The sequence below is a fragment of the Squalius cephalus genome (genome assembly GCF_949319135.1).
Source record: "Squalius cephalus genome assembly, chromosome: 15".
NCBI lineage: Eukaryota > Metazoa > Chordata > Actinopteri > Cypriniformes > Leuciscidae > Squalius > Squalius cephalus.
In genome coordinates this window covers 11,569,209-11,823,101 of record NC_137136.1, presented here as the reverse complement: position 1 = coordinate 11,823,101, position 253,893 = coordinate 11,569,209, and the positions used below count along the sequence as shown (strand labels likewise).

The following is a 253,893-nucleotide window of genomic DNA, read 5'->3' as shown; positions in this document are numbered from 1 at the left end:
AAACAGTGAGCTGTCTGAGACTGTCCATATTTACAGTATGAGAAAGTCACTCTTTCCACCCCCATGCTTCTCAAGGCCAGATGAAAGCTGCGGGTTGTTCTGCCCAGGCCCAGATGTTCTCAGGTGGAGAGATTGGCTCGAGAGATGCTCCGTTGGTTGTCGTCTCGCCCCACACGTGGCTCTCATGTGAAGTCTCCAGGAGGAATTAGCCTCGGATGTTATCGCAAGCTAGAGACTGAGCCAAGTGTGGCGGCCTGTGGTGTGCTGAGGGGGATGCAAGGCTGTCTGTGGGGCTATGATCTCAGACATCCTCTGTTCCCAGCACGGGGAGCGGAGATCATGGGCAAGGTCACAGAGCATCCCACTGTCTGTGCAACAGTGTCCCATTGTCTCAAGTTTCTTTCGCTGTCTTCAAGCGAAAGACTTTTTAAAACTTCTGGAGGGGAATGTTTTTACCCTCCCTGAGAAACTAAATAAACACGACCTCGGGAACGCACTCAGAAACTCGCCTTCTATAAATAACAGCGCTGTAGTCCCACATTAAATTGTTTCAAAGCACACATAATTCAACAACATCCACCCTTTTCACAGTAAAACCATTTTATGGGAACACTGGAACTTACTTGAGCACTTCCGTGCAAAGCTTTGAGTCAAAATAAATGTAATTTAGAGGGAATCAGAAATAGAAAATCATTCATTGGTTTACTCATGGGCACATTTTCTTTTATTTGTATCGTGTTTGTTTGATTTTAGTTTAATGCTTTGTTTTGAGAATATGATGGTTTCTACTGCAATTTTTTTCCTGTTGTACCTTAGCAGACTATTTCTTTTTAAGTTACTTACAGTACACAGTATAATTTCTTTATATTCTATACATACATGTATTTACTTTACATTTTGTCTTATAAACATTTGTATACCTTATAAATTGTACTCATTGTCTAAATTATGTGTATTCTATGTTTTTTATTGAACATCAGATATTTAAAATTAAAATTGTTTGTGTGGTTTTAAGTTGTTGTTTATATTGACTAGTACCTTACAGGGACGTCACTAGGATTGGAAGACAGGGGGGGGGGGGGGGGGGGGCTTACGTTTATAGAAAATCTTAGTGAATTTGAGTAAAAAACAACTATGTATATGTTTAGCTGTATTTGTCTCTTCAACCCCGTTACCATCTTCAACCCTGTTAGTCTCACTCTCAACCCCGTCACACCGTCACACTACCTAACCCTAATTTAATGTTTGTTGAACTTAGTCAGAAATGTTCAGAGCAATCATAAGAATACTGATTTTAGTTCAAATTCTGAAGTTAAGCCACATCTTTGATCAAAAATGATAGGGTTGCTGTCACAAAAAGTGCCAATTTCAGGCTTTAGTATAGCATAAGTGTAAATTATGGTGCATGGTACAATTTCTGGTAAGCTACGCTTTTTTATTATTTCAATTCAATTCAATTATTGTAATTTGATTTAATATTGACTTATTTGGATAAATATTAGGTACTCAAGATAGGTGTTAATTTTTCTTACAGAAACATACAGAGAGCCCTATCAGCTATTTAAGGTTAAAAATAACTCAAATTAAATAACAACAACAACTTTATTTAATGATATAAGTAAAAAATATAATAAATATGTAATATAGTATAAAACACATATTTAGCAAAATACTTTCTATAGCCCTTTTTTTCTTGCCAACTACATGCTATAGCCTATATGTTCATTAAATGGCATTCCTGAGGTAAATGGGACATAATTGTTCTCCAGCTATGTTATTGACCTCTTCACGCTGATAAAAAAAAACACTGATTGATCGATATTATGTATGAGGAATATACATTTCGGTAAGTTGTAGTCTACTACTGTATCTTTCAACAGTGTTCGTGTTTTTTTACTATTAGCTGATGATCGGTTCACGTGCGCTAGGGATCTGTCGCGTCACATCTACAAGCGCCAAAACGGTATTTATTGTTTGAATTTCGTAATAAAATTGACAGAATCTGAGAGTTGAGATTCTTTTATATCATAAAGTAACCTGCTCTGTCTAGTCTGTTGGTCTCCGTCACTCCGTGTCCTCTTTGCTTCGCGATTTTTCTGTGCGTGAGTAAATGTAGGCCTATGTGTGGCGTGAGAGCGTGTGAAAAGTGTCAATTGCCCAGTAGCAGCACGACTCTTTGTACTGTCCAACTTCCGACTTTTCGGCTATTTTTTGTAGATGGATATATATCAATTGTTGCTGTATGTCTTATATTGACCAGAGTTGTTTGTTTACAGCAGTGCCGTGAACTGTCTGCACAGTATAGTAGGCCTATCCATAGTAGGCCTATGTTCACAGCTTATGTTAGAGATTCGGGGTGTTTTCGGAACAATCTGTATAGCCGGGTGACCGTGAGGACATTCGCAGGAAAGTAATTATTGCGCAACATCACTCATCAGAGGCAAGCGGGGTGTGATTTGGATTTGGCTTCAGAAGAACTCTGTGGAGATCCCATTTCCTTGATTCTTAGAAGCTGCTGCACTGGGCTGCTGGGAAGTAGTGTTCTTAGTCCTTGATCAAGGTTAAAAAAATATACAGGCACCCTAATGGCATCAATCTCTTTCCTGAAGTTCCACTGGTTGTTTCTGTGAAAGTTTCCTTTGTGATTTATCAACTGTCTCTGACTTTATGGTAATGATTTAGCTGCTATCAAACACTTGACATTTTTTAGGCGTACTTATTCTTCGGTTTTAGTCTGTGTATCCATAGATCAATCAAATAATCAGAATTCCTGCTGTTGCTTAAGATGATCATTACTGATTTAATTTAGAGAACACAAACGGCCATGTATTTCCATAATGGTTCTGATAAGTTTCCTTCCTAAGATAGACTCATTCGGCTCTGTGTGTTTTGATGTTTATTCACTAACATACAGTAGGTGTTTTTGGATGATTTTGTTGTTGGGTTATTATCCTTACTTTGTTTTGTTTGGAAAGTCACTTTGCTTTTATTTTATATTTTATTTGGCTGATATTTTGTTTGGCTAAAAGATGAGCCAAATTCCCAGGGTCATTATTGAGGAATACTTCCATCTTGAGGTATGCGACTTCTTGTTTTGGCTTCTTAAATAAACAGCTCACACAAAAATGAAAATTATGTCGCAGTTTACTCACTCTTATCTTCAGATATTTTGAAGAATGTTGTTGTCCAAATAATGTTGGACCCCATTGACTTTCACTAGACAGAAATATCTTCTTTTGTGTTCCGCAGAAGAAAGAAAGTCATACAGGTTTGGCACAACATGGGTGAGTAAATTATGGTAGAATTTTCATTTTTGAGTGAACTATTCTTTTAAACCAAAAAAGAACTTCAGATTTCGTCAAATTGACTTGCATATAAGTGACCTCAAAGCTTAAAGCTACAAGCTATTTGTAGCTCAGTGCTAAAAATATGTTATATTTGATTCAGTGGTGTCTTTAATTAACTTCATTGTGACATATAAAGCTTAGTCTATCACTTTTAAAGTCATTTTAAGTGCGTGTGGTATGCTAGTGTGTGTTGTCCGTGTGGTTTTGGCTGAAATAAAATGATATCTCTCTGTGACCGGTTGTAGGGTGCTCAGCGTTTCCTCCTCAGTCACTGCTGTGTCAGCCTGCATCATCCACACTAGCTTTACTGTGACATCATGTCCACCCACAATTCCCTCGTTGGCTTGAACTTCCTATGTCTATTCTCAGATCCTGTGTAAAACACACAAAAGCTCTATGTGTAGAAGAAACTAGAGAAAACCAGGGAGAATTGGTGACTGACATGTGTAGGTGGGTGGGGTAGATATTTTAGGATAACTTTGAGGTAAATAGTTCCTCCCTTTGAAACCGTATCTTGCACACTGATGCTTCCTGTCACATAAAAGCTTGAAATGCATAATTGAAATATACAGTGATTCAAAAATAGGGTTTCTTCATTTTATGCTTTTGCCAAAACGCACAGTGTGAATATGGCACTTGTTATCATGAACGATAAGAGCCAGAATTATTTTCTCCAAAAATAATTTCCTGTGAAACCAAAAGTGATGTGGCCCCTTCTCTAGCACAAGGTCAATCACAAGGGTGGTCAGCTCAAGACCTTCCCTGACTGTGATGAGAAAAACAGGTTTCCTTTATTAAAAAAAAAAAGTCTCAGCTTTCAATGGGGGGCTACTGCTGGAACAAAAGCTCTGTTGTTTACAGGTACTCTCTGGTGGTCTACTCTTTCACAAAAATACATACCAGTTAAAGTCAATTATAAATAATTAAATAAATTAAGTAAAACATGATCGGTTGTGTGATAACAGCATCCCACCATGTTTCAATACCTCTGAGATTTTCAAGCATAATGTTGACACTCTAGAGATGGGTTGCATTACCTTCATCTGAAGTCTAACTTCAGGGTATTGCCATGATTTATGTGCAGATATTAAATCTCTCACTAAGCTTAGACAGCTGAGGAGTTGCAGCAGTCCTATTAAGAACGTACTGTTAGTATTTATTACCGCAAACGAAAAGTCCGTCATCTTTTTATTATTTTAGGCTATTTTTGATCAATAAAATTATTTTATTTTACTATTTTATTTTTTAAATATTTTTAAAAAATGATAATATAGGCTTAATTTTATATATTTATAATGTTTCTAATATTCAATATTTATTTTATTTTTTATTTTTGTATGGTAATACATATTTTGTATTGTTTTTATTTGTTATGAAAGCTCCTGAATATTTAAAGAAAAGTAGATGATGGTGATGATGATGATGATTATTATTATTAATATTGTATTTATTATATGGTTTCAATAAGTTTATTTTATTTGTTTGTTTGTTTTTAGCTAGAGTAATTGGATTTTTGCCTTTTGTCCTTACAAATTTGTCCATTTATTCCTAGCAGTTGTGCAGTCTGATTAAAATGAACATATTCTTTTTTTTTCTTTTTTTCTATACCATTTACTTATGAAACTCTTTTGATAACATTTTATATTTTATAAATGCTTTTCTTTTATATTGTTGTATTTCTCTTTTATTTTATTTTATTATTTTTGTGAAGCACTTTGAGATTTAACTTTTAAAGGCGCTATAAAGTTTATTATTATTATTATTATTATTATAAGTGTAATGAATTCAGGAGAATATATCCTCACTTAAAATATGATCTTATCGTGTTGTTTATCCTGTTTAAAAGTGATATCAGTTGGAGGAGGTGCACTAAACTATTCAGACCAGATGAAAAGATGTTCACATCCCATCCTTTAAATTATGTATTTGACTCGGCCATATCTTAATTACAGCATTACTTCAAACTTCACAGATTTTCCTCCTGCTGCTGACTTAAATGTATGCGTTGTTGAAGAGTTCAGTTTGTCTGTTGGAATATTTTCTCTGGCTGATGCTGGGATTTTTCCATGCCTCAGGCGGGATGTAGCAGAGCGAATGAGAGAAGCAGAAACGGCTAGATTTGTTGTCACTGTGAACCTTAGACAGCTCTTCTCTTCTGCTATCTGAAAAATGGCTTCACAACACACACATGTGACACATACATTTACACAGTAGTATTTTCCCTTCAGTAATAGTTCTACCAGAAAGACTCGGGAGGCAAAATAGCGCAACAAAGCATTATTAACAGCCCAGCAAGCATTTATAAGTGACTTAACAATTGAGTCTTCCTGGCAGAACTTACGCTAACAATTTCATTAGTGGCCAAATTCCAAAAAAGCATTGAGTGAAAACACTCAGTGGACACACATTACAGGTGCAAAATGAAAGTGGTGCATTTGAATGTGATCTTCACGTGCACACTCACATTTTGGATTGAGGCATTACGAACGGATGGATAGACAGAAAATGGGCTTGCTTGAAAAGCGTACAACTATTTTATGCAGTATGCAGTATATATAGGCCTACTGTTCATCTATTTAAAAAAATATATCATATGCTGATCAATTAATTGCATCAATCAATATGTGTAAATTGAACATATGTATGCAGACCAAAATGTGCAGTATACAACAGAACTTCCATTCGTCCATTCTTATAGGAACAAATGAATTGGAACAAAATATCAGTTTCAATTTTTAATCTCATTAATTGATTTGAACTATAAAGATTTTAGTCAAGCCACCTTTATTTATATAGCGCTTCATACAATACAATACAATACAGATTGTTTCAAAGCAGCGTTAAAGTGATAAACAGGAAAATAATGATTCAATAATGCAAACAGAATTCAATGCAGCTCTTAAAAGACAGTATAAACAGTCATTATTCAGTTACAATCAGTTCAGTGTTGATTCAGTTTTGTTCAATAATTGTGTAAAGTTTATCAATTATAGAATGAGTTTAATCCAGCTATTAAGCAGATTATTATTATTAATATATTTTACTATATGTAGTACACTGCTGTTTAAAAATGTTTATTGTTGCATGATTTGCATTTCAAATGTACTGTTTCACATTCAATTTTGGCAGTGTAAAGTGTATACTGTGCAGCTTGTACTTTCCAAACAAAGCCAATTAGAGAGAGAGTAGGTTTCAGTCTTTGCAGCTGTATGATTGTTGTAGAGAACGGATAAGCTCTCAGAAGATAATGAGACAGCTTGCTGTTATCCAAGAGACTCAAAAGTGATGATGCAACACTGCACCCTGGATTCCTCCGCCTGAGAGCTCAAAGTGGGATTTGATCGGATCAGTTATGTCTTCCTCTCCTCTACCTGTTTCTTTCTAATCACCCACTGTTATATCCTTACTTCCGCCTGTTTTCTTGTTGACTCCGTACTCTGCTCCTGAAGTTATTGCTTTACATCACGCATTTAGGTCAAACACTTCCTTTTTCTGTTCCTAACCGGTGAATGAGTCATGAGTCTTCCTTGTTTTTCTTCTTACTTCTCTATAAGCAAGAAATTTGTCACATATTAAAAGCATCAAACAATCTCATTTTGAACTTGCACAAGAAAACCCTGAAAAATCACATATTAGTTATATAAATTCAATGTCTATACAACTGTCGATTTAATTAATGACCATCTAAAAGACTTTAATTTATGTTTCTACTGCAAGACAGTTCCCGCCATTGTAATCAGATCACAAAACCGTGTTTAGCTGCTCCTCTAGAGTCAAGCTTACAGACACACGGCTGCCTTTAATAAAATCCGCTTTATATATTAGCCCACGGATTCTAACTTTAGATCTGGAAGGTTTATTGAGAGGATGTTTGTCTTCCCACTATGAACTAATTCACCAGATACAGCTACTACAATGGCCAACTTATGAGTCATTAATAAAATCATGTGTGTAACATTGCTTAAAAAAGAACACTAAACCTCAACTGTCTAATGAATAATTCTGTTTTTATTTAAAGGGATAGTTCACCCAAAAATGAAAATTCTCTCATTTACTCACCCTCATGTTATTCCAAACCTGAAAGACTTTGGTTCATCTTCGAAACAATTTTTTTAAATTCAAATTACAAAAAATACCATTTTTAATAAAATCTGAGCAATTTCTGTCCCTTCATTGACAGCTACGCAACTACCATTTTGACACTTCAAAAAGTTCATAAAGAGATCGTAAAACTAATCCATATGAATTGAGTGGTTTAGCCCACATTTTCTGAAGAGACTCAAGATTAATTATGTTCATCTCACTTTATAAGATGAACATAATTAATTTAGGCTTTTATTAACATATAAACATTCATCAACTTACACATCAGTTATGGTAAACGGAAGGTTTGCTCTCATGCGTCAAGCAGGTTCGCTTGAGCTTCTGTTTATGTTTGCATGTGAATAAAAGCCTAAAGCAAAAAAAAAAAGAAAATTGTATGGGTTTGGAATTTTCATTTTTGGGTGAAATAACCCAAAAAAAAAAAAATCTTTCTTACTGTCATAACATCAAGCTGAAAAACTGAATAAGCTATTAACAACATATTATTTTCCTTCTTTTTCCTCATATAGGGAGCAATGACTGGACTAAAGACTTTTCAGCTTCTGTGCTTAGTGGCCTCTTCCTCCGCTTGGGATGATTTGGAAAACACCCTCAGCAAATTGACCATGGAGAGGTGAGTCACAGGACCTCGTCTTTTACAAACCCTGACCTTCTGGGCTGCTAAAGGCAATGTGCTAAAGTCCCAATGGACTGTGTCTCCTCTGGTCTACGAATGTGTTTAGAAAGTTGCCCTGCCAACAACCTCTCGCATGACATCAGCTGCCTTGGGCCACTCTCTAGTGAAATCACCCCTTACCCCTGTTTAACGGCTCTTTCCTTCTGACCTGAGATCAACCTTAAAGCCATTGTGGAGATTTTCCATCAGAGTTTTTGGAGAGGAGTCCCCTGCTTCCTCTAGAGTCTAGACTGCAAGAACCATGTGGTATCTATAAATCATGAGCAAAAGTGAAAGAACAGTTGAAATGAGTTTGGATGGATCCATTCATCATTTATATTTTACAACACTTTTTACTTTTCATCAAATGTTAGACAGTCAAATAGTCAGAGTTCATTTCAGTGACAGGCTTAGAAGGGTTAAGAATCATTGGTGATGAGAGGTACCATGCTGTCGATAGTTCACCCAAAAATAAAAATTGTGTCATCGTTAACACACCCTCAAGTTGTTCCAACCCTGAATGAGTTTCTTTCTTCAGTAGAGCACAAAATATTATTTTAAAGAATGTTGGTAATTAAACATTTGACGGCAGCTGTTGACTTCCATAGTAGGAAAAAAATACTATGGAAGTCAATGGGCACCATCAACTGTCTGGTTACCAACATTCTTTAAAATTCTAAATGATGACAAAATTTTCTTTTTTGAGTGAACTATTACTCTAAGCTCATTTCATTTAAACATTTTGGGGATTTTGTGAGTTTTCATGTCCTACTCTTTTTTTTGTACTTCTTAAAGCAACACTAAAGAACTTTTCCTCTTCAGTCACCCTACAGGTTTGAAGTGGAACTGTCCATTACCGCTGTCGTAAATAATTTAGCCTACCGCAGCTAACTGTCGCACGCTCACTGTTTATCCAGCACCGGCTTTGGAATGAACGATGTCCACAGACAAGGTAGAGTATGTTGCATGATTTTATGAAAGTATGATGTATTGCGACATCAGAAACTAAGAAAAACAAAATAATGACTATTGTAACGCTTGCCGTAAAAGCAAGTCAAATTTGTAGTTTCTTATGTCTCTTTCGAACTACAGAAACGCTACCCTATCTGGCAAACTTATATAGTGCTGTTATAGCAGATATAGGGCCGCAAAGCGACTGCAGAAGTGCTTTTCACCCTGTTGCGACTTGATGAACCACTGAAACGATTTTGGAAACATTATTTTAAAGGGGTGGTTCAGGATTTTCGACATCGGACCTCATTTTCAAGTGAGCCTGGTTGTTATTCATCAGTGGAGACAGTTTTCAAAAAAATTCATCCAGTCCTTACTTTTGGATAGTTCGCCTATGCTAGGCTAGCGCGAGTCAACGGTGCACGTTAGCCTGCCATTAAAAACAGTTTTACCCACTCCACAGTACACCAAAAGCAAATAAATTATAACGCCAGACTATCGATGTAAATGTCTGTTGAGAGAATAATGTTAGAAATCAAACTACCCTTTCATCACATTGCATTAGTTATAATTTGTTCCCTGTATTTATAAGCAGTCTACAACAGCGGCGGAGTTATATTTGGTTACCTAGGAAACCGAGAGAGCCGGTGCACATAACAATCACGCAAGTGTATTACCTGCCGCAGATAATTGAGATACAAGAGTACTTTGATTTCTAAAATATTCTCTCAATAGACATTTACATCGATAGTCTGGCGTTATAATTTATTTGCTTTTGGTGTACTGTGGAGTGGGTAAAACTGTTTTTAATGGCAGGCTAACGTGCTCCGTTGACTCGCGCTAGCCTAGCATAGGCGAACTATCCAAAAGTAAGGACTGGATGAATTTTTTTTGAAAACTGTCTCCACTGATGAATAACAACCAGGCTCACTTGAAAATGAGGTCTGATGTCGAAAATCCTGAACCACCCCTTTAAGGTAAAAAAAGTTCTTTAGTGTTGCTTTAAGGAGGCAACAACTCTTGTAAGTCTTTGCCAAGCACCATGGAACCTCCCTAACTCTCTTATCCAAGCATCCAGGTATGAAGTGATGTCATAAAGGAAGATAGAAAAATGACGTACAATTTTTTTTTATAACTGAGTTTTTAGAGGTAAAATTAGCTGTAAATATTTGAATTACTAACCGTGTTTTAGTATGAAAAGAAATGTTAAACTCCAAATTCAAGACTGTAATATTTTGAAACCCAGAAATTCAAACTGTAAAAAACACACACACACACACACACACACACACACACACACACACACACACACACACACACACACACACACACACACAAAACTACTAGGCAAAAGTTCAAGCTTCATTGTTCCATGGGGGAAAGTAGAGGTTTTCAGAAAATAGAACTGATCTTGATGAGGCACCCTTCAAGTGAAATGAACCTCAGGAGAGGAAGTTTCCCCTAAAGAAACTGCTTTTAAAGTGCCCTATACTCTTTTAAAGGTCCCTAATTTTGTTTTGGAGATCTCCTAAAATAGGTTTACATGCATCAAAGGTCAAAAAACACTTTCATTTTCTCATAATATACTTTGCACATCACCTCATTTGTCAAAGAATCTGAAAAATGTTAGTTGAAAGATTCAGTCTCTAAACCCCTGACAGACAGCCCAGTCTGTTGTGATTGGTCCACCGGTGCCTGTCTGAAATGAAACTCCTATACCTGAATTTCAGCTCCGGAGGCTTCCTTAGTGCTTGATACACAGTAATACGAATAATGTCGTTGGTTTTTCCGTATCAATTCCAGTGCAAGTCATCATCTTTTTGAAGTACATGTAAAGTGGATTTGCAGCACTGAAAATAGTGTCTTCTCAGCCAATGAAGACCATAGGCTGGCATTATGCAAATTTACATTGTTACGCGCAGGTATGTAACAGGAAGTGAGACTGGAATTCCTGACGACTCGTTTCGACAGTTCAGAATCGATTCTCGATTCGATTGCATCGATTGCATTTTGATCTTTGAAACTTTGCAGGCTTTTACATTCATAAACAGATTTATTACACTTTGCAAGAAAGGTCATATTTGAAAAAGCATAATAGGGCACTTTAAAAATACACATTTATAAAATATGCCACAAAAATAATTTACTTTAAATGTCACATGTCTTGAAGTAAATTGTCTAGCTCCTGAGGAAGCTATACACTACTGTTCAAAAGTTTGGTTAGGCTGCATTTATTTGATGAAAGACAGTAATATTATGAATATTATTACAACTTAAAATGTTCTGTTTTAATATATTTTTAAATTTAGTTTATTTCTGTAATGGCAAAGCTGAATTTTCAGCAGCCATTACTCCAGTCTTCAGTGTAATCCTTCCTTATTCATAATATTCTGATTTTGTGCTCAAGAAACATTTATTATTTTTATGATGAAAGTTGAAACAGTTGTGTTGCCTAACATTTTTAGTCGAAAATGTGATGCATTTGTGTTTTCAGGATTCTTTGATGAATAGAAAGGTGAAAAGAACAGCATTTATTTGAAATATAAATATTTTGCAACAATGTAAAAGTCTTAACTGACACATTTGACCAATGTAACTTTTGATGTCTTTGCTAAATAAAAATAAAAATTTCTGTCACAGAAAATAAAATTGCATTTAACATTTGCATTTAACCAAAAATGCGGTGTAGGGGAGGATGTGTTTCATAGTACCAGATGAGTGTGTTCATAGGGTTATAAAGACTTGAGAGGAGCTAATGAGATTATAACAATGAGCTAAGTATGTCTGTGGATGATAACTGTGTTTTCACAGACACGTCTAGTCTTGAGGTGTTGCTATGATACAAGTGCACTTTTTGAATGGTTGGCTTCAGTGGTTAAAACCAACACATATTTTAAAGACACTTTGGTTCTCCTGGTTAATGCAATACTTATCCTGTGCAGATAACTTCAACACTTGCATTAGGGGTCCGCATTTATCCTCCATTCCCAAAATATGCTGGCACAGCCCAGAGAAAGTCAAAAAGCTTTTAAATTTGCTCTCGCAGCAGCAAAGAGCTAATGCAACTAATGAACAGCTGAGCCAGCAGACTTGTGTGAATGACAGAGAGACGTCTACAGACCACAGTATTGGTTGTTTATCAACAAAGTCTAATAAACTCTACTGGTCTCTCTGAGCTAGACCTGATACGAATATCCAAAATTGGATTTGCAGTTTTACAAAAACAAACTAGAACTATTGCATCAATATGTTGACATGCATATGTTAGTAATAATTATCATCTGTGTTGCCCTACAAAGGCAAAATGTAGTACACATTTTGAATGAATTACATTGCAACCAAAATTGAGTGTGTGATCTGCCTTATATATGACCCACAGAATTTAGCTCCATTATGCTTGAATTTAAAGAAAACTGTGAAAACAACTGTATCAATCAATATAAAATAAAACACCTCATATGTGACCCTGGACCACAAAACCAGTCACATGGGTCAATTTGTTAAAATTGAGATGTATACATAATCTGAAAGCTGAATAAATAAGCTTTCCATTGAATTATGGTTTGTTAGGATAGGGCAATATTTGCCTGAGATACAACTATTTGAACATCTGGAATCTGAGGGTGCAAAAAATTCGAAACATTTAGAAAATCTCCTTTAAAGCTGTCCATTTATGTTTGCGATTGTGCTGCATTCGTATATATTTACGGTAGGAAATTTACAAAATATCTTCATGAAAACTTGATCTTTACTTAATATCCTAATGATTTTTCGCATAAAATAAAAATCGATAATTTTGACCCATACAATGTATTGTTGGCTATTGCCACAAATATACCTGTGCGATTTGTGACTGGTTTTGTGATCCAAGGTCACATATGCTCACCAAAATGATCAAAAAATACATTAAAAACAGTAGGTATTATAATTTAAAACTGTTTCTGTTGTAATTTATTCCTGTGATGGCAAAAGCTGAATTTTCAGCATGATTACTCCAGTCTTAAGTGTCACATGATCCTTCAGAAATCATTCTAATATGTTGATTTGTTTCTCAAGAAACATTTCTAATTATTATCAATGTTGTGATACATTTTTTGTTCAGGATTCTTTGCAGTATATGTATTTAAAATATAAATCTTTTGTAACATTATAAATGTCTTAGTGTCACTTTTGATCAATTTAATGCATACTTGCTGAGGAAAATTGTAATTCTTTAAAAAAAAAAATGACCACAAACTTTTGAACTGTAATTAAGGTGTTTATCAAAAATAAAATAAATGTATCTTGAAAATGCAACATTCAATACACGTTATGTGTGAGACTAGACAAGTTTTTTTTTTTCAATGCCAGTTTAAAAGATTTCACCTCATTGCAACTCTCAAGCTGATTAATACTCTTTAAGCTGATTAAGAAATAAGTGAAACTGGGTTTGTAGGTGGCAAAAACTGTCCTGAATTTGGCAGCAAGAAATATGCTATGTAAGGGGATGTGGATGTTCTCACAAAAGGATTAATGGCAGATAGGAAGGGAAATGAGAGTAAGAGGGGATTTACACACTAACACACTTCTGCCTTTAACTATCTTGTTATGGAGCTCAGCCTCTGTGGTATCACAAAGGCACTTATTGTCAATTGCAGGAATCTGAGTGTAATGCTAAGTTCCTTTTTTGAAGCAATTGATGTCTGTGACCACTTAGCATGAATGAGTTATGTTTAGTTAAAAGGCTTTTAATTGCATAGACACATGTCGTAGCGAACCAGTGTCTGGAAATTTGGGTCATTGTTTAACACGGTTTGCAGCATTGGAGCTACATCAGACTATGTTGAATGAAACACTGTTAATATCTGTCTTTTCTCAGAGTTATAATGACAAACACACCTTTGTGGTTTCGCCCAGGCATACTGGAAAGCACTAGTTCTGCTCCTGGCGTGTGAGCACCTCAAATCCTCAGCAAATATCAGTTCCTTCAAAAATGTTGCCACATAGATATGCTAGGAACTATCCAACTTAACCAACAAAAAAAAAGTTCTATTGCTGAGATTTTATAAATACACCCTTAACCAAAGGCTGGTGTGCATGCCGTGGCAATCCAGCCTAGCATCTTTGAGTTTTATTACAGGGGCTCTCTGCGCCTAAAAAAACTGAAGCACGGTGAAATCATTCATTTTCTGGTCTGATGTCATCTCAGACTCTCCATAATTGCCGGAGTCCGGCGTCTTGTGTCTATAATTGGTAGAGACACCGCAAACTCCCTGAGAAGACACTGTAGGTGGGTACTGGTTGATTCATTATTTTGTCATCAAAGGTCATCAAAAGGAAAACCATTTTTCAAGTCTCTTCTTTTTTTTCTCGTTCTTTTTTCTCTGTGGTTTGAAAACCGGGCCTTCCAGGCAAATTCTACTTGTCTGTCTGTTGCAGTTGAGAATTGGTTGCAGTTGCTGACTGATGTGGGGTGCTTGAAAAGGGTAATGATAGATCTGTTTCCCAGAAATCTGCTAATTCAGCACATTTTAAACGTATGTTGATAATTTTATATCATTTATGCAACCATCGAAGCCATAGAGGTTATTTAGGATGAAGACATTGGAGAAAGCACACACTTGCAAGGTAGGTGCCACAACATATTTGCTGTGTTATTTTAGGACAGATGTCATCTGAGGTCATCCCATAAGTGATCGACATTGAGCTTTATTTTAGCCTCTCAAACATAACAATAAGTCATCCAGGCCCCACATCACAATTTTCCTATGGAAAGAGTGTGATGAAAAGTGTAGGATGGTTTATGAAAATCCATTATCACCCTCCCACAAGCTGCAAAATAAAGCCAAATAGTACATTCCAGGTTGTTTAAAGCTTAAGTGTCTGTGAATATTCTCTATATTACCACAGGAAATACAATGTTAATTTGTCAAAAGGAGATGTTGACTGACAGTCTTCCAATTTTTATTTAAAAGATGCCATGAAAGTCAATGGTTACCAACACTGTCCATAACATTCTGCCAATCTCCAATTATGTTTCAAAGAAGAAAGTCATGGGATAACATGAGGTTGAGTAAATTATAGTAATTTGTGAGTAAACTATTTCTTTAATCATTTATATTTGCAGTTAGTTGCACTGCTCTTCCACAGCAGATGCAACCGTTCAGAGGACATTAATATATGACACAGTGTTGCCATCTGCTGCTTAACTGTAAAACCTGTCGAGTTTTTATTGCGTACTGCGTAGTCTATTGAATCAAATGCCTCAGAACTTGCCTCTTGTTTACCACACACGGTCTGATGCTTTTGAGGTATGCTTGCAAATGTCCAGACATACGTGAGTGAAATCTGAGTTACTCAATGAACATTTAAATAACAGACTACAAGTTAGTATGGAAAAAATGCCATGGAAGTCAATATCTTATTTTGTGTTCAGCAGAAGAAAGACATTTATACAGGTTTGAAACAACTTGAGGGTAAGTAAATGACAGAATTTTCGTTTTTGGGTGAACTATCCCTTTAATCGAAAATAAATAAATAAAAAAACAGACATGAAATACAATAGACCCAAGTTACAAAGTTCATGGTGTGTCCCTCCTAACAATCAAAGAGAACTTTTAGCGCTCCCTGGTAACATCTATATTTAGGAAATGTCATAAATCCAAATGAAATTGATTGACAACTCCGACTGTCCCGAAGGCCCCGCCCCCCGACTCAACTGACCGTGCAGGAGCAACTTATGCGTGGGAACAAAACTTCGTACATTTCGCTGAATTAATAAGATTTATATGACATAACGTATTAAACACATCTCATTTTCACTTACAGCGTATTAATGCGCACACAATGTCACGAGAGGAGGACCTGTTGCGGATTGCTAAAAAACTAGACAAGATGGTGTCTAGAAATAACATGGTGAGATCCTAATTTTGACGCAACGCTTCACGCTGTTTGTTTGTGCGATCTCTGCGCATGCTGCTTACGAATAACTAGTTTAAACTTTTTTGCATGTGTGTTTGCGCCGTTTTAATTCTGCTTAATTAAGATACAGACGTGCACAAGCGTTGTTTAATTTGGTTGCTAGTGAGAGAGACATAATGTGTGTGTGTAATAGGACTACAGAGACGCATATGCGAGTGACAACAGGTGTTGGCTGAGGATTGAGCAGATTTACTTTAGATTTATTCAGGGCAGCAACAAGAACGAAGACAAAAGTGCGCCATTATAGACAGTTTAGTTGACGCTGTATGCAGGTTTTTGTTAATACTTAACAGTATGTATTGGATTCCTCGTAGTAAATGGCACAAGGTCGAGGAGGGGGTGTGTGTTTTGGCCGACTTGAATAGTTTTACGCGCATGAGCACAGAATTTAAAGGGATATTCACCCAAAAATGAAAATGAAACTTCTGCCATAACTTACCCACCCTCATGTTGTTTCAAACCAGTATGATTTTTTTTTTAAATATAGTGTTGCAGACCAAATGTCTGAGAACAGTAAAAGTAACAGTGATGTGTTACCATACAAAATACATAAATACGTAATACGTAAAATACATAAAAAATCATAACAGTTACTTAAGTAATTAAATAATTGTTAATCTCCCTTTCTGTGTAGGACGGAGCTCTAGATCTTCTGAGAGAATTGAAAAATTTCAACATGACACTGAAGCTTCTTCAGGTATGTCTGCTGGATCAATTAAATTGACATACATTACCGATCCCTGTAGGAAAATATAGCTGCAAATCAAAGGTATCACAAAGAGCCATATACACACACAATGCAATCAATATGGAGAATGCAAATAAAATATCAATGTTTGAGTAATATGGAGGGATTTATAATTAATGTTAATTTTTAAAATTATGTGTCGTGAGAGACTTATGAGACTTATGAATGATAAAACAGATGATACATCAGATAGATCAGTGCATACATGCTGCTGTTCTTTTTAATGTAATCATTGGTTGTCTTACATCTCTTGCTATTGTTTGTCTAACATGTAATATTTACTTTGTTCCAGGATACAAGAATTGGCATGTCTGTGAACGGAATAAGGAAACATTGCACAGATGAGGATGTTGTCAACTTGGCAAAGATTCTTATCAAAAACTGGAAGAAGCTTTTAGGTAAGGGTAATATTTTAATGAAAAAAATATTAAAATCAGATACAGATCAAATTGACTCCAAATCCCATTTAAAAAAGGTTCATAATACATTCATGTTATTCATATATGCAGTATAATATAGTCTGGCTTAATATTTTAAGTCATACGCCTTTTGTCTTTGTCAGAATCAGCTCAAAATCAAAAGTCTGAGAGGACAAATGAGATGAAGAATGGCAATCATCCAAGCAAGGCATCAGGGTCACCCAACAGGACTCCTCCTGAGAGAGAGTCCAGGTATGTTTGCTAATAACAGGGTAAAACATGGAAGTATTCCAGACTTTTTTGTACAGTGTAATTGAAAGCTTTAGGAACCTCTTCCTAAAAGCATACACGAGAGTGGCCTATTTTGTTACTAACATTGATTTACGCAGAGGTTGAAGCTAGCAAAGTGGTTTGCGTTATGAAGTATAACCTGTTTATCTCGTCAGTCCACGTAGATCGACAACGGAAATTAAACCAGACTTAGACTCCAACAAGAAACTCGATGAAAAACACAGAAGAGAGAAACGAGATGCAGAGCTCAGGAACAGAAAACAAGAAAGTGACCCGAAAAAAGAGAAACAATCTATTAACAATAAAAAGGAGCTAGAGAGGTGAGAAGCCCTACTGCTGTATAAAGCCTCTCTGCTCATTCCAAACTGTACCATTAGATTTTTACGTGTATTCTGTTTAGGAAAGATGCACTGAACAGTGATCATCTTCCCTCCGGAAAGACGCATTCATCTCAGCCCCCCAAGTGTCCTCCTCCATCTGGGGAAGTGAAGAGGGAGAGGTTAGGGCTTGTGCATGCGGTTGAAGCATGTGACTGTGATTAGGAGGAACCACTTGTACGACATAAAAACAAAACAGAACATGAAGCCATATTATTACGGTGAAAGTATCAGCGTTTCAAACTCATTTCTTATTATCTAGGAAAGTTTAAAATGTCACAAACTAACAAGGTCATGGCAATTGCATGAATGGCATTTTCTTCTGGACGTTAACATTGTAGTTTTTCTGGTGATAATGTTAAGCAAAAAATCTGAATTTAAGAATTGACTTCCAATTAATGTCCAAAAGGATGTTGAATTCAGTTTGAATTGGACAGAAAGTGGAATTTACTGAATTTATTTACATAGTCACACAATAAAAACAAAAATGGTTAATTTCATTATACATTTTTTGGACGAATTATGCCTGTTTCCCCTCCAGATTTCTAAAATATATATATATTTTTTACATTAATCAGATAAACTTAAAGTTAAATACTCAAACATCAAAACAATAAAATGGAAAAAAATTAAATAATTCTCAACAGCACAACAAAATGTCAAACATGTTATAGTTTAAAAACTACTCTCCATAATCATTTATATAATCCTTAAATTAAAATTGTAATTACAATTCTAAAACCTGTTTTCTACCTCAATTACAATTCAGGAATATCCTTAAAATATTCTCAAATCTGAGTGGTGTACAATCCTGTTGACATAATTTTGTTTTACTTTTCCCACTTGTATGCTGGGCAAGCAGAGTTGCAATGTAAGATGAATTTTTACTTTTGTTTAGGAAAGATGCTCCCGTTGATTTTTTCCCTCCTGCTTCAATCATTTCTCACCCTCTAAGACGCTCATCAGTAGATGTAAAGAAAGAGAGGTCAGAGCTTTATGCTTGTGTTTGGACATGTGTTAGTTAAGAATACGTCATTGTAGTGTGAAAAGTTTTATTTTCTGATGCAGTCTATAAGGCTATCTACAGTGATAGCTGATACAGCAAAAACAAAAATACACTACATTTCAAAAGTTTGGGTTCAGTAAATTTTTTTTTTTTTAATGAATACTTGAATTCAGCATGGAAATATAAATTTGATCAAAAGTGACAGTAAAGACATCTATAATATTACAAAAGATTTGTTTCAAATACATATTGTTCTTTTGAACTTTCTATTCATCAAGGAATCCTCAATAAAAAGTGCCCACAAAAATATTAAAGGGATAGTTCACTTTGAAATTAAATTTTGGTATGTTTTAGCTTACCTCAAGGGCATCCAAGATGTAGGTGTCTTTTTTTCCGCAGTAGTTTCAATTTTGATATTTTTAGGTCAAACCATTCTTGTCTGTCATATAATGCAGGTCTGTGGTCACTGTCTCAAAGAGTATGCACAGAGTCCAAATTAAAACAATTCCCCATCGTCCAAATTAAACAATTCCCCATCGTAAGTACACATTGATGGCCTAAGACACGAAACGAGCGGTTTGTGTGAGAAAACGAACAGTATTTATATCGTTTTTACCTCTTATACACAGCCACGTCCAAGTGATCTGAGGGCGCGCGCGCATCCTGGTGTGTGACGTGTACGCAGACTGGTGCATAGATATATACACTAGATGTCGCCTTAAAGACATTTATTCCAATGAACTGCCGTAGACAAGGCGACATCTGGTGTATATATCTATGCACCAGTCTGCGTACACGTCACACACCAGGATGCACGCGCGCCCTCAGATCACTTGGACGTGGCTGTGTATAAGAGGTAAAAACGATATAAATACTGTTCGTTTTCTCACACAAACCGCTCGTTTCGTGTCTTAGGCCATCAATGTGTACTTACGATGGGGAATTGTTTAATTTGGACGATGGGGAATTGTTTTAATTTGGACTCTGTGCATGCTCTTTGAGACAGTGACCACAGACCTGCATTATAGGACTGACAGACAAGAACGGTTTGACCTAAAAATATCAAAATTGAAACTACTGCGGAAAAAAAGACACCTACATCTTGGATCCCCTTGAGGTAAGCTAAAACATACCAAAATTTAATTTCAAAGTGACCTATCCCTTTAAGCTGCACCACTGTTTTCAACATTGATAGTAATGAGAAATGTTTCTTGAGCAGCAAATCATTATATTAGAATGATTTCTGAAGGATCATGTGCCACTGAAGACTGTAGTAATGATGCTGAAAATTCAGCTTTGCCATCACAGGAATAAATCCCATTTTTTAAATATACAAAAACATTAAAAAATCTTAATGACCCCAAATTTTTGAATGGTAGTGTACGTGGAGTTTAAATGCTGAATTTGGTTGTTTACGTTTCTTGCACAGAAAAGACACTCTGGGTTCCTCACAGTCTCTTCCTCTTCAGTCTCATTCTACTAAACGTCCCTTCTCAGATGGAAAGAAAGAACGGTTAGACATAGTGTTAGAAGTGCATGCAGTGAAAATATCTGCTTTCATGTTGAATCAACACTGCAATGAGGCTGGCTTTTTTTTTGTTGCAGGAGAGACACACATGAATTTCTTTTTCCTCTTCATAATCACTCTCATCCTCCACTTCCTCCTCCTCCTATTCCTATCCCTAAGCGCTCATCAGAGGTGAAGAAAGAAAGGTCAGGGATTGCTCTCAGGAGAATGTGTTCATAATTTGTATTATTTATAAAAAATGTAGTAAATATAGGGAGTCACCACTAAATATCTATTTTCACAGGAGAGATCCTTCTGAAACTTTACCTCCTCCTGCTCCTATCCTTTCTCTACCTCCTCTTCCTCCTCCTCCCAAACATCCATCACTAGAGGAGCCCAGAGAAAGGTCTGAACACCTTTCAGTTTAAGTTCATGGCCCTCTTTTTTGATAAAGAGGTTTTTTTTAGAAGACAAGAGCACAATATTATATAATATTATTGCTTTAGTTTGGTTTTTGTTTGTTTTATTTAGTAAAATAGTGGGAGTGGCTCTCAATGATCCAGTATTCAATTCAAAAATTGTAAATTATAATTTCTAGTTCACTAGATGACCTATTATCGCCACAAGTTAAAGTTTTTCCCCTTGTTCTCATTTTAATGCCACATTGGAATTGTATATTTGTTACCTAGGGCAAAGAAAGCAATTGATCCGAATGCCCCTCTTCCTCCTTTACCTTTCAATCTACATCCTCCTCAGAAACGAGAGATGAAGAAAGAAAGGTTAGGGCTTGGCGTGTTGTCTTTTTGAGTAAACAAAGTACTTTCAGTCGCTTGCAACATTTTTTTTTTAGCGTGACAGTGTTCTAACAAAGCGCAGTGTTGTTTGTCTCATAAATAATCAGTGACTTTCTTTGCTTAGAAAAGAAACAGCGGATCCCAGTGCTCCTCTCCCTCCTGTTCCTCTCCATCTTCAACCTACACCTACAAAACGTCCCGCGTTAGACACAAATAAAGACAAAGAGAAAGAAAGGTTAGGGACAGAGGAAATGAAAGCATGTTGACATGAATAGCTGTGTGCCTGTGTTTTTACTTAATTACTTCTCCATCTGAAGAATAACTACAACTGTTTTACTATAGAAAAGACACATCAGACCCGAAGCGACGGATGTCAGAACACAATGAGAAAGATAGGTCTGAAACATGATGAATACTAACCCTTGAACAACACCATTGTTGAGTGAAATTATACTTATAAGTTGCACAATGTGTCACTAAACCATTGGTGTTATTCATTTAAAGGGGTGGTTCTCCCAAAAATAATAATTTTGGCATCATTTACCCTCATGTTGTTTCAAACCTGTATGACTTACTTTCTTCTGTGGAACACAAAAGGAAAATCTTGGACACTGCTTTCATACTGCATAAAAGTCATCCAAATGACTTGTGTGCTACATACTCAAAGAAAGCCATACAGGTTTGGAATGACTACAATGACAGAATAATGACAGAATTTACATTTCTGAGTGAAGTATCTGCTTCATTCAATTTGGATGAAGTCTTTTCTTGGCTTGTGGTGATAATTTTCGCCATCCCAAAGTGCTGAGATGATTTTCTTTTTCTCAGAAAAGACACAAGAGAGAGTAAACCACTTAAAAGACCGTCAATGAAGCTCAAGATTGAGAGGTTTGAATTGATGTTTTGCAACTGAATGTAGGCAGAGGGCAGCAGAAGTGCATGCATTGTTGTTATTTTGTCTTGGGAGTTTGAGGATGGTTGCAATTTGCAAGACTTGTGGATTCATGTTCATTAAAACAATATAATTTGACACCAAAATTCCCTACTCTGCTTTTATTCCTAGAAAGGACTCCACAGATTCCAAAAAGCTCCCTCCTAGAAAGCCGAGCATGGAAGGACGGAGAGACAGGTCTGCTCATGCATTACTAAAAAAACCCCATAGAAAACCAAATAAAAAGCCAAATAAAATGGTTACTGACAATCAGGCATTTGTGTTTTGCTCTTTTACTGCAGTAAGGACTCTACCGACTCCAAGTCAAGCCATCACCTTTTGAAACGACAATCAAGTGAAACTAAATTGGAGAGGTAACATGTTATAGTAATGCAGTTGGTCTTGCAGTGAAATATTAAAGTATCCAAAATAGGGATGTGTTCCAATTTCATTAACGTTTAAAAGGAAATTTTATAACCAACTGGTGGACTAGTCTAACAAACCCCCAGAAGATAGTAAAAAAAAAAAAGTCTATATGAATATCAATTTGAAATAACCTATATAATCTATATGAGTCAAATCCCATACTGGATGCTCCTGAAAAAAAAGGTCATATATATGCAATGTGCTTGCCTTGCATTTGGATCATTGTACACTAAACATAAGTGTTTAACGTTAGCCAATATTGACATATTTATTAAAATCTTCTGAATCAACAGGCAGTGGAGGACCAATAAATACAAACTTAATCACCTATTATAAACAGAATTCCTCAAATAGATGTTAGTTAACATAAGTCACAAGGTATTGTTGTTCGTCGTTGGCCCTCATAACCTGTAGTAAAACAAGACTGTAAGCAAGCTTAATTGTTAAATGAAATAGAATAAAAAACGGAACAGTTTTGTGTAGGCTGAGTCAAAATACTCCATCACCTTGCTCATCTTCCAAGTGGACGTTTAAAAAAAGTGAATGAATGAAAGCTCTGAGATAAAATATGATTTTGTTATCCGCTTAGTATGTACACTTTTCAAAAAAATGTGTTTTCAAAATGTAACACTAATGTGAGTAATTTGAATGTAGCCTTTGTAGAAATAAATAAAGCTAACCATAAACATGCACAACATTTTTTTATGTAAACGACTAGTATTTCCAATGTCGACTAGCAGCAATATCGTTTAGTTGACTAGTCTCGCACATCCCTAATTCAAACCTACTGATCCTTTACAAAGATAAATGCATGACTTTCATGTTCAACACAGAATGCGTACTATAAACTCTCATGTGTTATTTCTCCAGGAGAGATTCTACTAACTCAAGGTCTGGCAACTCACCTCAGGCCAAGAAATCTAGTGAAAGGCAAGAACTATACTTCACTGTTTTTTATTATTTACTCATTTAGATGTGACCAGCATGCCATATGGTGTTATTGTGGCAATTTGTTCTCACTCTCAACCTTTTGGATAGGCTCAGATATACTTAGAATTCTGCCTGCTTCATATTCCAGTTATAATACAACACAAAATCCCAAAGTCATTCAAATCATGACTAACAAATGATGAAAATAATGCTCACAGACAGCAGTGATCAATGGTTCTGTTGGGATGTTGGAACATTCTATCTTTAAATAATTGTCATGTGGTCATTAGAGAACTAAAAACGCCTGCTTTTTGTTTTTCCCATACAGCAAGAGTAAACCAGAGACCCCAAAGACGCCCACAACACCCACAAGCCCCCTCTCTCCACTTAGCTCCAGTGTGGGTCCTTTATCTCCTCGTCTGCTAACCGGGGATTCCATCAGGGACAAATGCATTGAAATGCTGACCGCCGCACTACGTACAGATGGTACGCAAAACAAACACTTGACACCCACACAGAGTCTGACATATATCACAGACATACTGACATTATTATTATTAGTTTTGATACTCATTATTGTGGAGATGATGCTCACAATATGCTTTTCTTTCCTATTAGATGACTACAAAGACTACGGGGCAAACTGTGAAGGCATGGCAGCGGAAATCGAGGATTATATCCTTAGTGGACATTATTGGTTGACAATTGCTTTGAAAATGAGTGTAGAATCCTCTTGAAACCATTGCTTAAAATTCAAAAGTAGATATCCTTAACTGTCCTCCTCTGCCTACATATCTATCAGGAGATAAGAGCCACAGACATGAAATACAAGAACAGAGTCCGCAGCCGCATAAGTAACCTGAAGGATCCCAAAAATCCCAATCTGCGTAAAAATGTCTTAGCTGGAGCCATCGAGTTGAGCCGCATGGCCACCATGACTGCTGAGGTAGATTGCACATTTTGGACCTCTTAAATCATTTCAATTTATAAATAATAAATAACAAAATAATAAACATAAGTTAATATATACGTCTCACCAATGCTGCATTTTATTTGAAAATGCATTCAAAAATGTCTTTTTGAATATATTTTAAAATGTAATTTATTCCTGTGATGACAAAGCTGAATTTTCAGCAACTCAACTCTTCAGTGTCACATGATCCTTCAGAAATTACTTCTGATTTGGTGCTCAAGATTTCTTTTTTATCATCAATGTTGAAAGCAGTTGTGCTGCTTTATATTTTTGTGGAAACCGTCATGTTTTTTCAGGGCGAATTGAAGGTTCAAAAGAACAGCATTTATCGCGATTTGATCAATTTAATGCATTCTTACTGATTAAATGTGTTAATTCCTTGTAAAAACAATCCTACTGACCCTTTTGAATGGTAGTGTAAGTACATTTTTCTTACCCCATTTGCCCAAAATGTTCTGATAGTTATGTTTCAAACAAGAATTACATTATTAGATATTAGATGTTAGATTGTTTTAACTGGAATATTTGTTTGCAGTTCAATAGTTTGTTTACAGTGCAATGTTGTAAAACTTAGCCTTTGAAATTAACTGTAGTCAAACAAATGTCTTCTAGCCAGAAAGATGATACAGTATATCAGAAGCCAATCTGCTGTCTATAAATGAACACTATGTTCTTGCTGCTGTAGGAAATGGCTAGTGATGAACTGAAACAGTTGAGGAACGTGTTGACCCAGGAGGCCATCCGAGAACATCAGATGGCAAAGACTGGAGGAACCACAACTGACCTGCTGCAGTGTGGCAAGTGCAGGAAGAAAAACTGTACCTACAACCAGGTACATCGATGAAACCGCATTTTCTAATATTACTGGATTTTTAGCTGTAGATATTTATAGTGCATATGAACCTAGTATACAAAGTTCTTTCATTTGTTGTGAAAATAAATATATACTGAGTAATGTTTTGAACCTTCACAGGTGCAAACTCGGAGTGCTGATGAACCAATGACCACCTTTGTGCTGTGCAATGAATGTGGTAATCGCTGGAAGGTCAGAAAAATATGTTTTTTCTTATGTATTTTATATTTTTTTATAAACCAATCATCTTACGTCCAGTAGGACAATGTAAGTAACAAGTGTCTTTCAATTTTTTTTTTCTAGTTCTGCTAACTTGAAGCCAGGAGTCCAACAACATTGACCATGCAGCAGTGGCGAGGCCAGAAATTTAAAAGTGAGGGTGGACCAATCCCTACTCTCAAATTACATCCATTTTAAAAATAGTTTGACAATTAAGTTTAGTTAAATGTGATTTATTGTCAGCCAATTGTTTCATGAAAAGAACAAAATCATAACATCAAATATCCAGTGAACAGAATTAGAACAGTAAATGAAGATAAATAATCATAGACAGAGTGTGTTTAAGGCTGGGCAAGGCTTACCCTTCCCCTGGCCGAGGGAATTTTCTCACTCAAACCACTGACTTCTGCTGCTTCTGATTGCTTTTAGAGGGAAAAGCTGCCCATAACTGCTGTTCTACGATCAGTTTTCTCAGTAATAATAGCATATTGGTGATTTGGCAAACGATCCAGTGCGTATCTGTGTTTGTGCTCTGAAGAGTGTCGAAGGTTTCTATTTACAATGTTTTTTTACATCGTTGAGTAATGCAGCCAATCACAGACATATCTGTTGATTTCTTGAACGCAATGGCCAATCAGAGGTGTTTAAGTTAGATTCCACTAACCCTGGCCCTTATGTAGCCTCGCCACTGCCATGTAGGATTCCTCATCCTTTTTTTAATTTGGAAGAGAAAGTAATATAATGGTTTATTCTACCAGCAAATGGTCCTGAATTTATAATATGTAAATTAATTATTTAACTTTTACAGAAGTACACATAGCAAAGAGTGTGTTCTGTATATTCATAATTAAAGTGAACATTAAAGGTTGTATCAGTGATTTCAGGCCCAAAAAAAAAATCATCTCATTCATCTAATCTTTCCTAACGATCCACTAGCTGCCCGCCCCATAAACATGCCGTCAAAAAAACGCGTCTCTGTAGGCACCCTAGGCTCTGAGATCTGCACACAAAAACAATTGGTTTCACCAACCACTCAAAACGAAAACAAATAGTGTTCCAACCAATCACTGACAGGGGGTGTGTGTTGTGAGGCTTTGTGCTCGTGCACGGCTGCATGCGAAGTCGGAGCTGAAGAAGAAGCTGGCTCAAAACCTCACAACACCCACCCCCTGTCGGTGATTGGTTGGAACACTATTTGTTTTGGTTTTGAGTGGTTGGTGAAACCAATTGTTTTTGTGTGCAGATCTCAGAGCCTAGGCTGCCTACAGAGACGCGGTTTTTGACGGCATGCTTATGGGGCGGGCAGCTAGCAGATCGTTAGGAAAGATTAGATGAATGTGATAAAAAAATGTTTGGGCCTGAAATCACTGATACAACCTTTAATAACTTGAGAGATGTAAATCTGATCAAATTCTACACTTTTATACTGTTTTATGAAATGCCAGTGTTATTTTTATTTTTATTTTTTACTTGATTAATTGGTTTATTACACAGAATCCTATTGGGGTCAGACTTGTGTGTTAACAAATTTAAATTCAATTTAAATTTAATTAATGAAGAGAATCCTAATCTATCTATACAGTACAACACAAAAATGCTTTTTAAATGGATCTAAACATTTTGTTTTAAATTATGGTGATGCATAAAATATTGTAGAGAAAAATCGCAAAAACTAAAGCAATAATTGTAATATTGATTTGAATAAATTATGTTGATTTGATATTTTTTGTAGTATTTTTTGCAGGCTTAAAAAGACCTAATACCATTCAGGCACAGCCATGGTTGTCCAAAGCTCATCAAATATGCTTGGTTTCTTTTCTTCAAGGCTTGTCAACCTGCCAGCCCTGTGAAAGCAGGAAATACCACACATGTAGACAACACCCATACTTTCACTCCTGAACACAAACAAAAACTAAATAAGATCCCTAACTGCAATGCTGAGTGATTTACCATTACAGCCAAAAGCGTTTAGTAAAGCACCACAGCCAGCTCCACATCATGCTGTCAAATTCCCAAAAATACATACAGGACACACCAGATCAAGTCATTCCTGGATGTACCCTCTGGTGCCCTTCGCATGGCAGTCAAAAATATATATGTGACCCTGGATCACAAAACCAGTCACAAGTCGCACTGGTATATTTCTGGCAATAGCCAACAATACATTACATGGGTCAAAATTATCGATTTTTCTTTTATTTTAAAAATTATTAGGATATTTATTAAAGATCATGTTCCATGAAGATATCTTGTAAGTTTCCTACCTTAAATATATAAAACTTTTATTTTTGTGAGTGAATGCAGCACAATCGCGAACATAAATGGACAACTTTAAAGGCGATTTTCTCAATGTTTAGATTTTCTTGCACCCTCAGATTCCAGATTTCCAAATAGTTGCATATCTGCCAAATATTGTCCTATCCTAACAAATCATACATCAATGGAAAGTTTATTTATTCAGCTTTCAGATGGTGTATACATCTCAATTTCAAAAAATTGACCCATGTGACTGGTTTTGTGGTCCAGGGTCACATATTTTTTATTTCAATTAAATGAATGTACTATATTTTGTATTTTTGGTACTAAATTATATTAATTCAGTAGTTATAATCCATTTATTCCATTTTTTGAGCATAGACCTGAAAATGAAAATGACATTTCCAACTTAAACTGTCATAAATCTTGAATGCTTTGGAGCACAGACTCTTTTTATGGTCTCTTTTTAAAGACGACACTTGTCCGATTATTAAGTGAAAAAAGTGAACCCCAAAAAAGTTACGTTTATTGTTTTGAAAAATGCACAAAAAATACTATTTTAAATTTTTATATGATATATATATTTTCCAAAATATGTTTTACTCTAAAATTGCAAGAAATTCATAGCCATAAATCTAAACAAGTTGTGTTCCAAATTTGAGCTCGATATCTCAAAAGAAATTAGCTTTCAGTAAGATTTTGTTTGGGCACAGTACCAACATTTTTCACTAGATGAATGTTGTTTCCCATTTATTTCCAATACGGTTCGTACCATTCCGATGAAGTAAAAAAATCACACAAAATGTAAAAACGTTTTGGTAAAAAATGACCAAAGAGCACCAGATGGTTAAATTATCCAATTTGGCTATACCATATAGTTAACATATGTAAATTAAATATAAGTAAACAATGCAATCCACAGTCTCAGTTTTTCACATTATTCCTAAAACATGCTATATTTGTAAAACTAAAAATAAATGTTTATTATTTTATAATAGAAATAAATTATTGCTGTACCCTATGACTTTGATAAATGAGGACCCCTAGAGTTTGAATGAGAGCCATTTTTCCTCATCTATACTTGTGGGAAATTTGTTTCACTGGCATGTCAAAGTCTGCCCTGTGTGTCATTATTTATGGGCATTTCCTTCTGACGCACTTCTAGCCGAGCTAATGATGCCCCTGTCACTATATTTTGGGTTTAATAAGTACCCTGGTCTCTGCTATCCTCAGTGCACTACGTTTGAAATGAGATGAGTAACTCTGTGTGAAATTGTCCCTTTTAGCCCTGAATCTTCACTCAAGTTTCATTACTCAGTTTACCAGGGTGGCCCCTCATTAGAAGCAAATTGAATTAAATGCTGTTAATGGATGTTCCGCTTCTGACAGTATTTCCTTTGGTAAAAAGGAAATGCCACTGAGAGGATGGCATGAAGCATTGGATAACTATGCCAGCGCTGTGCAGTGTTCAGTTTCTCTAGAAGGTACGAGTTATTTCTCTCAGGCTTGAGCAGATAATTGGATACCCTGCAGGTAAGAGAGCCCCTCTTGTTATTTTGATGCTTAGATTTTTAGATAGCCATGGGTATTGCTGTAAGCATCAGGAGGTTAAAATGCAAATGAACACAATAACACATCACGGTAAGATAAAAAAAAGAAGCCAAATTGACATTTCTTAGTCAGGATCACCACACGACAATTACTTGTTTTCCCCATAACGTACGTGTTTTTAGAGTTATGTTTATTATGTTCATATTACACAGCTCTGGAATACTTGACTCTGATTGGTCAGCGTAGTCCAGCTTTTCTATATTTCCTCATTTTCGCCATCGTCCATGACAAAGCTGTATATCAGTCCGCTTAAATGAAACCGGCGCTACTTTCATGTCTCGTGTCTTCACACCGCTAACTTGTGCTATCTTTTTTCAAACAAACGAAACTATCATCATCTTAGGGGCCGTTTACACAACAACGTTTTCAACTAAAAATAGAAAACTTAGTATGCGTTTTGGCTGTAAATTTACACGACAATGGCATTTTGGGGGCCTGAAAACACAAACTTTTGAAAAGGTAAAAAGTGCAAGTTTTCGAAAAGTTACCGTCTCCATGTAAACAACAAAATACACAAATGTGTGAAAATGGTGAAGAATCATGCATAGTAGAGTTATGTGTTCAGTCTGTGTAGTTTTTTTAATTTTATTTTTTACAAAGTGACATCACCAACTGCCCTGGCAGAATACAGCTAGCGTCTTTGTCGTTTTCGTAGATCTGTGTGAATGGGGATTGTTTTGACAAAGTTGCCGTCTGTATGCAAAAAATTCCAAGAAAAAACGTTTCCACTTTTAGTAGGCTACATAATTCGTCTTAAACATACCCTTAGTTAACGATTGCTCCAGCCAGCACGTGATAGGTTAGGCTATGTCCTCTGGATCTGGAAAAAATGTGACAAGAGTATTTCAATAAACAAACTATAAAAAAAAAATATGTCCACAAAATCTGTATATAGCACACATACAACCAATAAGCTGTAGAACTCTAGCCCCCTTGCTGAGGATGAAGTGAGTCAGCTGTTCCCATGACAACTACATTTTACTGAGAGAGTCCATTAGGACTTCTTGGATCATTTTTTTGCAGAGGTATCAAAGGACTGAGACTCATTCTATCAAACGTCTAATGTGTTCCATTAGACTTCAGCCATCATGACTTTAGGAGGTTGATGATTGCTCTTAGTGCCCACTCATCTTTATAAAATATTGAAACCTATTTTTCCCCAGACGCGTCTAAAATCGAAGATAAATACATTTGTGTTACTCAAAATCATTTAAGGAATTTAATTTTTTTTTTAATATATAAATAATTGTAATAAATTGTCAGAGTTTGACAGTGAAGGCATATACTCGAGTCTGGCAGGAGAGAGGCGACGCTGTGAAATTCAAAACAAACCAGAGTGCTTTTTAAGGATCCAAATAATTGAACTAAGTTGCTCTCGAAAGAACTTTAAAAAACACAATTTAGCCAGTTACCCTAGACGCACATCTCACATCTCTGTTGAATGAGTTGCCAGGCAGACTCTATGGGCTTCTTTTCAACTGTCATTGCATTAACTGTATTACAGCAGCATCAACATTTACAAAGGCAAAATTTAGTAACCTGTAGAAGACGGTTGCGAAGATGATTCACGATTGTATTGCAAACAAGTGCAAAAGATGCAAACAAAGAAAAGCACTATGGTGATGATTCTAGGATGTTGGCCATGAGTTGACTCCCCCCTCCCCCAAATTCTCCCTGAATAGAGAAATATGTCAGAGCCAAGAATGCTTTCTGAAATGTATATTGCTAGAACCGAGATATATTACAATAGAACAATATACAGTTGCTGTTACACTCAAAGACAGTGAACCATTCAGTTTTGTTTTTTTTTATAACAATTTTAGGAACTGTTTAGAAATTTGCAGTTGTAGTGCTAAAGTGACACAGAGTTCCACTTATTTAGGTTGTTTGCATTGTATGCACTACAGAGGTTCCTATCATGGGATCATAACACTTTATTTTGATGGTCCACTTTAGACATTCTACTGATTATAAGTAACTTTGCAACTATGTCAGCTTATTCTACTACAGTATACCCCTAACTAACAGTCTACTAATACTCTAAGAGTTAGTTGACATGAAGTTGCAAATTAATGGGAGTTAGTTGACATGTAATTGCAAAGTTATACTTATTGGCATGCCTAAACTGGACCATTGAAATAAAGTGATAATTGATTTAATGGATTTTGTTTTAATAATTTTTTTTTATATATTAATATTTTTATATTAATATAATATATTTTTCATATTTTTAAATTAAATTTGTTTGAATTAAACAGCTAGTAAATATACTTTATTACTAGAAACAAATTTAGTTATTACAAATTTAAAATTACATATAGTAAATGGTCAATATGCATTCATCAGAAATGCAATGGCTCACAACGGATGTTACAATGAAATGCAAGCACAGTTAGAGAGGAGCTTGGAGCTATTAAGAACTATTCTCATGGCAGTGTGTGGTTGGAAGACAGATATTATACAGTGGTGGTCAAAATTGATGGCACCCCTGGTAAATATGATAAAAAAATGGCTGTAAAAAATAAATCTGCATCGTTTATCCTTTTGATCTTTCATTCAAAAAATTCACAAAAATCTAACCTTTCATTGAAGTAAAATAATTGAAAGTGGGGGGTAAATCACATTATAAAATAAATGTTTTTCTCCAAAACACGCTGGCCATAATTGTTGGCACCCTGTTATTAAATACTTTTTGCAACCTCCTTTTGCCAAGATAACTGCTCTGAGTTTTCTTCTATAATGCCTGATGAGTTTGGAGAACACCTGACAAGAGATCAGAGACCATTCCTCTATACAGAACCTCTCCAGATCCTTCAGATTCACAAGTTCATGTTGGTGCTTCTTCTCTTCAGTTCAGCCCACTCATTTTCTATAGTGTTCAGTTTAGGGGACTGGGACGGTCATGGCAGAAGCTTCATTTTGTGCTCAGTTACCCATTTTTGTGTTGATTTTGATGTTTGTTTTGGACCGTTGTCCTGATGGAAGATCCAACCACGGCCCATTATAAGATTTCTAGCAGAGGCCGTCAGGTTTTGATTTTATATCTGTTGATATTTGATAGAATCCATAATACCATGTATCTGAACAAGATGTCCAGGACCTCCAGCAAATAAATAGGCCCACAACATATAAGATTCAGCAGTTTATTTAACCGTAGGCATGGGGTACTTTTTATCCCTGTTTGCACCAAACACATCTGGTGTGTTTGCTGCCAAAAAGCCATTTTTTTTGTTTCATCTGACCACAGAATCCGGTCCCTTTTGAAGATCCAGTCGTGTCTGACAACTGAATATGCTGGAGTTTGTTTTTGGAGGAGCGAGGAGGATTTTTCTTGAAACCCTCCCAAACAACATGTGGTGATGTAGGGGTTGTTTGATAAATTTTTTTTAGGCTTTCTGACCCCCAAGACTCAACTAATCTCTGCAATTCTCCATCTGTGATCCTTGGAGAGTCTTTGGCCACTCAAACTTTCCTCCTCACCATCCATTAATACAATTTAGACACACGTCCTCTTCCTGGCAGATTCGTAACATCTTTAGTTGATTGGAACTTCTTAATTATTGCCCTGATGGTCAAAATGGGGATTTTCAATTCTTTAGATATTTTCTTACAGCCACTTTCTATTTTGTGAAGCTCAATAATCTTTTGCTGCACATCAGAACTATATTCTGTGGTTTTACTCATTGTGATGGATGATTAAGGGAATTTGGCTTTTGTGTTTCCTCATATTTAAACTCCTGTGAAACAAGAAGTCATGGCTGGACAATTTCATGTTCCTAGTCACCCTGGTGTGCTTAAAAATGTAAATATTAATGGGAATATACTTCAGAGATATTTTTCTCATAAAAAATTCTAGGGGTGCCAACGTGTTTGGCCAGCGTGTTTTGGAGAAAAACATTTATTTCATAATGTGATTTACCCCCCAATTTCAATTCTTTTACTTAAATGAAAGGTTCGATTTTTGCGAATTTTTTGAAGGAAAGATCAAAAGGATAAACAATGCAGATTTATTTTTTTACAGCCATTTTTTTATCATATTTACCAGGGGTGCCATAAATTTTGACCATGACTGTATATTCCATAAGTATTGTGTATATATTACTGATCTAAATCCTTTGAAAGACAAGGCAGAGTTAGTGTATTTCTACAGCAGAAGCTCATCATAGTCTGGATGGTCAGATCTGGATGAAAATGAGAGGTGATAGACAAATTTCTCAGTCTCAACGTGTTGATGGCTGTCAGAAGATCTGTTCCAATATGTGGGCAGAAGGCTCCGCTGGCTACTCTCATCAATCTAATCTACCAGTCACCCGTGATCTAATCCACCAGCCCCTCAAAAAAAAAAAAAAAGACCCATCAAACTTTTACACACTGTTTGACTTGCTTACAGTATATTATTTTCCAAGGAAAATCATTTTGAAAGAAACAATAACAAAACAAAAACTTGTAATGGACAGAGTGGGGAGGGAAAAATGGGGAGTACATGTTACGTATTATTTTGACATGCATTGCAGCCTTGTAAACTATAATAGTGAATAGAATGCTAACAACAGACAATATGCCTTTTAGCCAAGGCTGTTGTTCTTGGAGGAAAAAACAATGAAGAAAGGAACTGTTAGACAGGTGTAATTCTTTTTTGGTAAAAAAAAAAACAACTTTTTTATTTAAATTAACATCCCCAGTAAACATGTTTCACTCTAGACTCCCACTGGCTTGAATTCATCAGTTCTGTTGATGACAAGAGGCAGAAACACTGATTAGATGCTAATGGAATTCGTGGCTGTTCTGTCCTTCACATTAATGATAATTAAGCAAACCAGCCATCTTATCATGCACTGATTCTTGGGCGAACCGAGGCTTCGTAACAATCCAATACGTAATATTTGAGCATTACATGATCCATTTAACCACACTTGAAAGAAAATATACCTACATTTAACAGCAGATATTACTACATGGGTAAATTAAATCCATTATGTATGTATTACTCAGTGCTTGATATCCTGTATCCACCCCAAATGTAAATAGCTTTAATGAGGCCTGCATTTTAAAGAAAGAATAAATAATCAGATTATTATTATCAAGTGCTGATCCAAAGACACTTGAAATGACATTCAAAGCAATAGCTGCAATTACAAATTGGTTGAGAACCTGCATTAAACAGATTTGCATACATGCATTATTTTAATTCATGTGTCAACATTGGCTATGATTGTGTTAATTATATTTTGTTCTGTATTTATTATTTGATCTAGTGTTTACTTATATTTATTAAAACTTAAAGTAAGAGACAGTGTTATATTGGAAATAAAACTTTTACATTTTCTTGGTGACACACTGTGATCTTTTTTTCTTGGCAAGTCTTAAATTTTTGTGGCTAGATATTAAAATCACATCGTTAGTCAGAAGATCAAGAAGCATTTCTCATTCTCTCGTCGACAATTTTAGATCGAATTTTTAAAAAATATAATAAGGCTCAGGATTTTATTTTGCCAATATTCCGTCATATTTTTCTCTAAATGGCATATGGTCAGTTCAGTCACAACTAAATAGCCGGTTTGGCTAAAGATCAGATGGTTTAATGTGTGCATCTGGCTCTTGGACCTGTCAGGCTAAAGCAGACTTCAATCTGTTAGTGGCCAAGCTTAGCATCTGGTCTCGGACAAACCAGACATAAATCACACATATAGGTAGAACTGGGAACAAATAAAAAATGATGGCTGTGTACTGAGAACTTCCAGAAATATTTTGTCTGGGAAGAACTGGAGTAGTCTATGCAAGTTAATGATCCAATCTCTCTCATCAAGTCATATTTATCAAGCCATCTGTAACAACAGATGCTCTCTCAGTTTAAATGTCTACTGGCCAGCTAAAATGGTGACCTATGAAGCAAAACAGATGTAAGCTTGTGGTTGCTCTGAAATTCACTGTCGAACGTCCATTATACAGATTCATTCATTTATACTAATGTCATGCAAGTCAAATGTAATTTCACTCTCATTAGGACATGCTCATGGCACTAAGAAACTAGATAATTCACTCAAAAGAAATCTTCTAGCACATTTAGTCTTTTTAAATCATGGAAGATTTCTGTACTGTGTGAAAGCGTTGCATAACATTTCATTATAAAAACAGCACTCTTTTTTTTTTTTTTTATCTCTGTTTGTTTGATCTGTTCTTTTAACAGGCTCCAGAGAAATCATCCTGTTTCCTGAGTGATACAAAGCGTATACAAGGTAACTTTTAACATCGCTAATCATAAATTTTGGATAAAAAGCACAATGTTGTAACAGTAGAGAGCCAGAGCCATGCAGGGAGGATATTGTCAAGTGCTTGAAATTGATTCTCTGTTATATAATTTCATTTCCGCATAACCGCTGCGATTAGAAGCCACGAATGGTGAAGAATCGTTTTTGATTTAACTGATCGTGTAATCATTTTGAACAGGATTCCATTATCAAAATGTGTGCTAATTGCAAATTTACCCTGAGGGTCAAACTTAATAATTATGCCTCCTAGCACATGTAAATGTAAGTCACTTATTATGAGGAATAAGACATGTATTATGCATTGATGTAGAATGAGTTGAATTAACATAAAAGTACATGCACTGTAGAATTCTGGCAAGTTGAATGAACTCAATAATGTCTTAAGAGGTAGCAAAACAACATGCTGTAACAGCTTGACTTAAATACAAAGCCTCCAGATGGTGCCCTGTTATTCACGAAACGAAGCCAAGAGCAGTGCTCGACAAAATCACAATCTTGACAAATGTGTCACCTCAAAGCAGCAAGGCCAAGAACTTAAGCCCCCCAAATTTTAGCCTTTATGTGGCACAGATTTCCACAAAATTGTATTTCTCTCTTTAACTGAACAACATGCTTATAGAAGAAAAAGATAGGTGCTTTATATAAAACTAAATTTAGTTTTAATAAATTGTAATCAAAATAATTAATTACAATTTATTAAAACTAAATTTAGTTTATAAATTAAAATAAATTATAAACTAATAAATTGTAATCAAATTAATTACAATTTATTAAAACTAAATTTAGTTTATAAAAATAAATTGATTAAAAGTTATGAATTGAACACGTGTAAATATACTTTATCACTAGAAACATTTAAATAATGTTAAATATGAAAGCATTATGCATTCATTGAAGACATGTATCCTTATAGAATCTGTTTGACATAAAGGGTTCCTTAAAATAGAGTCAAGAACCCTATGAGTAAGAACCCAAATTTAACCTTTTTTCTAACAAATATATATATATATATATATAACAAATAATAGTAAATAGCACAGCTATAGTGCATGTTTACAGTATGTCGAGTGTCACTTTTGTGTGTGGGGGCAGATTTTCAGTGTGTTCCACTATGCACATGGTTTGTAGTTCGGGAGAAAGTGCGAGCGCATGTACAGCAGCGCGCGCAGTTGGAAGTCGATTGCGCGCTCCCGAGCAGAGGAGAAGAGAAAAGGAGAGCTGCGTAAAGTGACCAGTGGAGTTGATGTCCTTATATCTGCTGTTCTATATCTTTCTATACCTTTTAGATTAACGATAGACGTTTAAGATCTTCCCGTTTTTGAGTCACATTAGAAGACGTTTGGCATTATACAAGGGAAGCGCATAATGGAGCCTCCAACAGTAACGGTTAATGATGTTCTCGAACAGAATCCTTTAATTCTCCACAACTCGAGCTTTATGGAGGAACCAGCGGGACTTCTGTCCAACTGGAGCAAGGGCAGCGAGCCGAAGGCGGTGAGAGGCAGCAGTGAGGTCGCTATCGCTGTGTGCATCACCGCGCTGTACTCAGTCATATGCGTGGTGGGACTGTTTGGAAATATCCTGGTTATGTACGGTGTGGTCAGGTAAGAGAACTAGTTTATTCAATGAATATCCTTTGTCGCCTAGGCCTACTTCCAAAAGTCTATGCAGCTGGGATAATCATTCATTATTTAATTTACCACTTGCCATTAATAGCTACTGAGAAATGACCATCTTAGCCCAAACTTTGCTGGTTTTCTGTACAATAAGTGCACAAGGTCTACAGAGAAAGATAAATAGCGTCACCTATTTGAACCCGGGAAATATATAGCATGCAGCCTACAGAGAATGTGTTGGACATGGGAGTTTGACTGCAATTTGATCAAGTGGGAGAAGATGAAAGAGAAAGCTGAGGAGTAAGATTTTTGTGATGTGCTCATCTGAGGGTGGAGAGTTCCCTTTTATTGAGGTTTTGACCACAAAGCCAGGGTGGGTTTCTTATAAAATCTATTTCGCACAAAAGGCTTCATTAAGCTAAAATATATTAAGTGTATAGCTATTAAAATGTTCTGCAATAAAATGAAAACTACATTTCTTATCAGAGTTATGATGTCATGTTTGTAAATCCTGGTTTTATCACTGTAAAATAAAAAGATACTCCAGGCAACATTTCAGATCACCACCTGGCAAGCCCAATGGCCAATGTAGAACCTCAAAGCAGCACCCTTTCTAAAAGTTCAAGAAACTTTTTAAAAATTAAACCCATAAGTTCCTGTAAGAACTCTAAACATTGTAAACATTTTTTAACACACTACTTCTATTGCTCACAGGCTTGTTTTCATGTCTCTTGTCAAAAAATTAAATATACTTCTACCCTGATTAGGGTCTTTTGAGGCACATTTAAAATGCCTATAGGTTCTGCAAAATTTTCTTTATCTGAAGAACCCCAAATTTCTTAACCCCAAGTTTACAGTGTATAAAACCATTTCAAACCGCTATAAAGAACTAATCAGAGTTCTTTTAAATGAATACATAAAGCATTCTATTTATAATACCTTTCAGGCATTCCAGATATGAAATAAGCATTAGAACGCTGTAAGGAAATGAACATAATAGGAACTCCAAAAAATAAGATTTTTTTTTTTATAACCTAGGAAATTCAGCTTAAGGTGTTGTGTTTGTTAGATTGCATTGATACTTTTAAACTAAACTATTAAAGTGAACATGCATTTTACAGCTCGATTTAGAAAAGAAAATGGAAGGGAACCAAAAAGATTTTGAATATAAATAGAGCCCTTGGCAAGCGAGTGGTTCAGATCTTTCTATCTATTCACAGCACTTATATTCAAGAGAGCAAAGCCATTGCCTAGGAGGGAAAGTCTGAATGGACTAATCATATTCGGAATCTCTGGATTGCCTACCTTTGAGGAGACATACAAAGAAATATAGCAGAAGAGAGTATTATAGTGTATCAGACACTACAGCCTGGAAGGATGAAGCTGTACAATAGGAAGTCTGGTGTGAAAAGAACTCATTAATAATTCCCCCTAAAGTTTCAATTGCAGATGGAGAACTTGATATGAATGCATTTTAGATTGCATCTACATCAAAGTTTCCCCCTCATTTTAATCCATTATTTCTCACACTGCACCAAAAAGCCATTTTTAAATGGTATTTTTGTCTGGTTTCCCAGTAAAAATATCTAAGTGTCCTTAAAAGACAAGACAGCAGAAACAAATGTATTAAGGTTTTTGATTAAAACAACAGCAGCAGCAAAAAACTATTTGCTTCTCTAGCCTCTCTATAATATACACACACACACACACACACACACACACACACACACACACACACACACACACACCATTCAGAGGTCAATATAATGGCGCTACCTCTAAACAACAAGGCCTGTTGCAGAAATGTGTTCCATGATGAGCATGAAAAACGTGATTGATGGCAATGCTACAAATTTAGCATAGCAAACCAGTATTTCCTTATGAATTAGCGACCAGTGTGAAATAGGAGATGCAAACATGAGTCATGGATATACAACAAAACATGTTATGCACTCAGTACAAAAGACTTAATGGAACTTATAATAATGGATTTATTCATCTCTCTACACGTGTAGCCATGTACAAAGAGAGGAATAAACTGTAGTGTCACTAATGGATGTGCTGTATTCTCTCTTCAGCGCTGTGAGACTTCAAATGTTAAGTCCTCAAAAGAGATCACTGTGTGGGCTCCAGACAAATCTCAAAGAGAGGATAATCAATGGATTACAATTTTTGCCTTTGGCATTGATCTTTTCTTAAGTAACTATTTGCATCATTTTATAGGCAACCCTATCATACATCAGCCCATTATTAATTTAACAAATACAGAGAAAATTATAAACTGATTATTGTATGATATTGAGACACCTTAATTTAATGAAAGCATGTTGTTAGCCCCTGCTGGTAGATGTTGTAACTACACCTTTTCACTATTTCTCCATATACATAGCTGTTTAGCCATTATAATAATAATAATTATATATATATATATATATATATGAAGAGTTCAGATGCAAAAGCCTCTAAGTGCCATCTGAAACTTTCTTTAAGTTCAGTAATTTCACTTAAATGACAACTAATTGCCATTTAAGTGAAATTACTGAACTTAAATAGACGAGCTTGATAAAAATGATCATTCTAGAAGAAAATTTCAGATGGCACTTAGAGGCGTTTGCATCTGAACTCTTCATAGGCTATATATATGATTTATAATAAGTTATTTTAATGTTAACATTTTAATTATTGGAATAAACGTTGAATACGGTTTAGAAGGGTGTTAAATGATGATCAACCATGAATGGAAATATGTGCTCATGCTAATCATCTCATATTTATAATGAAAAGGGCAAAAGTGAGAAGAGCCTCAAATCATGTACAATCAGCGCATCCAATTCATCATTCGTCTGCATCTGAATTCTTGAATGTTCATATCGTCATTGCAAACGCAGGTGCAGCTGATCGACATTCAAAAACTATGAAGTGCTTGTGTAGCTGATTCTCTCAGGCTGACTTTTTCTCTTTTTTCTTCAACAGGTACACAAAGATGAAGACAGCTACCAACATTTACATCTTTAATCTGGCTTTGGCCGATGCATTAGCCACCAGTACTCTGCCCTTCCAGAGTGCCAAATACCTCATGGGCACCTGGCCATTCGGTGAGCTGTTGTGCAAAGTGGTCATGGCTATTGACTACTACAACATGTTTACCAGTATTTTCACATTGACGATGATGAGTGTGGACCGTTACATTGCCGTGTGCCATCCAGTGAGAGCACTGGACTTCCGCACGCCTGTCAAAGCAAAGATCATCAACATCTGCATATGGATTCTCTCCTCTGCTATCGGCATCCCAGTCATGGTTATGGCCATTACAGTGACAGATAAAGGTGAGGACAAAGTGAGTGGGGGAAAATACAGAAGTATTTGATTTTATAGCACAATAAGCTAGATGTTAATTTTGAGTAACTTATATTTTAGATCCAAAATTGCTAGTTACCGTACTTTGTCTATTTTTGCTCTGCTAACAAAATCGTTTTTAATGAACAAAACCATGCTGAATTAGTTAACGCTCTCCGAGCAATACACAGTTTCGCTGTGGATGAATCATTCTTTTTATACAAATCAGTTGAATGAATGATTCAACGCTTGCTCAAAGACAATTGCTTGTTTCGGGTTCTGAAGAAATCAGTGTTATTAAATAATCGGTTGATTGAATTCAATGACTCACTTAACTGATGCACCGAAATTGCAAACTGTTAGGTTCTATATTTGGTTTGAAACATACTTTGCGGTCGTTAAAACAGTATTACTATAGAATGAATATGGGTAGAAGTATGAACAAACTATTCTTCATGTCAAAATCATGTGACCTGCCTGCGTCGCATTGCTTCACTGCTGTAAGAAATTGTAGTCTGCCTCAACCCAGATTCCACTCCTAAATATATTTTAGAATGAGCTCATCCCCAAAATGGCTTAATTATCATAGAGATTAAGGTAGTCAAGTTATATCGTTTCTTGACCATTTGGGTTGATCACATCCTGAGCAAATGGTAGTCAATTGTAGAATGGGACTGGGTGTGGGACACAGAGAACCTTCTCAGACAATGGGGTGTCTCATGGGGTGTCTTTAAGATTTGGATGTTCTGGGTTCATTCTGACGCTGGTGAACCCAAGGTGCTTTGTGTACCTTGCCACTGCTAAGCTGTAATAAACTTCATTTTTGAGATCTTCGACGTCCACATAATTTTTTCTTACACTGCCATTCACAGTTCCTCTGATAGTAAAGCATCTATCAGATATGCACTTTATAATCTTTTTGCCTATTCCTTATACAGTAGGGAAGTAGGCATATTCTGACACAGGGAGTCACTTGTCGTCACCTGGCGTAATAATACAGCTTGCATATACTAAATAAAAAATGAAATTACTTAAGAATTAACAAATCTTCTTATCTTTTTCTTTGCAGATATATTCCCCTCAGGCAAAACGGTCTGCATGTTGAAATTCCCAGGCTCAAATCCGCAGTATTGGGATACTGTGACCAAGATCTGTGTTTTCATTTTTGCCTTTGTGGTTCCCGTCTTGGTCATCACCATCTGTTACGGCCTGATGATCTTTCGCCTTAAGAGTGTGCGCTTGTTGTCCGGCTCCAAAGAGAAGGACAGGAACCTCCGGCGTATCACCCGCATGGTATTGGTGGTGGTGGCAGCCTTCATCATCTGCTGGACCCCTATCCATATCTTCATCATCGTCAGGACCGTGGTGGAGGTCAACAACAAGAATCTGGTCGTTGTCACCTGCTGGCACCTGTGTATTGCTCTTGGCTACATGAACAGCAGCCTCAACCCGGTCTTGTACGCATTCCTGGATGAAAACTTCAAGAGGTGCTTCAGAGAATTATGCGTGCCCTTTCGTTCCCGCATGAAGCACAACAGCTTTTCCAGAGCTCGTAGCGCCACGAGAGAGCCCATCTCAGTGTGCGGCAAGTCTGATTCAGTGAAGCAGCCTGCATGACTAGACCTGGACCAGATGCCTCCTGGTACGCAACCAAGGACACAGAAAGACCTGCAGTCTGAGGTCACCCAGATCTCCACCACTGAGTTTTAAACTCCTCTGAGGTTCAAAAAAGTTGGCGACAAGTTTATATACAGAAAGGCAAAATGCTGGTTCGTTTGTGGGAAAATAATCTGCTAAATGTTTTCCAAAGTGAGGAAATGAGATCATTTGGACCATCAAGGTTCTAATCATGCAGTGGAAAAAACATAAAAAATGTGGCCTTGGAATGGTCAATAGGAAATCTGCAATTATTAGTGGTGTATAAGCCATCAAAGTGGATTCCCGTAATTGGATTTTTAAATAAAAGTGAATGTGTTTCCCTGGGATTTGTGGGATCTTGTTATTGAAATACATTATTACTGAGGACAAACGATGTACTGAATACACAAATTCAGTTTCTCATACAACAACATTTAAAGAGACAAAAATGCTCACTTTTCACAGAACAATGAAAATGTACAGAAGTCTTTTTCCACTCCATAATAAAAGGATTTCATTAAATCTGAGGATAAAGATATATGGAGAAAGAGAGGTGTCGGATACAGAGAATGGACCAAAATTTCATCCTAAGGTTTGCAGGAAAGTTTTGCATGGATGACAGAATACTTTCCTTAGGATCGCTGTTAAAATACACTGTTACATAAACTCTTGACACATTGTTCATTTCATGGTGCTTGATAATGTGTAATTTTGTGCTACTAGTAAAGGTGTTTCATAACCTTTGACTACGAAGTGTACAGTGTTTAGACATATTCTGAGAATCACAGAGGGTCTCTTAGATAATTTCTTCTTAGTTATTTGTTATGAAGTATTTATTGCAACAATCCTTGCATTTCATTGCTATTAGTGCAGAATGGCTGTTTTTGACCTTTTTCAAATCCACATCTAACGATTGATTTTGTGATATTAGCGTCTTATTCTAAATGTCAGCTTTGCTGTAAAAGGACAGTTTAGTTTCTTGAGCTGTTATAAACAAACTTTTTCCTGTCAGGAATGTGTTTATGTATTAGCAGTGAGTATTACTTTTCTGTAGAACCTGTATGTACTTTTGCAAGACTGTTGCATAATTCCTCATGAATACATTTTTTTTATGGATGCATGGAAATTAGACGTCACCAATTATCTGAACTGTCAGTGTGAAAGCTTAAGTAGCCTATTAACATTTTTCTGTAGATTGCATGGGTGTTGGGAAAAATAACCTTTATCTCAACAATTTTCTCTTCCCATGTTGAGTGTGCCTTAGTATCTAAAATATACATTCATCATCTCATATATTGAATGATAAGCCTGTCACCCTTTACGCTGTTTTAAAGATTTAAATTTTGTTTGTTAAAAATATAACACAAAAGCCCCAAAACAGCTGTTTTTCCGCAGGTACTTGTAAAGGTTGGAGACTCAAGCACTTTTACATAATTACATTCACCAGACAACCTATAGACCCCATTTTGCAATATATTGGATAAGTGCTTTGAATAAAGTAGCTGGGGCCTTCGAGTGTGCGTACGCTAAAATCCACGCCAAAAAAAGGCATTTGATGTGGAAAAGTGCTTGGCACCATTTCAGGGTCTGAGCAGACGTACACACTTTCCCTCGTGGCAGAGAGTCTGAGAACTATAGATATTTGGACATTTAAAGATGACCTATTATGCAAAATTTACTTTTACACAGTGTTTTAACATAAATGTGAGTTGGCAGTGTGTGTAAACCAAATACGGTTCACTCCTATTACTTGTGAATGGGAGAAACTGCAACACGCAATATGGCAGAATACGTCCCGCCTTCTAAGTAAAAGAGCCAATCGCTGATTGGTAAAGTCATTACGTCACTGCAGCTCCCGTTAGAAGCTCCGGTTCCCATAGAAACTTGAGACTCGCGCTTAGGACTGCACATGCGCATTGGCTGGTCTAGCCTGAAAACTAAGCTTTTTCTAATGCTATTTGAGCATAAGAAACAACATTTATCGGACAGTTCATGTCAGATTTTTTTTGCTGTTTGAAATGTTATTTAGTTGTGAGTTCGGCAAGCAGTTTTTGAGATTTCAGGATTCCCCCATTCAAATAGATAGGACTTGGTCCTAGATGTCTGAAATAGCTGCCCGGAGGCTTTGCAAATATGGCCGCAGATGAACAGATTTTCCTTGACAGGGACATAAATCATAAATCCCCATAAATAATAAGCAGTGTCTCAGAACAAGCTGTTTGCAGATTCTGGGCAAAGTGATGTCACTTTGTACAGGCCCCGCCCATGACTGCTGACGGACTCTGCCGTATTAGCATAAACCCGCCCTGAGCGAGTAGTACACTGTCAGTACCAACTGTTGGTGATCCAGCTTATAGTCTCCGGAGCCATATGTGATATTAGCGTCTTATTCTAAATGTCAGCTTTGCTGTAAAAGGACAGTTTAAATAAAAACACAGTAGTACAGTAGTACGGTTACAGTAGTAATGAAAGGGAAGAGCACATACTTTATTACAGTTCATCTGAGTTGTTTTACGTATATAAAGTTTACCAGTTTATTGAGCACCCCTCAAAAAGCCAAAAGGTCTGTATATATTTGTTTACTGTTAGTTGTAACGAGTTGTTTTGTGTAATTCGCTGTGTATGTTGATGATAATGCAAGGGAGAGAGAGTTTATGGGTAAGACTTTAATGTGCACTTCTTGTACTGTGCTTTATTCAGCTCTTACGGTGATTTTCTGCTGGTGAAAACAGATGCTTCATCTTTTGTGTGATATACAATAAACTTCATAAAACTCATCAGTAAAGTTTTGGCCATCATTCGGACGGGGTCTGCTACAACATTCTAAAACTAAACTATACCTGTTCTGTCTTTATGCAGCATATATTCTCTGGCTCAGGAGGCATTATTGTCCGACTCTGGTTCGAGGCTGAACACCTCTGACAACTTCTGACATTTTCAGTGTGAGAGATTGTCCTGTTTTGTTGTTACATGAGCTCTTGAAGCTCCGCCCTCTTCTTGAAAGGGGGCCAGGAGCACCAGCTCATTTCCATTTAAAGGGACACACATAAAAACAGTGTGATTTTGCTCACGCAAAGAGTGCGATTTTGCTAAAAAAAATTGCCAAAAAGTGGCAATTTTAAAGGGATAGTTCACCCAAAAATGAAAATTAGCCCATGATTTACTCACCCTCAAGCCATCCTAGGTGTATATGACATTCGTCTTTCAGACAAATACAATCTGAGTTATATAAAAAAAAAAGTCCTGGCTTCCAAGCTTTATTATGGCAGTGAATGGACGTTTCTGTTTTGAAGTCCATCTATCCATCATAAAAGTGCTCCACACAGCCCAGGGAGGTTAATAAAGGCCTTCTGAAGTGAAGCGATGCGTTTGTCTAAGAAACATATCCATATTTCAAACTTTATAAAGTAAAATAATTAGCTTCCGGCCAAACAAACATACGGATTCCACTTACGCAACTTGTGACGTCAGAATTAGCGTAGTGCGTCATGGCATAGCGTAAATATCAGCAGTATGTTGCATTACTCGCATAAGTTGCGCTTTAGACTTAAGTGGAATCCGTATGTTCGTTTGGCCAGAAGCTAGTTATTTTACTTTATAAAGTTTTAAATATGGATATTTTTCATACACAAACGCATCGCTTCGCTTCAGAAGGTCTTTATTAACCCCCCGGAGCCGTGTGGATCACTTTTATGATGGATAGATGCACTTTTATGGACTTCAAAACAGAAACAACGATTCACTGCCATTATAAAGCTTGGAAGAGCCAGGACATTTTTTTTATACAACTCTTGATTGTATTCGTCTAAAAGAAGAATGTCATATACACCTAGGATAACTTGAGGGTGAGTAAATCATGGGCTAATTTTCATTTTTGGGTGAACTATCCCTTTAACATGCTATAAAAATGATCTGTTGGGTATTTTGAGCTGAAACTTCACATACAAACTCTGGGGACATCAGAGACTTATTTTACATCTTGTAAAACGGGGCATAATAGATCCCCTTTAACCAATTATTGCCACTCGCCATTCTCAAGTAAAGGATTTGGACTTTGACTGGTGATAGATTATATGTTAATGATTAATTAGGCTTTGCTGAATGGTATGTTTTACCATTAGTGAAATAATAATAATAATAATAATAAATTATTTGTCTATTTGTCAATGGAATTAAATAAATAGCCATATTTATGGAAATCAAGGAACTCAGTCATCTCAAACTCTCTACGATTTCTGCACTTTTCACAAACAGGGTATAAAACAGGACCTGAAACTGTGAAAGATGTTGATCTGCAGAAAATGTTGTTTGTCAGCCACAGGAGGTCAAACTAAACATTTCATTGTCAAGCTGATTCGTTTTTGAAGCATAATTGAAAATAGGGGTCCTGTCTGTTCACTGTGGCTTTCAATATATACAGTAACTCTGCTCTGTCTAAATTCCAACACAGTAAGAGCAGAATCAGTGCACCTGTTATTTTGGAAAACAGTACACAAACACTTAAAGCAATGGTGCTTGCAGTACTGTATACCTTGTGCCACAGTAGGGATAATGGACTCTGGAGTCTCAACCAGCCAGCAGACACAGATGAGTAAATGGTCTGAATAGTGAACACCATCATTATGGTCAGCAAATGTCATTTATGTGCTTCTCCGGTTCCTTGTGATTGTGGTTTGGAGTGTCTGTTACATAACGGCATAAACAGCGGATCAGAGAGCAACACTGTTTACACACTGAGCGGAGGGAAGCATCACGAGGCAGAGTAATGACAAGAGACACAGCATGCCATCTAAATTGATCAGGAGGATCACACTCTGCTCAATATTGCACTCAACCTCTTCAGTGTCCTTATGAGATTCATTTTTGACAAGCTGTGGGTTAATCATAGAGGCAGTGTTGTTTTTAAACAACTCACATTCTTGCACGTAATAGATTATATGCAACTGATGCTTAAAATGTCCATTGAAAGTGCTAAATCATAAACAATAACTGAAGGTAATATCAGCTTGTCACTCCCCAAAAAGTCAGTTTAAGAGCCTCCTCAATTTCACTATATTTATCATTGACTGTCAACTGTCACACACATGGTAAAACAAAATAAATACAAATAAATATTACAAACATTGTATAACGTCAGTCATGCTATAGGCTAAGTGGGTCCCTATGATTTATCTGAGGAGAATATGGTAAAAATCATACCCATATCCAGTAAGAACTTCCATTAAAGGCTGCTCTGTTCAGTTTCCATGGTGACGTGGTTGTTTATCCATCAAGATGAGATGCTATACAATAACAAATGGTCATGTTAAAAGCATGCTGATATTATTAACATAAATTGTGCATCGTATGTCTGAAAGAAATCAATTATAGGGTGCCAGTTTTCAGATGTGAAAACAGACAGATTCCTGGCTAATCAAAAACAAACCTCAAAAAGAGAACGTTGTGGGAACTAATCTTCTGGAAACCAAAAATTGTTAGATGGGACAAAAGTCACCTAATTTCAAACCAAGCATCTTTCTGTTGGTCAACACCATGCTTGAACAATCTTTCGCCCTGAAATATGAAATTCCAGATCTCATGAATTCCTGCTGAATATGACTTTTTTAAAGATTACACCTGCGAAATCACCGATCAATGATAAACCACACACGCCAATCAATTTCTTTCATGAGTGAAAAAAATTATTTGGTTATGGAGATTGTGAATGCTGCATGGTCATGTTATATGTACACGATTTTAATTAAAAGTCATAAACAGAAGTTTTTTCGTCCCTGTTGTGACGTATATTCGAGTTAAAATGCTTCAACAAGAAAAAAAAAAAAAAAATTTTATGGCTGGACTTGATTTTGTCCATGGAGAATTGATTGGATGGTTGAAGTTTGCTATTGGTGTGATGCTATTGGACAGGTTGCCCCGCCCTCACACCAGTAAACACATCATCAGAAGAGATGTTGCAAGAGGGAGTAGATTAAAGATTACGAATGCACTTTTTTGTTTTAAAAAAATAATGATGAGCACATATTATTAGTTTATAACAAATACTGCAATATTCCATAAAAATAAAGAATGGACAATTTTGATTTCATGGAGACTCCTTTAACAAGCTGTAGAAAATACTAATTATTTTAACAATTCACAGGCTGCCTGCTGTGAAACTTTTTTTTTATTTGCATGTTGGAAACGTTTGACTCATTTATACTTATGCGAATAAGGATTGCCCTTTCAAAAGCCTTTAATGTAGCTTTCTGGCATTAAAAACAACATTTAAAGCCAGTGGCCTGTCCACTTCTCAGTGCAGCAACCTCATGCTCTCTCACACCAGGCATCGAAAAACATTGATGACAGCATTAAATGATGGTGGTCAATTAAGTGCTTGCAGAAGAGGCTGTTAGCATTTCAAAGCTTTCCGAGAAAGTGGGCCTTGAAGGGCTTTTCAACTGAAATACCCCACAAAGTCTCTCAGCATGACTCACTGTGGGCTGTAACGTAAAGAACAGACCGAGAACACAATTCCATTTCCCCTTCATGGATGCTGAAGTGGTGCTTTGATCTGCAAATTTTATCAATAGCGACCAAACCATTTCCAGGCTCAAGTGCTTTCAACAGTTTAGTACATACTTATATAAGCATCAACTCTGATATTCCATAATCTAACAAAGTATACATTTCTGATGGTTATTGCGTAGGGTCACAGACAGTTTACCGTCAGGGATTTATTGTGTCGCACCACGCACGATGAAGAATGAAGAACATGAAGAATTTTGATAAATGTTTAGATGCATTTGTCTGAGGAACAGAAAAATAAGCATTTTCACAGTGAGCAGCGAGCACCAGTGGCTGTCAAGATTATGAATAAAAACCACACAACAATATACGCTTCCATAATCCAAGCCTTCTACATTCAAATGTGTGCAAGGAATATAGACTAAAAAAAAGTTATTAAACCGAAGACCTATCTCGATAGCACGCACTTAGAGCACATCTCTGCCACACAAAGAAACATGTTTCTATAAGCGTGTAAGGAGATAGATAGATCTATATATCTATATCTATATATATATATGCCAATTTTATATATTTATTTTTAAAGTGCAGTTCCACAAGGAAATGTATGCAGATGAATAACAAATAAAAGTTACTTATAGTCACTCCAATAAACCCACAGAAGATCATTTAAGGCATGAAACTAGACATTAAAAATGGACTTCTTGCTCTAATAAATCTGCACTAAACAAGTAGTTTGTTTTAAACAAGTAATCATAGGTTAGTTTCTGTAAAGATTCATTTTTATTAATTGTCCACAGGGCCAGCAATGCATGGATACAATAATGGTTTCATTTAGGAAATCAGGAAAACAGTTGAACACTGCAAAAGTACAGCAATACCAAATCTGTTCGTTTTTTTTTTGAGAGAGAGAGAGAGAGAGAGAGAGAGAGAGAGAGAGAAAGATTAGACCTGCTATTGTAACCGTTTATTGCTCAGACCGGAACATGGAATTTAAAAATCAGGGAAAAAAGAATTGGGAATTTTCTAAAACACTTAAGTCACTTTTTATCTCATACATGCACACAATCATTCACGACAGGCAGTCTCCAGGAGGCACACTAAAGATCTTGGTTAAAAAAAAGAATTAAGAAAATAAAGCAAAGAAGAAACAAAAGTCCATAAAAAAGGTCTCTGATCATCTACCGGACCACATCCAGTGAATGTTTGGGCTCCCCATAAAGCGGGATAAAAGGTTTAATCAGATGATACTCATCCTACCCTCTTCACAACCTACCACCTCCCTCATTTGCTGGCTTTAGCTCAGCACAGCACAGGAAGCATTACCAATCCCAGACTCCCCCAATCTTGATCAAGCTTTAGGTTACAGATACCACTGATACAGTAGATTGGCTCCGCTGTCTTTAGTCAAGGAGTTAAAGATCAGCTCTCCTGCTTGTCTTTGACCAGCAGGACCGTGTGCTGCCCTCCACTGGAAACTGATAGAACTACACGGTTCTCCAGCTGCTTGCCTGTCATTTCAACTGGGCTCCATTCATCGTCCTCTTCTCCTGTACCCAGCTGCAGGTTGGTGCCCATTCCCCAGGAAAACACAGAGCCTGGCCAACAGATACCGAAAACACAGCTTTAAAGCAAGATCAAAACAAGCCAACAGTACATTCTATGTTATTTGTTAATGTCCTAAAAACAAAACTGCTGTGAAGGGGTGCAATTAATGTAATCAGTGGTTGAGGATACATTTGTGAACAATACACACACTGCGTCATTTGCTGCTTTTGCCATTTAAAAATACAGGGACAAACAATGCTACAACCCATACGGTATCTAACTATAAATGCACTGATCAGTTTTGATTAGACAAGTAAAACCAATTAGTTCGCAATCAAATTTATAAATGCATTTAAATATCTGCCATAAAACCACACTACTGTTCTGTTCAAAAGTTTGGAGTATTAAAGTTTTTTGTTTGTTTGTTTGAAAAAATGAACACTTAAGCAAGGATGCATTTAAGGCCATGTCCACACTAATAAGTTTTGGTTTGAAAACCCATCTTTTTCTCTTCGTTTTGGCCTTCCGTCCACACTGAGACGGCGTTTTTATTAATGAAAAAGCTTTTTGAAAATGCCGTTTTCACGCTGTAGTGTGGACTGCGAAAATGGAGGCATTTAAAAACGATGACGTAAGTTTAGTCATGTGACACATTGTACCAATAGATATTCATGTTTATATCGGTATTGTGCCTATTATGTGCTATTCACTTTCACACTGTTGCTAAAATGTGTTATTTTGCACAGTCTTCATATCACAGTACTGCAAAGACGACAGAAAATTTACTCATTTGCCGTCCTGCGAGAGCAGTTGCGTTTTATACCAAACAAATGGTGACAGTGCGACCTGGACGCATCAGTGAATGGGGAGATATTTTGCTAAACAAAATTATCCTGTCAGAAAAATTGCGTGATGACTTTATTTTTCCGTCTGTATCATCTCAGTGAGCTTTTACGCATGCGCAAGTAAGGTGAATTTAGTGTTTCAGGCGTTTTTCAAAAGTTTTTTTTGAGCCGTCAGAAAACGCTAGTGTACAGAGTTTTTAAATGTATCCGGATTAATGTAGACTAAGTGACAAAGACATTTAATGTTACAAATATACTACTCGTTTGAACTTTCTATTCAAAGAATCCTGAAAAAAAGAAAATGCACCACAGTTTCCACAAAAAATATTAAGCAGCTGTTTTCAACATTAACAAGAAATGTTTCTTGACCACCAAGTCAGCATATAAGAATGGTTTCTGAAGGATCATGTGACACTGGAGTAATGGTGCTAAAAATTAGCTTAGCCTTAACAGGAATAAGTAACATTTTAAATATAAAAGTCATATTAAATTGCAATAATTTCATGCAATATTACTGGGTACTTTTGCAAGAGAATCTACCATCTCATTTTATCCCTCCAATCACCATGTCCTTAGTTTACTATATTTTTGATCAAATAATTGCAGTCTTGGTGAGCATAAGAGATGTGTATTTATACCAAATTTGCTTGTGGTCTGAAACCATTTACAATGCATATCAAGTTTTGTATAACAACTTGTAGAGGCAGAAAACATTTAGAATTAGTCAAAATGAACCTGAAGCCAGAAAGGTCTGTTTAGGATTATTTGAAGGGGTTGGAATGCATCTAAACCAGGACAGCATGTATTCTCACCTTGTTTGGTTACAGCGAAGCTCACAGAGGCACCACAGGCAATGACCTGAACGTCACTGATCCCAGTGACAGGTGTGGGCTCACTCTTCTCCCCAGCATCCTTCCCCAGGCCCAGACGGCCATACTCCGCCCGACCAAGACTGTACACTTGTCCTGTGGATGAAGTCAGCAATTGAACATCATCAGATGCACTGGTGGGACACATTCAGTGCCAGCGCAACAAATTTTCATACAAGTATTACAAATGAGGTTTATGGATGACTTGCCTTCTGAATTCAGGCACACTGTGTGATGCTGCCCGCCAGAGAAGCCCACCCAGGAGATGGTGGAGTTCTTGAAAGAACTGAGTTTCATAGGAACAAAGCAGGTGTCAGTGCTTTGGGTGCCTGTAAATAAAGAAATAAATTTAAAAAAAATAAAAAGACTGCAAAAGACAGACCATTTATTCTTCAGGACTGATTGAGCAAAGAATCTTACCAAGCTGGTGGTAATTGGACAGGCCAAATCCATAGACGTGGCCCTCTTTAGACACAGCAAAGGTGAAGTACGCTCCACAGAAGACATCCGTGAAGATGACCTTCCCCCGTGGCTTAATGATAACCATCTGCGGCTCCAGCAGTCTCACTGACACAGAAAGAAAAATTATATCAACACTGTAGAAGAGAGAACTTAAAGGTGGTAACTGGAAAAGGATAAGACCACTGAATTATTTATTCAAACATGTGGGGTCAACTTTTTTTGAAAAAAATTAACACTTTATCAAGGATGCATTAAATTGATCTTAATACCTTAATAGTGTTACAAAAGATTTATATTTCAAATGCTGTTCTTTTGAACTTTCTATTCATCAAAGAATCCAGAAAAAAGTATCACAGTCTCCACATAAATATTAAGCAGCACAACTTTAAACATTAAGATATTTCTAGAGCACCAAACAGTTATTGCCAATTGTAATATTTCACAACGATATTGTTTCTACTGTAAATTTTCTAATTAATGCAGTCTTGGGGAGGTAGGAAAAAAAAAAAAGTATAAAAACCATTCCCAAATTTTGGGGTCAGTAAGATTGCTTTAGAGCATATTTGAAAACCATCAACATATTCAGAAAATAAACCAAAATTAATAAAATTAAGGGCTGGAACTAACAATTATTCTTTTAATCTATTCCCGAAACTAATTTATGTATGAACTTTTATCTAATGATACCATCTATGACAAGATAAGGTTTGTGTAGGCCTAATTAGGAATGGGGTTTACTACGGCTGCGTTTAGTCACTTTTTGGGATTTATAGTAGCAATTGCTTAAGTGTGAATCCTGAAATATTTAGTTAATTCAGAAGATTTAAGTAGTTGCTTTGATTATGTTCATTCAGCTGTATGATCAAACAGCTGAAGTCACAACCTGAAATCTAACTAACCATAGTGGTTTCCATAAAACTGTTTACAACGATTGACTGCTCGTTATTAAATGAGCCCATTTGAGGGATGAGTTCATCAATTAGATATTTTAAATAATCAACAACAGCGTTAAGTGCTTTGTAACTAGTTGTAGAGTGTTTGAGCCGCGCGTCTTGCAGCCTCGCGCCCACTGCAGTGTATAAAACTGAGTGCTATATGAACGCAGCCGTATTAAGCACAAAACATGGGACTGACAACCGTCCTGAATAGAAGTTGTGCTGCTGTGGTAGGCCTATGGCATTTCAGTTTTACAGAATGTGCAGGGCACCATTTAATTCGGTCTCCGTTTAAACAATTCGCACTTTAGATTGGGCTCAATATTTTTGTAATAAAGGCAGAGAGTCTGAGCTGCCATCATTAGGGAGGGACGACCATAAACAGCGCAACGAATAGACTAATTTACGTAATCTGTTGTGTTGACATGTCATTCCAGCTCTAAAATTATTCATTCACATTCCAGTAGCAACAATCCGATCAGCATGGAGATACATACTCAACCCCTTCCTGCCTCCACGATTAGCGAAGTGCTCAGCCACACGGCCAAGCTGGCCTTGTTCTCCACATCCTGATGTGTACAGCTCTCCACTCACAGTCAGCATCACCAAATGGTCATTTCCTTTAGAATGAATTAAAAACTTCATAAGAAAGATTTCACAGGGACTGACTACTAAAGTCAATGCTTGAATTCCTATGACCGACCTGAGACTATTTTAACCACAGGCTTTTCTATAGGGACTTTGACGGGCAATGTGCATTTTTTCATGGGCTCCAGGAGTCCAATGACACCATTATTGTCCTGCAACAGAAAGGAGAGGTCAATCAAAACTGGTACAACATTTCCGCTTCGTAACAGTATACAAAAAAGGCTATACTCACTCTAAAAGAGCCCCAGACATAGACCGCTCCCTGGTCCGTGAGGGCAGCGGTGTGACTGTCTCCTGCAGAAACCTGCACAACTTTTTCCCCAAGGTCCACCTTAGCCGGCACCATCTCTGAGCCCTCCTCGGATGTGTCACGACCCAGAGCACCCTCATCGTTACAGCCAAATGTATAAATCTACACAGGAATCAGTCAAGGAGGACATCAGAAAAAAAACAAAATAACTTTGAACAGTCTTGTTGGGTTTTGAAGTCAGCGATTTATGATTTGTTTGCTCAGCTTACATTTCCAGTGTCGCTGAGGCAGACTGTGTGCATGCCTCCAGCCACAGCCTGCACGATACCCTCAGGAAGAGTCACCAGAGCTGGTTTCTTCCTCTCCAGCACATCCTCCCCCAGGCCAAGCTGCCCAACATCACCCTGTCCGAGAACAAGCACCAGGCCCTTCTCCTGGCCATGACTACTGTGAGAGACTACAAACATCCACAGAAAAGTTTTCAGGCCTGGATATTACAGAAAAACAACTTCTGCATTTTTGTTCTTATTTGATTCCATTTCCGATATGCGCTGTAAAGCGCTAGACCAATCACAACAGACTGGGCCATCTGACCAATCAGACAAGGAGGGGTTTAGATAGACCGAATCTTTTAATCGAACCACTTCAGACGCTCCGAGAAAAGAGGTAATGGTGCAATGCATATAAGAAAATTTGGTGTTTTTTGACCTTGGATGCATGTAACCCTATTTTAGGAGACCTCCACAACAAAATTAAGAATGTTTGAATGGCACAATAGGGGCACTTTCAATCTGACAAGAAAATAGAGACAGGACGGCTTACCTTTATGCTTTTTCACAACTGTTGAGTTCTCAGATGCTGCAATCGTTTGTCTCTTTACAGCTTTTTTTGCAGGCATGGTGACTCCAAATTATTGACAAAAATCTAAAACTATGAATAAAAGACATGTTAAACAAGTAACTTCATCAAGGCCAAACTAAACAGCATTTGAGGCCTACACGTATAACAGGCCAGGACTGTTATTAAGTCAAGAACGCTAGTTTCACTTTTTACTGTATGAAGTACTTCAGACTCCTAAGAAACAAAAACTTTCCAGGATCTGCACTGCTGTTCAGGGTCACATACTGGCTACACATTGTCTGCGTCTCAAAACCTAAAAGGCAGTATACTTAGATAGCATATTAAAGCACAATGTGCGCTAATTTGGTCTCATAGGTGCAAACATAGGTTTTTATTTTTATTTTTTATTGTGCATCATAACAGCTAAAAATATAGGCAACTTCCTTAGTTTTGAGACCGCCACTTTTTTCTGGCGCTGACTTCACAGACTATGACTGACAGCAGCAAATGTTTGATGGCGGTTTATCGGTCAAACATGGCATTGTAAAGGACAGATGATGGTCTTATTCTTTCAGCTTTTATACATAACTTAAATGCAGGAAATGAATTTAAACATGGCGGAATAAGACCAGAGTTCAAGTTTAAAGTCATTAAGGAACAACCCGCTAAAAGTTTAAACAGATGAAGCCTTATAACGCGACACTCTGGAGAGTCTAAGTTACACGGTTCAAGCCTTGTAACATTTCGTTTGACGACAAGTTATTTAATAACTTACATCGCACAAGTATCAAACTTCAAATGAGATTAAGAGCAATGAATGAATTTAACAGGCTCAATTGTGCTTGTTCGGTAACAGATATTTCACAAGCACATTGCATAAAATGCACCAATGAAAGAAAATGATATTATCTTACCGTCGGTAGGCAGCTGAGATGATGACCTACAATTATGAACTATAATTGCTCAGGTTCAATGCTTTTGCTGGCTCGAGGAGGTTTGTGAACACCAGTAACTCCTTGAGAGTGTAACGCACGCGTGTCTCACTCCTGCCCTGCTTCATGTATTTCACTGCAATCGCGCTAATAAACAAATGCGCAGGCGCCGCCTATTGGAAAGGCGGGGAGGTTCTTACTGTTAAATATTACACGATCTTTTACCAAGGGATATTTTAAAGGTGTTTTTACATTTTTAAATATTTTAAGCTTAATATCGCAACTGAGAATGGGAATATCTGCAGGTAGATACACCACAACAAAAACAAAAAACAGACAAACTAAACAAAATCAAATCCAAAAGAACATTTCTAATTATGTGGTGGGCTTTTTTTAAAATCAATGCAAAGGGTTTGTAAAGAGAATATTATCATTATTATTTTACCTTTATATTAGGATTCATTATATCATATTATGGTATTTACTAACACTTTGATTTTTTTTATATTTATATTTTCAGTTTTATTTTAGTAATTGTATGTTTTAATTAATTAAATATTTCTATTTAGCCTTAATTTATTTCTATTTCAGTTTTAATAATTTTACTTACAAAATTATTTTAGTTAGTTAATAGGGCAAAAGGTTGTCGTCTAATTGATTTTATTTGATATCAACTTAATTTCAATCAAAATGAAAACCATTTCTAATACTGTACTTTATGTGAACAATTACAACACTATGTAAAAATGACCATATACATTGTGACATAAATGCAGAACTTATAAATATTACCCGTTTCTGGCCCTTTCTTGGCACCAACAGTGCTTTTTGCAACAGATGTTGCAATTGCTAATTGTGGCACATTTTTATCTTCTTTGCAACGTATTAAGCACATAGTGTGTTTATTTTCGCAACTGCAATTTTGAAACTGATTTCTCATATTTGCAATGTAATATCTCATTTGGACATTACATCTCAAAACTGTGAAAAAAGGGGCCAGCAAAGACAGCAATCTGTCTTTGATTAACATCTTTATTTCTGAAATTCAGGACCCCAGAAGAACGGTGGCACAGATTATGTCTTTAAATTATAAAATGTGAATCTTTACCTATTAGACTAAATCATACAGTCAATATGTCATAAGAATGCATTTGCAAGTAAGAAAAAAAAGCAACACACATTATTGGTAAGCATTTTAATTTAGATTTAGTGTTTACATCTAAACAGCAAATTTACTGTCAGTTTCACATGTAATTAAAAAGCAAGAATATACAACGCTACATTACAATGGAACATTCTGCTCCCATTCTTGTAGTGCTGAATAATACACTAATCATTTTGTGCTTAAAAAAATAGTAACCTATATGAGTTTCAATATATTTAAAATATTTTTCAAAATAAAAGGAAGACAAGATATACACAAACAGTCAGGTTCATCTACAGAATAGATCTGTACAGCAGAACAATTCCTATAATCCTACTGGCCAAAAACGACACGAATGACAAAATAATCGCAAAAAATTAAGAAGAGTTCCTGCCGCGATAACCTCCCTGTCAACAGTACTTTACAAAGACTTCATTTTTAGAGCTATACCAGTGCGTGCCCAGACTAAATTCATTCTCCTTTTAAAAGGGTAATAAATAATAAGGAAATCCTTTTTATTTAGAAATAAAATATTTTGTAAACATAATTTGGGCACTTCTTAAAACTGAAATAGCCGGACTTCACTTTTACAGAAGGTGATATGATTAATACAAAATAAAAAGATGGTAAAAGATAATAGATCACAGTTTCGCTGTAGATCAATAGTGAGATATGGAACGCTTACATTCTATCTAAAAATTGACCCTGTCTTCCTCTATTCTTCTCTATGACTTCTCAAACTGTGAAGACCACAAAGTAGGGGGAATCTGTAACCCTGTCTTGAACAAAGAGGGCCAAAGCCAAAGTTATGAAAAAAAAAAAAAAAAAATCTTGAGCCTTATAGTATCTAAGTTAAAACGTTCCAAACTAAGAAAAATTACAGCAGCCTATACAAACATACACAAATACACAATTAATGTCCAGGCTCAGGCCTTATTCTTGCAGTTCTTCTGTCTGCCCTGCTATTTGTCATTAACTAACACTTACTGTAGTATTACTGTATTTATTATTGTCACATCATTATTATTACTATTATTTTTAACTTTGTTACACTTCCCTGAAAGGAAATAAAGTTTATCATATGAAGTAAAAGCAGAAAAAAAAGGCCATTTAGAGAGTAGAGAGAGGAATATCTGCCATTGGCACAAGTAACATCCTCTAATAAGTCCTTCGTCACCTCTCTGTCTTGGCACGTGGGTCCCCTAAAGTCCAGGAGAAATACTGCATCTGTCCCCCAGAGGTCACCCGTCCCACACATCAGTGGGTGGACGACTGAGAAACGGTCTGTTTTATTTTGATTCGATTAGTTTCTGAATGCTCCAGGTGACCCGGTGCATTTGAAGTAGTACATTCATAGTAAAAGCAGTCTGAGAGGTGCTCTGACACCCGGAGGCTCCTCACCAGAAAAAAACAGCCATTTCATCCCAATATCCACCGGCCTTTAAGTGCTTCATTTTCCAGTTAAAGACGCAGCTAAGGACGATGGAATCTAGAAACGACACAAATCCACATAAAAATGCAAATAAATGGTTAGATGCTTTGCAGTTCTCTGTATTTTTATGGTGCAAATAACAATACACTTACCTTGTGTAAATTCTGCTTTCCTCATGCACTTCCATCTCAGAGCTCTTAAACTCGTTGAGCTCTTTCCGAATAGCAGCCTAAACAAACAGGTTAAGAGTTGGTCAGTGTTGATGGTAATCAGATGTAATCAGATTACTTTTTTACAAGTAACTAATAAACGGACTACTTTTAAAGTTACTTTTTCAAATAAGTAACGCAAGTTCCTTTGTTTTCCCATTTATTTACTGACAGGAACTCCAGCCCTCATGTTGAGAAAAATCATGAGTAAGTGCAGAGGTGTTGTGTGCGCTGTGTAAACATGATGGTTATTGTAGTTCTAGATTAAATGTGAACATGCATTTACATTTCACTTGCACAAAAACAGATTCAGTATTCTTCAAAATGAATAAAACAGTGAAATGCAAACCTGCAATAATTAAATATGTTAAATGACACAAATACACTATGTATTTAATCTCACTTTATTACCCAATGTCTTTGCTGCTGACCTTTGATGATCCAATTTAAGGAAGAAATTACAATTTTAAGCTGAAATGACTTCAGTTAAACATCACATTTGTGTTTCCTTTTTTTTGTTTTTTATTGCTTGAGAGTGTTAAACTCTGGCTGCATACTTCCCTACGATAAAGTAGGAGAAAAACAGTATCTGGCAAAAGTAGTATGTCCGAATTCACAGTACTCATAAAAGAGCAGGCAAAAGTACCCAGATGACCTACCACTTCCGGCGAGATTCTGAAGTTTGCATATGATGGACACTTTACTATCCCATGAGGCCACAGGAGACGATTTTTGATTGGCGGTGAAGCAACACAACTAACACTGGTAGGTCACATGATAATGACAGAATGGCGAATGTAGTACATCCAGATTACATTAAAAATATACAAATTCATACTATATAGAATATACTTTTTAAGCAATTGTGAATTGCTTTTTCAAAATAAGTACCTACTCAAGAGAGCATGCAATTTCGGACGTAGCCTATCTTTTCCTGCATCCTAGTAATCTGCAAATCAGAACGGCAGCACAGCTAAAAGGCTATTGTACAGACGTGAATTTACATTTCCTTCAACCTGAGGCTTATTCATTTAACTTTGTGTAAAAGGGCCTTTACAGCTGCTTTTGTAATTAAAAAAACACACAAGTGAGCCCAGCCCAGATAAGAAAAAGTTACACAAAAATAACATGACACATTACTTTCCACAAAAAGTAACTAAGGGATTTACTTTTTAAGGGAGTAACGCAATACTGTTACGCATTATTTTTAAAAGTAACTTTCCCCAACACTGGAGTTGGTTGATTATGTGTAGAGGAGATATAGACCAATAAGTGAGAAATTCAAAAGAAAGCAGTGTCTTTTAAGACTATTTATAATCTTCAGTACTCAAGTCAAATGATATATAAAAAGCTCTAGATCTTTATATAGACACAAATGTGTGTGGGGTTGCATACCCAAGTTATGCAGATGTAAATGAGATGCTTTCGTTTTTGTACTGTAGTTGTACCTTGTCTGCGGGGGTGAGTTTGGTCCATGGCTTGTCAGCACGGCGGTCATAGTCCTGAGCGCATGTGACCTCCACATACTCGTGGAAACGTAATATTTTTCGAGCCTGGAGTTCGGCCACAGTCGGTCGTTCACTCAACTAAAAAAAGAAAAACAGACAAATGCATGTCACAAATGCAGTTGAATGTTTGATTGAAATTCCTTTAAGCAAGATCACTTTCAATGCTTGCTAAAATCAACCTTAATATTATATTCCAGGTAAATTTGAATGCAAGCGAACCGAATCGCACCTTTCTGGTGAGTCTGCGCTTGATCTCCCTGACCTCTGCTTGTCTGTCTGCTTGGTTTTTTGCTGGAAAGAAGAGACACCATCAACACCGATTAGGCTGAATCAAATCCAATTTCATAGGAAAATGATGTGAAGGACTGAAAACTGCGTTTAACAGACAACTATTAAAATACAAAATAAAAGTAGGCAGCAAAGTATTTTAAATCTATGAGAGAAACACAAGCAAAGACTTCACTCTATTTAGCAGAAAATATCTGAAATATCTTATGAACCAATAGAGACGGAGAGTGAAATATATGTGGGTCAGTGTCAAACCTTCAGTGAACACTGAGGGAATAAATGAACAGGAATAAATGAGTAACTAATGAAACGAGAAAAAAAGGACAGAGAACGGAAGTGAGTGAGTATAAAGAGGCAATTTACGCTGGAGAATGTTTCTCTGTTCCAACTCCTCAGCAGTGGGTCTCTGGCTCAATCGTCTACAGAAAAAAACAAAACAACAACAACAACCTCATATTATTCATATATTCTCTTTATTTTGCACAATATTAAGGCTGGGCGATATATCGCATGAGATTGTTATGCGCATCTCGTCAGTAAAGCGGTTCCTTGATTAGTAGTAAATCGCCATTTACTACTAATCAAGGAACCGGCTTTACTGACGAGATGCGCATAACAATCTCATGCGATATATCGCCCAGCCCTACACAATATTATAAACAATAATTGAATATATATGAGTATTTATTTTAATTATGTTTAAATATATATTACATTTAATTTAATAGGCACGATATTGTTCTGTTTATTATAAGCACAAGCTGCAGTTTTGTCATCTGTCACTTTAAATGCTTGAGCTCTTTAAAGCAGGATGGATTCTTATTGGCTGTCATTTCTGTCAATCATCAGCTGGAAAAAATGGTTGTGAAAGTGATTCCAACGATATTGTTAATATGTGTCGTTATTGTTATAGTTGTGGTGTGGGCTCTGCTATTCTTTTACGTTTAGAACGTTTTATAAAACGTTATCATTATAGTTATTGTTCTTGGTGTGAATAGGCCTTAACTTCTTGTTTCTTGTTGGTTCTTCTTACATGGAGTATCAGTCTATGACTGATTCACAGCTGTGTTGATATTCAGTACAACAGTATTTCAGTGTAATCTGTATTTATGTGGGTGTGTGGCTGAGAGGGCTATTACCGTGTGAGCGCAGAACCAATCTGTGTGCGGATGGCCTCCCACTGCTCCTTGCTCTGCCACGACAGACTGGTGTGCTCCACTTTGGCCTGCCTCTCAGGAGCCTGCCTGTCTGGGGCAGAGGGCCGACTGCTCAGCTTCAGCGCCAGCGTGTCCTTCCTTTTCACCCTGCTGGCCAGAGCACCTGCAGCAAGCAAACACACACACACATGCAGTCAGAAGTTCTGGCTCTCTTTTATAAGGACAGATGTCTGAATAAAAAAAACTGTGGAATTAATAGAGACAGCAGAAGGCTCATTCTAAAAACACAGACACAAGTATTGTGTAAAATGTACAACTGGTTGTACATTTATATAAACACACACACACACACACACACACACACACACACACACAGTAAAGACATTTATAATGTTACACATGATTTCCATTTCAAATAAATGCTGTTCTACTGAACTTTCTATTCACCAAAAAATCCTGAATAAACGAATCATGGTTTACACAAAAACATTAAGCAATACAACTGTTTTCCACATTGATAATAATAATAATAAATGTTTCTTGAGCAGAAAATCAGTATATTAGAATGTGACACTGAAGACTGAAGTAATGATGCTGAAAATTCAGCTTTGCCATCACAGGAATATATTAATTTTAAATTGTAATCATATTTTTTTATAATATTATTGTTTTTACTGTGTTTCTGATCAAACAAATGCATGCTTGGTGAGCATAAGAGACTTCTTTCAAAAACATCTGACTGGCCCCAAATTATTTTGTGAATTAACAAAGTGTGTGTGTATGTATATGTGTGTGTATATATATATATATATATATATACATACACACACACACACACACACACACACACACACATATATATATATATATACATACTTGGTGGGCTGTCATCATCCTCGTCTTCATCAGATTCATCATCCTTGTACAGCACGGGTCCGTCTGAATCGCTCTCATCTGGCTGCTGATCTTCCTCATCTTCCTCCTCCTCGCTGCTGTTATTTCCTTCTGGGATGACGCTGATGCTCAGGTCCCCCACCAGACATCTGCGGCTACGAGGCTCAAGATCTGGCTGGGACTGAGGGGATGGGAGGTGATCAGGTGGATGTTCCTCATCATCATCATCATCGTCCTCTTCCTCCTCCTCTTCATCAGAGTAGTCATCCTCATCCCTGAACAAATAAAAATCCATTTCATATTGGACCCATATGCATATTAATGTGCTGTATTTGCAACTTTTTACTGTCAGGAACATTCGAGAGAGGATACAAAATATTTTAGAGAAAAAGAGAATGCAAGATGGATTGAACCAGCCTTTCTTAAACGAGCACCGAGGCTCAATGGGTGAACACAGGGGTTAAAGTGGGCCGGAACGATCCGGAACTGCGTTTTGGCACCTCAGATAAATTAATAAATAAATAGATTCATTAATATTAGTGATAGCGCGATGGTAGGCTATTGATGTAGGCAAACCCGACGTTATGTCCTCAGTCACGGTTCTCCTGTCTAATTTGAGCCTAAGGGAACGTCTGCCAATTACACCAACTGCGGTAAACAGCCTATAATTTGTATCATTTAAAATTACTTTTAACATTTAAAAACAGACGTTTTCAAATTCCAAAGCTTGTAGAAGGAAAATAAGCTCCTATTGGCAATACTGACTTAGGCTAGCTTTCCTGGTAGCCTTGAGTAAATTACCTTGTCTAAGAAAATGATTCATAAAACATATAAATATCAATTGAGCCTATGTTTACTTTCTTCACTGACACAGATGATAATGAAAAGACTATCAGTCAAAGTTCAGCTTTAGGTGGGAGAGAAACAGGGCAGAATAAGGAGACTGAGAGAAAAATAAAGATGAAGAGCAGGTATTATAATCTAATGTCCACTGACATGGTTTTAAAGCTATTTCTTATCTTTTTGGATAAAAAAAAAATTGCACATGTAGGTGCGGGAAATCCAAATTTTGGAAATCCCCCGAACCCCCCTAACTATCTCACATTTCAATGCTCGTGTCTGTGGGTGGTGCTGTGGATAGTAATGTGGACTGGTGTGGTTACAGTGCCAGGGCTGAATTTTTGTCCAGTCAATTTTAATATAGTATCGTTATCATATCAGAGTAGATGTAGATGGACCATGGTAAAACCATTAAAATATCAAGTAAATAAGTATTGTGATAGTTGGTGCCACAGTGACACTTGTCCCAAAAAGTATTGCTATACCACGATACTCAATATGTTGTCCCACGGTGAGTCATTTTTCCCTGTTGCACCTACACAAAATTTGACGGCTCCCCCACTGCCAAACCCCAATTTAACCACTGGGTGAACGTGATTTCACCAAGCACAACATGTTCCTGAATCAACGTCTTTGTTGATCTTGGAACAACATTCCAATCAACCAATCAGATTTGAGGGACAAGTTTAAGTTTTATGTAAAGTTTAGGCTTACAATCAGGGTTAGGAGCTTCTACATCAGTGTTATTAACATATCATTTTCCTCTGATTTTAGGGATAACTTATGAGTAGGGTTAGGTTTAGGGGTAGTGATAGGGCTAGGACTACATTTTCAGAAAAGAATGTTGTTCCAGGATCAACAAAATATGCTCAAAATACGTCTTACTTGGCAAAATTATGTCTATGGAGGGTTTTTTTTTTTTTCATGTCAAGCATCAGCAAGAGCATGAAGAGGAAGGGCAGAAAATGACTAGTTAAATGTTTACACCGCTATTTTAAAAGTGTTGAAACTGAAGTAGTGACAGAACTTTTTGTGGCATACATTCAAGTGTAATAAATTATCGGTAAAAAAAAGTATGGGGGCGGTAACTTGGATCTATCAATAAATTTTTGATTGGAATTTGATTCATGAAAGCTGGATTTGAAAAAATGCAAGTTTGCAGTCAATTGTGGAAGGATGGGGTTTAAGTGCACTTGCCACTTAATGATTGGAGAAATCCAGCAACATCAGAGAGTAGTCTGTCATTGCCCTGGAAGATTGATTTATGAGACTTTGATTAAATGGCACAAGGTCCAAAAAATGTATAGATTTTTTTTTTTTTTTTATAATAATTATATATTATATAATTATTATATATATTATATATTATATATATATATACTGTACATACACATGTATATACATACACACATGGATGAATCATCCACAATAAGATCTATAATATGTATTTACAAAAAATGTGCATTGCATTTACAGAAACTGTGACCAAATTTGTATTATTTAATTTTTGATGGACAGCTCTAATCGAAACTAAAGAAAGTGCCCAGATTACACTCACAGTTTGAGAGGCTGGATGGTGACTGGTAGTGGGCGGCCACCCTGGTACTCCGGCGGTGTCTCAAACAGCAGTGAGTGGGCACGCTGGGAGCCATCTGGGTGTGGGAGGGTGGGTCCTGGGCTACTGAGCGCCCTCTGGATCATGATGTGTAAGGGAACGGGTGCTTGACGGGCAGGTGGTTCCTCGGGCGGGCTGGGAGGGTCAAAGTGGACAGGAAGTGGCTGGGGCAGGGGGTAGGGGTAGGAGTGTTGGTGGAGGAGGTGATGTGTGTGGGCCCGTGGAGGGGAGGGGGGGATGTGTGTGGGGAGAGGTGGGGATGGGGGAGGTGGGGGCAGCTGGTAGCCCCCAGGGATGTTGGCCCTTATGTCCTCGGACAGAATGGAGGGAAGGGAGGATATGGTCAGAGGAGAGTCTTCTGGATTGCGCTTGGTGACAGGCGTGGTTCTCTTCGGGGGCATGGGGGGTGAGGGTTTGACCGGTACTAGGTTGGTGCCTCCTTGTGCAAGTTCAGCTGTAGAATATCATGCATAAAGAAAAATTGTAAACATAAGTAACAGTTTTTCAAACATACTGCATTAAAGTTCAAACATCACTGTACTATTACTCAACAGAATTAAAGGAACAGTTCACCTAAAAATGAAAATTCTGTCACCCACCCTCATGCCATTCAAAACCCATTTGACTTTCTTCCATGGAAAACAAAAGGAGACTTTATTTTTATCCAGTTCACAAAACCAGTCCCTGACTGGCACAAAAAAACTCCCTGACTCAATGATTCAGCTCACAGGAACAGCGCTGAACTATGTTGAAACTATGTTGTCTTGGCAACTAACTAAAATAAATTTAGTTAAAGTACCACAATTAATTATAAATTAAAGCTAAATAGAAATATAACAAAAGCACATTACATAGTCTTTAAAACAAAGTACAATAAAAAAAAAAAAAAAAAAAAAAAGACCAATCAAAATTTTTTTAATAAATATTATAATAAATAGTAAATAAATAATACTAAAATAACAATTCACAGGAGAACATTAAACATAAATTTCCATCCGTTCCTCAAAAAGGTTATCGAATGACTTTAAAAGTATAATAAAATGTAGTCCACATTACTTCTAAAGTGCTTCCAGTACAGACCAAATGTATTCTTGTGTTCCACAGAAGAACTAAAATCATACAGGTTTGGAATGAGATGAGGGTGAGTAAATGATGACAGAAATATCCCTTTTGTTTAATACAAACTTTAAAGTTTTCACATTTCATATTAGTAGAATCAAATGACTTCCATCCCGACTCGCCAGTAACGTCACCGAAGACCAACTGATTCTTACAGAGCACATTCTAAGCAAGCAAGTTGAATGAAGATGAAAAGCCATGTGACTGCTAATCAATGCAATGCAAACCCATGTCACATGACTCGAATTGATGATTGCTCTACACGTAACTGCCAAAGATATAGTGCAAGTATAATGAAGTACAGCGGCCAAACATTATTAATGAGAAGGAAGCATAAAGTAAGCTAAACATGCAAACTGCATGTTAAAACATTCTTTGGATTAGCCTGGCTGCCTACGAATCAGATGCATGAATTTTAGCTCTAAAGCTAAGCAACCCGCAGGCTTTCAGCATGTCATGATGAGGTGGACTGGATTCATTCCTCGTTTCTAATCTCACAGCTGCTTGTGGAGCAACTGTTTCCTGGAGTAGCTTATAGAGAACATATGCTGGCACCTGGCATGATGGGGCATTTCCAGCAGCGGTGGCTAAGATTGCCTCAATTGTACAGGGGGTCTTCTAGCCATTTAAACACCTGTTAATAATGTGCCAACGTGCTGCACGCTTTTGACAGCTTTAATGCCCAGAACATGCAGTTTTGCACTTGAGAATAGGAGTGAGAGAGAAAGAGTAGCAGCAAGGGGGGGGGGGCATGTTAGTCGAAATTAGCCTGTGCACGCTCAATTGGTGCGCTAAAGGCATGCTATGCTGAGTATAAGAAAGATGAGGCTAGCGCACACAGCAGTAGATGAAGGACCCAGGTTTGGCGACAGGCCTGGCCTCGACGTTTACCTGTGCGCATGCCTCCTGCCCGCCGACAGAGGTAGACAGGCAGGGACAGGTAGACGTCATGGTCACCCTCACGCTTCCAACAGGACCAGTAGAGAGGGAAATCGCTGCCGTCACCCCCGTGCAGGGTGGAGGCTGGCGGGGGACAAAAACACAGTCCCCGGGCATCAAACACCACATACCTTTACAAAAGCAGGGACGACTTACTCCTTTAATTGACTGTGAACAGCACGAAGGTGAGGCTACACACACAGAAGGTTTTTAAAGTCAACGTGAAATCAAAATTGACCCCATTTATTTTCCAAATGCATGCTCTTGGTCTTATTGTGAATGATTAATCTGTGCCGATATATATATATATATTAGGGCTGTGAAAAGATTAATCGCGATTAATCACATCCAAAATAAAAGTTTGTGTTTACATAATATATGTGTGTGTATGTGTATAATTATTTTGTATATATAAATACATACACATGCATGTATATATTTAAGAAATATTTGCATCTATATACTGTATATATTTATATATAATTTATATTATATATTATAAATGTAAATATTTTATATATAAATAACACATTTTTCTTAAATATATACATGCATGTGTGTGTATTTATATATACAAAATAACTATACACAGTACACACACATATATTATGTAAACACAAACTTTTATTTTGGATGAATTAATCTTTTCACAGCCCTAGTATATATATATATATATATATATATAATTTAACATGCTCTTCCTCTGAAACAACTTTCCTTTTCTGGTGGCATCACGTCACAGTTATTGGATAATTAACCAATAGCCAAATAGACAGTTATTTTTTAGGCATTCAACAAACTTGCTAATTTCAAAATTGCATTAGTTACTATTTTTCCCCCCTTATTTTCATTTTTTCCTTGTTGAATATCCTGTTTCACTAAGAAATACATCACATTATGGAAGTAAAATGGGTTGCAAATGGCAATTCACATCGACTTTAAATGCATATGCGAGTTTAAGAACCAGCTAAAGCCATAGATATGAACACCTAGATGATCCAAAATCCTATCTTCAACATTTTGGGTTGAGCTAGCTAACATCTACCACTACAGTAAGAAAAATGCCAGAGCACTGTGGAACCAGTCAAAGTAAAAGAAAACCAACACATTTCAAAATGTTATTGTTAATCCTATCACAAATGGTCAGCAAGACCTTTGTACAATAACTATTCTTTTAATGTAACAGAGCTTCTGTCTGCCATCTGCGGTTCAACATCAAGATCTGGCCCGTTTCCAGTGTACTGTGACCCAGCACACTTATAAGAAGTAAAACATCAACACATATGTGAAATGTACAGCTCTGCCTTTCAGAGGCACTGACTGACATGCTCATTGACTGGCTTCCAAATGGACAGCAGGAGGCAGTGTGGAGATTGAATGTTTGAGACACGATGTTCAGACACTACAAACTGTGAAAAGCTTGACGCATCGGCTTCCTTTTGAACTATTTTTGTTGGAGGAGGACAAAAATATTCTAAATCTGTTGTTCAAAATATACTGCTTAAATATATCATTCCTAATATAAACCAAAATATACTGATTACATTCAACATCTCAATTTCCCTAAATAGGTTCCAATATTTCATAGTTCATGTCAAGGGCTAATAAAATCATATTCAATATCAGATATTGATATCAGCGGTTCTCATATGATTTAACAAAGAAACGCATTCAAAGACCAAATTCTCCCAAATAAGAAAAAGTTCCTATTAAATTGGAACAAACATGCCTATTGTTTTCCTGCAATAATCAGGGCAGGGACAAATGACAAATCCAAGATTACAACATAAATGAAAACATTGTCTTTAGTAATAACTGAGTATCTCGCAATCAAAGACTATTATCAAGTTGATCAGCTTAAGGGGCAGAACCCCAAAAGTAGAAATTGGCTCTGCAAGCAGAGAATAGTGGAAATGTAATAAATACATGGTTGAGTTCTTATGACGAATGACATGGCACATAAGTAAGTGGATTTCATTTAATTAACACAACAACTCATGCATGTCACACATGCTTATAAAATATATTAAAGTAAAAATAGAAGTCTTAAAAGTTTTAAATGCTCCAACACAAACATATAAGCGTCAGAGCTTTCTGTGTAGGAGATGCTGTAGTGTGATGCCTGTGAGAATTCAGTAGAATTGCTTTGAATATTAGTAGGGATATTTTAAAATCTGTCAAATTATACAGATACAGTTACACACACAGACAGCAATGACTAACACTGCAATCTTTAAGTATGAAAGGATTTCTTTGCCAGTCTCTACATATGTGGTTCAGGGTTGTCACTGTATCTAACAGCTGTGAAATCTATTTGGAAGTATTTTACTGAAATTCCCATTTTAATTTTAATAAGCCGTTTCAACTTCCCTCACAGAGCATTTTATTAATTTCCTCATTTATGGCAATTACACGTTTGCCTAAAACACTGACACAGCACTCTTGGCCATGTAAAATAACCAAACAAATGTTTTCAAAGCTGATTAGTTTGTTCCTGTTTAGAAGCACTAAAATATTATACAAAAATAAACACTATTATGAATAAATAAATAGAAAACATAAATGTGAGTATTATTTAACATATGTATTTAAAATGTTTAAAAATGAGTCATCTGTGGTGGTTTGCAGCACAGTAAATGTGCCAACCATAAAAACATTTTATACAGTTATTCTTGTAACTGGTAATTTAATTCATAAATGTCAAGTAATTCATTACTGTGATTGTTAAAAAGATTGGTAGGGATTATTAACATTAAAGTCTCTTAACTTTTGTAGAGACATGCCCCTATTATCCATACCCAAATCTTCACCCATAGAGAAGATTATGAGGGCTTTATCAAAGAGCTTTCCGGAGGAAGCAAATGTATTGCGACTAGTAATTTCCCAGACTTTAATAGGGGTCATGTTATATCTCGCATGACGTGTTTGTGACCACTCACCCAACATGGCGGGGTTGTTGCTACGGTTGATTGGCTTGGGTGGAGGGAGGGGGGGCTGTTTGGTGGGCTGAGTTGGGACAGCACCCATAGAGGATGGTCCTGAGGAGGTGGTGAGGTGAGCGCCACCGGAAACCTGTGTGTTGGCACCAGCCGAGGAGACGTTTCGTAGAGGTTTTCCAGCTGTGCTGACAGCTGAGGAGGAGGAGGAGTTGGAGGAGGCAGAGGAAGACGAGAAACCAGCAGAGGGGTTGTGGACAGGGGTGCGGGGCAAGCTGTCAACACCAGGTTCTGGGGCGGAGGTCATAAGCCACTTGGGGGGCATGACAGATTGCTTGGGGGGCAGAGGCTCTCGCAATGTGTCCCTCAGAAGCTCTGAGTTAGGAACGTATTGACTGCTGTCAGACTCTGTAAGGGAAAACATAATATTCAGTTACTTGAAAAACTAATTCAGATATTTAGTTTGTGCTTCATAATGATAATACAATCTGATCTGAAGGTTTACTAAGTTTAATTCACAGTAGAACTGCTTTAGTGAATCGATTCAAAAGACATCATTTAAGACACTACAGAAAAAATACATTCATATCAAAATGCACATTGAATACCATCAGAAAACTAAAAAACATTTCTATAATTATTTGTATAAGTTACATTGCTCTATTCAGTCACCATTGAAATGTTGCTCTACATTAAATCTAAAATAAAAAAAATGTCTCATCAGTCGTAGTGGAGAGACAGACCTGTCTACAAGGGAATGGTTTTGGGACTAAATGTGACCCACGTTGGCAAAATGAGTCGCAATGAGTACATTTTCACAAATGAGTGTTATTTTCCCTATTCTGTATTAAAAAGATAATGTTTTCGTGATTACTCTCCAAGACAGATATTTTGAAATACTGCAATTCTGAGTATATCTGGATCGTCTTTGTGCGCACTCTTCGGATCTGTCAGCTTGAGAAAGATAGTTTTGTTTACATCAGCATGAATTTGAAAATCACATTTCATTGGTTCAGACTCATGGCATCAAGAATTTGCTATGAATATTCACAAATATTCTACACTTAAAAACGATACCAAACTTCAGCCAGTCGTCAAGAAGCGAGCAGAGAAAAATGGCACTCAGGAAAGGTACTCCTCTCAGAAAACGTTCAAATAAAGATCCTTTTAGATGTTTTATTTATAGCTATTTGGAGCATTTGGATCACTGGATGATGGCTTAATGAACTTATTTTTGTGAAAACCTAGAATTCAACCAAAACTTAAATTGTTTTACTTGTTTTGCCTGTAGCTCGAAATTAGCCTTTGCACATTCCGACTCATTTTGCCAGCACGGGTCACACATGATAATGTTCGCTTTGATGAGGATTGAGGTGACTGTGGCTTATTAATTAGGAAAGAACAGGAGAATTCAGCTTAGCTGCACTCAGTTCCTAAATAAGAACCTTAGCTGGAGCAGAACCCATGGGAACACAGACACTCTCACTCCAGTTGGCCCAACAGAAGGTGATGCAGTGATGGCGGAAGTGTGGAGAACAAAGGAGAGGAAGGTAGAAAGGGAACTAGAGAAACGTGAAGAGAATTGATTCTACCAACCTTGTCTTCCCCTTCCCTCTTCGACAGACGAGTGACGAGGAAGCGTCGGCTTCCAGTCAGATTCGGGGCGAGTCCTGCGCCCATCCTCGGATGGGGCTTTCATTAGCCCAGGCCTCTTGTCCATTTCAGCGTGAGGTCTTCCTCCACGTCGGATATCATCTCCCTGCCAGGCCAAATTAGATTTCCAGTCCTCCGTCCCAACAGACCAACCACTTCTCCTGCCTTCGTCCTGATTGGAGGCCCGGGGACCCAATGCTCCGCGATGATCGCCATCGGAGGGGGCGCGACCTCTGCGGTCATCATGCTGCGGCAGCCAGACAGGGTTGACTCTGAATTCAGATTCAGAGGGCGAGTGAACCTGCTCTAGCCCCAGACCTCCACCAACTCCTACAGGCAAAGTGTGACCATTCTTCACATAGTGTGTCTTGTGGCCATGGGCCTCAACTGATTCTGTTAACAAAGAAATATAATAAAAGAATTAAAACATAACTATATGGAAAGTAACTGGATTCATATCATATTATAAAAGGCAGGTCAACAGTTTTACTATTGCCATCAACGTTAGGCGAGATTATCTATAGTCAGCGCAACGCAATTTTGCCACACCTTCTTCATGACAAAAACAGATTTTTATTTTGTCTTGTGTTACAGATGTTATTAGCAGTGTTGCATGCAACCTAGAAAACATGAGGAACGCTATGACTTATTCTGGACTAAGATGGAATGAAGATAATGCAAATTTGTCAGGATAGATGGTTCCAATTTGTTCAAAATATTTGACAGCTTATTTTAAAACCTCATGGAGCCTGTAATTTGTATTAATACATTTATAGTCAATAAGTTATTTGTTAAAAACTTAATTTAGTTAATTGATGAAACCATCTTTTCTGTAAAGCTCTTAAAAACACTGTTAAAGTAGCTCATGACTTGCGCTATATTATATAACGTTTTTTGAAGCCACACAATGTTTGTGTCAGAAAAAGATAGGAAAAAGCCCTTAATTACTCATACTTTTCTCTTCTGTTGTGTCTCACTCACTGATGCCATGAGACACACTGGTTTGTGTGTCTCGTGACCAACTGCAATGTGCAAAAAGTGAGTATATGCATATTCAAATCACGTGAATAACACAATACATTTGTCTGTGTTGTATGACTAAACACTTAGAATATAGTACAAAAGACGTATGGACTTCTGTTATGGTGCTTTTATGGTACTTTTTGGAGTTTAACAGACCCAGGTCACCATTCACTTCCTAACATCTATGTTCCATGGAGGAAAGAAAGTCATCCAGGTTTTGATTTCATTACTTTAATTAAAATGTGTGTCATTAATATTCTTATTCTGTAGTTTCCACAAGAAAAAAGGCACTTGAGTTGAGGTCATGCTTTGTGAATCATACCTTATTGCTCAATTAACAATACAAAATATACACACACAAAAAACAAACAAAAAAAACAGGAGGTGCACAGACAGAAACGGCACACGTTTCACCTTTTAGTACAGTATTCATTGAACAAATATTTGTTTCCCTGGGAGAAGTAGCCTTGAAAAATGCAAAAGGATTTGCATTTTTATAGAAAAAAAGACCAGGTTTGCATCAGGTTAGAGACTAATGTGGCACGCGTCTGAAATGCGACACAAGCGTGTAGCTACGACTGGCTCTGAAGTACAGGTTGCGTCTCCTCACACATCTCTCAAAGGTTACACGAGCAGCTTTCAAATAAATAGGCCTCCAAAAGCAGCCGGTTCACAGCGCATGACTTTCAAAGCTTTTTGCTCCTGGGCACAATTTGCTCCACTTTCTTGTCTTAAGAAAAACTGCATGTCACTTTCTTCCCAAAATATGAAGAGTAAAAAAAAAAAGTAGCAAATTGAAATTTACACCCTTCATCTGCCTTGAAAACTGCCGAATTTGTCTCAGCTCCCCTGGCTGCTGCCACATTATGTGGGGCTGAGATTACATACAACCTCACTGAGCTGTCTGTCTTTCTCTGATGTGAAGAGAGAGACAGTGCACTGAAATTAAAGTATAGCACATGTATCAAAATAGCTTTGAGCCACAGAACTGTGATTCAGCACTAATGGATACGCACAAAATATTATGGACAAAATTGTTTTGGTCCAAACGACGTGACATCTGATTATGATGCATATGTATGATGGATACTGGGTTTGGGGGAAAAACAACAACAAAATCTACACATTTAAAAAATGTGTACTGTAACCTAACCTTAACCATAACAGTAATTTTTCTGCTTATTTAAAACAAAATGCACACACGCAAGCCAAACACACACACTTTTCTCTCCTACCATTGTCAGAAAGCTCCTTCAGCACTCCTTGCTCGATCAGTTCCTGTCTTGGCCGCCTCATCGACATCTTTCTTTCCAAAACTGTGGGGGGGGGACAAAAACACTATATAATATAAAAGCTAAACTCACAACTACACACAGTTGCATATAACTCCATGGTTTTGAACCACAGATGAGTGCATCTCCAGCAAATTTGAATTACTGGACATTTATTGTATGTTAAACATTTTTAGAACAGTGTTGGGTCAACATTTTATGTCCTCAAGCGAAACCAGTTACGAAATCACTGGGCAAAATGATTTTGAAATCATCTAGTTATTGTTCAAAACATCTGAGAAAACAACATTCATATCAGCAAAGGAAAGAAAACATTCACAACAGTAGGGTGTTATTTAAGAGAAAAAAATAGTCAAGGAAAGGAAACGTATTTTCCAACACAAACATGAAGAGAAAAGAACAAAGGACCTTCTGAAGTTTCCTTAAACTTCTCGCTGCTTTTCTTCTTCCTCCACTTCCAGGGTTTGAAGATCTTACCCAGGGTAGAGAACTTGCCTTTGCGCTTGGGAGGAGGGGTGCCGTCCCCTGCCGTGCCCCCTTCGCTCCCCATGGTGCTGTGCTGGTGGTCACCTTCATCATCTGGAGAAGAGACAAAAAAATAATGCCTTGGTCTGAGCCGTCAAACACAGGGTACTGTATATCAATGGCTACAAGAGGCGTTGGGTCAGATGGTTTATGTAACTCAAACTTTGTGTTGTGCTGGGTGTTTACGTAAGCATATTATATATAGCGAGCCACATCAGGGTGAATTATAATATTGTGCCATCATACGAAACATGACTGTCCCATATATGCAGCTGTGTCCTGTGCAGTAGATCCAGAGACGCTCTCATGCAAGAAATACTTGACACCACAACCCTTCTCCAACCTCAATATCAAAACATACTAAACTGCTGAGCCTCCAAAGACTCACTATTGTTTTAGACCCCAAAGCAGAGTGTTTTCTGGCGGCTCTCGTGAGAAGAAGAGCTGATCCCCATCGTGAAATCAGAATCACATCTCAGCATGGTAAGCTGGCCAGAGGCCACTGCTTCCCCATGTTACACACTCACATTCCTCTCAGGTCCAGCACTGCAAAGAGACTCACAATCTCACATCTTTGGCCCAATCAAATGGGCGCTGAACGTGGTTTTGAACTTTCTGGTTGATGGGGATGGGCCTCACTGTACTCTCTTTTGTGTACAGATGAAGCTGTGCATACCATAAGTACAGCAAGATACAAGGCCAGGTCCATTTAAAAGGCCAATATTTTTCCATTTAGAGATTATCAGCCTATAACAGTGCCTACTTAGCTGTGACAGTTATTAAACATATTATCTGTTTGAAATATTAGTGACTTTTAGTATACTTTACAAAAGAGGTTTGGGGTCAGTAAGATTTTTTGTAAGAATAGGGATGTATTAAATTGATCTAAAGTTACAGTAAAGACTTTTACATTGTTACAAAACTTTCTATTCTTTAAAGAATCCTGAAAAATTGTTTCATGGTTTCAATGAAAATATTAACCAAATCAGAATTTTAGACACTGAAGACTGAAGTAATGACTGCTGAAAATTACTCCAAATTACTCAAAAAAAAAAAAAAAAAAAAAAAAATTATAGTGCCATCACAGGAATAAATTAAATTTTCAAATATATTAAAACTATTTTAAATTGTAATAATAATAATAATAATAATAATTCACAATATTACTGTTTTTTTTACTGTTTTTATCAAATAAATGCAGCCTTGGTAAGAGGGAGAGAGAATATTATTTTTAGAGTAAATTATTTACTACAGAAAGTTTCATGAACTTTTAAAAATTATAATAATTTTACAAAAATATTAATATTTTCAATTGACTTTTACAGGCATGACAAATTAGGCTGTTTTTATTTCAGTATCCAGTCAAATTCATGCATTAAAAATTGTTTGTTGTAAAAGACACTAGAGCTGTCAATCAGAAAAAAACTAATTAATCGCACATTTTTCAGTAAATAATCGCTATTAATCACACCTAATGTTAAAGTTTTTTATATATTTTTAGACTGAAATACTTTCACATTGAATCTCCAAAATAATGTAGAAACAACATAAAGACAGTATTATTTAAATATTTGTTTAATGGCATCTTTTTACTAAGCACATATATGAAGGCCAGTACCACTGTACTGCTACTGATGTCTTTATTAAACTGATTTTGTTCTCAATTTTAGCCATTAATTAGTCATTCAACCTTACAGTACGGTATAACTGAAAGGTATCAACTTTAACATTTAATAGGCTTTAAAAATATAATAACTTTTAATTTAAGTGAACTTAAAACAATCTTCATATAAACCCATTGTAATAAATGTCACATTTAGATGTTCCTTTAATTTATCAGGGCTCAAAAAAAAAAAGTTCTACTGGCCCAGTTCAGATTTTTGTAATTGCCCAGTTTAGCATAAATTGTAATTGCGAATTGAAACACGTACATTTCGCAAAAACTCCCATATCGCAAAAGTTTTTACGCTCGCATGAAGTGGGTTTTCAGGCAATTACATTTTTAAAGCGTTAAACTGAAAAAATATGTATCGCAAGGTTAACGTGTTAATTTCAACAGCACTAGTAGGCACTAATTTTTCTCTAAAAACATAGAAAAATAAATAACTGCTGAAAAAAAAAAAACTTACAGAAAAAATAATTAAAAGTAGTAACTGGATCCATTCCTAATCTTCAGAATATTGAACTTAGTACCTTCATTTGTAATGAGCTGTGGTTTTTAGTACAGCCCAGTTCATTCTTGTGCTTGTTGACTTTCAAATATTTGCTAGATCATTACATGTAAACTATCTAATACTCGTCACTGGTCTTAAATGTAGCAGGTGTTAAGCAAAGCCTGTAAAAACATATGCGGTTAGATAAGTACAAATATATGCAACCCACAAATCAACAGGGAGGAAAACACATTAGAGCAAAGAAGCTAGAACAGACAACATTAGGACTCACAAGGTTTGGAAAACATGTCCAAATTGCTCCTTAATTATTAAAACACTAATAAGTCCCCCATTAATACATTTAAGTGTGTAAATGTATCAATCTACCTGGACTCCAGCTGCCATGGCAACTTGTTTGAAAGCAGCAAGCCATACAAGCGTCCACTTCCTTTCCTGTTTGGTTGAAAATGTTGAAGTAGGAGTACAAATGAAAAAGTTACAGTCCTAGAGCACAATGTGACTGAACACGACCATATATCGGACAGTTCAGATGGAAGACACTGTCTGAGGAACAGGCAGTCTCACAACTCAAAATGTGTACATGAGGAGTGTAAAAGTCAGAATATGGACTCCTAATGTCTAACAAACAGGGAACACCATCCAGAAAAAAAGCTAAGAAACACCAGCACTCGACTACATATCCATGATCATATCCTAAAAGCACAGCCGGACAGAAGCCCCAGCCTTTGGAAAGACAATCAGCGAATGACGCACAACCACTGAGTTTGGTGAGAAAACAGAGCAATGTGTTACGCAGATATCATCCAGCTGCATTAAACTTGAGCATGAGCAGCTTGAGTCAAGAAATTAGCCCTTAATGGATCAGACATCACTAATAGCGGCAAGATAAGTGAACCAGTTGGAAACAGATCCGGAAGACAGGGTTTCCAAATGATACAAGATACAAAACACAAAAGACATGAGTGAGGTGTTGTTTAAAGAATGATCCGTGGAAAGGCTGTGCATTAATGTCAGGGAGTGATTCAGATTGCCTTGGAAAACAGAGGGGGCGAGGCCTGGGAAACAGAGGGAGGAAACGGCACTCCACCCTGATCCTGAAACGGGGGGGGAGTAAGAGGTGAAAAGAACCAAAAACGACCCCCTACCACGGTCCACCACAGTGTGAAACAGGAAAACAGAAAACGGCAGAGAAAACAAACATGACATGCATTTACTGATGTGCACTTTATTATATCAGACAGACTGCTGAAACAATCATTTATGAATAGAGTACAACTGTTTTTCTTGCATCTGTAAATTTGTATTTACACTGCCATTGGTAAAAGTTGGTAAGACTTTTTTAATGAAGTCTCTTATGCTCACCAAGGCAGCATTTATTTGATCAAAGATACAGGAAAAAAGTAATATTGTGAAATATTATTACAATTGAAATCATTTTTTCAGCATCATTACTCCAGTCTGCTGTGTCACATGACCCTTCAGAAATCATTCTAACATGCTGATTTGATAATAATAAGAATTATTTTTTGAGCACCAGTTGAAAACCGTTGGGCTGCTTAATATTTTTATCCTTTTTTAAGGATTCTCTGATGAAAAAAGTACAAAAGAACAGGATTTATTTGAAATACACTTTTTGTAATGTAAACATTATACTGTCACTGGATCAATTTAGTGCATCGTTATTGAACAAAAGTTAATTTCTTTTAAAAAAAATCTTAAATGACCCCAAAAACTTAAATGGTAGCGCATTTTTTCTATAATTTATATAATTTATACACACATGTTATATAAACACAAACTTTTGTGATTATTAATCACAGTTAATCGATTTGACAACACTAATTGTGATGTATATCATGAGGTAACTGCCGATACCCAGCCCTAAAACACAACAAATAAGCTAAAACTAGAAAAACTCAAGTTTCCCCCCATATAAAGACTCTAGTACTTTCAAAAGATGTTTAACTGTTCCTCAAATGATGTGGCACTGACTGCTTTTTCCACCATAATGAGCTCGGCTTTCCCTCTATTGGCCAAGTGATTTGAAGGAGCTACATTACCTAACCAGACTGAAACAATCAAGCACTTAAGCAGAACAGCAAGAACTCAAAGCCATTTTATACAGCCCAGCCACATCACATACAGCAAAACAGAACCCAACTGTCTTCCAAAGAGTGTCTCACACTTTTTTTTTAACCTTCGCTCACAAAAGTTGTACTTTTAACAAGTCCCGGCCTTGCATTCTGTTGCCCACCATGAAGCTGTTTTTTAGCACATCTTATGTAACCGGCCTCAAACAAACATATCCCATAGAGGCAGGTGCACCAGATGCAGGTTTTGAGACCGATTAGTTGACATGTAATTCAGGTAACCCACTGACTAGTCGACCAGTGTGCATGTACATGCAACTCCAGAGCCAGAGTATTGAGGTGTATATGCTAAGCAAATGAGAGGAGGAGTGTGTAGGCAGTTGTGTTGTCGGAAATAAGGCCGGCATTCAGCCTGGAGCAGCTTGTTTCATTATGTAACAGTCTGTCTCCGCAGGGAGAAACCATGAAGAGTCAATCACTGCCCTGCCGCTACACACCACCCCCTTATGCATGGCTGTATATGCTCAAATAACTACAGGCTCTCATTCCAGACAGCCTTGCTTGTCAGATGTCTTCAATGTATAGTTCTCAAAGCTGTGCTTCAAATAATCCAAAAACGCATATTAGAAAAGACAAAAAAAATATTACTGGTTAGTGGGATGCAGTCAGATGCATTTCTTTGGGGGGTTTTACATAAGATGTATTCTTGTGTTCAGAAACAAAGCAAACAAACACAAGTTCAAAAACATAGGTGTGAAACAAAGGAACAGAATGCAGGGGTCTCAAGACGTGTTTTAAAAAGTTAAACTCAAAATACCACATAAGACGTAATGCTATGGCCAAAGACGATTGACTGAATATATATGGCTGTAGTTGTGGGCATGAATAGAAAATATCATACCTTTTCGAGAGGGGTTTTACTCTGAAACCGTCTAACAACATGCCAAATGAAACTAAAAGTAGAATACAATGTATTATATAATATATACATTTAAAATAAAATAATGTAATGTTATATTGTTAAAAATGTATATACATTTAAAATAAAAAATCTAAATTACAATTTTAAATTATTAATATAAAAAATATGCACTTATATTATTATTTATAATTATATAAATGTAAAAATACTTTTCAAATAATATAAATATTGTACAAGCCCTAGATAACACACCCAGATAAAATAGTCAGTTGTTGGACAACATTTTGACCCATCTCTATTTATCTGAGGTTAAGCTCCAATTGGACACATTGTTGTAGGGGTAACATGTTTCAGTTGCTTACAGCGAATTGACATTTTGCTGCAAGGAAAATACCACTGGAAACAAATACAGTGTCAGCAGAGGCAACAGTGAGCGGGTTCCGCCGAAAGAACAGACGCCTGTATTGTGACATGGAACCTATCCGTGCTGTTTGGCTGAGGAACATTAAAGACTTGATTGCTTCCTCTGTGCAGTAACCGAATGTCAGCTGTGCTTTGTCTCTTTGTTTGTCATCACTATCGGTGGAGACTCACACCCTACACTGGGGAAACAGTACAAAGATTATCGTGATTCAGACTTCAGGCTTTTCTCCACAAATAAACAATGTGAGATTATTGCAAACTTTGCCTAAAGTCAGCATTAAAGTAAGGGTATAGTGATTTGTTCCAGAATGTTTTTTTGTTATGGTGGTTGAAAGTCTCCTCACATCCTGTTAGCAAACACTAATTTAAAGTGATAGTTCACCCAAAAATGAAAATTCTGTCATCATTTACTCAACATCAAGTTGTTCCAAACCTGTATGAATTTCTTTGTTCTGTTGAACACAAAAGAAGATATTTTGAAGAATATGGTTAACCAAACAGTTGATGGAAAAAAAATACTATGGAAGTCAATTGGTTTCATCAACTTTAAAAACCATAAAATGTTCGTCCAATCATTGCATTCGGACCTCAGTGCACCCTGCTCGTGCAGACATCACGAGTCATCAGCGTGTTTCATGCTATTAGATAGCCGTCAGTCACCGAGCACCGTCCGCAACCGAAACAGCAGCCACCTTTACAGTTCCCCCTGAACCAAAACAACGAGCTTATGCTGCGTTCACACCATAACTAACTGTAATGTGGAAGAGATGGAAACCTGTGACGTTATACTCGGAGTTATACACTATCACCGCCAAAATGAATTTGCAGCAGTCAGATGGTACAGGTCAGTGCTCTTTAAGTTGTTTAATGTTTATTATATTGTAATGTTATGTGCTTTGAGACATGAGGTAGTTTAACGCCATCCCTCATCTCGAGACGCTTTGTAAACTCCGCTGTACACGTTCGTGTCTTTTGAACGAGGCGTGGCTTTCGAGAGGGGAGGGTGGGATCTTATGCTTTCAAAGCTAGCCGCTCCAAAAATTGCCTACCCTACCTATAAACGGAAGTTGTGAACGTCTTCCCTATTGTGACGTAGGCCTATATTCAAGTGAAATGGCTTCTCGGACAAGAAAAACAAATGTAAGGCGGGACTTGATTTTGTCCGTCAGGAATTAATTGGATCGTTGTGCTTTGCTATCGCTGTGATCTCATGTGAGTGACAGGTTGTCCAGCTGTCAAACTTAAAAACACATCATCAGAAAATAAAAGAGATGTCGCTGCAAGAGGGAGAAGTTATTTTGATTAATGATTACGAGGGCACATTCATTTTTCAAAAATAATGATGTGCATGGATACATTTCTATAATAAATACTGCAAAATTCTATAAAAAATAAGAATTGTCAATTTTGATTTCATGGTGACTTTAATGCTGGATGGTATATTTACCATGAGATTTTTTTTAATTGTGGTAATCAAATAGGGTATTATTAATAATTTAAATATGAAAGGGTAATACTAACTATTTTGAATTTTTAACGTGGGTTACGTCAAACCGGTAACTGTTTCTTCCCTACTGCTGAGTTATAACCAGTTCCTGTTGTGATGAAGTCAAGCCGAGGTAATGCTTGCAGAGCGTAATGCTTCTAAAACCTAGTGAGCTGCCTTAGTGCTTACTGCCAACCTTGGCAGCTGCTTTCTAACACAGTCGTTGAATGTGCATTTCTTCTGGTGTCAGTCGCTTCCAATTATTTTAGCTGTACAAATACGTTATGCTGTTTGAAATTAGTCATGTTTTTGGGTTTAGGTTTATGCTATCATATTATTTGAAATGATTATTCTAATCACAATAATAATAGTTTTACAGTTTACTACACTTTGTTATTCCTTTAGTTATTTACCTATACCGGCTAATGAATTCAAAGGCTTGCACATTCACAGGAAATAGTGGATAAGTAGCACAAACAAAAATTGGGTAAAATAATGAAATAAAATATAATAATATTATATAATAATATTTTTAATTAAATACTCTAAAATATACTAATACTAAAAAAAATAAAAAATTAATCAATACATTTCATTGTTTTGAATGACAATAAGCATTTATAAATCAACATTTCTCGTTGCTTGTTTCAACTCCAAGATGGGAGTTTTTTTTTTTTAATCCACTTGTCGTAGTGTATTCTGCGACTGCATTCTTCATAAAGGACTGCCTACATGTGATGCCGCCTTCTATTTTGGCTACAAGTTATCTTAGAAGACAACATGATTAATTTGGCTACTTGGAAGTACCTTGTTGTCTGAAGCTGCCTACAATGTCCTAAAATGCAGATTTTTGAAGCGTTTTCTTGACTCACCCAAGTGTGCGCAGGAGTTTTGAGGTGCAGTCTCTAGAGGGAACGTCTGTCCCATGCTCCAGCCCCCTATAAGGGCCTCTGTTTGCAGCTCCTGCCCAGGTGCAACCCAGTGAACAGCAGCAGCAATTCAGGATACCCAAAGTCTTCTGCCTTTCCTTTTTTAGTTTCAAAGGACTTGTTTCCTGTCACCGAGTGTCACTCTCATGTTTCTTTCCACTTTCCAACTCACAATATTTCCAAGCTCCTCTCTTTTCTTTGAGTGGATCTCATGCCAACTACCTTTCTTTTCTTCCAGTGTCCTTCAGCCCTCCTTCTGCAACTCTCTCCACCCCCTCTCCCTCTCTCACTCCACTATCTCTCCCTCCACTTCATTAAAGGAGCTAGCAAAGCAGATCAGCGTAGACGCCAACGGATGCCTATCATTCCTTAAAGCAGAGGTCAAAGGGCAAAGTGAGTGTGTGTGCGCTTGCGTATGAGTTCTAATGAACAGCAAAGAAAAAAAAAAAAAAAGAGCAAGGCATTAAAGGGAAGTTCTGCCAATGGAGGGAGAGATCAGCTGGGCAAACATTTGACTTTGTGGTTATGGAGAATACAAAAGAAAGGGGAACTGACATCTGAATGATCATCAAAAATACTGATTACTTAAAAATTAACACATCACGTTAGTCTATTTTAAATGAAATGTGAAATTTCACTGACATTACAAAGAAAACCTTGGATAACCTTCATTGGCCACGTACGCACTGGAAAGTATCAGTTGTGTGTGTGTGTGTGCTGAACATGACTCTCTTCCGAAATTGCGATGATTGACACCATAGCAATGTTATGGCATCTAGTATGTTAGTATGAAAACACATAAAATATGTGAATGAATTGAAATGTATGACATAGGCTATGTTTAATTATGAAATATTATGAAAATTCTGTCATCATTTACTCACCCTCATGTTGTTCCAAACCCGTTAAGAGTTTCGTTCATCTTCGAACACAAATAAAATCTAAACGATTTCTGTCCCTCAATTGACAGCTTTAAAACGTTTATAAAGAGGTCGTAAAGCTAATCCAAATGAATTGAGTGGAAGATACACAATCCCTTTACATGATGAACAGATTGAATTTAGACTTTTATTCAAATATAAAACATTGATCAGTGAAGATAAACAGAAGCTAACCCATAGCGCGAGAACAAACCTCATTTGCTTTTGTGGAAGCTCAGAATGAACCTCCGTTTACCATAACTGATGTGTGAGTTGATGAATGTTTATATGTGAATAAAAGTGTATATTCATTTATATGAATAAGGAATATCTTCATTTGTTTTCCGAAGATGAACGAAAGTCTCGAGGGTGAGTGAATGATGACAGAACTTTCATTTTTGGGTGAACAAACCCTTTAGAATATATTTTAAAATATATTTAATTTATAATATATATATAGCAATTTATTTCTGTGATGGCAAAGCTGGAATTCTTCAGTGTCACATGATCACATGACTGATTTTTAGGATTTTTTATGAATAGAAAGCTTTTGTAACAACATAACGTCTTTACTGAATTAAAATTCTATCTTACTGACCCCAAACCTTTTGAATGCTAGTGTAAATTTTAGACTTAGAATATTGTGGACAAGTTACATAAACTACTTTTATAATACTTTTGTGTCCTTTGTGAAGCTTGAAAGCTCCACTCCATTCATTGCAATTGCATGGAAAAGAGCGAGCAGCACAGTCTTCAGCATTTCTACTTTTGTGTTCCACAGAGGAAAGAAAGTCAGACAGGTCTGGAATGGGGAGTAAACAACTAAAATTTATTTTTGGGTGAATTGTCCCTTTAAGATTGATACTGAAGTCTTTCCCCTAAACAAACCCTCTCTTTAACTCGAACATTAAATCTATTAGTATACACTCAGTGATCAGCGGATCTGGACTCCTGCCCTCTGCACGGAGCAGAGGGTAATACACTTCAGCAAATCTTCATCCACAGGAATTCCAAGAATGCAATTTTATCCAGCAGAGTACATTAGCAGAGAACGGGAATGTGGATGTGTGTAGCTGTGTAACTTGACTACAGCAGATCGCACTCCTAATCCCATTTTCTACAGCCAGACATTACTTCTCATTCCACAGTGTATAACAAAGCGATTCTGTCCCAAACCCCTAAATTGAATTGATGTGTATATAAAAGCTTCTTTTAGATGAGAAACCTCAGATATGGACCACATCCTCTCTGTGATCAAGAATACTCCAGATCTTTGGTCACCATGCATGACCATGTGTGATGATCATGCAGCCTGAGGACATGTTCTTGTGTTCAAACACAGCCAGATGAAATCGCAAAAGAATATAATGATTCACTAGATTTGACCTATAATTTCCTTTCAAATCTTAGGAGGGTGTTCATTTCAAGAGATCAGGTGTACATTATTGGACCTTCATTAGTTCACAAATGAATACCAGCAATAAAATGCTGCATATGTATATTCAGGTGACTTCATCCACAATTGAAGGAAAGTAATAATTTAAGTTTGTTTAATAATTAATAAGGAATAATCTCGAGGATGAAAATTTTAAAACAACCTTCACTTTAACTGTCGACCAAATTAAAAACAGCAACACGCCAGCTAGTAGGGTTGTCAAACGTACCTGTAAAATCAGTACCAGTCTTTACAAAAAAAAAAAAAAGGGCTTGACTGTACCAGCATTTGTGTAGCACCGGTAGTACAGAGGTATATTTGTTACCCGCTGATAGACGCTGCTTTCAAACGCTCTCGTTGGTGTTTGTTTGAGCGCTCTCTGTTTTTCAAGTGTTGACCATTGTAGCCAATCACAATCAGTTGAGCGCGTGAAGGCAATGGCCTTTCAGAGGTGTAGCAAGTTAGTCAGAATCCATTAACACCGCTGAAAAAGGTTTTGTTTTGTTCAACGCAAGCCACACACTTGCGAAAATCCAGTGAGCTTGCGCTTTAGAGATTGACAACCTTAGTGATTATAAGGGAGGTCTCTTATCTTGCTTTTTGTTTATTGCCCATCCACATTCACCTGAATACAAGTTTAGTTTTTCATGCTGCTTAGCAAAGTTTCTGAACTGACAACTATTTAAATGCACTATTGAATTGGAAACTGCGATGACTTGATGAATGGACGAGAAAAAAAAAAATGGGACAACAGTTTTTTCTCTGGGACTGAAATTGATACTAAGAACCACACAATTTTACTGGTTTTGGTACAGACTACTGACATTTTGGTAATGTGACAACCCTACCAGCTAGTTTATTGTTTATAGTTCAGCATGGTTACTGAAAGGGATAGTTCACACGAAAATGAAAATTGTACATTTTGTCGCTGACTCATCCTCATGTTGTTTCAAAACTGTTTGACTGACTTTCTTTGTATAACACAATGTGACTAATGTTGTTTGGAGCCCAACTGGAAACGGAAATCCACAAAGAAATGCAAGCTGTTTATGAATGATATGAGGGTGAGAAAATTATAACTAAATTTTAATTTGTAGGTGAACTTCTCCATTTTAAATATCTTGTTACAGTTTACTGTTGAAAAAACCCTCCAACTACCTTTCAAAAGTTTGGGCTTAGTATGTTTTTTTTATTTTATCAAAAGTGTTGTCCAGCATAATACAATGATTTCTGAAGGATCATGTGACACTGAAGACCGGAGTAATGATGCTGAAAATTCACCTCTGCCATCACAACAATAAAATACATTTTGAAATATAGAGATATAGAAAACAGTTCATTCAAACAGTTCAAATAAAATGCAGTCTTGGTGAGTATGAGAGAAATATGTGTATAAAAGAAGTGCAACTTAAAGTGATGTGATTAGTTGACAGACCCAATGCATTGACTAGCAGCAAAATCGACTAGTTGATTTTAACTCCAGTTTATAGATGAGAGCATGATGTAAAATAGGGCATTAACACATCTTTCAAAATATTTGAACAAAAAAATGTAACGTTGAGGCTTAAACGAAGTAACCAAGAACCAAGAACAAACAATCCTTTCTGCTTGTGGTGCAGGAGCTATGAAATCTCCAAACCACACGCTGAACTGGAGGCAACAGATACAGAAAAAGCAAGAGGGAAAAACTGCAATGATACAACAAAAGGAACAAACTATAAAGCAAGTTTTATAGAAGAGGCAAGCAAAAATAGCTTTGTGCAACATGGTTCCGACATGTTACATAAAATTTGTACATCCAAGTTGGATAGATCACAATCACAAAAGAACTCTGACCTATTCATCTCGCGACTCATCTGTTATCTTTGCAACTGTTCCAAGATCAGCCCCACAATAAGAAGAACACACAAGCATCTACACTGGAAAAAAAATAAAAATGACTCAGAGGATTGAACTGAAGCCCTGCTTCTCTCTGTCCCAGTTAAAGCACCTACACTGGGCACGTTTCCAAAGAGAGAGAACGAGAGAACAGAGAGAGATGAGAATCAGCTTGCTGGTTCTGCCTAGACCCAGAACCTGGCATGACCTGGAAAACAAGCTCTACGAATCTGTTCAAGGTAGGAACTGCCTTCATGACCTTCCTTAGGGGGCGACACAGGGCTCTTTACCAGCGTTTTGTTTTGCAAGAATCCCATTTTAATCAAAAACAGTTGTTCTTCATTAAACTGCTCTCAGACAAATAACAAATGTTTGACTACAATGGCTGCATCCTAGAGTATAAATTGTGTAAACTGTGGTTTTGACAATAAACCACGCACCAAAACGAGTTAAATCAAGATCACAAATTGGTTTCTGGACCTTAATCAACGGCATCTACAAATGGAACAGTTTCTTTTCAATTATTCAGCATCATTAGTATCAAGAAAGAAATACTCACCTCGATTTTCCATTACAGAATCTGAGACAAAACGATAAATGGATCCTGTAATTAAAGCAAAACAAACAGATAATTACACAAACAGGTCCATCTTTTACAGAGCCACTCATTACTAATTATAGATAGTATGACATTAAAAAGATTTAATAAAGCAATAAGCCACAAGAGGCTGTGCATTACAGTCAATTTACCACTGGTAAGGGGTGTTCTTAAGCATAATGCAATTAAAACTCCTTTACCCTTGGCAAAATCAGAATTCACTGTAGCAAATATATTTCAGACTGTTGCAAATATATTTCAGGTTTAGTGACAAAAGATTTATAAAACAAAACAAAAAAACACCACAATATAAAAAAACTATACTAGAAATAAATAAAATGGGTCCATTAAAGGACATCTTTCTTGAAATCACCAAGTGGGAGCTTCAAAACAGAATTTATTCAGACGTACAGTGATGAAGGTCATTGGTGGTCGTCCGTGGTGCCTCTGTTTGTCTATATCAAGGGCTCAGACCAGCAGACAGGGTGCATTCGCTCATCTCCAGGGGTTTCCTGTAATATAGATATATAATATGTATAACTCACTTGATCGGAGGTCAGCTGAGACCAAACATCTCTTCAAATCCTCACTCGCTGTGATCACAGGTTCATCAGAGCGATCGGTAAAGTGTGCTATCCTCAAGTACTCTCATCGTTCTTGAAAGCTTCAGTCCAAGACTGCTTCATATGCTACGAATGATGCTTGTTATTTTACTTCAAGTGTAGTCTTTGCCAATCTTGGAAAAAAAAAAAAAAAGGAGATTCGGTGGTTCCTACTTCCTACACTGATTAGTCGCAAGACTCACAGCATTAAGGTAAGGCAAGAACTTTCATCCAACATTTTTAAAAAGCAGGTGTCACACCTCCAGGCTGCACAATTTTTGGGACAAAACAAATGGTTCGTTTAAAACAGCACAGACGAGCTTGAGAAAAGACCAGAAGGAATGACCGCAAATGGAAGACAGGCAATTATCTGAAAGGCGCTGATGGAAAGGATAGATAACAGGCAAATAAAATGAGCGAATGTCTAACAGATGGATACACAAAACAGACAGGGCAAATCAGACCGTAATGGACTGTCAGTAGAAGGGGAGGATGGATGAATGGAGGAGAGAGAGCTAGAGATAGAAATGCTAATGAATATCTCCAGGGGCATTGATCGATTAAACTGAATGCAGACGGACAGCAGTCTCACAGCACTTCGACTTCTGCTTCGTCATTTCTTCTTCTGCACGACATTTACCTGAGCCCGGCTAATGTTGTTTGTGTGATATGTCTTATTTAAAAACTAAAAAAAGCTGACACAAAATACAGTCAGCGCCAATCGTATACCAGCTAAAATGAAACGGGTAAGGGAACCATTCAGTGTATTTTTTATGCATAGAGAGGGAAGGGTTGTCGTGAAGGGTCAACTGCATTTATACTGTATGATCGAAACTATAGTAAAAACAGTAATATTCTGAAATATTATAACAATTTAAAACAACTGTTTTCTATTTGAACTTATTTTTTAAAATGAAATTTATTCTTTGTGATGGCAAAGCTGAATTTTCAGCATCATTACTCCAGTCTTCAGTGTCACATGATCCTTCAGAAATCATTCTAATATGCTGATTTGCTGCTCAAGAAACATTTATTATGTTGAAAACAATAGCGCTGCTTAATATTTTTGTGGAAACCGTGATGATTCTTTGAAGAATCTTGAAGCAATTTATTTCACCCATGCTGAATAAAAGTATTAATTTCTTTAAAAAAATTGAAAAAAGAATTGATGACTCCGATATTGATGCATTTGCTCTGAAAAGGGCTTGAAAATGAAAACCTAAATCCATTATTATCATAATTCGTGATAGTAAACCGCAATATTTTGTACACACAAGTAAATTCATTCAATCAACCATGTTGCAGTTAAAGTAATAAAGTTATTGGAGCTTACTGAGGCTCAACTATGCTGGTACGTCCCTTATAAAATATGACAGTCAGCTGAAGTTTTACAGAATTTGAATACGTACATTAAGCAGGCAGGAAGAATGCAGTAAACATGAGACAGGCATTTCTACAGTTAAGCAGCCTGCTTCAGCAATGATCATTATACCCTGCAGCCTCACATTTTTGAGGTTTCAGACACCAAAATAATCCTAAAACCATTTGGTTTGCGACTTCCTTGAGGGCTGTATGATTAAATCTAAAGCACACATTAGACTCAGCAAGTAAAAATAAAAAGAACATGCAAAAGAGAAGTCTTAAAGTGCCTGCTTTTGTTTTGGTTTTTTAAGTTTTATAAAGAAGTTGGAGTTTCATATGTACAATTGTGGTTAATTTTGATATAAAAAGCAAAAGGCTGTTCTTTTAGGATGAGGAAAAGAAAATATATTCCATTTGTCTCTTAGATAAAAGTGTATTGCTTTTATTGTTGTGAATGTGGACATGCACACTATAAAAAGCTTGTCTGCAGGGAGCCCACGCTGCCTCTTATGCAAATCTCATTGAGAATAACATGGTATACTGCTGCGACGATGCAGTGACCAGGCAGCTGGAATACTAATACTGTGCAACATGCTCTTCAATTCATTCCTGTGAAAAAAATCAAGCAGCCTTTCACAATATCAAAATTGATCTTCATAAATCTAAAGCTGGGTTCACACTCTACAATTATGGTCACGATTTGGTCGTCGAGACAAATTTTGAGAATCCTAAGAGATTCATCTGATTCTAGGCCAAAGTCTGAAGTCTTTGATGCCAGTTTGACATGTTCGCTGATAGCCGATAAATGATGACCATTGCGATCAAATTTTACCTCAGATGAAATTATGGCAGTGTCAGAAGTTAAGGCACAGTCATGCAGTGTGGCTTCTCCTACGACAACTGTCAAATCAAAAACCAACAGGAGCACAGACAACAAACCACCACTTGCTCCACACACATCAACTTCAAGAAAAGCAATGATCAAAATTAACGCTAGTAATTGTTTTTGTTTGCTAGCCTGCATGTAAATGCAGCTTACAGTCACCGAATGCGTCACTGACTGATGTAAAACTCTGGATTAGGCTTCCTTCGTGTGTCTGTTTTTAACGCGTCTTGACTGCCGTATAGTCTGACATTGCAACGCATTCTCATCCTAGGGCGCCATATACTGACACTTTTGACATTTCGTCTACATCGAACGCACATGGCACCCTTTAGCGTCAATATGACACGCACAGAGCTTTGTTCGGTTATGGGTAGGTTTAGGTCTGGGGTAGGGTTAGGGTTAGACCGCTAGGAGGCGCCTTCTGGCCCATATCTATCTGCGTCTCATATTGATGCTAAAGGGTGTCATGATGTGCGTTCGATGTAGACAAAATGTCAAAAGCGTCAGTATATGACGCCTTGGGATGAGAACGGGCTGGACATTAATGACAACTGAGATCCCACAGTGTGACATGGCTTACAGCAGGAATTATGTTCGTACGGTCTGACAAGCAACAGTCGTAAAGGACTACTGTAACTCGTACAGTCAGTGTGCACCCGGCTTAAAGGTAGGGTATCCAATTTTTGCAGAGGCTAGCAATAGCGAGCTAGCTTTGAAAGCATAAGATCCCACCCTCCCTTTAGAGCGCTCTCGAAAGCCAAACCTCCTTCAAAACACATGAACGTGTACAGCAGCCATGAGAAAAGCGTCGCGAGAGACTGTGATAAACTAGAACATAACTTTACAATAATAATGAACAAACAACTTAAAAAGCATTGACTTGTATAACCTGACTTTTTTTTCATTTTGGCGTTGATAGTGTTGCCATTGAAACGCATAAATTGTGAAACACTGTCAGTAAAATGTGACCAAATTCCGTTTTTTTGCTCATATGTGACACAGATCCGATGTGTTCTATGACAGTGTAAACAGGAAAAAACGCATGCATTCGGATATATCGAGATCGGTTTCAGGCCTCGTTCATATGTGGAAATAAATCGGATATGTACCAATGCGACTGTCATGTAAACAGGCAGATCGGATTTTCTGAGGCATTAGGCAACGTCTCCGCGGTTTAATGACAAGAGAAACCCCGACGCGCATCTGCAAAGGGACGGATGACCCGACGAAACGTTGTGTCGTCGTAGTAGGAGAGGAATGTGGACAAATGGGGGCGTTTCAGACAGCGCTCGAACACCGAATTGATTCCTCTTTCGCGTTACCTTGCCCTTGAATGGACACAACACAGTCATGTCAAAATACCCGTCTTAATAATACCCGTCTCGACAAGTATTCTCTCGGTTATGTCATAAGTGAACAGTTGAGAAAGAAACCCATGTTTGTCAGTTTTTTCGGTCCGTGCAGTCGGCCTTAAAGTGACAGCACACACCTAATATTCCTATTGTTGTCTGTGTCATTACCAAGCGGCAACCTCCCCGTCTCTCTCTTGAAACCAACACGGAAGTGAATTAAACGGCAATTCATCAACTGGCCGCTTGAGGCTGGCTGCAAAAATGAGTCAAATCTGCATCTCCCCCATGTTGAAATGCCCAACTTTACAGCAGAAAAAAAACATGTTTACAGCCTGGAGCAAAAAGTGGCTTTGGTCTATACAGCTAATTTTGCCCTTCATGACAACTGTGAGGGGGGTGATTTTTTTAAACTCATCCGTTTAAATTATATTAAGCCTTAAATTTCTGCATAGTTAAGGGTGTGTCCACTTTTGAGTGACAGGTGGATTCCCGCTGCTGTGGTCATTAGTCATCATTAGCCGTTTGTCTGCTTTCTGTTAGCCGTCGCTTTACCTCAGCTCATTGTCTGACTCAAAGCCCGTCTACGGAAAGCCTGTTCACTCCAACGCCCTATTAAGTCCTATTGGTTGTAGTTCCAATCAGAGTTCCACTGGGGGCGCTCGCCATGAGTGCAAAATGAATGGGAGTCAATGGGGCTAGACGGCTAAATTTGTCTCCCTCACCCGATGGCCGTTGAGAAATCTCAGATTTGATTGTAGGTTTTGCAAGTTCAACATGGGTTATAGATCGAAAGTTGAATGAACGAGTACTTATTTCTTTTCGATTTCTTACAGGTTGAGTTGTTGTTGCCCATAACACGCTAGCATTCTGCTAATGACGTCAGCATTCTGACGTCATTGACATTTTGAAAGACTTTTTAAAGCAAATAAGTGACTCTAAAAAATCTAACACCAAGCAATGTGTAATTTCTTTGCATCCCCTTTCGAAAACAACATTCAAATTACAAGACAAAAAATTATATCCTAAGAAAAGTGGATTTTGAGCGGTATAGCTCTTTAGACCTCCATTCATTCTGCACTCGTCATGTGAGCGCCCTCATATGGAACAAGAGTGGAACTGCAACCGGAAGTTTGTTGAGTGGCACTTCTCCCCTCATTAGACTTTCTCTGGTCTGACTGTAAAAATAAATTAATTCGGGAGTGACGCGCTGCCAAGATGGCGACGGTCAGCTACGCCCACTTTAGGCTTCAAAAACGGTCTTCAGAAACCTACGGGTGACGTCAAGGACACTACGTCCATATTTTTTTACGGTCTATGGTCAATATATAAAACAACAAAATACAGCTTTAACAAAGATGAAACTATATTTAATTTCTACAGTGAACAAATAGTGTTATTTTACATTTAGGCTTAATTATTCATTTCTGTACCTGAATACTATAGACTTTGTAACTTTGTTATTTAGTATGTATTTTTTATTTGTTCTTATTTAATTACTGACTGTTCAATTGTTTTAAATAATGTGTGAACTTTATCAGTTAGGCTGAAAAGCAAAGTAACCCATATATTGCTGATCCGAAAAATGATCTGATCTGTGGCTCAAAAACCATAAATGATCCGAACCGTGAATTTTGTGATCCATTCCACCACTATTTGTGATTGCTATCAGGATGTGAAGAGACTTTCAAACAGAATAACAAAAAAAAAATGTGCTGCCTTTAAAGGTAGGAATTGTCTAAAAAACTTCTTTTCCAAATTTGTTTAAACTTTATTTATATATCAATACATAATTAAAATGTAAGTACTCTGAAAAAGAAAGTATAAAAATCGAGTGTCTGTAGACCTCTCACGACTGTTTTAAAGACAGCTCATTATTTCCATTCACTCCGCCCCCTCCCTTCTGGGCTCCTTCCAAAGCCACGCCCCCAAAACACATGAACGCGCGACTCCGACCGCTGAGCTGGACGCATTATTTACCTGAGAGGAGTGGAGAGGAAGGAGCACCGTGCATGTAGTGACATCATGTCAGAATCACATGTAATAAAAAAATCTAACTTTATCATTATGAATATAAACAAATAAGATGTATTTTAGTACTCACTATCAAGCTAGCATATCGATATTGGTAAAGTTTAAAATATATATTTTTTGATTCGCTAACGAGCTAGTTATATCTATAAGGCAAAGCTAAAAACAGGTTGCATTGATACACGTTTTTCCATTACCATCAGTTACACTGTGATGAAGATGAATTTCGTGTAAGATTCATAACATATATGGTGGTGTTCTGCATGTAAGAGTTTCCATGATGAAAGCATTGTTGACTGATGAGGACTAACGTTACACTCCGGTGACAAGTACCGCATCGTCAGCTCGAGGACAGGTCCGGGGTCGAGGGCGAAGCAGAGGAGGTCGTGCAAACGGCCGCGCAACTAGGGTCCGAGGAAGTAGAGGCCGAGGACGGGGTGGTCGAAGTGCAGGGCAAGGAGCACTTCTTGGACAAGAGGACCTGCGTCGAGTTTTGCATCTCCTATTCCTAGGTTCCGTGCCTCTTGAATTCCTCAAATCAAACGGCCGGTTGCGCGCAAGTGGGCAGATCCTTTAGCTAAAGGGTGGTTGCCATGGTTGCGAGAGAGAGTGACAGTCGCCTAAGCCAATCCTTTGTTTCGTCCCGAATGGAAATAATGAGCTGTGTTTAATGCAGATTAAACGGTCTAGAGTCACTCGATTTTTATACTCTTTTTTTCAGAGTACTTACATTTTAATTATGTATTGATATATATAGAAAGTTTAAACAAATTTGGAAAAAAGTTGCATACCTATGCTTTCATTTATGATTTTGAAGCATGTCACCTTACATTCTTGTTTAGGGCCAAGTGGTTAGCATGTTGTGACTGCGGTATCAAAACTACAGGGTAATATCGACCAAAGCTATGCATTCATCAAATAATTAATCCTCCCATGTAATTGTAGTCTAGCCATTGCCACAAACTAGCTATGGTCTTTACCAAGCCTAGGTATCTACATTAACTGTGTCTAGTCAACAGTTTGAATTCTCAAAACCACAACAACAAGACATTCTCCTCAAGCCATGTTATACAACTTTTATACCATACACTTATATAATCTATATATATATATATATATATATATATATATATATATATACACTTTTGTGTAAATAAATGAATAATAACACTAAAATGTTTTTACTACATTTAGGCATTATTACAACATATTACATTATAGATTTCAGAAAACAGTTTAATTAAAAGATTACCTTTAAGTGAGTGTTAGATAACGGTAAAGTTTATCCAAGTGTAAAATAGGGAAATGAACATTCACAATTAAATATTCATTATCAACTGATATACAAACATTAACTGACAATGTAAAAAAACAACAAACAAAAAAAACACAGGAATAAAAATTACCTTTCAAAATAACTGATAAATGGATGCCACTCACTGAATTAAACATTCAATTTTAATGAGGCATGTAGCATAATACTCTCATTGCATATTGTCTGCTATTTCACGCACTACTCGCATTCAATTTGAAAAAATGCTGCTGCTGCTGTGGCTTCACGCTGATGGGGAATGGCTTAGAATATGTGCTGGAAGGGCAAAAGAGCCAAGAGAATGAATTGGAGACACTTCAGTGCCTTAACGGGGAGCAGATGTGTGTGTGTGTCTCAGATAAATCCGTTCTCACACCCCTGGACCAGATACTGTAAACTGGAACAATGTGCAGGGTACTTCCTTAAAAGGTGTATGCATGCTAAATTCATGTGTGTAGTGTTTGCGAGATGAATGTGAATATGACCTGAATGTATAAAAGCCACTATAATAATACGGAATAGTGAGTGTGCATGTTGTCATATTCCCAGATGCAAAGAGAGTGTCACCTCACAAACCTGACACTTGGTGATACCTAACACATGCTAATCCCTCACACACATACATACACACACACACACACACACACACCCTCGCAGCTTCCCTCGGGACATGAAGTGTGAAAAAATGATGTAACTGGCCTATTTCTTCTTTGGGTGTTTAACTCCTCAGCCTGTGTCGTGCACCATTTAGGATGTGTGCTCAGGGAACTAAAATCCTTCATACTGTAAATGAAACATTGGCAAAATAAGTGTGGTACCAAACTGTTTGGGTGCTGCCCCATAAATGATATAAAAGCAAAATAAAATTAGATTTAGATGGAAATACTTTGGAAGAATGACTTCGCAAGGTCATTTCACTTAGTTTTGCACGTCACTAACGGTGAGTGTTTTTTTACCATCAAATTCAATCGCCGAACAGGAAAAATCTGGAGGAGAAATATAACAGATGTTCACACTATTATTGAAGTAGGCTACTTGTCTCTGATATCTCGCACTCCTTCAGAACCCCTATGTGTGAACACCAAGGCCATTCCATGCTCTGAACAAAAATACTACTAAGCCAGAAACAAAACATCCAAACAAACTCTTCATTTGGTTTTCAAGTAGGGCAGTGCAAAACTACATATTTAAAATCGACTAGTCAGTGGTTTGCCTGGTTGACTAGACCTGGGGGCTTTCAAACTGGGGCCTGGTCAGAAGGAAAATAAAATAAAATAAAATAAAATAAAATAAAATAAAATTCTAAAACTGATCATATTTCCCGAGATTATTCACAAATTATATTATTCTATTGACAGATGAGATGAAAAAATAAATGATAGTGTAAACTTAAAGTGCTTATTATATTATTTTAAAGGTGCCTAATTTTGTTTTGGAGGTCTCCTACTACAACAGGTTTACAAGCATCAAAGGTCAAAAAACACTTTCATTTTCTCATAATACCCATTGCACATCACCACATTTTTCAAAGATTCTCAAAGTAGCAGCATTTTTATTTAACGCCATGTCAGCCTCTGTGGCTATCTTCATGGCAAAAACTGAATTACAAAAAGAGACGTTAACATACCTGAACCTTAGCTCCAGAGGCTTCCTAAAGCTCAGAGATTGTACACATTGTAAAGACAGTAACGGTGGCGTCGATTTTGCAATATCAATTCAAGCACGAGTCCGACGATGAAACATTGGAAGAACTAGTTATTCAACCCAAACCTCCATCACAAGGACGACTTGAGCAGGACACTACTTAGTTTGTCTTACATTATGAGATGTTGCAACTGTAATTCCTCACCATCAGCATTAAAAAGAGTATGTCCATCAACAAACCGATGTGTAAATTTCTAATTTATTGTGGTGCATTAGCGGGAACTGTATCATTAACTGTATCAATAACAGTTCACAAATGTGAATGAGTGATGTAACATTAAAGTTTGTGAAACAAATCTTGCTCCAACCTTTATAATTACTCAAAGTAGTAAAAACAACATACAATCTGCATTTATGGACATAATTTTAGGTAACAGCGTGCCCACAGCTGATTAGCAGAACTATTTCAGTAAGACAGTAACATGATTTAGCCGGAGACCTAAACAATATAAAACACAAAGCTATGCATTTTGAACACTCGGTAGAAAATGTATACATCAATAGTCTAAATTCTAACAGGTTGTGATTCTGAGGAGCAAGTTGGTCCAAATAAAGGGGTATCCCATCTTTAATGGATAAGCGTTTAGTAAATTCCACTTAAACCTCACAGAGATTTGAGAAGCAATAGTCAAAAGGTTATACTGCTGTTGTATCACTGTGGAAATTTAACCACTGACTCTTCAAATCCTCATCCTTTGGAAGTGTTTACACAGAGAATTTGCTTTTGCAGACCAGAAAACAGCGCCTTCTCAACATGCACACAAACACGAACCACCTACGGTGTTTGAGGCGAGGGCGGGTCAAAGTAGACATTGTTAATGTCGCGTGCAGCCATTGAAGAGCAAATCTGTTACATATATAAAATACGGAAGTAAGACTGGAATTACTAATGACTCGTTTGGCAGTTTAGAATCAATTCATTTTTTGAGAGAGAGAGACCTACAACTTGTAGGCCTACAACTTGACTTTATTTATCATGCACTTTGATCTTTCTTTATATATGAAAATAAATACAGGGCTGCCTTTATATTTTAGAAAGGGACATCCCTTGCAAAGGGAACAACATACATACTTGGTGACCCAAAAAAGTCTGAAAACCCATTAACTACTAGACTAACACAGACAATCTGTCCTTTATACATAAGAAAATACATAAAAGACAAACAGCGAGATGAAATCCAACAGACTGGAACAATGCACAAGACAAGACGCTTTAAAGAAATAATTTCTTAACACTCATGGATGATCCAAAAATAACATGAGATGTAATGCAGAATGCAATGACCAAAGACTTCTGTCTAAATCTGGATGGTTGCAGTTTTTTTTAGAGCACAGCCACTTAAAAAATACATCCAAAAGTACACCTACATTAGTAAATAATCCAACATTTAGATACATTAAACTTCACTGATCGACTAGTCAGTTGTTGGACCAATCCAAAAAGGATGTCTGATGTCACTTAATGACTGACACAATTAAACAATGATGGAAATTGTATCAGAGCAGATGGCACGTTCAAACACATCCCCAAAGCTCGCTGTTAAGAGTGACACTACGACACCACCCTCTCATGTACAAAACTAGGCCTACAACTTGACTGCCTAAGAATAGCTTAACACACATAAAAAAGTGGGTTTAGTGTCCTACATCAAGCTGCCTGTAGTACCACATGGTTGATTCTCCAAACTGACAGAAAAGAAGAAAGGATGACAGAAAGTAGAGTCCTCTTCTATAAACAGAACTTTCAAATCTAAGGACGAGTTCTTTAACTGGATGCGCCGATTCAATTACGTAGCACGGAAATGGGAGCAGCTGGTACGCTTGTGTGATCTTTAAATAGCATCCCACCTCTGCGTGTCAAGGCTGGCTCGTGTGTTTAGTTTTGGGCTGAGACAGCTGCCGATGGATGAGAGAAAAAATTGTTACATGAACTGGAGGTCAATGGAGAGCTTCGATTTCACAAATTTTTGCCAACTGCGTGGGGAAGACAGTATCTACGGTGAACTTACAATTCACCAATGTAACCCAAACGCAATCTTACTGTAATTTCAGAAATCGCTCTAGAAGTTGGCCTACCTCTCTGGCCGAGACCTCAACCAGAACGCAAGAGCTCCGTTGATGGAACTATGAAGCGAGACCTGTATTTCCTATCTCCAGACCGCATTTCACACCCCTGGCTTCCTTCAGAATGACTGGGCAGTACTGTACGTTCCCATTCCGAACCGTCTGTACGTCATAGCCACGCCTGTCCCAGAAAAGCTCCGCTCACCCCAGGGACCAGTGGCCCACATTCCAAGGAGCCCAAAACACCAGTCCGAACCAAATTCTGCCCTCCTCTCATTCCTTCTTGTACATAGCCTAAGAAACTAACAACACACACACAACCTTGACCAAGTCATGTTCCAAGGAAAGGATGTCAATCCTTGTTTCCTAAAGAGAAACTTTTTTATAGAGTTGTAGAAAAGGCACTCTCCATTTCCCGCCAGTAAATTAAGATCTTGTGACTGAATCCTGATAGCCGGCAAACTGCATTTAGTGAGGAGATCTCATGGATACAAAGCAACTCAATCAGAAATGGATGATGTGTAAATGGTAGAGCTGAGTGAAACACATTCTCATGGCAATTCACAACCATTTCAAGTTTTGTTGAATTGGTGGCTAATTCGTATGAATTCATTCAATCACATTAGTACGTTTTTTGTTTAATCTTACGCCCCGCGGTTAGGGACCATTGTGTGTAGAGACCAATCACACACTGTTTTACAGCTGGAGTGCGCTTGGATTGGTTTGTAAGTAGTTCTTATGTTCAGTAAAATCACTTGTTTGTAGGGTTTTTTGGACCCTTGGTTAATTATGTTTCGAAATAAATGGCAAGCCTACCTAATCCATTGCAATGGCTTGAAGACATTAATACATTAATAATACGTAACAAAGGCAAGCTCGCTTCATTTTTCCTTGTTTGTCTGCTGCACGTGTTTTGCACAAGACGCACACACCTCATGATGACCTTGCTTAATCGACCATCGTTAAGTTTTATCAAATACGTTATTATCGACAATTAATCGATAGTTGATTAATCATCAGCAGTCCTAGTACAGATCACATTGTACAAATACATACAAAATCGACATTTTCTAATGAGATCAGGTTGGAACCACAATCAAGCCTGTTTCACACCCCATGCAAAAGCAGTACATATTTCAGTACCCATATTAAACAAAGGGGTCAAGGTTTGGCTGGTTAACATGGTTTGGCCCTTACTGGTAGGTAGGTGTCGTAACTACAGGCTGCAGAGAGATTTCTGCCAGACATAGCATGCTTAAAACAGGAAAAAAATATGGTAAAATGCACTACAATGCGATTTATCGAAAAGATCTTTTACAATATAGGCTTTTATGAAGCAACAAACTACAGAAGTAAACTTTTCACCCAGCCACTCACTATTCGTTACATCTGACTGACAGTTAAAAGCTATCCCCTTACATACTGGTGATGATAAATCTCAATGGCCAACCCCAGATAACCAATGTATAATGTACGGGTCATTATTTAAAAAAAAATTTGTTTAAATGCAGCAACCCAGAAATCACTTTATTTTCTGTAAAGCCACAGTGTGAGAGTACAGCACGAACCTGCTGTTCCAGTTACGCATAGGCTACTGCTTGTGCATGCAGTGTGAAACAGACTGTAACAGAACTTACAAAAAATATTTTTAATTCATCATAGACAATACACATTCTCATAAGCCATCAATATGCAAAAAGCAAATGAAAAGACATAATTTGCAATTTAAAGGAAATTTAGAACAGTCAATTTTTTTCTATAACACCTTTTCTTTTCTATGCTCATGGCAAGAGCCAGGTTTCAGTTATTTAAAAATAAAACCTTAAGACTTGGATTAACCTGGTTAAAAACCTTTTCAAAAGTATCAACAGTATTCCAGTCCAGTAAAATATGATTAGATGAAATATGATATGATTCACACTTTGCTGAATTTTCTCCTGATAGTAAAAATGATGTATGTGACCAGTCTATCAACATCCCTCCCAAATAAAAACAATTAATGTCTTCAACATCTACACATCTCTCTGTAGAAACCATTTAGATGTACAATCAATAATATCTATTAGCCTACACCAAAGAGTTTAAACAAATCAATCTCAAATTGAAACTATTTAAATAACTACTAATGATAAAATATAACTATAGCCTAATATTGTCATCTAGAACCACGATTTTCAACCAGGGGATCCATGTAAAAACTAAATTTTCATTACAATGACTCAAAGTAAAGATTTGTAAAGCGTACATTTGTACTACTGACGTTAGTTATAATCAAAGTTGTTATAAAGAAAATAACAGTTTAATCTGTGGCTCCTGGGTTTTCTAAATGTCTCCGTGTCAATAAAAAACATCCCCGATCTACAGGATTCCACTAAACACGTTCTTGTCATCACTTGTGTCCTCCTTGAGATAGAATACCAATGCGAGTCAAATAAGATGGTCTGCATTAACCACACTGAGTAACAGGAATATTTCTTAATAATATTAGCTTAACAATAATTGTCCTTCACCCTACCTTGCAACCGGCAATCCATCTCAATCTTTCACTCATGCACACACCAGAGAAATTAGAGCTTCACTCGAGCAATGAATGAGTGAGTGATGCTCTGATGGAGCTCCGAGCTAATCAAGTCCTCAAAACGACTCGTGCACAAAGAACAAATCGGATGAGATCTTCCTGCAATGTTACGCAAGCTGACGAGATCGGTCTCTCACTCTGCATGTGATAAGGATCGGACAGACACCGGCTCTCGTAAACGGTTTCGTTAGATTTGGAGTAACAATGGACAAAAAACAGGCGGTAATTGCGAAATGCTCACTGCGAGTTGACGCGCGTGCTCATCGCACGTATTTCAAATGGACATGGAAATGAGCGGTGGTACATTCAGAAAGCATTGGGAATGTTCTGTCAAATTAAAATGCTGTATGTTTCCCTTCAGAAACCCCAGTCAACAAATACGCATTTGAAAAACAGCTCTCGTGCGTTGCTGAAAAGTCAGCTGATCATCGTATATCTTTTCAGTACCTAATCCCAGACTAAAGGGCATTTGCACCGTTCGTATTGATTATTACATGCATTTAATGCATGGAATTTGGAAAAGAAGAAGAAGAAGAAGAAAAAACAGAACGCAAGCGTGCAAAGATGATGGGGGAGCATCACGATGAGCGCAGCGCCGTTACAACTTTGATTACAAATATTAACGCATTGTTTTTTTTTTTGTTTTTTTTTTTTCTCATAATAAAAAAAAACACATGTTTGGCTGTATTTGTGGAGGGAAAGCCTATGACGAAAATAAATTGTTGTATGAGCACGAGTGCCTTTGTGCATAACACTTAAAAACATAGCAGAAAGCTGAGTTTTGCATTGAAAAGCTTTCTTTCCAATGCGATTAACCTGCGCGTGCATCATCTGGTTAATAGGTAACATCTCTTACCTTGCCCTATTACGTCTAAGGCACTGGCCCTCCTCTTCCCCCGTCTAGTTTCACTTCATGTACAAGACAACACGGATACTTTTTCCTTACTCTCTTTTTCCAACCCCCATTGAAACTTTTGCCAAAGATACCGGAAATCGAAGGACAAGAAGTATGGTAATTGTAGTTTAAAGATTGAAGAACCTCGGTCCGCTTCCATTGTCTGCCTCAACATAATTGACTACATTACCCATGAGTCGCTTCAGGGGAAAGCGAACCAATGCAACTCATTCCACTATTATAGTTGAAATGTTGAATGCATGTGAATATTTGGTGTATTTATGCGTTTATTATTTGTATTGTTGTGGTGTTGTAGTGAATTATTAATTTGGAAAAAAACTACGATATCTTATCGTTTACATTTCGGTGTGAAACCGAGTGCGAATCATTTTAAAGCAAAGGTAAGCAAGGACAAGAAATTATTTTACTGAAGTTGACTTGTTCGCCCTGCACGTAATGTTTATTATGTATTCTAATATAAATTAGCCTAGGCTACTGAGCCAGCAACCATTTTAAATATTTGTCATTAATTTACTTAGAGATGATCTTAAATGTAATATGAGACACGATATATTGGGGTAAAGGGAGTATAATTTATAACAATGAAATATAGTACCTATAAAAGTTCTTAGTCTGTGGCTGTTAGAAGATATCCCCAAAACACATTCATATGCACTTCAGACTAACTTGTCATGCATCCTAAAACAAAACATCTAAGTTGTTTGTAATGTTACACATATAGTTATTTTTTAGCAATACTTACAACATTGTTTACAGTCAGAAGCAATTGGAACATCCATTTTGCCTGTGTATTTAATTTGTAATAAATCTGAAGTATATACAAAACAAAGCCTTTTCAGTCTCCCCTTCTGTTTGGTGTAGAATGTTTGGTGGAATTTTCTACCGCAGTGGGGTAAATCACTCATTTGAGAGAACAGGCTATGTGAAATTGGTATAGTATAGTGTGCATAAAAGTGCAAATATATTGAAATCAAATCTGGCATTTGTATTACATCTAAGAAGACATGTTATAGAAGAAAAGCAGCAAGAGGCCTGACATTTAACACAGGTTCACATTTAACTACACCAAAATGAAAAATGCAGGTTTTTCATGTAAGTGTTGTCATTTAAAAGTAATTCCTGTAGGGAATATATAGTAACAGAGTACTGCCATCCAGTGGATCCTCTGGAGAAGTGCTAATAAAATTGTTGCTGATAGTGTCGTGGGCCGCTCACTGACATCTAGCACTTTTGAACTTTGGGGGACCCGAGTTCGAATCTTGGCCTTTTCCTGATCCTGTCTCCCAATTTCTTTACTGTCCTATTATGATAAAAGGCAAAAAATAAATCTTTAAACTGTTCTTAAACTCCATTCACACAGGGAATAAATCCCCCTCTTTCAAGGCTGACTTTTTATAATAAATAAATTAAAAGATAACACATAAGAATAATTTGTAAAACAGAGTGTTGAAATAAACTTGGAGAAAAACCCTGTGAAATATCACGTTTCAGGGAGCTTTCCTGATTAATTTATTACAAATTATTTATTTTTTTAATCGTCAAAAGGAAAAAACTTTTTTTTTTGCCTTGTGTCACTGGTGGTTCCAGGCAGGAATGAAAAAAGCGGCAGGATCTATGTGCAGAAGTCTTTACATGGCTGTATCAACATTTCTCATCATGGGGGTGGGGGAATGAATTCTGACAGCTGGATTGTTCAGCGTCATTCCCCCCAATGTTTCTTAAACAAGGTGGTTCTAATATTTATCAAACTGATACTGGTTGAGCTCAATCCACGTTGAGGATAGAATCAGCATCTTTTAAGCCACTACATCAACATCTCTCATCATATGGGTGGGGGAACGGATTCTGACAGCTGGATTGTTTACTGTCATATTCTGTTCCCCCCATGTTTCTAAACTCCAAGATGTTCTAATATTTATCAAACTGATGCTGTTTAAGCTCCATCCACACATGATAGAATCAGCATCTTTTAAGCCACTACATCAACATTTCTTATCATGTGGGTGGGGTAACGGATTCTGACAGCTGGATTGTTTGCGATATGATTTTGTTCCCCCCATGTTTCTTTATCAAGGAGGTTCTAATATTTATCAAACTAATGTTGGTTAATTGGCACTGTTAGCATCATGGGCAGCACGCTGACATGTACTGTTGTGCTTCTGGCGAACTGAATTCAAATCCCAGATTTTTCCTGATTCCATTCCCCTCTTTCTCACTAATTTGAGAGAACAGCTAGGCTATGTGAAATTGGTATAGTATAGTGTGCATAAAAGTGCAAATATATTGAAATCAAATCTGGCATTTGTATTACATCTAAGAAGACGTGTTATTGAAGAAAACCAGCCAGTGGCCTGAAAATCATCATTTTTATCTGCATGTGTTTAAAATAGGTCGTCATAATCATCATAATCATGGTCCTAAATTATGCAATGTCACATCAGTGACTTTTCAACCAAGTGTAGTGAGTCAGTTGAAATTTAATTGTGAGATAACCTCGGTAGTTAAAATGGTCAGATGGCTCAAAGGGTGGCTGTACTCGTGGGACATGAAACCCCATGACTCCATCAGTAGTTCATGCAATGAACTGAAAGCAATGTAAGCAAGAATGTATAAAATGTACTGTATGTCCAAATTATTATTTTATTTTTTTCGGGAGCATGCATTTACTTTTGTAAATAGTTTAAATGATATAAAAAATGTTTGATCATAACAGAAGTTTGAAGAAGCAACTGTAAAGTTTCCATAAGAAACCTAGATTCCTAAGCAAGTGTAGTTGTGACAACAATTTAGTTGAAACCCACTTAAAATACAAAGGAGCAATACTGTTGTGATTAGTAGAATGCCGAAAGTGGTGGTTCACATTTAACTACACCAAAATGAAAAATGCAGGTTTTTCATGTAAGTGTTGTCATTTAAAAGTAATTCCTGTAGGGAATATAGTAACAGAGTACTGCCCACATATGGTACCGTTGGGCTTCAGTTGACCTGAGTTCACTATCCCACTTTTCTTTATGTCTACATACGGTTCTGCATATGTCATAACCCAGCTCAAAGGTAATGACAAAAAAGTGGGATGCAAGAATTTAATCAAAAGCATTTTTTGTGCTTGACATAGCACGCGTTACCACACAAGCCGTAAAAACTTCAGGAAAATCCCGCCTGCCTTGATCTAACTAAATTTTGTCCTCCACCGCCACCGACATGGGATATCACACCAAACCCGATCACCTGCTAGTTTGTTACCAAGAATAACGGTAACTCCTTCAATCGGCAACTCCGGACGCACAGCCTATTCTATTATCTGTGTAGCCTAGATGGAGCTTAACCAGCAACAGTTTAAAGATTTATTTTTTTGTGTGTTTTTGCCTTTTATGATAATAGGACAGTAAACAAATTGGGAGACAGGATCAGGAAAAAGCCAAGATTCGAACTCGGGTTACCCAAAGTTCAAAAGTGTTAGATGTCAGTGAGCTGCCCATGAGGCTATCAGCAACAACTAGCAAGCATCAGGTTTGTAATATGATGAAATAAATAAGTAAGGAATAATTGACGACAGGCCGTTGAATTATTAGAAAAATAATGCACACCAGAGGTGGTAATGCGGTCACGACGCGAAGCGGAGACCGTTACACAACCGTTACACCTCGGGTGTGCATTATTTTTTTAATAATTCAACGGCCTGAAGTAAATTATTCCGCTTATACTACAGTTACCACACCTCGAAACAGTGTTCAGATTATGTATTTCAAGACGTTTGTAAAGTTTTTGTCATTAAAACGCTCTTGTATGTAGGACTAATTTCTTACGCATCTAATCCCATGCCTCCGTTGCTAATTCCAAAAAGTCATTTTAGAGTCAGTAACGGAGCGAGGTTTGAGCCACTGATAGCAGACTAATGCTGGGGACACACGACTAGCTGACACATTCTCTGACTGTTTTCATCGCAGCATATTTTAAACACAGACTTTGAACACAGACTGAACGCGCTGAACACGCGTTTGGGCATGATCAGTCATCAAATTACATTCATAACCGGCCTTGAAGTGTGTCCTCGGCTCGGCTTTATGCAGTTATTAGAGAGAGATGTTGCAATAATGAGACAGAAAAGCATGTGCGTCAATATTATTATTTATTTATTAATTCAATTCGTTTTAATTAATTCGTTCATTCTTTTTTTTTTTCTATTATTGACAGATGACAGTAGACTAGCCAAATAAATGAAAAAAAAAAGCCTTTTAACAAGTAAGGCCTATCAATAATTATTTATTTGTTATATTATCTGCAATAAAAATCCGTGCTGCAGGACTATCCATTTATTTAGCCTATATTCAGATTAATTTTCTATTGATTATAGGTATATACTTTATTTATTAAAATTAAACTGCATGTTTCCATTGATTGTGAAGCTAGACATTGAAAATTGCAGATCAAGCGCATGGGGCTAAATGTTTTTTCTTGTTATGAATTGTATCCTATTTACAGTTAACTACGCGAAGTGATATGGAACTGTAATGCGGTCAAGACCTGCCTGGAACTACTTTAGCTGTGCGTTTCCCTGAAAATAATGCACATGCACACCTTAGAACGTTTGTCAACCAATCAGATCCAAGCATTCAACGGCCCTGTAGTATAAACCCATATGAAGAGAGATTTTGATGTAGTGCCTTAAAAATAGGGTGATTTATTCCCTGTGTGGATGAAGTTCCACCAGCATCAGTTTGATAAATATTAGAACCTCATTGAGTAAGAAACATGGGGGGAGCAGAATCTGACGGCAAATAATCCAGCTGTCAGAATCCGTTCCCCCATCCGCATGATGAGAGATGTTGATGTAGTGGCTTAAAATATACTGATTCCATTCTGTGTGTAGATGGAGCTTAACCAGCAAGATTTATTTTTTGCCTTTCATCATAGTATACATAGACAGTATGTAGACAGTAAGCTAAGTGGAAGACAGGATCAGGAAAAGTCCAAAAGCCAACAGTGCTAGAAACGTCGACAGTGCTAGATGTCAGTGAACTGCTCACAAGGCGATCAGGCTTAACCAACACCCAACGGGCAACAATCCTGCTGTCGGAATGAAGACCTGGATTATACACAGGGAAACACTGGGGCTACACAGGATAATTAACCAGACATATGTGAAACACATGAGGACAAATCAAAAACCATGGCAACAGATAAACTAAGTCAGAAAACTGAACTGGAAACAATGCAAATCAAACAAGAACACAACTCAAAACTAAAACCTCTACAGAGGTGACACATTAATTGAGGAAGATCATTATGATTTTAGCATTTGAATAGATTTGAATTTGTCACATGCCATCAACTGCTTCTCTAGATCCACGTCAGTAATGAAGTGAGGAAAATGTTACATAAAATTGACATATTTTGCATAACTTCATTTGGTAATCTAGACACTTATATATTCAATCTTTTTTGCGAAGTCATGCATGATAATTTTGTAATTCAGAGTTACCCAACATAACAAATCAAAGTTCATCTTCTAACAGCTGACAACGCCTTGTATGACTGAGGCAATAACAATAGTTTTAAACGATAATGATTAGCAAAACAAGGTGTTCTGCATATTGAAAAATATGAAATGTGAACTATGACAGATACTCCATTACAGTTTTTCTCGATTGCTTAAACACTATAACCAGGCTTTTGAACTAAAATTTCAAAAACATAACGCCATTTATCAAAAAGCACACCCATTTCACTAAACTAAAAACACTATTCCCTGTTTTGACACATGAGTCAGATTTGTTGAACTATCACTGCAAAACTCTACACACAAATCCCTTCATATCTCATTGCTTAGACCATGTTGTCATTTAGAAAGCACTAGCATTCAAAATTGTTCACTCAAGTCAGCACAGCTTCAGCTCAGTTAGCACACAATTACCCAGGTGGAAACACTAAGAGTCAAAATTTTACACACATCAATCAGAACCTTCAATAGATATATAAAAGGGCCCAAATCAGTTTATTGCGTTTTGGAACAATGGATCCAGAAAGACATGAAGGAAGAGGGATAAGAATGAGGAGGAGGAAGGGCAAGGACAAGAAGACAAGCAGTCTCAGATGAAATTCAAGCCACTCTAGTTGCCCATGTCTTTATCAATGGTATGACTATGAGGGAGGCTGGGCTACGAGTAAGGCCAAATTTGAGTCGCTTTACCGTCGCCTCGAGAACCTTCAGGGAGGTGTGGTGGCAAACAAAATTCTATCACTGAATAAGACACAAACATTTCCAATAGTCTTTGATGAGGTTTATTTTCTTGCAAGAAAAGGCCAGCAGTTGTACAGTCACACAGTGTGGCTGCAGAATGTGACAGTGACGGAAGGGCATCCTTTCTCCTTTCGACTCCCAGAATGTTATCTTTCTAGGCAAATGATGGTATTTCAAACATATGTGGAACATTCTTAGACGTGTCCATATTGTATCCTTGAGTGGAGGCCCTCCTGTTACGTCCCAACACTCTTTACCAGTCCAATACAATTCGAATTCCATATTAGAATATGGTTTGTGTGTTTTCTTTTACTGTCATATGTTGGTCACACACATCTTACTGTAAGTAAATATTTAAAAAAAATTAGAGGAGAGAGTAAAAAAAAAAAAAAGAGTAAAACAGGAAAAAAAAATGTTTTTGTGTGTGTGTTTTCTGTGTATGAATAAAAATGTGCCAATGTATCCACTGGTTGTGTCTTTTGTGTTCATCATGTGAAAAGGTTTTGGAAATGTTGTTTTGAATTTATTGCACCAGTGTCTTAGACTATGTTGTAGTGTGTGTGATTTTGAGGGCTTGTGTGTCCTGTCTGAGGGCAAAGTTTGGTTTTCAGCAAGAGTGAATGGTTTTGAATGTAGAGCTTCATTTTGACCTGAAAATAGGATGTTTGGGGAATTGGGTGAGACGTTATGGATTTGTGTTTATAGTTTTGAGAATACGAGGCATAGTTTCAAGAAATGTGTTTAAGCAATCGAGAAAAACTGTAATGTAGAGCTTCTTTTAAAAGCTTGACATATTCTAAGACAAATTTACTGTTTTCCACCTGTGGAGGCTGAAGTGATATTTCAGAAAGTCAAAGACATCCAACTAACATAGAATACAAACTTAACACAAAAATCCAAGGAGAAAATTGTAGAAGAGAGCACGACATCTATCTATCACTGAACCACCAAAGCTGGAAGGGCCGGGGTTGGTGCACATCCTCAGCCATTCCTGTCGAGAGGTTGAAAAACTCAACCCATCAAACATGTTCCATGGAACTTCGAAATGATGGTCCTCTGTTTGTTTAACAATTCAGACTAGAACAATGGCCGATAATGTTAACATTATTTTGTCCAGTAATAATCAACCATGAAAATGACCACATGCTGTTTTCCACTTGCTGGTGCCTCTCGTGCTACACAGCCTTTAGAAGCTGCATTGCTGTTTGCTAATTGCTTATATGGGTATTGTAAAGTCATCCAGGCTACTGGTTCTGCTCTGATAAAGGTGTACGCACTTTGCTCAGATCTATGAAAACAGGGGTCAGTGGAGACAAAAATATTTTTGATAATGTATAGCTTTTATAATCATACATTAATGTTACACAAAATGCTATCACGCGATCATGCTTCTCCACAGAACTGTTTTACAAAGGGTGCTGAACATACCGTGTTGCGAAAAAGTCAACAGGTAGTTCAACAAATGCAAAAAATAAATAAAATAAAATATTACAGTTTTTTTCAATTGCTTACACACTAAAATTAAAACTTTCCCACACTAAGCAAAACCTTACACTCAAGGAGCAAAACACCGGCCTAGATTTGCACAACTGTACGCACATTGTCAGCTTCACACTTTTTGCAAAACATTACGCACAGTGATTTGCAAAACACTAAACACACTTGTATGCATTTGACACAGAAATTTATCATGATGTAATTTCCTTGCAATTTCAAAAACAAAGGCTTTCAAATGAACACACCCATGAACCAACTGGTTAAACACAGCCACCAGGTGTGCACACACACTGGTGCTTAATTGTAGACACACCAATCAGGTTTAAGCACTATAAAAAGGCAACAGGTAAGTTCACCTGTCTTCAACAAAAATGGACGGTGTCAGAGGAAGAGGGAGAGTGCGGATGAGAGGGGGAATCCGGAGTGAACAAGGTGGAGGAAGAGGCCAAGGTAGAGGAAGAGGGAGAGGGAGAGGAAGACCTGGAGGAGGGGTAGGAGGGGTAGGAGATGCACAAATAAGAAGACAACCAAATCTGTGTAACGAAATTCATGCTACAATTGTGGACCATGTAATAAACTACGGACTAACACTGAGGGAGGCTGAACTGAGAGTACAGCCTAAGCAGGTACACGGTGGCATCAATAGGACATTTCGTCGAGAGCACAGTTGAGAAACGTATCTTCTGTCAACAGAAAATCCATAGCTTACTACATATCAACAGCCTCATCAACAACATATATCAACAGTTTTGGTATCTATTCCTGTATCATTTTACAGTAAGCTACATGTATTTTGTTTGGCCAACATAGGATTGAATGTCGAGAACACCAAGGAGGGAGGGGCCCCATATTCACACAGGAGCAAGAGAGAGAGAGATCATAAACCTCGTTTTGGCCAATAATGCAATAATGTCTGGCCCACCAAACTTACAGAAATTGAAGCCCATATTGTCAATGATCACCCAATTTTCAATAATGTCCAACAGGTCTCTCTGTCAACAATAGCCCGTATCCTTAAAAAACATCAAGTTCTGATGAAACAACTGTATAAAGTGCCATTTGAAAGAAATTCAAAGTCCTGCGGCGTGAATATGTGGTGGAACGTTTTGTTCAATGACAAAGGTTGTGTACTGCACACATAACCTTTTTACTGTACATGTAATTTTACTGTATAGCAGACCTACAGTATATTGATCTACACAATGTGATCTTTTGCTGTATTTCAGAGAGTTTTGCAAATGGATGCGGAGGAAGTTCCGCATGAGTTTATATACAAGGATTAGGCTGGATTTAATCTGATAAGAAGAAACATCATTGGCCACAGGGCTAATGTAAATGTACCAGGGCAACGTGAGGGTAACATTACCCTTTGTACTGCCATTACACAGAATGGGGTCCTCCACCGCCATGCCAACTTGGGTCTTTACAACACTGACCTCATTCTTACATTTTTAGATAGATTACACAATATTATCACAGCAGCAAACCAAAGGGACCACATGCAACGCATTGTCGTCTGGGACAATGTAGCTTTCCATCGTTCTGCTCTGGCCCAAAACTGGTTTCATAAACACCTACAATTTACAGTTCAATACCTTCCACCATACTCCCCCTTCCTAAACCCCATCGAGGAGTTCTTCTCAGCATGGCGGTGGAAGGTTTATGATCTCCGGCCCTATGTCCAGATGCCCCTCATTCAATCTATGGAGGAAGCATGTGAACAAACTGAAGCAGCATCCATACAAGGGTGGATTCGTCACTCCAAAAGATTTTTCCCACGTTGCCTTGCAAATGAAAATATAGCCTGTGATGTTGACGAAGCCCTGTGGCCAGATCCAGCTAGGCGGAGAGATGTTTAGTTTTTTTTTTTATTATTCGGTACTGAACTGGATATGTAATTTATGTTACAGTATTACTGTAAGCTTACAGTACAATGGTACGTTCAGTAATGAAAACTATGAAAACTGGAAAATGTTTTGTTATGAATGTTTTGTTGAAATGTTCAGAATTGACTGACTTGAGTACATGAAAAGAAATAGGCCTACATATTTTCATTAGTCTTTACAATTGGTGTCATGTGGTGTTGGTGAATTTATTTTTACACTTTCTCTGTGTAAATGCTAAAAGTGTTTTAGGTTGAGCACAGTAGTGTTTAACTGATCCATACAGAATCAGACCATATGATGGTTGTGTTTTTGTTATGACAACAAAATAAGGTTTTTATAAGACATTGTATAGTTTTGACAAAAGTGTTCCATTTTGCAAATGATTTGAGGTGTTGTGCTACTTTGGTGTAGTGTAGTGCTAACTGTGTGAAGAGGTTTGTGCTTCCAAGAAGGTTGACCACCCACATGATGCAGAGTAATTACATCAATACTTCCATCCAGAATGGCGATATCCAATGTTTTTCAGGCTGTCTGGAACACCGATGATCAGCAAGTTGATTCCAGCACGGCCTTCCGCCCAGGCTTGTTTAGCTATGAGTTCCCCATAACATTTGTAAAAGGCATCGAGAGGAAAACCAACAAGCACCTGTGGAGATGGTTGGGGATTTCCTCTTCATCCGTTCAGGACAGCTGCAGCTCCCTCTCTCATCTGTCTTGGACGGTTATACGTCCGGGTAAAGCAACCAGGCATCAAAACAAGATCAGGCAGTAAATGGGCAGTCAACGGAGCCATTGAACAGGCAGAAAGCTCTGGGGTCGACACATTTCCAACAGTTTGGGAACGCAAGCACAACGATCAAGCGAGGCATGGTCCGGTCAGAAATCCGAGCTCAAGAGGAACAGAGGCATTTGTCAAAGCAGTGGAACAAGCATCCCAAGGAGCATGAACAAAATGGGATCTGCCCAAGCATAAGATGGGCACATGGGCAGAGTTGTGGAGACTGGAGCCCTACCCCATCTCCTTCCTCCTGAGCTCCATGTATGACACCCTTCCTTCACCGTCTCATCTGCACACATGGCGGTTGAGGGGCGACCCGTACTGCAAGCTCTATGGTCAAAAGGCGACACTGGCACACATATTGTCAGGGTGCAAAACATCTTTAACCCAGGGTCACTATATGTAGCGCCAAGACAAGGTGTTCCTGTCCCCAGGTGGCACAGATGAGAGGAAAACTATCACCTTCATCAAGGAGGGAGCCAGGCCCTTCACAGCCAGGGCATCAGCAAAATCCAAACTGCTGCAAGCCACGAGCTCTTGGGAAATGAGAGTCGACGTCGGAAGGAGCCTGCAGTTCCCGGAAGTGGTCCACACAGCTCTTCGCCCAGACATTGTCCTACGGTCAGCAAAAGACTGTAAAATCCCCCTAAATAAAAACATCTGCTTCTGGCTGAAAGCTACGGTTACCTAAAGGGGTAACCGATGAAAGCACCCAACATCTGCTTTTGCAGATGTATTCCACAATGATTAATCAATTAAGTGATGACTTCGTTGAAATCATCTGGTCCTTGGCAGGCCTTAAAATGACATAAATACAACCTCAGATGAATCACAACACATGACATATTACACCGTGTCATTATTTATTTAACAAAAACTAGGCCAAAATGGAAAAGCCATAAAACCAAAAAAGCTTCCATAGGAATTAAGAGGGTAAGTAGCAGTTAGGCACTGCGTGCACTCATGCACTCATCAGCACTCATCAGCAAGCGTGACCAATTCTATAAAAGCAGAAGTTCTGGCAGTTTGCTTGTCTGGAGCATTCAGGTGTGTTAACAAAATGCCAATGATCATAGAGAAGGAATTGTTGCTGCTATCAATCTTAGTAGGGTTATACGGTCATTTCCAAACAACTTGAATTATTCACAAGTGGAAAACATTCAAGAGTTGGTTGAGTAGGACATTTTGCATTCGCTTGCAAAACTTTTGTGTTCTTTGCGAGTGAATGCAAAGTTTATTGGGGGAACAAAACCATTTGCGAGAGAACACAAAAGCATTTTTTTCCTCCTATATCATATTTCTTTTCTCCACCATATCCCTTTAGGGCAGGGTTCACCAATCTCGGTCCTGGAGGGCCGCTGTCCTGCAGAGTTTAGCTCCAACCAGCTCCAACACACCTGTTTGAAAGTTTCTAGTATGCCTAGTGAGACCTTGATTAGCTGGTTCAGGTGTGTTTAATTGGGGTTGGAGCTAAACTCTGCAGGACACCGGCCCTCCAGGACCGAGATTGGTGAACCCTGCTTTAGGGGCTTCATAGCTTCCACAGCTGATGTGTGCAGGTTTTTTTTTTTTTATTTCCTCTAAAAGATTTTTCTTTTTTTCAGTAAAGTGTTTTTGATTGCAGTCTTTTTCCTGCTGTCATTGTTTTCCTTGGATTTGCTTCTTAGTTCCACACAATTTTATGCTTTTCTTGGTTTATTCCATGTTTTATAGGCAACCTTGGTCATGCTAATACAGATTAGCACAGTTGGTTTAAAATTAATCCTGTTTATTTTAGTGCAGGACTCCATAGTCCAGGTGTTAGTAATCTGTAATTAATCTGTGTTTCAGAAAGCCATTTTTTAAAATACGATTAATTATTGTAGATTAAGGCCTACTCCTGGTTTAATTTAAACCCTGTCAAGGAAACCGCCTCGTAGTGCATCAGATTGCTGATGTGAACAGTGTCATGGACCGCATGTGGATACTTGCTGAAGAGCCTCCTCCATTCTGTTCTATTAATAGCTCAGTAATAATGCAGTGAGAGTGTAGCAAGCATAATGTGCTGGAATGTCTGTGTTTAGTGGACAAGTTCTACCACACAGCATATACTTTTTTCCCGCAGATGTCCATTCAATCTGTGAATAATGTGCTCTCTAGGTCAGTTTCAGGCTTAAAAACATTATTTGACCCAAAAATTCCTCACAATGAAATGCCTCAAATCAATCCCAGATGTTGTATCCCCCTTGCACCTGCTGCTCCTCGTACTCACTACCCCAGGGTTCATGCTCCTAAAACGACAAAACATGCACACTGGTCATATTTTCATACATTTTCATACATGGGGAGGGGAATTCTTTGTGTTCTCACAGTTTTTATTTAGAGTTCTGCCATATACTCTGTTTCTTACGCATCCCTCACTGCAATGAATGACTGACGGAGGTGAAGTTATATTGTTTGTGCTGTTAAGAGAAAATTAGCTATGACCATTACGAAACACAAGGTATATAATATATACAATGTGTCTTGAACACCCTATCTAAATACAGTCAAATTATTGATGACCTATTATTATACACTAGAGAGCGCTGGTTTATAATGTGAGTAATTTATTGAAGACATTACCAATCTGAACTGCCTCATATATCATGAGACATCCGAACCATGTTTCAGTTTCAGTTTTCAACTATTTCCCTTGGGGCAGAATCCTTGTGTCTTAAGTGATCAAATATATTAACATTAGCACCGGTACAATAATTCAAATTATTGCTTATAGTTGATTTAAAAATTACTTAACTAATTTCAGAGAGGTGGAACATTAAAAGCAAATTCACATTGGTTGCATGTATGCTTAAAGTCTTTATTAAGGAAAACATAACACAAAAATTAAACCATGAAATAAAAAGCATGAATGAAAGCATACAGTGAGCTGGACAGCCCCTGGTCACTAAATGTTTCAATTGTGTGGTAGGGAGCATAACATTTCTCTTTTTGTTTTCAACAGAAGAAAGAAAATCATACGGGTTCAAAACAACACAAGGGTGAGTAAAGGATGACAGAATCGTAATTGTATCCCTTTTTGATAGCTACTGATAAATTAGCCTGCTGGTATGTTTGCATAGAGGTGCAGTAGTGATTTATTGATAGTCGGTTAATTTCATTTACTTCAAACCCTCAAGCATTGCAGGGCTAATAAAAAAGAGAGATATTTCATCAGACACCAGACAGTACAAACTGATGGAAAGGTACTTACCCGAAAGAGAACTCTGTAATTAGGAATAACTGTTTGTTTGGGTTATAAAGGAAATAGCAACTTCCTGTTGTGGAGACTCACACGTGAGCGAGAAAAGTGAAAGGGGGTGATTGAGGCCGGTGCCACAGTATAAAGTATAAACACTGGCTTTGACAAATGTCCCAAATGCTTTGGAATGATAACTTGGCTCCTGCTTCCCAAGAGGGACTGTCAAACGGGGATCTGACTAATGATATATCTTAGGCAAAACTGTACCATAGGGACAAGTGACAGGTGTCAGCAGAGTCTAAAATTAACCTTTTTCCTCATCTGCTAAAATTACTGCCAAAATGAGAAAACTTACTGCCATGAAAATGTTGCATCACTTTAATATATGAGTTCAGTATGGCTGTAAAAAAATAAAAAATAGCTAAACCTCTAACAATAAAGTTTCCCCTGAACAGTTCTTTGTGACTGAAATGAGTGACTGAATGGTCATTTCAGTTCTTCTATTATCTGAATGCTTGTGACAATTTACTTTATGGCAATCTATGCTTTTTAATTCAGTATTTTGAAAGGTCTTCAACAAGAATGATGTAAAGATGTAGAGTATTTTTGGTTAGAAATATATGAGAGGCTATTCACAGTTTCCACAAATATTAAGCGGCACAATTGTTTACTACATTGAAAAAAATAAGAATAATATTTCACAATTTGTTTTACTGTATTTGTGATTAAATAAATTGAGCATAAGAAGCTGCTTTCAAAAACATAAAAAAATCTTACCGACCCCAAACATTTAAAACTTTTGTAGTGTACATTTATGTATTATTAGGGGTTCAAGCATGTAGTGCTGAAATCCTATTGTTATTGTTCATTTTCCCATGATGCACCATTCTCCATCTAAAACTGATTGGGCAGACTGAACCGTAAGTCGTAGAGACTTGAAACTTTGAGGGCTGGTAGTACTCACACCGCCTACAACGTCACCAAAGGCGACGGGGGCGCTACACCGGCCAAAAGAACGAAATGGCTCATAGCTCCTAAACCGTTAAGCATAGGCTCAAGTGTCTTACATCGTTGGAATCCTTGGCTCAATGCGGACAAAACGCCTGAAGGGATTTGCTCGCCCTTTTTTGAGTAACTTGAGTTTTTTTTTTTTTTTTTTTTTTTTACTACTTTTGCGAACTACTCCTAAGTTTGGCCTGATCGGAACCAAACCACTGCAGAAATATTTTCTGGAGAGTACCTATCAATAATCATCATCATCAAAAAAAAAAAAAAAAAAAAAAAAAAAATTCAATTCACGGTTGCTAAGGGGAACCAAAATGTTCGATTTGACCAGGGCCACTTTCACTAAAACGGCTATAACTTGTGAACGGAAAGAGATATTTTCGCTAAACTCGGGGCACATGTTTATGAGCTCAATCTAAGGTCACATGAAAAAAAAATGCGACGATTGGTCACTTGGTGGTCACTTGGTATAAAAGGGGGAAAAAATCATGAAAATGGCAATAACCGCACCCAACCGTTAGTCCAATGAAACTTGGCATGCAGTGTCTTTGTCCAGAGTGCCATGATGGTCTAGGTAGGAGAACATTGGAACATTACAGAACATTACAGTCCGTTGTTTTGCAGTGGTTTTCGAAACAGTAAATAAAAAACATCCCTTTTATGCATGCCTGGTGTTAAAATTAGTACTAGTACTACTATACAATAGTTGAGAGTACAGGACATTAGGAACTCTAGACAGAAATATTTCTTATAAAACAAAGCAGAGAGACAATCCTTCACCAGTGCATTCTTTTTATATTAGCCCTTCTATTACAGTTTAAAGTGAGTCGTGTCGCTCTGTTCTGGACTAATTGTAATTTTTCAATTAGTTAATTTTTTTTGTCTTTAAACTACTTGATGGACTCGACCACACCACTGGTCAATAATCTAAGCAAGAACCATTGTTTGCACAATTTTAGAAATACAGTGTTGTGGTAAAAAGTTTATTTTTATTATTTTTGTGGTAAAAGTCTATTCAGAATGACTTATGAGCAGTAACCTTTTTATTTTGGGTATGTCATGTATGCATTACTTGCCAAAATTGGGGCTGACTGGTAAGTTGTTAATAACTGACAAACCTCTTCCCATACCTGTTACCATATTTTCTATCTGTTTTGACCACTTCAGCCCACTGTCTAATATAACTCTAAGAAGTCTTATTTCCTCTACCTGTTCAATAGGCACACTCTTTACAGACAAATTTAACTCTTGATGCAATCAACTTTTGATGCAATTTGATGCAAACACAATGCTTTTGGTTTTTATCAAGTTTAGAACCAACTTATTATTCCGTTCCTACTTTATGACCAATTGTATTTCCTCATCCAAAGCACAACTGCTTAATTGATGTCGCAGGTAATGTTTTATCATCTGCATACATGACTGTCCATGCACACTTTAGGAAGATCATTGGTCTTAACTGAAATGTTACAAATTTACTTCTCATACTGTACACTGATTTAAAAGTTAACTGTCTAATGGGACAATGTGTATTTTACTGTATAATGGAAGTTATTCAGATGTGAAAGAGTTGCAATGTGGTGTGCCTCAAGGAAGTTGGAATATTTGATAAAATGTTTTATTTCTATAGTACCTTCCTTTCACAAACCCAAGTATGCTACAGACATGCCAGGAAATTACTGGATAACTGAAACAGGGACAAACAACACCATAAACAAAGATACTTGAAACAAAAGAATATAAAGGAAATTTAAAACAACTAAAAAATGAGGGACAAATTGATTACAATACCAAGTCAGTATGCATAAACTTTTCAATAACACTGAGTAAAAAGATGGGATGAAATTCAATTAAAGTTGACAATTTTGACTTTATTTGTTAATTTCTTAACTTCAGGAACATCTATGTCATGTAGTTCATACATTTCCCATGAATCAAACTGGTTCATTCAGCTGCTGCATATTGTACAATCTGGCACAAGATCGGCATTCTAGGTAACTGGGCATTGATCCCAGTAACAGTCATTAGATAAAAATCACATAGGTCTATAGCCTATAAGCAATTACTGATATCACGCTACTACGTAAACACATCACCCGATTATCTGGTTATATCATGATGTTATTTCAATACAGTCTCTTAATCAGAGAGTTTTTGGATACAGAAAACTTTGACATCTGATGGTTAACCCCAGATTAACCAGGTCAGAAGCAGGAGCTTCTATGAGATGCAGGGAATTAAAACAGCCAATTAAGAACACAACATTTTACATTACACAACATTACATTTTCTTCCTATTGTTCGTGCCTGCAGCTGTGACCAAGGAGAGAAAACGTGCCAGTTTTTATGCTTTCCATGATCAACCGCCGTCTACTTCATTTTGCTTCCTCTTATTTACCTCTGAGGTGCCTTTCCTGACATTCTCCTCACTCTTAATGCAGTGGCAATTGGGATGGAATGTGTAAAGGCATCCTGTTTTTCGAGTGGGAGAGACATTGAAGCTGAGCTCAAGGGAGAGATGGACGCTACAGCGGCTGCCATTGTTTCAAATGTCACTATTGTTGGAGGCATAAACCTTGTGAACTTGTAATTTATTATTTGTGTGTTCAAAAGAAATGGCATCTCTGTTAAAATAAAATGAAATAGACAATTTTGTAATAATTTACTCATAGCTGCATATTAAGCATCACAAAAGTATCATAATAGTGGTTCATATTTTGTGCTGTACTGTGTTTTGACCGCACATTTACTCTGTGATAACTTTTCCATTCAGTGCACGGTTTACTGTTGCAACCATATCATGAGTAATTCAAGAACTAGATCAGTCCGATTCATGAACGAATCATTCAGACTTTTAGCTTTCATTCAGCTTTTGTGAAACGAATCAACAAAGATTTGACACAAATGAATTGTTTGCTCATGAATGTGCCAAGGAGAGATGGGTAGTCAAGTCAAGATTTACAGTGAATAACTTTCAAAAACCTTTGTTTGTCACATAATCATGTGACTTCAGAAAACTCGGAGTAGTGTATGAGTCATACAAACTATTTTATACTTGTATAAAAAAATTACTTATATTTAAACAAGAGTCCAGTAGAAAAAAAACAAAAAAACATGAGGGTGAGTAAATAATGACATCAGCTTTTTTATTTTTGGGTGAAATGTTCCTTTAAGGCAGCTTTGCTCTTAAAACATATCAGGTTCTTTTACTTGTGTTGCTAATATTTGACGTTTAAAAGCAGTTTTAAAAGGCTTCTCATACCAGCACAGTGATGTAATGTTGAAATATACGTTTTTCTTGGTATTGTGCTCGGTTAAAATGCAGGGTATCTCACCATCAGTCATTGCGGCCCATTTATGGCTGCATTTATCACACATACTAAACACATTTAAATGTGCAGACATGGTGAGAGACCTTGAGGCAATAAATGTTGTACATTTGAATGTCTAGATTGGTATGAAATACCTACAGCAGACCTGCAGACATAACAATGAAGTGTGCAAATGTATTTATTTTTTATTTTTCAACTTAAATTAACCATAATCTTAGACTAAAAATAAGAATACCATTTGAGAATAAATACTCAGGATAAGGATAAGGTCTTAGATTTTGGAAACTAGCCTTATGTGCACTGTTGGCCTATATAATCTATCATGACAGGAAGATGGAAACCAGGACTGTTCTCGCATTGCTATTGTCTACACTGTTTCTTTCCCATGCGCCTGTAAGCTTCCTGCCTAATTCACCTGTTCCATAAGAGTATATCTTTCACATCACAACAACATGCCAATGTGTTCAAACTAATTAATTTTCAACCATGTACACACCCATTGAGTTTTCATGCCAAGATCTTTTGTAAACCAAGGAATAGGCAGTGATCCAGGGCAATTATACGAACCTACGTATGCAAGAGATAAAGCCAAGGATGTTTTAACATGAAGTGTAATTGTGGGCTATTTCTTTATTTTCACAAATTATCTGACAATGTCCAACTCCTGCTTATGAAACAGAGAAAACAAGACTGCAGGGTTACAGAGTTCAGTAGGACACAGAATTAGGGACAGAACAAAATATAATAATAACAGGTATTTTAAAAGTAGCATTTTTTGCTAACAACAAATCTGATAGGTCATATCAGAAAACAATTCAGAGTATATTTGAAATAGAATAAATACATCACTTATGGAATATATAAATTTCATCATAATATAAAACATTATAACAAAACAATATTGCTGATATACATAGAGGAATATATCTCTATTCTTAGCAAATTGAGTAACTTATAATGATAAATTATAGAAATGATTAAATTAATAGCACAGAATTAATTATAAAGTTCATACATCTTGTGTACATTGTTAGCTCTCTGAAATGTTCCAGTGCTATTCAATAAATAGGAAAGTACTCCAGGAAAGGTTTTTTTTTTTTTTTTTTGGCAAGTTTAAATCTATTGTCTATCTTGTGTTCATAAAAACAGATTGAACAACATTACTTGAACAACATAACTGTTAAAGGTGTGTAAACAAGTGCACAGTCCATACAAAGTGGTCAACCTTTATATGCGGTATTCCCAGAAAAATCTCATAATTATGTCGACTTTAAAAAAGCTCCATGCAGGAAACACAAGTATTACTGTTGACCAGTATATGTTGTAATTTGCATGTTGGTTCCCAGCATGGAATGTCAGCTTGCTCTTTTTAAAATGCTCTTTTTTTTTTTTTTTTTTACCAAGAATTCTGTGAGCAATCAGCTTAACCAAAAAGACTATGCTGGTCAACCATCTTCACCAGCTAAGATTTGCATGGCTGTGCAACCAGCATTAACAACAAGCATTATACAGCCTGGCCAAGAAAAACGAAAATTACTTATCACACCCTCATATATTTTTGTTGATAACATTCCAACTTAAATGCTTAAATGAAAGCATTTGCTGTATCCCAAGATGCCACCCATTTTGGCATGACACTTAATTTGAATCTATTGGTTGTCCAACGCTATCTCACTACCAATTCGTACGAATTCGTACGAGTGATAAAAAAGTGGCTAATTTGTACGAATTCGTACGACCTCACTTGTACGAATTTGTATGATTTGTCTAAACCCACGTGATGGGTAGGTTTAGGGGCGGGGTCAGGGGTAGGTCATTCGTATGAATTCATAGGAATTGGGCAATTCGTAAAATATGTACGATTTAGCAAAAATCGTACGAATTCGTACGAGTGAGGTCGTACGAGTGAGGTCGTATGAATTCGTACGAATTAGCCACCTTGTAGAATTCGTACGAATTGCAGTGAGATCAGGCTGGGTTGTCTCAGGTAAATATGTAATTAACTCATAGATAGGTTATCTATTGTCTATCCTAAAATATTATATATATTTAATATATATTATATATATTTATATATATGGTCAGCTCCAATGATACAGGTAAATAGTAGAAGTACTGCAGTTTCTCACATTCTGTTCCCTTCCAACAAAATTTGAATTAGCACTTCGTCTGTCTCTTTTATCTCTGACTGTTCAAACTTGGTGTTTTGGACTGGCAATGATCCTGTCAGATAGCTTTAGCATAGCCACTTAGCTAACGTCCTGTTTGCATTACAGGACTTCCAATAACACCTAACCCTCTTTTGTGCAGTCCCAGTGTTCAGGTCTGACTTGCCCTCAACTCACAAAGATCTCCTTCACATCTCACAAGCCTTCATCTCTCCTATTCTGTCTTAAACATGCTTCAAAGGCTCTGTTTCCACAGTACTGTCCATGAGGAACGGCGCTTCCAGATCGCAGCGTATATATGTTCTGCTGCCCCAGGTTGCACAAGGGTCATCTTTTGTTCATGTGCTCGCACTCCTATCTCTCCTCCAGGAAAGGACCTCATCTGTAGCCAGGTTTGGATGTCTTTTCCATGGCCCTCGCTCTAGCCCTAACCAGATTCCTGAAAAGTCAGATGAATTTGCTGTAAGTAATGGTGCTAATGACGACACAATCACAGCTCTTTCAAAGAGTAAGGTGTGTAAACATGAATTACATGATTTGTGCACTGTGGCCTTACCTAAGGAAGGTTATGACGTCTGACCGAGCCCCAAGGGAGGAAGACTTCCCTAAAACCAGAACTCCTGGACTAGCATTTTCAGAGTCATTTGGGCCGGTCAGGTGTTCTGATTTGGGTGTTTCCTGTTTTTCATGCACAGGTTCAGATGGGTGCACCAGCATGATGGCAGGGTTTTCAGAGCTTAGAGAAATGTACACAAAATTTGTCAAAATACATTCTTTGCTATAAAGGCTTCAAAATAAATACTGGATTGTTTTAGATGACTGCTATAATGGCTAATAAATCCATTTAAAAAGTGTTGAGGAAGCTACTTCAAACCGTAGCTACAAGCTAATCACAATTTACAAGCTCTTTACTATCTTTCTGGGCCTTGAAAGTGGTAATTGTGTAGGCTGTCAATGGAGGGACAGAAAGCTCTCAGATTTCATTAAAGTATCTTCATTTGTGTTCCAAAGATTAACAAAAGTCTTACGGGTTTGGAACGTCATGAGGGTGAGTAACTAATGACAGAATTTATATATTTGGTTGTATTTTAAGAAGTAAGCTACGTATGAACATTTACAACATTTCCTCAGTTCGCTCGGCAACAAAGTTATTTGTGCAATACAATATGACAATAACAGCACATGATGTAAAATTTTGTCTCGCTCCACCATTACTTGTTGGGGAAAAGTAGCTTTTTTTATGTATAAAAAAAATGCTATTTTGAAAACTTGTTGAAATTGCTAATGAAAATCTAACAGCATTTCTATTTTTAGTAGACCAGTTCACACCGAATACGATAACTGTAACAAGAACTATAACTATAAAGTTGTAATGGTCATTCTAATTCTATGAGAATTATTTCCCAACACTGTCCTACGCTGGTTGGTTGTTCTTACAGTAGGTTTTTTTGTGGCAAGATCAATCTATCTTCTATCTGGTTGTCATATCAACAGATTACAACAACACAACAGCATAGTTTATGAATACATGACAGTGATTAAAAGCTGATAATGCATGAGACTGCTTTATTGACTATGCAGCCTGTCATGATGACAAACTTTTTTCTTGCGAGTTCAAATAGCGGTCATAGCCTGAAACCCTTTACTAAAATTCTGATTCATTAGATGAAACTCTCTATCTTAGTAACTCCAATTCAAAAACACTTCACTAGTCATATCATCTGGATTCTCCAACTGTGTTTGTCTGGTATCACCTCACACCCTAATGACAACTCCACACCCTAAAAGAGCACACCCTTACAGTAAAAATAGCCTTCCAAAGAAGAATACTAATGCATGTGGACATTAATTGACTGCACGTTATGCGGACATGAGATGGGGTTTACCTGTAGTGGCAGAAGCTGTTGCATGTCCGATCTGCAGGGTTGCCGCAGAAGCAGCGGCCTGTAGACCTACGGCGGCGAGCCAACGGACTGCCCAATCCATACACTGTGGTCTTACTGTGGAGGAGACACCCAGAGAGCATCCAGTCATTGATTAACTCATTAGAAAGGAATAAACCACAATGGGACTTTGTACTGTTTTAAGCATGAAAACTGCAAACAGTGTCAAAAGTATTCTAGATAAAAAGCAATAAAATGCTCAATAACTCAAAAGTGAATCTTTCTGAACTATATAAAAGCATTCTCAAGTCACAAAGGTGCACTGGCCTACTGGAACAGATATGTATTCATATGTCCAGGATGTTTCTTTTCACACATCGAAGCCTCTAAAGTGTCTTTGCACTGGTTGAACTTCCTTTGTGGTTTACTTACATATGGTTTACGTAGGTTAACCCGTGCATAGGTGAGCACTCACCTTGGCGTGTTCACCCAGATGATGTCCAGATGGCAGAAATAATGGCATTCGGAGTCCAGCTGGTTGTTGCAGGAGCAGCGTTTGCTCCTGACCCTATGGGTTTCAGACGGGTCGCTCTGGTCAGTCTGGGGCACTAGAGGCAACCCCCAGCCTATAGAAAAGGAATATATTGCAGTCCATTAAACTTGCCATAATCATTCTGGGCCAAAAAGCTCCAGCAGAGACTATATTTGGTTGAGTCTCAGAGAAATGATGAGCCTCACCACATGTTATTATAAATCTTTTTATGATTTTGGTTTATATATGCACTGGTCTCCGTTATCTTATGTAATAACGAACATGGTCTCAGACATTTGATCTTAATGAGTATAGGGCATTTTAAAGTTCAAAGCTATTCACACACATCTGTGCTGAGTTGTCATTTTGGCTTTAATTGTCAATGCTGAGATGACTGAATAGTACAAAATGAATATGAGCCCCTGACTGTGTTCGCATATTGTTATGTTTAAAATAATAATCAGATCTGAATTCACTATCACTGTCATTTTATTAGGCGTTTACAAATTAGAGTTTAAATGTTTATTCCAAACTGTCTACAAATAAATGTACAAACCTAAAGATTTTTTTCTGAGAATGAAAATGAAGGTAGCCTACTTAGAAAATACTTACAATTTCAAACCTACAGGTTTATAATCAAGTAAATCAATTTAGAATAGAACAAATACTTATTTAAATGTATATTTAAAAAATCACTAATTTATACATGCCATATCTATTCTACTCTATCTACTCTTTTGTGTTATCACTTCATTAAATACATATATATATACATATGTAATCCCCCAAAATATATAATACAAACACAAAAATGTTTTACCTTCTTGAAGAGTTGTGCACAAGCTAAAAATGAAGATCAGAGTAATTCTTGACTCCATGTTGCACATAGGTTTCAATACGAAGAATACAATACAAAGCAATTCCAATAGATCTCACTCTGCTGCAGGTGCTTGTCTAATGCTTGTCTAATGCTTGTCTAATGAACCGTACTCTCCCGTGGGCCTACTTATAGTGTATGATATGCACCACCCCCTTTGCACCCTGCACACACAAGAATCTCTGCTGCCTCCTCGGACGGCGGGATCACTGGATTGTTTGGGATGAACAGACCCGAGGTCCAAGACAATAATGATCGAGAGTAAAAAAAAAAAAAAAAAAAATCATCTTTCTTGCCTCGAATTAAACAATGTGGATCTAATACGACTAATTGGACTTAGGGGTGAAGGAAAAGAGGAGTCACAGAGTATATCAGCAGATTTGCTGCTTTGCATGCATGCACTTCGCAGGGAAAGACAGTGTCCCATGGAAAGAAGGAACGTTCTGGTGGGTAGCTCCTGTCTGTGAGGTCCAGGTGTGGGTAGACGGTGGAAAGTAGCTTCCTGTGCCCTCTGGTCACTATTTGTTTCTGATTACACAAATTAGTCACAGATATGAAAACATAATTCAAAATTCATTTGATTATTTTGTGTTGGCGCAGAGCATTGACCAATACATTTCCTTCAGATATTAAATAGCTGCTATGGCACATTTGATAAAAAAATAAATAAAAAAAGAGAGATACATTTATGAATCAGCCTATATTCAAATTAAAAACAATTTAGTGCCGCTGCACTGTCAAAGAAATCTGCCTTACGGGAACTGAAGGTGAGCAATATTCATCAGTAGATGAGCTGTTGGGTTTCCGTGATGGTTTGCCGTGACCCGTGCAAAGATAAGACATGGGGCACAGAGCCTCGCAGGTATCGGACTGAGTTTGCAAATGCAGCCCCCTAGCGTGGGATGTGCTCACATTGTCCATTGACAGCACTTTTTCCCGCACATGTGTATGGAGAGTCACCAGTCATTGTGGCTGATGCAAATGCATCATAACATCATCTCACCACATACTTTGATTAGCATGTTTTATCATTTGTATCATAAAACAGAGATGCGAGTTTGCGAAAGCACCTCTCTCATCGCTGCATAGAAAAGTCCCTTGTGCTGATAGTAACATCAATATGGAAATCTTATTGAATTAATCAGTGCTGGACGTACAGATTGCATATTATCCCACTCTCAGATGGAAAGATTTTATGAACTGCGAATAACTGCTCTCATATATTTTATTTATGAGCAAGAAATAAGCTTTAGCAGACATATGCTGAAAGTTTTCTTCTCAGCGCTGCCAAATCATTTCTTCTGCAGATGGATTAAAGAATGTGCGACACTGTGGAGGAAGTCACTGCAGAGTGATAGAACACATTCCTCTGCATTCCACAGACAGAGGAAATGTGCTCATCCCTCCAAAATCCTATCATGTTCTTTCCGGTCTCTTCCTTCATCTTATGTTCATCAGAGCTGCTCAGAGGAGTGGAGCGGAGTGAACTGTGATTAAAGACACTTGTTACATTTTTAGCTTCTTTACCATCCTTGAAGAACTAAGCAAGAGTGCTTATACGCAGAATATGAACATTTTAGTGCACAGCTCTTTGGAATACTTGGCCAGTCACGGTGCAGTCAAATATTATTTATTAACTCAAATTATTAAATTATGACATCTTAAGTGATTTCTTAGATTAGGTGTGCTATAGTTTAATGTCTCTCAGAGCATTTTTCAGTCTTTTTCTTCTCATGTAATCAATTTAATCTCAAATCAGTATTTCATGTAATGAGCTTGATACATAGGCATTAAGTAAGGGAAAATGACTACACCATCCTTAACTTATTTACATATTTGATGAATATGCCATTCAAAAGTTTGTGGTCGGTAAGATTTTTTTTTATGTTTTTGAAAGAAGTCTCTTAATTATTAAAGCAAGGCTGCATTTATTTTATCAAAAATACAATAAAAACAGAAATATTATGAGATATTATTGTAATTAATTTCTATTATAATATATTATAAAATGTAATTTATTCTTTTGATGGCAAAGCAGAATTTTCAGCATCATTACTCTAGTCTTCAGTGTCACACGATCATTCAGAAATCATTGTATGACGATTTGGTGCTCATGCAACATGATTATTATCAATGTTTAAAAGAGGTGTGCTGAATATTTTTGTGGCTTCTTTGATTAATTGAAAAGAGCAGCATTAATTGGATATAAAAAGTCTTTACTGTCACCTTTAAATCGGTTTAATGCATCCTTGCTGAATAAAATTGAAATAAAATAATCTTACTGACCCCAAACTTTTGAATGGTAGTGGATATACACATATACAGAATCTACTGCGTGTGTAATATTTAACCTGTAAACAGTGTCAGTGACAGTAACACTTGCACAGCTGAAAGGTTTTGGCACTGCTATTATCAAAGTAAACAGGTTAAAACATACTTACAACATGTAAGGATATATAATGATTAATGATTAAAAATATTTATGAAACCAGTGAAAATGTTCAGTGACTAATAAAAAGTGATATCTAACGTACAATCATATTTTATGTCAAAGCTATTGATACTGCTTCACATTTATTGATTCAAAAATCCATTTGCACTTGAACTTCCTGTTCAGTGCATTCATGCTATCAAATAATCAGTTTTATTGAAAAAGTAGAAGCAGATTAACCTGAAAACAGCAGGTACTCCCTCATAAACACACACAAGCACACCAGACTGGCAGTGTGGAGGGAGGTGTAGTATTAGCACTTAAATGCTGTTAGAGTGTCTTTGTCTCCTCCTCTCATAAACACTTTTGTTTGTCTTTAATTACAGTCTTTCTCAACCCTTCGACCTGTCCATGCACATTTAGCTCTGTTCTACACTTTCCATCCTCAAACTCCCTCCGTAAGAGATTGTCATCATAATATATATATATATATATATATATATATATATATACACTCACCTAAAGGATTATTAGGAACACCTGTTCAATTTCTCATTAATGCAATTATCTAATCAACCAATCACATGGCAGTTGCTTCAATGCATTTAGGGGTGTGGTCCTGGTCAAGACAATCTCCTGAACTCCAAACTGAATGTCAGAATGGGAAAGAACGGTGATTTAAGCAATTTTGAGCGTGGCATGGTTGTTGGTGCCAGACGGGCCGGTCTGAGTATTTCACAATCTGCTCAGTTACTGGGATTTTCACGCATAACCATTTCTAGGGTTTACAAAGAATGGTGTGAAAAGGGAAAAACATCCAGTATGCGGCAGTCCTGTGGGCGAAAATGCCTTGTTGATGCTAGAGGTCAGAGGAGAATGGGCCGACTGATTCAAGCTGATAGAAGAGCAACTTTGACTGAAATAACCACTCGTTACAACCGAGGTATGCAGCAAAGCATTTGTGAAGCCACAACACGCACAACCTTGAGGCGGATGGGCTACAAAAGCAGAAGACCCCACCGGGTACCACTCATCTCCACTACAAATAGGAAAAAGAGGCTACAATTTGCACGAGCTCACCAAAATTGGACAGTTGAAGACTGGAAAAATGTTGCCTGGTCTGATGAGTCTCGATTTCTGTTGAGACATTCAGATGGTAGAGTCAGAATTTGGCAATGCCAAAGTAGAATTAAGGCAGTTCTGAAGGCGAAAGGGGGTCAAACACAGTATTAGTATGGTGTTCCTAATAATCCTTTAGGTGAGTGTATATATATATATATATATATATATATATATATATATATATATATATATATATATATATATATATATTACAGTATTTTGATAAGTATAGAAAAAATTAATAAATTCACAAACAAAGCAGTTTTTCTATATATAAAGTAACTTTCTGTTAACAAATTGACTGGTTTTTACTTATTTTATGAAAAACTAAAATTATGCAAAACTTGTGTAAGAACCACACCTGCATAGCTTTATGCCTATATCATCCAGTGTTGCATAAAGATAATCCTGAGTGTCAGACAGGCTGTCGCTAATACAGAGACTAAAAGAAAGTAAAGTGTTGTGCCATGTATCACTCAGTGGGACAGGTTAATGTTTAGTCCAGATTGTATTCAAGAGAAAGTGATAGCGATAAGGTCAATAAAGATACTGGGATGGCACTTACTGCACCGGGGTTGAACCAGATTCAAATTTTATTAATTTGACCCATTTAACCTGTAGATTTCCATAGATTTATGATTGTACTAATTACATTTTTGGCATGACGTGAGCATGACAATTACACAAAGGCATCCTGGCGGGATTATTTCACTGAGCTCAAGATCATTGTTTCCAATGCATTTCTCAATTGAGAAAACCAGATTGAACATCAGGTTGGGAGACGGAAATAAATCCTAGAACATTGCTGGTTCATTGTCTAATCCTCAGTAAAATTATCCATAGAACCATTTATCTTTTGCAAAAATGTGTTTTACTAAATAAACAATCTATTATTAAAATATTGTTGACTATATATGAAGAGTTCAGATGCAAAAGCCTCTAAGTGCCATCTGAAATTTTCTTCATGAATGATCATTTTTATCAAGCTGGTATATTTAAGTTCAGTAATTTCACTTAAATGGCAATGAAATTACCTATTAGTTGTCATTTAAGTGAAATTACTGAACTTAAATATACGAGCTTGATAAAAATGATCATTCCAGAAGAAAATTTCAGATGGCACTTAGAGGCTTTTGCATCTGAACTCTTCATATATTAATTAATAATATGAATGAAATACATATAATTTTATGGTAACACTTTAAAATAAGGTTTCATTTGTTAACATTATCTACATTAGTTAAACTACAGTAACAATGAAGCATTTATTAATCTCACATATTCACACATTATTAAAATCAAAAGTTGTATGTTAATATTATTTAATGGACCTGAGCTAACATTGAATAGTTGTATTTTTATTAACTAACATTAACAAAGATTAATAAATATTGTAAACAATGTATGGCTTATTGTAAGTAACTGACGTTAACTAATGACACCTTATTGTAAAGCGTTACCCTTATTTTATATTATATAATAATATCATATATATAATATATTATAAAATTATATAATGATTATATATATATAAAAAATTATCTAATACATCTAATTACTTGTAAATGACTAAATATTTCTCATTATTTCTTTTGTCCTATATGTTTATGCCAACAACGCATTGTACCTGAATCCTTTTAGATAAAGCATTTGATGAAATGAGAGAATAGCTTCAAGGTCTGTCACAGACACAAAGCAAGTATTAAAGTCTTAAGAATAATGAACTAAGAAACCTTACGACACTTCTGAATTAGCTTTGGACCAACAGCTTTTAGGAAGTGAACAGATGATCTGCCACGTATCAGGCTCAAATATGTTGTGCTTGGGAATAGAAATTCTTGAGGAATCCCAGATAATTGACTCAACACAGCTATTGTACTTCTCCCGGAAACTATAAAACATGTTCTGAGCAGGCCATGAACGCCTCCCACACAGCTCACATAAGTCCGCCTGCTCAGGTCCCTGTGGGATAACTAGAAAACGTGAATGAAAGTCACATGAAAGGACAGACTGCACCATCTGCTGGTCGCAAAACACTGGACACCATCATAAGCAGGTTTAGTAATTCCTGGTGTACCTTTATTGGTTCAGAAATGCAAAATCTCTGTGACAAATTTGGAGGGCATTTGGTCCATCCTGAACCTCGGCTATTGACCGACTTCACTGAAAGCCTGTCCAGTTTATTAATTTCAAGTCTTGAGGTCATAACTAAAAAAAGTAACTATTAACAAAAAAAGTGTAAAGAATAATAAAAATGACAATAGAAATCCCTTTGAAAACTAAAGTAAACAAAACATAGGCATTTTCATATTTTCACATGGCAATAAATATGGACCATAGACTTTCTATCTGTACAGAGACAATTTATCTAATCATTTAATCACTTGTATTATAAAAAATATGACTTCAGTGCAATTTCCCTGCAAGGCTCTTCACCGAAACCTTCGTCTCTTGTCTCGTTTACCCTCATATACAAAGAAAATCTTCCCGCTTCTTCAAATACCAGATCATTTGAAACAAAAACAAAAATCTATATTCATAAAAAGAATTCACAGCCTTTCATCTTTGACACTTCAAGCAGTAAATCTGGACAGAAAAAGGCACACATCACTAGAATTTGCGCAATACTGGACAAGAGACGAAATATTGGAATTACTCTCGATTTAAGTTTTCATCTTGGTCACTTAGAAATGTATTCATATCTATACTTAATGTTTTACAAGTACAAGTTTTTTTTTTTTTTTTTTTTTTTTTTTTTACATATACATATTCAAATAGATATATTAAGATTGCAATGTCAATTAAGATACAGGAAGGACAGACGTAATCGATTTACAGAAATATTTTTTCCAAGAAAAAAAAAAGTGCATCATATTACAATCTTGAATATTGCAGAACAAACATTTACCAAGTTACCAATAGTATTGAAAATGTTGTATATAAAAAATAAGCGCATTACAAAACAAAACAATAGTAGTATTAGCAGTAGAAAGCATTTCACCATTGTGCACAGATGCTTTTAAGTGCTATCTGGATCGCCTTCCTGGCTCTGAGGAGCACTGGCAGATCCTGAACATCCTTCTGAAAAAGAGCCACGTCCCCTGAGTGGCGCCGCTATAGGCTTTTCTGTCTCGCGCAGCTGTCTGGTTTCACGTGAGGAACTCGCTCCTTCCCCCTGCGAGATCCTCTCGGCTCCTTCATCGCTGTGTGCCGCAGCTTTTCTGGACGTTTCGGGACCGAAGGTGTTAGTCTTTGTGGCGGAGCTCAAGTCACCATATTGCTTTCTGACCTTTGTAGTCAGTTGCTCCCCTATACCTTGCTGTAAAGGGGGGAGTTTGGGTAACGTCGAGCTTGTACTGGGACAAGACAGGTCGGACCGATTGGCTCCCTCATCTTGGCTTTTTGTCCTGCTGTCCGCCAGAGTTCTTTGCAGACTGGTTTCTGGAAGCGAGATCCATGGATAATCCCTCCTGGCGAGAGAAAAAGGGGAGTCCTCTTTGGGAGAGGTGGGCGAAGGGGTGGAGGATGACTGTCGTTCCAGTTTAGGGCGTGATCGGGGTCTAAGCTGCACCATTTGGATGCCCCCAATGGGAATCATGTGATAGGGCATGCGGGCTTGATCTTGGGAGTGTAAAGGAAGGTGGCTAAACATGCGGTCCACTGTCCGTGGGGTCAAAGGAGCGGGAGGGAAAGGCTCGCTTGGAGAGAAGCGTCGGGATGGGGAGAGCAGGATAGGATCTGGGGGCATGCGCTCCTGTAGAGTTGGTTGAGTAGCAGGCTTGTCCTGTAGGGGGAGACATGGCATTGCAATCAAACTTCCATTCTCAATGACAGTTCATTTTTACACTACTTTTGTCCTACTTTTTGTCTTTTTATGAATATTTTGTCATGTCATATTAAGTTTTACTCTATGTAATATGTCAAATTAAACAAAAGATTTCATATAAACATTTTAAAAACAACCTTGTTGAAAACGGGAACATCTGAAATAACAATATGAGTACACTATTGTGAAAGAGTACAATGAGGGGAATTCTTTGTTTTAAATATTCATTTTCTGTGCGTTCATGTAGTGCATTGTTATGGAAAGAACGCATTTACAACATAACTTAGACATTTTGACTGGGTTGGACCGGATCCATTTATTTGAAACATTGTTAGTGCATTGTTTTACTTTTGTATAAGATTTTCCTCAACAGTATATATTTAATTTAACAGCTTTAAAATAGTTTAATTATCATCATAATTTTCTTTTTGTTGACAAAATCAAAAAAAAAAACTTCTGTCAACGAACACTGACACTGCCATTGCCATTCTTAAGCTAAAGACAAAAAACAACAACTACAACAACATATGCCTATTGGAAAAACGTGCCTCTGCGTACATTTTTGCACAACTCCAAAAGCATATACTACCTATAACATATACCTAATTCAATGCAATCAATGCATTGCCAGTGAAAAAGTACACTAGTGGCAGTAAAACACCAACTTTCATTCATTTTCACACAATTATCGAATAATAAACACTTATTTTCATGGAGTTCCTTGCACAACATACTGTATGTTATGACCTCAAACACTTTTACCATAGTTCATGATTTCTAAACTAATACATTTTGATGTTTGCATAACATAACTAGCTACATATGTATGTCTTTTCTGACTTGTGAAACTTGCTCTGTAGCTCAGCTGGTACTTGGGATATGGAACACTCTGGTACGAGTCCCGTGAAACACAAGTCACAATAACAGAGCTCAAAGACTAAATGAGCTCAAAGCTCAAATGGTATGGATGGTTTAGCAAATGCGTTTATATCTTACGTTTGCCTTTGCTAGGTAGGGTTTAGTTACGTATAGTAGGTGGTACGCTACTTTCAAGCACTGTTTAAAACTGTTACGTTGACCCACCTTTAGACCCTCAGTAGCTGGTGAGCCAGGCTCCCAAAGGAGCCCTGCGGGTGAGCTGTGCGGTCGATGCTGGGGCTTTAGAGGCGTAAGAGAGCAGAGAGCTCTGGCACTCCTGTACCGCGCAGGGGATACTGGCCGCAGAGGTGAGAGGGGCCTGAGAGGGGAGAGGGCTCTGATGGGTGACGGGCCCCTCTCTGGGGAGGGAGAGAGATGGCGGCTAGGTGAGGACAGTTTAAGCCTGGGAGACAGGCTTCTAAGAGGAGAGCCCTCACTGCTAGGGGAGAAGTTCCTCGGGGAAACCTCCCAGCCCTTGCGAGAAAACAACGCCCTCTTGCTGCCTGGAGACGCGGCTCGCATGCCAGGCCAAGGCCTGTGGGGTGAAGAGTATTCCTCTTTTGCTTTAGGGTCAGAGGGCTCAGTCTGTGAGCCTTGGCCACTTTCAGAGAGGTCACCTATGGATTGACGAGTATCAGTGGAACAGGCTGAAGATGGTTCATCGTGGGAAGAGAACTCCTCTTCCTCATCATCTTCTGCTTCAGAATCTTCAACATCAGAGAACTGGTGCCCCTCCTGGTCTTCTGAATCACACACTTGCTCCTCACTGCCCCCTGTTGGACAGAAATGGATGTGTTCATTTAGCAAAGGAGTCAACACAAAAAAATAACTAGATACAAACTCAAATGACCTAAAGGGGAGACTGGGGCTAGTTGTCAAATTTTAATCCAGTGAATATTTTTAAGGGTAGATTCATTTTTTTATAGACATGTACATTACCATTCAAAGGATTGCCAAAAGACAAAAATACAGTAAAAATTAAGTAATATAGTGAAATATTTTAATGTGTAATTTATTCCTATGATTTCGGCAGCCATTATTTCAGTCTTTAGTGTCACATGATCATTCAGAAATCCTTCTAATATGCAATTTTGGTGCTCAAGAAACATTTCTTTTTAAAGTTGAAAACAGTTGTGCTGCTTAATATTTTTGTGAAAAAGAAAAACATTTGTTTGAAATGGAAATCTTTCATATAACATTGTAAATGTATTTAAAGTTACTTTTGATCAATTTAATACAACCTTGCTGAAAAAAAGGTATTCATTTCTTTTTTTTTTTTAAATCTTACTGACCCCAAACTTTTGAATGGTAATATTAAACATTTAAAAAGGCATGCGGCAACTTTTCCCAACTTGACATTTATAAAAAATTCCCTTATCCCCGAGAACACAATTCAACCCATTGGTTAAAATACATCATTATATAGTTGACATTTGTCTGAATGTATAGTAAATGTGGTTTTATTGTGTTCAATTGTTCATCAAACAGCTACAGAAAAAATACAGAGTCGAAGCCCTTGTGACAACTTCCCCATGTGACAACTAGCCCCGGTCTCCTCTCATAAACTGTACATAATTATATATTATCCCCAAGGAAAGCTATATATGACACTGAAATGCAGCGGAGGGGGGGTGGGCATTTGTTTTGAGTTGTCTTTAATTCATCAGCTACATTTGAAATCTAGTGAATGGAGTGCGGCTGACTGAAATGTCCTTGGAACTCTTAGATGCACTAAGAATGAGAAATGTCGAGAGAGAGAGAGAGAGAGAGAGAGAGAGAGAGAGAGAGAGAGAGAGAGAGAGAGAGAGAGAGGGGGGGGGGGGGGGGGGAAGGCAATTTTCACTTCTGCTTTCATATATACACGATAAACTGGAGGTCAGTCTTGCTTCTCTTTATGGCAAACTATTTTCATTGGCAAGTCTGAAAGTACACTGAAAGGTTGACATCACTTTTGCACCAATGAAGCAAAGATAATCTAAAAAAAAAACATAGCTTCAAAATACATAGCTCTGGTAGAACATATTCTAGAAGAAGTCTGTCACCAAAAGGGAAAGCAATCTCAGGGTTTGAAACGTATACTGCGCTATTAACACAAGCCGTTTACATTTTTAATGTGTGAAGCATTATATGCATGTAGTTCATATGCATGTGCTGGACCATGCCTGAATGTTTATAATAATTTCTCACTCATGTGATATAAGGAATCCTTATTGAGAAACGTGAAAGATGGTTTGAATGATCAGTTCACACACCCACTGTCCATCAAACCACAACTCTTTTTGGCAATCCTACCTGCTTCCTCCGTCTCCAGCTCATCCACAGATGATTCGGACACACCTATCTCCAGGCATTTCTTACCGTGGGCCTTGGACTTCATGTGTTTGGTAAGGTTCCCTTCGAGGAAAAGGTATTCTCAATGACACAGAATACAAAAATGATGTAGAAAAATGAATACAAGAATTTTGTGATTAAAAAGATAGGTACGGGAAAGTAGGAGTTTGAAAGAGATACGTGCCTACCTTTGGTTTTAAAGGCAAAGTTGCAGTGTTTACAGACGTAGGGACGGACATCTGTATGAGTGCGAATGTGCTTTTTTAGCATGCTGGGCTTCTTGCAGCGAATCCCGCATTCCCCACACACGTATTTCCCTCTTCCCCTACCCCGAACATACACATAGTCCTCATTTGACTTATACCTGCTCAGGTGAAAGAGAGAGGCAGACAGACAGACAGACAGAGAGGTAAATAAAAATAATAGATAAAAGATTTAAAAGGTTAACATTCAAGATGACGAACAATATAAAGATAGTCTCTTCACTTTGGCAGGATCCTCATGAATTTCCAAAACAATGAATCCCTCTTTATTAGAGGTATGGACTGACAGTATATATTTTAAGCACTTGTTAGTCCACCGATGGTCTAAAATAATTCACTCTTTGGCTCAAACTAGGTGTTTTTTGCTGGCAAGACAATTCCAATTGAGGTCAGAGAGCTAAAACTGGCCATATTTAACAACACATAAACTCCATATTAAGCATTTACTGTAGGTCTCTTACATAGTTTACACAATAAACAATGTACTGCACATGAGATTTCAGTTGTATTTATTTGAAACAAAAGGACATTATTATTTATTCTAAAACAATCAGGAATTAATAAAACATAGCTATCAAATAGGGCTGGGCGATATATCGCATGACATTGTTAGGCGCATCTCGTCAGTAAAGCCGGTTCCTTGATTAGTAGTAAATCGCCATCACCTGCTTTCAGATGGAGTGGCATTCACTACAAAGAGCCGTAGTTAACTGACAAGCTGAGCCATATCACATTAATTATCGCAGTTATGCGATATGTCCGCGATATTAGTCAGAGAGAACATATTAAGGTAAAATTGCATTACTGACTGATAGAGTCTGAATCCTCATCTGCTTTATAAGCCTGATGGCAGCAGGATAGGATGTGTTTGGGTAGACAGCATATGCATTTTGAAAAATGTCTGTAGGCTTTCATGAAAAATGTAAAAATGGATGGGGCGGAGAGAAAACCACTTGCTAAACATCGGTTTCTAGGTAAATCAAAAAAATCTAATACACTCCATTTTACAGGACCCAGCCTTCATTCGGGATACAGCAATCAGAGTGACACCATTAAAGTCTTTTAATATACGAACACACCTATCGACTATTTTTAGAAAAGTATCTTTGAAAGGGGGCTGGTGACTACAGAAAAACTGGTGCCTTTGATTGTCCTTCAGTAGCATTGTGTTCTACTAATGAGGAAGAAAGCAAACAACAAATACTGTTATGAGAGGTGCAAAGACAAAAGGGTGCTGAAGGATGTGAAAAGTTTTGGAGACAAAATGGAGTGTGTGTGTGAGACAGAGTGCAGAGTCTGATGTGATTAGGGAGAGCGTGGGTGTGCAAGGCGGAAGAACCGTATGAGCAAAATAAAGGCAGTGAGAGAGACAAAGGAAGCAAGGATAAAAATGCAGGCTGTGGTGAGTTGTTGCCGCAGTTTAAGCACTCAACCACATTGAGAGCCCCGCATAAGCAGATGAATGCAAGAGACCCAGCTAATGAATCCAAAGCTTTTGATGTTTACAGGTCAGCTCTCCTGTTTATTATCTATTCATCCATCTATCCGCTGTCCTTTCATTTTTATACTAAAAATGATATTGAAATCATGTAATACAATCTTGGACTGCACGATTGTGACAAAAATCATTGTTGATTATTTCCATCGATAATGTACACATGGCTATTAATGTTTATTAACAGAATTTACTTCATGTGATATTTTGATGATCTCATCCAATTATACATCAAATGAAGTTATCACTGCAAGTTTTCACTTTGATGTTGCAATTCAAGTACATGAACTCACAAAACTCACCGGTATCATAAAAAAGCTGTCTATACATTGCAAAACCTACAAAAAAAGTGTTATTTTTAATGTTTAGTGTTAAGTAGTGTTTCTAATGTAAACAATAATTTTGATTAGTTGTTCTTGTCATTCAAGGTAAAAATGTTGTTTTACTCTTTAACTGTGCTATGCAGATATGGCTGGTACAACACTAATGAGAACCCGACATCAAAAATCAATCTGCAGAGCTACTAAGTTATCAGCACTCTTTCTCTCTATACACTCCATCCAAATTCATACCGTTGAGCAAGGTGTGAATTCAGCAGACAACTGAACAAGGCAGGATAAATGAAGTCTCTAATGGTTCGTAGTCTCACCTGTACTACCATGTCTTTGTCTCTCACACAGCAAATAACAAACAGAAAAGCTCAAGCTGAGAGGCAACTGTGCTATAATTGGCACTAACAAAAATGCAATTTCATGGCGGAGAAGATCATGAACAAACTGCACTATTAGTACTCTTTAACATGAGATATTTATATATTATTACATATATTTGTACATTTGTGGAAACCTCATATCTCCATATTTATTTATTTTTTTCAATGATCATTATTCCTATTGATCACCCAAATATTTAACCAATGAAAAGTATTAAAAAGAGGTATTAAAACTGTCAATAAAACATCATAACCCCACCATCGTGAATTAAGTGCCCTACTAGGTCAAATATTTTCAAATAGTGCATGACAAAATGATTCATTGTTATTTATGTAATATGTTATTGTTGGTAGTTCATAATGTAGCTTAACTACATGTAACTCTTAACTACTGTATCTTAAAGGAGAACTCCGGTCAATTTTAACATTGAGCTCATTTTTTTTTTGTAAATTTGGATTGCTGTCAGTACAGAGAACAACGACAAAAATCGGTGTTGCCTACACCGTGTTATCCTCTTTTTAAAATTTGCACCCTGTTGACTTAAACGGGGCAAGTTTTAAACCTGCTTGTAGCCTCTTAACATCCTTGATGTGTCATTACAAGTGCACCAGCCATGTGAGTGATTCATTCAGAGTGAACATGGGTGAATCCACAGAAGTCCACAGTAGTTGATTGTCGAGTTCACGCGCATAGGTTTAGTTACCTATGATCACGCGCGTGAACTCGACAATCGACTACTGTGGACTTCGACCAAAAACAGGAAGTAAATACAGGTATGTGCGCTGGCTGAATTAACATCATTTTTATTCATATCTTTCACATCTACTGCAGTCAGATTCACCCGTGTTCACTCTGAAGGAATCACTCACATGGCTGGTGCACTTGTAATGACACATCAAGGATGTTAAGAGGCTAAAAGCAGGTTTAAAACTTGCCCCATTGAAGTCAACAGAGTGCAAATTTTAAAAAGAAGATAACACGGTGTAGGCAACACCGATTTTTGTCGTTGTTCTTTGTACTGACAGCACTCCAAATTTACAAAAAAATTAGCTCAATGTTAAAATTGACCGGAGTTCTCCTTTAACTGGACAGCTACAGTTCCAAAATAACTCATAAGAATTTACTCACCCGCCTTCAAAAATGCAAATACGATTTCGAGCTGCCTCACTTTGTGTCGAGGCAGCGGGCACGTCATCAGCACTCGTCTTATCCTTTTCCCCTCTTTCATTTGGTGGTTCCTCTTTTACTTTGACGGGTGTGTTGGGTGGAGAGGCACATACCTACACTCCAGACAGACAGGCTAATTTACCAACACTGTAGTACATAAACACACCACTTACAAAACACATGCTAGATATCAAAATGCATGCACTTTCAAACTTTCAATATAATTTTTAGTATATAATCGTGTCACAGATTTTTTTTTTACATATTTTTTATATATTTTGAAATGAAAAATTACAGTGATGTTTACCTCTGACACATTGGTCGTTTTGCTGTCAGTAGGAACCAGCTTGTCAGCTGTTGGTGTTGGAGCTGTAGCCATAGTGTATGTCTCAGCACTATGTTTCTGTTTGGAGCGCAGCAGAGAAAGTAATATTTTGGTGGACAAGCCAGGTATATTGGGGTTATGCATGCTTACACTCCATGAGGAATAGACAGAAGTTGAATTTCTATGTGTAGATGGGGTGGGCTTTGTGTAATTCAGATAGCACCAGCTGACGGATGTAGTTGTATGCAAACTGGGGTAAGAGGGTTCCACAGATCTCTCAGGACTTGTTACCCTTGGAGTGTACCGGTGTCCTGCCTCTTTCCTTCCCTCCTCCTTTATGTTTTCAGTTTTCTGTTGGGTTAAGTCCTGCTTGCTAAACTTTTCAGTTTCTATTACTTCTCTTGGATCGTTGTCCCCCCCTGCTGTCTCCATGGTTAGCCTCTGCTTATTTTTTCCCTGACACACCTCCTGAGATTTCTTGTCACATTTGTTATCATCATCTTCATTGTCATCCTCTTCTTTTTCCTCCTCCTCCTCTTTCACCCGTTTTTGGTGCCGCTGTGCCTCTAAACTGAGTTCTAGACTACCTGCAGGTGACAGCATTCGCTTACTTCCTCCAGCAACGAGCTGCCCAGAGCAGTCATCAGATGAAGTTCCAGCTCCATGCTCAGGAAGCAGCGGCAAAGGAATATAGTTTTGGGGAATAGGTGAGGGAAGCCTAAGGTAAGATCTCTGAAGCTTGTCTTCCTCTAGCTTACCCATGACAACCATAGCTGTGCAGCAGACTGGATGTTGCGTTGTGGTTAAAATTTGTGAGATGGTTGTATACATGGCACTAGCATAGGTGGGAATTTGAGTCTGTAAGCGCACAGGCACAACAAGAGACACCACTGGCACAAGCTGTTGAAGGCAAGGAGCAATCACAGGATGGGGACTGTGGCGAATGGCTAGCTGCTGTTGTGAATGACCGGGACTATGCAAGGAGGAAGGTGATGACCTAGACTCCCTGAAAAGAGGCCCTGAGGGGACCTGAATAGTCAGACCACCTGGCATGGGAAAGCAAACATCCTGAGCAACATCACTTGATTGTAGTGGGAAAAAAGTGGTGAGTGGCTGAAGGGGTAGTCCAAGGTGTTCTACATACTCTATGGGTCTTGGATGTAGCAGAGGTGCCTCACTGTGAAGGAAAGCTTGCTGAAACATCTGGGTGGAAACAACCGCAGAAATTGCTGTAGTGACTGGGAGGAATCTTGTGAGCTGACTTGGAGAACAAAAATCAGGGTTTGCTTGTTGTAGGGGGAAAACGGCTGGTGGGAGGGCAAGAGGAGATTGAAAAAGCTGCAAGGTCTTCCCAATATGCTCCGAGCTAAGCCTAGAGGCCCTGCCTCCCATTCTATGCTCTGTGATTGTGAATGGAGGATGAACTGGGTAGGCTGAGACACCAGGTTTAGTAGATGGCTCCTCCTGGTCAGGCTCACCAAGGGTTCCGTGCTTCACCAAGAGACATTTCCTTCTCTCCTTCCAAGTAGCAGAAGTACGCTCTAGAGAGAGGGAGCCATAGTCAAATGACTTACTTCTTGTTTCTTCTACATGTGCATGGTGTGAAGGACTTGCAGATGCTTGTTCAGATGTTGAACGGCGCATTTCTTTGTGAGAATGATGGTGCTGATGGAGACTTGATGGAACGGTCAGCATGTGAGACCCTTGGGAGCTCCAGGTACCACTTTGCATCTCAGAATCTGGCCTTCCTGATTCTTCAAAGGATGCAGATCGACTGGAGGCATGGGCAACATTGCTCTCTTGGCTTGGACTATGTGGCAAGGATACTGACTCAAAGCTAGATTCTCCTGATGATTGGGTTGCCTCGGCCAAACGGAGGCGCTTCTTCTTTGGCGGCAGCTTCTCTGCAGGGAGCTGAGACAGACTTTGGCTACGCTGAGGCCACTGGAATTCCTCCACCTTCTCTGGTTCTTTTAAGATGTACGTGTTCAATGGATGAGAGACTGTCTCTGTATCTGGCTCCTCTGTAACCAGAATTTCTGGCACTTGAATGTTGGGTTGACGGATTAACCGTGATGTGAAGGTTGGTTTTGGCTCCTGTGATGGCTCATGCTCTGGCTCTGCTTCCTGATTTGCCATTGAGATGTTTTCCTGTTTTTCAAAGGATCTGGTATGCTGGATAACAGAAATTTCTTTCCATTGACTCCTCCCTTCTAGTTCACTCTGTGAAAGACCACAAGGTGCGCCCTGATTATCAATACTGCCTAGCATCAATGGAGGCTGGGAACTGAATGACACAGCTGTTGGACCTGGACTGGGAGGGTCTTCCTCAAGACTTTCCTCTTTTTTTTTCCTCTTGCGCACAGCCATGGCCATGGCTTTGAACTTGTAGCTCATAATCTGTGGCTGATTCTCAATAAAAGAACTGCCTTCCTCACACAGGCCGTGTGGAGATTTACTCATACATGCTAATCTGTGTTCTGCGTAAGAGTCATGCTTCTTCAAGCGAGCATCAGACATTTCACTCTCATAAAGGTGGAATTCCTTTTCTTGCTGTTTTCCTGATTCTGTTTCTTTCAAACTAGAAGAAGGATCTGCATTGTCTATAATGAGGTCCACCCCAACTGCCACCTCAATAGCAGGTTGGCGTCGTAACATTCGTTGATGTGGCCCAATCCTCATTTCAGCTGCTATGGCCTGCTGATCATCAAAAGAATGACTGAGATGAAAGTTGTGTGAAGGTGTATCTGAAGTATTACCCGAAGATGGCACTGATTGACTCCTATAGAGAAGAGCACTGGAGCTCTGACCAGCCAAAGTTTCTGTTTGAGCCAAGTATGAGCCAGGTAATTCACCAGCAAAACTACCAGGAATAAGTTGAACAGCAGAGCCACAAGAGCCTGGGGCATCCGCTTTAACACAGGGTTCTTTGGGTGAAGAGAACTTGACTGACTCAATGCTACTTCTTCTAGAGAGCGAGGAACGTCTTGGTTTGACACTATCAATTTCACTTGTATCCACCACAGCTTCATTTATAGTGATTAGATTGGTTATATGCTCAATGACTTGTGTCTTAGGAACAGGGAAAGGGATTGATTTTTCCTGTTGACCTGAAGATGACGATAATTGCAGTTGTTGATGTGGAATTCTTTGTTGTTGTCCTAATCGTCCATACTTTCCTAAAATTATCTCAGCATATGTTTTAGCACTGGCATTTGGCGGGCTCACTTGGGAGAGCTCAGCACTCCCAGAACTGGAAAAATAGCCAGATTCTGTGCTCCCCTTACTACCAGGACCCAGTGAGGATCGGGTTTCATCTGAAGATGTTCTGGGAGCTCGCTTCCTCTCGCTTAGCCTCATTGCTAGCCTTTGCTTGACTGCCTGTGAATCCTCAGTTTGGGGACTCTCTTCTATGAATGACAATTCCACTTTGCAACTTTTTTTCAGAGTTGGCCTACCATGTGAGGTAGATGGTTGGTGTTGCCCTGTCTCATCCTCAGAACCTGTACTCTCTCCTTCTGTACCCTCTTCTTGATCATCTCCCAATGCTCCACCTTCTGGCTCAGTAAAACTGGTCTCTTCACGACTCGAGGCCATGCCTGCTTTTATTCGATGCGCATGAGATTTGCGGTGTTTATACAGGTTGCTTTTGGTCTTGAAGGAGAAGCCACATGGAACACATGGATAGGGTCTCTCTCCTGTGTGGGATCGGATGTGTTTTTGGAGGACGCTAGGCTTTGCACAAGGACGGCCGCAGTATGTGCACACATATTTCCCTGGTTTTTGGGGTTTGCGTTCTCGTCTACATGGGGTGCCTTCCTGTACTTCAACACTAGGCAGAGATTGAGTTTGATGAACATTATGAATTTGGGGAGATGGTTCTTCCAGGGCAGTACAGCTGCTTCGTGAAGGACCAGGTACTTCTGAAAGCTGCCAAGATAACCCACTCGCCTGTGACTGATGCTGCTGCTTCTGCCTTTGGAGCATTTCAAAGCGTTTTGGCTGCCTGTGTTGAAGGCGGCCATGTGATCCATGGACAGATTGCGAGGTAGCTTGTTGCTGTAAATGAGGCAGCTGTGCTGCTAACAGAGACTCTGACAATGGCTGCTGTTGCCCACCAGACCGCTCCACATCGGTCGACTGCTTTTCCTCTGCCTCCATAGGATGTGGGGAGGAGGCCTCAAGGATGCTATGGGAATGCTACTTTGAGCAACAATCTGATAAACATCATTGCATCAATACTCTTCCGATAGGAAAAAGTCTTTACACTCGCTTTAGGGGGCTAATTGTATTATGCCATAATTAATGTAAGATACCGGATAGTGTCTTAACTGACAAAGCCATAATTAAGCAGTGTCAGTATGCAGCCGCCATAAATGTGAGTGCTGGTTGTGTGCTAAATGTCTCCTCTCCTGTTCACAAACAGGTTTGGTGAAATTCATCATTATGTGTCTTTTGGGCTGATGCCTGGCAATGGGGCTTGACAAAGAATGTCTCAAGATGCTTTTGAGGCACTTTCTCTGCTGACACGTGAATAATTATTCAAGACCTATTTGTCTCCCGTCTTCAGCTTGTCACATGTTAGAACTTCACTAGCCCTGCAGAGGCACAGAAACATAAAAGAAGTGGTTAGTTGTTATAATAAACAGTATTGAGTTAGCTACTGTATACAAAAATGCTAAGCTAAGCTACCAACTACTGCTACTAATTTTTAAACGATTTCTGAAAAGAGAGAATAATTTGCAAATCATATATCCATATTCCTGATTAAGGAAAGAATACTGGAGAAATACTTTTTTTTACAATATTCAAATGGACAATAAAACAAGCTACTTAATTGATGATAAAATCTTTGAAAGTAAAAAAAAACATGATTTTATAATAACAACAACAACAACAACACTCCCACCCTTACCACCTTGCGGTCACAAAATCTTTTAGAATTCTACTGAAATGTTAAAAACACAAAATCCAAACAACACAAATGAAAAACAATAAATTCTAAGCTCTGAGATTGATAGTCTGAACAAAGCAAAGTTCTAAGTGTAAAGTGATCCAAGCTGATGTAGAGCCAGTGGTTTCAAAATGATCTCATAAGCATAAACAAGGAAATTGCTAAATTTCATTGACCTATAGTATTTCTCTTTTAAACTTCCAAGCTGTTCCTTGCACACACAATATGAGACTGGACATCTAACCGTAGCTTCGTAAAAAGCGGTTGTGTCATCATTTCAGCAAAAACAAAAACAGGAATGAATAATAAGAAAAACAAAGATTAGAAGCTGATTTTGTCTATGTACATAAATCATACAAGAGACTATAAGACATCAGAAGTGCTAGGGAGGGACCATCTCTTAAGTGTACTTCATACTGAACACTGTGCTTAAAACTGGTCTAATTCCTTACTTGAGGGACAAAACACTTGCACCTTTAATCTATTAACATGATGTCTTGAAATGTACTCATAAATAGCATTGCCAGAGGGAGTTCAATAAGCAAATTAGACCATATTTTAGGCTACATTTTCAGATGGAAAACAAATTCATAAACAGTAGTTTGTATGGTTTATTTTTTAACATTCTGCGATTTCTTAGCACAAGAAAGAAATCGTCAGAAAACATGGTCTTTTTTAATATATATATATATATATATATATATATATATATATATATATATATATATATATATATATAAATAAATATAATTCGGCGTTTGAGTTTCTGATTAAACTGGCAAATATATTTTTCTAAAACAGTATTTGAGTCGTGTTGAGATCTTTTCCAGATAAAATATCTTCAAGTTTATCCCATCATTTTAAAAATTTTGTGAGATATATGCTTTAATGAGCTTGCCAATGAGGTAAAAAAACAACAAAAAACAACAACTTCATTCAATATATATTTATATTAGTAGCTTACACAATTTTACTTCCAGTAAATGTATCTAACAAAGTTGTATATATATTTTTTTTTTTAAACTACAGCTTCTTAGCTTTCATTTCTTGGTGTTCACTATGGAAAAGGCAGTGAGCAGAAAACAAAAAAACTGAAAAAACTTGACAGATTCTTGACTGAGTTTGCTTTCTTTAACAGCTGCTGCTGCTGGCTGAGTGATGCGCAACAATTTAATGAGCTTTCTCAGAGTAGAGGTAGGCTTTGGTTACACAGTGTTTTATCAACAGCAAGCAATTATTGAAGATACAACAACACTAAGACCTTCATCATTATCATGACATAGGTACATATTTGACTGCAAAAGGATTGAACCACAAATTTATAATGAACGCATCCGATTTGCACAGGTTTATTATTGTGATTGGGGCGTGCAGTGCATTATAGAATTACACTGCCTGATTGCTAGAATTTTCATCTGGATTGATACATACAGATGTAAACTAGAAGGGCACAGAGACAGACAAATGTAGACAGGAGAGGAGACAGTGTTGTTATCACTCCATAATGGATGTCCATACGTCAAATATCAGTGCGAGACACAGCCTAATGACCTCTGACACGGTACTGATGTGGCTCTTAAACAGAGTGATTAAGAGGGTTTCGGATGGGAAGAGCACTATGTGAATTATTCATTGCTGTCTATGCACAATGTAGTGGACTAGGAGATGCCCAGGCATTACAGCATTTTCAAGTAGTCTATAGGAAATACTGAAAGGAAGTTCACACAGGCTCACACACACACACACACACACACCTTGAATCACTCAGATCAGATTCGTCATATTTTCATAATTCATATAACTGAAAAAAAAATATTAATTTAGATTACTAATGATTAATTGAAATACAATTCAAGTTTATTTCTATAGTGCTTTTCACAATACATATTGTTTCAAAGCAGCTTTACATAAAACGGTTGTTTCAAATGTCTATATGGCAGTAATAAACAGCTATAATATGTTATGTGGTTAGTTAACATCATGTAATGAATGATCAATCCCACTTGCAAACTAAAATTGCAAATATATAGAAATGATCTGCATTAGAAAAGTGACCTAAAGTCAACAGGAACTGGCGATTTCCGACTTTATTCCATATCAGGAAATAAGTATTGTATTAATTGAATATTTGCTTGATTATGTATAATCTCACTTGAATCGTAATGATGATAATTGGCACAACAGACAGAGAATGATAATGAATCTGTGACATAAGAAAAAAAAAGTGGAAGTGAAGGGCTTGGACTGTGCTAGGCAGAAAAAAACAAAATACAAATGATGCTGGAACTTGAATATTGGAAATCCCCCAAAAAATTTGCACTACTTTTTGTAACAGGCTCATGTAACATCAAGAATAGAGAGAGAGAGAGAAAACAAAAACCAGACAGAGGTCAAGTGAAGAATGAACTGAAGGCACAAGGAGAATGTGACAAAAGATATTCTCTCGCTCCCTCTCTCTCTCTCTCTCTCAAACATATGGAGGAAGAGGGAGTATCGAACAGCTGGGACGTCCTCAAACTGACATACAGACCCTGCTGTACTGACACTTCACAACTTCCTGTTATGTAATTTACATTCATGAAAAAGTTAGTATAAAAATGAAGTAAAATAAGATAAAATAAAATGACTTTCACTTTTGCAATTAACTTTCACTTAAACAATGAGATGTATTATTTTCACTAGTCTAAGGGGCCGTTTACACAACACCGTTTTCAACCGTTTCAAACTTTTGATGCAAGTTGGCCACTCATTTACACGACAACTGCGTTTTGGGGGCCTGAATTTATTTTTTTATTTTTTTTGAAAATGGGTTTCAAAGTGCAGGCTTATAATACAATTACAATACCTATATTGTCCCCATGTAAACTACAAAAATGTGAAATTGCGAAAATGGAGATGTCATGCGCATGCATATTACATGTTCAGTCTATAGGCGCAGAGTTTTTCTTTACAAAGTGACATGTATAAAATGCATAATCCAGCATTTTTAATCATTTTTGTGGATCCCTGTCAACACGGATCGTTTTGACAATGTGGTTGTCTGTACGCGAAAAACAAAGGAAAAACGTTTCTGTCTTTAGTACATTGTTATAGACATGTAAACATACCCTAAGATAAAACACCAGTAAACAACCACCTACACTCTTAAAAATAAAGGTTCCAAAAGGGTGTTTTCACTGTGATGCAATAGAAGAACCTTTTTTTTTTTTTTTTGGGTTCCCCAAAGAACCAGAATTTTTCTTAAAAGAACCATTTTCTTTTTCTAAACGTGAAGAACATTTAAAAAAAAAATCTAAAGAACCTTTTATGGATTGAAAAGGTTCCGTGAATGTTAAAGGTTCTTCATTGAATCACAGATGCCAATAAAGAACCTTTATATTTAAAAGAGTAGCAACCAGCTAACAAATCCCTATAGCACACAACACACTACAATAATGATGGTTTTGGCCTGGCAGTCACCCGTCACATTTTAGTGACGGGTTAGATCAACCAAAAATGAAAATTCTGTCATTCACCCTCATATGTTGTATTAATATCAAACCCGTAAGACTTTTTTTAAATCGTCAAACACAAATAAAGATTTTTTATAAAATCTAAGAGATTTCTGTCCCTCCAATGACATTTTACACAACTAAGACTTCAACGCTTTAAAAAGTTCATAAAGAGATTGTAAAACTAATCCATATGAACTGAGAGGATTAGTCAAGTTTTGTTCTGAAGAGACAGATTTGCTTTAATTTACAGATTTAATTTAGGCTTTTATTCACATATAAACCTATATAAACGCACACAGCAGATACGGTAAATGGAAGCTCGAGCAAGTTCGCTTTACGTGTGAGAACCAATGAGGTTCAATCTCATGTTGGGCAGCAAGTTTTGAGCTTAAGAAGAACCAATGAGGTCTGTACTCGCGCATCAAGCAAACTTATGGTTGAGCTATTGTTTATGTTTACTGATCAATGTTGAACCAATGAACCAATGAGGTTCAATCTCATGTTGGGCAGCAAGTTTTGAGCTTAAGAAGAACCAATGAGGTCTGTACTCGCGCATCAAGCAAACTTATGGTTGAGCTATTGTTTATGTTTACTGATCAATGTTTATATGCAAATAAAGCCTAAATTCAATCTGGTTACCATACAAAGGGAAAATTTGGACTAAACCTCTCTATTCATATGGATTCATACGATCTCTTTATGAACCTTTTGAAGCGACAAAGAGGTAGTTGCGTGGACTGTCAATGGAGGGACCGAAATTTCTCCGATTTCTTTAAAATATCTTAATTTATGTTTAAAAAAAAGTCTTGCGGGTTCGGAATGACACGAGGGAGAGTAGACGATGAATTTTTTATTTAATTTTTTTTTTTGGGTGAACTAACCCTTTAAAGTGTAGTTAGTATTAATCTTGAACAAATGTTTAAACAGAAAATGGCTCTGAAATTCAAGGAAAATTTTTAATTTAGGTTTGGTTTCGCTTTCAAAATTTGCTGACATGGTAATCTGATCTGAATCATGTATCATGGATGAACCAGTAAACCAGCCCTCGTTTGCAAGTCTCACACACTGCGCAGAGAATGTAAAATGAGTGTGCTTGAGTATATGAAATAACAAAAACGTCGAGCCATCTCTTAGAATAGCCCACAGAAGCTTATAGACAGGAGTGGAAAAACACATTTTAAAGCTCTCCCATCTTTTCGCCTTTTTTTTCTCTGCCTCCTGCTGTCCTAGTGACAACTCGCCAGATTTGATAACAGAAATGTCACCTTGTTCGTCGTATGTTAATTGCACCACCAAGAATGATATAAATATCTCCCGACTGGATGAGGTCGGCTCGGTTCTAGTGGTTTCCAGGTGAGCTGACCCTGCTGCTGTGAAAAAAATAGGTTCTTTAATGGAGTTGAGAGTAGATTCAAGGACTCTAGAGGCCACATGGCAGCTTGTCAAGACTGTAGTAAATAAGGAGACCAAGGAGCTAATTTTGTCTAATGCTTGTATAATTACAATACAAAATTGATGGCAGTGTTCTGGCTTTTAAGTGATAATAATAATCCAATCATTCTGTATAAGAAATATTATTCATTGTCTTCATCATGTCAGGTCCATTAAAATGGTATTTTTTTATTATTAGTTGAGCAGAATGACGGATAAAGAGTTTGTGCTTCTCTTTCCAGCTTTACTCTTGGCAACCTGGCTCCGGTTCCCATGGAGACAGTCCTACAGCTAGCCGCGGCAGATGGAGGGTGAGCTGGAGGTCTAAATTTGTCCCCCAGCATCCTATCTGAGTGTAGTGGCACGCCGGCAAGAGGAAGTAGATAAACAGGCTGACCTCCGCACGCCAGTGGCAGCATCTCATGACCCCACGTGTCCCCTTGCTGAGACCTCAACATGTTCATCAAAGACAAACCGGAGGAGGCGGTGCCGCTGGCCCATGCAGCCAGAAGGCCCCTCCTGAATGTCACGCCGCAGGAGTCATAGGCACACCTCACCACCCCGCCTGTACTGGCACAAACATCAACATTCAGCAAAGATCATGGGGGGAAAGACATCACGACCCCTCTGAACCGTGCTGGTTATCGTCCCTGTCCAACACACAGGAAACATACCTTCCTTGCGAAGGGATAATCACTAGTGACTTGCTCAATTATGTGCCAGAAACAGCTATATTTACAGAGCAATGGGCAGCTGATATGAATATCATTTGCTTATGCAAAACAGTCAGCTAACGCAATCTATTTATGTAGTCGACTGTAAAAGCATAGAATTACACCTTGTGACTGTTCTCAGAACAAGGACCTCACATGGATGTCCACATGCCCACACCCTGTCGCAGGCCTGCTGTCTGTTGGCTCGGGGAAGTTTGTGCTTGTGTGGAAACTGTGATTGAATTACCACAAAAAAAGTGTTCGCTCTAAATCTGAACAAAGGCATGAGCTTTCCAATTTTGTGTCCAAAATCAAAGCTGAATTTGGATAAAGGAGTAGAACAAATGAATTATGATAATGATTTAAGATAATAAAAAAAGAGAAAAGGAACAAATGCATTAATAGCTATGTAATAATAATAAAAAAATAATAATAATAATAATATATATATATATATATATATATATATATATATATATATATATATATATATATATATATATATATATATATATATATATATATATATATATATATATATATATATATATATATATATATATATATATATATATATATATATATATATATATATATATTATTATGCGGATACTGTACAGTACTGTTCAAATGTTTTTTTTTATGTTTTTGTTTAAATATTTTTATTCAGCAAGGACACATTAAATTGCTCAAAAGTGACAGTAAAGCCATCAAAGTATCTTGACAAAAAATTTATCAGTTTCCACAAAAACATTAAGCAGCAAAACTGTTTTCAACATTGATAATAATAAGAAATGATTCTTGAGCATCAAATCATAATATAATGATTTCTGGAGGATCATGTGACACTAAAGAAAAATTCAGTTTTGCCATCACAGGAATAAATTACATTTTAAAATGTATTAAAATAGAAAACAGTTGTAATAAAATGTTCACAATATTTATGTTTTATTTTGCTCAAATAAATGCAGCCTTCACGAGCATGTGAGACTTTTAAAAAACCTTACAGACTCCAAACTTTTGAATGATAGAGTACATAGCCTATATGGTGGTATTTTAAATTAGCCTATCTGTTCAGTTTTTATAGTTTCACAGCCCTCCATCCCTTATATATATTTCAAAGCAGCTACTTTTAAATGCCAGGGAAGGATACAAGCCCAAGTCATGTCACATTCATTAATATAGCGCTTTATACATTTCAGACTGTTTTAAAGCAGCTCCACAGTAATCAACAAGAAAATAGTATTAATGTTGCAACAGAGCCTTAAAATTTGGGGATACACTTATCTGAAACTATGCATCACAAGAAAGACCACTTATAAATCACTAACCCCCCCGAATAACTCCATGAACTATTTGGTTTACCTCACAGATGTTCAGATGCTTACAGACAGACTTGTGAACGGGAGTTCAAGAGGCTCTTTGTGTTTACTTTGATTAAGGAGCAACCAGGGCAAATCAGGTCAGCAGGTCTTCAGTTTCACCAGCCCAAGGTGCTTGTTTCTGAGCAGGTATGCGTATCAGCAAAAAAGCACAAGCTGCTGGATATGTTTTTTTTGTTGTTGTTGTTGTTGTTTTTGTTTAGCCTCACCACATTTAGAACAGAAATGAACAATTTTAAATAAATAGTTTAAACCAAATATTTAAAATTCTGTGAATATGTACTAACATTTTAAACTACAAATACGGTTTTCCTGATGCTTTCAAGCTTCAAAAATGTATGTAAAGGCACTTTAAAAGTATCATAAAAGTTCTATTCAATTCAATTCAAGTTTTTTTGTATAGCACTTCTCATAACACATATTGTTTGAAAAGCAGTTTCACAGATAATACGTTTTAATGTTACTTGTGCACTTCCAGATCTTCTGAAATCCAGATAGCTTTGTATGAAGAACAAACCAAAAATGTTGTTATTATTAACAGTCTTGACATCTGTCCTAGCATTTATTCGGTGCATTCATAAAAGATCAAAAGAGATGTCTGATTCATGAATCATTCAGTCTAAATGGCTCATTCACAAATTGGATTGATATGGCTCAGGCTCACCGACTGGTATGGACTGATATGGCTATGACTTCAGAAGACTTGAAACAGTACAGAAGTCATATGGACCACTTTTATCATACCTTTATTGTGATTTTAATCCTTTTTAAAGCTTAATTGCACATTCCTTGCAATTGTATACAAAAATTGTCTACAAAAGATCTAATTTTTCATTCTATATGTAAGAAAGAGAGTCATGCCAGTTTAGAACAACTGAGTAAATAAAGAATTTTCATTTTTAGAAGAACTACTTCTTTAAAAAGATTGGTAAAAAATGAGATAAAAATTGTAATCAAAATAATCAAAATAAAAAAAAAGATAATAAAAAAATACTAAATGACACATGCCTACTTCAAGCGTACTGCTAAACACGGCCACTCATGGCTTCCATAGTAACACGAGACAAAGAATGAGAAAGATGAGCTGTGCGAGTTTCATTCATTTACATTCACAGAGGAACAAGTGGAACGGCTCAGTCTTCCAAGCCACCCACAACATCGTGTTCACGGGCCCGTCAATCACCTCACCCTTCAGGCTTTCATAGCACAGGGCTGATAGGAAAATTCCGCCCACATCAGGAAGTGAATCAAGCCGAGTCTCTAACGGGGAGCGACGGTGAATCAGATGGCCCCCAGAACTCTAACAAGCGCACGGGCCGCCCCACACAGCCGCCGCTGAGCGCTCTGATATGATTAGTCATACTCTGGCTGCATTTCTGAGCTTCTTTATTCCCTCGTTACCGCCACCTCTCAGGTCTCTCCTGACTTTAACCTTCCAAAATCAAAGCAGCGTTAATGAGGAAGCCTCTCTGGGCTTTTCAGAAGTGCACTTTACCTGTAATACACATCTTCTTCCTGATGGAGAGATTCTCTAACTAAGACATGGAATGTAAAGGCCTTGGACACCACAAAGAGCTCTAGCTGGCCAGATTTGACACACTAGCACGGAGTTCAAGAGACAATGTTTCTCGCCCCCTAAAAATCATACAACTCACACAGCCTCAGGCGGCTTCAACTCAGCAGGTTCTTACAACTGAAATGATTAGTTAACTGAAAATGGTTAAGAATAACGGCTCAAAAACACTTTAAAAGCTAGTTTATGAGCTGTGGAACCAATTACATGTGAGACAAATGAAATCTTTGTTTACAGAATGACTGAGTCATTTGTGACAAATTTCCCTTCCTGTATGTACAGTTCATGTGAAAACACCGCAAAAGTCTTTATCGCAAATGTTCTTAGTCAGTATTTTAAAATTTTCTGTCAAATAATCAAGATGATCAATTACGCAAGTAAAATAATGAATTGTATTCTTTATAATTATTCATAGAATATATATATATATATATATATATATATATATATATATATATATATATATATATATATATATATATATATATATATATATATATATATTAGTGCTGTCAAATGAATTAATGATTATTCGCATATAGCATGTGTTATAACAGTTTGTTCAAAAAATATATGTTAAAAATAAAACTTGTTATATGCGTATATGTATATGTTATATGTGTTATATGTATAAATTACTTATATGTTATATATGTATATATATACTTTAATTTACTCACATTAATGCCATTTCAAACCCGATTAAATCTGTTTCAAGATGTATAATCTTGTCTTAAATTGACTAGAGAAACAAAACAACATAAGATAGTCTCTTGTTTTAAAGATATTTAGATATCTTTACTGGAAAACGAAAAGAAAAAAAACTATTTACAAAATGCTTTTTGCAGTGCACAAACACACACTCAGTCCTGTGTAACGTAACTCAGATGCCACATATACACAAAATGTGATGACATCAAATTTAAACGCAGTTAACAAAAACAGTCAAATACTCACTGTGAAAGCTGATCCCCTTATGTCTTTTAATTCCAGTTAGTGTCCGTTCTCCACACATAATGGAGCATACAGACGAATAGAAGGGAGGCAGTGCCGTCCATTACCTGAGGAGTTCTGCCACCTCATACTGCTAAAGCATGAATGAAAGCCACCAAACTACACGGCGGATATGAATGTTTGTGTGTGAGTGGGTGTACTTCTGTGAAGTGAGTGAGGGGGAGGAGGGTGAAGAGGGGAGAAAGACAGAGAGAGATGGGAGGGGGAGAGTAAGAGTGAGAAACACAAGGAGTACGAAAGCGAGTGGGTGTGAGAGAGACATGGAGACACATGGCGGGAACGAGGTGGCAGAAAAGGTTGTGTGAATGAATAGAATAACAGGCTTCTCTTCTGTGTACAAGGACAACCAGGAGCGTTCTCGTTGTGATAGCCAATGATGCAATCTGGCTTTGTCAGTTGGTCAAGTACTTCATTACAAGGCCATGAACTCCAGAGACACTGATGGGGACACATGTCTCCTCTTCAGTATTCAGAATAGTGGACTAATTGATTGAACGAATCTTAAAGGTTTACTTTTAGTACCAGCAAATCTTAAATATTTGGTTATATTCATGGCTTATTCATATTTTAAATTTACAAATAAAACATGGATTATTGAGACGTACAGCAAAAGATGATTTCTTACATAATTTATCTGTCATTCCCTTTTAAAATAGCAACATATTAACTTAAACTAGAATCAGAAATGATAAAGAAATGTTAACAATTATACCATTTAAGTTTATTTTAAACACCTTTAAACCAGTTTTAAAATTAAATATTTAAAAAAAAAAATTATTTATAAATAAATATATATAAACACACTACCGTTCAAAGGTTTGGTGTCGGTTAGATATTTTAACTATTTTCAAAGTCTCTTATGCTCACCAAAGCTGCATTTATTTGATTACAAACACAGAAAAAAACCCCCATTAATATTAGGAAATATTATTACAATTTAAAATAACTTTTTAGTATTATTTGAAAATGGAACATATTTGAGTGATTGTATTCAGTATCACATCAGAGGTCATTCTAATATACTGGTTTGATTCTCAATAAATATTTCTTATTATTGGTAAAAAAAATGTTGTGCTGCTTAATATTTTTTGTTGAAACTGTGATCCATTTTTTCATGATTCCTTGATGAATAGACAGTTAAAAAGAACAGCATTTATTTGAAATAGAAATCTTTTGTAACATTATAAATGATCAATTAAATGATCCTTGCTGAATAGAAGTATTAATTCCTTTCCAAATCATCTTACTGACCAGTACTAAACATTGGGAAATATTATACATGATACATTACATATTGTTTTGTCTCAGTACATAAGAATCAGCGACTAAATACTGACCTCCACTGCGTTTATCAGGGTAGGTCATATTTATTTATTTAAATGTTTTATTTGTATAGGAACAGATACAATAAACATAAAACTGACAACAGCCATCCAATGCGTGTATAATAGTGCTAAAGCTAATTTGCAACACTTGTCCCTAGAAGGGCTTTTATAAATTACATTTACAACAGCAAGCAAATCCCAAAAGAAAAGTTGAGGGAAAAAAGAAGAAAAAAAGAACGTTTTGTTCAGGTCACCTCAGTTTGGCCTTGTTAACATCTACTGTTCAACTGAAAAGCTCAACATATTTGGATGATGACATCATGACGACAGCATGATTCCACAGTTGAGAACTCCACCCAGTCAACGGTGGAAGCACATATGAGTATGTGAACGAGTACAAGTAAGCATCTGCCGCTATTAAGAATTAGAACAGATTTTGAGTTAAAAAATATGCTCTAAAACTTTGGAAGGAATTTGTAAGTAGTTCATAGATATTGAGAGCTACTATAATTTTGGGAAAAGCAGAGTTTGATATACAGTACTGTACGAACGAATCAAAGAAAGCTATACTATAACTGACAGATAACTACAGTCCAGCTCTCAAATATTAAAACAATTAACTTTTAGTTGTCCACACATATCCACAGGTGCACATGCTGGATATTTCACAACAGCTCTGAGTGTGAATGGAGGTCACAGTTATAGGAAATTCCTCCAGGAATGTGAGCTGCAGCACACAAATGTTCCCGTTGCACAAACAGAGAGCTGTGATGATGCATTGTGGGCCGATAAATAAACACACTCCAAAATGGGGCTTTCCCAGTGAACGGATGACATGAGCACTAAGAATCATGGGAGAATTTAACTGTTTTCCTCTTGATGCCAACAGCACTGAACACACTCTTTATTAAATGTGGTTTTATCAACAGGTTTTTTCCTGAATCTTGATTTAAAATGCATGCCACCATGTTCTATTCTGGTTTCCCAAACTACCAAATAGTAAAAAAAAAAAAAAAAAAAAAGTAGCCTGCAGAGTTTAATCAAAATCTAATGAGAAAGTATGGAAATGAACAGCTTTAGATTTTTGATCTCCCCCTTTTTTGTTTTCTACAGAAAGGGTCATAAATTTCAAACTATAGGGACTAATAATGACAAAGATATTTAAAATGAAGCAGCAAAATATGTAGCTAATATGAAACTTTTTAATCAAATAAAATAAGCTCTTAAAGAACTAAACAAAAAGATTCCAATCAACTTTCATTGAAATATTTGACATGCACCATATATTTTATATAAAAATGGCATCATATAAGGTCAAAATTGGACTATGGAATTGATTTTGATGGACGTAATTGCTTCTAAAGACTAAAGATAATATCTTCCTACACAATGTTACTGTTTGTTTTATCTTCCTTGTTTCTTTCTCTCTCTCTCTGTTTTATCAATCATCCTAAATGATTGTGTGACCTTCAGCGTCATGTGGAGTAGGGCAGTGTTTGTGGCTCTGGGGCCGTGCGTGTATTGTGTCCGACTGAATGTGATCTTTGTGGCGATGGTCAGCCTATTTAGAAGGGGAAGGGGGGGCTGTGGCCAGGCATTGCCCATACTGTAGCCCTCTGGGAGGGGAACTCACATTTCCGTCATCTCTTTGTCTTCTGTTTTTCCAAAAAGAGATGGGACAACAGAGGCTCTGTAAATCTGATCAACAGGGCAAGTGCTATACAACAATGGCATGACGGATTGTCTTGTTAGAGCGAAATCTCCATTACTACAGCATGCAAAGAGAACTAGGCCAGTGTCCTTGGACCTTGTCAGCAAATACAAGATACAATAAAATGAAATAAAAACTGCACTGAAATTAGAAAATGATCCGGACTGTCAATACCAGCTCAAAACAAAAATAACTGAATATCATGAAAGCCAGAGATTACATAAACGAAAGTGGGTTTAGAGTCATCAGTGTTCTTTCTACAAACCGAAACAGTTTCAGCCTGAGGCTCCTCATAGTTGAGGCATCTGTATAAACATGAAAAGTGCGTAAGCACCACTACCTTACCCGGTGTGTTTGCTTCTCACAACCTCGTATGCCAAGAATTCAATGGAGTAGCATGACGACACAACAAAGATTCTGCTTTGTCAGCCCTCATGCTAGGGCCTTGATGGTGCCAAGGCATTTTTATGTAGTTGTTCAGAGGGGTCTCAGAGGGGGCACTTTTGGCCATTTCTCAAATATTCACGCTCCCCTAACCCAAAGTGCGAGCAATAGTAATTACGCAAGCAAGCACTACTACCAAAAATTAGCTTTGTGTGGCTGCTCAAAATCAGGAATTGCATTTCCTCAAGGTGGAATGACAGAAGCTTGCCATTAGTCTATACCTCCAGGGTGACATCTCCACATGACTCCTGTTTGTTATTCTCATTCAGACTCTTATGCAACTAATGAGTCTTCTCCGGAAATTCAGCTCCAGGCACTAAAGCAACAGTTTAAACAGGTGGGGTCCTGAAAATCTAAGCACGTCAGTTAATTTACAGAAAGCGGACGTGACTCTCGGTTTTAACAATGTGTCCCCTATTCAAAAGCTAAAGTTGCTCTTTAAAAAGACGTCAATCTCTTATCAATGTCATTAGATGCATACACATTTAGAGGGATTTAAAAAAAGATTATTGGGCTGAAAATGCTGGCGCTATGGCAAACTTTCCCAGCTTTCTCAGCAAAACACTCACTTCTATTAGTGTTCTCCTGCAGTGGGAGTGATGAGGGGTTGTTTTTAGAGCGAAAGCGATATAGGAGGCCTTTGTCTCCTTGGCTGTCACCAACCAGTCTCTCTCCAGAGGGGAGATGGTTGAAGGTGGGGGACTGGAAATCAAAAATAGCCCGATCCCCAACGATAAAACACCCACACATGAAAAAGTGAGTAACTCACAGCCAGTGACACTCCCTCACACCCCTGATGGCAAACAGAGATGGTAGTTTGGTTTACAACAAGCACCCACAGTGCCCCTGGTTGTGGCAGTTATGTGCCCCCTAAGTAATTCAACACTATTTTCCACACAGGGTTATCTGTTACAAGTTATACAGGCTAAATCAGGCAATGTGATGCAATGTGTACATATCAAGCTTTACGATGCACATTTATGTCATTCTGGCCCTATCCTAGACTGTAATTTAAATCAAATTAGCGGTCTTGGACTTTGCAGGCAGATGAAATGTATTTTTGCACTGCCGCCCACAAAATGAGGACCTATAAAAATGGAAAAGGGAAAAATGGTTTTGCTTGTGAAAATATTTGCACAGGGATTTCAAATGGCAGACCAACTAGACAACACTGTTTTGGAGTTCAGGAAAAGAACAAATCAACAGTTCAGCTATTCCTTTATTTATTGGGTGTGATAGACCCATTTACAGTTGCTTTTTCCCACAATGATACTGGTGCAAAACTTGGATTTCTGGAAGTTCAGATCTTCAATTACCACCACCTAGAACTGATCTTGCAACTTTTGTAGAGTTAGGGGTGCACATGTAACATAACTGGTGTGCATACAGTTCAGAGAGCGCTCGAACACTGAATTGTTTCCTATTTCGCTTTTACTTAAGCTTGAACTTACACATACACACAAAATTATGACAAAATACCTGTCTCTGCAAGTATTCTCTCGGTTATGTCATAAGTGAATAGTTGAGAAAGAAACCTGATGTGTGTCAGTATATTCGGTCCATGCATTCCATCTTAAAGTGTCTTAAACTAATATCCATGCTGTAGTCTGTGTCATTAATGTTAATAAAATAAAATAAAAACATAATCATCATCATCTACCATGGTCAGGAGAAAATAAGATAGTGAGGAGAGCAGTCAGCGGGAAAGTGATGACGACAGCTTGAATGATAAGTGTGCTACGTAAAGTGGGAGCACCAAGCACCATCTCCAGGTGCTCCCTTGAGAACCAGACCAAAAAGATTGTGTGCACAACTGGTAGAGCATTGTCACAGCAAATCGTTTTCCATGAATGTTTGGATGAGTCACTTTGGATAAAAGCATTAGCCAAATGCATTAAAATAAATGGCATACTAATTAAAGGGGTGGTATGATCATACCCGTTTTTTTAGCCCTATATCCCGGACCCCTCCCGGTTTGTTATTTCTCCTGGGAAACTCCCGTAATTTGCATGGCCCAAACTCCTTTATGAATAATCAGACCAATATGTTTGTCTAATGTTGACCAGTTGCCAGATCTTGTATTAAATGCATTATATTCACACAATCCACACACCATTTACAATTTCAACCCGTTTTGTCACCTCAACCTGGCAACCTATAACCCAGTTGCGCAGTCGTGGAAAGTTTAACCCGAAAGCGAGCCGATAGACATGGCAGGTGAAGGCGGTGTCCCCGCAAAGAAACCGAAGTACAGTTGTAAATTTCAACAATGTTGGACGCAACAATTTACGTGCATCTTATCATTTATGGGTATTGCAATGTAAATAATACACTTAACACGTGCAGTACACTTAACAGCATGAGCCTACCTCTAGCTATTCTCCATTTTTAGTCTGTCCATTTAAATGCAAATGAGCTGCTGCTTCCGGCACAGAGGGCGGAGCTTCAACAGCTTGTGTCCTTTTACCTCACACAAACATACACTGAAAATTTCAAAAACTTTTAGCCTTTTATGTTCAAACCGGAGTCAATGATGGAGAGACTCAAGAAGTAGTGACAACATGTAGAATGCAACAGGACGTTTCTGAATGGTTAGTTGATAAATTTATGTAGCTTATGTGTAGTTATATTCTAGTCATTGATTAGCATATTCTGTTTCTTATTTCTATTTCTTTAACAGAAAATATCTCCCTTTGCTTTGAACTTTGTGTGTTGTAACTTTGCAGATGTTGTTTATGCTCAAACAGCAACATTACACACTAACTAAAGTTTGAAAAGTGAAATCATAATCAACCACCCCTTTAAAGCACTTACAAACAATAAATAAATAAATACATACATTTGTGTGTTTATTATTTAAATACGCAAGCATATATTTATAAGTATTTATAAGCACATTTATAAAGTAACTCAGTTAAGCACACAGACAGGTGCACCTAGATACCTCGCACTCTCATGACCTAAAGTGAATGAGGTCCTGATGGACTACTGCATGCAAGTCCTTTTTGTTTTATGATCGATCAATAAAGCTGCTCTTTGGCTCGGATACGTGATCTGATTATGTCTGTAGAGTAATCCTAATTCTGTGTATAGTCTGCATTGCATTAGAGTGCCAATATCCCTCACAATTCTCTCTACCCAGCTTCACTGAGCTACGCTACACAGAAAAGCAAAGCAGCCAAAAATCCCTCAAAATCATGGGCTTGATTCCAAATTTAAAATACACATGAATCTAGACTGTTCAAACTCAGGTGGCACAGTGCAATACTGCAGCTTGAAGCTCTCATCAGAAGCATGAGTAGGAGTGAAGCTCTCCAGTGTTATGTGTTGTGTAATACAGCACTTGTGCATCCTCCCCTATCATTTACATTATGTTTATGCCTTTGGCAGACACTTCGGTGCATTCAAGATAGGCTACATTTTATCTGTGGGAATGGAACACATGACCCTGGCGTTGCTGTGCTCTACCAGTTTAGCTACAGGAACTACTATCAGCATCTGTAGGTTACAGTTTTGGTTGTATTGTCATGGTGAGGGACATGAAAAAGCTCTCTCTCTGTGAACAAACAGAAAAAAATAAGAGAGATATAAATGTGAGAATGTAAAAGGACTATAGAACACAATGTTCAGAAAACAACTGTAAAAAGTACGGGGACATCTGTGAAAGTAAAGGGACAAAATGAGACACATTCTGACAGAAACTTCCAGCTGTCATGGCAACAATCAGAATCTCAAGTTACTTAGCGGAAGAAAAATTAAAGAGAGCAACGAAGGAGAGAGAGACAGAAATGAGCATGACATGTCATGGGTAGAGAACATGAGCGATAAAAATAGAAGGAGGATGTCACACTTTTAGAAGCCGCCCACTCATTTCAAAGCCGACAAGTTTCACTCGTCATTCCGTGGGTGACAAGTCTCAAAGCACAGGGAAACCACAAAACACATTCTTCTACAAAGCAACAACCTGAACTTGCTGAGACATGACCGACAAGACCAGGAAGTGGTCAGTGAGAAAGGAAATTACATTGATGAAAGAGAGGGCATTAAGAATAAAAATGGTTTCACTTGGACTAGATTAAACACAAGAGGATCTGAAACTGGCCTGCATAAACCACTCCACTGGTCCTTTTGTATTTTACACATTAACTCCTTTCAAATAAGTAAAAAAATAATCACTTTTCATGTGCCAGTGACATATTTAAAGACATCAACCACCTGACCATGATCAGAGAGAAATTTGTCACTGTAAACACAACAAAAGCAAGTCTGATTTCTAACCTGGCACAAGAACAAAGCTTCTCCAACCATGTGTAAAGAAAAACAAACACAGCCGAGCTCACTTTTTTGACAGCAACACATACACACGACAACTAACAGAACAGATTATAAAACCATAATTTGCATGCACTGCCTCCTGTGCATCAAGAGCATAGACTGACACCGTGTCCTACCTAGATGCGATGCGATAAGATTCCAGCGACAAATACTAGATGCGACGTGACTGTGAGATGCGTCAAAATCAATCAAAACCCACAGCCAATCAGAACAGCGTGTGGGCGGGCTCTCGCAGCAAGTTACCAGAGAGTAACCTTGACGGCACTCACAAGAAAATGGATAACTAGGCTACATAATCAAATTCACAAATATTACACCATTTAAACATTATTAAAAATGCATAGGCTATTGAGTTACTTTACAATCTTTGTCAAATAATACACTTGTTTGTTTACAGTTTGAACGTTCTTGTTTCCATTTGTTTCATTTCAAGATCTGAGGTGAATTATCCATTGTTGCTTTTACAGCTACAAAGCTGGGAGCACTAAATGATATTCAAAGTCGCATTACACGCTTTTAACATTAAATAAAGCACATAAACAAGATTATCATTGTCACACTTTGTGTTAGTTTATAATGTGACTTTCCTTAAATTAAAAAAAAAAATAATGCATCACAATTTCCACAAAATTAAGCAGCACAACTATTTTCAGCATTGATGATAATAAGAAATGTTTCAGCATTTTAGAATAGGTGTGTAAATAACCAATCAGTGTTTGCAGTCGGGGAGGAGTTGAAACCGGACACGTGACGTTGGACACTTTCTGCTTCCCGTAGTGATGTTCGTGCTGTGTTTGCAAAACTTTATCACAGATCAAGTGAATTAAATGCAATATTTATACAATGTACTGCTATACAGCGTGTGTTTGTACAAGAATAAAGTTCAACATAAGCCCACACTATTTAAATACTGTACCAATGAAGTGGGGTCTATGTTTTTGATAAACACGACTACATGAAAATAGCTTTTACTGTTAAAAATACAGATTTGTGAGCTTTAGTGGAACTGAAGGTGTCAGAATAAACAAAACACACGTGCAAACATGCGGTGAATTCAGCCAATCGTGGAACATACGTGTCTGTCGTGTTGTCATCAGAGCTCTGAAGAAGTTGTGCTGGACGAGTCAGCCGTCTGCTCTCAAATCGCTCTCATGGTCCTTTGATAGCAAACATCACAGTGCATGTGGGGAGCCCCCTAGAGGGATGAGGTCCACCCACCACAAAATCCTGCACACCTAATGATTTCTGAAGGATCATGTGAAGACTGGAATAATGGCTGACCAGACTGCATAGCCAAACCTCAATGTTGGATAAAGAAAATTAATGACTTCCTGGACAAATTTTTCCTCTGCCAATCATACATACAGCGAGGGGGTTGCCTATGGCATGCTGCAGTCATCTAATAGTTGTCATTTTAGAAGTGCAAGTCACTCTCAGCTTTAATACACTAATGCATGTATTTCGATTTGCCTGCACAGCTGTTTGACCAGCATATTCACCATAAGGCTCTCGTTCCTAGGGCCATCTCCGTGTTTATGTTTATCAAACACACAGAAAAAAAGCTTGAAAGACAGCAGATATCATCTCAAAAAGGTCATCAGACATATACAGTTGTGCACCATCTGCTGTCCATCTCTCACGCATGGCAATGATATTAGGGACAGTGCAGCCAGTCGCACATTAAATTACAGCTGTCAGCCATCAGTGCAGTGCAGCTCCAGTGCAAAATCACTGCAGTTTATTCCTAAATGACTCTGTGTGCAGATAAACTCCACATTCACGCCCAACAAATGACTGCCTGAAAAAAAAGCAAAGGAAGAGCCACAGACATAAACAAGTTAAATGGAGGAAAAAACTCTCATCTGCCCATTGGTAACGCTTAATTAGCTTTCAATAAGGGCACGATGGTTGGGAGTCAGTGACTTGTTTGTAGTTTCTATTATACAAACGGTCTGACGAACAAAACAAGGCTTAATTGACAGATAGCTGTCAATCAGAGACACATTAGGTCAGGGTGGTTTACTTTACGTTCTGTGGTTTATGTTCCTGGATGTGAGCCGTCCCTAGGACTCTCCCCTGACACCAGGCATCTATTTCTATCCTCTCTTGTTCAGGTCTCCTGGCTCACTATTACAGCCTGCACAGAAACAGGGGTTTGACTGTGCTCGAGCTCTACTGCAGACCTCCAAGGGGAGCGTACGGCTGGCGTACAAACACACACACACACACACATGCAGACAAATATCATTTAAAAAGGTATTTCTCAAGTAGGGGTCTGAAGAACACCCCAGGGGTTGCTGGCAAGCAAACTCATTCACCACCAGAATCTAATATTCCATTTTATAGAAAAAAACATGATGACCAGACCATTTAAAACTCCTCCTGTAGGCAAATCAATCAATCATGATGGTAAAAGTGAAACAATGTTTCATAGTTTGGAGTAACTATAGTTCATTATTCTAAAGGGGTGACAGCAATTTGCAGTTACAAAGCACCCGGATGTCATTCATTTTCAATCAGACTAAAAGATTTGAGTTATAAAGTTAATAAAGTAGCCTATGGTGGTAGGAACCACTCATCCGTACAGCTTATAAAAGCTGGACGCGCGATGTATACAATTGACCCTTCGTAGGAAGTTTGATTGACAGGCGATCTGACCAATCATAATCCGCCATCTGCCGAATCCGCCATTTTTGTCCGACAAAGCAGTCAGGAGAGTTAGTAGATTCACGTTGGAGGATTTGAGCTTGAAAAACGGAGTGTACTGATGTCTTTCCGCGGTTAAAACAACATTCCTTCTTATGTTCATTCATGTTTATTTGATGCTATAAATCAACTAGAAGGAAGAGATGATCTGTTCACGAGCAGATTTAACTGAGACTCTACAGCGATCTGTCAGACACATTAAAGAGCCACAAAACGTTAAATTTCTTTAAATAAATTACCAAATTTGAAAGTTGAGACTTTGTTTCATATCAAAAGTAACCTGGTACCAGCCCACTTCGAGCACTGAAAATGATCAAAAATCCTGGCGGTGGCTTGCAATTTTTAATTTTTTTTTTACGCTGGCGGGGAAAGAGTTGATACATTTTAAAATGTAATTTATTCCTGTGATGGTAAAGACGAATTTTAAGCAGCCGTTACTCCAGTCGTCAGTGTCACATGATCGTTCAAAAATCATTCTAATATGCTGATTTGCTGCTCAAGATTTCTACTTATTAAGGTTGAAAACAGAGTGCTGCTTAATATTTTTGTGGAAACTGAATAATTTTTTTAGGAGTGTTTAATGAATAGAAAGTTCAAAAGAACTTTGAAATATACATTTTTGCAACAATGTACAAGTTTTTACTGTTACTTTGTATTAATTTACTGCATCCTTGCTAAATAAAAGTATTAGTTAAAACATACTAGCACCAAACTTTTGAACTGTAGAGTACATGCCATAATCTGACTAAATTACTCTGTACATTATAATGATGTGATGCCTGAACTCACTTATAGCATTTTTAATTTGTTCAGACAAAATAGCAGAACATAATTTGTGGCTTAAATTTTATGTATTGTGCATCCCTAGTAACTTGTTCAACTTTATTTAAAAGGTGCAGAGACTTCCACAGTCTGAAGTTGCTGGAAACGGCGGTCAAGTAGGAATAGCTACTAGCAACCAACAATAGTGGCTTAGCACCTCCAGCGAGGTGTGAACACACGTTTACAGAAGTCTGTTGGGACCAAAGCACAGTTAATGGTTGAATACTGCCTGGCAACAAACACAAATAAGTTAGCCTAAAAAAAAGAATGAGGTGGCTAATGGCCACATCAGACATGAGAACGAATTAAAAAGAAGCTGGAATGATGTGATATGGCAGTATTAACCCTCTGTAGCATGAGTGAAAGATTCTACTCAATTACAAACCCAACTGGCCCAGTTTTCCACCATCAACAAGGCAGAAGTGTGTCAGAGAAATGAGCCGGGCTCGCTGGTGGTCTGGAATCAGGTCAGAATGGACTCCTGGGATGTGGTCACACACACCTAACAAGCAGCGTTATCTACCTTATGAGAGGGTGGATTTGTAGTCAGATTGGAAGGATGAGTGGTTGGGGATCCCTTTCACGGCTGAAGCAGAAACCCTGATATACAGTTCAAGCTGTTATTTCAAATAACTGCTGACAGGGCAACTTTAGCCTACATCTTCATACTATGCCACATGTGTCATTGAGAAGCTGAGGCTGGGTTAGCTCGAGTAATTGAGGCAGGGGTCACATGACTCTTGTCAGGGGGATTGGCACCACACTCCGGCAGCTGTCATCAACTCATAAAAATCTGTTGAGGGGAAATCTGACCTCGCTTCCACCGTGGCTCGTCGCTCCCAGAAGCTCTCAAACAAAAGCCCTAGGATCTCATCTTCCCTCTCACTTTGACTAGGAGCTCATGGGGAGGGGGCACATATAAGTGTCTCTGGTTGATGGCCTAGAGCTTCTGTTGTGTATCGATTTTGTTCTTTCTTTCTTTCTCATTTTTTTTTTTTTTTTGTGTGTGTGTGTGAGTCGATGTGTCAACCAATACCAACACAAGCGGGAAAAGGAGACTACTTCTTGAACACTGGGAACGCACGGTACTCAATCTCCTGAAGATCTACCTTGATGCAGTTTAGTTTAACTAGCTGGTCCAGTTGCTGTTGGTTAATCAAGTTCTACAGAGTTCACTTGAAATGTAAAGTTGGAACCAAATGCTGCATGTAGGTAGAACAAAATATCTACACCATCTATAGTTGAGTAACTTCACTTTCACTAACATTATTTTATTTATTTATTTATGCATTAGGGATGCACAATATATCTGTACCATATCAGCTCCTCCAGTTTTGTGCAATTCCACGATCGCCGAATACAACACAAAATGACCAATTTTTTGCGACCCATAATTCGTCATTTCACAGCAAAATAATTTAATTATCCCTAATTTAATTAAAGTTGTAATACATTATTTTCACGAGGATACAAATGTCCTGCATTAATATTGTGCATATTGTCCTTTCCCAATTCAAGTAAATAGCAACCTTGAATTACACCAAAATAATACAATGGAAAGGATTAAAGAAATAACTTTTATAACTTTTTTTTTTAAAGTGACTTCTGTGGTAGCTGTGCTTCATATATTGCTACACTACTGACAACAGGCAATGCACTGTTAAGACTAGAGCAAAGATGCTCTTAAAATTTCACCCAAATTTTGCAAAGGTGACCTTTAGTTTGGCTAGACTGATGTAAAACAAAATGAAATTATACAAAACTTAAAAATCAGTCACCTTATACTTCAACAAACCTGTCTACAGTGAAAGCGGTGATTTGACTCAAACACAACTTGATGTCCGTCTGAACTTATCACATTGCATGCACAGCAGATCCAGTCCATCTGAAATTAAATTGTTTTATTACAAATACTAAATGTTAGCACCAACTGCTATGAATTCTATATATTAGCCAATACATTAAAATACATATTTTTAACATTGCAGCAAAAACTGCTCATGATGGCAGGATATAAAGTATCATATTGAGTTACGTCATCGCTCACCTTTCAAGTCAAGCACAAAAGTAAATTAATTTCAGGCAAAGGTAGCCTGCCAAAAACTTCACTTGTCCACTGCCAAAACTCCATCATCTCTCACCTTTAGGCCAATCACGATGTCATTTAAGAGGACTGGATGAAACTCAAGTGAACTAGAAATAGCAAACAAGGGTAGCAGCAGCAGTGCCATGTCCTAACAATAAACCTTCAAGTGATAAATGGCATCTCTATCACGTTAATCTGAGTGTTTGTTAACCCGACAAGCCACAACTGTCAACAGAGTTGCACATCAAGATGTTTTGACAGATGCTTGATTTCTATTTTTAACCCCTCGTGCTGGATAATCCCACACACGATGATGCGTCACACCTAGTTATGAGGAAGATATCTAACAATTCCAGAAGTAGCATCTCCAAATTTAACTGTGAGAGGATACGATCTGTATTCAGCAAGGCATCCTTATTTTTCATACCACAGAGACAAGGACAAAGGATAACAGCTGTAGGAGGATGTCAGTGTTACGGCACCCCGGAGAGATCGTTCCAGCCGGCCCAAAATGAGTTTAGTTGCAAAAATGTAATGCATTGGGTGCAACCTTTTTTAGATCCTATAGCAACATTCACATACTGTACTGTATGATAAAACACCTGAGGTTTATTGTGCAGTCTTTAAGGGTCCTTGGGTTGCTGTCTTTGGCCACATGCTGTCAAACAGATTTAATACCCGTCAAGCACTGAGCCCCAATAAAAGACGCTTTACAATTTAAAACACTGCATTTTGTGTCTCTGATCTACCCGCTGCTCGAAGAGCAGTGATGTGTGTGTGTGTGTCTGGAGGAAGTGTAGATGAGGAAGGGCTCTGAGCCACTGAGTCAGTCTTCATTATACTCTAAATGTGCTGTACAACTACATCCTGCTGTTATGGGGCCAAGAGTGACATAGTCACAGTATTCTGTCTGAAAGCTGACATAATGCTTCATTAATCTTTCCTGATGATCCACAGGCACGTCTGAATGATTCTGATGGGGTCTAAATGGTACATGTGCACAAATAGCAGTCATTTAAAAAGGGATAGTTCACACAAAAATGAAAATGGTGCCATGTTGTTCCAAACGGGTATCCATTTCTGTAGTACTGGAGTGATGGGCAATGACTGGTGGGTAAATTTCCTTCACTTCCCGAGGGCACTTACAGTCGAATGGAATGCACTATTGGTGTTTTTGTGTGTGTGTGCATTTATATTTTGTTTTGTATGGACCCCACTGATTTTCAAAATATCTTCATTCTACAAAAGGATGAAAGTTATACAGGTTTGGAGCGAATAAAGCTGAGCAAATGATGACAAATTTAATTTTTGGGTGAACTATCCATTTGATAATGTATGAACATGTGTGATGAAGTGTGAACCAAAAATAACAATGTGGATTGATGCTTTTATCATTTATATTCCTGGAAAACACCAGAAGCAACTTCAAAAATGCTTCAAACTTGCTAATGATTGTAATCTTTTTGTATAACCCCGAAAAGCTCAGTCATTTTTAACAACACACAATTTTCTGAGTAAAGTGAGAGAACCAATATAGGGAATGCAAACCACAATATCTAATATCCCAGGGCCTCTATCTCTAGATCACTCCCAATGACCTCAGCAGCTCCAAGCTAGAAACGAGGAGACAAAAAAAAAAAAAAAAACTTCTCTCTCTCTCTGTCCCTCTCTCTCTCAAACTATTCTACTTGTGAATTGCCACAGAATGGGAGCTGGCCAAGGCCTTCAACTCCAGCACTGCACTCAGAAATCGATATACAGTGTGTATTGAGTTTGGAGAGCACACAGAGGAAGCAGAGATCAAAACTGTTTTATCGAGCACACCAATCTTGGATTCGAGCCAGAATCTTTTTATTCAAGGAACTGATCAACTTCTCTGATTTAAAACCAAACTGCTGTATAATGAGACTAGGGGAAAAGAAAGAAGAGAAAAAAAATATCTGGTCTTCTGTGAGGATGAATGAAAGATAAATTGTTAGTGCTTGAATAGAATAATATCTGACCTGTGTTAAAGGTCTTTTGATTGAAATGCCAAACTTTTTTTTTTTTTCAGTAACAAATAATGTGTTCACAATAAATAATTTATAATAAATGTGATTCAGATTAAATGTCCACTTTGTGTGCAGATTTTGATTTTAATGGCCCTAACATTGCCGCCGATCTGAACAGTCCCACAGGCAAGTAAACTGCTAGTTCGCTAAAATTATTATGCAATTTTTTTTACTGAGACTAGTAAGACCTAGTACGTTTTAGGTAATGGAACAATTTAGCATACTGGCATACAATGAGTTTAAAACACTTACATTCAGTGCATTGTATTGCATACTACACTCTTTACAAATGTCATTTATGATTCCAAGAAGAATTCAATTTGTTGGCATCTATGATTCCATGAAGAACCTTTAACATAAAACACTGAAGCTTTGGAAGTGACCACTTACAGCCAAGTGGCAGCTCAAGAAAGACCTTATCTCTAATGAAAAGGTCAATGTGTCCTGATACTTCACAGACTCCCCTTTATTGAAAGGGTATAAAAATGATTTGCTAAACCAAGTCTCTCTACAGATAAATGAATAGAGTGACCATTAAAATAATGAAAAAAGAAGAAAAAAAAAACTCCCACTGAAAACATTGCGACTGAAGACCATGATATGATACAATATTTTCTCCAATCCAAGTCTAAAGTGCAGAGACAATTAGTAGGCTATATATTATTTTTGCAATTAATTTGGTGAGATTAAACACTTTTAAACAGACGTGTGCATCCTTGCATAAACATTCCATTCACAATGGAAAGATATAGCACAACAAAAACTAACCCAAGGGATGGAACAGTGTTGTTGTTATTGTTAACTAAAACTATTAAACATTGCTTTTGGCAATTTAAATAAAATAAGATATATAAAGTGAAAAATGAACTGAAATACATTTAAAGTGCTAAAATGACTAAACCTAAAACTGAAATTAATTCATTAAAGCTATAAAGAAATAATATCAATAAAAAAAAAACTAATAAAAATGGCAAAAGCACAAAATAAAATTACTAAAACTTTAAAAAATAATATGAAAATGCTAATTCAAAAATAGTACATAAAAATAATACTAAAATAACACTGGAACTGTGAACACAATACAAAAAGAGGTCAAGACCCTCAAATTATGGAATATAATATTCCACAACACACTATTTGGGAGGGGCTCAAGAGTCTGAGTAGAAAGTGTGGCGCTTCCTACTGAGTGTGAGACACAGGCAGACTGTTGCAGAACAGGGCTGCATCCTGTCCTCTGGCCCTCATCCAGTTACACATACACAGTCACCCTCCCTTACACTCTGGCACACATATACTTATCATCCTTAATCTTATTTACTGGTAAGCTGACATGTCCATTTTATGGGTGTTAGCATGACTGTAAGGGGTTGAGCTGGGGAGGTCTCCTCCAGGCAGACTGAAGGCCTGAGTCAGCTCTAACAGACACAGGGCCGAGAGCATGATGGATAGATCCAGTCACGTCCCTGGGTCAATTACATCTAGTCCACACACTGTACAGTGCCTCTGTTGAGCTGCTTTTGGTCTAAATGTCTTTAGTTATGGTCACAAAACTACACAAAACTCATAATAATGTTAAAAATATATACTAACATTACAATTCAAAATTTCACATTTATCACGTTTTAGACTAAATATGAACAATTTTAGTAATAATATAATTCAATATTTGATACTTGTGGACCCTTTTCACTGACGCATTTTCAGTTATTAACATCGTAAATCTAGCAACTTTTTTATTTTTCATTTTTGAAAAGTTGAATGTACATTTATGACACTACTTTATGTTAAATTGCCTTGGTGTGAAATTACAGACAAGTAGTTAATGCTGCTGCATTAATATTTCTCATACAACAGCAGAGGAAGTGATCAATCTCTCAATATTTTTTCCTCTTTTGACAAGTCATAAAAATGCTCTTGTGAATTGTTTCTTTCACTACTGGGGCAAACGTGAAAGTAAAAATTTTTACCCATGACGACTTATACTTCTCAGAACTTTGGAAATGTGAAAAGGGTCCATCAAATGTTTTAGATGAATTATATTTACATTTATATGAATTATTTTCCCCCATAGAATCTCAAGTCTTCTAAACAAAAAGGCTACACCAAATAATTTAAGCTTTTACTTTGCAATTACACATTTTTACAGCTATACTTAAAGGTTAACGTAGGCAATTGTTTCCATAAACACTTTTTGTTGTTCAAGTTGAAACTCTCTTCACATCTTGATAGCAATCAATGATAGAAGTGGTCTACATATATAAAAAATTTTAAAAAGTACATATATCATCTGTGGAAGTCTCAGGACAAAAAAAAAAAATCTTGTCTAAACATTGCATTCGGACCGAATGTCCTACATCGTACGTTGTCCTACCTGCCTGTCAGTGTATGCATTTCCATACCTCTGTGCACCCTGGTTGTGCAGACATCACACGTCATCACAGACAGACACCGAGCATCGCAAACAAAAGCCGCCTTTTACAGTTCCATGTAAGTTCATTTGTTTATAATATTATAATCAAGCCCCTGAACCTGATCACTTCCTAGACCAGGGGTGCCCAATCCTGCTCCTGGAGGGTCACTGTCCTGCAAAGCTTAGCTCAAACCCCAATAAAAACACACCTAAACCAACTAATCAAGGTCTTATATTAGAAATTTTCAGGCAGGTGTGTTGAGGCAAGTTGGAACTAAACTCTGCAGGACAATAACCCCCCAGGACCAACTTTGGACACCGCTGTCAGCAAGTTAACATTACCTTGGTGACATATTTAAAACAGCTAAAGAAAACAACAAACACCATATGCTTAAGTTTATAAAGCAAAAATGTATATGACCAACAAATGTAAGACCTATTAATAACAGCATAGTGCCAAAATGTCAGCATGTCTGAATGAGAGTTTGCCATTCTCAGTTGAAAAGTGTTGTTAAACTGAAAATTGCACAGACCAATTTGTAAACTCATCATACAGACTGATTTTGTGAACCAGATCAACAGATTAATTGTAAAAGGAATCCATTCTTCTTTCCTCGAGACTGGGCGAGTCCCAGCCAAAACAGAGCACAGAGAACGTGCATAAATAGCTGGAATGAGAATGGAAAAAAACCTTTACAGTGACTAAGCACAGGCGTTCCAGTACAGTCTTCCACAGACTACTGACACAGCCCAGCTGCTCCAAGTTGAGAAAACGGATGGAGTGAAGGAAAATAATGGATGTACACATCCACTCCGCTCCCTCCTGCTGGCGGCTGAGAGGAGCTGTCACAGCCTGGCAGGGTTGAGGAGCTTCAGACGAAAGGAATCTGCATGATGTCTTTACAGCATGCAAGCCTGTACATCCCAATGCATACACACAGACAAAGAAAGGCACTGTCAGACATTCTGAGGTGAATGTGCTACACTGCACAATTTCCTGAAATTCAAAAGCATTTAGATAAGCTCAGAATTTAAGACGGAACCTACTTTTGATCTCGTAAAGAAAACAGTAATAGGTGTTTCACTGGTGAACAGTACATGCAGCAATACTGCATCCTGGTAAGCTCTGTTAGGTCAGATGTGAGGTGGGAGGATGAGGCGGATACAAACCCATCCATCGTTGTGTGCAGAGGGAATTCCTCACAAAAACACATGCTATTACAAATGGCCTACTAGGTTGACCATCGGGGCTTGAGAGAGTATAAATCGCTTTTAATGTTCCTAAAGAGCTGCAAAAGCTGATCTTGAGAGGCTAAAACAGTGTACTGGCCAAAGTGGTAATGCAAAAAATGATGAGCAATTGGACATTTACAATTACAATTGGTTTGGTCAGTGCCAAAATAAGTCATCAAAATCATCAGTATTTTTGTCTAATTTGTCTAATTTATTTTTGTGTAATATACACATTTTTAAATCAAGAAAATGTTCTTGTGAAGCAAAAAGTATATAAGATTGCTATAGTGTAATCAAATAAAAGTATTAACAAAATTGAGGAGAGTTTTGCATAAAACAAGAAAACCATTTCACCAATGAAAGAAAAAAAAAGAAAAAAGAAAAAGAAAAAAACCCTGAAAAAACAGTAACTGAAATGACTTTTGCAGTGTGTCTTGTGTGTAATGTGCCAGTAAACTACAAAACAAAACTGTGATGGACTGGCCATCTATGAGAAAACTAAATTAACAAAGTTACTAAACCTTAAACTAAAACTAAAACTGAAAATATATAAAAAATAAATCACTAATTTAAAATGTAAAAAATACTAATAGTACATAATCATACTAAAATAAGACAAAAACAGTGTAGGTTGTTTCCCTGCCTTCAGCTTGAGTAGCTGGGATAGGGTCAAGCATCACTACATGGGACAAGCAGTTTGGAGAATGGATGAATGGACAATAAAATAAAATTGTTTTTCTTTGCACCAGTTTCTCCTGTGAGACTGACCCTGTAATAAGTTCATGGTGCCATTCCAGGGCTACATCACATTAAAGCTCATAAACCATGAGTGTGTTCATGGAATCTCAGAACTGGCGAATGAAACAGGGTGAAATTCATTTCTGAGCCAAGCGTCAATGACTGGACTGAGCCAGATTTGCTTTCTTTACACCTCACAGACTGTAAGGTCTGTCGCTGACCCAGCATACACTCACGACTAGTCATAGGTCTGTTGAGTTTTAAAGTCATTAACCAGGCTCGGTCAATATGCCGAAGGTGCTTTGGGTTTGGAACAAGAGTCTCCGAGTCTCCAGTGAGTGCCTTGTGTCAGTGCTCACTGCCAAAACATTCAACTGGGTACTTCACTGACCTTCCAAAACAGTCTATTTTTCACAAGTGGGAACAGTTGGGACCTGAGCCCGAGTTAGAGTTATAGAGACTTCCAATGTGTTTCCATGGTTACTGGTTTAGCAAGTGTGTCTGGGTTTTCATTTCATTTTAGGTTGCTAAGTTTAATGTCAGCACTGTAAATGAAAGATAGAACATAGATGACGCCTGAAACTAATGTGACATTTGTTTAACATTTTTCCTGTATTTATATTATGATGCTAATTTCACAAGTGCATTTTTTTTTTAGATTGTCATAGCAAAAAAATTTGCATATTGGTAAGACAGAGCATATCCTCCATTTTGTCTTAGAGTCCTCCTTAAAAACATCTTAAATCAGACTAAAGTGCTTTGTTGGACTTAGCCCACAATGACACTGCAGAGCAAAGCTGCAGCACTTCAAGCAATTAAATACTACCTGATTTGACTAAATATCATGTTAAACTGCATATAACAACAGTTCACAATCTGAAATGTGTCAGATAATAAGTTTGGCAGGAAATTATTTCCAATTTGAAACTCATAACATGGAAAAAGACAACACAGTCAATACCACTGGTAACTGTTTCAGATTTCATATTTGACCAACAATCCTCAACATGTTTAGGTGGGTAGTGGGTACATATCATACATCAAAATGTAATACATCAGTGTAAAATGGCAATTCTAGACCAGGAAACCAGCTTAGATTGCTTCAAGATGGGTTTTAATCAGCAGAGAGAGCAACTTCAACCTAGTGAAACTTTCTGTCCCACCTCACTGCCTGAATTACATATAATAGGTGATGAAAACTTTCTTCCTTTGTCAATCATATCCCAGTCTTCAAGCACAGAGCCTTTCTATCAAACAAGAGTGACGAAAAAAATCACAGATCTAGTCTGCTCAAGAACTCCAGAACATGAAAAAGTCCTCATTCAGGCACCAAAATGAAAAGATGAGGAACAAAACTACACATCTTCACATTTTCGTGACACGGGAACTCATAGATGGAGTCTGAACATTCACAAAACTTGACCTATACAAACATTACCCACAGGGTGACAAACAGACTTTTTCATATCCAGCAGCTTACTATAAACACACAGTCAATGCCACATGGTCTAGCATTAATCTATGGTTTATTTTCCCAATTACAGCAGCTTATTTTACGTCAGTGGGCAGAACATGGGCACACATAAGCGTCCCTAGGGGTCTGGAGGATTTCCTGAGGGGCCCATAGCGCCTCAGTGCGAAGACCGTTTAGAGATATACACTAAACACAGCATGAGGCCTAAACAGCGTACATGCGCACCAAGTGTACATGCGCACCAAAAGTGTACATGCGCACCAAAGCTAGATTTTGCATACACACAAAAGTTTTATAAAACCATGTGTATGCCAGAACCTGTGTAAAATTCCTTTATAAAACCCATTCAGCGGAAGATTGTGCGTACATGCATCTCCATCCCGAAAAACCATATATGGAGCTTACAACGCCTAGTTCTACTATGCATACCGTCATCTGCATATAATTTTCATGCATATTGCCATCCACGTGAGATTACGTTTACGGTACAAGACATTAGGAAAATAATACGAACTGTGTGCAGTCACATTGCATTGCTAAAAATCATATCCTTGCCTTGTTTTATAATAAATAAATCACAATTGTATAAAATATATTTCAGAGAAAGAAAATGGATGCAATTTTGCCTTTAAAGTAAACATACATGTTTATATATTTTGATTTGATAGAGATAGGCTTTATTTTTTGAGGTGTAAATAATTGTCCGACTCAGCGTGTCACTGACAAAACATTTTAAAAAATAAAACATGCATATCTTACCTTTTCCTTCAAATTCTATCCTTCAAATACGGTATTTTTCATAATATTGGGAAGACCATGAAAATGGTTATCAGGACACCAACAGCACACCTGCGTTCAGCACAGGTTGTACAGTAGCTACTGTGTCATCAGACTTATTCAAACCGGCCAATGGACCAATCGATCACTGAGCGAGTCCTTTGGTGTCTGTCATTATACCGTCCATGTTGCTAAACCATCTGCTTAGACTCTGTCTCTGACAAGTGCTCATCATTGATCATTATTTGCGCAAAAATATATTCTCAAATCCTGTTCTAAATGGCAGAACTCATGTTTTAAGTTAGTTAAAACATTCAAACACAGCATGCCACAGCAAAAGTGTTCAAAAGCAGCGCATTCACTACAAATATCTCTATTTAAATTAATTTAAAAATGTTGTAACTTCTGGATAATGATTTCATGATATTTCAGTGCTTAACTCCATTAATGAGAGTGGTATATTTAATCTAAATGTGTATATCAGATGTAAAACAGAGTTTAAATCAATCTGTTTACTTCACTCACTCCAGTAAAATAGTCGGTCTAGTAGAATGTCCGTACAGTGCGCATATTTACACCTAGTTTACTTTTTGTAAATCCCGACATGTGCATGGAAAATTGCGTACACACATTTCTATGCCCATTTTGTGCGTACGCAACATTTATGCATCAGGCCCCAGGTCTGGAACATGATTACCAGCTCAGTGTTTGCTACACATATAAAACATACAAACATACACCTGGAGGAGTGTTACAACCCTTAGTATGGGCACTGAAAACACACATTATGAAACTATTCAAGCTCTTAAAAATAAATCTGGCATTATCGCTGATTGGCTGTAATATGCAGCACTTCAGCCCGATATCAAAACGGGTCCCTATCTTCATTGGCCTGAGGGAATAGCAATGAATTTGACGCTAATGGCGGGCCGTTTAGAAGCTAACATCCGTTCCATCGGCTCATGCCATACAATGTGATATTATGGCAGCACTGAAAATAGGTGCTGTTGTAGAAAGACAAACTGTGAGAGAAGCAGAACAGAGACATGAGTAGGCGTTCGTTTGCCAGAATATTTCTTTCCATTGAAATACCACACGGGTGTTGCATAATACAGCGCGGGCCATTATTGGATCTCGGGGTGAATCAGAGGAAATGAGCTAGTGCATTCAAGATTCTGTTTTACAGGTAAAGTGGTTCACGCAGAGCAGGGGGGAAAAAAAAAACGATTGGGGTCTCAATTCTTCTAAGAATAAACATTAGTGTTTTATTCTATTTTTGAGCTTTTTGCCACTTTTATTAAAAAAGTATAAAAAAAAAAACAGGAAAAGAGAGAAAGGAATCAGGACATGATACAGACAGGGTTTAAATGTTTCCACATGAGCATCTAGCTCAGATGAAAAGTTTGTTAAATCTAACAGAGTATTTATAAGCACTGCTAACCTCTGAGCCTACAGAAATATCTACATTATAATGATTCAGTAATACTGAAAAACTATTAGGGGTGGGCGATATGACTAAAATCATATCACAATATGAGCAATAATATCACAATACAGTTACTTTCGCTGAAAATAAGGTTGTTACGATGAAGAACTTTATAATGACTTAGAAATGTAACCAATATGCATTCTACACAATACTAGCCTAACTAATACAAGTAAAAGGCTCAAGCTTACTGAAGAAGAGTAAACAGTCAGCAATAAAAGAAGAACAAAGAAACCAAATGCAAGCAACAGGACAATAAATATAACAGAACAAAGATTCATAAACAGAAAAAGATTTGTGTGTGCACATTGAAAATCGCCTGTCAGAACAGCATCCTATTGCACTTTAATGGTTTGAACGTTTTTAATTGGCAAAGCTTAAAAATGCATGAATAGGATAAACAGTGACGACGCAACACTGAAAAGCAGCACTTCTTTAACAACACAGGATTAAATTACTTAAAGCAAGTTCTTCACTTATATAACATATACTATGAAAGTATGCAATTTCGGAATGTAAGAATGATAACATTAATATGACAGGCGATTCAAATCAAACGACATGCTAATCGTCTACTAAAGAACAAAATCGGGAAACTACTAAATTGTTTCTCTTCTCAAGTTTCTCTTCTCCAGAACTCCAGTACGTGGAATATTCATCATATTCAGCCACCATATTGAAAATATGAGGAACAAAATCACTAGCCTATATGTCTTCACATTTTCGTGCAGCAGGCACGGTTTTAACCAGAGATAGATCTGACTCATTTCATATATGATGCTGCGTATCATTAACCATTACCTTTTCTCTTGTCATAAATTTGAAAGAGAAAAGCTGCATAATATCTATGCAATAGGGTAAAAAATATAGGCCTATATTTTAATACAATTCAAAAAATAAAAAACAGTTTTAAATCCATGGCAAAACATTTTTTGCATTGCTCCTGCAACTCGCCATTTTAGCATACTAATAACACAACATCATCTATTTGATAAAAACGAGAGGATGCTAACTATTTGGTTATAAAATCTGTTGTTGTTGTTTAGCAGACGTGTAGATCCAAATCAGGTTATTTTTGTAGTCTGGCACATGCGAGTTGGCACGAACGAGTTAGAAAACGGGCCCCCTCTCACTCTATTTTGCTCACCGACACAAAAAAACCTCAGACAGTACAGCTGAGAACAGACTGTACTATGTCAAGAGACAGGTAGCTCTCACTTAAGGAAACTCAATGGCCTCACACTGCAGTCTAACTTGACGCATTCCCTGAGTTGTGTTTACAGAGGGCTGGGGCACAATGGCAAAACCAGCATAACACAGACAAAAAGATATTTGATCTTTGAACTCCATAAAGTGCACACTAATGTAAATACTCAGACAAATCCAAGTCATGAGTCTGTTGTTTGTGTGACCACCAAGCAATGTAAGGGTTGATTGATGCAAAAAAAAAGTACATCATGCATTACAAATTAATTAATCCTGAATGCAAACCACAAAATACCAACATTTGTATTTACCTTGTATTTATGTCTTTTTATTTTTTTTTTTTTTTTTAGAAGCACCTGGCTGGAAGCAAAAGATACGTGATCCAAACAACTTGTGAGCACTATATTCCAAATCTTATGAAGTCATTTCATAGCTTTGCGCATAGAAACAAAACAAAATGTAAGTTATTTTACAGAGAAACTTCCTCCCTAGCAGTATTTTTATCGTTAACTAAGTTAACTGAAATAAAAATTAAATTAAATAAAATGATAAATATTATATGAACTTAAATTAGACAAAAATTTGAAATGTTGCCTTGGCAATTAACTGAAATAAGTACTAAAATTACTAACTGAAATAAGACAACCTAAAACTGAAATAAATTAAAAAATGCAACTATTAGAAATATAAAAAAATTAAATAAACTAATACAAATTACAAATGCACATGATAAAAATTACTAAAAATTTAAATAAAAACTGAAAATATAAAAATAAATGCTAATTCAGAATACTAACAAAAACTATTAGAAAACAATAGCATATAAATTCTAAAATAACTCCAAGCTGTTGACTCGAGAAACGCCTTTAAGGAATTATTGAGTCAGTGATTTGAACCGGATCAGTCCAATTTGTGAACTAACCATTCAACATGTTTAGCTGATTCAATGAAAATATCTGATTAAAAAAGAATGATTTGTTTACTCGCTAAAGAGAGGTAGAATGGATGTCAAAATTTAAAGTCAATGACGTAAATTTCAGTCCGTTTCTCATGCAAAGCTATCATATGAATTCAGAAGTGTTTCTGGGCTGATAACACATTTAAAAAAGGCATGAGAGTGTGACAGACTGGATTGTCAAATGAAGGTGTAAACTCAGCTTCTGTACGATAGTCAGCTTCTGTTGGACAGCAAAGATATTTGGCAACTCTCTGACTGCTGGCAGCTGTGCAGACAGCTGCAGTGACGAGCGACTCGCTGGACGTGTGGTTATGTAACCATCAACATGGATTCAGACATGCAGTTTAACATCAGGGGCTCCGCAACCAGGACCAGCACTAGCACTGACTGACATGATACAAATACGCAAAGGTGGTCCGAAACACTCCAGCAATCTGTGCAGCGAACTTTGCAGTATATACAACAAAAAAACATCATGACCTCAGACAATGTACAACTTGTTCTGCACTTTGCAATCCCAACCATTGTCCTCCTCAGTATCACGTTTGTGCACACAGCAAAACTCAAGCCCCTTGAGGCTTAAAAGGCAGGCAGAACTCAGAATCACAGGTGCGGGATATCACAGCTAGATCACTCTGAGAGGCCCGTTAGAGATTTAGGGAATTGAAGCAGCCCATGCTAATGACGGATCTGATGCCAGAGATGCTTTGCTGGAGCTCAGCCTGGTGCTGTTGATCCCCTCTGCGCCTGGGGATTTACCAGCCAAAGCCCCCTAAACCCCTCCTTCCATCTGAGCAAAGAGAAAAGAAGCAGCTTCAGTCACACGGCTGATTGCCAGGCCCATTTTCATTGAACTGAAACACATTATTTAATCAATCAAGTTCTACATATTCCCCACCTCCTTCATGTTTGATTATAAGCTATTTTGGCTAATATTAAGTTTTTAAGCCACCAAAAAGAGTGTAGTGCGTTTAATCATGTTTAAGTCCACTCCCTAGAAGTTCCAAAATTTCGTAGGCCTGGCGATCACAAAGACTCAGCTTTCAGTGCAAACAAAGTGTCACCTGGACATTGGGTAGAGGCGGGACAACAGGTACACTCTAAAAAAAAGTTTTTTTTTAAGTTGTAAATAAAACAATGATTATATAAGTATGTTTTACAAGAAAGTACTATTTCAGTCTTTCTACTTAAAAAAAAAAATGTCATGTTTAATTCAATGTGTAAATTTCACAAATAAATGACAAGCAATTTCTGAGTGAAAATAAAGCAATTTCTGAGTGAAAATAGATTCAAAGTAAATCCTACACCAAATTTCTTCAGTGTAGGACAGGTTGAAGCGACTGATTGGAAGCAGTAAGGATGGGTCATGATAAGCGACTATTCAACTAGTTTTGATAATTTTTTTTAGCAGCAGTGCTGTAATTAGCATGTCGAAAGATAGATTTAACTGTGAGATAATTTGCATAGAAAAAACATGCACTCTAAAATGTTGCATAGCTAAAATTCACCTTTACCTGAAATCACCAACGTTACAGCCATTCACATTCAGGCAGATGTCCTTGGCCATTGTCACATTTAACAATTTATTGAGTGTCTTGCATCATCAGCATTGTGGATGGCATGTCAAGTTAAAAATAGTACGACTTTTTAAAAGAGTTTCAAGATGATGTGTTCTATTCACTCAGATGTACATCATCCACCTTTTTTAAATGCAAGAATGGGTTCTACAGTATGTCATATGTGTCTAATGCAATAATATAAACAATTTAGTTGGACAAATATTTTGTGGATCCGTCTGGTTTTTGCAAAGTCAAACTGAAGCCCAAAGTATAAGTCGGCATGGTGTAGGCTGTACTAGTATTGTGACCGCTCACTGGCCGCTTTATTAGGCACACCTTGCTAATACCAATCTTGACCTTCTTTTGCCTTAATTCTTTGTGGCATAGATTCAAAAAGGTGCTGGAAACATTCCTTAGATATTTTGGTCCATATTGACATGATTCATCATGCAGTTGCTGCACATCCATGATGTGAATCTCCCGTTCCACCACAGGCCAAAGGTGCTGTATTAGATTGAGATCTGGTGACTGTCAAGGCCATGTGAGCAGTGAACTCAATGTCATGTTCAAGAAACCAGTTTGAGATGATTTGAGCTTTGTGACATGGTGCGTTATCCTGCTGGAAGTAGCTATCAGAAGATGGTACACTGTGGTCGGATGGACATGGTGGTCATCAACAATACTCAGGTAGACTGTGGTGTTTAAAACGATGCTCAAATGGTACTAAGGGACCCAAAGTGTGTAAAGAAAATATCCCCCACACCATTACACCACCAGCAGCAGCCTGAATCGTTGATACAAGGCAGGATGAATCCATGCTATCATGTTGTTTACACCAAATTCTGAAATCGAGACTCATCAGACCAGGCATTTTTCCAATCTTCTATTGTCCAATCTTGGTGGTCCTGTGCAAATTGTAGCCTCAGTTTCCTGTTCTTTGACAGGAGTGGTACTGGAGTGGTCTTCTGCTGCTGAAGCCAATCTGCTTCAAGGTTCGATGTGTTGTACATTCAGACATGCTCTTCTGTATACCTCGGTGGTTATTTGAGTTACTCTTGCCTTGCTATCAGCTGGAACCAGTCTGGCCATTCTGGCATCAACTGACCTCTGTCATCAACAAGGCATTTTCACCCACATAACTGCCATTCACTGGCTCAGTTTGAACTTCAGCAGATCGTTTTGACCATGTCTAGATGCCAGTTAAACAGGTGTAGCTAATAAAGTGGTCGGTGAGTGTACATCCAATTGAAACGGCTTCTTGAACAAGAAAAAAGAAATGTAGTACGGGACTTGATATTGTCCATCGGGAATTTATTGAATTGGTGCAATTTGCCATTGCTGTGATTTCATGTGAGTGACACTCACGCTGAAAAACACATCATCAGAGAAGAGATGTCCTTGCAAGAGGGAAGGGAAGTTATTTTGATTAAAGATAAGGGCCAATGCATTAAAAAATAATGATGTGCATGGATACATGATTTATAATAAAAACTTTAATATTTCATAAAAAACAAGAATTGTCCATTTTGATTTCATGGTGACATTAAGTTGATGCGAACTCTAGCAAATGTGTACAGCCAAACATAAAGCCTTTCAGTATATTCAATTTCTACACTCCATTTGATAGCGTGCCTGAACACAGGTGCTCAGCACGTGCACTAGAAAGTTCCATCCATGTCCAGTGACTGTACCAATTCTCTTCAGAAGATTTGACCAATAAAAAAAGTCTTACTCGTTTAAACTAGAGTTGCAAGTATCTCTAAATTGCCTCATTGTTGGGCCATTCTACAGAATTGGTGCAAACTGCTGTCCCCAAAACAAAAAACACAATTAAAAAGCATTTAAGTATTAAAATTTTAGATGTTTACTATTCTATTCTACCTTCTATTATCTATTGAATCCCACAATAATATTTAAAATATAAGTAAGCTAAATATATATAAAATCATAATTTATTGGGTACTTTCAATTGGGAGGTGGCTATCCCGAACCCTAACCCCTAAATTTCAACTTGTGAAAATGATACTGAATTTTTAAAAAAAAAATTTGCATAGTTGTTTTTAAAAAAAATCTTTTTGATTTCTTTTAAAAAGTGAAGTTAAAAATATATATATATATATTTTATTTTTAAATCATGAAACTTTATTTAAAAAATGTGTCCCGCATTTTCATGTCACTACCGAAACGGTGTGTGTTTTAGTCCATTGGCTGAAACTTATTTTAACCACACCCCTACATTTTTGATCAGGAAATATTCCTGTGTTCCTCTCTCTCATAGCCTCTCTTTCATTGCAGATAGGTACCATCATTTTGAGGGAAATGTGTTCAAAAGTCTGAAAATATGTTGATAACTTTAAGGAACGTCACTACCAAACACCTTTTTTCTGCAATTAAGCAAACTTTTTTGGGTGTTATTCCATAAAATTTTGTTTTTATGTGTGTACAACTGTTCAGAACTGTGCTAGGTAACCATGTGCTGGTTATCATCTTTGAACTAGGCTTAAAAGTATCTAAAATTGTCACTACCGAAACATGTGGTAAAGTTTCGGTTGTGACATCATGTTTTTTTGAGCGTTATTCTATAAAATTTAGTTTTTGTGTGCGTACAACTGTTCAGAACTGTGCTAGTAACCTATGTGCAGGTTAGCATCTTAGAGCTAGGCTCAAAAATATAGAAAAATGTCATTACCGAAACAGTCATGACTGAAATATATCATCATTGTTTTGGTAGTGACAAAAGGAACACATAATCATTTATTTGGGGGAAATAAACTAAATTTTAGTACAGTTATGCAAATCATTAGTATCTTAGTATGTTTTAGTAGTGTTTTAGTATGCGAGTTAAAATTATGTAATGTGATCGCTACTACAGTCACTGCCGAAAATGTGCCGTCACGACCTAAACATGGGATGTTTTGTCTAAAATAAAGCATATTGAATTATAAACTAGATGTTATTATAGTGTTTGGTTCAATGTATATTCATACTAATGAATCCTTAACTTTGAAATCAGTTTGATTAACTTAATGTCTTTTACAAAGAAAAATTGGATTCAAAATACAACAAATCTTATAAATTACACTTGAAATATTGTTAAAATTGTAATTGTTATTTTTTTTTTAAATAGCAAAAAATATATTTACAAGGTAGATGTAAATAAAATATGAATAGTTCAAGCCTTCTTATTTAATTATTTATTATTGTGTTTCGGTAGAGCATTTACTCCTTCATATATTCAATTATGCATCGTGTCAGGTATTTTTTGACAGACAAATGAAGCATGTAACTTCATGAATATAAAAAAAAGTAACTGTGCATGAAAATGTAATTTGTACTTTGCTGGTTTTTGAAAATACATAGTTTACTGCATCCCTTCTAAACCACAAGGGATGTAGGGAAGAGGAATGTGTGTGAGTGAAACAGACAGTGAGTGTCTGTCTTTGACTGCTGAGCTCAGCCGTGTTCAAGCATCTCACGCTCTCACACACACACACACACACCTCTCCAATATTCAGGGAAGAAGTTGGGCCAGGCCAAGCGTGAAGACACATGCAGATACACATGTTTTTAGGGAGGAAAGGACGAGAGGGGGAGAAGTCTCAGACCGAGAGTAGAGATTTTGGATCGGCTTTCCTTGGGGTGGAGAATCTTATTTCTGTATGACGTTGAAGTAAAGAGCTGCTCCTGGTTGTCAGCACTCTGATTCTGGGAAATTGTATACATTTGACCCTAAGAGCAATGAGATAAGACAGTTTAAAATATCACAGTACAACAGCGTAGACCCAAAAGAGTCGAGTGTCCTCCTCTTGTTCAATACGATCCATTTCAGAGCGGTCAATAATTATAAAAGTAAACCACAAACATCGGACAAAAGCCTGTGCAGACAAATGTCTTTGCATGCCAGCAAATCTCACAGCTGTGGCCAATCTAAATAACCAAAATGTTACTTTTGGATACTTGTACACAACAGTAAACAAAGTTGGTCTGGAGGAGATGTCAAAGTGCATCAATACAAAAACAGCCCTATTAGATTGAACTCTGTCCTGGACAGAATTATATTTAAAGTTATACTTTTAAAAAAAGTTTTTCTCCTAGATATCTAGACTACATAAGGGTCAACTGAGCAGCTAACCACAGGTATAATATAACCACAGTGCATATTAAGTTGTTACAATAAAATCTTTAGGGATGTAAAAAAATGGTTTTGGGCCAAATTCACACCAACCTTTGAAGCTTGTGGAGTTACTTTATGTACTACGATTTCCTAACTCTAATTAAAATGTGTACAGTGTGCAAGTACTTTAATAAGTTTCAAAGTCTGCCATGAATTTGACTGAATAAAAAAGTAGTCTTTTACAATGCTGCTTAATATTAAGCTGTTACAGCTACTTTTGCCAATAGGAGTTTTTTTTTTTGGGAGTACGGCCCAAGACGGCCTCTGACAAATGGAAGTCATTTGATGTCTTGAAACTGTACAGGACAAAATATGAACCTTTAAAAGAAAACCAATAAAAAAAACACATCAGTAATAAAAAAAGAACAAGGGACCTTAGGGAAGAGTGAGGAAATATGACTCCTACTTCATTAACTCCAAGCTATAGTAATACCTGGTCTAAGTCTGTCTGTTTCAATAAACATGCAACACAAAATATAGAAAGGAAAGATATGTTATTGTATAGAGGCTGTCATTAGTGTTGGCCATGCCCATAGTTATTTGCATTACGGAAGTTAGCAATCCATGCCAGTACCAGAAAAGGAAATGTAATCCTTGTCAGTAGTGGTAGCCAACATTCCCCTGGGATCATGCCAGATGATGTTCAACACAACTGCACAGTGCAAACAAACACCTGACCCAAATTTTGCACTATAAGACATGACTAAATGATATGACTAAAGGGTACTGCTAATATGATATAATTTTAGCAAGTCATGAGATGAATAATTATATTGTATGTTTATTATAAATGTACAATTATTATAAATGAATAAAGTGAACACACTACAAATGCAACAATTTCTGACAGTTTTGTGTTTTTCATTTGCATGAAGTTCAACTTTTTCACAACTTTTTCCAAACCGGTGGGTACGCCTACATTACAACTCCAATGGTCACTAACTCTCATTGATAATGAATGGCCTTAGTTCGTTTTGTCAGATCAACATATGAATAAGAGTCACGTGGGTACTTTTAAGATTGTGATCACTTGAAATACTACAATAGTGTTAATCTAAATGCTATAAAACACTAAATGAAAGATCAACAAAAGGCTCTAAGGCTACGTTCACACTGTCAGTCCAATTGGAATCTGATCTAAACCAATGACTGTCCACATTGTGTATTGCAACAGATCTGATTTGTGTTTCAATGCCGCTCTTTTGTTTTCCCTTCATGGCAATGCTGGTAGATATAGGCCAAAAACAACAACAACAGCTGCAACATGGAGGGGTTTGCAATACAGATGTTGTCTTATTTACAACATGACAATGTGTAGCAGCCACACTGGACTACTGCGTCTGATGAGGCAGCGGCAGAAACGTAGCAAGCTGGTATGGGTGGCTTTACTCCGTGCTGTCGTCTCCGCCGGTCTCAAAACACGTCTCCTATATTGTCATTCTCTGCTCGTCTGGCACTTCGCAACAACACAACTTTGTTTTTGCAGCAACTTTCAGCATGTTTCCTATAACAACGTCTGACGTTTACATTTTATGTGGCGTGAGAAAGTTACATAAACCACGCCTAGCTGGCACCATAGCTGGTATGTGGAACTGTTGTGGAAGGACTAATGATTAGCCCATTGCAGCTGTTGGGATTGTTGCTTGTTCACAGCAAAGTGTGAGGTAATTGTGCATAAATGGGTATCGTTTGGGGTAGACTGACCAAAAATGGAACAAATTCATAAAGGAAAGAAAAAAATGACTGGGCATGTGAAAAAGACGACATGCAAAAATACAGTGAGCGAGGTACAAAAAAAAGAGACCACTAGTGAAAATGCTTCTATTTTGCATTATTTTTTAATTAAAACAAATTATTTAACTACATTTTCCTCTTATTATCAAGTTCAACTTATATTATCATATTGTGCTTCAACTGATTATTTCATTTTTTTTTTTTTTTCAAATGAAATAAAACTGAACAAAATATAAAAAAAAAAAAAAAATATTAGCGGAAAAACTTTTCGGTTCACACGAAGCAAAAAGCAATACAGCAGATTTTTAAATATAAAAACTTCCTTATTTCAACATTTTCAAATTTTCTATACTCTTTTACTTAATATTAAAACAATTTTACGGTTAAATTAAAATTTAAAACCATTTGAACTTGGTTCACAAACTTTTGGGCCCAACTGTATGTGCTTCGCCAGTAACAGCAACAAGAATGCTTTCATAAACAGAATGCCAACATGAGGGAAGTGCCAGACTAGATATGATAGTGACAATCACCTCCTGTTCTCTTGCTATTACAGTACTACACCAGAAGCATCACATTCTTCTGAAAGGGCGAAAGACAGAAAGTTGTTATTTCCGGCTCCTGAAAACAAGAGCAAAATGCTCAGCACCTGTGGGTGTGAAAGGTGGGGGATAAAAATGAGAGGCCAGTGATCAGTGGATTTCCCAGAGCTTTGCTACTCATCAAGCAGTAAATCAAAGAGCAGGGAGTGAGCATTATGGTGTCATTACTGATGGACGACAAGGCACATCAGGCTCATTCACTATGGAATTATAGCACCTGATGCCCTTTGCAGACATCCCCCATTCATTTCGCCTGTCTTCGCAGGCTGCCTGTGCCGTTGGCGGACTCTCAGTAGGGAGCGGTGTGGCGTGATGACTGGGCATTTAATCAGTTTGGGTTGTTTAAGATAACGGCCAAGTTCTTATCTTTCTGCAATAACATACCTGACAGGATGATGATTCTGTTTTTCCACTGCGATGCTGATACGGTGTCCCTAAAGAACACTTTCCTACATTTCTGATATTTGACACATTTCTACACAAAATATAAACTGTTAACAAACCACCCAGGAGTCTGTATATTAACCACCCAGAGTCCATATTTTGAGGGCTACTGTGGAATTGTTATGGTATCAGTTTATCCAAATTCCATCATAAACACCCAATTTTCAATATTAACATACTTCTATATAATTTAAAACATTACATTCTGAAGAAACATCTAAATGAATCTCTTTCTCAATACAATACTAATATCTTTCAAAAAATTGAGAGAACTCAAACATTTGACAAAATGTATTTTTAAACAAATAAAATAATCTACATACAAAGTTCTGTCATGAAACTCTAGATGATTGGTCCTTAACTCATTCTGCTTGCAATCACATAATTCTCTATAAGGCACAGCTGATAAGGTTCCTGCTCTAGAAGCAGCCAATGAGCTCGCGGCTCAAACTTCAAATAGCGCGCTTTCAGAAAACCCTCCACCTTCCCCAGCTCCACTTGTATAGATCTGCTAGGGGTAATTCATGTATGCTATATTGTACAGCAGCAGCATGTCTTATTGCTCACAGCAGCATGTTGTATGTATTGGCAGTAGCAAGTCCCAGTTGCAGCAGCATAGCAGATCTATTCCGCCAAGACCAACCATATCAACATTGTCATTCATTACCATGCCAAACACTCAGAGAGCAAACAGCGAACTTGATGTCCGTTTATGTTTGTGAATATGTTCAAGGATGAGGTGAAAAGGAGAAAAGAGACGCAGTGAGGGTTGATAAGGACAAGGCACTGGGCACATACTGTGATCCTTCAGATCTACATGCCATCCGCCACTGATAGGGCCTGTGTGGCATGCTGGCATGAAGCAAAGCACATTAACATCAGCAGAGAACGTTATTATTTTTCTTCACAGTGTGAATTTCAATGCCTCAGAATGCCATTGTTTTACTGAGAAAAATCTTTCATGTCCTCCATTTTGCATGTGAAAGAAATGTAAATGGAGCAGTTAAGCCAGGGAAAACTTCAAGATGAATTTCAGCCAACAGCTCATTAGTCTGACAGTTACAGCGCACCACAGGTGCTGCAGTGTCCTGGCTAACGAGGTAAGCAATGGTCATTAAAGATTCTCGCGCACTTACTGGCGACACGCGGACGTTAACCTTGCTAACCTCTGTGGATTTCAAGAGAGTTTGACGACGAAAGTTACAAATGTTTTTTGACCTTGCCATGCTCTTTTCTAATGAAACCATTAGAAGGAGGATACGCTATTAGACTTCGGTTTCTTTAGAAATAAAGTTAACTTCAACATAATAGGGCCATCAATGAGAATTATGAGGGATAGTTTAGCCAAAAATGAAATGTATATTCTTTCTGTCATTATTCACTCATGTTCATATCATTCCAAACACCATCCAGATATTTTTTGCTAACCGTTTTATGTATTCAAACATACTGCTCACTTGACAAACAATTTTTTGCATACCATATATAACACAAAGAGAATACTTTATAGCATGTATACTATATAGAGGGGAAGTAGGCATATTGAAATGAGGGGATACTCACATACTCTCGAGTAGGTACTTATTTTGAATAAGAAGTTACTTCACGACCGCTAAAAAGTATGTTCTATATAATTTGAATGCGTGTAGTATGAATGTAATCTGGACGTACTACATTCGCCATGCTGTCATTATCATGTGACCTACCAGCGTCAGTTACGTGGCTTCTCTGCCATTCATGAATCCTTTCTTGTGGCCTCATGGGATAGTAAAGTGTTCATCATTTGCACACTTCAAAATCTCAACGGAACAAGTAGGTCATTCGGGTACTTTTTGCCTAATGAGTGCTGTGAATTTCAGACACTGAGTAAGAAACATGGGGGAGAACAGAATCTGATGGCAAATAATCCAGCTGTCAGAATCCGTTCTCCAACCCCTATGATGAGAGATGTTGATGTAGTGGCTTAAAAGATGGTGATTCTATTCTGTGTGTAGATGGAGCTTAACCAGCAACAGTTTAAAGTTAAACATACTTCTTACTATTATATAGTAGCGAAGTATGCGATTTCAGATGCAGTTTCAGTTTTGAGTCAGTTTTTTTCAACAAATCAGACTGAACTATTTATTCTTGAATCAGACTAGCTGCATCAGAGCATCTGAATATGCAACTAGGAATACTTCCCTAGTAAAAAAAAACAGTAGGCCTATGTGAAAAGAATTGCATGTCTGAATTCAGAGAAGGCAAAAAGTACCCAGATTACCTACTACTTCCATCAAGATTCTGAAGTGCGCATCCAATGTTTGTGAAGCCACAAAACTGACGCTGGTAGGTCAAATGACAATGACAACATGATGAATGTTGTACTTCCGTATTATATGCATACTACATATATAAAATAAGATACATAGGCCTATATATGAGATATAATAAGAACCTACTAGTATGTGATTTCTGATGCAGCCACTCAATGACTTGTTTACAAATCTTGGTCATTGTGCACTGTTTTTTTATTATTATCATTATTGAAAACAACCATAAAGACTTTCATAAATCCACAAGTACTCCACAGGAAAAGGAATGACATTGGGAGAGTAAATAAACTGTAATTGTTTGGGTGAACTCTAAGTATTATACATTTTCACATCACATCAGCTAGCAACACATCGTCACTGTTGCCAAAAAGTCACTTAAATATAAAATTTCAAATTGCAGACAAGTATTCGAAATGAAAATGAAAAATGGTCTAACACAATGCACTGCATAAAGTGCCATTTGGAAACAATGAGTAATTTAATCTCTCTAGTCCATTTAAGGAAGACTGAAGCTGATTTTTCTCATTCTAAAAAGATTGATTCTTAAATGCAGTCTGCAGTGTAACTCCAAATTATCGGACTAAAAGCAAAAAAAAAAAAAAAAAAAAAAAAAATCCTGAGTATCAGAAATACAAACTGTCTCTCTTTACAAAGGTGTTGCTTATGATATAGCCTACTCAAACTATTGTGACATTGTGATAAAAAAAAAAAGGCCAATTCCTCCCTTCACATTCTGCTCAAGCACTGTTGCCGCTTAGTTCAAGCAACAACATGTCTCATTCGCACAGTTCTCCGCTTCGTGCTGATACACTCAAAAATAATTCATCATTCATCATTAAGCTCTCCCTCCTCACCACCACACACTGCATTAAAAGACACTAGCTCTAGCCAACTGTGTCTGAGGCAAACAAAGCCACATTTTTCATGTTACTTGAGATGATGGAAACTGTTTGATCACATTAGAGAGTTGACTTAACTCCAAACAAAACTAGCCTGAATCAAATATATAGTCGATAACAACAGTGCGAAACACAAACACTTTTCAAATGCATGATAACATTGACACCAGCAAATTTATGATTTGAATGGTTTAGAATGAAGTCATGTCTCTCACGGCGGATAAGAATCACCTAGTGCCTGTGGTTGACGACTGATGACTGTGATCATATGATTGTAATATGAAAAATTATCATAACAAAAATATGTAGGCTAGTTAATTATTATAAATTTCATAAGCAAACCTTCCAGACTATAACACTAGTTTTTAAACCAATGTTGATGTTAAAGTCGCGATGAAACGTCAGTAGCAACAGCTTTTCTTCCGTATTATTATGTACATCCAAGAATAACGGATTATTATAAAATTTAAAAAATGTAGGGCGGGGGACCTGGTTTTATGCATCAGTTGTTGATTGGATTTTGAGATGTGGACGTTGAAATCAAAAGTGGAGGAAGATAAATGTGAGCTTGGAGGGGCGGAGTTTAAGCGGACTAAATGATTGGAAAAGTCCTGCATATGTCACCTGTCATTATTACCGGAAGGTCCAGTTGTGACATTTGGATTAAATATTATGAGGCAAAAACATTTTCAAAAAAATTAAACATATTCATGGATTAATTGCTCACAATAAGATCCATATATGCATTTAGAAAAAAAAGAAAAAAAAAAAAGGGTGAATTTTCATTTCATGCCGACTTTAAGCTCCAAAAAATATTTTTTTTAAAAAGTAGTTCCTGAAACCGGATCAGGTAAAGAATTGTTCTTTTGAACCAGTTATTTTCAATGAAAAGAACTCTTTTCAGAGATTTTCAGTATCTTAATTTAACATCTTCAATTTTGGACTTCCTTAAAAGCTATCTAAAATATATTTTTAAAAAATGGAAATTAGCTTATTTCTTCTAAAAATGCTGTTCCAACCCTGTATGACTTCATGGCTTCCAACAGGATATGTTGAGGAACAATGACAGACTCATTTTCACTGCATGAAAAAAAGGTGATATGAACGGTGACTGAAAGTGGAAATCGCCTTTTGTGTTCCACGAAAGTCGTGTGAGTTTGACGAAACACGAAAGTGAATAATAACAATTTTCAGTTTTGGAGTGAACTATCCCTTTAAGTGCGGTTTCTCACTCTATGAGCAAATGTCCAGTGATCCCTGTATAGCCTACCACACACACGGGGGAACTCCGTCTATGTTCTGTCATTTCCAAGAATTAGGAGAGAGAGTCAGATTCCTGCGTTATGAGCTTTGCCATGTTACACTAATGCACTGTAGCAAAACGTTATTCTTGGCTGACCGTCGGGACAAAACCATAGACTGAAATGTGAGTTCGCGCTACATTTCTCAACTTGCTTGACCAAACAAGCCAGCTGATTTGACTCGTATTGTTCCGCATCGTTTACAGAAAATCAGTCTTCATTTTTAACGTATGAAAAGTCCATTAGCTTGTACGACTGTCACTTAAGACAGTGATTTCGGCAAAAAGCCATGTCTAGTTTTACTAACAGACTTCATAAAATATTATTTGTGCCGAATCAAGACTTCAAAGAAAAATACTTAGTAAATATGCTTACTAATTCACCAAAATCAATCTATTTTATCGAATAAGACATACATGTAGAAACATAAAAACATTTACACGCGTCAAAGCCATACCTGACACAGCTGTTGGCGTTGCTGTAGCCATTTACTCTCCAGGGCAGCGTGCCGTGGTCCGCATCCCATCGCTTGTCAAACGGAATCGCTGCTGACGCCTCTCTCTGCGTTATTTGGACGCTCGCGAGCCAACAGGGCTTCCCCTCCTGCTTGTCAAACTGGAAGCGCAATCATGCGTTCAGCTGATCAGGGCAACAACAACAGCCACAGTGTCGCGCAACGCAAACAGTTCACACCGCACCACCCTGCACGCGACGCCCCGATGGCCCCGCCCCCTTCCCATGCGCTCGCTGTTCTCAGGGTGATTAATAATCATGAGGTAGTATCCTCCCGCGTCGCCTATTGGCCGAAGAAGTACCTTAATTTTTAGCTCCCTCCTCACTGTCAGGACTGTGAGGTGACGTCATGGAACATTCCAAAAATTCCTTGTCCCGGTATTCTTCATTTCAAGGGGACCCTGCAAAACTTGTTGTGTGTAGATCATTTTACAACCAATCAATACTTTTACATATGTTTTTTAAAGGGATAGTTCACCCAAATTCTGTCACCAGTTACCGTATTGTATGGGGGAAAAGTGTGGGGGTGAAGTATTCCTTTACATTGGCCCTAGGTAGCCTGCACATAGTTTTATATATCAGTTAAACTGATATTTGTAACAGTCATCATAACCAAACCAAAATATTTAATGGAATATTAGGGTGAGAATCCCTTAACACATCCAGAGCAAGTGTTTCACGAGCAGGCCCATCTGGGGGATGCATACTGGGTTGCTTATGTCAGCACAATTCCCACAATTCCCTGACTCAGTTGTACTCTTTAGCAGAACTGAAGCTTCTCAGTTGCACTAATGATAGCATGGCCCACATGAGGACTATTAGTGGGGTTAACCATCAGCGTGGACTTTAATTCATTTAACTCTTTCCCAGGGGCATGGAGGAAAAGTAAATCATAATGTTCTGTAAAAACATCACTAAACTCCCAAGAAAAGTGTGGTTATTCCTTAGTATATTATAAACCAAACCCGAGGAGTAAACTATCACTTATGCTCTTTGTTTCCTATGAAATTTCCAGAAGCCCTAAAAAGCTTAAAGTTGTACCAGTTCTGCTGGGAATTGATTGATTCATGCCTTTCCCTGTTGGGTTTATATTTCCAATCAGATTATTTCCTAACTGGCCCACCTTTTAACAATGGCCGCAGACTTGAAATGCTCACAACCTTCAAAAATTCACAGACCATGTAAGTTGAGTTCTATCTATTGTGTTGTTTGTTTCTGAATATACTAGTGTTCGTGACACTCTTATGAATCTAAACACAGTCCCCCTGACTACCATATGACAAACGGTTGACAAAGGAATGCTTTGTTTAACAGATGCAAATGCAGTGCTGGGTCGATACCCGAAGGACAGTTTAATTACTGGGCATAAATATAGCTTACCAAACTCCACGCCTGCTAGGCCTCCAACCTGTTATTATGCTTTTTTTTATATTTATTTTACAAGAATCAAATTACTCTTAAGGAAGCTGAAGAGCGGTGCTTGAGAAACTGAGAAAAACTTGAATGCGCAAGAAGGTCACAGTGGGGTCGATTAGAGCAACATTGCGTGACAAAACCAGTGTGGTATTGTTCATTTTCCCACCGTAATGCGCAACGGTGTCTTGCTGTTGAATAGGTCAACGTGTTGGCTCTAAAATTAGCAAAGAGATAAGATGAGACTCTCACCTTCTCTGTGGGGTCAACGCTGTGTATTTAGAAGGCTTAGATGGACCACTGTAGACTCTTCCGTGTCTGGTAAAGTTCACCTGGCATTCAGGTGATGAGTCATAGCCTACAGCTGCCTGATCCCATCACTGGACGCCACTGTCGTTCAGACTCCCTGTGGAGAACGAGACGGTTGCTGGCTCCATTGTCATGACAGCCGCCGTCCTCGGCTGAGTCAAACAGGACACCTGACTGCATGTGGCTGTGAGGTGCGTGACGGTCGAGTGGTTGGGGGTTTAGGCCATGCAGAGAGGTCTGTTTTGATTGGGTTAAACCATGATCGCAAAGTTCACGCTCTTTGAACTGCATTGGAACACACTTTTGTTGGGTTTTCTTTCCAGAGAGAGAGAGAGAGAGAGAGAGAGAGAGAGAGAGGGAAGCACAGTAGCAAGGACACTGCGTTGTGAATGCTCCACAGTGTGACAATATGATCCTAACAGGATTATGTAACAGGGATGCCTGCATGCTCGTCTTCCAGCAGACAACGGCTGCACCGACTGTTATATAACTAGATCAGCCTCCCCACAGAGCCGGGCTGCGCCTGTGCATGGCATACAGCAGCCTGCCAAAGATAGAGAGAGAGAGCGAGAGAGCGAGAGACAGAGACGTAGAGAGTGAGACAGAGAGAAACAATGCCGCCTGCTGCAGGAACACAAAGAGAGTCAGAGATGATGCAGGAGTGTAATGTAAAATATATTATATTTGGTTAGTGACCTATAATTGTTTTTTTTAAATCCAAAACTTTCTGTTCATTTCCAGGTTTAAAGTCACCATGAAATCAAAATTGACAATTCTTGTTCCGTAATGGAATGTTGCAGTATTTAGTATAAAATATTCTGTGCATATAATTTATTTGTTTTTAATTCATGTGCCCTTATAATCTTTAAGGAAAATATCTTCCCCTTCCTCTTCTTGTCTCTTGTCTCTGATTAATTATTTATTTTATTTTTTTGGCACGAGGGCGGGACAACCTGTCACAGCAGTCGCAAACCACGATTATCCAATGATCCAATCAATTCCCGATGGACAAAATCAAGTCCTGCCATTCATATTTTGTTGTTTGTTTCACTCGGATATACGGCACAATAGGGAAGAAAAGAAATTGGAACTTCCATTTCATGCCAACTTTAAATCACCAGTGTTTTTTTTATTTAACTTTAAATTTTATTTCAGTTTTAGTTGAATTTCAGTTTTAGTTTTTGTAATTGTAGTACTTTTTTAAGTTGACATTTTTAATTTATTTGAATTTTTCATTTCAGTTTATGAAAATGATTTCATTTAGTTAACAATAATAACATTTATACCAGCATGGTATTTCCAGAGTAATTTTTGTAAGGGATATGGGATCCTGTCATACTGTATATGTAAACATTTGATCTTGATACACATGCAATATAATAGTTCAGAGTAAAATCAATAGGTTGAAATATATCTCACTCTGTTGGCAATGTGCACCATCACCCTTGTAATATCGGATTTTTCGGTTACTTCCACTACCACGTACATCTGATCCTTCCCCCATTACATGGAGCTCATGTTTTCAAATACATTCCATAATGGTGGACAAAGATTAAATCTGAGATGAAATCTGATTGTGGAGGAAGATCTTCAGAAAGGATTTAAACATGGTAAAATGTGTTATATGGAGGGAATATATATCTTATATAGCCATATAATCAAAATATTGAATAAACACATGCAAGTGGGGAATGTTTAGTGAATGAAATCTGTCATTTTCTTTGGGTGCAGATTCTGTTTGGGCCTGACAGCGAGGAACTACACGGATTATCTGGTGTTTTCATCTATGACCTTTTTATTCCCTCATAAGTTTCCTCTCGTCTCATGCCCATGTGGATAATTAATGTAGTATTTTTGCATAGAGCAGCAAAAGCTAGAAGTGGTTTCTTGCTCCTGGGCTTCAGAGCAGATAAACCCAACCGGGCAGTAAGGCATCACAACCCTCTGCCACTCGACTTCCAGACTCTGGGCCTTGTGGAGTCTAATGGGGTGGTAATGTTGGGTAAATGTTTCCAGCACACATGTGCCAGCAGGACCAAAACTCAATTAGCTTTGCTCCATACTGCAGTGTAATCCAATGTGCTAGGGTTTTACACTTAAAATGCAATTACACCTCTGACAGCTGCTTTCAGTCATTTCACTATAAGAGCAGCGCCTGCAAATCGAGTACAGTTGCTCTGAATATGATTTTTTCTCTCAAAAAGTTAAAGCTGGTTTTTCAGTCTCTCAAATGGTCACATAAAACAGGAACTCCCATTAACTAAAAAGACTGTTTTTTAAACTTCTTTAGGGCTTGTGGCATAATTCCAGGAGCATGTTAGGAACACAGTAGTCTCGCAAAGCCAATCAATGGGCCAAACTGCAGCTTATCCTGGTGTAAACCACACACTTAGACAAAAAAAAAAAAAAAAAACTGACTAATGAGTTTACTAGGTGTGTAAATATGTTTACAGTACAGTTTTTTTTTTTGGTTTTTTTTTGGTCCCTGAAGACTTGAAAGGTACAATTTTAGATGGATGGATGGGTAGATTTTTTTTTTTGGTCCCTGAAAACTTGAAATATACAATTTTAATGATGCAGACAATGAGTAACTGATTCAGAATTTCTTCAGCACAACTGTTGTTGTTGAAATGCACATCTGGACATCCCATCCCATTGACAGCAGGTTGAGTATCAGCATTGTGATTTCATATTAGGTTAAAGGGTTCCCTGGAGATACACTTACCAGTCTGGCTCTGGGAACTCAGGAGAAGAGAGGGTCAAAGCAGAGACAGAACATCCTGCAGCACTGCTGAGTCAGTGTGTGTGTGTGTGTGTGTGTGTGTGTGTTGGTGCTGAGGGAGTGAGATCATTTTGTTGATGTGTCTCTCTCTCTTGTTCATTGTTAGGCGAGCCTGCCAGAGAGGGAGAGTTTCCAGACAGGAGTAAGTAGTTTATATGAATTGATGAGGAGAGTTATTTTTCTTTTATGCTTCTTCCAAAGTTTGTTTCTCATATAGCAATGAGATAGTGTGTGTGCGCAACTCCGAGAGAACAAAACAAGCCTTTAGATGAAGAGTGGGCTGGGAAATGATACAGTGAGAACACATTACTGTAGACTTCAGGGAGGAACACTGCATTATACAGACCCTGATGAATAAACAGCGTGGTTTGCTGGTCTTAGGTAGTTTACACTGGTGTCCCAAACTAAAAATCACTAAAACCATCAAATACAGTATACCAGTTGGTTAACATAATTACTAAAGAAAACATGAAAGACATACACATTTGGGGACAGTAAGAGTTTTTAAAAGTCTCCTATGCTCACCAAGGCTGAATTGATTTGATCAAAAATATAATAAAAACAGTAATGTTGTGAGATATTTTTTCCGAGTTGAGAGGCTTTTATAACTATGACCAGCAAAACAGCTTAAGCAGTTTTTTCCCCTGCAGAATTTCATTTTAGGGCATTATTGTGACATTAAAGTGATGAAAATATTCATCATTTTCGTAGTAAAATAATGCTTAATCTGATTTCATCTAATACCATGTTTGTTTTAGTCTGGCATGGAGAAAGACAGCTGCAAAGCTCCATTTGAAAAGTATGGAGAGACACACATACCCTCCCTGACACATTTATTTTTCTCCAACCATGTTTTCATGCGGTTTTGAGTTGGCACAAAGTTCATTGTTCTTAGAACCTCTGTTTCATTCTAGGCAGAGTCCCAAAATGCTGGACTCTAACAAGAAGAAACCAAAGGTTTCTGGCAGCAGCTATGAGACAGACCTGATTAAAAATGAGGACAAAGACAATGTGAAATATTATACTCCACTACAGCAGCCAAAATCAACTGTACATTCCGGTAGCCAAACTGAGAGAGAGAGTTCTGTGACACAGCAGCTATATGTGGATCAAGAGTAACGTACAGCATGTTCAGTCAATATCTCATCGCTAATTAGGAAGCTTTATCTCTGCAAACACACATTAGCTCTCTGTCTTTATTACTCAACATCAGAGTCATTATCGTCTCTCCTCATTGGCTGCTAGTGTTGGTAAAATATAGCCATTTCAATCCTCTATCTCTCTGTAGTTCATTTAAAGTCTAATGAAAATAGATCCACCACCCATTTGACTTTGGTACTGACTGTTCATAAGTTTGAGGTCAGTAAGATTTTTTATAAAGCGCCCCTATTATGGATTTTTGAAAATGACCTTTCATGTTGTGAGTAATATAGCTCTAAGTGAATGAAAACATCCTGCAAAGTTTTAAACATTCAGTCATTCACGCTAGAGCTCGGCTAATGTATGCACTGTTATTGATACAGTTTCCACGTTCACCGCAATAAATTAGAAAAATACTCGGTAAATAAATAAGTACAAGTAAAATAATCGGTTTGTTGATGGACATGCACTTGTTAATGCTGATGGTGAGGAATTACAGTTGCAACATCTCATAATGTACCTCAAACTGAGTAGTGTATCACTGAGAAACGTCCTGCTCGAGTTGTCCTTGCGATGGAGGTTCGGGTTGAATAACTAGTTCTTTCAATGTTTCATCATCGGACTCTTGGACTCAGATTGAGATTTGAGACCCAAATGCAAGTTTGCAGTCAATTCATTAGTTAATGTTCATCCACATAGCTAAAATTTGAATAATGTAATGTTTTATAACATAAGTTCTCCTTCATGGACCCCTGGTTGAAAAACCTATATGGGCGTAGACTTTCTGGCTTTAACATTATTTTCTCTGCCTGCAACTTTCATAGCAGAAAAGCAAAGTACAGTAGTACATACAGTAAGTTACTTTTTTTATTAAAAATGAAGTTTTTGATATATACAATGATATATACACAATAAGACCAAGAACATATATTAAGAAAGTAAATAGTCAATTTTGCTCCAAATGCAGGTTATATAGCCATATAGTATGCACTTATTTTCCTCTCTTTAAGAACAACTGATGCCAGAAAATCTTACACACCATTAGCTAGTGTACTAGACCTTGGGTTAAGAGCAAGGCAAATCCTAAAAATTGCATTAAATATATATTGGAAATTCATAAATATTTTCAGAGTATATGCCATTCAATGTTTAAACTTCAATGCTCTCATAAAACCACATGAAACACCCCATAGCCTGCCCACAGAGGGAAATAAAGTACTGCTGAGCTCTTGACGTCGACTCATGGGTTTGTAACACACCCACCTGGTTCTAAAGGAAAACCACAGAGAGTCATGGAACCCTGACCTACAGATACAGACCTCAGCCGTCTTTCTGCTGCGCTAGTGTTACACAAGTGTGCAGAAACATACTAACACTATTAGCAAAACACTATTGCATAAGCAGGCATTATCTATGCTTAGTCAAGCTGCCAACTGATAAACCACACATTTGAGAAGAGGGGCCTGATTTTCAGGGCCCAAAAGCACTTAACATTCAATACCTTCCTTATCCACAAGCCACTCATAACATCTCCAGCACTGAGAGGAATTGACGAAACACGTTCCCTTTTGGTATCGCTGCTTTTGAAACAGATTTTTTGACCTGTTTTTCGTAGTTTTCTCTGGCAATAGTGAAGTAACTTTTTTTGCTGCTAATGCTGCCAAAGGCTACACAGTTGTGAGCATGATAATTGCTTGTAACTCGAAGAGGGTTTTATGGTCAGTGAGGCCAGTTCGGGGCACTGAGACTAAATTGGGTAAACGAAAAAAGCATAAACATGCATGGAGAATGAGGAAACCCGGCACTTAAAAGATTCATTTACTGATTTAATTATTGTTTTTACCTCCAACAATGTGTCATTTGAAAACTATGAAAATCTGCTGACATGAAATTGCATGACTGGAGTAGAATCGAGTAATTAAAAGGCACATTGTTTGAAGAGTGATGGCCTTTCAGTATTGAGAAATGCATGTTCCCCATGATATAGAGATAAAATCAGCAGCACATCAGTTCCACCTGGTGGGCAGACAGCAAATACAAATATAACCTTCTCATTTTGTTCTATGAGACTTGATCTAAATGGTCAGCAATGTTTTGATGTTTAAACGGGTGGTTGATTATGATTTCACTTTTCTAACTTTAGTTAGTGTAATGTTGCTGTTTGAGCATAAACAACATCTGATATTTTCTTTAAAAGAAATTGCTTTTTAAGGACTAAACAAACGGCTGGTAGGGACTACATGACATTCCTCCCGGGTTAGTGACATCACTATCCCTAAAATTTACATAAACCCCTCCCCGGGAACGCGGTTTAAAGATTATCATGACAGAATATGCTAATCAATGACTAGAAGATAACTATAGCTACCTAAATTCATCAACTAACCATTCAGAAATGTCCTGTTACATTCTACATGTCGTCACTTCTTCTTGAGTCTCTCCATCATTGTCTGACTCCGGTTTCAACATAAAAGGCTAAAAGTTTTTGAAATTTTCAGTGCATGTCTGTGTGAGGTAATCAAAGCTGCAAAGGACACAAGCTGTTGAAGCTCCGCCTTCTGTGCTGGGAGCAGCAGCTCATTTGCATTTAAAGGAACAGTCACAAAAACGGTGCGTTTTTGCTCACCCTCAAAAAGTGACAATTTTAACATATTATAAAAATATCTCTGGGGTATTTTTTGAGCTAAAACTTCACATACACACTCTGGGGACATCAGAGACTTATTTTACATCTTGTGAAAAGGGCATCTAGCAAATACTATAATAATAATAAACCCTTATGTGGTGGGGAAAAAATATTTATTTATTATTTCATATTATTTATATATTTGTTGAGCCCTGAACAAACTTCAATCAATAATCTGACAAATTCCACATCCAAAAATCATGACTTCTAATTTTGATAGTAAATTATCAGTCAGATCAATACAGTAACAAGATTCGACTCTGGCAAACCAACCCATTATATGAGTTTATTGAAATATATACAGCATACACACTAATCAAACAACACCAGATCACTGAAATAGTACATTCACAGAAACAACTGAAAGGGCAATATTGTATGAAAATGAAATGTTATAAAACAGCAAAGGCACTTCTCCACAGGTCTGAAATAAACCTGGTCGCTTTTGATAAGACGGGTAATCGCTGAAGGCACATGAAGAATTACTAATCTTGTATGTTTCTCCTAATAATAGACTACAGATGAACCATCATGCTTGTGTTAAACTGTTACTTTGGAAAAAGGTCAAATATACTTTATATATACACAGTACATACTTCACAATCAGTTTCTTCCAATGTCACAAGCATAGCACGAGCAATACCGAATGACTTGAGGCAGACACACCTACAATACTTAGTTAGGAAGTTTCATATTTTGCTTTCAAAACACATGTATTAAAAATTAACTAAATTTTAAACCATTTTTGTCCACAAAATCTTATGTAATTTAACTCCAGCATGTGCTTACAAGAAAAAAAAAATAACAAAAATAAGTATTTTAGTCAAAAAGTGTAGTGTCACAGGCGGAAAGCTTAACAAATCAATTTTTGGGAACAACATCTACCCATTAAATACAGAAATTATTAACATATTAACCAGCCCTGAACTGTTCATTTATATGTAAGTGCTATTTAATTTTTTTCCCCACACTAAATTACCTATTGCCACACTAAAGTACATTTTACTTAAGCATTCTGCCAAACGACAAGCTAGATATGCTAACATGAGGCTCTGAAGGGTTGGCAGCACCATATTATATTCATTTGGATCAGTGATCTATATTACAGCACAGCCTGTAGTTCATGAAAGTGCTGGAGACCCTGGTCAGCGTGTGTGATGTCACGGTGGAGTATGGTGTAGTAAGCTGTACTGGGGAAGGGTGTGTCATATTGGGCTTATCTCCTGGATGCACACGTTTTAGGGGCTCTACAGAGGACCTGGAGTGAAAACAATCCCCTGTTCCAGCCCCCCAGTGCACGTGGGTTCCCCACAGTCCTCTCTCCCAGTTACTTGAGAAAAAACGTGCTAAATCAGAGTGAAATTGTATATTACAGAGAGTCTATTGTACAATGCATTGAAGAAGACCCTGATGTTGAAATGCTATCACTGTAAAAAAGGTTTCCTCTTCAGGTAGAGTAGGTTTCTAGCAGCAGTATTATGCATATTAGTATTCGTGGCTGACCACTACATCTTTAGGATAGTTATTGAGTTTATTTGTTGCACTGGAAATGTGTGGCGTCAGATTTGAGTAGCATACACCTGTTAAACTGACGAGTAGTGCTGTTTCCTTAATGCAATAATAAACTAGCACTTTTTTTTGACTTTATAAAACACACTTATAGCAATATTGTGTTTGAAATGACTGCGAAATAACCCTTAAGGATCATGAGAAGTGAATGACTGAGGGTATCGACAACACAGTAGAAGCAACAAAATTTATATAAACCATTTCCTTCACGTATCTATCATGGTTGTGACAAAAACTGGTGTGCATCAGGTGTCAAGCCTCAATGAAAGTACTGAGAAGCACCCAAAGTCAGATAGGTAATCTAATGATGAACAGCAGTAATCCTCATGTGTCGTGTCAAGTTACTGAAGTGTCATTTTTGTACCTTTTTTTTTTTTAAATACGTCACGGAATCAAATACTTTTGTTTTTGTCAATGCAATTTTATAAAGTTGTAAGTACCTATTAGCCTTATGATACTAGTCACGAAAGGTCCGTTTCAGATTTGAATTGCTTTCAATCATGCTATTTAACGATTTTTGGGATTGTAATATTTCGAACACAACACAAACACAGACAGTTTGAAAGGGTGAGTGAGTCTCACCCACTCAAGCTCAGTTGAAGTCTCGATTGGAGAATATGAGAGGAGCCACAAGCGTCCACAGGTAGAGCCCCAGACTCAGCCAGCTGGAACAGATCTTCACCCACACTGCAGGCATAGTGCTCTGCATGACCTGAGTGGTTATATCAGGTCTAAAGATGGATGTAAGGGAAAGGCAGAAAAAAAACAAAACAGTATTTAGACCTGAGCCAATTTATGATGCAGTTCTGTTCTATTCATTGTAACTGCATGAAATAATGACTAGTACATGGAACATGTGTTCCACCAAAGACCAAAGGTATAGGATGACACGATGAGTAAATATTGACAATTTCCATTTTTAGTTCATCTGAACTCTTCATACATATACATATATATATATATATATATATATAAAGATGAACTCACTCCAGAATCAAAAAGTTAAAGAACGAACACTTACTTGTACCAGTTAGTGAGAGTCATCATGATGTAGAGGGAGGCCAGAAAGAGGTGGAAGTGGAAAAAGGAGTAGTTGTATGTGACGCCTTCCTCTTCGTTATCCACAACTCGCCGCAGACCGTCTTCACCAATCTCCTCTCCTCCCACAGAGCCCTTTCCCTCCTCTGTCTGCATCAGCCTGTTCACCTGAGCGTTACTGGACGAACGAATGCTGAAAAGAGAACATACACATGGACAATAGCATGATAATGATGTTCACTTCCCTCACATTAATATTTATTTGATGATAAGCTAGATTGGGAGGAGAGTTTAAAAAGAGAGAGGAAGTTTTTTCTGATGTGGTGAAATATAAAAAAAATTCATATAAAAAACATTTATGCCATATAGTGTTATACTTTTTGAAAGAAATTAATCCTTTTCAAATAAAAGCTGTTCTTTTGAACTTTCTATTCATAAATCAATCCAGAATTTGTTTTTAATATGGTTTCTAAAAAAAAAAAAATGTTTTAGCAGCACAACTCTTTCCATCATGGATAATAAGAAGAATTGTTACCATAGCACCAAATCATCATATTAAAATGATTTCTGAAGGATTATGTGACATAATCAGTAATCTTAAAATATAATAAAATGGAGAACAATTATTCAAAAGATTAATATCTTACATTATTAATATTTTACTGTGTTTTTGATCAAATAAATGCAGCCTTGACGAGCAAAAAAATACCTACTTAAAAAAAAAACTAAAAAAATACCAACCACAAACTTTTGAACGATAGAGTATATATTAGAGCCACTCAAAATTCTGAATTAAAATAAACAGAAATCTGTTTGAACTGATTCTGAAAAACCTAAATAACTGTTGACGCAAACTGAAAAATATTTAAGATTCTGCACCATTTCTAGTCACTACTCAAATAACAGATTTATGACACTGAAAATGTTGAAGGTTAAAGTTACCATCTAACTAACATTTTTTTTTTATTTACTTGCCAAGGCAAATTTGTACTCACATTTGCTGCTTGGCAAATGATAATTATTAACCTTGCCTACAGGTGTCCACATCTGACACCACTGATCAATCAATCATCTCTGATGCATGAAAAAAATATATTCCAAGACACTCACACGGTTAAACTAAAAAGCCTTTAATATGCTGGACTAATTCATTAAAACATTAAAAAGGATGATCAATGCGTTTTGGCAACAAAGAACATCCAATTCAAGATTCTTAAACTATTAGCAATTAGTGAATCATCAAAACAGCTGGCTAACCCATCTCTGGTTCAGTTAATCATAATGTCAAATTGTAGTGTACAATATATCAGCATGGAAAACACCAGTTCACTACAGAAGCTGATGTAGAAATGTAGATGGTCTTTATGCATTTTAATAACAAATACTAATAGTAAAGAAGAGCTCGGTGAAATACGCAAAAATGTAAATCATGTTCACATTTTTTTTGCTTAATTTACCTGGCATAAAAGGTGCAGAAGAGGAAGATAACCAATCCCACAATCCCTTGAGCATCCCACCACTGCACCATCCCAGGGGAGCTTGTGGGCATTGCCTCAGTTGTGCTGATATTGGACACCAGGCTGAGCAAACTAGGGTTACATTCACGATCTATGGGTCGAGTCAGAAAAATGAAAGGTTTAAAAGTGAACATACTAAACCATAATATAATTTAATTAATCACATACTTCACTACTAAACACTGTGATTAAACACTACACCCATAGTGGTCAGCTAATCACACTGTGTAATGCTCATTTGGATTGCTAATAGGTATATTTACTAGATCATAATATGTATACTAGACCATAACAGAATGTAGGTAAAGAGGGATAAATTCATAATCTGGATTCTAACGGGTAATTTGGCTTTATTCGGAAAGGAGGCTATAAAGGTTGAGCATCTGATTATGACACCACAAAACTCACCAAAAAAAGCATCAACCTGAGTAGGTTCATAATGAAAGCTCATAAAATGAGAAGAGGGACCAAAGTCAGATATTTTTTCCCAGAACATACTTTTTTTTAGATTTTCTTGCGTGACTTACTAGGATTGTTGGTCATGGCGGACCAGGTGACATACATAGTGTACAGGGTAATAACAGAGGACTGAAGCAGACCAGACTGAGGTGAGGCATCCTGCAAACACGTGCAAAAATAAAGAAACATATTTAGTTAAGTACACATCAGATTTTGTAAACACCAGTGAAGCTTGTATGAAATTACAGAATCTAAACTGCAGATTTTCACAGTGAAGAGAGCTTGTCTGTTGTGGCAGGCCAGCATTGATATTCTGAATGCAAAGGAGGGAACAAAGAAGTTTCCTTTAAAAGACAAAAGCTGGAGGCTAATGCAAACAGTAGATGACCTTCAGTACAACGGAGAGACTGTTTTCTTATGCACATTATAAATCAGCATTCATGTCAGGATTTGTGTACTGAGGCAAGATTTTACATATTTCGAACAGCTAGTTAAAGCGGTTTTGTCATTTCCTGTATGTTGCTTCACATTCAAGGTCTTAATGCTGCTTAATATCTTAAAGGGGATGTCTAATGCCATCTCATGCATTCTGACTTGTTTACACTGGTAAAGAGTTGGATTCTCATGCTAAACATGGCAAAAGTAAAAAAAAATAAGTTGGACGTATGATGGAGTATTTCTGTGCCAAATACACTCCTAAAGGATTCGTATAAATTTCGGAAAGTTTTTTCCGAGTATGGCCCAGTATGATGTCATAAAGGGTGGAATTCCTTGTATGGGCACTTCTCCTGGAAGAGTGCGTGATACACATCAGCCAGAGCAAGAGCAAGAGCAACGCCCATCAACGTGCTTAGATCGGGTTACGGAAGCCACTGGCGGAGCTGTCATTTGGTTTTTAGGCCATGAAATCAACAATGTCACCAAAGAAGTATTTTTTTGGTTGTGAGGGAAAGATAACCTTGTTCAGCTTGTTCAGCAAGCACGGCTTGTCTCCAGGAGCTTGGCTGTCTTCGGAGATATGAGGGATGTAATACTACTCTATAGGTCCTCAAGATTAACATGAGATTGGCAGAAACTGTGTATTATGTCAACTTTAATATGTTTTCTTGGCCTTTAAAATGGCCTTGGTTTTTAAATTTGAGGGAAACATCACAGAACCCTGCTTGCCAAATGGACCTCATGAAAATAATCCCAGAAGGTGCTCTTTGGTTGGGTCTCAAACATAAAAAAAAAAAAAAAAAAAAATCCAAAAGCACTTCTTTTAGTACAAAATGTTAAAAAGACTTTGTTGTTTTGGCTAGTCATTTACCAAAAGTACACAATGATTTGACCATACAGCCTTCCTTATGCTGGGTTCAGACTATACGATATCAACCAAAATTTGGAACAATCCGTTTGATGTAGGATGTTGTGGTGATTCGTAAAAGACAATGGCCGTAGAGACGAAAGAACCGATCGTTTCATTGTGGAAGAAGTTGGCATGAAGTTGGCATTAAGTTGACCAATAGGAGCACAGATGCTTTTCCATATACAGCTTTTAAACATGGTGAAACAAAAGAGAGATGATGGTATTGGTGCTGCGAGGTAGAATCATGCAATGGAGGAAAGGTTTGGTGATCTATGGCAACAATACTCCTGCCTTTATGATGTTTCGAGTGTCTACCACGGCCGAGTGAATAAAGATAAATGGCAAACGATCGCAGAGGCTCTACGAAGCGGCACTTCAACTTAAAGCTGCAGTTGGCAAGTCTGGCAGATTGAGGAGACTTAGCCAAAATTTCGAATGTTTACAACTCTCATGCCCCTCCCCCACTACCACCGAGCACCCTCCCATCGAGTTCGTGCTCGTCAGTGCGTGTGCACCAGATTTTCTGTGAACGCACCCGTCTCTTCAGCATCGAAGTCCATCATTTTCTTTTCCTTGGTTGTTTTGGACCTCCTAGCTCTGGATATTAACCGAGGAATTGGAAGCTTGTTAGCAGATTTCCTCTCCGCCATCACGCTTCGTACAATCCAATACACCTGCGAAAAACCGGCTGATTTATGTTGTTCTGTCGGAGCATAGTGTCAGTTTCAGTGAATATGATAAAAAAAATCTTGCCGACGGCAGCTTTAATGTTTAGCATTAAGATAACATGCCGCTTCAGTTTGTTTACGCTCTTGTTTATGGAAGTCGGTCGCTAGTTCCGCCTTCTCTATGACATCACGCACGTCGATAAAGACGGCAAGCGATGATTGGTTTAGAAGCAACATGTAGTCTGACATGTTTCTTGTTCATGACATGACAAGAATTTAGGAGTCAAAATCGCATATTCTGACACAGTGAATATCGTAACAGGCAAAAAAATTGTGTAGTCTGAACATGGCATTAGAGGGTCTTTCTGACACACTTTTTGTAAAAAAAAAAAAAAATATTGTATGTGTATGTTTTGACTTTTTTTTGTGGAGGGACTTTTGTAGAGCAGAAATGAGACAGAATGAAAAGTATTCTGACATGTGCTTTAATACTTTACCTGCACTTTTGGCAGAATGGAAACTACAGATATGATGACGCAGAGAATAAGGTTGAAGCTGATAAAGAACTTGTGTTCGGCGCAGTTGTCAGGTTTGGTGTAGTATAGATAAAACAGCACAATCGCAGCAAAGGCAAGGGCGTAATGCAGGATAGTGAAGAACAACAGACCTGTAGACATAGGATATAGTCTCATGTTACTTTCTCGGAAAAGAGTAGATTGGGACACACCGCTTTGCAAGACTATTGTGATGTCTTACTGTGTATCTGCTCTCTACGTACCTGAGAACCAACATTTGTTGTTGCCCTCCTCAGCATTCCTAACCCACACCTCATTCCAGGAGTGGGCAAAGTCAATTAGGAGGATGAGCTGGATCAGGATGAACAAGAAGGAGCCAACAATACCAAAGTAGAACCAAACTGTAATAAAAAAAGAATAAAAGGAAACAGTTGTGCTTGTGGAAATTGCGTACATGCGTCACACCCATGCGTATAGACAAAAAAAATTAACAATAACAACACTGGGATATTTCTCAAAATATTTTCTTTTGTGTTCTGCAGAAGATAGAAAGTCATACAGGTTACTCAAATGATGGTGAGTAAATGATGACAGAATTTTCATTTTTGGGTGAATTATGTCTTTAAACTATTTATAACTAGGCTTAATAAAACATGCTTCTCTGAAGGGCCCATTTTTTCATACTTAGATTCACAATGAAGCATACTAATGTCAAGGTCTTGTTTTGGAAGTTACCAATGATCTCTGAACACAATGTTCTGCATCTTTAATTCCACACCATGAGGATTCTGGCAAGACAGTAACAACGCATTCTCCCTGCTAATGTAATATGCTATGAAAAAATAATAACATCCTATTCTACTTTCAATACCCATCTTTTCCCAGGCATCTCAGAGCATTCAAAACAGTCATTAAAAAGTAATCGACTTTTTCCCAGGAGAAAACCAGGCATTTTCTGCATCCCTTGAAATCGAGCCCTGCGTTTCTGGCTTCCCAAAATAACATTTTCATGTTTTTGCTGCATTTAGAGCTTAACATCATTGTAATGCTGTCATTGCATTTCCCTTCGCGGATATATGAAAATGGAAATTGTTTTATTATGTACTGTTAAAGGAAGAGTTCAACCAAAAATGTACCATCATGAAATGTGCCATCCGGGATGAAAAAGGCTCCGACAGTGATGCCAACTAGGATCAGAAACTTGAAGAACCAGAACCTGTCGACAAAGCATTTAATGATAAAATCAAGCTAATTTAAATTCATGTAGTAAATGTTACAAAAAAACCCAAAAACAATAGCAGAATAAATGAATGGTCATAAAGCATAAGTCAGACTCACCCGTTCTGAATAGCAGCACGAGGGTCTTTGCTGCTTTTTACACGAATCATGATTGCAGAAAAAAGGAAAAAGAAGCACGCCATAGCAAAGCACATGCGGTAGACTGATTTGTAGCCGAGAATCACGTCACAGTTAACATGGTTGTCGATCCCTGGTATTGTGGTCCCCCCTTGACAAAAGCCAGGAATCTGAAGAGACATTAAAAACAGAGAAAATCAACACAATGCATTGAAAGCACACGTGAAGTGAATGCGCACTGACGGTGGACCCACCTTGCGGAGCTGCGTCTCCATGCCCGGCAAGATCATGATTACAGACACCAGTGTCCCCAGCAGGAGGAAGAAAGAGAAGATCAGCCGGGTGACGGTGGAGTTGTTGGAAGAAGGACAGCAGCCACAGAGCAGACATGGAGCAGAGCCACACAAACATGAGGCCTGTAACATGGAAAGAGTAAAAGGAAGAGCAATTATATCACCAGTTAACATGGGGCAGCATATTGATTAATTGCCACAATTTTCTAGAAATCAAAAACAATCCGGAAAACATTTGAAACTTTCTATCAATCTAAAGTTTGTGGTCAGTGATATTTTTTAAAAACGTTTTTGAAAGTCTCCTATGCTCACTAAGGCTGCATTTATTTGAAAAAAATATATAGTAAAAACAGTAATATTTTTAAATATTATTACAATGTATAATAACTGTTTTCTATTTGAAAGTGTTTTTAAAATGTAATTTCTTCCTGTGATGGCAAAGCTGAATTTTCAGCATCATTACTTCAGTGTCACATGATCCTTCATAAATCATTAAAATATGATGATTTGGTGCTCAAAAAACATGTCTTATTATTATCAATGTTGAAAACAGTTGTGCTGCTTTATATTTGCATGTAAACTGTGATACACATTTTGTTTTAGGATTCTTTGAACAGAACGTTCAAAAGAACAGAGGTTATAAGAAACAGTCATTTATTTAACATTATAAATAGCCTATCTTCAGTCAATTTTGCTGAATAAAACTACTGACCCCAAACTTTTTGTATCAATATAAAACATTAACATTAATCACAATCGATTATAGTATATCTAACCAATTTATTGTGATGTCGTTTGATTTATTCTGATTTTGATCAATTTAGCCTACTACTTTTACTTCAAAACAGACTGTAGACTAAAACACTTGTATTTTAAGTTTTTAGATAGGCTAGAAATAGTTATTTTAGATACAGAAATAGTTAGTTATTGTATTGAATTCATTTACTGGTATACTTGTACAAGTTGTAGGATTATGTTTGTGTCTTTAAAAGTAAAGATACTAAATAAATAAAATAATAATGTGTTAGGCACTTTGATACTTTAAGGGTTACTTTGCTAAGATTTCATTTATAAATAAAATGAGGAATATATATATATATATATATATATATATATATATATATATATATATATATATATATATATGATGATTTTTTAATTATTTTTGCGCCTGAATAATTCCTTTAGTGAATCAGCTGCAAAAACAATTCACACAGCATGTGCAAATAAACATCACTTTATTCTAAATGAATTATCCCCATGGAAGTATGAAAGATTGAAGGATTTTATAAAATGAATGCATGTTTTGACTGTTGTAAACTTAGAGCATCTTTTCATGACATTCATGAATATACAGTATATAACATATAATATATAAAAATGACCAGAGAAGGAAGGATTTGTTGACTCTAGTGAGGCAGGAAACCGTCAGAAAATAATTGCTAAAGACTTTGACCTTCATAAATCCAGTCATGCATATTGTATAAAAGTTAAATTAAGGAAATTCAACACATGACTGTTACTCATACTTAGAGTGTTGGTCGGCTGAACACCAACTCCCCAGCAAAATTATTACAAAAAACATTATTGCCACTCATTTCTATATTTCTTAAAAACTACTTGTAGACTGAACTGGAAGACTGTATTGAGGACAGATGAAAAAGTGTGTCTTACTGCCACAAATATTAAGTGTCAAATGAAAACAATGCTTTTCCCAAACATAACAAGTAACCCATCCTGACTATAAAGTGTTGGGAATATTGTTTGGCTGTACTTAGAATAGATTTGGCTGTCATGCAGTGTGTTTTGTATCAACAAGTAGTAGAAACAATGTCAGTGAAAGAATCATTTGTTAACCTGATCCTAAAACCAGCAGTTCAGTCAGTTAACAACATATTCAAATAAATCTCACTAGTGTCTATCTAGTGTCTAGGTCATAATTTATCTACTTTTTTCCCCAATTGTCACTAATAATGTTCCAATAATGTTGGAAATTCAATATGTACTTTTATGTACTTTATGCATGTAGATACTAGCTTTTCTATCATATTCTATCAGATCTCTTTTATTTAATAGCACATTTCAGCTTCAAGTCCTTTCTTTCAGCTATAAGATACACAGATCAGAGCCTCATTTTTATATATGTTTATTATTGTACTGAACTGAATTACAAATTAATTCTCAATGGGCGTTGAACATTACTAGTAACTGGTGAACCCAATTTGTTATTCTGACAACCTGTATAACCTGAACTACTATGAGCAAATCATATAAAATAAACCCCATCGAAACTACAAGAAGAATAAATCTCACCGAATGGTTCATTTAATCATCCATTGTTATTTTGTTATGAAGGCATGTGGTACCAGGCATACCAGGTACTTGATAATAGATCTCAATGCAAATATGAACACACTTCCGTGTTGTTGTTTTTCAGCGAAAAGCTCTCCGAAATTACACATTTTCCATTACGTAATTTTTTTTTATCAATACGTTTTCTAAGTTATATTAGTCTGTATTTTCTGTTCAGATAACGATTTAGCGACGCTGTCATGTCAAGTGGCAGCTCAGTTAGCTAAAACGTAGAAAATTAAACCGAATACTTACACAGCTCGCAAGAGAGCACAACGCCATACAGGCCCCCATTTTGTATTAAAAAAATAAACAACTCCAAACCGTCGGAACTCAGAGGATGAATTGACAGTGAGGTGTTTTCTCTTATTTGGTCAAATGATTCTGGTAGCAGCTATTTGAAGCTAGCTATTGTAACTGGCATTTGACAACTTATGATATTTCATAATAAAAGTTCCTCTTTTTAATATTCATTATTAAAATTGTGAATCTTAAGCGCTTAAGTAGTTTGATGATACATAATTACAGGTTTTTAAATAATAAAAACATCGAAGATTTTTGTAAATTACTACATTTATATGTTCTCCCATAAACTCGTTTTTATTTTTATATAAATGTATGCTTCAGTGTAGTGTTATTTTTTTATGCAGTGGTTTGTTTATTGTATTTTAAACGATTACTTATGATTGTCTTTTACATTGTTTACATATTAATTACATATGCATACTAGTAGTAAGGTATCTTTATATTAACTTTAAAATTTGAGTCCTAACATAGGAATTAAATGACATTGTCTATTATTATGTATTTTTCAAATCCTATGTTGCTGTAAATAACCATAAATACTCAGCCTATAATAAAGTAATATAAAGTAAATTTATATCTTAATTAAATTAATGTAACATGAGTTATGAATGCGACTATGAGTTATGTACCAACTGAGATGACTTCAGCAACTTTTATTTTGAATCGTGAGCTCAGCAAAGGCGATGATCTGTTCAAAGTCTGCATTTGAAAATAAATTTATTTTGAAATAAATTGAACTTGTGATGTTGATTTTTAAATATATTTGATCATATTCAATGCTATAAATAGCTTATTATTCCATTGATGATATCTGTATTAAAGTGATAACATATTTTGATGAATTGGGTCAGATATTTCACAAACCGAAGTAATTAACCTACATTGGTGTTTGTCCACTGCAGTGAGCATTGAAGTGAAAATGCTATTGGATTTATGAGTGCGTATCTGGATGAATTTAGATAATAATGCATTCCAGAACTTGTGTCAGAATCTGGGAGAATATCAGCAATTTTGAAGCATAACAGTTAAGCATAATTTAGCATAATAGCTTAATCCTTCATGGTATTAACATAATTATGAGTAATAGCAACTTTTTTTTTTTACAGTGACAGACAGGGGCGGATCCAGCTCCTGTTTTTAGATTTAAGGTTGGCCATATATTACACATACAGTTTGGTGGTGCCAGGGTGGGTAGGCCTATCTATGATTTTTTTTTTTTCTTCCATGAGTTTTTATTAGATCCACAAAAATACGGTTATAAGATATATATTTCACTCTTATAGCTTAGGTTACACATTTTAATTAAGTGACTAATTAAAAAATCTGTCTGAAAATTATATAAGACATTTTGAGAATCCAATAGGCAATGGTGACATTTTAAGCTGATTAAAAATATATATTTTATTGCTGTAGAGTGTGCTTAAAGTAAACTCTGGGGGCCCACCTCTCAGACTTGTTGAATCGACCTAATCCAATTAAAGAAAAAACATATATTAAATAAAATTAAATAAAAACAGCAACCAGAAAATATTTATTTTGTCATTTTAATGCTTAGGTTATATGAAATAATAACGATTTTATTCAGTATTCCTTCACGCTGCAGTGTACCGTCTCCCCTACGGATAATTAATGGTATCTTCCTCTTTGCCCCTGTCAATCCATTGAAATCACGATCGCAAACGGGAGCCGAGATGGTGTCAAACCTTAGGACCGGGGCAGGTGCTTTCAAAACACACCGTCTCCCGTGGAAAAAGGTGCAATAATTCTTCAGTACCGTGAAAATCAGCATCAGTCAGGGACTGTGGATATCTGTCTACACCGCTGGTAAGTTCTCGCCTCTTCCTTATCCTACCTCGAGCTCGGTATGAGCTTAATCTTCAATCACAGTGTATGGAATTCATTCATTATCGTTATTAAGGTGAAACACGGACACGTTACCCAAATCTTTGCATTAACGATCACTTGCACTGAAATGCACCCAAGATAGACACTAGTATAATGACATATCGGGAGAATGGACACCCCTGTTGTTGATTAAAATTATCCAAGGATGATAATATAATCATAAAAATATAAAGAAACGCTCTGAATTGATGGTTCTCTGTAAAACTGTTGAATTGCGATATTTGAAGGTGACAGAGCAGATCTGAGGCATCAGGGGACTTGTGCAACATAAACGTTTATAGCCCATGGGCTTGTACTGCTCAGATCAATTTCAGCTGTGACACGAGGGCAACTTTAATAAATTCACTGTAAAAATGCTAAAGTAAAAACCTGCTATTTGGCTAACTATTAGTTACCCTACCTTATGCCTAAATTATGTTTTATTTGTGTGTGTGTGTGTGTGTGTGTGTGTGTGTATCAAGTGCTTTAAGTCTCTCTCTCTCTCTCTCTCTCTGTATGTGTGTGTGAGTGTGTGTGTGTGTGTATATATATATATATATATATATATATATATATATATATATATACATATAAACATTTTTTTACAGCAAAGATTACAACATTTTACAGCAGAAATTTGATATATATATATATGTATATACATACTTACACACACACACACACACACACACACACACACACATATATATATATATATATATATATATATATATATATATATAATTGCTGCTGTAAAATTTTGTACAAATGTTTTAGAATTAAACAGTTGAATTATCTTATAATGTATGATAACATTTAGGCCTAGAAGGCAGAAGAATGCAATGCATATAGTACGCATTTCTCATTTTGTTAAGAAATTCCATAATTCCCTGCTTAAACTTTTGTCAAAAAAGTATTAAATATTAAACAACACATGTTGTTTAATATTTTATTATAATGTGCGACCTTATTTTATTATCATCTGTTACCTAATAGTGTTTTGTGTTTCTAGGTAACACGTGCTCTGTTTTTATTTTATTGTTGGCTACAATGACCGTAGAGGCCTATTTTGAACATTAAATCATCATGTGGTCTTTCACTGTCCCACTTGATTCATCACATATTTTTATATTAACAAAAAGATTGTAGTAGTTTAAATAGGTTTGTATATTAGATTTACATTAAACACAGTTACAAACTGTAAAATATACAGTCAGTCAGTATACTGAAAATTGCTGCCTTCGCTGACAGAATTTGACAATAGGAAGACCAAGTCATGTCTGAAGCCAATATTTGCGTATCATCCTGTTTACTCCTGTTTGCTTTCATCTGGGCAGATTTTGAAGGCAGCATACGGTATATGCATGATACCTACAATCCTGTGCTTGCAGTTCAGAGGAATGGTGTCTTATTGGAGCAGCTGAAAGTGAACTGATTTATAACTGTCCATTGTTTAATTTATGTTCAACTTATGATCTTTAGTGAGAAATTTGTTCCAGATCATTAGACGTTATGGTGCCTTGGAAGTGAAACCAGTATCATAAGAAAGTATCTTCATACACAAACATCTGCCTTTGCTTTAGGACTGTATATAAAAAACACAATTTACAGGATTAACATGACATCATCTGCTCCAGTTTAGCTCTGAGTCAGGTCCTCACTCTGATAAGGTTAAGATCAATTTTCTAGAATGAAATTAAATAAAATATAAAACTCAAGGTTAAAATATTATTATCATTACTTTAATCTAGACAGTTGATGATAGGGTCATGAAGCAAAAGAAGAAACTATCATCTTAAGGATGATCACCCGACAGTTCTTAAGATCACTCTTGTCTCGTCCCATGTTGTTGTCCGATTATTGCCCTAATGCAATTTCCAAATGTGTGTCTTCCAGTTTGATAGACAGTATGAGGTCATCCCCAAAGTGTTCTGGAGTTGTCCAGTCTGAATGCTTCGAGAAGTGAAGTGACCCCTGCGGTCCACCTCTATTTGCTTACATAGCCTTGTACGTCTTGTGCAACTCTATCTCTTCGACTCTTGTTGATATTTTGCTTTTCTGTGGATATAGAACAATCACGAAATGAGATATGTCAACAGAGTGTAATATCAGTAATCTAGGTGCACTGTCTCGCCTCTAACAGAATTAGGTTTTCAATGTGAAGGTCGTTGCTTTGGGCTTCCAGCTGTTGTGTGACCGACCATGTGAGTCTAATAGAAAAACAAACACATCAATCAAAAAGTGCATATTACCATATACAGCATGCCATTTCCCAAACACAAATTGTGTATTGTTTTTATTTGGCTATTTGTGTGAGAAAGCAAACAGGTACAGATGGTATAATTTTGCACAAGCTGCTCAAACTTAACCCATTATTTTCTTACAAGAGATTCATCTTTAAGCAAAAACTAAGTCGTCAGCGACAAATAGGTTATGGTAAAATAGTAAAATAGCTAATATTTCTATAATGAGCCTTAGTTAAAGCAAAAGCCATTGTTGTCAAAAACTTTTGCAGCACAATATACAGTATATTTCTAATAAAAACACATTTAATATTGTTTTACTTTTCAGAATTATAGAAATATACACTGTTATTTTTAGTTTGGTAACTTCCATGACTAATTTCACTTGATGCTCAAAAGTTTGGGATAAGTAAGAAATTAATACTTTTATTTTTCAGCAAGGACACAATTGTGAAAAAGTGACAGTAAAGACATTTATAATGTTACAAAAGATTTCCGTTAAAAAGAAATTCTACTCTTTTTTTTCAACTTTCCCATGACAGGAATATTTTTTATAAAAAGAAAAACATTTAAAAATGTATTAATTTTTATTTATTTTACGTATTATTTAGTTTTTTCTTCATTGATTCAACTTGTACATTAGATTTTAATCAATGATTGATTATTGATTACTCGCATGGCTTGTTTCAGTTTTGTTTGTCCACACACTTTCTGCAACCATAAGATTACATGTTTACCATCTACTTAGCATTGATCAGTCAAAAGTGTGTTTGTAATTCATGTGTGAGGTTTTTGGTAATTAAGAGACCGTGTTCTTTGAATCTTGACGTTTGAGGCAATGACATCTGGTTTAGTTTAAGATCTGTGGTTAAGCAAGTATGGACAAAGACGTTTAAATAAATGATAATAAATTAAGAGTTTAGCTGGGAGTGCAGTGGATCCACTCCAGTGTTGTCTCTCATCCGTAATCCTCCAGCTTCATACAATATGCAATATGGATTATAAAGCTACAATAGCCACAGCTAGTCAGGCAGCCCGCCATGAGAGAGACAAACAGAATGAGAGAGGAAGTGATGCTGTCTTTAGTTAGCCTAGATGTGCTTTTACCAGTGAATAGTGTTTAATAGCCTGAGAAGAGTTCAGCCTGGGTGAGAGAACCTTGAATAATCCTTTTTATATTTTATAGCATTAGTAGACATTTCTAGGATATTGTGGGCCATTGCCAAGGTCTTGCTATGTGGTTGCTAAGGTGTTTTGGGTGGTTGCTATGTGGTTTCCCACGCTGCGGCAGAAAAACTTCCCTGCTATTTAGTATGCGAAAAACAGTACGGCAAAAATTTAGTAGGCCTATATGTCCAAAAACATAGCATTTGAAAAACAGTTGGCGAAAAGTCCCCGGATGACCTTGTACTTAAGGTGAGATTCTGAAGTGCGCATTCGATGGACACTTAACTATCCCATGAGGCCACGGGAGAGGATATATGAATGGCAGTGAAGCGACACAACTGACGCTGGTCGGTCATGTGACAGTAACAACATAGCGAATGTACTAGTACATCTGAATTTCATTCATACTACCCATATTCATACTATATAGAACATACTTTTTTTTAATGGTTTCAGAGTAATTTCAAATTCAAATGTCATACCTACTCAGACAGTACGAGATTTCAGACACAGCGTTAATGTCTTAGGTCAGAAGATCCCACCCTCAAGTCTCTAAATATTATTCTGGCCCCTCACTCAATGTAAATCTATTAGGTTTTTTAATGTGCACCAGGCAAAAATATGATTTGGAAAGTAATAATATCCCATTCCTACACAAAAAAAAACAAAAAAACACATGAGTTACATGCATGCCAAAGTTTTTTTTTTTTTTACTCTATAAGCACACACACACACAAATTGGTGTAGAAACAATTTTCACTCAGAAATTGAAAGTAAATGTCACAAACAATTACAAAGAAACTGAAAGTTACACATTGAATTAAATGTGAAACTTTGAAGTAGTAGTATTTTCTTTTTCTGGAGTAGGTTAGGGTACATTTTATACAACAACAATGTACTAAGGTACTACTATGATTTTCCTTTGTGTTTTTTGCGCACAGACAACAAAATTGTCAAAGCGATCCTCATTCACACATATCCGTGAAAATGACTAAAAACGCTGTATTATGCTGCCAGGCCAGTAGTTGGCGATGTTACTTTGTAAAGAAACACTACAAGTCTATAGACTTGCGCATATGCACGACGTAAACGTTTTCACAAATTCGCGTTTTTGTTGTTTACACGGAGACGATAATGGTATCGTTTAGGCCCCTAAAACACTGTTGGCATGTAAATGAACAGCCAAAACACCTAAAACGTTTTCCATTTGTAGTTGAAAATGGTGTCGTGTAAACGGCCCCTTCGAAAAATCATTTTTAACAGTGTATAAACAATAATTGTAATGCTTGGAGGATAATGTTTCAATATAAACAAAATGAAGTGTTTGAATTATACTGCTTTTACACTGCAATAAACACTTGAGTCATGCCATGAGAACAAAGTCTGACGTTTTAAGTGCTATCGTAAAGATGTTATCTTTGATGATATGTGTCATTGTACATCTCTGCATTAAAGACCGACATTCAGTTTTTAGTTCCTCTTCACCATGGCCTTTGGTGTTAATGATTTACAGAATTTGTATTTATTAGTCTGTTTTTTTTTTTGACAGTGTGTAAAACAGAGTGTGAGAATGTGGACCAGATATTATAAGCTTTTTGAATAAGCCTTGATTTAATCAGTAGATTGGTCCTGGTCTGGATGGTCCAAAGACGCACTCGTCCCATGTGAATTTCACTATATTTAAGCGCAGACATATGTTTGGGCAAGCATATGCTAAGATAGGGATGTGACTGAGTACATGCATGTGTTCATGTCCACTCAAGTGTTCACATACTGTATGTGAGTAGAAATACACACAGAGTCTGGGATCAAGTGGAAAAATAGCTAACTTGTATCTTGCAACAGCTGTGTCAAAAGAAAACAGAGCAAAAGTGCATCTCAGCACTGTATGTCAGAAGAGATTACCTGTTGCTATGCAATATAGGTGATCCATCTTGTTGCCAAGGCAACTGCTTCCTGACTGAGAGAGAATGGAGAGTGATTTGGGAAGGCTTTGCGTTCTGTAGAGTGGCCTATTTGTGCTTGTGAAAGACAAGCCTCCGGCCACGGTGGAACCGTCGAGATGGGTCAAGCATAAAAATGTTTGCTTATATAATTCTGTTGTTCCCCTGTGGGCGAAAAACATTTCTGGGGTGCCACCTCCATCTAGTGGTCAGAAAAGACATGTCCATGTGCTTTATTCAGATAACCTTCTGTTGTTCAAATACTGTTTGCAAGCCTCATGTCAGCACTGTCTTTTCTTTAGCGATGACAGAAGTGGAGCCGGTGTTGGATTTTGCCTCATCGGGCCGCTCTGGTCGCCGTAATGCACTGCCCGACATCCTGGGCTCTCCTGTTGGAGTCCCTCCTGATCTGCCTCTTAAACTGGCAGAACTGTCCCTCACAGGTAACTATTTTATACTTTGTAAAAAAAAAAAAAAAAAAAAAAAAAAAAAAAAATTATATATATATTAAATAAAATCCAAAGTAAAAGTATTAACAGAAAATAAATAAATATAAAAAATAATACATATAATGTAAAAAATAATATATATAAATGCAATCTATATATATAAATGCAATCTATATATATATATATATATATATATATATACCAGATATTAACATTCATTAAATTAAAAAAAAAATATTATGCTTGATGCGCAAATATGACAGCACTATATATATATATATATATATATATATATATATATATTAATATTTGAAAATATGAAAATAAAGTAGTGCTGTCATATTTGCGCATCTAGCATAATATTTTTTTTTTTAATTTAATGAATGTTAATATCTGGTGTGTGTATATATTGTGTGTGTGTGTATATATATATATATATATATATATATATATATATATATATATATATATATATATATATATTTTTTTTTTTATTTATAGGTTGCATTTACTTATAAAATAAACAGTGCATGCTTTTCAGGTTTTTCAGGTACAGAATTTGAATAAAGTTATCATCAAATGTAAAGTAACATTGCATTTTTGACTGTATAAATTGAAGATTAATCATTATTAAAGTTACAAAAGCTATTCAATCATGAGTAGTGAGGGATTTCCTTGTCTTTTGTTGTTTGATTAATATTAACAACACAGACAGCAGGAATATTAGGCTACTGTCACTTTAAGACAATGCACGGATCCAAAATACTGATACTGATACACATGCGTAGCCTTTATCGACTGTATAAGACTTCGGATGAGTGCACACACGCACACACACAAATCTCACAGAACGTGTGAGTTCTCTTTCGCATCTTGTTCTTGAATGTTTAAATTGGCAAGGCTTAAGTTTAGTTTAAACACAGATAGCAAGGTGTTGTGTTAAGGTCTCACCTGCGCTCACCCGTCACACTTGGGTGACGACACCATAAAGGACTTGTCATGTTCAAGCATACGGCACTCGCATTTAACAAAGTTTACAAGAGTGACTGTTTTGTTCATGTTTTTTTTTTATTATCACTGTTGTAATGTATTATTGGGGAGCCAGCATGTGCATCCATCGACAGAAACATACATTAGCAGAACTGTCTGTTTTACACATTGTTATTTTCAGCAAACCATATTATAGATGCGTCATCATCAGATTTGAGAGAACAGTATGGTTCGAATCGAAGGAAAACCAGAGAACCTTTACATCCCTAATATATATATATATATATATATATATATATATATATATATATATATATATATATATATACACACACACACATATATATGTATATAATATATACACACATATATAAACTAACCTTTATGTTATTAATCGATTTGATATCACTAAAATAAAGTACACATCGCAATTATTATAATTATTATAAACAATTATTATGTTGAGTTGTCGATACCACTAAAGTATGCAAATAGTTATGTACGGAAATATCATTTTCCTGTTTGGAAAAGTCACAGAAATTAATAAAATCTAAAAAGTGAATGTACTTCATAATGAAACATTCATTATTCCTCAGTGTTAATTGTCTCTCTGTTTCAGACGGTCCAGGTGATGCTCAGTCCCCGTCTACGGAGGAACCCCCAACTCCCACAGAGAGCCCAGAGGTGAAGGAGGGCTCCTAGGTGGCTGAGTCTATGCCTAGACCACAGAGATGGGGCCTCGACCGCCCTCGCCTTTCCCCTGGAGCTCATCCTCTACCGACTGTTCCTGATGCCTGTCAGACTGCATTATGGGAAGCAACAGAGGGCAGCTAAAATCTGAAATGAAAGACAAGGTCTTCAAAGGGTCTGTGCAATGAAAGAATAGAATGTCCAAAAAACAGGAAAGGAAGCAGACTTGCAAAAGGAAGTCGAAGAGCAACCCTCACTTTTTTTTAAACACATGAAGCCAAAACGTGGTGGGACCTGCTTGAGAATGCTTTAATAAATTTTACACATTTGTTTGACAAAATGCTGTTCTTTTTATGAGCTTTCTATCTAATAATGACTATTGTGAGTTACGTATACATCCAGTTGTGGTTTGATATTGTATGATATTGTGTGATCTTAGTAATGTGTCTTTGAAAATCGCCTCAGTCTTTGGAAAGGGTAACGGTGAAGAGATACAAGCAGATGTGTGTGAATTTTCAAGCGTCATGTAGCATTATCTTGAAATATTAAAATTATTTGTGAGTAAATTAATCATAACTGCCAACTGGGGGGGGGGGGGGGGGGGATGCAGTATGAAAAGACTGGAAGGGAAATGGAAAGTTCAGAGTAGGATAATAAAAAATAGTTTGCAGAGTTTGGGAAAAATTATTCAAAATGCAGACTGATTTCAAACTTAAATTTGAATGGTTTAGCATTTTAAAATAAATAAAAATGCTAAACTAATGTAATCTCAGTGTGCAAAGGATTTTATAACTAAAAAAAAAAGTCCACTTTCTCTATAAACTCTCATATACTGTATGTGATGTATAGAGTGTCCTTACTGAAGGGAGTGTACTTACAATATATGTATATGTTTAGATCTTCGATGTCAGTTGAAAATACATGTTCTTGAAAATACTTATGAACTCGAGTTAATAATTGAGCTAATCTAAACAATAGCTATGATAAAACAGTGAGTAGGCCTACTTGTTCCGGTGTCCAAGAGCCATAGCCTTTTTAAGGTCTGAAACATGCAAACTGAATGGAGGAAAATGACTTTGATGTTCGACAAGTCGAGAGAGATCTTTTTTTATTGTCTGTGTCATGATAAGTGTGAAAAGTGTATTATTTATGAAGCGCGGGGCGTTTTGGGATGTCGATTTTTGTCTATTTTAATACGTGTGTTTATTTTACATTATCGTCCCATTTATACTCTACGCTGATGACTGCTAATGTATGTAAAATGTTGTAAATGTTGTAATTGCCAAACTGGGATAAAATTGCCTTTGTATGTTTTTACACTGCAGTAACTGTGCTGTTAAAAACACATCGATGAAGTCACACAATGTGTGTATTGTATCTAACATTACAAAGACAGTGAATCTGTGAAGCTCTTTATGTATATACACAAATATCGAAAACGGATGATACCGAAAGGGGCCAGTATGAGAAAATCAATTGAAACTTGTTGTACCTCAGAACCCTTTTAAATGCATTAAGTGCTGTCTGTTCACCACCAGGTGGAGCCACTGTTCGCATGTGGACATTGCAAGCTACTGTACACGTCATATGTTTTCGATATGAAACAATAAGAGGGTGACCATGTGTTTCTCTGCAATAAAAGTCTAATGTCATACATATATGCCATGATACATTTAGCTTGGCTTTTTACAGGAAGTAAAGAGGCACGTGAAGCTGTTCTTAAGTACACAATCAATACAAATGGATTCTTATATCTGGGTATGGCACCCAAGCAGTGGATGTAAACAAGTCAGGGTGAAAAAAAATGATTTAATGCTGAGATGATCTGTGTGCAAATCACTCTGTTAGCCCTGGCAGTCAACGTAAATGTTGATTTGTAGGAAACAAGTCATGACAGTGCAGCGTTTGAGAAAAGTCTTTTGGTGAAAAGGTCATTTATTATTTACCCTCATTTCATTCCAAACCGGTTTGCCTTTTATTTTTCTTCTGCGGAACACAAATCAAAAATCATGTGAAAGCTAACATGGGTCATGCTAACTCAAAATAATTACGCCACTCTTTTCCATGCTACAAAAATATATATATATAGCCTATATATATATTTACTGAAACCTGCATATTATTCGTGAGGATATTATACACAATAGGGGCAATATTTTATCATCATTTTGTGCTTTTAATAGAGTTAGTTCATTATTAGTTTATGATTTCCCCCTCAAGGGCCTTAGCAAATCATACCCTCCCCCCCTATGTACTGTAATTTAATATAAACACTCCCAGTTTCTGTTGATAAAAAAGTTTGAAAACAAGCAGAATTACAGACTTCATCCAATACTTTATCTATCACACTCTCAATTAATCGTCCTAAACATCTTCATATAATGCCCATCATATGGCCTCAGGCTCACTGATTACTAAACAAAAACGACAGTGATATACTGCTGATATTATGGAGTCCCTCCTGCTCTTGGCTCTCTAGTGCAGGTTTGATGAGGACATCCAGACTCCATCCAATAAAGATTAAAGGAGACTTCTAATCGTGATAAGAACCCCTTTTAAGCATCTGCCCATCTGTGCCATTCTGACATTTTAAGACAACATCTGTGATGAATCCACAATGAAAAGGACACTTGAAGGTTTATATAGGCCCTGATCATTTGATCTAATCTTAAATTTGTCTAAATAAGTATTACATTTGAAATGCAGATTAGTGCCAAACAAAAAGTGTAGTGTAAATGATACAGAAACGTTACATTTAGTTTCTGTCTTAATGAGCATTTGCTTCCACTGTATCACATAACAATAAGCTGAAGTAGAACTTCCCTATGGGATAGGAAATAGAGTTAGTATTGGATAAACTGCTTTGTTTCTGAGCTGAATATATTATATTTTGAGGCTTCTTGGTGGTCAAAACATCATTCCAGCCATGTTTAAAGACTTTGCTTAATAAAATAATCATATCATTGTATGTCATATCATTTAATTAAATAGAATATGTAATATTTGTTTTAATCTAGATTCATCTAATAGGTTTAGATCATTAATTAATGTACAATCAAATATTTGTAAATGCAATGAAACCTGTTTCACATGTATTCCTGTATATAATGCATTCATAGCATATTTTTATTATACACACATTATATAATAATAAATGAACATGAAAGGACAGAAATGACAAAATCCCCCATTTATTGAATGATAATGCACTCATTATTTAGGCTATATGAGGGATAATATAATACAGATTCAGTGAGACATCAAATACAGCTATATTGGGACCCCCTCCCTTGATATCAAGCACATGGACTGACTTTGTGTCTGGCTGTCTGAGGATAGCGTTAGCTTGCATGTAGCCACCCAAATATGCTGTGAGGGAGTGTCAGCCAATAAGAATGGTGCCTGTGCCATTGCTATGGTAACATGTTGCCATGGAAACCACCTAGGCTTAAAAAATGCACTGTATTGCTAAAAAAAAACCCTGTCTTGTATGTTTTGCAAAATGAACATGCTCAAGACTCTTTCATCTGATGTGTTCAGAAATCATGCAAGGTCAACAACATCATGTGACTGTTCGTAGTTACAGAAGCACAACAGGGAGAGACACTATGTGGAGGTGGGATGGGTGAAGCCTGATGCAAAGCTGAAAACAAAGGCTACATCCTCACATCAGCGGGATACTATCACATCTGCCCACACGCGGTGCAAACAAAAAGCATGCTAATAACTACATGTCGTGTGAAAGCACAGCAAGTAGTCGCAACCCCAGGCAGTTGACTTTATCCATGGCACCCTCAGATCTTCCGTAATACAGACACTGAAGACCTTAACCGAGGGGTGACCTTTTCTTTGGTCCTGAGCCTAATAGTATTTTGTGCATGGCTGCTGTACCGGGCCAGAGGAATTTGTTGTGTTGTTGCAAATGATGATGTGTTGATGTGAGCCAATGAAAAATAATCGCCAGCTTTCGCAGCGCAGGGGCATGGGGTGGCACTACCAACTCAGACTCGCGGCACATGCCGTTTAACGTGCCAGTCATGCTGCCTGAGGGAAAGAGAGAAAGAGTGAGAGATGGAGCAAGTGGAGGAGGGGAGAGCCAAAGTGAGCGCAATGGGTAGAGAGACATGCAGGGAAAAAGACATGCAGACAAACATTAAGTCAGACCTCTAGGCAAAAACCAATTCCTATATGTGATTTATTGCATGAGCCACAATGATCCAAGACGGGAAAAGAGGTTTGCAGATGGTTTTGCATTAGAATTTACATTGGACATGAAGTGGCAACCAAACACAGTACCAAAATTGTTTAATAATAATTCATTAGGGATGAGCAAAAATGCTTCGATAATAATGATAATAACAGTAATAATAATTATAATGAAACCTTTTTATTATAATTAATTGACACATCTTTTTATTTTGCATAATTATTTGGTTAGTTGCATTTAGCTCCAGCTATTCTCTGTACATCAACCTGTTGAGAACCAGTGATTTAAATAACATCAAACATCAAAAGTAGTGAATGAGTGGATCATTTGAAAATAATCACTGAACACAAGTGTCCTTTGGAGGGGGTCAGCTTCATGTTGATAAGTAATGGAAATGGCCCAGCTAATCTTTAAATGTTAAATGAGTTTCCGGCAACATGGCATTATCAACGGCAAGGTCATGCATGTTTTTTATTCCCACAAGTAACCCACTGCATACTTTGAGTGTAGCCTACTGTATGTAAGTTAAAGTATAAAAGCATCTACTAAATAAACAAATGTGAATGTCATGGTATAGCAAAATGAAGTTATTTAGCAACTGAAGCCATTAAAAAGTACCGGAAATTACATTCTGTTTCCATTGCATGTGCATTATTTCACTGTGATGCAGACATAACACCGTACTAAAAACAGTTTACAGTGATAAAAACATGTGGCACCACAACACAACACCGCTAACTGAATCCACAGCGAAACAGACAATGCTGCTGGTGAACAAACGACTCTTGTGAGCCGATTCTTTAATGGATCAAAACACAGCTATATTGCGTTTTACTTTATTTTATAAAGTACTACTAACAAAACTCATAACTAACTCATAATCTTTCATTCTAGTTTTAACTAAGCCTACACATTGTCATAGAACCAGTCAGTAACTTCAATGATTTTAAGTCTCGTGTTTCTAAACTGTAGGCCTATGTGTGTTTTATTCACGAAACAGAATCGACTCAATTAGGGTAATTCATTCATGAACCAGACTGCCCCGATTGCCCATGTTTTTGATTCTCTAAAAAGAACCGGCTTACAGGGGTCATACAGGCTACAGGGGACATTTAAGCATTGGACACTGATTGGCCTGTAACTGTAATTAAAAAGGTAACTACGAACAAGTTCAAATGCTGCTGTAAGTTCTGTTATACAGCAATTGTTCCCTGGTCGGTTTACAATGGGTTTGGTGTCATTCATAGGGATAAAAGACTAGGAGACAGATTCAACTGAATTTACCCCCTCCCACCTTGTGACGGACTAAAGGCGGGTATTCAGCTCACCCGCTTTCTGACCGTTATAATCGGATCTTTTGTTGAAATGTTGGCGGGCCATTCTGGGCCGGAGAAAACTAGGCAGCTGATATCTGCCTCTCCATTGTGCATTTTGATCGAGGCGGCTACCAGCATTACAACTTTATACTGGAGCAACCGTCAACGCTCCCTCCTAGGAGACGCTGGTATTTTTCCACTTGGGCACCACTGGGAGAGACACAAAAGGAAAAGTGCCAAGGAGAACAGTTTAGATTGTGTAGAGACTACAGTCTCATTGTTGGGTGTAATGTCATCTGTTCCTGAAACAGTGTGCTTTATAGGAAAAATCATCTGTAATGATTACGCCTAGCAAGGGATGAATATTGTCCACAAGGCTATAGTCAAACATCAGTTGATACATTTATTTAAAACCTTTTAGCAGTAGGCTACATATGAACTGCATGAGTTTATGGAAGCCAGTTTCGGCCATGGAATAAAACAATTAAAATGTTAATTGCAACTTTTTGTCTCACAATTTTTCCCCCTCAGAATTCTTAGTTTATCTTAAAGTCGGCATGAAATGGAAGTCTTTTCTTTCCTATTGTAACGTATCTGAGTAAAAAAGGCTTCTCAAACAAGAAAAAATGTAGGCTACTTGATTTTACCCATCGGAAATTGAGTGGATCTTTGTTGTTTGGGATTATTGCAATATCATATGAGTGACGTTGTCCTACCGAAAAAATACATCATCATAGAACTGAGAGAAGAGAAGAGGGCTGCGTTTAAGTTCATTTTGTATGCCTTTCCCTCGCCAACTTCCCTCTGTCTCGCTTACGTTGCACGCGTGCCCATGTGACAGATTGAAATATGTATTTTATAAATCCCTAAATCTGTGCAACATTGACAGCACTATAGTCACGCTTTGAATGTGTGTAAAAAGTTATAAAATGTAAATAATTAATTTGTATGTAATTTTGGGTTAATCTGCGATCTATTAGTTTGGCACAATGCGACGTGCAATCGATTACCTTGGTCTTGTTGAACACTAGGTGGAGAACTCGCGGGCTTTTTCCATTCCACACAAAGTTCGCAGTGGGGAAACAACGAACGAGTTTTGTGGTTAGTCTTCACCCCCTCTTTTCAGGTATTAATTCCAATGATTTGTTAATTTTATGTTGTATAATGTTTAAGAGTGTACAGATGTGAGTATTGAGTTGAGTTAAATGTTTTAAAGCTCATTAGTTCAGAGGTGCATGAGCTCGGAGCTCCATTTTGAGCATTAATGGCGCGAGGCCTAGGCCTACATAAGGGCGCGAGACCACATATAGAGAATATTTAGTCTGTAGCCTATAGGCTCGTTTCCACTGAGCGGTACGGTACAGTACGGTTCGGGTCGGTAAACCATGATTCGGCTAGCGTTTCCACTGCCAACAGTAACTTACCCTTAACGTTACTTGATAGGCGTGGTGTAACTTTAGCCTATGCCGGAAAGAAGCGATCGACGTCATTTTCGCGCGCAGAAGAAAGCGACATAAACAACAATGGATGACATACAGTAGATCTTGGCTGCGTTCCAGTCCACTTTTAGACATGCACTTGCAAACTTCCCTAAGCACTTCACCTCGGGGGAATCCCTGCCGCCATTTTGAAGTGCGTTCCACTTCGTGAAGTGGACGCGGGAAGTGTATATGGACAGACCCTCGTTCCCTCGATTTTTACGAGGGAGTGAGTCTACTTCATATGTACACTTCAGGCACCTATATGTCCCACAATGCAGTACGATTGTGACGTCCCCACAGATCTCATCTAATCACCAACAACTCTATGATATATTAATTCTATTTTTAAAAAAAAAAAAAAACTCAAACACACCTATAAACATTTGGATGCTGCATTAAACAAACTCTTAAAGGGAAAAATAAATATATAAATAATGGTGCGTTCAAGTCCTCCTGGGAAGTTCGTACGTACGAGGTGGGAAGTCGTGCTTATAACGACATGTGCGTTCAAGTCACTTTCGTCGGAGCAAAATGGCGGAGTACTTTCTCTTAATTAATTACACAAAATACAATAAGGTTCTTAAACTCTTGTTCTAGAAAATGAAGAACAAAGAAATGTGCATCAGGTGTACTTTGTATTTTTATGTTTTTAATTAATTTATGAAGCCACTGCCAACTCATCGTTACATGTTGCATTGTTATATTATAATACTATCATATTCTGTGTTGGCAATTAGCTAACTGCGCTGTAAATAGAAAAGCCTGACAATATCACAGCTAAATACCTTAACGTATTGTGTATTCCGCCATGTTAATCACTGACACGCCCCCAACTCGTAAAGATCGGAGCTTAGAGAAAATCCCGAGCTCCCCACTGGTATTTACGACATTGTGGTGGCGTTCAAGTGCGTTCAACTCGTAAATACGATCTATACGAGATGACTTGAACGCACCATAAATCAACTCCATAGCTGATTCCAAGTGATCAAGGGCTTAGGACGTTCCAGTTCAGCCCATTGTAGTTTCCGCCAGTAGAGGGCACTCGTGCAACGTAAGCAATGATGTACATCCGAGTGAATGAGACAGAGGGAAGTTAGCGAGTTGAAGGGCATGACAATTTTGGACTGGAACGCAGCACATGTTCTTGCTTCTTGGCATGTTTGTCACAAGAAACCAAGCGCCGACATTAGGCGTTTCTCAATACCAAGTACGCAAAGTTCGGACTTGCCAAGTCCGACTCAGGAGAATGACTCCCGAAGACGCGAGTCCGGTTATTCTGCAAATGTAACAGATTGCACGTCGCATTGTGCCAAACTAATAGATCGCAGATTAACCCAAAATTACATACAAATGAATTATTTACATTTTATAACTTTGTACATTTTATAAAGTTTGCAGTGGGGAAACACCGAGCGAGTTTTGTAGTTAATCTTCTCTCTTCTCCCATTCAGGGGTACAACACCCACTACTGGCTGAACCCTTGCAATGAGTTTAAATGGAACACCTTTGATCACTTGGAATCCGCTATGGAGCTGATTTATCATTTACCTTTTTTTTCCCTTATGAATTTGTTTTACACACCATTCTATAGGCCTGTATGCTTAGGCTGTTGGAAAAAATATATTAAAAAAAATACACAAACGAATAGATATGTACAGTTATAATAGTCAGCTTAAGGTAGCTGTAACTATGCGGTTAAAAACATCACAATTGTGTTGCATTGTGGTCTATAGATCTGCCTGAAGTGTACATATTGGCTGCATCCGAAAACGTTGGCAACTGCCTTATCAGGCAATGACTTTGCAGGCAGCGTTTGCGCACGAAAGTACCTCACGAAATTGATTTCGGACAGACTTCTAAGGCAGTGTTACGGTTTAACGATCTACAGCAAAATAGAGCAAGTTTTGGTGAAAACTAAGTGAATATTGAATGACTACAATAGTAATTTCTTGCTTGAAATGGCATCATATAAGTGGAAAACATTGATCAAAAATGTACATACAAACTGATGACCAGCCGCAACTTTCAGACCTATTTATTTTTCTAGCTCATCTGTCAGAATGGAAAGCACAGGATTGTGGGATAAAAATCGATCAGATGAAGGTATCTCAGTAGATGTGCCTTGATGCCTTCTGACCTTGGAATGCGTCCTCCGAAGGCAGCATTTATCAGTTTTCGGATGCTGCCATTGAGTAGCCACAGAGGCAGAGAAGGGATTCCCCCCAAGGGGAAGTGCTATGGCTGCATCCGAAAACGTATGCAGCTGACTTGTTGCCTCGCTGCCTTATCAGGCAATGACTTTGCAAGCAATGTTTGCGCACGAAGGAACCTCACGAAACTGAATGTGATTTCGGACTTCCGAGTCCACTCGAGTCCCATTCAAAATATTTCATGATTACTGTATGTTAATATTTCTTTAAATTGTTGTTTGATTGAAACGTCCAATGATTGCTGACTTTCTTGTGCGCAACTGCGTATGACTTGAGACTGTTCGCGCCACGCAAATGCAGCAGGAGCCTTTTTTACCATTACAGTGTAGGCTACATGATTCCATGGTATATTTGATTTACTGTTTGAGTATGGTGCCAATTTTATTGTTACCACCAAATATTTTACATATTCTTGAAGATATCTTTAGGTCTGGTTTTTAGACCCAACCTTAGGTTATCCAACCGATCTGGTCTCGGTCTCGACTCGACTCGGACTTGACTCTCTCTGGTCTCGGTCTCGACTCGGACTCGAGTCTCTTTGGTCTCGGTCTCGACTCGGACTCGACCCTCTCTGGTCTCGGTCTCGACTCGGACTCGACTCTCTCTGGTCTCGGTCTCGACTCGGACTCGAGTCTCTTTGGTCTCGGTCTCGACTCGGACTCGACCCTCTCTGGTCTCGGTCTCGACTCGGACTCGACTCTCTCTGGTCTCGGTCTCGACTCGGACTCGAGTCTCTTTGGTCTCGGTCTCGACTCGGACTCGACCCTCTCTGGTCTCGGTCTCGACTCGGACTCGACTCTCTCTGGTCTCGGTCTCGACTCGGACTCGAGTCTCTTTGGTCTCGGTCTCGACTCGGACTCGACCCTCTCTGGTCTCGGTCTCGACTCGGACTCGACTCTCTCTGGTCTCGGTCTCGACTCGGACTCGAGTCTCTTTGGTCTCGGTCTCGACTCGGACTCGACCCTCTCTGGTCTCGGTCTCGACTCGGACTCGAGTGAGCTGGTCTCGACTACAACACTGCGTCACACGCATCACACACATGACCAAGATAAGATATTTTAATCAAAAATATCTTAATTTGTGTTCCGAAGATGAACAAAGGTCTTATGGGGTTGGAACAACATGAGGGTGAGTAATTACTGACAGAATTTTCATTTTTGGGTGAACTAACCCTTTAATGGTTTAATGATCTAGAGCAAAAAAGAGAGCGTGCTTTGATGAGAACTGGAGGTGGGGGGTATACTTTTGGGCCCTCATGCATATATGATTACCTTTTACATAAGCGTCAAAATGTACAATGTCAGGTTCACTTAGGTCACGGGGGCAAAATAATAAAATGATGATAAAATTAAATAAATTCTGGAGTGGGGCTGGCTGGACATCCCAACACAGAGATGTGTGCTTCATTAATCTGTAATTCATCACCAGCTTATTCACCTCCTAATGGAGGCAGCAGAGCACATGTTAAACTTGGATCCTAGTGATGTAATGGCAAACAAATGCTGCATTAACTGCTTAATACATTAGTGACGAATTACCATGATAAAGCCAGTCAGTGACAGGCCCTCACATACAAATTTAGGAGACAGAGCAGAAAGACATTGGGAGGGGATGTGTTTGTGTGAAAAAAGCATGTGCAACCAGTATTTTATTGTGGTTCGGGTATGGCAGGGGCGTCACTCTTATGGAAGCTACCATCCCCCACTCTGTCCAAAGAGGAGGAACATTACATAACACCATGACATTACGTTTCATGACATCATCCAAAGATCCAACTAAAAATTTGATGACTTCAGCCTAGGCACTAGGAAAAAAATTCTGTCTCAAAAAAGCAAACATTGCATATTAGAAGCAGACCAGCATTCAAGTAGAAGTGTTTTTTTGTTTTGTTTTTTTGCTGTACCTATTCAGGCTAGTGTGTATTCAGTGGTCCATTAGAGAGAGAGAGAGAGAGTCTCTCTGTCGCTCAGTGGTTCTCCAAACTGGGTCACTGTCAGCGGTGGGAAATTAAACGCACAGTATCTATCTATCTGTCTGTCTGCCTGCAGACATTTTGATCCTCAATCCTGCCAATAGATGTTCCAATGCATTTATCAGAATGTATTCTGGCATTAATCTATGCACATCTGGTCCACATGGGTCAGTCAAAGTGCACATCCAGCCGTGGATAGACTGGCTTTTAAAAACATTTTAACAGATCAAGTATCAGTTTTTAGGTTTATAGCCCAATTATAATAAGGTTGACACATAACGAAGGAAGATCAATAGGACGTGGTGTTTTTCATCATGATCAATTTGTATTGACAATTTTATACTGTATACTAAAAGACTTAAACCTTAAGACCATCGTTGGACTGTTTTGGTGTGTGAATGTTACATATTGGATAGGTAGTTTATATAAATACTTACATGATGCATTCAAACACTAGCGTTCCTTTAAAATGCCAATCAGCAACATGTGTGATAAGCAACACGTGTAGCAAGTATGTCTCTGAAAGGCCTGCTGATGAATTTGATTTAAAATGCTAAAATAGCTTTTATGATAGCATTTGGCCCCAGTAATACCAGGCCAAAAGTTTCCTTGGCTTTTTTTTTTAAGCTTGCTTTGTGTCTTTGTGTAAGACACCAGAGACCCTAGACAGGGCGAGGCATCGAAGCACCATCTGCTCCCCCTTTTCCCTGGGCAGCTTATGTCTCCCCCTGAATGAGACTGAGATCCAGGGTGGGGCAGGAGGAGACTGGCAGAGCATGATACAAGCACTTTTGGACAGAGATAAGGCCTACAAGGAAAATATTAGAGAGATATTTAACTGAGGAGCAAAAAAAAAAAAATCATATAATAATGTAATGCAAATGCATGCCATTAAGTGTTGTATTTTTCCTTTGGATAAGAGCATCTGCTATTAAATTATTATTTTCAATGTAATATTTATGCATTTAAAATAGTCAAAACAAGTAACCGACTCCAAACATTTGCCTTTCTCAGGCAGAGACCAAGACCATTCAGTGACACAGAAACAAACACCAGCCACAAGACAGTAAAAACAAGTCAGCTGAAAAACGCAGTGCTGAGACTATCAGCTCTGCCATTCAGCTAAAGTTCATGCAGTGACAGAGGATTCACTGAGGCATCGGAAAGAACAGAAGCAAAACAATCTCTAATGCCAAGTGAACTGTTAATTGCCAGATTGCTTTGCTCTAAAAACAATTTGTAAAGTAGGTCACATGTTGCTGCTTTGTTCTAATAATTTATTGGGCTGTATATCTCTGCATGACTAGATGGGTGAGGTCAAGTATAATAAAGGCTCATCTTATATTACCTTGACGTTACTTTTTAAGGAAAATAAATTTGCTAGTCTCAAGTTGTCATATTTTTATTCCTCCAAATTAAGCTATAGTACCCTATAGGTTACCAGTGCTTCGTAATGACCATTTATAATTTGTGACTCAATTTCTATTCATAAATAAGCATTATACTGTGCAAATGTGAAAGCGGCGGTCATATATATGCCAATCGTTTAAAAGTAAATTAGGACTACGATCTTATTACGCAGTTGAAATTATAGTCTGGGCCTACTACATATCCCAAAATTCTCTACTCGACAGTCATTGGTCACATCAAAATATGACGTAACACATTTTGGTCCTCTTTTGCGCGAACGGTTGATGCTGAGGCAGAGAGGAATCTGCGCGCGGTCCACTCTGGCTCGGATTTCCGCTTCATCTAAAGGTGTGTGCTTTTTGTTTTCAAATATTAATATTTTTGCAATGTATCCCAACCGTTCCTCGCGTGACAGGCAATGAAAGTATCAAAGCTAAACATTCACAGGGTTACCTTTTTTGTAAGTAACACCATTATTATTGATCTCACTCTTTGGGGAGGGGACGTAGATAATAGACAAGGGCATCGAGAATATTCTGTATGGTTAGATAGTTACCGTAACAAAGAAAGTCCATGAATTTAAAAATAGCCATCGCAGCTGCTCGTCGTCGCGCGACCATTAGGCTAAGATTTTGTATTTAACGTCGTTTAATCGGGAGGAATTGTGCAAATGGTCGAGGTGCAGCTCAACATTAGCCAACTGGCTCTTATTAGTTCAGTTTGGAATGTTTATTTTGCTGTTGCTGACACAGACTTGAACAGTTTTTAAAAAAAAATTATTTTACCTCAGATTGTAACAACAAGCCTGCCATATAACGTTAGTCCAAAATACGTGACAGGTGATCTAAGGGTCTCGACGTCTTTTGTCTTCGTTGTTTGTGCATTCGCCAACTAATCCGGACAAATGACTTTATTTATCTTCGCATGCATCAATAACATCGATTAATGAACATATATCAATATGCATTTTGCATGTCAGCACTGAGATTATTCTTTTCAGTGGGCAGTGCAGTAACGTTAGTGTCTGGTGTGAAATGGGAGAGATTTGGGTGTGATCTTGTTTCCTAGAAACGGGTCATACATTCATACCATTATTTGTAAAGGTTGCATTCAATATTAGCATGTTCCTTGAACATTATTAGGCTATCATTATTGTTATTTAATATGGTATAGTATGTAATATTATGGATTTTTTTGCATGATGTTAAAATGGGGGTTCAGGGTGTATCTCGGCCATCTATTGTCTCCAGATGAGATCCTGCATCCCATCGGATAAGCACTAGTGCTGGATGTTTATTTTCAGCCATCGAGTGATGATTTGTTGTCTGGTCATATTTAAGATGTCAAGTTTGTCTAATGCTTAATATGCGACGAATTTGTACAACGAACTAGCTCGAGGATCACTGCCCTGTTTGTCTTTGTTCGTTTCTTACACAATATCCCCTTTGTTTCTCTCAATGACCAGTTCGATCACATTAACGTTACATTACAAAAAGATATGATTTGTTTTCTCTACATTTCACCCGAGTGGACACCCTGTATTGTAGATTATAATTAAACAATTATCGTTTAATTGGATGATGATGACAGCACGTCTGAATAGATTGATCCGGTGGTTATTGTGCTGGCAGCGACTCGTCCTTTTCTTGGCTTCCAGCAAAAAGAAGGATCTATTGCCATTTAATAGGCAGGAAATTTGCATTTTTAACAAGAGTTTTGTCTTGCTTGTTTCCTTCCCATAATATCATTCACTTAGTAAATTATGCATGACTATTGTGGCGACGCCACTCCCTAAAGTAGTGTGCTATTTATAGTTATTAATGTTTTTTTTTCTTGTATATATCACCGCAAGAGACTGATTCCACTCAAATGGATTTTTCATGAATAGCTTACCATGAAGATGATAGGCTGTTGTATAGCTCAGGCTTGTTTACAATATGTGAGTGTTATTACTTGTTCACAATATGTGACAGCATACAGATGATTAAGAGAAAAGATTGTGTTACCATGCATCAATGTTAGTAGCAAAACGTTTATATTATTATATCTGATATTATTATTATTATATGCTTTCATTTGGCAGGTGTGTGAAACCTTCGAGGTTAGAAGTGCAATGGCGTCCTCTGGAGGTAAGATGTGATTTCTAAAGCAATATGCTTCACTAAAACCATAATCTAAATGAAGTCATTCTGCAAAGAAAATGGAGCGTGGATTATTAAATGCAATGCTGTATCGTTCATAGACTTTCAGGTTAAGGAACTGGACAAGCGTGCCTCAGGACAGGCTTTTGAAGTCATCCTGAGTCCCACGGCTCCAGATGCCAAGGGAGAATTCCCACTTTCAACCCCCAAGAAGAAGGAGGTATCTCTGGATGAGATCCAGAAAAAGCTGGATGCAGCAGAGGAGAGACGCAAGGTAAGTGGTTGTTTAGCAATGAATTGCATACTGATCTTGCATTCTGTTCCTCATTTTTTTTCTTCATTTGTTCCTCATGTTAGAACCATGAGGCAGAGGTCCTGAAGCATTTGGCTGAGAAACGAGAGCATGAGAAGGAGGTCCTTCAGAAAGCAATGGAGGAGAACAACAACTTCAGCAAGATGGCAGAGGAGAAGCTTAACCAGAAAATGGAAGCCAACAAAGAAAACCGCACAGCACGCATGGCAGCTATGAACGAGAAGTTCAAAGAGAAGGTGTGTGTGTATAGATGAATACATACAGTATGCATTGTGTATTACTCCATAAAACTTTAGTTATATTAAATAATACATTATTTTAATGGACATTTGTTTCTTTATTTTAGGACAAGAAGCTTGAAGAGGTACGAAAGAACAAAGAAACAAAAGAGGGGGGCGAGGATGAAAACTAAGTTTCCTCATTTTCCTTTTCATTTAGGGTATAGTGTTGGGTTTTTTAATGTATCCAAAGATTTATTTTTTGTTCCATTAAATTGCCTGTTTTCCATGTTTGGATCCATGTACTTGCCACTTTTTTATTAAGGGGTTTTGGGGGAAAGCTGGTGCACAACATTTCATCACTGTGTGTATTCAGTTGTGTCTTTCATAATCCCCTCTAACCTGTAGATTTGTCTAGTTGCAGCTCTATAGCATTTAAAATGAGCAGTGTTTTACTGATAGGGATGCATGCCTGTGTTATGCATAGGTCTAATATATCTTGGTATATTGCATTGTGCACCTGTTCCCTTGTATGTCAGTACTGCCATCCTTTGAGCTTAATAAAGTTGCACAGTTGTTTGTTATGGTACCAGTTTTGCCACTGCCTCTTTGTTGGTCTGCAGTCAGAGTGTAATGTGGAGTAAAATAACTTCTTAAAATTTGTACATTATGGACATGAATGGCCTGTATTTCTGTAATTCTATATAGAAAAAAAGATTTTGCCAAAATAATAATTTATAGATTTTCATGTTAATACTAAACATTATCCACAAGCATTTCCTTTACTAGTTCACTTGTTCAAAAAAAAAATCTGACAATAAAAATCTTATTGTAACACTTTACAATAAGGTTTCATTAGTTATCATGAACTTATAATGAACAGCACTTCTACAGCATTTATTAACCTTTGTTAATGTTAATTTCAACATTTACTAATACATTATTAAAATCAAAAGTTGTATTTGTTAACATTAGGTAATGTACTGTGAAGTAACATGAACAAACAATGAAGATGTTAACAAAGATTAACAAATACAGTAAATAATGTATTGCTCATGGTCAGTTAATACATTAACTAATGTTAACAAATGAAACCTTATTGTAGCATTCCCAGAAAATCTAATAAAATACGTCACTTGAGACTATTTGAACTATACTGGCATCTAGTGGTTTGAGTTTGTCAAACGTATTGGAAAAGGTTTTTGTGAAAAATCTCAAAATGATTAAAGAAAAGAAAAAACCTTGACATAATCAATTATTATGGATTTATCCTTTTTTAATGCCAAAATAGAGTTACGTGCATGAAAATATATTGCTTTGCAATGATGAATGGCTTGTTGTCCACATGTCACATTATTATGCGTTAAGAAGTAGTGCATCAATCTTTTCTATAATGATTTATACCTTATTTCCAAATTCTAAATCAATGCAAAAAAAATAGATCATGCCCAGTTACATGTTGTTTGAATAAATGTTTTTTTTTTATTATTGAATAAAATAAAAATGAAATGTGCTTGTCTGTGTCATAGGAAGGTTTATGAAGGTCAAATGTCCAAATTTCCTCCAGTCATCCACATGCTGTTATGACCCAGCCTGAATTATTCAGTCACTACAGTACTGTAGACAGAAAAGCCTATCAATATGACATACAATTACATTTACAACAGGAAGTCTTGAACTATTTTTATTCTGCCTCTTTGACAAATTTATGCTGGTACAATACTGCAAATTAAATGGAAATATGCTATTATTGCTTGACTAACAGAAATATTTTGCCTTCCTGTGTCTAAATTCACAATGTGGATCTTTGTTTCCACTGTGAACAGAGTATGACAAGGACACATTGTCAACCAGAGTGCCAGTGTGGGTGATGAGATAAGCCTTCACATAGTTTAACTTTAGCACAAGAAGTGAAAACAGTACATTCACAATGTGTACATATTAGACAATGTGTACAATTACCTTTAAATTTAATTAATTGCAATTAAAGGACAATAAAAATGTAGTGTTTAAATATGTATACATGTGGCTTTTGTCAAATCTGTGCTGTTAACTCTGAATGTAGGGGAATTTGCTACTTTACCCATAGCACAAATATATGGGCACATATATATGTGATATGTGCAATTTATAAAATATATCCCATAATATATATATACACATCTTTTGTCGGTGTGATACCTCAGTGGCTCTCACATCGCCTTTTATTAAATGTAGGCGGTATTAATAAGAAGAGGGTAGTTTCACATTTCACAAACATTTGACAGGGTGTTGCCACCTGAAAGGGTGTTTCCTATTGGCGAGTTACTCCAGACGAAGGCGGGGACAATGCTCTTCGGTCTTTCTGATTGGACAGTTTGCATGCCCATCAGAAACCTTTAGATTTCGTCCATCTGACAGCGGTACTGCAGGGAGCTGACAGGAACCTCTCCTGCTCAATACAATTTTACGTAATTTTTCATTATGAAATTTTCTTTGTTTGATTCCGCTTCCTCAAGACGCATATGAAGGCGCGGTTAAATGCAGTTCTCTGACTGAGGGGACTATCCTCTTAAAAGGTAAACCAGTTCATTTACCGCTCATTTGTTTAAGGCTAAATTAAAGGTGAAAATTATATCCACCCTATGCACTATCTTTTAGATAAAGTAAAAATAAACATACATAGCCTTTGTGTTGAACCGTACAAATGGGGATAATTAATTATCATAGCTCAAGATAGATTATCATCATTTGTTAAAACATGTACAGTACATGAGGTAAGTAAGAAAACGTGTTGGCTTGTTGCTTGCACCCGTAGACGTTGAATTTTGTCAAGACATTTCATTGTTGCGCTTCCGGCGTCTCACGTTTCTTTTTCGAGAATTTACGAGACAGCTTGAGGGTGTGGGAAGGGTTGTCTGCCTTTTGGGATGCCATCACTAAAATTGTCCACAGCTTCCCCCTTCTATCACGTACTTTTAACAGATTTAAAAATTAAAAATCATTATTTTGGCAGACCTTTTGTTTTCCAGACATTATGATCGATGATTTCGTTTGATCAGTTTCGTCCTTATTAATTAATGTGCACGAGGAGCTTTACGCAGCGAGCTGATGTTACGTAAGCGGTGAGAAGAAACGCCCCGTTTTCATCACGTTACCTTAATTTTCAGGATGAACCAGTTTTGCTACCAAAAGAGAAATAAACAGTTTTTGCAAGCTATTCGGTAACGTTTTTCATTAAATAAAATTTGAATGATCCTGATATTTCCATTTTAACAGTATCAATTTGCTTGGCTCGTTTAGATTGTGGTTTGCATTCAAATAGAATGGAAATAACTTGACCAATAAAAAGTATAGGCCACGATCTAAAAAAAAAACATACCAATTAAAACGTTTTAAAAACGCAAACCTTTAAAAATATAAGGGTTCTGCAACTTCAGGTACTTTTATGTCCTAGTGGTTGATTTTATATTAAAACTAACAGGGTTCACCTTATTTCTTATAGTTGAAATTCACATTAAAATGTGTTGGAAACTTTTTTTTACTGTGACCTTCATGATTTATTTGTCAAATGTGTATTTTTCAAAATAGTTTTACCCAGCTCAGACTTTTAATCTTAAACTATGAAATGTCTACAACTTTAATAACCTAAACGGAGAGTCATTTAAAGTTATTGTGAGCCATAGTTGTATATTGTGAGTGATTTACAAACAATCTTTAATTTTGTTAAGTTAAACAAAACAAACAAACAAAAAAAATAAAAAATAAAATGTTTGCTATGTATTTGTCCTCAGCATGACAGATCATTTCCATGACCATCATTTCCTCCACATAATGTTATACAATACATTATCTGAGCTGTAGTGTACATTTTTCTGACTCATATGTGATGTATATATTCAATCTGTTGGTAGACAAATTAAAGTGGTGAGAGTGTAAAAAAGCATTGTATTTAGATTTTTTCCCTTGTGAACTTACTGAAGAATGCAAGGGTACTATTTAACTGTTTAATACTTTCCCCAAACAGATTTCACACTACACAGCCGCTTAATTTTTCCTCACTATGGCGACAGTTGTGATGGAGCAGATTGGGCGGCTGTTCATCAATGCACAGCAACTTCGCCAGATCCCACGTTTCCTGGAGTCAGCCTTCCCTAAACTGCCTTGTACTGTGATGGTGAGCGATGTGCCGTGGGTTTTCCGCGAGTCACACATATTCACGGGCTACCGGCCGCCTGACCAGAACTGGCGCTACTACTTCCTCACTCTGTTTCAGAGGCATAATGAGTCTGTAAATGTGTGGACACACCTGCTGGCCTCCCTCATTATCTTAGTCAAGTTTCAGGAGCTGTCTGAAACTGTGGATTTCCTGCGAGACCCGCACGCCCAGCCGATGTTCATCTTGCTCCTAGCCGCGTTCACCTACCTGGGCTGCAGTGCGCTGGCCCACCTACTCTCAGCCAAGTCTGAGCTCTCCCATTACACCTTTTATTTTTTGGACTATGTGGGCGTAGCCGTTTACCAGTATGGTAGCGCTCTGGCCCACTTCTATTACGTTGTCGAAGAAGAATGGCACGCTCAAGTGCGAAGCTTTTTCTTGCCGGCTGCAGCCTTCCTAGCCTGGCTGTCCTGTACGGGCTGCTGCTACGGCAAGTACGCCAGCCCGAGTTTGCCCAAGTTCGTTCACAAGCTATTCCAGGTGGTGCCCTCGGGCCTGGCCTACTGTTTAGACATCAGTCCGGTGTTCCATCGCATCTATAAATGCTACAGCTCTGAACAAGGCTGTGCTGACCAGGTGGTGGTCTACCACTGCTATCAAGTCCTCTTCTTTCTGATCAGTGCCTACTTCTTCTCGTACCCCCATCCTGAGCGCTGGCTCCCGGGATGTTGCGACTTCATCGGACAGGGCCATCAGATCTTTCACGTGTTCCTTGTGCTCTGCACTCTAGTGCAGATCGAAGCTGTGCGAATGGATTACAGTGAGAGGAGACCGCTCTACGAACGTCTTCATGGTGACTTGGCTCACGACGCAGTGGCTCTTTTTATCTTCACAGCGTGTTGCAGCGCTCTCACTGCGTTCTATGTGCGCAAACGGGTGAAGGCGTATCTAGAAGAGAAGCAGGAGTAGATGTCATGGCAGGGACCTTGCTTGCACATGTAGGAGGGATTTCACTGGTCTACAACAACTGAAGCAACTAACAATGAAGGACCTTCTTAATATTTTTCAGTTTATCCCATATTTGCTGTTAATGGTTTTATTATGTGGCCTGCCAGTGCATTTTGAACCAACTGCTTTCTGTTTACCAAACTGGTGACATGCTTTAAAACCGCATTACTCATTGAGAATGGCTCTAAAACAATGGATTGCTTGCTGGAAGGTGCTCAGTTCCTAAGCGGATCTGTTTGATGAGTGCCATTCCAACCTAATAAACCCAGTTTACATGAGATCTGTGAGGGAATGTCAACATTTTGCTGACAGGTTAGTTTGCATACTGGATAGTTTATGTAGACCATAACTGGATATTTTCATACTTGCATTGTGCCTCTAAATCCAACCTCATTTTGGTGTAGTGTGCTGTTCTTAATTTTTTGTTACTCACATGTCATTTACACATTTGCCAGACATATTATATTGCATTCAAAGAACAACTTCCCCTCCCTGCATTCCCTGTAAATCAAACCCATAACATTGGCTTTGCTCTTGTCACATGCTACTGTTACAAGAATACACACGGGACATTAAAATGTGTGTAAAGAAAGTTCCCATGCCATTAGACCAGTTCAATTATCAAAATGTGGTGCTCAGATGAACCTCATTTGGATGCCAGTTAAATGCACAGGTCTTAAACCATGACAGAAATGTTACAAACTCCATATGGAATATCTTACTGAAAGATGACTGATTTTTAACCAGTTTCTCTTTAATTAATCAGATCAAATTCCCCCCTCTACAGTGCTTGCCTTACAGTGTGTCTCCAGTGCCATGTTGAGGTTAGTTTAGAACAGAGATGGGCAACTTCGGTCCTGGAGGGCCACTGTCCTACAGAGTTTAGCTTCAACCCTAATCAAACACACCTGAACAAGCTAATTGAGGTCCTCAAGATTACTAGAAAATTACAGGAAGGTGATTTTTTTCAGGGTTGGAGCTAAACTCTGTAGGACAGTGGCCCTCCGGGACCGAAGTTGCCCATCCCTGGTTTAGAAATACCTGCGAATTGCAATCAATTGGTTTTGCACTGCCAGTGCACACTTCCCTACCTTTTAGATGTCTAGCCAGTGAAGAGGGCTAAAATGCCGGGTGCTATGAAGAAGACATTAGGCAGGATGTAATGTCACTGGATTGAAGTATGGGGTTGTAGCTCAGTGGTAGTGTGCAAGCAGTGTTGGACAAAGGCAGTCGTAGCCTAATGGTTAGAGAGTCAGAAGGTAACCCGAAGGTTGTGGGTTTGATTCTCAATACCGGCGAGTTGTGTGTGTGTGTGTGTGTGTGTCCACTACTCGCTGCTCCTAATGTGTCTTCTTCACTAACTTTGATGGGTTAAATTCAGAGAACATATTCCAAGTAATCACACTTGGCCTTCACTTCATGTCACTCACTTGTATAGTCAAATTGAAGGATTTCAATGCAACCCTGGCTGATTATTAATTTGACTCAAAAATGAAAAACTGTGTGTACTTTATGATTCTCAAACTTATTAGAAAGTTGCTCAATTACACTTTTTTTTTTTTGCATAATGTTACAATAGACAGTTCACCCAAAAATAAAATAAAATCCATCATTTACTCACCCTCATGTTGTTCCAAACCTGTATTACATTTTTTAGAATCCTCCAACTGTTTTTTGTTCAAACAATGAAGGTCAATGGGGTCCAAAATAACATTGGATTACATTGACTTTCATTGTAAATGATGGCAGAATGTTCATTTCTGGGTGAACTTCCACAGCCAAAGAGGCTTTTGTGAAACAATAACTTATGTCCTTCAATTCTATGATGTCCTTTTGTCATGAAGATGCTCCTTTTGTACACAAGGGCTATAACTATGGCCTTTACCTTTACTCATACCCTGATATGAATGCCTTTGTGTGTTCTGTGCATACATGGATTTTTCTATTAGAAGTTCCGCACTTTATTTACAAGAACAGTCTGAGCATCAGAACTAAATATGTGTTAAATGTATATTCTAATGTGCCTGACTACATGCATGCTTCCTTGTGTGAGTATGCATACAGGTGCTTGTCGTGTGTGTGTGCGTTTTTGAATGTATATGTATACCTATGTGAGATGGCTACTGATGAGAAAGGATATGAAGGCTTCATCTTAGTCTGAACCTGTCTGGCCTTTTAATGACCGTGAAATACATCTTGTGTATCTTCCCTTGTTTCAGACCTTGTCCATAACACAGATCCATCAGACAGAAAGTAGAAGGAAAATCTACTTTCCCATTGAAGTGATCCATATTCATCTGAGATGAATATTGTGTCACTAGACTGTTGCTGCATTTCTAGTCCCAGAAAAACAAATTGTTGCTGTGGTATGAGCCGTTTGAGATATACTGTAGTAAAAAATCAAAGTCATGATAAACGGTGACCAGCATTTATGTTTTCAACCTGGAACACATATGGCAGAATAAGGGGCCATTCACACAGACCATGTTTTTGCGAGACGCTAGATCAGGTGTCACCAACCCTGCTCCTGGAGGGCTACAGTCCTGCAGATTTCAGCTCCAACCCCAATCAAACACACCTGGACCAGCTAATCAAGCTGTTCAGGGTTGCTTGATAATTACAGGCAGGTGTGTTGGAACAGGGTTGGACCTAAAGTCTGCAGGACAGTAGCCCTCCAGGAGCAGGGTTGGTGACACCTGCGCTAGATAATGTAATAAAAAAAGCAAGGTCTAGGGATGCTTTTTTTTTTTAAGTTAAACTTATTTAGCGCTGCTTTTTAAAATGCCGTGTCATGCACGAGGCACTGAGAAAGACTAGTGCAAAGGTCAAATGTGTCCATCTAGCGCATATTTACATAGAACAACAATGGAAAAGCAGCAAAGTGAAAAGCAAACGCAAGTTGCAGGGTAGTGGAATGAAAAATTGCATGGTCTAGACTAGAGACTCGTTTTTTTTTTTAAGTTGAACTTCTTTTAACTTGAACGCTGTGCTTTTAAAATGCTATGTTTAGAGCTATGCTGGAAAAGACGTGAGACACAAGCAGAATGGACAAAGACATTAGTCTATCGCTTGTTAACCTAAAAAATAAAAATTTGTGTTTAAAACGCGTGACGCAGGGCTGTGGGATGAAAAAAAACCCTGCATTACTTTAACTTGACATAGCATTCTAAAAACATCGCTCATGCTTGAAATTCTGTAAAAGATGCAAGTGCAATGTCTAGTGCATGTTTACATAGAAAAGTAATGGAAAAGTGCTGTGTAATGCAAAAATGTGTTCTATGTGAGCAGTCCTTAAGGGTTGAAGTTGAATTTATTTGAACTTGAGCCCCACCTTTTTTAGAATACCAGGCCGTGTCATGTGAGACACTGCAAAAGACCAGTCGAACACGTCCGACAATGGAAAAGTGGCACAGTGGAATGGAAAAACGTATTCTGTGTGAACGGCCCCTAAGCCATTTTAACAGCACCAGCAGACAACAATGATGTCACAGATTGATGATGTTGTCGAAGTCTGGAACTGATGAAGTGACTAACGTTGTCAGTTGGCTCAAAATGGTGATTTACAAGGCAAATATCTCAGAAAATTATCACATGGTGGGTGCTTTATTTATTGAAAAACCATAATGATATAAATAAGAAATTATTTTAGAATATTAATTTTTACAGAAGATATTAAACAGAAACAGAATATGTTGTTTTTACTGTTGTACCAGCCTGTGTTTAGGAAATAAATGGACCTTCTGAAATCACATAGAGCGAACAGGGAGGCTGCCAAGAGCTGATGTCACTGAGAAAGACAACAGATGAGGTCATATCTTGGCACGACCGGGATTTGACCTAAAGCCTCAATTCCCGTAATGCTCAAGTGGAATTTTAAGGAACTCTGTAAATGATTTCTGCTAAACTGAAATGTCTCTTTCTTAAATTCTACTAATCTACTCACCTCGAAGACACTTAAAGAATCTGAATAGACTTTTCTATTTTAAACATGACCATGTTTAGAGTTTGTTTTAGTGATTGTGTTTCTCTTGTATTGCACTTAAGTGAAGAGGAAGGACCACTCAGAAAGTTACTTTAGAACCTCTTGATTTCGTTCAGCACTTGAATTCAGTTTTTGACTGTACTCAACCACGAGCCCTTGCACAGAGCTGAACTAACACTCATGTTCTGCTGAAGTGCAGAACTGGAAAATAAAGACTGTGTTAACCTAAACTATACCATTGTGTGTGGAAATGGTGATGTGTTGATGTACTACGGTATTTACTGTAAGTGAATAAACAACTGTAAGTCCTACCTTCCACTACATGTCATTGTGTTTCCTGTGCAGAAAAGTCCTCTTTAATATAAAACATGGTGTATGCACACACCACACACTAACAAGTGAGTAACAATCTGTTATTGTGAACAAAAAAAGCAGTCCACAGCAACAGTGACTGTCACAGCTTCAAATGAAGTGATAAAACAACAGTGCCAGATCACTTTGAGGGAAAGTTCACCCCAAAAAATGCAAATTCTCTTGTAATGACATGAGAAGAGTAAAATGACAGAATTTTCACAATTTGAATCTGAATTTGCAAAAGTGAGCTGTTTGCAATCTAGTAGACTAGTCCAGCTGTGTCTAGAAGCTTATTCCAATAAATGTATGGATGCAATAAATCCAAACTCTTTAGTATGGCATGTATGCCAATTATGATATTTTATCCAGCCTATTCATTTGTTTAATCATAATTCTGTAAAAAATAAAACTTAAAAACTAGCATCGTCATCCGTGTAAATGTTTTGCACTGTATTCCATCTTTTTCCAGTAAAACTGTGCTGGAAATAATTCACGGCTTTTATTGCAAAATAAAATATAAAAATATTTAGAAAAATAAAATAAATATATGAATTAGTGAAATATGATACTATATATATATATATATATATATATATATATATATAGTATACTGTATATATATATACTAAAGAAAATAACTTTAAAATCATTTTAAAATACTCACTTGTGCACATCATATAAGCAATTTCTCATTCTTTTGAACAAGTTGCAAATGCTTTGGTACATTCATGCAATCGAGTATGTACAGTTGTCTGCTGTTTACTACGTTATTAATTGCTTATGTCATGTTGCTCAAAATGTATTATAGACTACTGGTTCTCTGCTGAATAGTCTTACCCCTCAAAACATCTAGTTTATTGCTTAAGTCATTAAATGAAAAACAGAAAAAAGTCGGCCCACCAACGACAGTGTCTGACAAAAGGCCTGTGTACTCAAAACGTAACCTGTGTGTGACTTTTTTTGTGTGCATATTTTGGAGCTTTGGTGTGCCGTCTTTTTTTCTGTTTTTTATTATTTCTTTTGTCGAGCACCCAACCCTGAGCATATTTTTGCCGGTGATGTGCGTGTTTTGGTCTTGTTTTTGATAAGTCATGAAATGCAAAATGATTGAACTACAGTAGTTGTCATAATGTGTCAAGTACTGTAGATGCTATTTTTTTTCTACATTTCTATGAGACATTTTTTGTAAATGTGTCCTGAATTGATTTATAGCACACGTGAATCTTGAATTTTACTAATGAAGGGGAATGTAAGGCATTAGATAAACCAATGCTCAACCAGTTCTCTAAAATAGCTCAGAGATGCATGTCATGAATCTTCATTCGGAAAGTATATAGACAGAGCACAACACAGAGTTATTCTTATAATGGAAGAACAACAAAGAAACAAACAGGGTAAACCTGTATGAAGAGGAGGAGTAAGGATGTGTGGTGGAAGGGTAGGGAGGCAAAACACAAGAAGAGGTAGTAGAGGCAAAAGGACATTGACATATTTCTGATGAAATAAGGACCACTATGTTGGACCATGTTCTCAATCATGAAATTACCCAGCAATTTTGCGTTTAAAATACGTCTAATAGCCATCCAAACACAGCCCAGATGTCTAGGCCAAAACAGGGCAGAATCTGGGCTGTCAGGGAAAGTTTAATAGATGTCTAAACCATAGCCCAAAAATAGACTAGTAATCAATTATTAGATAACAAAGAAATGAAACCAAACACCTTGTAATCACTGTCTACTTTGCTTACGTGATGTAATATCATACATCTCGCAAGTTATTTAGGCAAAAACGACATGTAACCAAATTCAAGGTTATTTTGGCTTGAAGTAGGTTACTCATAGCCGGACTATATCGGGTCTAGACAGTGAAATGACGGCTATTGCTTGCTGGGTACAATGGCTGAGGCGGGTGAAAGTACAGCCGAATGTTGGGAGGACAACTGTTTCCTCAATCATTCAAGCATTCAGGTATGTATTTCAACAATGTGCACTGTACTCTAATATAATGTAATGTCTTACAGTAATGCTTCATATTAAAGTAGCATTTTTATACGTACAGCAGCATATTACACTTGCATTTTACAGTATATAGTAAATACATTTTATATACTATATCACACATACACATATAGTATGCATAAATATAGTCCTGTCTTTTTATATATATATAGCAATGACATTGAACTGTAATTTGTCGACAGACCAACAGTAAAAGCGTAACTGTAACCCTGTCAAGTCTCTTGCAATCAATATCCCATATACAGTATAGGCCTATGTGTCAATTTGTACTGTTGAAATTTATATAGGCCTATGTCGTACAGATAAAATGCAGTCTTGTGCACTCAGAGTAGGCTAAGCTGTTATATTGACAACGTGACTAGAATTTTTAATCTTATTTGTGAACATTCTGATAGCATTGATATTTTTATTGACATAAACTAAGGATTTTGAACAAGGTACAGGCTTTTGCTGGTAATCCATTGTGTGGTGCTGTTTGTAGGCCTACTAATTTTTTTGAGAAATGCACAGACTGGTTTGCAAATCTTAAGGGTGATTCAAGAAATGCACTAAAGCGACTGAGAGTGAGACAAACTGTAATGAGAAAATATCTCTATAAAAGCAAATGCACCCACCACAAGATGGCAGTGTTATCCAAGACAACAATGAACAATATTGCTTTTGCAAAATGAATGTTGCACAATCCTTTTCAGCTATTTAACACCACAACTCTTATGTAAAACAGCCTCTGTATTTTACTTCAAAACATTCATTGTGTCACCTACAAACCAAGGATCTCACCTGCTCGACTTATTTTTTAACATGCACTTATATTTTTTAGTTGTTTGTTATTCTCTTTCTTGTGGAGATGTTAGCTATGAGTCACATCTTCCCATCAGACTCTCTTTAGAAAAGTGAGAAGAGTGCAAGGCTTGACACAACATTCAAGCTCTGATCACTTTCATCTAGGCTCCAAGTTCCATTCCAACAAGGCCAAGAGGGCTGTTGACAGTCTTAAAGGAGAAGTTCACTTTTAAAATGAAAATTCTGTCATCATATGCTCACCCTCATGTTGTTTCAAACCTGTATGAATTTCTTTCTTCTGCTGAACACAAAGGAAGATATTTAGAAGAATGTCAGTAACCAGACAGTTTTTGGGTCCCAATGACTTCCATAGTATATTTTTTTCCTACTATGGAAGTCATTGGGACCCAAAAAATGTCTGGTTACTGACATTCTTCTAAATATCTTCCTTTGTGTTCAGCAGAAGAAAGAAATTCATACAGGTTTGAAACAACATGAGGGTGAGCATATGATGACAGAATTTTCATTTTAAAAGTGAACTTCTCCTGTCACATGATACGAGGGCTCTATCTCACACTTCATATCTTTCTTAGATTTAATATGCTCTATAAAGAACGGTTTGTTCATCTACACGGTTTCTGTTGTTTTCTCGCCCCCTCTTTCTTTCAGTCTTTACAGAAGACAAAGGCCTGCTTGTCAGGCCCAGTGCTTAATATTCTGAAATGCTGATTCTTAGCTGTCACTTTGCTTTCAGCGCTGCAAAAACATAATACAATAATAATAATAATAATAATAAAAATGCTATAAATAAAATAGCTCTACAAAGCTATAATCTGGAAATCCATCTGAAACAGAATTGTGTCATTTCATTTTTGCCATTCTTGCATCAGAATTGTGGTGGACAGAAAAAAGGCTTTCATCTTCAGGGCTCAAAAAATATCTTTCTTAACCGTGACCAGTTCAGAATACTATAGACTGATTCTGGGTTCCTTATTCATCTTAAACATCCCTGATTAACTTCCTGATGGGATACGCAGGGATCATCCGAGCAATGTGAGGCAGGAAAGCTAGGATGACAGAGGAAGTGTGGGAGTGATATTCAGAGGTCAGCCAGGCTAAATCATGATGACGAGGAGGAGTTGGCTTTTCTGCCCTGTAAAAAAATTAATACAGAGCAACCGGCTAAAAGAGAAAACTTATGTTTATTTTTTAAGTGTCAAAGCTTAACCTGCACCGATGAGTACTTTAGACTATGAATTTGAAGTAATAATTCACCCAATATTTACTCACCCTCAAGTTGTTTCTAAACCTGTATGAGTTTCTTTCTTCAGTGGAACACAATAGAAGGTATTTTGAAGAATGTTAGAAACAGTTGCTGGTCCCCATTGAATTTCATTGTTTTTTTTTTTTTTCAACAACTTGAGGGTGAGTGATGACAGAATTAAAATAAAAATAACAATTGTGAACTATCTATCTTTATTTAAGAAAATAAAACTGATGAAGAAAAAAAACCCTAACCCTAACTCAAATAGAATAACAAATAATTTTGACCATATTAAAAAAATCATAACACAATATGAATTCACAGTACTCATAAAAGAGTAGGCAAAAAATACCTGGATGACCTATAGCACTTCCAGCGAGATTCCAAAGTGTGCATATGATGGTCACTTTACTATCTCATGAGGCCATGACCCACGGATGAAGATTTGTGAATAGAAGTGAAGCAACATAAGTGATGCTGGTAGGTCACATGATAATGACAGCATGGTGACGTGCGGATTACATTCATACTACACACATACTATATAGAACATTTTTAGCAGTAATTACTTATTCAAAATAAGTATGTTTAGCATATTTGATGCACACTTTTGTAATGAACCGAAAGTCATTTGTTTGCTATTTATTTTTATCTGCCGTCAGACTGTCTGAGATGGTGTTGCCATAACCTTATCTCCACTATTTTTCTGCTTATTGTTCATACATAAAATACAAGAAGTTTATAACAGTTGTCCCATATTTATAATTGTGACCACGCTGTTTTTATAGGCCTATAAATATAATTACCGTAGTAATTGTTATATTGGATATTGTAGTAGTGATGCCTTTTTTTTTTTTTTACATTTGAGCCCCTGAGCAACTCTGCACAGCCCTATATACTTGGGTTGATTTTAATAGCTTTAATGTAGCTACTCAAAGTTTGCACCAAGCACTAGGAAAATACAAGTATCGGATCGTTACTTGGTATGGGGATATTCAATATAACTCAATAAATATTACTCAACATTCAATGGATTGGATCGGGGGAACAAAAAACAGTTCACTAGAAGGTAGATTTTAACTCAAATGTGTCAATGCAAAAATTAACCTTTTAATAAGGTTAAATAATCACTGGAGTACAAGTATAACAACTAGACACCTTTACAAAATAAAAAAAAATCAGTTCAAATACCTATTCCATTGAGGAATATATAAAAAGTTAATGAATAATACATTTAGACACTGATGTGTTGACAGCACTGCATTCAAAAACACATGCACAAGTGCACACATTAAAGTAATTATTTTTTAATCACGGAAAAAGAGTATAAATGGCTACATAAATAGACTCTCTGGAGAGGTAATGCAAGTGTAAAAGGTAAGAGCAATTACACCTTTGTCATGTTCTCCTACACAGATTAGCCAACTGGACCAGGGCTGCTGACAAAATTTTTACTTGTAACCATGGTAACTGCATAGTGTATTTGTCTATGTGTCATCATCACTTCATTTTACTCTCAAAGAAAGAAGATGTACGTAATGCTATATGAGGGCCATATAGAAGTTAGAGCGTGTTCACAGAATAAGCCACATTTTCCTGCAGATCCGTTCGAGGAAATCAGTAAAACTTAAAATATAAATTGGCTCCTGCCTTATATCTGTGCACTGATGAATTCTCTCTGTTGTATTATATGGTTAGAGGGCTCTAAATCAGACAGACGAGATGGGCATAATCACCTTGCCGCCTGCTTCCTGTCTTCTAACTATAAATTCCCTCTCTTGTCTCCATCAATTTTCATCTCGAAATG

General features: G+C 37.3%; 9 protein-coding genes and 1 long non-coding RNA gene across 38 annotated transcripts; 4 read left to right on the top strand and 6 right to left on the bottom strand.

Moving 5' to 3' along the window:
* Window positions 1-15,272: 15,272 nt before the first annotated feature.
* Window positions 15,273-27,211, top strand: tcea3 (transcription elongation factor A (SII), 3). 21 transcript variants are annotated; one of them, XM_079894448.1, is made up of 24 exons: window positions 15,322-15,512; window positions 15,865-15,951; window positions 16,652-16,714; window positions 17,058-17,163; window positions 17,328-17,436; window positions 17,631-17,795; window positions 17,876-17,974; window positions 18,751-18,837; window positions 20,288-20,371; window positions 20,464-20,571; window positions 20,670-20,771; window positions 21,055-21,144; window positions 21,284-21,394; window positions 21,502-21,555; window positions 21,988-22,047; window positions 22,223-22,288; window positions 22,393-22,464; window positions 23,387-23,446; window positions 23,775-23,932; window positions 24,065-24,126; window positions 24,243-24,392; window positions 25,105-25,251; window positions 25,393-25,464; window positions 25,576-27,211. In XM_079894448.1, the coding sequence occupies exons 2-24, from the start codon at window positions 15,883-15,885 to the stop codon at window positions 25,582-25,584; spliced, it is 2,103 nt and encodes a 700-aa protein (XP_079750574.1). In that variant the 5' UTR covers window positions 15,322-15,512; window positions 15,865-15,882; the 3' UTR covers window positions 25,585-27,211. The 21 variants fall into 21 exon arrangements, with proteins under 21 accessions (XP_079750588.1, XP_079750576.1, XP_079750587.1 ...); XM_079894459.1 differs by lacking the exon at window positions 15,322-15,512 and adding an exon at window positions 15,755-15,779; XM_079894462.1 differs by lacking the exon at window positions 15,865-15,951 and having other exon boundaries at window positions 15,273-15,373.
* Window positions 27,212-36,819: 9,608 nt separating this feature from the next.
* oprd1b (opioid receptor, delta 1b) lies at window positions 36,820-44,993 on the top strand. Its single transcript, XM_079893612.1, has 3 exons — window positions 36,820-37,231; window positions 40,217-40,569; window positions 41,649-44,993. Exons 1-3 carry the CDS (start codon window positions 36,993-36,995, stop codon window positions 42,194-42,196), a joined length of 1,140 nt encoding a protein of 379 aa, XP_079749738.1. The 5' UTR covers window positions 36,820-36,992; the 3' UTR covers window positions 42,197-44,993.
* Window positions 44,994-49,640: 4,647 nt separating this feature from the next.
* Window positions 49,641-56,199, bottom strand: rcc1 (regulator of chromosome condensation 1). The gene is made up of 10 exons (XM_079895397.1): window positions 56,033-56,199; window positions 55,101-55,208; window positions 54,548-54,735; window positions 54,261-54,440; window positions 54,084-54,180; window positions 53,878-54,000; window positions 52,404-52,550; window positions 52,193-52,312; window positions 51,927-52,079; window positions 49,641-50,319 (listed from the first exon to the last, which is right to left on the bottom strand). The coding sequence occupies exons 2-10, from the start codon at window positions 55,174-55,176 to the stop codon at window positions 50,144-50,146; spliced, it is 1,260 nt and encodes a 419-aa protein (XP_079751523.1). The 5' UTR covers window positions 55,177-55,208; window positions 56,033-56,199; the 3' UTR covers window positions 49,641-50,143.
* Window positions 56,200-57,230: 1,031 nt separating this feature from the next.
* On the bottom strand, window positions 57,231-102,357 carry phactr4b (phosphatase and actin regulator 4b). Of its 6 annotated transcripts, none has more exons than XM_079895007.1 (16): window positions 102,224-102,334; window positions 87,891-87,991; window positions 87,441-87,485; window positions 74,508-74,678; window positions 74,043-74,123; window positions 71,728-72,177; window positions 70,135-70,539; window positions 67,148-67,279; window positions 65,081-65,591; window positions 62,665-62,957; window positions 61,771-61,951; window positions 60,995-61,050; window positions 60,573-60,634; window positions 60,284-60,421; window positions 58,779-58,855; window positions 57,231-58,683 (listed from the first exon to the last, which is right to left on the bottom strand). In XM_079895007.1, the coding sequence occupies exons 3-16, from the start codon at window positions 87,451-87,453 to the stop codon at window positions 58,668-58,670; spliced, it is 2,586 nt and encodes an 861-aa protein (XP_079751133.1). In that variant the 5' UTR covers window positions 87,454-87,485; window positions 87,891-87,991; window positions 102,224-102,334; the 3' UTR covers window positions 57,231-58,667. The 6 variants fall into 6 exon arrangements, with proteins under 6 accessions (XP_079751133.1, XP_079751134.1, XP_079751136.1 ...); XM_079895008.1 differs by lacking the exon at window positions 102,224-102,334 and adding an exon at window positions 101,305-101,435; XM_079895010.1 differs by lacking the exon at window positions 67,148-67,279 and having other exon boundaries at window positions 102,224-102,357.
* Window positions 102,358-122,415: 20,058 nt separating this feature from the next.
* Window positions 122,416-125,760, bottom strand: LOC307171986 (uncharacterized protein). Its single transcript, XM_079893964.1, has 5 exons — window positions 125,646-125,760; window positions 124,769-124,919; window positions 124,297-124,410; window positions 122,967-123,146; window positions 122,416-122,849 (listed from the first exon to the last, which is right to left on the bottom strand). The coding sequence occupies exons 1-5, from the start codon at window positions 125,710-125,712 to the stop codon at window positions 122,789-122,791; spliced, it is 573 nt and encodes a 190-aa protein (XP_079750090.1). The 5' UTR covers window positions 125,713-125,760; the 3' UTR covers window positions 122,416-122,788.
* Window positions 125,761-131,321: 5,561 nt separating this feature from the next.
* Window positions 131,322-194,351, bottom strand: hivep3b (HIVEP zinc finger 3b). 2 transcript variants are annotated; one of them, XM_079894981.1, is made up of 7 exons: window positions 194,099-194,351; window positions 140,276-144,891; window positions 139,930-140,081; window positions 136,519-136,694; window positions 136,292-136,411; window positions 134,165-134,772; window positions 131,322-133,039 (listed from the first exon to the last, which is right to left on the bottom strand). In XM_079894981.1, the coding sequence occupies exons 2-7, from the start codon at window positions 144,452-144,454 to the stop codon at window positions 132,275-132,277; spliced, it is 6,000 nt and encodes a 1,999-aa protein (XP_079751107.1). In that variant the 5' UTR covers window positions 144,455-144,891; window positions 194,099-194,351; the 3' UTR covers window positions 131,322-132,274. The 2 variants fall into 2 exon arrangements, with proteins under 2 accessions (XP_079751107.1, XP_079751108.1); XM_079894982.1 differs by having other exon boundaries at window positions 136,292-136,393.
* Window positions 194,352-202,756: 8,405 nt separating this feature from the next.
* serinc2l (serine incorporator 2, like) lies at window positions 202,757-214,048 on the bottom strand. Of its 2 annotated transcripts, XR_013823726.1 has the most exons (11): window positions 213,855-214,048; window positions 211,209-211,370; window positions 210,937-211,124; window positions 210,735-210,814; window positions 209,862-209,999; window positions 209,581-209,750; window positions 207,136-207,226; window positions 206,549-206,699; window positions 205,075-205,284; window positions 204,442-204,784; window positions 202,757-204,397 (listed from the first exon to the last, which is right to left on the bottom strand). XR_013823726.1 is itself a non-coding variant. In XM_079895012.1 (10 exons), the coding sequence occupies exons 1-10, from the start codon at window positions 213,891-213,893 to the stop codon at window positions 204,646-204,648; spliced, it is 1,368 nt and encodes a 455-aa protein (XP_079751138.1). In that variant the 5' UTR covers window positions 213,894-214,048; the 3' UTR covers window positions 202,757-204,645. The 2 variants fall into 2 exon arrangements, 1 of the variants encoding a protein (XP_079751138.1); XM_079895012.1 differs by having other exon boundaries at window positions 202,757-204,784.
* Window positions 214,049-229,835: 15,787 nt separating this feature from the next.
* On the top strand, window positions 229,836-239,128 carry stmn1b (stathmin 1b). 2 transcript variants are annotated; one of them, XM_079894883.1, is made up of 5 exons: window positions 229,836-229,920; window positions 237,951-237,996; window positions 238,110-238,282; window positions 238,366-238,557; window positions 238,668-239,128. In XM_079894883.1, the coding sequence occupies exons 2-5, from the start codon at window positions 237,981-237,983 to the stop codon at window positions 238,731-238,733; spliced, it is 447 nt and encodes a 148-aa protein (XP_079751009.1). In that variant the 5' UTR covers window positions 229,836-229,920; window positions 237,951-237,980; the 3' UTR covers window positions 238,734-239,128. The 2 variants fall into 2 exon arrangements, with proteins under 2 accessions (XP_079751009.1, XP_079751008.1); XM_079894882.1 differs by lacking the exon at window positions 229,836-229,920 and adding an exon at window positions 236,124-236,215.
* A 1,791-nt stretch (window positions 239,129-240,919) lies between these two features.
* On the top strand, window positions 240,920-245,304 carry paqr7b (progestin and adipoQ receptor family member VII, b). The gene is made up of 2 exons (XM_079893763.1): window positions 240,920-241,097; window positions 242,546-245,304. The coding sequence occupies exon 2, from the start codon at window positions 242,582-242,584 to the stop codon at window positions 243,644-243,646; it is 1,065 nt and encodes a 354-aa protein (XP_079749889.1). The 5' UTR covers window positions 240,920-241,097; window positions 242,546-242,581; the 3' UTR covers window positions 243,647-245,304.
* A 651-nt stretch (window positions 245,305-245,955) lies between these two features.
* LOC307171855 lies at window positions 245,956-247,985 on the bottom strand. The gene is made up of 2 exons (XR_013823608.1): window positions 246,382-247,985; window positions 245,956-246,185 (listed from the first exon to the last, which is right to left on the bottom strand). It is a non-coding gene; the product is annotated as an uncharacterized lncRNA (long non-coding RNA).
* Window positions 247,986-253,893: the final 5,908 nt, after the last annotated feature.

Excerpts from the sequence above, each read along its gene's own strand:
- tcea3 (XM_079894448.1), top strand. The coding sequence starts at position 15,883 with ATGTCACGAGAGGAGGACCTGTTGCGGATTGCTAAAAAACTAGACAAG. Across the intron at positions 21,395-21,501 it reads AAAGACAAAGAGAAAGAAAG|AAAAGACACATCAGACCCGA; the intron begins GTTAGGGACAGA and ends GTTTTACTATAG. Across the intron at positions 22,465-23,386 it reads AGTGAAACTAAATTGGAGAG|GAGAGATTCTACTAACTCAA; the intron begins GTAACATGTTAT and ends TTATTTCTCCAG.
- oprd1b (XM_079893612.1), top strand. The coding sequence starts at position 36,993 with ATGGAGCCTCCAACAGTAACGGTTAATGATGTTCTCGAACAGAATCCT. Across the intron at positions 37,232-40,216 it reads GTTATGTACGGTGTGGTCAG|GTACACAAAGATGAAGACAG; the intron begins GTAAGAGAACTA and ends TTTCTTCAACAG. Across the intron at positions 40,570-41,648 it reads CATTACAGTGACAGATAAAG|ATATATTCCCCTCAGGCAAA; the intron begins GTGAGGACAAAG and ends TTTTCTTTGCAG.
- rcc1 (XM_079895397.1), bottom strand. The coding sequence starts at position 55,176 with ATGCCTGCAAAAAAAGCTGTAAAGAGACAAACGATTGCAGCATCTGAG. Across the intron at positions 54,736-55,100 it reads AGTTGTGAAAAAGCATAAAG|TCTCTCACAGTAGTCATGGC; the intron begins GTAAGCCGTCCT and ends GGATGTTTGTAG. Across the intron at positions 54,441-54,547 it reads GCCTCAGCGACACTGGAAAT|ATTTATACATTTGGCTGTAA; the intron begins GTAAGCTGAGCA and ends ATTCCTGTGTAG.
- phactr4b (XM_079895005.1), bottom strand. The coding sequence starts at position 82,646 with ATGGGACAGACGTTCCCTCTAGAGACTGCACCTCAAAACTCCTGCGCA. Across the intron at positions 72,178-74,042 it reads GAAGGAGCTTTCTGACAATG|AATCAGTTGAGGCCCATGGC; the intron begins GTAGGAGAGAAA and ends CTTTGTTAACAG. Across the intron at positions 62,958-65,080 it reads ACCATCCAGCCTCTCAAACT|GGATGAGGATGACTACTCTG; the intron begins GTGAGTGTAATC and ends TTATTTGTTCAG.
- LOC307171986 (XM_079893964.1), bottom strand. The coding sequence starts at position 125,712 with ATGTGCAACATGGAGTCAAGAATTACTCTGATCTTCATTTTTAGCTTG. Across the intron at positions 123,147-124,296 it reads AACAGCTTCTGCCACTACAG|CTCTGAAAACCCTGCCATCA; the intron begins GTAAACCCCATC and ends CATTTCTCTAAG. Across the intron at positions 122,850-122,966 it reads GACGTCATAACCTTCCTTAG|GAATCTGGTTAGGGCTAGAG; the intron begins GTAAGGCCACAG and ends CTGACTTTTCAG.
- hivep3b (XM_079894981.1), bottom strand. The coding sequence starts at position 144,454 with ATGGAGGCAGAGGAAAAGCAGTCGACCGATGTGGAGCGGTCTGGTGGG. Across the intron at positions 140,082-140,275 it reads AAACGACCAATGTGTCAGAG|GTATGTGCCTCTCCACCCAA; the intron begins GTAAACATCACT and ends TCTGGAGTGTAG. Across the intron at positions 136,412-136,518 it reads CTTTGCCTTTAAAACCAAAG|AATACCTTTTCCTCGAAGGG; the intron begins GTAGGCACGTAT and ends TGTGTCATTGAG.
- serinc2l (XM_079895012.1), bottom strand. The coding sequence starts at position 213,893 with ATGGGGGCCTGTATGGCGTTGTGCTCTCTTGCGAGCTGT. Across the intron at positions 209,751-209,861 it reads CAACAAATGTTGGTTCTCAG|GTCTGTTGTTCTTCACTATC; the intron begins GTACGTAGAGAG and ends CTATGTCTACAG. Across the intron at positions 204,785-205,074 it reads ACTCTCACTAACTGGTACAA|ACCTGATATAACCACTCAGG; the intron begins GTAAGTGTTCGT and ends ATCCATCTTTAG.
- stmn1b (XM_079894883.1), top strand. Across the intron at positions 238,283-238,365 it reads CAGCAGAGGAGAGACGCAAG|AACCATGAGGCAGAGGTCCT; the intron begins GTAAGTGGTTGT and ends TCCTCATGTTAG. Across the intron at positions 238,558-238,667 it reads ACGAGAAGTTCAAAGAGAAG|GACAAGAAGCTTGAAGAGGT; the intron begins GTGTGTGTGTAT and ends TCTTTATTTTAG.
- paqr7b (XM_079893763.1), top strand. The coding sequence starts at position 242,582 with ATGGCGACAGTTGTGATGGAGCAGATTGGGCGGCTGTTCATCAATGCA.